At 41.3% G+C, this 216,468-nt stretch overlaps 17 protein-coding genes, 2 long non-coding RNA genes and 5 pseudogenes across 29 annotated transcripts; 20 read left to right on the top strand and 4 right to left on the bottom strand.

Moving 5' to 3' along the window:
• Positions 1 to 7,053: 7,053 nt before the first annotated feature.
• On the top strand, positions 7,054 to 12,853 carry LOC311344929 (aerolysin-like protein). Of its 2 annotated transcripts, XM_084469273.1 has the most exons (5): positions 7,054 to 7,222; positions 7,481 to 7,508; positions 10,024 to 10,515; positions 11,328 to 11,819; positions 12,350 to 12,853. In XM_084469273.1, exons 2-5 carry the CDS (start codon positions 7,485 to 7,487, stop codon positions 12,806 to 12,808), a joined length of 1,467 nt encoding a protein of 488 aa, XP_084325399.1. In that variant the 5' UTR covers positions 7,054 to 7,222; positions 7,481 to 7,484; the 3' UTR covers positions 12,809 to 12,853. The 2 variants fall into 2 exon arrangements, with proteins under 2 accessions (XP_084325399.1, XP_084325400.1); XM_084469274.1 differs by lacking the exon at positions 10,024 to 10,515.
• Positions 12,854 to 13,072: 219 nt separating this feature from the next.
• Positions 13,073 to 17,800, bottom strand: LOC311345226 (annotated as a pseudogene). Its single transcript has 5 exons — positions 17,664 to 17,800; positions 16,827 to 16,915; positions 14,205 to 14,215; positions 13,424 to 13,641; positions 13,073 to 13,276 (listed from the first exon to the last, which is right to left on the bottom strand). The product of its transcript is annotated as an uncharacterized misc_RNA (transcript).
• Positions 17,801 to 18,239: 439 nt separating this feature from the next.
• On the bottom strand, positions 18,240 to 20,227 carry LOC311345225 (transmembrane protein 216-like; the record flags this gene model as incomplete). Its single annotated transcript, XM_084469602.1, has 5 exons — positions 18,240 to 18,255; positions 18,448 to 18,649; positions 19,439 to 19,531; positions 20,000 to 20,093; positions 20,192 to 20,227. The coding sequence occupies 5 exons, from the start codon at positions 20,225 to 20,227 to the stop codon at positions 18,240 to 18,242; spliced, it is 441 nt and encodes a 146-aa protein (XP_084325728.1).
• A 2,967-nt stretch (positions 20,228 to 23,194) lies between these two features.
• On the bottom strand, positions 23,195 to 43,244 carry LOC311345029 (uncharacterized protein). Its single transcript, XM_084469389.1, has 21 exons — positions 43,081 to 43,244; positions 40,708 to 41,709; positions 40,012 to 40,073; positions 39,428 to 39,469; positions 38,731 to 38,834; positions 38,070 to 38,128; positions 37,622 to 37,735; positions 37,125 to 37,250; positions 36,539 to 36,715; positions 33,717 to 33,841; positions 31,679 to 32,312; positions 29,656 to 29,761; positions 29,272 to 29,288; positions 28,717 to 28,839; positions 28,168 to 28,296; positions 27,907 to 28,035; positions 27,582 to 27,712; positions 25,124 to 25,427; positions 24,561 to 24,714; positions 23,680 to 23,795; positions 23,195 to 23,386 (listed from the first exon to the last, which is right to left on the bottom strand). Exons 2-21 carry the CDS (start codon positions 41,515 to 41,517, stop codon positions 23,324 to 23,326), a joined length of 3,525 nt encoding a protein of 1,174 aa, XP_084325515.1. The 5' UTR covers positions 41,518 to 41,709; positions 43,081 to 43,244; the 3' UTR covers positions 23,195 to 23,323.
• A 392-nt stretch (positions 43,245 to 43,636) lies between these two features.
• Positions 43,637 to 46,449, top strand: LOC311345094 (polyadenylate-binding protein-interacting protein 2-like). The gene is made up of 4 exons (XM_084469461.1): positions 43,637 to 43,733; positions 43,976 to 44,207; positions 44,574 to 44,759; positions 45,591 to 46,449. The coding sequence occupies exons 2-4, from the start codon at positions 43,992 to 43,994 to the stop codon at positions 45,654 to 45,656; spliced, it is 468 nt and encodes a 155-aa protein (XP_084325587.1). The 5' UTR covers positions 43,637 to 43,733; positions 43,976 to 43,991; the 3' UTR covers positions 45,657 to 46,449.
• Positions 46,450 to 48,302: 1,853 nt separating this feature from the next.
• LOC311345224 (uncharacterized protein) lies at positions 48,303 to 52,840 on the bottom strand (the record flags this gene model as incomplete). The annotated part of the gene is made up of 10 exons (XM_084469601.1): positions 52,700 to 52,840; positions 52,179 to 52,352; positions 51,810 to 51,974; positions 51,191 to 51,349; positions 50,875 to 51,034; positions 50,343 to 50,608; positions 49,957 to 50,178; positions 49,420 to 49,653; positions 48,751 to 49,275; positions 48,303 to 48,377 (listed from the first exon to the last, which is right to left on the bottom strand). Exons 2-10 carry the CDS (start codon positions 52,335 to 52,337, stop codon positions 48,303 to 48,305), a joined length of 1,965 nt encoding a protein of 654 aa, XP_084325727.1. The 5' UTR covers positions 52,338 to 52,352; positions 52,700 to 52,840.
• Positions 52,841 to 58,106: 5,266 nt separating this feature from the next.
• LOC311344985 (uncharacterized protein) lies at positions 58,107 to 65,522 on the top strand (the record flags this gene model as incomplete). 2 transcript variants are annotated; one of them, XM_084469344.1, is made up of 6 exons in its annotated part: positions 58,107 to 58,215; positions 63,397 to 63,732; positions 63,824 to 64,201; positions 64,654 to 64,773; positions 64,898 to 64,953; positions 65,394 to 65,522. In XM_084469344.1, 6 exons carry the CDS (start codon positions 58,107 to 58,109, stop codon positions 65,520 to 65,522), a joined length of 1,128 nt encoding a protein of 375 aa, XP_084325470.1. The 2 variants fall into 2 exon arrangements, with proteins under 2 accessions (XP_084325470.1, XP_084325471.1); XM_084469345.1 differs by lacking the exons at positions 63,397 to 63,732; positions 63,824 to 64,201; positions 64,654 to 64,773; positions 64,898 to 64,953; positions 65,394 to 65,522 and adding exons at positions 58,408 to 58,743; positions 58,856 to 59,221; positions 59,498 to 59,614; positions 59,740 to 59,795; positions 60,606 to 60,734 and having other exon boundaries at positions 58,157 to 58,215.
• A 1,089-nt stretch (positions 65,523 to 66,611) lies between these two features.
• LOC311345223 lies at positions 66,612 to 68,922 on the top strand (annotated as a pseudogene). The gene is made up of 6 exons: positions 66,612 to 66,623; positions 66,945 to 67,107; positions 67,145 to 67,475; positions 67,556 to 67,842; positions 68,232 to 68,319; positions 68,912 to 68,922. The product of its transcript is annotated as an uncharacterized misc_RNA (transcript).
• Positions 68,923 to 69,681: 759 nt separating this feature from the next.
• Positions 69,682 to 76,413, top strand: LOC311345222 (uncharacterized protein; the record flags this gene model as incomplete). The annotated part of the gene is made up of 8 exons (XM_084469600.1): positions 69,682 to 69,723; positions 70,560 to 70,636; positions 71,583 to 71,659; positions 71,854 to 72,189; positions 72,273 to 72,647; positions 72,878 to 72,971; positions 74,960 to 75,035; positions 76,285 to 76,413. 8 exons carry the CDS (start codon positions 69,682 to 69,684, stop codon positions 76,411 to 76,413), a joined length of 1,206 nt encoding a protein of 401 aa, XP_084325726.1.
• A 7,483-nt stretch (positions 76,414 to 83,896) lies between these two features.
• Positions 83,897 to 92,675, top strand: LOC311345221 (annotated as a pseudogene). Its single transcript has 4 exons — positions 83,897 to 84,026; positions 84,118 to 84,492; positions 84,916 to 85,026; positions 92,548 to 92,675. The product of its transcript is annotated as an uncharacterized misc_RNA (transcript).
• Positions 92,676 to 99,110: 6,435 nt separating this feature from the next.
• On the top strand, positions 99,111 to 101,070 carry LOC311345133 (uncharacterized protein; the record flags this gene model as incomplete). Its single annotated transcript, XM_084469504.1, has 6 exons — positions 99,111 to 99,185; positions 99,305 to 99,640; positions 99,754 to 100,125; positions 100,379 to 100,495; positions 100,689 to 100,744; positions 100,942 to 101,070. The coding sequence occupies exons 1-6, from the start codon at positions 99,143 to 99,145 to the stop codon at positions 101,068 to 101,070; spliced, it is 1,053 nt and encodes a 350-aa protein (XP_084325630.1). The 5' UTR covers positions 99,111 to 99,142.
• Positions 101,071 to 102,687: 1,617 nt separating this feature from the next.
• Positions 102,688 to 106,179, top strand: LOC311345129 (annotated as a pseudogene). The gene is made up of 5 exons (XR_014684144.1): positions 102,688 to 102,757; positions 102,932 to 103,736; positions 103,921 to 104,037; positions 104,234 to 104,289; positions 105,542 to 106,179. The product of XR_014684144.1 is annotated as an uncharacterized misc_RNA (transcript).
• A 1,311-nt stretch (positions 106,180 to 107,490) lies between these two features.
• LOC311345141 lies at positions 107,491 to 108,941 on the top strand. The gene is made up of 5 exons (XR_014633664.1): positions 107,491 to 107,546; positions 107,682 to 108,011; positions 108,101 to 108,130; positions 108,358 to 108,449; positions 108,685 to 108,941. It is a non-coding gene; the product is annotated as an uncharacterized lncRNA (long non-coding RNA).
• Positions 108,942 to 111,802: 2,861 nt separating this feature from the next.
• LOC311345138 (uncharacterized protein) lies at positions 111,803 to 113,700 on the top strand (the record flags this gene model as incomplete). Its single annotated transcript, XM_084469509.1, has 4 exons — positions 111,803 to 112,199; positions 112,342 to 112,458; positions 112,664 to 112,719; positions 113,028 to 113,700. 4 exons carry the CDS (start codon positions 111,803 to 111,805, stop codon positions 113,154 to 113,156), a joined length of 699 nt encoding a protein of 232 aa, XP_084325635.1. The 3' UTR covers positions 113,157 to 113,700.
• A 2,539-nt stretch (positions 113,701 to 116,239) lies between these two features.
• LOC311345139 (uncharacterized protein) lies at positions 116,240 to 118,973 on the top strand (the record flags this gene model as incomplete). Its single annotated transcript, XM_084469510.1, has 4 exons — positions 116,240 to 116,642; positions 116,852 to 116,968; positions 117,189 to 117,244; positions 118,606 to 118,973. 4 exons carry the CDS (start codon positions 116,240 to 116,242, stop codon positions 118,726 to 118,728), a joined length of 699 nt encoding a protein of 232 aa, XP_084325636.1. The 3' UTR covers positions 118,729 to 118,973.
• A 2,517-nt stretch (positions 118,974 to 121,490) lies between these two features.
• Positions 121,491 to 127,298, top strand: LOC311345131 (uncharacterized protein; the record flags this gene model as incomplete). Of its 2 annotated transcripts, XM_084469500.1 has the most annotated exons (6): positions 121,491 to 121,556; positions 121,699 to 122,040; positions 122,168 to 122,560; positions 122,788 to 122,904; positions 126,533 to 126,588; positions 126,870 to 127,298. In XM_084469500.1, 6 exons carry the CDS (start codon positions 121,511 to 121,513, stop codon positions 127,017 to 127,019), a joined length of 1,104 nt encoding a protein of 367 aa, XP_084325626.1. In that variant the 3' UTR covers positions 127,020 to 127,298. The 2 variants fall into 2 exon arrangements, with proteins under 2 accessions (XP_084325626.1, XP_084325627.1); XM_084469501.1 differs by lacking the exons at positions 121,491 to 121,556; positions 121,699 to 122,040 and having other exon boundaries at positions 122,143 to 122,560.
• Positions 127,299 to 132,379: 5,081 nt separating this feature from the next.
• On the top strand, positions 132,380 to 134,414 carry LOC311345135 (uncharacterized protein; the record flags this gene model as incomplete). 2 transcript variants are annotated; one of them, XM_084469506.1, is made up of 6 exons in its annotated part: positions 132,380 to 132,431; positions 132,583 to 132,918; positions 133,057 to 133,425; positions 133,593 to 133,709; positions 133,907 to 133,962; positions 134,286 to 134,414. In XM_084469506.1, 6 exons carry the CDS (start codon positions 132,392 to 132,394, stop codon positions 134,412 to 134,414), a joined length of 1,047 nt encoding a protein of 348 aa, XP_084325632.1. The 2 variants fall into 2 exon arrangements, with proteins under 2 accessions (XP_084325632.1, XP_084325633.1); XM_084469507.1 differs by lacking the exons at positions 132,380 to 132,431; positions 132,583 to 132,918 and having other exon boundaries at positions 133,032 to 133,425.
• An 11,642-nt stretch (positions 134,415 to 146,056) lies between these two features.
• LOC311345219 (uncharacterized protein) lies at positions 146,057 to 147,919 on the top strand (the record flags this gene model as incomplete). The annotated part of the gene is made up of 4 exons (XM_084469599.1): positions 146,057 to 146,096; positions 146,246 to 146,587; positions 146,711 to 147,103; positions 147,834 to 147,919. The coding sequence occupies 4 exons, from the start codon at positions 146,057 to 146,059 to the stop codon at positions 147,917 to 147,919; spliced, it is 861 nt and encodes a 286-aa protein (XP_084325725.1).
• Positions 147,920 to 157,702: 9,783 nt separating this feature from the next.
• On the top strand, positions 157,703 to 159,845 carry LOC311345140 (uncharacterized protein; the record flags this gene model as incomplete). Its single annotated transcript, XM_084469511.1, has 4 exons — positions 157,703 to 158,114; positions 158,302 to 158,418; positions 159,317 to 159,372; positions 159,717 to 159,845. The coding sequence occupies 4 exons, from the start codon at positions 157,703 to 157,705 to the stop codon at positions 159,843 to 159,845; spliced, it is 714 nt and encodes a 237-aa protein (XP_084325637.1).
• A 2,152-nt stretch (positions 159,846 to 161,997) lies between these two features.
• Positions 161,998 to 170,256, top strand: LOC311345137 (uncharacterized protein). The gene is made up of 5 exons (XM_084469508.1): positions 161,998 to 162,354; positions 162,466 to 162,798; positions 169,154 to 169,510; positions 169,737 to 169,833; positions 170,144 to 170,256. The coding sequence occupies exons 1-5, from the start codon at positions 162,249 to 162,251 to the stop codon at positions 170,163 to 170,165; spliced, it is 915 nt and encodes a 304-aa protein (XP_084325634.1). The 5' UTR covers positions 161,998 to 162,248; the 3' UTR covers positions 170,166 to 170,256.
• Positions 170,257 to 173,314: 3,058 nt separating this feature from the next.
• Positions 173,315 to 175,098, top strand: LOC311345218 (annotated as a pseudogene). The gene is made up of 4 exons: positions 173,315 to 173,339; positions 173,485 to 173,809; positions 173,936 to 174,269; positions 174,970 to 175,098. The product of its transcript is annotated as an uncharacterized misc_RNA (transcript).
• Positions 175,099 to 189,305: 14,207 nt separating this feature from the next.
• Positions 189,306 to 191,392, top strand: LOC311345132 (uncharacterized protein). Of its 2 annotated transcripts, none has more exons than XM_084469503.1 (6): positions 189,306 to 189,348; positions 189,521 to 189,847; positions 189,971 to 190,342; positions 190,512 to 190,628; positions 190,863 to 190,918; positions 191,258 to 191,392. In XM_084469503.1, the coding sequence occupies exons 1-6, from the start codon at positions 189,309 to 189,311 to the stop codon at positions 191,384 to 191,386; spliced, it is 1,041 nt and encodes a 346-aa protein (XP_084325629.1). In that variant the 5' UTR covers positions 189,306 to 189,308; the 3' UTR covers positions 191,387 to 191,392. The 2 variants fall into 2 exon arrangements, with proteins under 2 accessions (XP_084325629.1, XP_084325628.1); XM_084469502.1 differs by having other exon boundaries at positions 189,971 to 190,366; positions 190,512 to 190,659; positions 190,873 to 190,918.
• A 5,036-nt stretch (positions 191,393 to 196,428) lies between these two features.
• On the top strand, positions 196,429 to 198,639 carry LOC311345134 (uncharacterized protein). The gene is made up of 6 exons (XM_084469505.1): positions 196,429 to 196,479; positions 196,569 to 196,901; positions 197,025 to 197,381; positions 197,606 to 197,722; positions 197,990 to 198,045; positions 198,302 to 198,639. Exons 1-6 carry the CDS (start codon positions 196,437 to 196,439, stop codon positions 198,431 to 198,433), a joined length of 1,038 nt encoding a protein of 345 aa, XP_084325631.1. The 5' UTR covers positions 196,429 to 196,436; the 3' UTR covers positions 198,434 to 198,639.
• A 3,306-nt stretch (positions 198,640 to 201,945) lies between these two features.
• On the top strand, positions 201,946 to 202,916 carry LOC311344639. Its single transcript, XR_014633634.1, has 3 exons — positions 201,946 to 202,022; positions 202,101 to 202,154; positions 202,386 to 202,916. It is a non-coding gene; the product is annotated as an uncharacterized lncRNA (long non-coding RNA).
• The last annotated feature ends 13,552 nt before the right edge of the window (positions 202,917 to 216,468 follow it).

The raw sequence follows: 216,468 nt of genomic DNA, 5'->3' as shown, positions 1-216,468 counted from the left end.
TCACGAGTTAGCTGAAAAAACTGGTAGTTTAGTTCAATGTCAGACGGAATGTTATTTTAAGGTTGGCTGAGTCAGTTGAAAGTATAACGTTTTGTAAATCTGTATGAAAGACAATGTACATTGTTCTGATTTTGATTTGATGGTTATTTAGAAAACGTACAGAGCCTATTGGTGTGGTATTGATGTCTACAAAACAATCTTGATCTCGGTCTAAAGGCAGTTGTTTTTTTATTGATGCAGCGGTATCATGATCGCGTCGGAGGCCTTCAGAGGTGGAACCGAGGAGTGGACGAGCCGAGGTGCACAGAGAACCCCAGGTTCTGCAGGTGTGTGTGTGTGTGTGTGTGTGTGTGTGTGTGTGTGTGTGTGTGTGTGTGTGTGTGTGTGTGTGTGTGTGTGTGTGTGTGTGTGTGTGTGTGTGTGTGTGTGAGATGTTAGGCCATCCTGTGTGTCAGGGGTAGTTCATCAAAATTTTGCTGTGTTTTATGGGCTGAGCCGGTTACATATTCACTATGTAACCGGATTAATGATAATGAGACTGTGAGGCTGGCGACTAAGACCTATTGAAATCAGCGCACGGGTATTCGTGGCTAGATCTGCTACTAGCTTGCTGTCTGAACTGGGCATTTGTGGACGAAGTTTGAGGCAGGCGGTTAGTAGCATGTCCTTGGCGGCAGAACGAGCAAGTGAATGGCTGTGGGTAAGGAGAAAACATACTTCCTGGGGTGCAAGCTAAGGTTGTTTGGTCAGGGTTAGGGCTAGGGCTACGATGCAGTATAGTATAGAAAGTATTCGGATGCATTAAATGTGGCAATGTGGTGGCACCCCCCCCCCCCCCCTCAACAATCCCGATCGCCCGCAATCCAACACTCCACACCCCTGTCAACAATCCCGATTGCCCGTGGACCCTGCTATAAAGGTATGCATTACAAGATTCTACAGAATCTCACTCCGGCCAAAACCCAAAAGTTGGCAGCCCTGCTGCATACTGCATACTGCTGTTGGATGGGCCATTTGCCTTGTGTTTTTCACCATTGGTTGGTAGCTTAGTGGCTTGTAAGGTTAGTTTAGGCAGGGCCTTCTGAATATGTGTTTTCCTTGGATTCTGGCACAAGGGATTATAACATCTGATCCTGTGTATTAATGAAATACTGAAGCTAGCTTAGGCTAGTGACTGCTGTGAATAGGCCAGCTGGCAGCTAGGGAAAGACCTTGTGACAGCATGGAAAGACGGCTGACCCCGCCGGGGCCACAATAGGTTAGCAGCTCATTGTGGCAGTACCCCAGGCTTTATTTAGCTATGGGTTACACCCTACCAAGCTACTAAACTACATTATAGAAATTTACCCTAGAGTCAGCGAGAGCAGGGGCGGACGATGAACGAATTTGACTATGAGTAAGGAAAGCATGTCGGTGGAAGCCACTAGTTCAAACTTAACTGAGAAGAAGCTGCAGGTTTGTGTGTGTGTGGCTGGCAGAAGGTTACTACTCTAAAGGGCCTGAGAATCCATCAAGGGAAAATGAAGTGCTTGGTAGAGGGAACACAGGGAACCCACATTGATAGCTACTTCTTAAGAAGTGCATTGAGTCAGTTGGTTGAAGTCCAGCGATAGGAAGTAACCCACAGTTCACAGGACATCAGCACCCCTGATGTTGAGGTAGATACAAGGGGAGCATACCTATGTTCCCTGGGTCATATGTTCCCCCGTCACGACTGTGTTTTCGTAGGCGGAATCCGGAAAAAGTCCAGCCTCAAGCACTAGGATTGGACAGGCAAACTCGCACGCTGACTCCTAACCCTAACCATAACCATAACCATAACCCTAACCCTAACTCTAACCGTAACTCTAATATTCATGATTCTTCCGGATTCCGCCTACGAAAAACACATTCGCTCCCCGTCACATACAAAGCGGGGAACATAGGACCCGGGGAACATAGGGATGACCCTGATTCAAGCACTGAGGCAGAAAGAGAGGCCAGCCAACCAAAGAGGGAGAAGATGAATGGTCATAGGCCCGGGGTCAGGTGGCCAGGTGCAGCAGAAGGTAGGACATGGGAAGATGTTAATAGTGATCTGGTTAGCATTCTGGGTCAGCTTAAAGGGACGGCTGAAAACAAATTAGAGAAAACGGGGGACATTATTTACAGCTACAGTAAAGAAAGATTGGGGATTTTTGAGAAAAGGACGAAACGGCAGCATGAGGTAGTCAAATCTAGGCACCAGCAAGAGATATATAGATTCATCCAGAAGAGGAGGCAGCTTAAGAAGCAGTGGAGAAAAGGTACAGATGACGAGAAGGAAAGTATTGATTGTCTACAGGCAGATGTGAGGGAGCAGTTGGCAGTGCTAAGAAGAGCAGAAAGTATGAAAAATAGAAAGAAGAAATCGCGAGCTAGATTAGCATTTTATAAAGATCTATTTAAATTTGTTAAGTCATTATTTGATAGGCAGAAGAGTGGTAGCCTCATGGAACCTAAGCAGAAGCCTGAGGAGTACTTGGAGGGAGTGCACAAAGACAGGGAGAGGTTCAGAGGTGATATCCCACCTATTGGTGAATTAAGTAGTCAGTGCGACGATAGCCCACCAAGGTGGAAAGAGGTGCAAGAAGTTCTAAAATGTGCAAAGGCCTCTTCAAAATAGTTTGGGAAAAGCATTGAGTATTCCCAAGGCATGGCGTAGGGCTGGGGGAATATTTATTCCCAAAGAGAGGGACTCAGTGGAGATTAATCAGTTTAGACCAATTAGTTTACTGAATGTTGAAGGTAAAATCTTCTTCAGTGTTGTGGCAAGGAGATTGACAAGTTATCTTGAAAAGGGTTAGGGGGTTAGGGTTGAAAATAATTGCCTAATTTACACCACGGTGCAAAAATCTGGAATCCCTGGTTTCTCCGGGTGCTTAGAGCATACCAGCATGATTTGGGACCAAATTCAGTAAGCGAAGCGCAAGAGGAGAGACCTGCATGTTGTATTCTTAGATCTGGCTAATGCTTTCAGGTCAGTACCACATAGTCTTTTATGGGAGGCCTTTGATTATTTCAGAATCCCAGGTAGCATTAAAAGCCTAGTTAAAGCATACTTTCTGGATATTCAACTTTGTTTTACTATGGCAGAGTACACCACAGGGTGGAAACAGCTTGAGATAGGAATCATGGCGCGATGTACAATCTCCCCACTCGCTTTCACAATGGCAATGGAGGCCGATTAGGGCCTTCATGGACGACATGACAACCATGACGTCAACCGCTCCATACACCAGCAGGTTGCTGGATAAGTTAAATAGCAATCTGCAATGGGCTAGAATGAAGGTGAAGCCAAGTAAGTCTAGGAGTCTCTTCGTTAAAGCGAAGGTAGTAGATAAGAAGTTTGCTATAAATGAAGAGGTGATGCCCACAGTTCTGGAGAAGCCAGTGAAGAGTCTGGGAAGGTGGTATGATGCAAGCCTCAGTGATAAGTCACAGGTTGAAGACTTGAGACAGGAAACTCAAGTCAGGGCTGCCAGGTAAGCTTAAGTTGTGGTGTCTGCAGTTTGGTTTATTGCCGTGGAGCTTTTCTAGCATTCCTGTGGAGGTTGGGGGCATTGAGCCAGAGTGGGCGGTGTTAAAAGCCTCCATTGCTGAAGATGCGGCGGTGAGCTGTGGCCTCAGGGTCTTAGGTTCCTCAAGGGGCGGTAACCCTCGGACACCGTGGTGGACACCAGTGGTCAGGGAAGCCGTTCGACTGAAGAAGGAGGCCTTCCGGGGTATGTTATCCCGGAGGACTCCTGACGCAGTTGCAGGGTACCGGCGGGCTCGAAGGGCTGCAGCCGCTGCCGTGTCGGAGGCTAAGCAGCAGGTGTGGGAGAAGTTCGGAGAGGACATGGAGAAGGACTTTCGGTCGGCACCAAAGTGTTTCTGGAAGACCATCCGACACCTCAGAAGGGGGAAACGGGGAAACATCCAAGCTGTGTACAGTAAGGGTGGGACTCTGTTGACCTCGACTGAGGAGGTAGTCAAACGTTGGAAGGAACACTTTGAGGAACTCCTGAATCCGACTAACACGCCCTCTATGATGGAGGCAGAGCTCAAGGTTGATGGTGGTTTGTCGTCAATTTCCCTGGTGGAAGTCACTGAGGTAGTTAAACATCTCAGCAGTGGCAAAGCCCCAGGGATTGATGAGATCCAGCCAGAAATGCTAAAAACTCTGTGTTGAGGGGCTGTCATGGTTGACACGCCTATTCAACATTGCGTGGCAGTCTGGTACAGTGCCAAAGGAGTGGCAAACCGGGGTGGTGGTTCCCCTGTTCAAAAAGGGGGACCAGAAAGTGTGTGCCAATTACTGGGGTATCACACTTCTCAGCCTCCCTGGGAAAGTCTACTCTAAGGTGCTGGAAAGGAGGGTTCGGCCGATTGTCGAACCTCAGATTGAAGAGGAACAATGTAGATTCCGCTCTGGACGTGGAACTACGGACGAGCTCTTCACTCTCGCAAGGATCCTGGAGGGGGCCTGGGAGTATGCCCATCCGGTCTACATGTGTTTTGTGGATTTGGAGAAGGCATATGACCGGGTCCCCCGGGAGAAACTGTGGGAGGTGCTGCGGGAGTATGGGGTAGGGGGGTCACTCCTCAGGGCCATCCAATCTCTGTATTCCCAAAGTGAGAGCTGTGTCCGCATTCTCGGCAGCCAGTCAGTTCCGTTCCTGGTGGGTGTTGGCCTCCGCCAGGGCTGCACTTTGTCACCAATCCTGTTTGTGATATTCATGGACAGGATATCGAGGCATAGTCGTGGTGGGGAGGGGTTGCAGTTCGGTGATCTGAGGATCTCAACACTGCTCTTTGCAGATGATGTGGTCCTGATGGCATCATCGGCCTGTGACCTTCAGCACTCACTGGATCGGCTGGCAGCCGAGTGTGAAGCAGCTGGGATGAGGATCAGCACCACTAAATCTGAGGCCATGACTCTTAGCAGGAAACCGGTGGATTGCCTTCTCCAGGTAGGAAAAGAGTCCTTAGCCCAAGTGAAGGAGTTCAAGTACCTCGGGGTCCTGTTCGCGAGTGAGGGTACGATGGAGCGTGAGATTGGCCGGCGAATCGGAGCAGCGGGGCGGTATTGCATTTGCTTTACCGCACCGTTGTGACAAAAAGAGAGCTGAGCCGTAAGGCAAAGCTCTCGATCTACCAGTCGATCTTTGTTCCTATCCTCACCTATGGTCATGAGGGATAATGACCGAAAGGATGATACAACGGATGACGAAAGATCACGGATACAAGCGGCCGAGATGAGTTTTCTCAGGAGGGTGGCTGGCTTCTCCCTTAGGGATAGGGTGAGAAGTTCAGCCATCCGGGAGGAACTCGGATTAGAGCCGCTGCTCCTCTGCTTAGAAAGGAGTCAGTTGAGGTGGTTCGGGCATCTGGTAAGGATGCCCACTGGACGCCTCCCTTGGGAGGTGTTCCAGGCACGACCAGTGGGGAGGAGACCCTGGGGAAGACCCAGGACTAGGTGGAGAGATTATATCTCAACACTGGCCTGCGAACGCCTCGGGATCCCCCCGTCAGAGCTGATCAATGTGGCCCGGGAAAGGGAAGTCTGGGGCCCCCTGCTTGAGCTGCTTCCCCCGCGACCCGACCCTGGATAAGCGGATGAGGATGAGGGACAGTTTATGACGTTCCTCTGTCAAAGGTAGAAAGGATGGAAAAAATTACTCTTGTCAGAGAGTCCCACGCTGCCTAAGCAGTGTAGCCTTGTATGGGAAGGGCATTGTAGAGTTGCCAATATCTAGTCTGACAGAAGAATTTAAGTGCACTAAGGTTAGACTGGAAATTACTCTTACTCAGTCCAAGGACCCAGTGGTGAGGAGGGTTGCACTCACAGTTAACGTAGGGAGGAAATGGAAACCAAAACAAGCGTATCAGCAAGCTCAATCAGCACTTATCAGCATAGGGATATCATGGGCCATGTTCAGCATGGGTGGGGGGGCTTAGGGTGGGACGCAGGAAAACCCTTGTGGGGTAAGGCTTCTGCAGGAGAAATACATAGACAGGAGGAGACTGTAAGATGTACTAAGGCAGTGTCGCGGGCAAAACAAGGGCAGTGAGTGAACTGGGAGGGAGTGGAGAAGAAAAGGATAAAATGGAGAGATCTATGGAGGATGGAAGCTAACAGGATCAGATTTATGATAGGTGCTGTGTGTGCAGCCTCCGCCATATCCTATCAGGATGCAGGATGTCAGTCTCTCCCAGGGGCGGTATACGTGGCGTCACAACCAGGTATTGAAATGTTTAACAGCGGAGAGAAGTTAATTCATCAGCCACTAGTAGAGAGGGTAGGCAAATTAACTTTGTACGTCAGGGGGAAAAAGGCTAGACCACTTAGGGTTCGTGGCTAGATCTGCTACTAGCTTGCTGTCTGATATGGGTCTTTGTGGACGAAGTCTGAGGCAAGCGGTTAGTAATGTGTCCTTGGCAGCAGAACGAGCAAGACACCCCCCCCCCCCCCCCCCCCCAACACACACACACACAAACACACTGTGTCACTAGTATCCCGATCATCCAGTGCTGTTGTAAATAAATACAGCGTATAAATAGAGGTTATGGAGACCCGAGACATTTGGCTCCAATTCAAAGCCGAGGTTTTGGTTCCTCCACACCGCCACTCCTGCTCGTCTCTGTCCACTTCTCTGCTTCTCTTCTTTACTTGTAGGCCTCCAATCTATTTTTTCTAACTACAGGCGTGTTCTGGTCAAGTATGAATGAACTCATTCACCTTAATCATTGTGATGTTTATTATAATGCTTTAGGTGCTGTTTCATTCATGTAGACTGAATATAACGCTGTATCTGAGAGATCTTGTATCTCTAGTTTCAGAGTAGTTTTTTTGTATTGCGGGTTCTTATTAATAATTAAAGATTAACTAAGCTGGGTTAGTGGAAAAAAGACAACGATAGAAGGAGAGTGATTCATTTTCAGTCAGTTGTCAGAATAGACAACAGTAAATGGAAAGGACCCTGTCTATCTGCTTGTTGTAATGCATGTCTTTATTGAGTATCCTTCTGTTGAGGGTTACAGAGACAAACAGGAAACAGTCGCACCTCCCCCTCCAAAGTGAGCGGCCCACGAATGAAACGAAACGAAAAGCAACTCCTGAGGATATATAATCTGATTCCTCTTCAGTACCACCAGAAAGGGAAGAGTAGACGGGCTCTGGTACCACACAGTTCTGGAACTTTCACTGACAAGCTAAGAGGTAAGATAAGGCTGCTGTTAGTGATGTTCTTAAGAAGAAATAAGACCAAGTTCAACTGTTTATTACTTTACAACTGATTACAACACGTGGATGTGTCGACCTAGTCCTAGCACAGAAGTGATGACAAAGATAAAATAAAATATTCTAAAACATGATTTGCTATTTGAAGTATTAATGTGAGTGCTTGTTATGATAATCTCATTTTAATATTCAACCCTCTGTTATTTCTGTTTTTATGGCTAATTTATTTTCTGAAAGGAAAATGGGCAATCAGGGGTCAACCGAGGTGAGTCTCTGTCCAAACTGTTCAATGTCATTTGTATTTCTCTGGCTTATATTTTTTCTTACTAAAGGAGACTAAATTATATGTACGTTTAATTACAATCAAACATAGCCGTGGGAAGTGGGGGTGCTGGGCATAGACATAATATTATATCATAATACTACCTACTGGCGCCGACGAGCCGTGTGGCCGCCGTCTTGAGCTGGTCGACTGCTCTACTCAGTGTAATCCGTTTGGCTGGTGCAACCATAGATATATATAGAACACTAGATGTCTCGTCTGCGCTGCTGGCCAATGGAGACAAACGTCCACATTGGCTGCCATCTTGCCCCAGTAAGCTTGCTCACCCATAACATTGTGTTGGTAGTGGTACATACTTTTTAAATAACCATAACTTGCTCAATTTTCAACAGATTTTCAAATGGTTTGGTTTCATTATAAACGTCAGAGATGTCGTTATGACACTGCATACACTGCTGAATAATTATGTTATGTTCTAAAAAAATTGAATAATCTAAAATAGGTACAAGACCCTTTACAAATAGTAGTAGTTTGTAAGAAACCAAACTGTTTGAAAATCGGTTGAAAATTGAGCAAGTTATGGTTATTTAAAAAGTACCAGACGTACTACCAGACGTCCGAGATCAAAACTGGGAACGTAATCCCGGAAAAGGGGGGGAAAACTGAGACATTTCCAGTTTGACTAGCAATCTGATTGAAAAACATAATGTGTCTTCAAAAACAAAACGGGGACAGGTAATTTTTTCTGTATTTAGCCAGGGACAGGCAACCAAAAACGGGGACGTCTGGTCACCCTATGATATGTGATGTAGGCTATGATAGGTATTTTGCAAATCACACACTATAAATATGATAGAGAAGCAGAAACAGATAGGGGCAGTAAAGTCAGCTATTTTAATAAGTTGAAGAAACAATATATGATTAGGCTATATATAAATATATACATAGCATACACAGGGCTGCCAACTTTTTGGTTTTGGCTGGAGTGAGATTCTGTAGAATCTTGTAATGCATACCTTTATAGCAGGGTCCGCGGGCGATCGGGGGGGGGGGGGGGGGGGGGGGGCATGGTGGAGTGAGATTCTGTAGAACACTAGGGCCGTGTCCCAATTCAGGGGCTGCATCCTTCGAAGGATGCATCCTTCGAAGGTGTGGCCTTCATAGACTGCGAAGGCCACACCGAAGGCCGAACGAGCATTGTGGAATGGGACGGTCTAGCCTACGGAGCATTCCCGGATTGCGTAACCAGCCGTTAATGTCCTTTAACTTGCGTGACCACGCACCTGTCCCGCTCCTGTCTCCTAGCAACTCTGACAGCTGCGGTTCAAACCGGACAGTGGAGGAGAAATATGGAGCCAGAAATCATAATTTTATTTGTTATGTTTTATCTTTTATTGGAGGAATGGGAGAAGATTCACCGCCGGGTGAAGAGGAAGAGAGGACGTTGGCTTAACGTCAATTACTTTAACGTTATATGTCTAGCGTTTATGTCATTGAACTTTGACAATAAAGTTACATTTTTAAAATGGTCCCAACCTTACTTTTATATAAAAAAAATGTTTTCACATTGTTTTGTCATTAAATATGTATTCGCTGCAGCTGCCGCTTCCGCTCTCTCCGCGCCATTTCTGAAAAAAAATCCAACGCGCAATGAATCTTGGGATACGTTGGGCTGTGAAGGATCCATCTGATGGGTCCTTCAAATCCGGGAAACGAAGGCTGCATATCTCGGCCGCATTCGAAGGACCCTTCGAAATGGGACAGCACTTGACGCGCCGCTGTGACGTATGCGGTCTTCAAATTCATCCTTCGAAGGATGCAGCCCCTGAATTGAGACACGGCCTAGATGTCTCACGGCGAAGTCTAGAACGTCCGCATTGGCGGCCATCTTGCCCCAGTAAGCTTGCTCACCAATAACATTGTGTTGGTAGTGGTACATGTACTTTTTAAATAACCATAACTTGCTCAATTTTCAACCGATTTTCAAACAGTTTGGTTTCTACTACTACTAACTACTACTACTACTATTTGTAAAGGGAAATCTTGTACCTATTTTAGATTATTCAATTTTTTTTAGAACATAACATAATTATAAGTATGCAGTGCCACATCTCTGACGTTTATAACAAACCAAACCATTTGAAAATCGGTTGAAAATTGAGCAAGTTATGGTTATTTAAAAAGTACATGTACCACTACCAACACAATGTTATGGGTGAGTGAGCTTACTGGGGCAAGATGGCCGCCAGTGCGGACGTTTGTCTCCATTGGCCAGCAGCGCGGACGAGACATCTAGTGTTCTATATATATCTAGCCTTATCACCCTTATGAGTAGCACCTGTGTTTGAACTAACATGTGCTTCCATTATCTACACAGCATCAGTGCTGTTACACTACGATACATAGATCAGATTTCCTTTTACAGCTCGAAATGTCTGCATCTTTTGTCAAGCATTTAGAGGATGCATGAATATATTGATTAACATTTCTGTTTCAGGATATTAACAAGGCAACTACACTGCATATCATCGGTGGACAGGGAGGCAATCCATTTACTTTCACTGGCCGTGACAATGGTGCCACCCTCAAGAAGATTGGAGTGGCAGTGGGCGGCTGGCAGATCAAAGCTGTGCGGGCAGAACTGACCGATGGGCGTGTGGAGAGCTTTGGAGTTGCAAACACTTTCAGTGAGTTTACGTTCGAACTTGGAGAGCGCATCACCAAGCTGTCACTGTGGGATAACGGTGCCGGGACACGTCTGGGTGGCATCAGGTTCTGGACGAGTTCTAAACGCGAGTTCTTCGCACACATGATTACCTTGCCACTGAAGACCGAGCACTCTATCAATGTGGGGTCAGGAGTCTGCCTGGGGTTGCAGGGGAGCGCTGGCTTAGACATTGACTGTATGGGATTCCTCTTCATCAGTGCCATCAAGTCGTCTGTGCTAACCTACATGACCTATCCCAGCCCGGCCATGTACACACCCCAGGTGAGTACTGCTATGTGTGGAAGACCTGAGTCAGAATATGGCAGGATAAGTGGTGCAATACATTTCAATTAACAAGTGTTTCTTTATTCAAATTGGAATGAGATAATTTTCATGCATGAATAGCACCTGTTTTTGTAGTAGGTCGTGTCCAGGACCGAAAATGGCATGTATTTTTCCTCTTTCCTATCACTAAAAAAAGCATGTGTAATACATATATTTCATAGGGCAGATTAGTCTTGTATATTAATCAATCAAACGTATTTTATAAAACCATTTTTTATGTATTGCGGGTTCTTATTAATAATTAAAGATTAACTAAGCTGGGTTAGTGGAAAAAAAGACAAAGATAGAAGGAGAGTGATTCAGTTTCAGTCAGTTGTCAGAATAGACAACAGTAAATGGAAAGGACCCTGTCTATCTGCTTGTTGTAATGCATGTCCTTATTGAGTATCCTTCTGTTGAGGGTTACAGAGACAAGTAGTGAAATCCCAGTTAATCATTAGGACGACGTTCTTTCATTAATTCACAGCCATTTTGAATCCTCCATTAATTCACATGCTTGAAAGTAGGAAAAAATGTATGAAAGCAACTCATAGCCAGACAAGCACAGGTAACCAAAGCCAATGCAGCCTTATCACCCTTATGAGTAGCACCTGTGTTTGAACTAACATGTGCTTCCATTATCTACACAGCATCAGTGCTGTTACACTACGATACATAGATCAGATTTCCTTTTACAGCTCGAAATGTCTGCATCTTTTGTCAAGCATTTAGAGGATGCATGAATATATTGATTAACATTTCTGTTTCAGGATATTAACAAGGCAACTACACTGGATATCATCGGTGGACAGGGAGGCGATCCATTTACTTTCACTGGCCGTGACAATGGTGCCACCCTCAAGAAGATTGGAGTGGCAGTGGGCGGCTGGCAGATCAAAGCTGTGCGGGCAGAACTGACCGATGGGCGTGTCGAGAGCTTTGGAGTTGCAAACACTTTCAGTGAGTTTACGTTCGAACTTGGAGAGCGCATCACCAAGCTGTCACTGTGGGATAACGGTGCCGGGACACGTCTGGGTGGCATCAGGTTCTGGACGAGTTCTAAACGCGAGTTCTTCGCACACATGATTACCTTGCCACTGAAGACCGAGCACTCTATCGATGTGGGGTCAGGAGTCTGCCTGGGGTTGCAGGGGAGCGCTGGCTTAGACATTGACTGTATGGGATTCCTCTTCATCAGTGCCATCAAGTCGTCTGTGCTAACCGACATGACCTATCCCAGCCTGGCCATGTACACACCCCAGGTGAGTACTGCTATGTGTGGAAGACCTGAGTCAGAATATGGCAGGATAAGTGGTGCAATACATTTCAATTAACAAGTGTTTCTTTATTCAAATTGGAATGGGATAATTTTCATGCATGAATAGCACCTGTTTTTGTAGTAGGTCGTGTCCAGGACCAAAAATGATATGTATTTTTCCTCTTTCCTATCACTAAAAAAAGCATGTGTATTACATATATTTCATAGGGCAGATTACTCTTATATATTAATCAATCAAATGTATTTTATAAAGCCCTTTTTTATCAGCAGTTGTCACAATAGAATGAAAGATTATAATTTGATATGGGGTTGACAGTAATGTCTTTTGACAATTACATTAGGTCAATAAAATAGTGTCAGCACTTAAATCTTTTGAATTTCTCTCCCGGGGGTATAATAAAGTGTTAAAGTCTAAATGTTAGACTAAATAAATGAGTTGATATTTTCTGCACTGGTTATTAAGTGTTATTTTGTGTGTTGCCTGAACAATATGGATTTTTTTTGTGTTTGTAGGTAAACAAAGAATATATCAAATCGATGTTTTATCACAACGGAACTACTGTTGGTCAAGAGCAGAAATGTACATACAGCAGATCTGTGACCAAGTCTACCACCTGGAGCACCACCACTAAGATTGAGTCCACCGTCAGCTTGACTGTTAAAGCAGGGATCCCGAAACTGGTGGAGGGGTCTGGTGGGTTTAGCTTGACCCTGGGAGGGGAGCTGTCCTCCTCAATGACCAATAAAGAGACCATAACAGAATTAGATGAGGTCATTGTGAAGGTCCCGGCAGGAAAGTCCGTGAGCGTTGAGTTGTCAGTGGGGCGAGCAGACATCAACCTGGACTACTCGGCCATAGTGAAAATCACATGCCTGAATGGCAGTGAGCTGGTCTTCCCATCCACTGGCAACTACAATGGTGTGGCTTACGCTGCAGTGCATGTAAAAACTACTGAGTCTGATATTAACTAATTAAAAACTACTACTATTATACTACTACTATAGTACTACTACTAATAGATAAAAACTACTGAGTCTGATACTAACTAATTAAAAACTACTATTATACTACTACTACTATAGTACTACTACTAATAGATAAAAACTACTGAGTCTGAAAAATAAATATTAGAAAAACTGATATAAACATTTTCAATTCCAAAATTAAAAAAATGTAAAAACTCTAAACCAGATTTAAAGCAATTAAACAATGTTAAAACAATGCTATTCATGGCGGTGTGTAATGTCAAAGATCGTAAGCTTTTGATTCTAGGTGTTCCCTAAACATGGGTTTATCTACCACCATGGCTTCAGGCAAAAGGGCAAACGAGGACGAGTTGGAGTGGAGACAGATCTGGTGTCGTCCAGAAGAGTGGGACATGAAGGTGTGTGTGTTTCCCAACTTGGGGGAAACACACACACACACACACACACACACACACCCCAACCACCATCAGCGGCGGCAGCGGACACTCAAGGTCGAGTATGTCTGCCCTCCTTCTTGGTCCTTGGGGCTTCAGGGGGCCTTCTCCTTTTCCTATATTTTGAGGAGCAGGGAGTGGATGTGTTCAAGGAGGACAGGTCCACCTTCTTTCAGGACCTCAGCTGGGATGCCGTCAGGCCCAGCAGCCTTGTTGTTTTTCATTGTCCTGATAGCGTCCTGCACCTCTTCCAAACTGGGTGGTTCTCCCATTCCCTCAATGATGGGCAGTTGAGGGAGTTGGACCAGGGCCTCAATCTGAGGAGTGGTGTCCCTGTTCAGAAGCTCTTCATAGTGCTCCTTCCACCTGTGTGTTACTGCCTCCCTACACACGCACACATAATATTATAGTATTAAAATGTAATTCTGCATTTAGTTTCTACTTATCTATGTACAGTATATACTTATATTTGATGTGTTTTATGGGGTGAATATTGTTAGAAAAACATTTTTCTATCTCTTTTCATTTTTTTTTTTTGACTCCCCGCGGGTGTCTGGCCGGGGAGGAGGAATAGCCACTGTCTACAAGGGTCATTATGAATGTCAGTTCATAATGACAGTTATCTCCATCATCCTCGTTCACCAGCTTTGAACTGAGTTTATTTGAACTGGGTCGCTCTCCCACTGTATTGTGCACTGTGGTCTATTGTCCTCCTAAATACAACAAATACTTTTTGAATGAATTTTCTGAATTACTGGCTGAAATCATGCCTAAATATGATCGTGTCCTTATTGTGGGTGACTTTAATGTTCATGTGTGCTGTCCTGATAAACCAATGGCAAAGGCCTTTCTTGACCTCATTGACTCTTTTAATCTTGTGCAGTATGTATCTGGACCCACACAAGAACATGGACACACACTTGATCTTGTCCTATCGTATGGGCTACCTGTCCTTAACCTAGAGATTTGTGACACAGTGATTTCGGATCATATGCCTGTATTATTTGAGGTTGCTCTTGCCTGTAATACTGTTAATGCTGCCGTTGCTGCTCAGCGCTGTCGCGTCATTAACCCTTCCACTGCTGCTCAGTTTTCGGCCGCTTTCGATCTCAACTCCGTCATTCCCGAGTCTGAGTGCAGTACTGAGGAGCTTAGCTCATGGTTTCACTCCGCCTGCCAGACTGCTTTAGACATGGTGGCTCCTTTAAAAACCAAGCAACCAAAAACTAAATCTGAGCCCTGGCTAAATGATACTACTTGCGCTGTCAGACGTGAATGCCGTAAAGCCGAGCGCAAGTGGAAAAAAGACTAACTACAAGTGTCTTTTCAAATCCTAAGGGACTGCTGGCGTCAGTATCAGTGAACTGTGAAGAATGCTAAAAGGGAATATTTGGCTAGTATTATCCTGTCAAATTGTCATAAACCACGTGTTTTGTTTAAAACCATTGATGTCTGTACAGAGGCCTCCCCTGCTGTCTGTGAAAACTTTCTGCACTTTTTTATTGACAAGGTTTCTGCTGCTAGAGCCCTCATCTCACCACCTGCCTATGACTCCTCAATCTCCTTCACCTGCTCAGCTGTCTTTGACCAGTTTGAGCCTGTGACTGTCCTGTCTACAGGAGACTGTTGGCCAGTCGAGGCCTTCAAGTTCTCCAAATGATCCAGTCCCCCCTCGACTGTTCAAAGAGGTTTTCGCCACTGTTGGAATTCCTCTTCTCACAATTATTAATGCCAGTCTGCAGGTGTGGTCCCTGAAAATTTCAAACATACAGTGGTGCAACCATTAATTAAAAAACCTGGACTAGATCCTGCAGCTCTCGCAAATTTCAGGCCTATCTCTAAACTCCCATTTCTCTCAAAAATCCTTGAGAAGATAGTTCACTCTCAGTTAATGTCCTTTCTGGAAAATTATAGTATTCTGGAGGTTTTCCAATCTGGTTTTAAATCTCTGCACAGCACAGAATCAACTCTTTGAAGAGTCTTCAATGACATATTTTTAGCTACAGACTGGTGACCGTGTTATTCTTGTACTTTTATACTTAACTGCTGCATTTGATACAGTGGACCATGGGGTCCTGATCTCTCGCATGGAACAGTGGGTTGGCATCAGGGGCACAGTACTGGAGTGGTTCAGGTCATACTTGGCAGATAGAACATTCTGTGTCAGTCTTGGCGATTCTGTGTCCTCCTCTGCAGAAGAAGATGTCGCTTGCTGCGGTTTCTGTCTTCCCGCTCAGTTCGTACAGAGATGGATAGAGAAAGAGAGACACCTGACATGACACATTTCAGAGTGGAGTCTACCAATAAGCAATCGGATTGGTGTTTTGGTGTTTTATAAAGTTGTCGGTTAGTACTTTTGGGATTTTGAGAAGGGAAGGATGTATATATTTTTATGTGCAATTTGATGTGCAATAAATACTGTGTACTAAATGCATTGCAGTGTAACAGCCTTATTATTTAGCCTTCTGGTACTCAATTCAACAGTTTGTACTGCTAATTTTTTCATTGTCCTCAATGGTAAACAGAATCATTTATTGAATATCAAAGAAAGAAACATTTTCATAAGAAGGTTCCTTCATCAGGTTTAAAAGTATGAAATTACAATTAATTAAGGCAAGAAACAACAATTTATACACACACCTGGTGAAGGAACCTTGTTCCTTGGGCCGATACACAGATGAAAAAAATCTCCCTATTTTTCACAACCCAATGTTGGCAAGTATGTTACTGTAATGCACTTTATGTAGGGGTCAGTGCGTCGTCCATCTCCCGTCTCCAGATGGTACAGAATGCTGCTGCACGCCTTCTAACCGGCACTCGCAAATTTGACCACATTTCCCCCATCTTAGCCTCACTCCACTGGCTGCCCATAAATTTTAGGATTCAGTTTAAAATTATTTTATTTACTTTTAAATCTCTTAACGCCCTTGCCCCGCCGTACCTCTCTGAGCTTCTACACCCCTACGCACCCGCACGCTCTTTCAGGTCAGCTGATCAGCTGCTCCTGAATGTGCCCAGAACTACACGAAAGCTCAGAGGGGATCGTGCTTTTGCTGCTGTGGCTCCAAAACTCTAGAACAATCTGCCCCAGCACATCAGAGAGGCCTCTTCTCTGTCTGGGTTTAAATGCCTCGTCAAAACCCATCTTTTTTCCTTGGCTTTTAACACTTAGGAAGACATTGACACTTTATTTTGATCTTTTTATCTTTTATCTTAAACTTATCTTACCTTTTATCTTTTCTTATTTTCTTATTCTATTGTATTTTATTGTATTTCACCTTACTAATTATGTAGTCCTGTTGAGCTGTTTTTATTGTCTTGTATTTGTGATGCTTTCACTTATATTCTGTAAAGCACTTTGGTCGACAGTGGTTGTTTTTAAAGGGCTTAACAAATAAAGTTGGATTGGATTGGACTGTCCTGTAATTCTGAGCAACTGCTGCAGTGACTCCATTTTATTTGAAGTTCATCCATTTTATCGTAAATCATACACATGATTTTCCCATAATTTAATCAAAATAATCTGAAGCAAAACTGAAAAACAAAACTTTGTGTGTGTGGTTTTTTACCTTTTCATCTGGGTCTTTGACCTCAACAAACATCCCCATGATCTGTGGGGCAGGCAGGTGTCCCCCTTTCAACTGGACCCTATAGTTCCCTGCAACATAGTAATAGTTCACTAATTTTCCTCCTTCGTTGTTTTACGGCCTGACCCATATGAATGAGACACTGTATAGCTGTAACTTCCTTTTTTGTGAGAACGTCTGTGAACGAGCTTATGTTGTTTCAGCGCAACGTCAAATGTCACCTTCAACATGGGCCAACTACAGCAGATTTTGAAAAAAAAAATCAGAAAGGGATAAAAACTAACTCCCTGCGATTTTGAGAAGCTTCAACTACGATGGGTGATGGTATTTTAAAGGTCCCATGACATGCCACCAGGTATGGTGTGATTAGCTGTTACAAGCCGTTTTGGAAATCTGCCCCTTATGACATCATATGGGGCAGAACGTGGGCATGTCCACCTAGATGTGTGCTGGATAGATCAGTCTACCAGCCTACCCATTGGACGATAGATGAGCAAACGTTGCTCATCTATCCTTCACACATCTAGGTGGACACGCCCACCTCTGATGTCATAAGATTTCCAATGGCTTGTAACGGCTGGTGGCATGTCATGGGACCTTTAAATCGAATTATATTGTTTTCTCCATTTAGGACTGGTGAACAAGCTGTCAATTGACAGCTTGTTCACAACAAAAGTAGGTCTACCCAACTGTACAAAACGGCCGACACAAAATATAAACATGACGCCATATTTACGTTACTTTGAAAATAATATTATCCATCGTCAATCTACCCAAATATAAATAATACAGAAAATAAATGTTGTGCAATATGCTCACCGACTACTTTAATCTCCTTAGCAATGTCTTGTAAAAAAACATTTTGTCTCTGTATCTCCCATGTACAAGTACAAGCAGGAGACAAAACTGCAACAGGCATTTAAAAGTAAAACGAGATACAGTACACACAACTGCATTTTAGTAGTGGCAGCGCGGTATCATTGTAATCATGCATTTCCTTTTTTTTTTTGTATCTGCGTGACCGTTTGCACTTCCTCAAACAAACATACACATTGATCCTGGACTATGTAGTTCTAGTGTAGGCCACACTCTGCCAAAAGTAGCCTACATTTGAAAAGTAGCCTACATTTGAAAAGGATAAATATACATAAAAATAAAAATTCAAAATAATTCACAATTCCTATATTTTAGATATGACAATGAAAAAACACACAAAACCGTATTTATATTTTACATTTATTTCCAACCTTGAAAAAGTAAAAATGTATACATAATTCATATATAGGCCTATTGATCAGATATATACATACCATTATAAAAATAATATTCTATTATACAAAATCCAGGTCATTCGAAGGAATCCAGGAGAATCCCTTCTTTGTGTTTGATGTGGTTTCAGAACACTTTAGCCCTGTAGGTGGACAAACACACATGCACACACAAACACACACCCACATTAACCCTAACCCTACCATGACAGTGGTGATGTTGTGAAGTAATAGCACCAACACATTCTAACAGTAAGAAAAACACCACAGCAAACTCCTTGTGTCTGAACCCTTACTTGGCAATACAACTCTAATTCACCAGCTGTGTTGTATACCTGGAGAAGAGCGACACAGTGACCAGGCCCAGGAGGAACTCTAGGCCATAGAAGCAGAGGAGAACGGCAGTGAGAATGAACTCCAAGCGCAGGACGAAGGTCTGGAGGAGGAGGAAGTAGACAGCGAGGGCCACACAGGGTAGGAGGAGCAGCAGAGACACACTGGTGGCCAAGGATCGCTCACACAGATTCCCCTTCCAACCTAGACAACAACCGTACAATAACCATTTATAACAGAGGTACCCAACCCGTGAGTTAGGAGACCACTGGGGTCACCTGATATGCAAATGAAGTATGGGGGGATGGTACAGCTTTATAAGCTATTGATATTAGATGGTGTGTTTTTGATTGAAAAAAAAAGAATGTAAAAAGATTTGAAAGTCCCTGTAAAAATCCCATCTATACAAACAGCTTGGTTAATATTCATACCAAGACCTAAAAAAGGAGGCACGTTTTTAACCACTGGTTTAATGACAGGGACAGTATAAAAACGGTGTTATAAAGTAGAGGGATGTAGATTCACATTTTAAAAATGTGGTTATTGTTTGTGCAGCAATGGCCTAATAGTCACATATTATGAATGATAGCTGCAGCAAATGTGCTTGATAATTCTGTCCTAAAGCCTTACCTAGAATAACCTAAGTAGAGAAAATGTGCTAATGTATCCCTCAAGCAGACTGAAAATCTGTTTAAGCCCACAAGGTGGCAGTAATGCAATTTGTTTGTATGGCACTAATACAAAACTTAAATTTGTTAGTTTATTATCATCCATTACAGTATTTGTCAGTATGACAATTCAGTGTATTGAGAGAGCAAGAAATTGAGATTATCAACCATACAATAGACACAAACAGAGAAAGAAGATAGAGATAGAGAGAGAAAAGAGAAGAGAGTGAGAGAAAGAGAGAAATAATGGCCATGACCAAGTGAAAGCTCCTTAACATTTACAGGTGTATGTTTACACTCTCCTCTCTTCTCCCCAAATACCTACCATAGAAGATCCTGAGGCTCTCTAGGCAGAGAAACAGGAGATGCAGAACGACGTCCAGAATCAAATTATCTGATGGATAAGGGAGTAAGAGCCCTAGGAAATATACACAAGGTACAGTTTAGATCCTCAGGTTTTAATGTACATGGTGAATATATTATATATATATAAATATATATATATATATAACTGATATATTCTACAAATAGAAAATGCTGGCCTGCTCGTACCTCTCTCTTTGTTTACAGAAATCTTACAATAACAACTCCCAAAACCCCTACAAGTCATGCCACCCACACAGACGAGCTATGCTAGTTTGTGTCAAGCAGTTGCACAGCAAATCGCTTACTAACTGGGAAGGTGCTCAATCATACACACTGCAACTTAAGCTTTTGCATGTCCTAGGCCCCTAGATTTATTGGTTTCAACATTACTTCTAAAAGCTACTTATAGGCAGGCACATTCAGTACAGTTCCACTCAGTTGTATGCATTGCCTAATGGCAGTTGTCAACCATTAAACAATACACATCAATCCATCCCCACATGAACATTAAATGTCTGACCTTTGTAGACAAACATGAGAGACTCTGCCAGGAAGTATACTGCAAAGTACCAACAGTTGAGGTAGAGGAGGACTTGTAGTGATGTGGACGATAACTGGAGATAGTTAAGGAATAACAATCACAGTGTACACAGAAGAATGTAGGCCGTGATGGGCAGCAGCTCGTCTAGTGGTTAGGGTGTTTGAAACTCACAGGTTTATGAGTTTCAAATTGTCTTCCTGTTCGCATCCTTGAGAAAGAGGCCCTCATCCCTATTCCTGCTCCTTGTTGAAGTGTGTCAAAACAGTATAAGTGTAAATAATTATGTAATAATAAAGAAAGTAAATAATATATTAAGCAAAAATGGTTGATTCGTGTATGTCTATACATAGGCCTATGCCAGTAATCTTTACTGTACCTTACGGACCGCAGCAGCAAAACACAGGACGGCAAATACGATTTAATGACAGGTCGACCCGACAGGCGATCGATTCACCACCTGATTGTACATGAACTTGAAATTCCGAAACCCTCTTTACAGGCAAATTAAAAAAAACACAAGCACTTCATATTAACATGATCAGACTGGCGATTTATGGCCGAAAGCCTCGCATTTAATGGAGCCCCATCTGAATACTAATACATAAATAAGACCAGCTCACTTAGGACATACTGTTGTGATTTGTCTTGAAGGATACAATTGGTCTCCCTAAAAGGAATGAAAAGCAAATGTTTTTTTAGCTTGACTAGCATGTCGCAAACAGTACGTATTTTCGATTTGAGAAGTTGTTGTAAACTAAAAGGTTAAGTCCAAATCAAGACATTCAATACTTTTTTTTCCAGATACTTACCGGACGCCATCTCTGATTACCATAGAAACGACTTGGAAGGAAGTGACGACGCAAGACTTCCACTACGGGACGCGCGGATGTTGTGCTGCCCCCATAGGTTAAATACAGCATGGCACCTTGGTGCATAGCTTCCTAAAGGGGAGATTGATGTCGGTTCCTCTGTTGCAGTCATTGTGAAACTATGTCTCACAGTGTAAGAAAAATGTACGCTCAATTAATACATTTGGTAATTTAGCAGGTGTTTTTATCAAGTGATTTCAATTGGACTACATTGTAGTACAGAACTGTACTTCATGGAAAAATGCATATATATATTTTTTAATTTATACATATATAGTATGCATAGTAGCTGTTAGAAATACAACATATTTAGTAAATTAATTAATTTTAATAAGTAGTATAAGTAAGTAAAATAAATTGGAACAAACGCAGTTCAACAAAGTTCCCATTTTAAGTGCAATCAAAATAGAGAAAAAAATGGATCCTGAAACAAATAACAGAAACAGAACTTGAAAAAACAAACAAAGTAAACACATTAAAGGGTGACAATCTTTTGGGAATCCTGCGGGGCGCCAGCCCCGGCCGGTTGGGATCAGCTTTAATCCCTTACCAAGTAATGCAATAGTTAGTTTTAAAAATGCTTATTAGAATGGTGGATCAATGTGATTGGTTTTTTACAAACCAGTGTCTTATTTCATTAATTTAGGTATAAATAGATATCTATCAATCATAACATGTGACCAGTTCTGCCATATAATTCCTTTTCATTTGTTATGTTTTCTTTCAGGAGATCATTGAGACCGCTGCCAGTACAGAGCCCAGCCCTCCACCTCAGGCTCCATTCCCTCCACCTCAGGCACCTCTTTTGCATTAGTAGCCCTAATCCCCCCAACCCCTAGGAAGAAAGAAACATGAACCACCAACTGCTTTAACTGGTTTAAAACAGACCGTTTTCTGGGCCGCTTTGAAAAAGTTATTGATAAAATGTGATTGTTAATGCCTTTTTGTAATGTGCAATATTAGTTACATTATATCACAGGTTCTTGTTTGTATGATATTTATTTTTTTTACATTGATGGCATACTACCTCACCTCAAGTTCTATGTTTATTCTGGTTTTATATATTATGTTGATCTTGTATAATGTTTGATCCAAAATAAAGTGCAATATTGCAGTTTCTAACATTGTGAGCATGAATAATATTCTTATCTAATCATACCATGTTTTCTCATTTGGGTAAGGTTGCATTCCTAAGACATTCAAACATACATTCATACAGTGCAATTCCAGAGACAGATATTGTATCAAAATATCTAAAAATAGATAAAGATCAAAACCCTGACAATGACTACTAATGACGTAGGGGTCTTGAAGGGTTGAGATTTTGGGGTAAGGGCAGTAATAGGATTGGGCCTTACTTCCTGCTTCAGACCCTGGATGCTTCTCCAGTGTTGGCTCAGTCTTCTTCGTTGGTGCAGCCTCCGTAGAGTCCTTCTGCTTTAAGGCAGAGGGTTAGAGCTAAACAGTGTTGCCATGACTACTGGTAGTGTCATACATTCACTAGGCATTTATTCTTATAGGCTACAATGTTTGAGCATATTATTCCATTAAATAGCCTACTTTCAAAGTAATTTTATCTCAATGTATACTATAAACACAGGCGGTCAGATGTTAGCTTGAAGCTAAAAGATAGTTAGCCTTCAACTGTGGTTACTAACATCGAGCTGTAAAACCACTCTGATTACAATAGTGCAACAGCAATGAGACATGAAGGTCTTTAGACGGCCGTTTCTCAGACTCGGTTCTTCGGCTCGCCCCAAAGGAGCGTGCTTTTGTCCCTTCTCTTCATTATGTTCACTGACTGATGCAAGAGCTCTCAGGAGGGTTAGCTATTTGGACACTTTTCTGAGAACATTACTGTCCCTACCCCGAGGTTCAGAATCCGATCAAGGAAATTAATTAAAGATTCAAAATCAAATTAATCAAAGATTAATTATTTCTGCAACCAACAAATATTTCTGAAAGCAGCTAGGGTTCTCCGTCACCATTTGGGCTTCTTTATGTTCTACCTACTTGTAAATTAAACCGCTGTTTATATAATCCTTCCCGTTGCAATTTGCCCTGTAAATGCTCCGTAGGTTTTTTTAAATAACCAATATGAAATGATACATCGTAGGCCACGAATGCCTGGTTCAAGGGCACAGAGACAGCAAGACGGTCATCTCTTTAAAGCCGATATTTTACCTGCAATCTGTCTAGATGTGATCTTTTGGTTTAACTACCAGATTTCAGTTTTCTTCAAATACTATTGATAATTATTAAAGTTCAGAAAGTATACAATAACGATGCAAGTTCTCTTTTTTTACATTTATTAAAAAAGGTCAACAGTTGCAACATTCAACTTTGTTTCTTGTAGTGTGCATCACATTCAAATCCCAAAAATAAACCAACACAGCTGGGTAAATACCATGCAGTCTAAAACAAAAACAAAAAGTTATTCAGCTTTTCTCCCTTTCTTGGGGTTTTGGGCCTTCGTCTGCTCTTTTTCTAGATGTTTCTGAAAGAGAAGATGAAGAGAAGATAGTAGAGAAGGTTAGCGATTAAAACCTTTTTGACTTATAACTACTTTACTGAATTTCCATTGAAGGAGCCATCACACTTGACCAATTTGTGATATAAAGCCGAGCTGCAACTGCAGGAATTTTCCACAGAACTCGGAATCTTTGCGGAATTAAGTCCCGTCAGTGATATTCAGACCTATATGAAGCGGTGCTAACAAGAAAAACTAATCTCAACACTATATTGTGAATAAATCATTCAACACTACATAATGATTTAGCAGCAGCATACCTTAAGCTTGTCATAGTGCGCCTTGCTGCTGCAGTGGACCTTCTTGGCCGTGTCTTCGTTGGAGTAGAAGAGGAAGCACACCCTGCAGTAGTAGCCCATCTTCACATACTCCACACCTGAGGGGAACCACAGCGGATCAGCACACAGCCCAGGTCAGTCATAGCACACCTACAATACAGCTCTTGACTACCATTAAACATGCACCATCTCGATTTTTAGTATACGTTAAAATACAATCCATATACAAGTACTTTTATACGAGCAAATTCGCTTTAGATACATTTAGCTAAGGAGCAGGTAGGGGTTAGGGTATATTACTCAAGGATGCTCAGCCTGCCTATTTATAATAATTTGTACATTGATTAAACCTTATAGTTACATTACGGCAACTTTCTACTAGACACTTCGTGTTTTGTGGTGCTTGGAGTTAGACTTTGCAACCCTACTGCAGTCATGACCAAACTATTGTGCCATGGCCCACCTCCCGCCGCTTGACACCAACCTGAACCCACCCAATATGTTGTTCAGCCAAACGTTCTCATTACCATGTCAGAACGGTTTGATCATTCCTAAATGTAGTTTCTTCATTCATACATTATTTCCCCTTTCAGTCATCAAACACACTGACGAAATACAAACGAAACAAGACTAGGGACACATTGTGTAGTCTAGTCTCTAATACATATATATTTTTCTAAATAATACATTTTCAAAGTTTTTAATGTTTATTATGGACCAGCTTGGACCCAGGCTGCGACCCCCTTGTGTTCTGACCCAGTTAGAAACCCCTGCAGGTGGCACCCTTGGGACCCCCTTGTTTGTTCCGACCCAGTTAGAAACCCCTGCAGGTAGCACCCTTCCATAGATCAACCCCGGCTCACCGAGGGAGGTCTCTGGGTCGTACGGGGCCAATGGCAGTGAGGCGCTGGTGGGCTTGGTCTCCGCGGGGGGCTGGGGTTCAGGCGTGGGGCTCTCAGCCTGGCTGGCTTTCCCAGTTGCACTAGCAGACACCTCCACCTCCTCACACTTGGCATCCTACACAGGGGCAGAACCAGGGGAGAAGAGGGGGTGGGAGCAGTTCAAGCAGGGAGACCCCCAGGGAAGTATATATAAAAATATAAATATATGCTTGCATAACATGACAATGAAAAAAAATTACAGTATATCGAGAGAGAGACGCATGACTCAAATCTGTGTCCATAGTATATTATCCACTTTTTCATGTATCCATGAAACAGTGCAAATCAGTCAATGAGTAGTTCATGGCGGGTTTAACTAGATAAAAAGGTAGACTGGAGGAATTGGGGATCAACCCTAGATCCTTTTGGCCAGGAGTCAAACAGCATCACCACTGCACTCTGCTGCCCCTCCTGTAGAGAGCTGACGGCCAGGAGGGATGGTGTAAAGGTCAGGTGTGCCTCTAGAAGCAGGAGGGGACACTTACAGCAGTCTTCTGGTTGTCTGGGCTCTCCTTCGCCTCCTCCGTCCCCAGGGCCGGGGGCTCCGCAGCGGCTTGGGGCTGCGTCGCTTCCCCTGACTCCTCAGTGGAGCTCTCCTCAATCTTCTCCACTTCCTCCTCATCGACATCATCCTCCTTCTGCTCCTCCCCCTCGGGGACCTTCTCCTCTTTGGGTTTCTTGGAGGGCGGTTCCTCCGTGTTCTTGGCAGTTTTGGAGGAGGTACTGCTGGTGCTGGAACTCTCCCTCTTGACAGGCCTCTTCACCCCGTCCTGCATGGGCCTTCTGTGGCTAAACCAGAGATGGGGGAGAGAGTTGGTTCCAGATTTTAAAACGGCACTATTTTGTATTTTATTATGAAAAACACAAATTAATTAGTGCTGTCAGTTAAACGCGTTAATAACATGATGCAAAAAAAAATGTTAGCGCGAGATTTATGTTCTGTTTCACCCTTTTATTGATGACAGTGTTGCATTGTGTGAATGACTGCTCTAATTGAGACTGTTAGTGTGAAATTGAACACTACAGTATATGCCAATGTTGTTTTCAATAAAAAAAAAAAAAATGGGACAAAAATAAATCAAGGGACATTTAGAATAGATAAAAATGTGTGATTAATCGCGAGTTAACAATGACATTAATGCGATTAATCGGCAGTCAATATATGAATTGTTTGACAGCACTAAAATTAAAGGAGAACTCCGGCGATTTTTAACCCCATTATTGTTTTCCCGACAAACCCGACAAAAATTGATTCGACCTAGCCAGAGATCTGGGGCCTCATTTATAAAGGTCTCTGCGCACAAAAATGTTGCGGAAACAGGGATGAAATGTGCGTACGCATCTTTCACCGCCAACGTCGTGATTTATCGAAAAATTCCTTGCGGAAAAGAGTGTTCAGTTCTACGCATTCCTTTCACCCTGGAGTAAAGGTCCCGCAAAGTTTTTCAAACAGTGATCTCCAGTCCGGAGACAACAACAGAAAGTTGGTGGCGGTAATGCACCATATCGGTTTGCAATCCGCCAATAACGCCAAAAGAAGAAGAACACGCTACCTCCCGACATAGACATCTGATATAAGATGTCTATGCCTCCCGATGCCCAACGCACATTGCGCACCACATACTATGACTTCAGATTTATTTATTCATTTTATAAAAAGCACCCATTATGAAATATGAATTAAGGCAATATTATGTTCAACACACTACAACCCATTCAAATCACAATCCTTGGCCAGACCAACTGTATCACTTAAGTTTTATTAATTTTCCTGATACATATATATGTAGGCCTACACGACATAGTAATTAATTATCATATTGGCACAAGGCCAATAAATAATGCTCCTGTTGGCCTCTATATTCTAACGGGCTAAAATATGGCAGCTTTGGAATTGCTCGAGAATTTAGCGAGGGGTATGAGACGCGAGCGCGTGTAATGCACGCGTGTGTTCCCGTGTAATGATAGGTCAGCAAAGGCTCCTTATATACTAGCAATATTCATTGGTTAATTAGCATTGACCATATAAGGACTATTATGGGACGAACTTGGGAGGAGCATGGCGCTCGTGCACGCACGCCAAATTCAACGCAAGTTGGTATTCATAACGAGAAGAGTGCGTACAGGTGTGCGCCGCACGGTTTTATAAATCAGAATATTTTTGTGCGTACGCACATTCTGAGGTTTGGGCGTACACAATGTTTTAGGGAGGGTTTTACGCAGAGTTTTATAAATGAGGCCCCTGCACTGGCTGCCGGCGCTACAGAATAGCTATAACGCTAACCTATGGGGGCAAGCTCTTTATTCGCTTTTGGGGCCTCTAAACACATTCAGAAAACCATTCCAAGAACAGTTTAACAAGAGTTGGTTCCTTACGAGACACCACCGCTCGTCTAACTCGTGTGGCGAAACAGTATAAACTTTGTGTTTTAGCATGGAGTCACTCAGCTCAGATTACCGCGTTGACATATCCAGAAAGCCCTTACTAGCCGATAGCAGAACGGATGCGCGCGGATGCACAGCCACTGTGGCTAGTGGCTGGGAGAGCATCCGTTCTGGATATGTCAACGGGGTAATCTGTTAGCGTTATAGCTATTCCGTAGCACCGGAAGCCAGTGCAGATCTCTGGCTACGTCAAATCAATTTGTCCGTTTTTTTATTTCCCTCAACATGGGGTGACCCTCAGGAAAACGATAATGGGGTTAAAAAAAAAAAAAAAAATCGCCTGACTTCTCCTTTAATATAAATTATGATATGCAACATTAATATAATGAGCAACTATAGACATTTTTCAGATTCACTTTTACCTGGTAGAGGACATTCTCATGGTTTCTCAGTGCCTTTGCAACCTTTTGTTTTTGTGCAAGTTGTGTTGCAGTCCTCATATGTATTCTGTGCATGAGAGTTGAGAATAAGGAATGTGTTGGAAATGGACAGACTTACCCGTACTTGAGCTGCTTGTACTTCCTACTGACGTAGACACTGAGGCGCTTGTTCTGCATCTTGGGTGGGTTCTTTTTGTAGAAATCTGACATTCTCTCTGCGTCCTCCGCATCTTCCATCTCGATAAAACACTGGAACACAGCAACCATTGGTTTCACATACGCATATGACAAATGCCTGATAAAGATAAGCTGTGCTTTATCAATCCCAGACAGGAAGTCAGGGTGTCACAGCAGAAAGCACAGGAGGACACTGAACTACAGTACACAACAAACACAACCAAGTAGCCCACACCTCTTTCCCTCTGACATGACGTGGAGATTACCTCTCTGCGGATTCTGTTGAGGAAGTATTTCCTGACTTTACCGAAGGACTCGGCTAGCTTCAGGACGTCCTCCTCCTTGTACTTGGTGTTGGGGAGCTGTCCGACGTACACCACTTTACTGGCTCCACACTGGGTGGGGGGGGGGGGATGTCTTCATCAATTCAAAGAATGAAGAACGAGAAACACAGCCTGACCTGGCATACAAAAGGCAGTAGTGCCAGAAGTCCTGCTTGATGGTGAAGCCACAGGTGCCAGACTCACCTGGATGGTGGGATAGGTTTGGGAGTGGCTGATCCGCACAGGTTTTCCACACACCATTGCCATGACGTTGGAGTTGTAGAACCGTGCCATGGCTTTGGCCTCCTCTTCCGATGCAAATTGAAGATAGGCCTTGTTGGGTTTGGAATAACATGAATACAGGCATTTCGGTTTCCCCCACTTTGACATTGATGACCTAGTGCCTTTCATTTTACAAAAAAATAACCCCTAATTGACGAGCAGGTGTGAATCCAAAATCCACTAGGGACATCACAAGTAGATAGACCAAACATAGCGCAATTGCTCTATTGACCTTCATGGGACGGACTGTACCAACTGTGTAGTGCTGGATCAACCCATCACACATCTTTGTGGACAGTCCCACGCCACTTGTGATGTCACAAGTGGGATGATTTTGAAATGGGTTGTAATAAGCACTCCCCTCCCCTCACACCTGGCGATAATAATAGAGCAACCCCTTTAAGCGACAAAACTAGCCGAACAGTAAGCCACAGGTGCGTGTTCGACGGTAAGTGTGGAGCATGGGTTCACCTCGGGCCTCAGGTCCAGCACCAGGTGTTTGACCACGTCTCCGAAGGGCTTGGCCAGCGCCAGCAGCTCTCCCAGGAAGCCATAGCCTCGCCGGAACCCCACCAGGTTCACCACCCTCATGCCCTGGAGGACCGGAGGAGAGAACTCAACACCACGTCGGGTCTAGTGCATCTTCTGATATCTAGTGCATCTCACACCATGGTTTAGTCTCATATCTCTAGTGCATCTCACACCCTGGTTTAGTCTCATATCTCTAGTGCATATGTCAAGTCTCATATCTAGTACTGAACATCTTTCCTATTGTTGCACTGTTCTTTGGCTGCCGTTTCTTATTCATAAAACTGAATTTAACATATTCCATAGAACCTTTTATACATTAGTACAATGCCATGAAGCTAAATTACAGCTACAGTAATGAAACTATACAGGTTAATTGGATTAGCTTAGGTCTTCAAATAAAGAGGATTGTTTTGTGTACTGAAATCGATTTAACAGCAGTTTATCAACACTACATCACAGACGAATCAGGGCACCAAAAAACTGAAGTAAACGTACCCCTTTTCTTGAATTATCTGCAGAAGAGAGAAACAAACATATACAAATGTAAGTGATTTTAAGAAAAGTTTCCCTATGTGCTCCTGATGCGATTAGGGGAAGGGTGAGCCTTAACCACCAGCAACCATGAGAAAAATGGTTCAGCACTTCCTCTTAATTTCATAAACCTGCAGGGAGCCGGCCATTTCAGGACCCTGAACTGATTTGACAACAACATGCACAATGGGTCAGGAACAACCCAGTTCGGTTCAACATTGGATGTCGGGAACCATTCCAGGATAACGTCCTTTGTGCCGTGCTCCCTACCAATGGAATCGGAGCACTCCCGAGCACCAATGCTAACCAATCACACTGAGGATAACGTCCATATGCCGTGTTCCCTACCAATGGAATCTGAGTGCTCCGAGTGGTCATCCTCATCCTCCGCCAACTCGTCCAGGGTCACAAAGTCCTCCATGTTCTCCGGAAAGTCCTCGTTCATGCTGCCCTCCTGGGAGAGGGAGGAGAACCACAACAACAGTCACCACGGGGGGCCGGACAGTCTAGTGGTTCAAGTGTTCGGACTTCCGACCAAATGGTTCTGGGTTCGTTCCCCAGTGTTTAATTTAATGTTTGGTTATCCGTCATGTCTAAATGAAGACACAAATTCCTTACATTAACCAACACACACATGCTTTATGAAGTGATTCAATTATTTTACCAACTGATTAGTCAACATATGTTCTCTCAAATATTTCAACTACATGGCCATAATGGCATGGTGTGTGCTGCATCCTTTCATGGATTTATGGATTAAAGTTGTATGTAGCAGTGGCCTGTCAGTTCTTCATGGTATTAAGTTGTATGTAGCACTGGCATGTCAGTTCTTCATGGTATTAAGTTGTATGTAGCACTGGCATGTCAGTTCTTTATGGTACCAAGTCTTATGTAACACTTGCCTGTCAGTTAGAGATGCGCGGTTGGCGGTTGCAGCCGGGCAGATGACGTGAAATATATATGTTTTTAAAATTAAATTTGGGCGGGTGGCGGTTTTACCGATCAAATTAAAAATAAAAAAATATATACATTGTTAAGTATTGTTATATATTGTTACCTACATCCGAAAAAATGAGCACACTTTCATCAGGCAGTAATTTGGCCTAGTTGCGTGTATGCATGCTGCTTTGTTTATTGTCGGAGATGGCTGTGCAGGCGAAGGTAGTACGTGAAAAGCTCAAAAGGGGAGAACTAGAAACCAGCCAGTCATTGTAGCCTACCACTCTTGGAATAAGGAATTTAAAAGAGATTATGGAGTGATTTGACTCAGAAGTGACATTGGCAATGGCAACGCAAGACGTTCACAACAAGTTAAGGCCCCAGTATACTCGCCGTTCCCAAGTTGTCGCGCGACAATGTGACGTCAAAATGACGTCGATCTCGCCAGCGATTTAAGCCCTGTCGCGCACCACTCTTTTTTTTTCAGTGGCGCGCGACAAAGCGGAAGCACAAGACGGAACATTTCGAAGGCAGACTTGGAGAGTGTGGATCCCCAGGTGCATGACCAGCTGAAACAAAAGCTGTTAGACTATTTTAGAGCACACCCAGCAGCACCCACGAAGAATGTGTGAACGTTGATGCACATTTAAATGCGTTATTGTTAAGGTTTTGTTTGTTTTATTGTTTCTTTCATTATATTTTAAATTTTATTGTGTGGTGTGTGTATATATATATATATAAAAACATCCATAGAATCCAATATCGTCGCCGACATTGACTGTGACATCATTGCTGCTGCCAGCTCTGCCATTGTTTACGTTTTATTCTTCTTCTAGTGCGTGGAAATAGTAAAAAGTCGGTAGCCTTTCCTCAGTGGCGACCCCTCTGTTCAGGAGAAGACTGCAAATAGTGTTGCGGCCACCAGCGCGATTATAAATAGTCACGGCGCTCCCGTGACGTCACAATGTCGCGTGACAACTTGGGAACGGCGAGTATACTGCGGCCTTTAAACTTCTAGCTCAAGAAAGAAGGTAAGAAAAATAGTTGGAAAACTTTGATTTGCAAGGCAAACAACAGTTTTGGTGTTATTAATTATGTACCATTAAAAATGTGAACTTGCAAGTTGCACTGTTGTGCGGCTGACTTGCAGCGAATATCGGAATTAATAGGCTTGAGTCTGCGTTTCTTTAATATCGACGCTTGCTTTATAGCCTCGCGTCAGCAGCACCGTGCGTCGCCTATAGACCTAAAAACAACCGGCGGATGGCGGGCGGGTGCGGTTTCGAAAATTGGTCAAAAACGTTGGTGCGGACGGATGATGCGTTTTGTGATGTGGTTGCGGATTAAATAATAGCCCATCCGCGCATCTCTATTATGTAGCACTAGCCTGTCAGTTCTTCATGGTAATAAGTCTTATGTAGCAGTGTCCTACCATCTCTTCAGGCAGGTCGTCTTCGGTCATGTCGGAGGTGTCGGCAGGAGCATCCTCTCTGCCCTCCGGGTCTTCACCCGGTCCACTCTGGCCTTCCATCTCCCGGTCCTCGCCTCCTTCATCTTCTGCCTCCTTCTCCTCTTCCTCTGAACCGTCTTTCCCATCCGGAGCGCTGTCAGGGTCAGGGAGCTCCTCTCCTGACGCCTTCTGAACTTCTGTTGGAGGCTGCTTTGACTCCTCTTCATTCACCTCCTCTTTCTCATCCTCCTCCTCTTCCTCTGGAGCTGAGGACTGTTCCTCAGACTCCTCCACCTTCTTTTTCTTCAAGTCCTTCTGCTCTGTTCCTTTGGACCCGTCTTCCTCCTCCACCTCTCCTCCTTCCTCGCCCTCCAACACACCTGCAGCCTCCTCAACTTCGTCCTTGTCCTCCACCTTGATCTTCCTCTCCACAGTCTGCTGCTTTGACTCAGATTTCTTCTTCTCCTCCCTGCTCTTGGAGGAGGAGGAGGTGGTTTTGGAGGTGCTGCTCTTGGATGGGCTCTTGGACGGGGGAGGGGTGTAGTCATCTCTGCTCCTTCGGCCCCCGCCGTCTCCTCTGTCTCCTCTGTACGGGTGCCCACCTCTCTGGTTCACACTGGGACACAACACCACTCTTCGATAAGATTTCAGGTTTATGTCAAATTAACAGAACAATGAGCAGCAGTCCGTAATGAATGGATCTAGGATTGTTTGGGTATTTATAATTCCTTATTTCTGGAAACTGAAATGAGTTTAATGAGCTCATATATGCTACTCACCAATACTAGGGCTGCAACTAACGACTATTTTAATAGTCGACTAGTCACCGACTATTGAAACGATTAGTCGACTAAAAGTCGACAAAGTCTTTGCTCCTGGACATAATGTTCAATTTACATGCACATTCTTGCCTTTGACCTCAATGAATTTGAAGTAGTGCTTATATCTCCACCTTGAAAATTCAAACTTTTCATCGGATTGCTCCAGACTCGCCATTTCTACTGCTTCATTGAATCTGTTTGGTGTTCGTGTGTGCGTGTGTGTGTGGCTCGCATATCCTGGCTTGTGTGTAAAAACACTGGCTCCGATTGGCTACCATGAAACATGACTCTGCCGTAGCCAATAATAATAGCTTATCTCTTTGTTAAACCACCCGGTCTCCTCACTAGCAGTTTGTGTGTGCAGCCAGGGGTGCATTCGGATTACACCGTTTATTCAATCAATTCATAGTAACGCACCGCATTTAACTGTCAGTAACAGTAACGTCGTTGTAACAACGGAAAAATTAATTAGTTAGATTACCCCGTTACTGAAATAATAACGGCGTTACATAACACCGTTGAAACAGCGTTATTACAAACACTGCTCTGATGAAGCGCTGGGAAGGATTTAAGCACACGGTTTCCACACCGCGGGCGCGGTTATCCACCGAGATAATAATTTTATTTGAAAAACAAAACGTATTGGCTTGAATGTTACTGGAACCTTAGCGAGGCGAGTCAGACTCTGTTTCGATCAGCTGTCCGACGTGCTTTCTCTTTAAATGTTTGTGCATCACTGAGGTGCTGCCGTGATATGCAAGGTCTGCTTTGCAAACCTTGCAAGTAATCTTTTTATTCGCCGTATCCAGGCTAAAATGCTCCCAAACTAGAAGTTTTGGTACGCGTAGCTGCTGTGTAGGACGCCGCCATTTCTGTATACGTTACTGCTCGGCAGAGACGCTATTGCGCATGTGCGACTCTCGGCAGAGATTGTAATGAAGTGAGATGCCTCACTCCGTTGGAAAAACACGTCTGGCGACAATTGTCGACAATGGAATTCATTGTATTCCAATTAAAATAAGGGTAACTGATGTTTTCACCCTAGGTGAAGGGACAATCTTACGCCGTTACGGGGTAACCCATGTTCCTCAGCATTGGTGGTGAGCAGGGCAGTGCCTGCACACTGCCTCCTCTCCACCACTACCACCGCACACCCACCAATGGAGGACTGTTGGCTGAGGGGCATACATGGGACTCACCTGAGGGTCTTGTACTTGGTGCAGACGTTGAGTCGGATTGGCCTGCCACGGATGTTGAGGGGGTTGACGCTGTAGTATTTCACCATCATCTCTGCATCCTCCTGTGTGCCCAGCTGCACAAACGCCTGAGACGGGACAGAGCCGTGGAGGTTCATCACTTGTTAACAATCCCCTCCCGTTATTGTATATAATTACGTATAGCAGATATACAAGAAGGCCTTAAAGGAATAGTTCGGTTTTTTGCACTTTAAGCCTTATTTTCCAGGTAGTTTACGATGAAATAGATCGGTTCCGTTGCTAACTTCGCTGAAAGTCTGTGTTTGAGGAAGTTCAGGTTTCTTTCAAGCCCCCGTCATATCCCAGTGTACAGGTCGATGGGAATGAAACATCGGTCCTAAAGCAACATTAAACGTTTGTTTGCAAAGCTGTGAAACTCAGAGTGATCACTGGTGTTCGACAAAAAAAAAATCAGAGCAAAGTATGCTTTCCAGCTGATTTTATTAGTAATTTTGTTGTAGCCACTCATTTCTATAGGAAGCCTTGAAAGTGTTCGGTATTAGTCCGCCGCCAATGTTGTTCCCAGCTGGTTGGTTAACTAATGTAAATGCTCAATATCGCCAACTTCTGGCAGGTGTATAACTGTCCAGCGGAAGTTTACACACCGATGTGGTTCGGCAGAAAAAAATAGTTCTACGATCGTCAAACTTCAGCTGGAAAGCATACGTGCTCTGATTTTTTTAGTCGAACATCAACGAACACCAGTGACCACTCGGTGAGTTTCACAGCTTTGCAAACAAACGTTTCATGTTGCTTTAGGACCGATGTGTCATACCCATCAACCTGTACACTGGGAACTGACGGTGGCTAGGAAAAAAACGAAACTTCTCCAAACAGACTTTCACAAGACACAGAAATTAGCACCGGAACCGATCTATTTCATCATACACAACCTGAAAATAAGGATTACAGTGCAAACAGGACTATCCCTTTATCAGGCGCAATGCAAAACAACACAATATACTAAAACCCTATTGAAGACAATATAAAAAATAACTACAAATTTTAGCAACCTAGCAATTTGGTGAAAACATGGGCCTCAGCATGGCTTGAAAAGTAAAATCAAAAATATAATTAAAGCTGCGAGCAGCGTTTAAGGTGCCATGCCTGAGCGGACTGCCACGCCATGGACACGCCCTTCAACGTACGGTTACAAATAGCACGGCGTTCATTCAGCAGCATTATTCAAGTGTACTGTCCAGTTTTGAAGCAGATCTGATGAATTCCCTAGGAGTTTGTTCGTTCAAATACAAGACCACGGAATTCAAAATGGCCAACTTTGACAGCCCGCCACAGACACGCCCTTCAACGTTCACAATTTGAAGAGCGTTCATTCAGCACCATTTTTTGACTGTACTGACCATCTTTGAAGCAGATCCGATAAATTCTCTAGGAGGAGTTCATTCAAATACAAGGCGATAAAGTGAAAATGGCCGCCGAGAGTGAAAATGAAAAATGAAAATAGCCGACTTCCTGTGGGTTTTGGGGCATGGGTCCAAGAGGCTTTTCTGTAGGTCATGGCACCTTATACGTGCCTACCGAGTTTCATAGATATTGGTGAAACGTGGCGCAGGGGCTGCTTTTTAAAGATCCTGTAGGGGGCGCTACAAACATGACAAACACGATGTTGGGTTCATCTTGTTCAGAATTTGATTCTGAACAACTTTAGTAATTGAGTCAACATCATAGGAGTCCAACTTGATGTTGATATGGGCAATTAACTCTTTATGACGATTTTTTGCCTCTGGCGGCCATGTTGTTTTGTCAATCAACTTAATTTTACTGGAGGAGTTGGAACTTTGGGCCCCAACAGCCACTGTGTCGGTCGCGCTCAAATCAAACATTGCGTCTATGAGCTGTGGTGATTTTAGTCACAGGCCACGCCCATTTCGATGCCACACCCTATTTGAAAATATGTTGGGTTTAACTTGTTCAGAATTTGATTATGAACAACTTTTGTATTGGGGTCAACATCATAGGAGTCCAACTTGATGTTGATATGAGTAATTAACTATTTTTGTGTTTTAAACCACGCCTTTTTTAGAAGTCAATGGCTCATGGGTGCTTTAGTTTTTATTGTACAGACTAATCTTTATGTCAGATTGAAGATAATGGGCCATAGATGATATGGGATAAAGGATTTTTGTCAAAGTCAAAAAACCTGGGATCATTATGCAATTTACTGTTATAATTATTATTTTTTTTTTAATTCAAAATAGCTGCAAATCTGGGAACCGGAAGTCATAGGTTCTTGAGGCATATTTGTTCAGCATGTATGCATGTGTGAGCAAAGTTTCATTAGTGTAGGTCAAACCGGTTATGAGATATGCTTGTTTAAAGTTTGCATTTTTTGGACAGTTGGTATAGCGCCACCTTTGGGCCAATCAGTGTAATATTTCTGCTAATCTTGGGTCAACCTCTACAGGTCTAGTAAGTTTCATAAAAAGCGTGCGAGTGGTTTAGGCTGTGTAATGCAAACATGGCGGAATAATAATAATAAAAACATTGACAATTACAATAGGTTGCCTCGCACTTTGTGCTTGGCACCTAATAATAAAGTAAAAAATATATAAATAAAAGTATGAGAAGTAGTGGTTGTAGTAGTAAGCCATCTACACTGGTGGGCAACAACAGCAAATCAATGGCCACTATATTCCTGATCCTAGTCTACTCTAAACCCAATCTCCTCAAGAGACTCAAGTCTGGATTGACCGGTAAAACAACATGAAGACACTGTGCTGCTGTTGTTGGGTCTTGGCGGGTACCTCCTCGTTCAGGAAGAGGTGCTTCTCCACGGTGCCAAAGCGGCCTGCGATGGTGAGCAGCTCCATCTTCTTGTCCTCCTCCCGGGGCAGGTTGGAGAAGAACACCACCTGGCTGCCCTGACCCTTCACCTCCCTGGGGCCCCGCACCATCGTCGGCACAGCACCACGGTTCTTTTTCTGGAGGAAACACAGCTTTATTTAAACCCGAAAGAACACCGCACAAATGGAATCATTGTTCAATAATGGAACATGAGCCACAGCAGTGTGCTCTGGGCTTTATAAAGGCACATTTCAAAAAACGGTATTCAGAGTAAGGCCTGGTAGGCACATACTCATTTGGTTTCTTTTTTAAAAGAAAAGTTTTAATTAAAGTACGAGTAGGTAAAGCAGACATTGGATGTTCTGGAAGTTTTCATGAATCCCAAATGCTACTCCACACAGCAGCACAAAACCATATAAGCAACTGAATGAAACATTACAAAAGACAAATGGTATGTGACCCCTGGCCGTCAAACCACCTTTAAGGCAGACGTACATCATTCAGGGTGTAAAATGAAAAGGGAATAACTGGCAGAGGGCCGGTTACCTCGATGACCATGAGGTCCTTGGACAGGTAGAAGGTGAGGGGCCTCCCATTCATGTTGGCTGTGTGCTTCTTGTAGTAGTTCACCATGTCCATCGCCTCCTGGTGGTTATCCATCTCCAGGAAGGCCTGGTGGGACAAGATGATGTTACAAATCTCCCTGCACAGAACGCCTCACTGTGGACGATGAGGGTTTCCAAACTGGGGGTCGAAGCTGTATCTTGTTTTAATACCATCATATGCCTCTTAACCATCAAAGATTGCATGTCGTTTTAAATCCTTCAAATCCTTAAATCCTTGCATTTTTTTCTGGTATAGTACTTTTTGTAGCAATATATTTTGTAAGTCTGTACAGTCTTTTTACCTACCTCATCGTGTGCGAGTTTGTTCTTAGTCAATTATTTGAATTGCTGCTGCAACACTTGCATTTCGCTTTCGGGATAAATAAAGTACTATTATCCCTCTCTGCATTAAATGCAAGTTTACCATCATAGCCGTACCTTGTTCTTGAGCACCAGGTGCTCTCTCAGGGTGCCGAAGGGTTCGGTCAAGGCAATCAGACTCTTGCTGAGAGGCTTTCGGTCATACTTGGCCACCACCACTCGGCTCATTATCTGGAAGTGACACAGGGTCAAGTTTTACATCAACAGCCAGCTACAGTAGGACACCTACCACCATACAGTATCACCCATTTGACCACAACAACGGTACAGTTGATAAGGATTCAGACTAATCATGAAGGAAGTATTCCGTTTCAAAATTGTGTCAAGAGTTGTCCGTTTGAGAAAGGAAAAGGCCAAACACCCGACTTTATCTAACCCACAAAAGCATTTGTCTGTACAGTGGAAGATATCGTGAAGAAGCATGTACTTCATATTTATAGTGAGATGTTAAAATTATATAAAAATATATACATAAATACATACATAAATTAACATGATGCATTACCTTTGAATGTCCGGAATGTGGCATGCCCTTGTTTGAGAAGCCAGAGGTAGGCCCACCTCCTATGAAGAAACACATGCGGATGAGAATATAAACAGTGATACTTAATATTAGGTGGACTTTATTAATTACAGTGCCGAGTGATGGCAGTCAGTAGAGAAGATAAAGGTAGAGAACGGCATGTGGATAGAGCGAGCAGGTGTTGGATCCCCCAGCGTCATTCAAGTCTGGAAACATTAGGTATTCCACATGGACCAATGCAATGGCAAAAAGGGATGGACAAATCACAGAACACTTGCCGACATTGCTCGGCATGCATTACTAATAATAGCGGGAGCATGTCAAACATGTTTTTCCATGATGGCGACACCATCCATATGCACCTCTGGATTTTAGGAGGGGAGCCAGCGGTGGCTCAACCTTAACAACCAACTCTCCCCACGTCATCATTATGTAACCAACTCAGATTGAGACAGTTTTTTTTTAAAATAATAATGCCACGGCACCATAAACATTTTGTACAATAGAGAAAGAGACCTTCCAATCTGTCATGTCACTAGACATTGAGAAATAATAACTAAAAAGACGTATCCCTGAACACACAATCAATAGATCGATACACATTTAGAAATGTGCATTGTGTGGATCATTGACCAATGCTTACCCCAGCTGGAGGGCATGCCACCCGATGAATGGCCCTGAGACATGGGAATTGGTCCCAGCAGTCCAGCAGAGAGGTTGGGCGTGTCCATGTGATGGCCGCCGCCCCTAAAAGAATAAAATACATTTGAGAATCATACATGTACGTTGATGCGTTTTTGTGTTTCCATTCTGTATTTTATAGTTTTATATTCTTTACACCCTTTCCATGTCCCAAGAACTTCATTGCCCATAATCACTGTGTTATACTGTGCATTTGATAACTACAGCAAACTTTGACTTTTGTTATCTTCCCTGACTGGTTAATCACGGCTAGGAAATACTAGACTGATTTCAACATTTAGCTGTTATTAGATGTGTACAAATGGGTCAAACTGTTGCCTTGTTGCAAGTACATTACCCGTTTGTATAGCTGATGATCAAGTACACTATCACCTTGTAATGGTGAAGTTTAGCTTATCTTAGGGATATGTAGGGAAGTTAGGCTTGAGCTTGGCTATTCAACCATGGACTTAGAGCTAAATCAACCCTAAATAGCATTTGTTGTTCAATAAACCCACCATTTGATAGATTATTATTATTGGACAGCAAGTCATATACAAAAGCCACTAAAATGCAACTCCCATTTTGTGACAAAATTATTTGGTACCATTTAAATTAACAATGGTCCACTATGAACTGATACCAGATGTGTGTCTTACCCAGATGTATTTTGGGCCATGCCTGGGTCCCAGTCTGGGTACCTAGAGAAAACAAAGTCATTATTTACCCTAATATCTATGATAGATAGGATTTGAATCTGGATTACCATTATGAAGATAATAAAAATGAAATAAAATGAATGAAAGCGAAAGCTACATGGACTACGTGGGCAATCCTATTTATTGGCAATATGAACACAGCCAGCCCATAATGAGTAAATCATTGACAATATCAGGGTGAGTAACGTACGTGTTATTTTGGTAAAATATTCCTGTCAACTTGGTCTTGTAAAATGATCTTGATCTTTCTTGATCACAAATTTGAGTATTGGGATAATTTACCTCCACAATTCTTGCATAGTCAGTTTGACTCAAACATTATTGCACATAAGAAAAATGCACACCAGAAACGTCAAGGTAATCTGGTCATGTCATAAGAATGGTACCCTCCTACAGAGGGCACAAACGTTTATTCACCATTAGAAACACGTATGTACATTGACGTTTCTGTTCCACTTAAAAGCAAAAAAGATTTTAAGGATCCTAAAAAGCTAAAATCAACATTGTCTGTAAAACAAACTTACATTTGAAGAAGATGTTTTCGGTTCTCTGCATGACGAAGTCCATTAGTGTGCTGATTCCACTCCTAAAAGACATGTAAAACCTTTAGCCTTCATTACAAAACACTCCAAGCCTGACCTACCGACTTCCAGCCTGTCATTGATAAGACACTTACAACTCACTTTAAAATATCCCAGATAATTTGTTTTTTGCGTATGAATAAAAATGGGGAAATATTTGTGTGAGATGCAACAATATGCTGAAGTTCTATATGCATACCAGAATTAAATAAGGTATGAGAAGAAATGCCCTGCATGAAAAATCTAGACAGTTTGAAGCATGTTACAAAATCGGGGAAAAACGTTTATGTAAAATTGAAATCCCCAAGTGGTATTTGTAGCTAGACACCCAAAGTTTAGGAATGGTTGTAAGCAAAGAATTCAGTGAATTTCCTAGATTTGGTCTAATGACATGACCTGGATCCAAGTAAACGCAATACATATTCAGGATAGCTCGATTTTACATTTAAAAATATATATAATTTGGTAGAGAAAATCTCCAGTCAATTAATGATATAAAATGGAAGACTGGAGTAAAGGCGCAAACTTGTGGACTGACCACAAATCAAGGACGTCACTCACCTAATCTGGGTATAATATTATAAACAAGGAAACCCCCAGAGAAAAAGGTCAGGGGGAAGAGCCAGGGCTGGTACTCACCATGTTGGAATGCACGTCAAAGTCACAAAGAGCACATACGTGAGGGAACATGGTGGGTGTGGCCCCCAAAAAGTCTTGAACTTTGCCTTGGGACGGAGAGCCCATCCTCCTCTGCATAAAGTCGCTCTGAGAGGACCCCATGGCATGCCCCCCGTAGGAGTCACGTCGGGAAAGATCTGAATACTGCCCGTCTCTGCTGCCACCGCCGCCGCCACCACCACCATTATTATTGCCACCATAGCCAAAGTCATAGCCCCGGGAAGAGTTGGCAGACTGCATGGAACCGTAACCGTAATTGGCTTGGGATTGGCCGCGGGCTGAAGACTGCCCCATGGAAGGACCACCCATCCTCCCCCCATGCATGTCATCCCAGTCTTCCCTGCCTCCACGGTAGGAGGTCTCGGGGGACATCGAAGGTAGATCTCTGCCGGCCATGTGCCTGTCTCCAGTGTCGCCCTTCCGACTCTTAAGCTGCATGAGTATGTGGGGCAGGGTCTCCACACTGATGTTCTCTTCGGGGATCTGTGCGAGGGCATCGAGGTCCGCCGGCGACAGCCCTAAGCTGGCGAACAGCTTCATGGTGCTGCCAAGATGGCTTCCACCGCCACGACGAGCCATCTGGGAGTTGCGGTCCTGGCTGTCCATACCACTACCAAGCCCCATGCCAGAGACCATGTTCCCCATTGGCCGGCCCTGCGGCCCAGATCGCTGCTCGTTCATGCTGAAGTTCAAGGTTTCTGCTGCTGCCAGGAGCCCCCGGCCCACGGCAAAGCCCTTCTGACCACCGTCAGATGGGTTTTTCTGTGACATGGTGCTCAAAAAGATGCCGTTGTCGGTGGTGCCGAGTACAGACAACTCAAGATACAGAACCAAGCTGGTGGTCTATGCAAAACTGTATTCTCTGCAGTGGTTGGATGGCGTTTTTCAGGCGAAGGTGAAAAGAATGATGACAGTCTAACTCAAAAGGGACAGTCTTTCTTCAGGGAGGCAGAATGTTTTCAGCTGAAAGAGAACCAGGTAGGTAAATATGAAAAGGTTGCCTCTTTCATGAAAAAGTCATCAAAATGAAGAGGCAACAGCTCTGTGGTCCAAAGCTTCATTTACATTTAACTGAAAAGTTAGCCCTAGACTTAGACGGAGGAGAAAATGAAGGGCAGTCAAAATGCACTGAAAGGCTTGGAAGAGAAAGGGACAATAACAGAGAAAAACAGGCAATATAGGCTCTGGATTGAACGCAAGAAAAGAGTAAGATTACGATCTACTGAAAAATCGAAACCTTCTTCGATCATAAAGGGGATATTTCAATATTCAAAAAAGTTGGAAAAATTGCATCATATGAAACGTAAGACTATGAAAGGATTCGTATCCAAGCACACGTCAGAAAGATGCAATAAGGAAGACATTTAGGAAGTTAAAAAGTATCCAATCAAAATGGAAAAGAAGATATTTTCATGACAACAGATTACGTGAATAAACATAAATTAGTCTGGCCGAAATATTTTCAGTATGTGTAATATCAAAAGCCCCTTCATGTTTAAACTCACATTATGTTAATTTCGATGAGAGGGCTTGGGTTTAGGGCTTGTACATCCGAATGCATCCGATATTTTTGTTGGCAATATTACACCATATTGAGGACTCAAGAGTCACTTTTACTACTGTGAAATCCTAAATCAAAACAAATGTAATACAAAATCGTCCATTGGACGATTTTAACATGAGAAATTGCAGTTTCACAACAGAGTCGTCCCTAAATTACAAAGAACTCCCATTTGTTAGTGAACAATGACCAAATCCACATTACTAGCGTCTCAATAACAAACATTCCAATTTCCAATGCTCCTATGCTTCCAAAAATAGATGTATCATTGCGATGCACAAGCCCTGAGGGGAGTGAACTCCATGGTATGCTGAACATTTTTCTATCCCTGGCTTTTGCGATTGGCGCAGTTAACGGAATAACAAATATTTGCCACCCTGACGTTTGTCTGTCTATGCCTCCTGCCCCTGGTTGCGTGCGCCGATCTGCCTGGACATTGACCAGAAACGTTTATAGTTGCACATGGATATTTGATTTATCTACATACATTAATCGATGTGTATTTATATATCTCACATATGCATCTGAATATTTGCACATTAACTTTACTAACTATGAAGTTTGTTTGTACATTTTGTTGATTTATACACGTGTGATATCGCGTGATGTAATGAAAACTAGCCTAATCTACATTTGCTAGCTAATCTGTGTCGTTCTCTTGGTAGCTTCACTTAGTATAACACCCAAATAACACCACTCTCACAAGTCGTGGTTAATACAATACAACATGAATAACTATTGTTAGTGAATCATACAATGTAGGTTGTCCTTACCTTTTGTTTTAAGCACCACTAGCTCGGTAGCACGTCGAGCTAGTCTAGCCGCGTCTTGTGAGTGCCTACTAGGATAATACGCTCTGGATGGTGGATAATCAAACACTACGAGGATATCCTTCATTTAGTGTACCATGTTAGCCGAGAGTGCGGGGTGTTTTTTGTTTAAGTAGCTGCAGGTTGCTGTTTTTTTTTACTTTTTTGTTCCAAACATAATATATATTTAATTTACAATTTTATTGAACCGTATTTTACTCTTTATTGTATTGTATTTTGCTTAGTTTTATTGTTCAAAAAATACTCAAAACTACCGGCCCCACTGTTGACAACAATCGAGTGCCTACAAACGGAAGGGGGCTGGTCCTGATACAAAACTGGGCCAGTCGGCTATGACCAATCGCCGACAGTTCCTATGAATCATCCAATAGTGGACGAGTACAGTCAGATTCATCCAATAGTGGACGAGTACAGTTAGGTTAATCCAATAGTGAACGAGTACAGTAGATTCCTCCAATAGTGGACGACTACAGCCAGACAGTCTACTTGTAAACAAACAGAGCCAACGCGGCCATTAAAGGACAGAGAGGAGAGTTCGTCGAAGAGTTACAAGGATTCAAAGTTTCAAGGTTACCGCCGAAGGTGGTGTTTGGCAGGTATTTTTAGTCAGAATTTACTCGAATCCGTGTGTAATATGGTAGATTCTATCGGCCTTTTTTGTGTTTTTTAATCAAATATGTCTAACATTAATGTCTAAGGGTATCTGGCTATTGTCTGTCCTCAAGCTAGCGGCCACCGTATCTAACTCCATTTCTTGTCAAGTTTGTATTTGATTCGAGAGATGCTAACTTTTTTTTGCCGACTATTGTGTGTTTTGTATGTTTTGATGATATTTCAGGGCGTTCTAAAATAAAATGAAAGACCCGAGTCGTATCAACAGCAATAACAACATCAGCAGCAGTGTCCCAAACATGACCATCAGCAACGACGTCATCCTGACCAATGACGTCATCCTGACCAACGACGTCATCCTGACCAACGACGTAATCATGCGCAACCAGTTCAACTTTGACGACAACCCCTTCGCCGAGTACATGTGGATGGAGAACGAGGAGGAGTTCAACAGACAGGTGTCCCAAAAATACTATTCACTTCTCTATAATGACTCCTCCATATTTAGACTAAAGCTTGACAATAAAGCCATGAATGTCCATTGCATGCTGGTCCCAAGATCTGTGGTCAAGCATCTACAGAATTGAAAAATACCTTAATGCTTGTACTTTCAGATTGAATGGAGATTACATGTATACAGAGTATAAAAAATATACAAATTAATACTCAATTTGGGGGATGCATTTGAGAGTATTTAGATTATTAGCATGTGTCGTCCAATGATTCAAACCCCTTATTCCCAGCTGTGTAAACTCCACGCTCTACTAGTTGAGCTATACCATGACTACCGCTCAGGTATTTAACATATCTCCTGCCATCCACAGGTGGAGGAGGAGCTGAAGGAGGAGGAGTTCATCGAACGCTGCTTCCAGGAGATGTTGGAGGAGGAGGAAGAGTGGGAGTGGTTTATCCCATCGCGGGACCTCCATTCGCAGCCCAACGCCCAGCTGCAGGGCCAGTTCAGCCTGCTTGGGCTCGCGGGGGAGCTGGTCATGTACGAAGATGTTGTGGTGAGAAGGGGGAATGTTTCACATTATTATTAGTAACTGAACAATAAGCAGCTATCACAGAAGCCAATGATAATTCCAGTGTGTTTGTGTTTTTTATTTTGATGGCCATGAATGGTACTAGTATATTAGGCGTTGCAATTTAATTTAAGCTTCCCTCTGTGTCTTGGAACTTAGGTGGGTCATGTTTCCAATGAGTGCAACCAAAAGCCACTGACTTTCTCCACATAGCAATTACTCCTAATATTTTAAGCTTTATTAAAATAAAACATGTAAACTTGTAAATATATATATTTTTTCTTAAACTATTTGAAAATAAATGTTTATGGATAAACATTTGTTTGTATGTATACAATTGAGTACTTCTCTGGCCTATCTAGTCTAAGTACAACAACAAAAAAGGTAAATACATATACAACCACAAGCCCGATGAAATTAATGTGATTCAGTCCATAAGCACCTGCCCAGACGCGGGTTTGGGCACTGCAACAGCTTTATTCAGAAATGTCAAACGGTGGCGGAGAGGAGAGTGCAATATGTATAAATATAGTTTAAGTTTTATCTAAACTTGAGCAAGATACCAAACATACACCTGCTTTTCATGACATGTATCTGAATGAACTGTTAAGGTCGAATTATGCTTCTGTGTCAAATGGCTGCCACACAGCAGACACGTTTGGCTATTGCAGAAATGTAGAGACCCATAGTGGATATTCCAAACGGAAGTATACATTTAGCCTAAATCACTTTTGCTGATGAGTCTGCAACATGACCATAAAACACAACACAGTAACACAACCTCACTTGAATGTTTGTTTCTCCTGTGGCCTCTAGGTCAACAGCAACCTGAACCCCAACGCAAAGGAGTTCACGCCGGGGATCCAGAAGCATGTGATCTGACCCCTGGCCCCCCCACCTGCTAGCGGAGCCAGTCAGTCGTCCACACTGTGAAGCAGTGAGAGATGTGTGTTGTTTTCAGTTGTCATTCTGTTGCACTTGACTTAGGCCTGATGTGTTGCCAAAGTTCCCTGTTAGCCTTGCATGTCTTGGTTTGAATAATGTTACATATGTACGTGTAAAGAAGACTTCTGCCTACCTGTTGTAACTCTTTTGAATGTATTATCAGGCAGGAGGCTTGTTAGCTTTTTTGCTTGTTACTCAACGTGATGTGTTCGCATTTAGTTCAGGCAGCAGGTCCAGAATACCGCACAGAACAAATTGTCTTTTTACATTGTTTCTGTTCATCCTACCTTAAATCCTAACCAGGCCTTGAATTGATGGATTTACGTTTTTTTGCACTTTGATTTGATTTCCTTTTATTGTATGTAATTTTATCTTGAGTTTTTATGTGCTGTGCTGTTTTCATTTACTCGTTGCTTTGCATTATCTCGTTACAGCGAAAACCACTCATCTACATTTTGTTGTTCTAGCACAAGAGATTGACTGTTTGACCATGTGATCCATGTTTAAATAGTTGTTTGGGTACAATGGCTAGTTTATATTTCAATATTTGTTGGCATCCATGTTCCTCTGTTGCCTGTTCATCTCGTCTTGAGTGTGTGGATAGAGAATGCCACCATTTTTTTCTTAAATGCACATAAGAACTGTATAAAAAGTTAAATAAGGAGAAAAAACTTGTAAAAAAATCTATTTTTTCTTAAACTATTTGAAAATAAATGTTTATGGATAAACATTTGTTTGTATGTATACATTTGAGTACTTCTCTGGCCTATCTAGTTTAAGTACAACAACAAAAAAGGTAAATACATATACAACCACAAGCCAGATGAAATGAATGTGATTCAGTCCATAAGCACCTGCCCAGACACGGGTTTGGGCAATGGCCTAAAAGCCACTTTGTGTTGCATCAATATAGCTGACTGTACTATTTATATATCAACAACATTAACGTTTATAGATGTGATCATCATTGGGGACTATCAGGTTCAAAACAATGAAGAAGTATTGTTATAATGTAAATAAAGATCCAGAAAGGATAAAGGAATAAAGAGGATAATAAAATAGAGGTCAGGGGAGGTTGCTCTGCTATAGTGTGGCCTCAGTGTTCAGTTTAAGTGAAGAAGGCCTGCTATGCTGCTGATTATAGGCAAGTTCACTTTATATGTTGAGAGTGCCATAATGGACGGATATATATCATAACAAGCAAAACTATTTAAGTGAAGAGGAGTTAATATTAAGGCACTTAAGCAACACAAGACATGTAGCTGTCTCTCGTTCTCATGTTCTTGTTTTTGAAATGTTTTTGAAATGTCATAATTCTCAACAATTACACAATCTACCCACATGGAGGCCCTACAGGCGTACCGTCCTCTGTCTGCAAAATGCAAAAACACGTTTAACACGGCTACCATCTGCATTCCAATTACAAATTTATGAGACCCAGTTCTGCCTATGCCGTATGCATGTAATATAAATAAATAAGTAAATATATATATATAGAGAGAGAGAGAGAGAGAATGGGGTAAGATGAGCCATATCTGAGCCAGATGAGCCATATCTCATACTCATACGTTTTGATTTGCCATGGTATAAAACCATGGGAATACTTGAGCTACAGATTAGCCTGAATTGTTGAGGAGAATAGCTAGGGAGTTTTTTTTTACCCAAAATCGTGGCCTTGGGGCAAAGTGAGCCAAATGCTGTGGGGTAAGTTGATAAGTCGTTAACCACGTCGTACCCCTCCATGATGTAGGATACTCAAGTCAAAGGGGAATTTCACCGGTGGAGACATGAATCTGTATTGAAAGTGGGTCATATATGTAGTCAAATAGTAACATAAATTTCGAATTTGGTGCCTTCTTGACCGAGAAAAGGCAGAGTCCAGAGTGAACAGGAGGAAAACTGATTGTTATAATAATAATATAATATATAATATCACGGCGTTCGATCGCGGACGAGCACTTTTGTTGTTGTTGAAGAACACTCAGAGGGCACTTTTTCATACGAGGCAAAAAGGGCAGGGGCTCAAGCACCCCTAGGGCCCTATGTGTGCACGTGCCTGGTTCTTCCCATGGTTCTTCTTCATCGGAAGTGAGTGAGCGATGAGACTTACAGTGAACAAACAAGCCAATTTAAACTTTAATTGAGATTAGATGAGGCTTGTTGTTGTTTTTGATATTTGTTTTACAACAACGTATTCCATGTGCTCTTTGTTTCACTTGCACATTTAAGTTAAATGCTACATATTTACCTGTGGACTATCTTGAGCCAGGACACTTTGTTTTTTGCATATCAGTAACTTCATTGTTAAATACAATAAAATACCCACACCTATTTGTTGAGTGGTTAATTGAAAATGTATTTGCAATCAGAGGTGTAATAACGTGTTGCAAATCAGGGAAATGAGAATAAGACAATTAATAATACATAATTTACATAATAATACTCTGACTCCATATATAGTCTTATGCATACTATAGATAAAATGGGGGAAACTTTTATTAAAGCACAATTCATTAAAAAAATGTACAAAAAAAAACAAAACAAGAAAAACAAAAACTAAGTTATTTACAAGCAGTGGTGTGCTTATTTGCTTTTGCAGGTGAAGAGCCGGCGAAGCCAAGACCACCTCCTCTTTTTCTTCTTCACCTCCACAGTCTCCTGTTGAGCAATAATAAACAAGGAACATTAACGATCAATCTGCAGCAAAAACATATTTATGTACTATATACAATATAAGCTTTGCTTTTTGGCTATGGATGGATACCATCCATTTAGTTCCCTTCAGTAAAAAAGTATCACTTGGTATGGTTCTAAGTTACAACATTTTTGGCAACATACAACATGCAACATGCCTAAAATCTATTCTTTGTGTATCATGCACCGTTAGACTGAAAGGACTCAGTAGCCAGTAGGAGCCAGTAGGCAGCACTCTAGGTTATACTTGGGAATGACAGAAACCTTTCTTACTGTAAAGGACACCACGTTGTGGGCTGTGTGATTGGCTGTTACACTAGTCACTAAGATGACTGACCTTAGGGGAGGTGAGCGACGTTGTGCCTTCCCCGTGGAGACACTCCTCTGCTCCCTTGACGTTATCAGGGGGGTCCTGTTCATTTGAGGCCAGCAGGGGGCCCTGTTCAATTGAGGCCAGCAGGGAGCCCTGGGGGTCCTGCTCATTTGAGGCCAGCAGGGGGCCCTGGGGGTCCTGTTCATTTGAGGCCAGCAGGGAGCCCTGGGGGTCCTGCTCATTTGAGGCCAGCAGGGGGCCCTGGGGGTCCTGTTCATTTGAGGCCAGCAGGGAGCCCTGGGGGTCCTGCTCATTTGAGGCCAGCAGGGGGCCCTGGGGGTCCTGTTCATTTGAGGCCAGCAGGGAGCCCTGGGGGTCCTGCTCATTTGAGGCCAGCAGGGGGCCCTGGGGGTCCTGTTCATTTGAGGCCAGCAGGGGGCCCTGGGGGTCCTGTTCATTTGAGGCCAGCAGGGAGCCCTGGGGGTCCTGCTCATTTGAGGCCAGCAGGGGGCCCTGGGGGTCCTGTTCATTTGAGGCCAGCAGGGGGCCCTGGGGGTCCTGCTCATTTGAGGCCAGCAGGGGGTTCTGGGGGTCCTGTTCAATAATAAAAAAGAAGAAACATTAAAGTCCCCACCCACCCTAATCAGAACGGTCGTCAATCGGGCTGTTACACCAGGTACTAAGATGACTGACCTTAAGGGGGACCAACAACTGTTCCCCGTGAAGACACTCCTCTGCTTCATTGTGGCAGTCAGGAAGGCTCACAGAGGTCTTCAGGTGATCAAGGACCTCTGTGGCGATCAGGGAGCAGGCCAGCAGGGTGTTCTGGGGGTCCTTCAAGAGCCCGTCCCTGGACAGGCACACACCGGGCAAGGCCTCTTTGAGCCTCTCCTGAAGGACCCGGCTAAGCTGCAGGCCCAGTTTTTCCTGTTGAACGATGTGACCTTTAATTATGAATCTTAAAATTACATTTCTACACAAATATTCTATGCATTTGACTAAATCCTCCTTTCTACATAAAACAGGACCACAATATTCATCATTAATTCAATGTTTTATGAACGTTATTACTTTTAAGTTTGCCTTGCAGGCATAAATTAAATGAGGAAAACCCTGCAGGTTAACAATGCATGGATGTGATAGAGAGGGAGCTGTTGTACTTAACAGTTTCTATCCTGTTTAAACAAATGGAATTCCTTGTTTGGTTTTATAACTAAACCTCAAGCATACCTCCTGCATGGGGTCCTTCAGGAGCTCCAGGGTCTGCCGAAACCCATGGTTGTCCTGGAACATGGTGGCCTCCCTCTGCAGCAGGAGGTGGACTTCCTGGACCACCAGGTCCTGGAAGGCCGTGTACCGGAAGATGTGTGAGGGGGAGGATATTTCATCCCGGCCTCTGAAGAACTGGGCCACAATGAGTCCAACTGTGGACCGCTGGAGCACAACCGGGTCCTGTTTTACAGAGGAAGACACCTGGACTTCTTAGACTGTCTAAAACGAAATCAGTAGTTCAATATTCCTTAGATATAATTTTCTCGTGTTCTCAAGCTGCTAATATACACATGTATTTGGTGCTAGACTTGCAGTCTTTGTTTGTTGTGTCGTGATAAACCTACGGTTGTGGGGACGGAGTTAGACCCTGCCTTCTCTGGCTGAGCTGCTGGAGGAAGGAGATCCCCAGTGACAGGTCCACAGCTAGTGTTCTCCCCTCCTCTGAGGTCCGGCTCTGGGGTGCTGATTGGTGGTAGAGCCCTGCAGAAGAGTTTGCCGTGTTGGACCCACGTGCCAAACCTGCCATAGAGTTGCTCCCTGAGCTGCTCAGGGAGTCTCTGACTGAGGAGCTTTTCCTCCATCTCCTGCTCCTGCTCCATCACCCTGGGAGCTGAGAGGAGCACAATAAGAGAGGAGTCAAAGACATCAACGTATGAATACAATTCAACACATTGTTAAGGGTTCCTCAAATGGCGCAGAAAAGTGTGTTTGACTATTGAATTTCATTGTGGTAAGTATTGATATTCTACAATTACTTAAGTTGTTTAATAAAACTAGCATAATAAAACTAGCATAACAAAAATTGCCTTTCAACTTCTTGAATTTTTTTGAATGAGAATTTATTAATAATTAGAACACTTTGTTTGAAGCTGTTACCTTGGGTGGGGATGGAGCTTTCCTCAGGGCTGTCCGAATGGTACCGAGCCAGCAGGGCCTCGACAACCTCCCACAGGATGGAGACGAGCATATTGGGGCCCTTCAACAGAGAGAAGAGAGAAGATATCTTCAGCCAGTGCTCCTCCACCATACATTCACACAGGAGCGCTTTGGATTTGGTGATCATGTCTCCTCTTTTTTTTCGATTCAAGATTGCCTTGATTATTTGATCTTCTTCTTGAACTTCCTAACCTCATGGAATACTTTGCAGTGAATTATCAAGGTATATTCTATTGAGTGGTCCATGGTTGTCAACGGTAACCAATCCTACCTGGAGAGAGGTCCCGAAGGACTTGATCAGGCTGCAATGCACCAGTAAGGCAAGCCTCCTGATGTTCCAGCCCGGAGCAGGAAGGCTGGTGTCCACAGTGATGCCGGGCATCTTCTTCAGCGTGGCCAGGATGAAACAACTCATCTGGGGGAGAAAGGGAAAGAGAGGAGATGGAGGGGAGTGGAGGGATTAAGTATGGAAATGAAAGAAGGGACAGTAACAAACAAGAGGGAGAGAAGAAGAAAGTTAGCAAACAAGTTTGGGGCAGGAGGTGTGATTACTTGTACATGTAAAATAACTGTAAGTAATGGTCAATAGATACATAGATATATCTACAATTATCAGTAGGGACCACTGAAGCATCTAATCTAACATTGGCATGAGTAATATTGTCATACTATGGTTGTAGTAGTAGCAGTAGTAGTAGTGGTAGTTGTAGTAATAGCAGTAGTAGTAGTTGTAGTAATAATAATAATAATAATAATAATAATAATACATTCAATTCATATAGCGTTTTTCTAGTTATAGCAGTTGTAGTAGTAGTAGTAGTAGTAGTAGTAGTCGTAGTAGTAGAAAGTAGTAGTAGCAGCACTAGTAGATCTACCTTGAGAGTGGTGGTCAGGAGCATCTGCTGGTCCAGCGGTCTGTAGCCCTCGCGGTTAAGGGGGTGGAGCCTCAGTATCAGCTTGACCATGAGGTCGTCCACCAGGTCGCTGCTGACGGTCAGCATAGAGCCGGGAGGCAGGCTCTTCAGCGTACACTCCATCCTCTGGATGGATGCAATACACATGGAAATGGATGTTCATACCACATGGGCTTTCATTTCACTAGTATGCAAAATGCGGATTATTTCTAAGCAGTATCAGTAACAGTGTTGAACTATCGCTTCATTAACAAACTTCCAAACAGATATGCAATACAATTGATTCCAAATATGAAACGCCACTATGTCCTGCAAAGCCCTGTCACTGACCAGCAGGTCCCTCTGGCTAGGTTCTAGCTGATCCGGGACCATCCCGGCTATGCTATGAGCCACCAGGTAGATGGCGTAATGCTGGAAGATGTGTGGTGCGGTGAGCAGAGCCTTCTCCAAACCGTTCCAGGGGATCAACTTTTTCTCCAGGCGAGCCATGATGAATTTAGCCAGCTGGAATAAGGACGCAGAAGACACAAGCATGCTGCCACTTAGCATTCATACTGGACTTATTTGTCACTTTGATGTTGTTATGTTCCTCTGTGTTAGCATTTGGTTCATTTACCAATTGCTTCTATGGGTTGAATTTGTGTTTAGCACAGTAGGGGCAAATTACAACATTAAAGGGTAAACTTAATTCAAGAAAATATTACAATATTGAAATTAAGTATGTTGCTAAGTAGCTACAGTGCAAAATGTGTTATTTAACTATGTGCATTCAGAATACAAATCAATGTTTTCAAATCAGCCGTTCTTTTAAAACACTTATAAGTCACAAGATATTATGCAACAATAGAGACCTGGTAACGAGCTGTGGGCTGCAGAAGACAGTTGGCCTGCTGCCTGTCCACCCTCACCCTGACCCAGGGGAAGGAGGACTGGAGGAGGCGGTGGGCCCCCTGGAAGATGGTGAACCACCACACAGGAGAGCGGGACCCAGGGCTGACCTGGAGAGCACAACACCGGTAGACACCTGTTTAGACCGTCTGTGGTAGACACAAGTCGACCTGGGGTTTCAGGAGCTGTTGCAGAGCTCCTCCGCTGCTTTGATTTGAACATGAACCTTCCTGTGAACCACTAGTTATTGATTGTAAACTACATGTTTGGTTGCAAAATTGGACCCAGACACTGGATATCTGTTTATGGTGGTTTTATGCGATCAAATAAAACTCAACAAAACAAAGACATCAAAGGTAAGACTTTTTGTCGTAAAAAGAAAATGGGAAGTTTGTTCTTAAGTTTTTATAAGTCACAGAGTGATATGGTTTGGACCCTTGGAATCAGTGGAGGCTCAGCTTTCATATAGTGTATAGTTTATGCAGGTCAAATGTCGTGAAAAAGATCACTATTGCTGCGCGTGTGCACAGTTATGAAACACAAAACCTTGTTCTTGCATATGGTTGTACATGAGTTTTGACTTTCCTTGGTAATTTTGCCTCAAAGCCAAAGTACTTCTAAACAGCACTCCTGCCGTTTTCTTTCTCTACCAAAACCGGTCACGGAGGCGCTGCACTCGACATGCTAGCTGTGGAGTGATGGCTAACTTTTAGCTAACACCGCCACACAGAGCATTGAGATATTATCGATATTTATCGAAAAATCTTTTTTTTTGCCAACACTACTGTAGACAGACAATGTGTGGGACAGTACTGGTGCCCATGAGGGACAAGGATACCTGAGTCAGCAGCTGGCAGATGACTGCTCTGAGGGAGGAGCCAGACACCACCACCCGCCAGGGCGGGGCCGAGGCAGGGGGGAAGTCGACAGCGGCCTTGACCTCAGAGGAGGACGTCTGGAGGAGGGAGGGTCCAGGGTCCGGTTGTTCTCCAAGATGACCTGAAGAATTACAAAGATGAGTTTTTCCAACACTCACTACACTCCAACATTACAGCCCTTGTTGAACTGGCTCTTTGAGGGAATGGTACAGCTGATTCGTTGAAGTAACTAACACATATTTACCTTCACAGGGTCTTGGAGAGGGTGGTGAGTCGACAATGCAATGCATGTTGGAAAAGCAACAGGCAAAAAAACGCACAGAGAGAGCAGTGATAAACACGACGTACTCGCACGGGGACCAGGTAAACTGATGAAGAACAGAGCCACGGAAACCAGTCAACATAGCATAATAATTCCATCACTGGGCATTGTGACATCACGTCAAAGAGCCTGATGGCAAAAACCACCATTCCAGTGTCAACAAGTGATGTTGCTATAGGGACAATGATGCACATTACAAATGTGCATACTAAGCATCCTTTTTCCATTCTTGAATGGATGTAAAAGTGTATATATTGCATTTCTTTTCAATTGTACGTTCTACAATGTTTAATACTTTACCATATGAGGTTTTTTTCAGCTGCTCACAATATTAATGTTACTGCAAGTTTGCAAAAGCTGTTAATTAGTCTGCAAAAAAAATGAAAAGTTAACTTATTGACTTAGTGGCCATAGAAATAAGTTAATGTCAGACAGATTATTCGTCGTAGTGAGTGTTTCTTTATCTGTGTTGTATGTATGAGATTTTTTTTGCCTTGTTACACCGTTGCAAATGTTGTTTGTAATGCTCTCTGCTTATATATTTTGAACCCGTTAAATTGTAGATGTTTTTGCTGTTTGCTATGTCGCTGCTTTATACTTATGTTGTTATTAAAGGTCATATCTTTGCAATTCATAGATTCATATTCTCTTTGATATTGCTGTTAGCTTCATCCTTGTCATTTGCTTATGTTTTTAGTAACAGTCCATTATGTGACTTCTAGTTTTGGGTTGTTGCTAACAGGTAGTTTGTTCGTTTGTATAATTCACAGCGCCAAGCTTACAGAGTCCATTTCTGCTCTGTGACGAGATGAGTTTGGGCGTTAAAGTGTGCAATCCTCGGTCTCTGAGAGACGAAGTGCGACTCTGGGATGTGGTTGGGGACATTGCAGCGCCCAGTGGGACAGAGCTTCAGCCAGTACTCTGACGTGGTCCCAGCGTTTTTCTTCATTCAGACCTCGGTGTTGTAGGTTATGCCTGTAATGAATTATCCCCTGTTAAAATGTGTTGTACGGAGATGACATTTTTAATTTAGGAATCCCTAAAACCCTCATTAATCTTCCTAAAATTCCCATATCCCCTGTTCAAGTCATTGTAGGCCTTGTTGTTTTTAATCTTCTGTATCTCAGTATAAGGTGTGTGTGTGTGTGTGTGTTGTATCTCTCGAGCTGCATAAACAGGCCACAAACTCCTAGGTGCCTTGAGAAAATATGTTAATGCTTTGGCCTTATTAGCTCCCTTATCTCTATGCCACATAGAGACATGGCGATACACATGAATGAAAAGCACAGCGTGAATTACTGTTGTACTTGTAGAGGTCCCACCACCCATTTCACCTGTTTCTTTTGAAACTGGCCTCACAACCACAGGTCCTCGAAGCGAAATGCCTTTTACTATTGCCACGAAGAGTCTTATGCATACTATAGAGAAAATGGGGAGAAACGTTCATTAAAGCACAATTCACAATTCATTCCAACAAATTTACAAAATAAATCAAAAGATAAAACAAAAACAAAATAAATCAAAAATGTAAGATATAAGCAGTGGTGTGCTTATTTGCTTTTGCAGGTGAAGAGCCGGCAAAGCCAAGACCACCTCCTCTTTTTGTTCTTCACCTCCACAGTCTCCTGTTGAGCAATAATAAACAAGGAACATTAACGATCAATCTGCAGCAAAAATATCTAACATATTTATGTGCTTTATACAATATAATATAGCTTTGCTTTTTGGCTATTGTCATGAATTGTCATGGATGGTGATGAATGAATATCATTTGCTTCCCTTCAGTAAAAAGATTAATTGGTATGGTTCTAATTTACAACATTTTTTGCAACATATTATCACCCATGCCTAAAATCTTTCCTTCTGTATCATGCACCGTTAGACTGAAAGGACTCTGCTAGTAGGCAGTACTGTAGGTTATACTTGGGAATGACAGAAACCTTTCTTACTGTAAAGGACACTTGTGTACTGTAAAGGACGCACTTGTGTCCTTTACAGTAAGACGTTGTGGCCTATGTGATAGGCTGTTACACTAGTGACTAAGATGACTGACCTTAGGGGAGGTGAGCAACTCCAGCATTTGGGTCCACTCGCTCACTTTCCCCTAACAACTTAATTTCTTATCAAGGAATTTACTAACCTAAAGCTGCAAAAATAAAGTATGAATGTTCAAGACTAATTATTCATGGATATTATTTTTTGTTTTTTTGTTTATTCAGGGCCAATAGAGTCCTCCTTTGGTCTTTGTGAAATCAGCAATCATTCCCCTTTATGTCCATCAAAGGTAAGAAAGGTAGCAATCTTTATCAATGTTCATTTTCAATATCATATCATCATAACTGTATTTTACTTTGTAGATCAAAATGACGAGAGTTTTGTCTCCCAGACTGTGGTCCAACAGCCTCTGTCAGCATCAGCACAGCTGGGAGCCCCTGTGGCTCTCCAGTGCTCTATTACCTCCCAGAGGACGGACCACAGTAACCAGTGCCAAGGGGAACCAAGTGAGCCAAGGGACCTAATATAGAACCAAACACGCCTATGATAACTGAAAAATGAAAAAAATGAAAAAAGGGTGCATGCATTGCATGTAACAATTGACAAGAAATTATTGTGTATGAATGATTGGTGAAGAGTCTCTGTAATGGACTGATATTGCATCTGATGCTCTCTGCAGCCCAATATTATCCAAAATGAATAATAATATTAAGATATCAAAATCTCTTAATTAAATTGAATCAACCATTTTAATAACGTGATTATTGTTAATGAACTGAATTAATTAACTTTACTCTATTGAAAAGAATAACACAAATATTACAAATGAATCAAGTGGACATTCTCTGTTGTGGGGAAAGGTCTACGAACTGTATTGACAACATAACTCAGAATAAACTTAAAGAGTTTATTATAATAAAGGGTAAAAATAGTATAAAATAAATGTAGTCTCTGCAGAGAGGCTGCACAACGACAAGCATAAAGGTTGAAGCGCTGCAGTGAGCCCCGAACAGTGGGCACACTCTAGTGTTCAAGCAGGGGAACTACCTTGAGGGCACAGCTGCATATTGGAATGCCACTACTCCTTTCGGCCATCTCAGGATGTAGCTTGTGGCATTGCTGCTTCTGAGTCAGCCGAGGCTGTCTAAGTTCCCCTCAAGGGAGATAAGCGCATTATAAACAGTGACATGGTTACTATAGATAATAACTAAGTGGTCACAGTGTCTTAGTGACTTGTAAACAACATCAATGGAAACTTCCATCACAATGTTCACCTACACAAATATCACCGTTGAGGTTCAGTCAGTGATGGGAAATGTATGTCCATTTCATTGTTGGTTTCTGAAGAACCTCAGCAGCACATCCTGTTGATACCTGCAGACAGGTCTATTTATGCTCATGTGTTTTGGTGGTGCGTGTAAAACAGAGACAAGGCCAGCCACAGCCCTCGCCTCTCAGCTCATCTGCTGCTTGGGGCCTCGCTCTCTTTTTCCGACCCAGTGGTAAAAGACATAACAAGAAAGGAAGTGAACCTAAAAGTTGTTGGTCTATCTAAGAAGGACGAGGACATTCAATATTAATTCAGGCTAGATCACACAGCGTCTTTATTTCCTCTAAAATGTTTATCCTAACTGTGGCCAACACAGCAAAAAGGTCACAACCGGTATTGCAACACAGAAGCAAAAATATTAGAACGACTTACTGAGAAGGGGTTACAGTGAACACAATATTTCAACAAAATCCCTTTCCTCCCCCAAAGTTCAAGTGTGGAAGGAAGTATCATAGTTAGCAGGAGGGAAACTGGATAGAGCAAACTGTTTAGCAAAAAATTTAGCAGCAGGGGCAGATGGTTAGCTGGAGGGACAAGCCGTCTGACCCCCGGGACGCCTGTGTGACCACATGCACAGCGGGCAGGTGGGAAGGCGCAGGCTGTGGGCATAGAGACCTGTCTGTGAGCTGGTAGGAGCCAGGCCCAGCTGATGGTTAACCTGGAAGGGTGAGGATGAGAATAAGCTCAGTGTATTGGTTTGTTTGGGTCCACAAGCTCTGAGCCAGTCCACCAGCCACTATATTATTAACATGAACTGCACCTCACGGAAAACTAGGAGGATCATTGGCTTGCTTCATTCAGTGTCTCTAGGTTGCAGCCAATCACAGTTGGTCTATGGTATGTAAATGGAATTTTTTACCTTCAAATCTTTCATTGGAGCGAGAACAGCGCTAGTTCAGCTTCAGCACGAAAAAGGGACAATGTATTTTGCTATGATAATCCTGAGTACGGCACGTAAGTAAATTTCTTCTCAAATTCCATTTCTTATGTAACTTATTCAAATTTAGCCAGAGGTGTTTGGTGATAATATAACTTGCATTGCAGCATAGGTCTATTTCTTTATAAATGTATTTGCAAACCAAAAACAGCAAAAACACATTTTTAAGAACAATTATTCATAGTTCATATTTATTCTTTTTTTTTTAGTGTTGATTCAGGCCCAAAAAAGTCCTCTTTTGGTCTCCGTGGAATCAGCAGGACTTGGAGATACTGTTACCCTTCATTGTGAAGCTGAGCAAATGGATTTCAGTAATTTATACTGGTACAAGCAATCTCCTGGATGTTTTCCCGAAATGGTCGCTTCGAAAGTGTATACATTTGTTACATTGAAGCCCCACTTTAATTTAACTTTCACAGTGGAAGAAGGTGCTTCTGTCTTTAATCTGATCATTCAAAACGTAACTAAAGGTGATGAAGCATACTATTTCTGTCAACAATACTCACGAACTAGTTGGAATAATTTCACCTTTCTGTCCATCAAAGGTAAGATAAATTGCTTTCACTGTTCATCTTCAATATTATGACAAGCATTTCAAGAACCTTTTGTTGACAATAATAATTAATAAAATAATAATTATATGATTTAACTGTTCAGATAACAATGATAGGTTTGACTCCCAGACTGTGGTCCAACAGCCTGTGTCAGCGTCAGCTCAGCTGGGAGCCCCTGTGGCTCTCCAGTGCTCTGTTACCTCCCAGAGGATGGACCACAGTAACCAGTGCCAAAGGAAACCCAGTGTGTACTGGTTCAGATCAGGATCATCTCACCCTGCAGTCATTTACATGAATGGAAACAGGAGGGAATGTCAGAATAGTTCTGGGCCTTCGTCTGCTCCACAGAGCTGTGTCTACACTCTCCCCAAGAACAATGTAGACTCCTCTGATGCTGGGACTTACTACTGTGCCCTGGCAGCATGTGGGGAAGTTGTGTTTGGAAATGGAACCAAGCTGGATGTAACAGGTCAATATAATGGTTTTTTTTTCTAAATAGTTTTCATTGAATTAAACTTTACTCTGTAGGCGAAACCAAATGTTCCTAAAAAAATAGAACAATACTGAAAGTACAAAAACTATACAAATGTTTGATGCAAATTCAAAATCAAACTACACATATATGTATTTACAATAAAATGCTGTTGTTGCAGTACATTTTATGACTCAAGAGGCCAGTGGAAATTGTCATGAAAAAAATTAACATAAAGCTTTGATAAACCAAATGTTGATTATCTGATTCTAGAACCCAATTGGCATCTAGTTACCATGGTGCTTGGAATACTGTTGGCTTTCTGTCTGGCTGTGATGACAATCCTCTTTCTAACCAGAAATAAAAAGTATGTTTGTGATCATCACAAAGGTACAGTACATTCTCCAGGGTTTATTCTGTGGAGACATTGTTTTTACAGATATATACAGTTTTGTGACATCTTATCATCGTATCTTTTGTTTTAATTCAGAGCATTAATATTCTTCGGTTCTTAGGAACTCTGAGTGCTTCCTACCATGTTCCACGTGACTCACGGATTCAGAAACAACAGGTAAAAAGGTTAAACATGATGTATATTTAAAAGCTGAGGCACATATGACTATTTTTACTACAGTATCTGAATGGTTAGTTAAGTAAGGGATAATGTATAGAACGCCGGTCATTATCGGGAAAATAAGCCGACAAGGCAAACCGGACACTGATGCGTAGCAGAGGGGTCTTCCGTCGCCCTGAAGGCGCTTTTTTTCGATAATGAGCAGCAAAGTTCTATACATTATCCCGCTTATTACACGACTAGCCAAAATGAAAAAATAACTTCACACGGTGTGTCATTTTACAATTTATTTGTTACCAGCATTCGTAGAAATAGTCCACTAAAGACGTTGAATTCGCCTAGCAACCGAATACACTGGGGTTGATAAGTTACTACTACGGAGTGATACGTAAGACGTCAATCAGAGGCAAAAAAATCCACTTTCCTTGACAGCGGTCATTATATGCTTAGCAACGGTCAATTATCAAAAACTAATCGACCGCTGGAAGTCGGGAAGGCCCATGCAAGTGAACGGAGCATTCCACAGCATTGAGAAGAGCCGTGTAATAATGTACAGTAATGTATCGCAAATTTAGAATAATATTACCTTAATTTGTTGCAATATCTAACCACCTTCCTGCTCGGAGTGTAGTTACTTGGTAAAATTAACGTGGCTATTGTTTGGTTATTGTAACAGACCAGCATGTTCTAGACCTCAGTATACGATTAGAAATCAATGCACCAGATCAAAGGAGTGGTCTCTACTTCTATTCTACAGCTGTGAATTCTCTCAGATGTTTGGTAGTAATACACAGTTCTCTGTTGTAGGACGGGGAAACAGATTCCTTGAACTATGCAGCATTGGAGTTCTCTGGCAGGAAAACCAAAGGAGGGAAGAAGATCAGTGAAAGGAATCAGGAGAGTCTGTATTCTGCTGTGAGAGAAACCTGCCACTGAAGTCCATCAACCTGGGAGTTTGTATCACCTCATGAGGCTAAATGAGGTGATAATGGTGTTATTAATCAAGACTTGTTTATTATCATGAGTATCTATAGATCGATACTTATGTTTAGTGATGTCGCTCTTTGTGGATCATAAACAGTAAATTGTTCATAATTTGTGATGTATTTTGTGAAGCCTATCTGGTTGATGTGCAGCAGTACTTGAAGCCATGAAGAGAATATTAAACAGTTAACAAATCTTGAAGCCTAAAATTATACTTAAAGAAAGAAAAAAAGAGACTTAGAAGTGAGTAGAAGAGTAAAATGGACAAACTGACATGCACAGGAAATGAATCAAACGAGATATAAAAAAAACAATATCCACAAACGAGCTAAAACAGGAAAGGAAAAGCAAAGATACTTAGAGACCTCTGGTTCAATTCATATCTGCTTTTAAAGCCACAGTACTGACACAGCTTGCACAGGATGAGCACTCATAACAGAGCAGTGATGCTTTGCAGCCAAAACCACAAGCATAAAAGTCACAGCACTTGCTTTGAACACTCGGTTGCTTCAGAGTTTTCGCTCTGAGTTTCGTGTGGAAGTAAAGCAACCCGAGTCCTCCCAGTTCACGTCACAACAATGGATGCCCATTTCGCTGTCATTACATTGATAGACTAAAGTGAACTTGCAACAAGCATTAAGAGGCGAACTTAATACCCATTCTAACATTTGCGTTATGATACATTGCTTGCAATTATAAACAACCCCCTGATAATTTCTCGCTCCTGTTCAACCATTGCAAGCAGTTCTAATAACTGATTCATCTGATTCAGCAAAGAGGCGCATACTTGTTGTTGTTATGAAGTCTAGTCTCAAGAACGATCAGTTTTTCCGGTTTTATGTCATAGCCTACAAACTTCTGAGGGGCGTTTCCAGAACACTCTTATTTCAGAAGAAGGGAAGGTTTACGTAAAGACAAGTAAGAGCTTCCAAAACTCCAAGCTGTTTTGAAGGCGGCATGAGTTGATCTGTGCGTCACACATCTGATTGGACACTCCCATACTTGTATGATGTCTCAAAGTGCTACACTTCAAAATGGCTCATCGACGTGACAACACCTTGTAATAGGGACCCAATATAAAACCATACAAGGCTAAGATGACTGATGAATCTTAAAAGTAAATTAACAGCAGGTGACTGCGTTGCACGTAACAATTGACAAGACATCATTGGTTGTGTATGAATGGTTGGTAATGTGTCTCTGTATTGGACTGATGTTGCATCTGATGCTCCCTGCAGCCCAATATGATCCCAAGTGAATATTAATATTAAGATGTTAAAATCTCAGAATGTCATTCTATCAACCATTGTAATAAGATGGTAGCAATTTTTGAAATGAACTGAATTTTACTCTTTTGAAAAGAAAATACAAAAATTACAAAAGAATCAAGTGAACATTTTTTGTTCACATACACAAATATAGCCGTGTATGTTCATATTTCCATTTCATGGTTGGTTTCTGAAGGACCTCTGCAGCACATCCTGTTGATACCTGCAGACAGGTCTATTTACGTTCACGAGTTTTGGTGGTGCGTGTAAAACAGAGACAAGGCCAGCCACAGCCCTCGCCTCTCAGATCATCTGCTGCTTGGGCTTCGCTCTCTTTTTCCAACCCAGTGGTAAAAGAAATAGCTTCTTTATTACCTCTAAAACGCTTATCCTCACAGTGGCCAACATAGCAAAAAGGTCACAACCGATATTGCATCAAATAAGCACAGATAATAAAACAACTTCCTGAGAAGGGGTTCTAGTGAACGCCATATTTCAACCAACCCTCTTCCCTACCCCAAAGTTAAAATGTGGAAGAAAGTGTCAAAGTCCTGAAGGAGCTGCAGCTCGTGGGGCAAACAGTTAGCTGCCGAGACAAATGGTGGAGGGGCAAACGGTTACTTGAGGTGGCAAATGATTTCTGGAGGGGCAAATTTTGGCCGCAGGGGCAAGCCGTCTGACCCACGGGGCACCTTGGGTGACCACAGGAGCAGCAGGCAGGTGGGAAGGAGCAGGCACCTTACGCATGCTGCGGGCATACCACCGAGACCTGTCTGTGAGCTGGCAGGAGTCAGGCTTATCTGGGGGTTAACCTGGCAGGGTGATGACCAGAATGAGCTCAGTTTATTTGCTTGTGGGGTCGATAATCTTTGACCCAGTCCAACACGATAGTTGATGGCTTAGTTTTGGGTTTACTGTCTAACCTTTGTTTCCACCAGCCACAATAATATCAGCATGAACTGCACCTCACAGAAACTAGGTGGATCATTGGCTTGCTTCATTCAGTGTCTCTAGGTTGCAGCCAGTCACAGTTGGTCTATGGTATGTAAATGTAATATTTTACTTCCAAATCTTTCATTAGAGTGAGAACAGCGTTTGTTGAGTTTCACCGCCAAAAGATGTTTTTTGCTATGATAATTCTGAGTACAGCACGTAAGTAAATTCCATCTCAAATTCCATTTATATCTAATATGACTTATTCAACTTCAGCCATGGGTGTTTGGTGACAATATAACTTGCAATTCAGCTATTTATATTTCTTTATAACTGTATTTCATAAACCTAAAGCAGTAAAAATAAAATATGAACAATTATTCATAGTTCTCATTCATTATTTTTTTTATTAGTGCTGATTCAGTCCCAGGAGGGACATCGATTGATCTTTGTGGAATCGGCAGGACTTGGAGATAATGTTACTCTTCATTGTGAAGCTAAAGACGACGATAGAAATTATTTATACTGGTACAAGCAATCTCCTGGATACTTTCCCGAAATGGTTGCTTCGAAAGTGTATGGATCAATTACAATAAAGCCCCACTTTGATTTAAGATTCACAGTGGAAGAAGGTGCTTCTGACTTTAATCTGATCATTAAAAACGTAACTAAAGGTGATGAAGCTAATTATTTCTGTCAAAAATATTCACGTGACAAGTGGAATAATTCCACCTTTCTGTCTGTCAAAGGTAGGCTCAATAATTGTCAATGTTTATATTCAATATTATGACAAGTATTTTAAGCACTTTTTGATGATGAATATATTATTATACTGTGCAGATCACAAAGACCAGAGGTTTGTCTTCCAGACTGTGGTCCAACAGCCTGTGTCTGCATCTGTTCAGCTGGGAGACCCTGTGGCTCTCCAGTGCTCTGTTACCTCCCAGAGGACGAACCACAGTAACCAGTGCCAAAGGGAACTGAGTGTGTACTGGTTCAGATCTGGATCAGGACCATCTCACCCTGCAGTCATTTACATGAATGGAAACAGGAGTGGTGCATGTCAGAATAGTTCTGGGCCTCCATCTGCTCCACAGAGCTGTGTCTACACTCTCCCCAAGAACAATGTAGACTCCTCTGATGCTGGGACTTACTACTGTGCCCTGGCAGCATGTGGGGAAGTTTTCCTTGGAAATGGAACTACGCTGGACATATCAGGTCAATAAAATGTTTTTTTTTCTATACAGTAAATGAGTGAATCGACAATTCACTAAAAACAAATGCTTTTCATTAAATTAAACTTTACTCTGCAGGCAAAACCAAATGTTCCCAAAAAATATGTCTGTTTATTTTTAATCTTAAATCTGGGATTATTTTTGATGTCAAGCAAAATTTCAGGAGATTAATTAAAAACTAGTGCACATTATAGCCTAGCAGCGCAATCTTTTATTTTTTTTATTGGCAAAACTAAAAAATCTAACAATACAGAAAGTACAAAAACTATACAAATGCATGATGCAAATTCAAAATCTAACTACACATATATTTACATCAAAAGGCTGTTGTTGCAGTACATTTTATGACTCTAGAGGCCCATGCCAGTGGAAATTATCAGAAAAAAAAGTAAAAGAAGGCTTTATGATGACCCAATTTTGATTATCTGATTCTAGAACCCAATTGGCATCTAGATACCATGGTGCTTGGAATACTCTTGGCTTGCTGTCTGGCTGTGATTACGATCCTCTTTCTAACCAGAAATAAAAAGTATTGCGTTTGTATTCATCGCAAAGGTACAGTACATTCACCAGGGTTTATTCTGTGGAGATATTGTGCTTTTACAGACATATACAGTTTTGTTACATGTATCTTTTGTTTTGATTCAGAGCATTAATATTCTTTGGTTCTTATTCTTAGGAACTCTGAGTGTTTCCTACCATGTTCCACGTGTCTCACAGATTCAGAAACAACAGGTAAAACTGTTGAACATGTTGCATTGGTAGACATTGATGAATACTTTGTGTCACATAGACTAGAGCTCAAAACTAAGTCTCATCAAGTGTTGTTTGGGCGATTTTCAGATCCTTAAATTGAATCATTATCGAGCAGAAATGGAGTTGGTCTATTAAATGGCTTGGAGATAAAATACATGGAATTTACATATATATTTAAAAAACAATATTACCTTCATTTTTTGTAATATCGAACTACCTTCCTGCTCAGACAGTAGCTACCTAGTAAAACAAACGTGGCTATTGTTTGGTTATTGTAACACAACGGCATGTTCTAGAACTCAGTTTATGATTAGAAACCAATGCACCAGACTTTCACTATCAAAGGAGTGGTCCCTACTTCTATTCTACAGCTGTGAATCCTCTCAGATGTTTGGTAGTAAAACAGTTTTCTGTTGTAGGACGGGGAAACTGATTCCTTGAACTATGCACCATTGGAGTTCTCTGGCAGGAAAACCAAAGGAGGGAAGAAGATCAGTGAAAGGACTCAGGAGAGTGTGTATTCTGCTGTGAGAGAAACCTGCCACTGAAGTCCATCAACCTAGAAGGAGTGTGTCATCTAATTAGGCTTAAAGAGGTGATAATGGTGTTATCAGGACTTGTTTATTATCATGAGTATAGATTGCTACTTATGTTTAGTGATGTCGCTTTGTGTGGATCATAAACAGTTAATTGCTCATTATTTTTGATGCATTTTGTGAAGCCTATGGTTGAAGTGCAAAAGTACTTAGAAAATATTCAGCCAGTTAAAAAATCAAGCAAGTTAAAAAAAATTTGATGCCGAAAATTATACTTCACAAAATAAAAAAAGAGTTGTTGAAGTGAGTAAAAGAGGAAAATGGACAGACTGACATGCACAGGAAATAAACTAAATGAGTTATAAAAAATCTATATCCTAAAAATGAGCTAAAACATGACTTCTGGTTCAGTTCATATCGGCTTTTTAAACACTGACACAGCTTGCACAGGATGAGCACTCACAGAGCAGTGATGCTTTGCATCTAAAACCACAAACATAAAGGTCACAGCACTAGATCATTTGACTAGACATTATATAGGCTGCAACTTTTTATATCTCAGAGTTGAAAATGTTCAGTCAAGTGATGGGAAATGTATGTCCATTTCATGGGTGGTTTCTGAAGAACCTCAGCAGCACATCCTGTTGGTCATGTGTTTTGGTGGTGCGTGTCAAACAAAGACAAGGCCAGCCACAGCCCTCGCCTCTCAGATCATCTGCTGCTTGGGGCCTCGCTCTCTTTTTTCCGACCCAGTGGTAAAATAAATAGCAAGAAAGGAAGTGAACCAAAAAGTAGTTGTATCTAAAAAGGAGGACGACATTCAATATTCACTGAGGCTAGATCACACTGTGTCTTTATTTCCTCTAAAACGCTTATCCTCACAGCATCCAACATAGCAAAAAGGTCACAACCGGTATTGATAAGCACAGATAATAGAACGACTTCCTGAGAAGGGATTCCAGTGAACACAATATATCCACAATACCCCATTCCCTCCCCCAAAGTTAAAGCGTGGAAGGAAGTGTCAAAGTCCTGAAGGAGCCCAGCTGATGTGTCAACAGTGAGCTGCTGAGACAAATGGTGATCTGGAGGGGCAAACAGATGGCTGGAGAGGTAAACGGTTAGCTTGAGGTGGCAAATGATTTCTGGAGGGGCAAGCCATCTGACCACAGGAGCAGCTAGCTGGTGAGATGGAGCAGGCACCTTACCCAGGTTGCTGGCATACCACGAGACCTGTCTGTGAGCTGGTAGGAGCCAGGCCCAGCTGGGGTTAACCTGGCAAGATCAGGACTACAATGAGCTCAGTTTATTGGCTTGTGGGGTCGATAATCTTTGCCCCAGTCCAACACTCCGATAGCTGATGGCTTGGTTCTGGGTTTCCTGTCAAACCTTTGTTTCCACCACAATAATATTAACACGAACCGCACCTCACAGAAAACTAGGAGGATCATTGGCTTGCTTCATTCAGTGTCTCTAGGTTGCAGCCAATCACAGTTAGTGTCTTTTACGTTCAAATCTTTCATCAGAGCGAGACAGTGCTAGTTCAGCTTCAGCGCAAAAACGTAGTACAGCACGTAAGTAAATTCCTTCTCAAATGGTATTTCTTTCTATTTTATATATCTCATTCACATCAGCCAGAGGTGTTTGGAGAGTCCTCGTTTGGTCTTTGTGAAATCAGCACGACTCGGAGATACTGTTACCCTTCATTGTGAAGCTAAAAGAACTGCTAGTAATTGTTTATACTGGTACAATCTCCTGGATATTTTCCCGAAATGGTTGCTTCAATAGTGTATAAATCAATTACAATGAAGCCCCACTTTGATTTAAGATTCACAGTGGAAGAAGGTGCTTCTGACTTTAATCTGATCATTCGAAAGGTAACTAAAGGTGATGGAGCAAACTATTACTATTACTACTAATACTCACTTGACTCTTGGGATAATTGCACCTTTCTGTCTGTCAAAGGTAAGATGGATCCCTTTCAATGCTCATACTCAATATCATGACAAGCATTATTGATGATAATTATATGATTTAACATGCAGATCACAATGACCATGGGTTTGTCTCCCAGACTGTGGTCCAACAGCCTGTGTCAGCATCAGCTCAGCTGGGAGACCCTGTGGCTCTCCAGTGCTCAAGTACCTCCCAGAGGACAGACCACATTAACCAGTGCCAAAGGGAACCCAGTGTGTACTGGTTCAGATCTGGATCAAGACCATCCCACCCTGCAGTCGTTTACATGTATGGAAACAGGAGTGGTGAATGTCAGAATAGTTCTGGGCCTCTGTCTGCTCCACAGAGCTGTGTCTACACTCTCCCCAAGAACAATGTAGACTCCTGTCACGGCCAGGCTAGGACACAGGACGCAGATGCAGGGTCTTGGTTGTATCAAAAATATATTTATTACAATCTCTCACTTGGAGGAACCGGAGCAAAAACCAACAACGAAAGGCAGCACTGTGACAAGACTGTGGAAAGGCTGGAGTGACCGCACGCAGACGAACACAAACACACTGGCACAAGACAAAAGGAGACGCAGACTCTTATACACAGGGTAACAGGGAACAGGTGAAACCACTCAGCAGACAATCAGACTGAGACACACGAGGAAGGGCAAGTGACCTGAAACGAGAGGAGAGTTACTTTTCAAAATAAAACAGGAAATGACAAGACCAAACATGGAGACAGGACAAAAACCCCTTGACCTCACCGCGGTGTGACAACTCCTCTGATGCTGGGACTTACTACTGTGCCTTGCCAGCATGTGAGGAAGTTGTGTTTGGAAATGGAATGAAGATAATAACAGGTATATATATTTCATTTTGTGCTTCTAGTTTATTTGCTTATAATTTAATTCAGAAGAAAATAGACTTAAAGGATGATAACATGTGAATATATACCACATTGAGGGCATATTTTAAATGGTAAAAATATTCAAAATATTCAATTCCACATGACACACTGTGAATGTAATGGTACAGATTACAGAAAGAATATGATCTCTACAGATTCATGATGCCCCATTGTTGACTGTCTGATTCTAGATCCCAACCATCATCTAGCGATCTTGGTACATCGGATAATGTTGGCTTGCTGTCTGCTTGTGATTATAATCCTCATTCTAATCATACATTACAGGTTTGTGAGCATAATAACGCTACAGCACATTCAGCAAAATAACTCATATCAGGACAGGTTTAAGAGCGTCCCCTCCACTTTGATGGAGAAGTTTCAGTGTGCAGGATCTCCTTCATTGATTTGGCAGTACATTATTATTTGGATTATTTTATTTTTAATAGTTATTTTAGGCCATAGATATTTATACATTTGGAACCAAATGTCTAATATTTGCAGATGACTATTAAAACACATGTTGTGTCCACTTTGAATCCTCTCAGACTTTTGGTAGTAATACACAGTTCAGTTCTGTTGTAGGACAGGAAAACAGATAGTTTGAACTACACAGCGAGTTCTCTGGCAGGAATAGCAAAGGAGGGAAGAAGAACAGTGGAAGGACTCAGGAGAGTGTGTATTCTGCTGTGAGATAAACCTGCCACTGGAGTCCATCAACCTGGGAGTTTGTGTCGCCTCATGAGGCTTAATGTAACGGTGGTATTGTTAAGGACTTGTATATTGTCAGGAGCATTTGTATATTGTTTTGAATGTTTAGTAATGTTGATTTGTTTGGATCATAAACATTGAATTGCTCATCACTTGTGATGCTGTCTTTGTCCCCTGAATATATTTATTACAATAATCATATATTGATGCCTAAAATATATTTATTACAAAGTAAAAAATTAAAGAAGTGCATAAAAAATATGACAATGGACCCACAGACTCCGACTCTGATGACACACTTACAGTGATTGGGACATAGTGAGAGATATTTAGAGACCTCTGGTTCAGTACATTTCTGCTTTTTCAACCACAGTACTGACCCAGCTAACACAGGATAAACATTCCTTACAAGGTAAGTGACGCTTTGCAGCTAAAACCACAGACCTAATGGTCACCACAGTAGATCACGTGGCTAGACACTATATAGGCTATACCTTTTCATGGCGTCAAAGTCAAAGGCGTGTTTATCTTGTACCCCTACAAAGTGTTACTTATGCATTAGTGTGTGTAACCATACAAATACTTACACACACCTCTGGTAAATAAGATGTCCTTCACTATAGAGCAGCTGAAGGACATTTCCTCAACTGTAAGTTTTTATCTTGGGCTTTATGGCTTGATGTAGAACCAAGCCCGACTAAGATAACTGACAAATCTAAAAAGTAAATGAACAAAGGGTGCATGCGCTGCATGTAACAATAGACAAGACATCAGTGGTTGTGTATGAATGATTGGTGATGTGTCTCTGTAATGGACTGATGTTGCATCGGATGCTCTTTGCAGCCCAATATCATCCCATGTGAAATAGATATACAAATCTCTGAATTGAATGTAACCAACCAATGTGGAGGATTGTAACCTTTGTTAAAGTACTGAATTAATTATCTATTTTGAAAAAAAGCAAACAAATATTACAAGTGAATCAAGTGAACATTCTCTGTTCAGATACACAAATATCACAGTTTTGGTTCAGTCAGTGATGGAAAATGTATGTCCATTTCATGGTTGGTTTCTGAAGAACATCAGCAGCACATCCTGTTGATACCTGCAGCCTGGTCTATATTATGCTCACGTGTTTTGGTGGTGAGGGTAAAGCAGAGACAAGGCCAACCACAGCCCTCGCCTCTCAACTCATCTGCTGCTTGAGCTCTTGCGCTTCGTTTCCAACCCAGTGGTAAAAGAAATAGCAAGAAAGGAAGTGACCCTAAAAGCTGTTGTTGTAGCTAAACAGGACACTCAATATTAATTTGGGCTAGAACACACAGCGCGCTTACTTCTTCTAACACGTTAATCCTTAAGTGGCCAACGTAGCAAAAAGGTCACACTGGTATTGCAGAAAATAAGCACAAATAATAGAACCGCCTTCCTGACAGGGGATTACTGTGAACTAAATATTTCCTTCCCTCCCCCCTCCATCCCCCAAAGTTCAAGTGTGGAAGGACGTGTCAAAGTCATGAAGGAGCCAAGCTGGTGGGGCAAACCGTTAGCGTGAGGGGTAAACGGTTAGTTGGAGAATCAAACGGTGAAAAGGAGGGCGAAGCCATCTGACATCCGGGGCGCCTTGTGTGAACACAGGAGCAGCGGGCAGGTGGGCAGGACCAGGCACCTTTTGCAGGTTGCTGGCATACCACCGAGACCTGTCTGTGAGCTGCTAGGAGCCATGGCCAGCTGCCAGTTAACTTGGCTCCCAAGGAGCTCAGTTCATTGGCTTGTTGGGGTCGATAAGCTCTGACCAAGTCCAACACTCTGATAGCTTTTTTTTTATGATCAATTTTTTTATTTGTTTTTTCAATCAATTTTTACACATTGCAGGGGAAGCATCTTTGTTGCCCAAACTAAACAAATGAAAAGCAAATTGATTTGAGCAGCCTTGAATCCATTATAGTGGATAACAGGGGTATAGTATAACAGGGGCACAGTGAAATATTGCCCTTTAACCCTTTAACCCTTAACATGATAAGATCAAGGTATTGAACAATTTAAAAAAACAAAAAAACTTCTATGTCTGAATGACATTTATTATATGTACACACACACACACCCACACACCCACACACACACACACACACATACCCGGGAATCTCATGTCCATTGTGTACATACCCATTGTGTACATATAATAAATGTCATTCAGACATAGCAGTATCAAATAAATGCTATGATCATATGATGATCGCAGCCTTGACCAGCGATCAATATTAGATATTTTGGCATAATGTAAAGGTGCTGTAGAGAACACTCTGATAGCTGATGGCTAGATTCTGTGTTTCCTTTCAAACCTTTTTTTTTTCCCATCAGCCACAATACAATTAACATGAACCACACCTCACAGAAAACTAGGTGGATCATTGGCTTGCTTCATTCAGTGTCTCTAGGTTGCAGCCAATCACAGTTGGTCTATAGTATTGGTAAGTAAATGGAATCTTGTTCTTCCAAATTTTTCATTAGAGTGAGAAAAGTGCTTGTTGAGTTTCACCACCAAAACATGACAATGTTTTCTGCAATGATAATTCTGAGTGCGGCACGTAAGTAAATTATTTCCTTCTCATTCTTTCATTCTTTCCATTCCTTCTCAAAGGTGTTTGGTGATAATATTACTTGCAATTCAGCTATTTATATTTCTTTATAAATGTATTTTATAAACCTAAAGCGCTAAAAATAAAGTATGAATGTTTAAGAACAATTGCCCATAGTTCTCATTTATTCTTTTTTCTATTAGTGCTGATTCAGTCCCAGGAGGGACATCGATTGATGTTTGTGAAATTGGCAGGACTTGGAGATAATGTTACTCTTCATTGTGAACTTGAAGACCTTGATAGAAATTATTTATACTGGTACAAGCAATCTCCTGGATACTTTCCCGAAATTGTTGTTTATAAAGTGTTTGGATCAATTACAATGAAGCATCCCTTTAATTTAACATTCACAATGGAAAAAGGTGCTTCTGACTTTAATCTGATCATTCAAAACGTAACTAAAGGTGATGAAGCAAACTATTTCTGTCAACAATACTCACGTGACAAGTGGAATAATTTCACATTTTTGTCTGTCAAAGGTAAGATCAATAATTTTCATTGTTCATATTCAATATCAAGCATTTCAAGAACCTTTAAATGATAGCTGTATTTTGATTTATAGATCCCAATGACCAGATGTTTGTCTCCCAGACTGTGGTCCAACAGCCTGTGTCTGCATCAGCTCAGCTGGGAGACCCTGTGGCTCTCCAGTGCTCTATTACCTCCCAGAGGACGAACCACAGTAACCAGTGCCAAGAACCCAGTGTGTACTGGTTCAGATCTGGATCAGGACCATCTCACCCTACTGCCATTTACATGAATGGAAACAGGAGTGGTGAATGTCAGAATAGTTCTGGGCCTCCGTCTGCTCCACAGAGCTGTGTCTACACTCTTCCCAAGAACAATGTAGACTCCTCTGATGCTGGGACTTACTACTGTGCCCTGGCAGCATGTGGGGAAGTTGTGTTTGGAAGTGGAACTACGCTGGACATAACACGTGAATATATTTCCTGCTTATCTTCCTGTTTATCTGCTAATTATTTAATTAAGAAGACAATATACATAATATAATAACATGTGTATATATGTAATACTGAGGACTTGATTGAGATTGAATTTGAAATATTGAATTCCACATGCCATACTGTTAATGAAATAGTAGAGATTACAGAAAGAATATTATCCCTACAGATTCATGATGCCCCATTGTTGATTGTCTGATTCTAGATCCCAATTGTCATCTAGTGATCTTGGTGCATCGGATAATGTTGGCTTGCTGTCTGCTTGTGATTATAATCCTCATTCTAATCATACATTACAGGTTTGTGAGCATAATAACACTACAGCACATTCAGCAAAATAACTCATATCAGGACAGGTTTAAGAGCGTCCCCTCCACTTTGATGGAGAAGTTTCATTGTGCAGGATCTCCTAAATTAATTTGGCAGTACATTCTATTCCATTTTAAATAGATAGAGTGGGACTAGAGATGTTTATACCTTTTAAAATAAATATCAACTTTGTAATGCTTTGTATAAGCATACATGGTTGTTAGATGACAATTTGTCAGATGTTTGGTAGTAATACACAGTTCTCTGTTGTAGGACAGGAAAACACTATGCAGTTTGAACTATGCAGCATTGGAGTTCAATGGCAGGAAAACCAGAGGACGGAAGAAGAACAGTGAAAGGACTCAGGAGAGTGTGTCTTCTGCTGTGAGAGAAACCTGCTACTGAAGTTCATCAGCCGGGGAGTTTGTATCACCTCATGAGTATAAAGGAGGTGATAATAGTCTTATTAATCAAGACTTGTTTATTATCATGAATATATATATATATATATATATATATATATATAGATTGTTACTTATGTTTAATGATGTCGCTCTTTGTGGATCATAAACAGTAAATTGTTCATAATTTGTCATGTATTTTGTGAAGCATATCTGGTTGATGTGCAGCAGTACTTGGCCATGAAGAGAATATTAAGCAGTTAACAAATCTTGATGCCTAAAATTAAATTTCACAAAACAGAAAAAAAGAGACATAGAAGTGAGTAGAAGAGTGAAATTGACAGACTGACTTGCACAGGAAATGAATCAAATTAGATATAAACAAACAATATCCTATAAATGAGATAAAGCAGGGAAAGGAAAAGCATGAAAGATACTTAGAGACCTCTGGTTCAGTTCATATCTGCTTTTAAAACCATACTGACACAGCTTGCACAGGATGAACACTCATAACAGAGCAGTGACGCTTTGCAGCTAAAACCACAAGCATAAAGGTCACAGCACTAGATCATTTGACTAGACATTATATAGGCTGCACCTTTTTATATCTCAGAGGTCAAAACTTTTGATATTGTTTGTATTGATCTTGTGCCCACACAAAGTTTTTATCATGGATGCATGCATGTGTGTAACACAAAGTCTTACATAAAGCAGACACACACACACACACACACACACCTCTAGTCAAGTCGACCTGCAGTTTTGAGCTGACAAATATTTCTGTTACTGTATCTCTTGCATGTTTTTCTTTAGTCACTAGTTACACTAACTACAGCAAGTAGGAAGGGAACTGGGGAAAGGAGAAAGGTCCCAAGGTGGCCTCAAACTGTTAAGATAAAGTCCCCATATTTTACCACAAGGTGTCATGTTGATGAGCCATTTCAGAATATATCCCTTTGTGACATCACAATGTGGGAGCGTCTACTCGGCTGGGAGGAGTGGACTGGGGGACTGCATCATCTGGTAGGCGTGAGTTGTTCTGTGAGTCACACATCTGATGGGACACTCCCACATGTATGATGTCTCAAAGGGATGACTTGAAATGGCTCGTAAACCAGACACGGGCTGGTAAAATGGGGCCCGATATAAAACCATGCAAGGCTAAGATAAGACTTCATTGGTTGTGTATGAATGGTTGGTGATGTGTCTCTGTAATGGACTGATGTTGCATCTGATGCTCCCTGCAGCGCATTATGATCCCAAGTGAATAATAATATTAAGATGTTAAAATCTCTGAATGTAATTTTATCAACCATTGTAATAAGATGGTAGCAATTTTTGAAGCATGCTGAATTAATTAATTTTACCCTTTTGAAAAGAAAATACAAAAACGACAAATTAATCAAGTTAACTTTCTCTGTTCACCAATACAAATATAGCTGTTTATGTTCAGTCAGTGATGGGAAATGTATGTCCATTTCATTGTCGGTTTCTGAAGAACCTCAGCAGCACATCCTGTTGATACCTGCAGCCTGGTCTATATATGCTCATGTGTTTTGGTGGTGCGTGTCAAACAGAGACAAGGCCAACCACAGCCCTCGCCTCTCAGATCATCTGCTGCTTGGGGCCTCGCTCTCTTTTTCCGACCCAGTGGTAAAAGAAATAGCAAGAAAGGAAGTGACCCTAAAAGCTGTTGCTGTATCTAAGAAGGACGAGGACACTTGATATACACTGAGGCTAGATCACACTGCGTCTTTATTTCCTCTAAAACACTTATCCTCACAGTGGCCAACATAGCAAAAATGTCACAACCGGTATTGCATCAAATAAACACAGATAATAAAACAACTTCCTGAGATGGTGTAGTAGTGAACGCCATATTTCAACCAACCCCCTTCCCTACCCCAAAGTTAAAATGTGGAAGAAAGTGTCTAAGTCCTGAAGGAGCTGCAGCTCGTGGGGCAAACAGTTAGCTGCCGAGACAAATGGTGGAGGGGCAAACGGTTGGCAAATGTTTTCTGGAGGGGCAAATTTTGGCTGCAGGGGCAAGCCGTCTGACCCACGGGGCACCTTGGGTGACCACAGGAGCAGCAGGCAGGTGGGAAGGAGCAGGCACCTTACGCATGCTGCGGGCATACCACCGAGACCTGTCTGTGAGCTGGTAGGAGCCATGACAAGATGGGGGTTAACCTGGCAGGGTGAGGACTAAAATGAGCTCAGTTTATTGGCTCGTGGGGTCGATAATCTTTGACCCAGTCCAACACGATAGCTGATGGCTTGGTTTTGGGTTTCCTGTCAAACCTTTTTTTCCATCAGCTACAATAATATTAACATGAACCGCACCTCACAGAAAACTAGGTGGATCAGGTGGACCTATCTTATGTTTTAACTAAGAGCATAAATATTCTTCTCTTCTTATTCTCAGGAACATTGAGTGCTTCCTACCATGTTCCACGTGACTCAGAAATTCAGGAAGAGGTACATCTGTTTCAACATGTTGCCCCTGCGTATACATTAACAATTACTTTGATTGTGTCACAAAGAGCTTAACCTAAGTCTTATTCTGTAACGTTTGATCAATTCTTAATTCTTAATCTAATCATTATCGAGCAGATATGCTGTTGGCCTTTTGAATGGCTTGGAGATCACAAATTAAAATTTACAAATGTATTTAAAGTGAGACACATATGACAATCTTTGTTCTTATCTGAACAGTTAAGCTACCTGGTAAAATGAACGGGTCTAGTGATTAGTTATGGTAACAAATCACATATATACAGTATATATATACATATACAGTAGTATGATTGTAGCTGTGACTTTTACTCTGGAAGAAGTGGCCTCTACTACAACTCTGAATTCTCTCATATGTTTGGTAGTAACACACAGTTCTCTGTTGTAGGACGGGGAAACGGATGGTTTGAACTACGCAGCATTGGAGTTTTCTGGCAGGAAAACCAAAGGAGGGAAGAAGAACAGTGAAAGGACTCAGGAGACTCTGTATTCTGCTGTGAGAGAAATCCGCCACTGAAGTCCATCAACCTGGGAGTTTGTGTCACCTCATGAGGCTGAAGGAGATAGTGGTATTGAGTGTATTGTATTTAGAGGTATTGAGTGGTATTGATCAGTACTTGATTATTGTCATGAATACATGTAGGTTGTTTCTTATGTTTAGTAATGTTGATTTGTTTGGATCATAAACATTTTATTTCTCAAAATGTGTGATGTATATTGTGAAGCCTATCTGGTTTGATGCCCTGCAGGACTTCTAATCAGATATAAACAAACAATATCCAAAAAACAAGGTAAAACAGGAATGGAAAAGCATGATGGATACTTAAAGACCTCTGGTTCAGTTCATATCTGCTTTTTAAATCGTGTGTGTAAGCTTATGTTGCAGGGCCCCGTTTCCCGATAACGATGGATCCACGCTTGTACGATCATTCTTGTGATGGATCTTACGATGCTTCGTAACTTTTTGCCGAGCGTTTCCCGGAAGTCCTCTTAACATGAACGCACGTGCACTGCTCTTACAACGTCGTAGGCTTGTAGTGTTGTGGATAAAACCGACATAATAATACTCAACAAAATTACTAACAAATACGAGAGGTCGAGAAGGACTAGGGTTGAATGATCAAGGCTTCATTGTCACTACGCAGAGTAACAACAGTACCTGAGTTTGTTTGGCAAAGAACTCCCGAACTCTCCCGAACTCCACATTATATTCTCCCATTGTCTGACCAGCCCTAACATGCCCTTGGCCAATCTCAATGCTCTAAACTACAGGCCTCAGTCCCGTTCCCCATTAGCATCTATCTTCCCGCCTACGCTGTCCACAATACATTCAGTAATACCAGGCCTGGACTGGGACAAAAATTCAGCCCTGGACTTTTTGGTCCAGACTGGCCCACCACAATCCACGTGCAGATACTGTGCCAACTCGGCCCGTTGATGTACTGTACATATAATCACACAAGCCCTTAATAACACTACTATACTGAATAATATCCCTTTATATTCTGGAGCCTTGAATAGAATAAATGATGACTACACAGTGTGTTGCTCACTTGCTCTTAAGAAGGATACTGGAGAAAGGATTTAAGATTCAAGTGTGTTGTTTATTTACCTCCCAAAGAAGAACCATCTTTGACATTGTTTATTTTAATACTCACTGGATCAAGAAATGCTGCCTGCCCCTTGAACACCAACAAGAAGAGGGAGAACAACACCTCAAACAAATTAAGGCCTGAGTGAGAGGGAGAGAGAGAGAGAGAGAGAGAGAGAGAGAGAGAGAGAGAGAGAGAGAGAGAGAGCATGGGACATAATGATTGAGTCACTTTACAGTATCTTCAATCAGAGATGGTTGGATAATAATAATTGAACAATTAATAACAATAAATGTAATAATATAAAATATATATAAAGCATATTTGAACAAATTGGACTGTGTATTGATACTTAAAACACTAACTCTGGTGACCTGATTTGGGGGATGTAATTATAGGTCAAAATTGTGAAAATAGCAGATCTACATGCTCAAACAACACCACATTGCAACATGTGAGTTTTAAGCTTGTATATCTGCAAATGTATGGCATCCTTTGATAAAAACATAAAATAGTGGTTAATAAAAGCAACTACCAATTAATCAGGATAGTATTTAGTTGTAACACACCACACACTATGCAGATGTCAAGTAAAGTTCAACGGTTCTGAACATTTAATGAGTGTTTATCCACAACATGTTAGCTAGCACACACACCTGCTATCACCACCACCAATCTCCTCCTCCTCCTCCTCCTCCTGTACCACCATGGCAGCGGGAGCCTCACTATCACTGTCCGTGTCCGCCTGCGACACCTGCTGAGAGGGACCCGTCGCAGCCAACGCAGCCGAAGCCCCGGAGCCGGAGGCCACGCCGCCGCCGGCCCCCGCTGCAGCAAACATGTTTAATATGTTTCTGCTCTTAGCAGCATCACTAGCGAGAGCTTTTATTTTCTTTTCCCTCAGCTTTTCTGCACCGCCTTTTCGTTTTTTCTCCATTTTAGTTTTTTTGTGTGTGTTTCTCTTCTCTCTCGTAATGATCGCTCATCATTAAAGGTGATTGGACGAGGGGGGTCTGAAAATGCGTGGGCGGGACTATGGGCCTCTGTAGCCTACAATAGGGCCACTGGGCCAGGTATTGTTTAGACAGACAAGCCAATGGACCTCTGTGGGCTGCAGCCGAGCTCTGTGGGCCGGTGCATGTCTCTCTCCCTGGGCTGCAGCAAAAAAAGGCAGCCACTGCCGGCCCATTATTGACCGGCCAACCGGGAAAACTCCCGGTACTCCCTATGGCCAATCCAGCCTGAGTAATACAGTAATACAGTAATTTAACAAGAAATACATAAAAACAGAGTTACATATTAAACATTGTAGTTACATGAAGTTTATAGATTACACATGAATTATATGAAGTGAGATCTTTGATTAAAGTCCATTCATCGCCTTGTTTATAACCTGATCTTAAATCACCATGACTTATCACATGTGTTTAAGAGATGAGCCCTGTAAAACCAATATTCATTTAAACAGTAAAACATGCATTGTAATAGTTAATAATGCCACTTTATTTTTATGTGGCATATACAGTCATAATAATCATAAAGCTGGTACTGTCTGACTTTTAGTAAAAGTATGGATTGAGTGAAGTCAGTCAGGTCACTCTGCCAGAATACACATCACAAGAACATATGGAGGAGGAACCGCAGGAGGACGTCTCTTCTCACTCGGACGTGAGCCAGTCTCTTTCAGGGACCACTAAAACGTAAATGAGGTGGGGCTTTCTTCTTTTGTTAGCACGTGAATGAGAGACATTTGTTGATCAAGGAGAGCCAGGTAATATCAAGTGTTTAACATTTGGCTGATATCATTGACTAGAGGAATGCCTGTCTGGTGGTCTCCGGTCAGCCCAGGACCCTCTGAGGTGTTACAGGGGGGCCAGGGCCCTCCCCAATCTGTTGACCCGGTTATTTTCTACTATTATTCCAAAAATATGGCAGAGATATCCTTTTAAACCTTCATTATTTTCTACCATAGTAGCTGTCCACTGACACGGTGCTGAAATGGGCTCCGTAGGAGGGGGAGACGCAGGAATGTTGTTGGATTAAACTATATTTTGTGGCAGCAAAAAAATATCTCCCCACCAAGGCCAACAGCAGATTAGCCTACGAAAAGAATAGACTAATATGATTGCTACAAATATTAAAACACAATTGATTAGGTCTAGGCCGACATATGCTATATCAGTCCTAATCCTGAACGCACCGTGCGTACATTTTTTCACGGCATTTTCTCCCCTGAAATAATTCCATATTACAAAAATAAAAAATAGCATGCGTCTGTGTGACAACTATAGCATTTATTTAAATGTAATGATTTCTGAAACATGCTTTGCGCCGCAAAGAGGGTAGACTTTCTCTGATTCCGCAGAAGGTTTCATTCATTCATTCAGTGATTGGCGCGCCGCGCACTCTCTAGTCTAGAAACTTTGGTGTCAACATTAAAAATGCAACGTTCCATTCATTCATTATCATTCAAACGCAGAGGGATTGACATGGATATTGCTGTTGCTGGTCTAGATCGATTCCAGCCCATATTGTTGGGCAGGGGGTATGATGGTGCGGGCAATGTAAGCGGGAAAGGCAGTACAGTTTCCCGCAGCAGTCTACGTTCACTGCAGAATCCACGCTCTAAACTTGGCGATTGTGCACTCCACTAAGGTCAGGGATGTTCGTAACTGTCTAGACACGGTCCAATAAATAGTGAACTTCATCACAGCCTCACCGACGCGCCAACAGTGCTCTATGGCAAACAATCGCAACAAAAAACGCCTGCAGAAATTGTCCGATACCTGCTGGTCTCAGCATGATTCATATCGTATATATTCGTACAGTATGTCTTCTGTCATGAGGACATTCAACCACGATGGTTGAATTAAAATCAGAGGGAGACAGCAAGTGCAGCTCGCAAGCGACCTCCCACACGAGCAATATAAATAATTTGATTTTATTATATGCCTATGTGACGTGGCGTTTGATCGGTACATTTCGACTGCATGTATTTTTGGAATTTTAAATTGCTGCAATAAGTTATATTTTTGTTGACTTCTAACATGTCTCTGTCTTTGCTGTTTAAATCTAACAGTAGGCCTAGTCTACGAGTAATATATCGGCCAACCACTGTTTTAGGGGTATTGCGAAATAGCGCCAGCTGGACATTCAGTGATATTGGATGTGTTTTAATAAAACACATCCAATATCAAGCCACTTGCGCTTTGCGTTTCAAACTTGCGTTTCAGACCGTTAAAATAGGGCCCTTAAAGTGTTATGTTTCCTGGGCTTGTTGTATTAACACTTTACACTGGTGGTTATGTACCATCCACCTCATTGTTGGTACTCAAACATTCAAACTAATTCTATAACATCTGTCCTAGATCACAGAGAGGTGCCTTTCAACACCTAATTTCAGAGTTTATCTCAGTTTTTACAACTCTACCCTGCCTTAATTGTAAAGTCCTTTATATGTTCTGTATAAATTAAGTTATTATCATTAATAAAGTTATGCTAGAACTACTACAACTACTACTGCTACTGCTATTGCAACGGTTTACGGAGACCCAGGTGCAGAGAGAGACTCAGGACACATGATAAAGTTAAAATCAAAATCGTATTTGAGTGGAAGCTAGGCAACTAACCAACATATACAGTAACAAAGTAGCATGTCCAAAAAAATCTAACTAAAGGAACAGCATAAAGTGCCGAAGGCAATATCAATAACCGGGGATATCAAACACAAATATATCAAGGTTGAAAAGGCAATGTGTATTCACTGGGGAACAAAGACAATCTGACAAGGGATAAAGACAACAGGGATGTTATAAATTATCAGTCTGATGAGTAACGGAATACAGGTGTGGAAAAACCAAGGGGAACAGAGTAAGAGGCCATCTATTGGGACAAGCAGGAATAAGACAGCTATATACCACTAATGCAACTGCTACTACCACCACTACCACTACCACTACTACTACTACTACTACTACTACTACTACTACTACTACTACTGCAACTACTGCAACTACTACCACCACTATTCCTACTTCTGCTAATACTACCACCACTACAACAACTACTATTACATATTATTATACTATGGTTAGTGATATTTAAAGTGAACAAATAATAAAGTAAAGTCAAAAAAATGATTCATATGTATTCATCATTAAGGGACAATATTAATGAAATGCCAGTTTTCAATATCAAAGATGAAGACATGACATGTTTTTAGTGTTCACTTTTTCATTCACTGCCTTTTAGTTCAAGCCAATCACAGGGGATCCGGGATATGAAAATGTCGGTTTAAAGTCAGAATCATTCAGACTGACGTGCACAGGAAATGAATCAAATGAGATATAAACAAACATTATCCAAAAAACAAGGTCAGACGGGAAAGGAAAAGCATGAAAGATACTAAGAGTTATATAAGCCGTTTATATCTGCTTTGTAAACCACAGTACTGACAGAGCTTGCACAGGTTGAGCACTCATAACAGAGAAATGATTCTTTGCAGCTAAAACCACAAGCATAAAAGTCAAAGCACTAGATATTTTGACCAGACATTTTATAGTCTGGTCAGATGTCAACAATTTGATATTGGTTGGGTTGATCTTGAGCCCACACAAAGTGTTTATCATGCATGTTTTTATGTGTAACCACACAAAGACTTGGGCACAGCAGTTACACATCCCTTAGTGACAACATAATGTGGGAGTGTCCACTCGGCTGGGAGGAGTGGACTAGTGGACTGCATCATCTGGTAGGTGTGAGTTGATCTGTGCGTCACACATCTGAGTAGGCACTCCCACTTGTAGGATGTCACAAAGGGCTACACTTTAAAATGTCTCGCCACTTTCAAATTGCTCTCCACTACTCAGATTCTCACACGCACACCCCATGAACAAGAACACTAACCCTAACCCTAACCCTAAACTCTAAACTTCACCGTGTCTCTTACGGACGGCTGCACTTAGGGGGACGAAGGCCTGCGAAAGGCCTGCGACGCCCCAACCGCAGAAGAAAGAGGGGCCCGAGGGCCGTCCCTTGGTTCCGATTGATTGTTATGTAAAGACCCATTATAAAACCAAGGATAAGATTACCGACAAATCTAAAAAGTAAATGGACAAAAGGTGCATGCAACAAATGAAAAGACACCATTGGTTGTGTATGAATGATTGGTGATGTGTCTCTAATGGTCTGATTTAACTCACATTATTTGGTAAAGGTTTTTGTCTATTGTCTATGAAACAAAAGGAGAGGAATTGTGTATAACACGCGCAGAGCGTCTCGAAGAATAATATCTACAATACGCCGCCCAAGAGATTCTGTCTTCTCAAAGTCCAAGTCGTGCTTTTATAGACAGGTAAAGGTAGGCTTCTTCTAAACCCGGTCACTTCATCTGTGTGTTGTTGCCTCCTCTTGACTATGTGCAAGTGTTGCAGCTTCACTGCATGTGCTCGGTGCTGCCCCCTTGTGACTATGTGAGGATATTACTTCTTAACTATTATATGTGCTCGGTGCTGCTCCCTGTGGCTATGTGAGGATATTATGGCCGAAATATGTCACATATCTAAGAAGGACGAGGACATTCGTTATTCATTCAGGTAACATGTTAGATAATTAGCTTCATTATTTACCCTAACACATTCAGCCTAACAGTGGCCAACATAGCAAAAACTCCCTGAGAAGGGGTTACCCTGAACCCAATTAGGGATGCACCGAAATTTCGGCCACCGAAAATTTTCGGCCGAAACACTTTTATCACCGAAACAACACGGCCGAAACAGGAAATTGTGATGACGCAAACAAAAACCGCGGCCAGCACACGCTTGTCTGGATAAGCGCCTCTGCGCCAATATAATATATAGTGAAACATTGTGAAACAAATGACACCTCTAGCTAAATGTAGTAATCTAGAGAACCAGCTACAACCTTGTTTTCATCCAAACGAGCCGTCTTTAGCGACGGCTCGCTATGAGACAGCTTCTATGAGCTGTCGGCTCATAGTACAGCACGTAAGTAAATTCCTTCTCAAATTCCATTTATTTCTATCTAATATGACTTATTCAACTTCAGCCGTGGGTGTTTGGTGATAACTTGCAATTCAGCTATTTATATATTATATGTATTTTATAAACCTAAAGCAGTAAAAATAAAATATTAACAATTATTCATAGTTCTCATTTATTCTATTTTTTATTAGTGCTGATTCAGTCCCAGGAGGGACATCGATTGATCTTTGTGGAATCGGCAGGACTTGGAGATAATGTTACTCTTCATTGTGAAGCTAATGACGACGATAGAAATTATTTATACTGGTACAAGCAATCTCCTGGATACTTTCCCGAAATGGTTGCTTCGAAAGCATAGGCCTATAGATCAATTACAATAAAGCCCCACTTTGATTTAAGATTCACAATGGAAGAAGGTGCATCTGACTTTAATCTGATCATTCAAAACGTAACGAAAGGTGATGAAGCTAATTATTTCTGTCAATATTCAACAATATTCACGTGACAAGTGGATTCCACCTTTCTGTCTGTCAAAGGTAGGCTCAATAATTGTCAATGTTTATATTCAATATCATGACAAGCATTTTAAGAATTTTTTGATGATGAATATATAATTTTACTGTGCAGATCGCAATGACCAGAGGTTTGTCTTCCAGACTGTGGTCCAACAGCCTGTGTCTGCATCAGCTCAGCTGCGAGACTCTGTGGCTCTCTAGTGCTCTATTACCTCCCAGAGGACAAACCACAGTAACCAGTGCCAAGAACCCAGTGTGTACTGGTTCAGATCTGGATCAGGACCATCTCACCCTGCTGCTGTTTACATGAATGGAAACAGAGGTGGTGAATGTGAGAATAGTTCTGGTCCTCCGTCTGCCCCACCGAGCTGTGTCTACACTCTTCCCAAGAACAACGCAGACACCTCTGATGCTGGGACTTACTACTGTGCTCTGGCAGCATGTGGGGAAGTTGTGTTTGGAAATGGAACAAGGCTGGACATAACAGGTCAATATAATTGTGTTTTTGCTACATACTTAATGAGCGAATCTACAATTCACTCAAAACAAGTGATTTTCATTGAATACAACTTTGCTCTGTATGCCAATTTAGCTTTAATCTTAAATATCTGGTATGATTTTTTGCAACCATCATTTCAGAAGAGGAAGTAAACTGCCTGTGCACATTAGGGCAGTCTTTTTTATTTTTATCTGCAAAACTAAAAAATAGAAGAATGCAGAAAATACAACAATTATCCAAAAGTATGATGCAAATAAAAAATCAAACTACATATAGAGTTGTGATAAATCTATATGGTTATCTATATGGCTGTACATTTTATGATTTAAGAGGACCATTCCAGGGGAAATTGCAGGGAAAAAAAGTGGCATAAGACTTTCTGATGACCAAATGTTGATTATCTGATTGTAGAAACCAACTGGCGTCTAGTTACCATGGTGCTTGGAATACTGTTGTCTTGCTGTCTGGCTGTGATAATAATCCTGTTTCTAACCAGAAATAAAATTTGTGATCATCGCGAAGGTACAGTACATTCTCCAGGATTTATTCTTATTGTTTTTGCAGATATATAATTTACAAATGTATTTAAAAACTGAGGCACATATGACAATTTTTATTCTTATCGGAATGGTTAAGAGGATTTACAATAAAGTATTGCTAATGAAGTTGAATATTAGGTACATTTTTCGCAATATAAAACCATCTTCCTGCACAAACAATTCTAGAATTTGGTTATTGTAAGACACCAGCATGTTCAAGATCTCAGTATATGATTACACACCAATACACCATTTGGATTGTAGCTTTGACTTTCACTCTAGAAGAAGTGGTATCTACTACAGCTCTGAAATCTCTCAGATGTTTCAGTAATACAGCTCTCTGTTGTAGGACGGAGAAACTGATTACTTGAACTATGCAGCATTGGAGTTCTCTGGAAGGAAAAACAGGACAGAAGAAGAACAGTGAAAGGCCTCAGGAGAGTCTGTATTCTGCTGTGAGAGGATCCAGCCACTGAAGTCCATCAACCTGGGAGTTTGTGTCACCTCATGAGGCTGTAGAAGGTAGTAATGGTGGTATTGATCAGGACTTGTTTATTGTCATGATTTATTCTAATGTTGAGTAATGCTGATTTGTTTGGGTCATAGACATTTAATTTCTCATAATTTGTGATGTATTTTGTGAAACTTATTGCTCAGCAGGACTTGGCCATGAAGGAAAAATCAAGTAGTTAAAATAATCTTTTAGCCTAAAATGATACTTCACAAAAAAAAGAGGAGATGGTGAAGTGAGTGAAAGAGGAAGAATGAAAGAGGAGAATGGAAAGACTGACATGCACAGGAAATTAATCAAATGAGATATAAACTAACAATATCCCCAAAAAATCGGTAAAACACGAAGGGAAAAGCATGAAAGATACTAAAAGACCTCTGGTTCAGTTCATATCTGCTTTTTAAACCACAGTCCTGACACAGCTTGCACAAATGGAGATGAGCAGGCATATCATTTTTGGTTTCCTAGTATAGATACTTTGTCATTGCAACTAAACCTTGCATTGTGCACATCTTTCAGTAAAATCCTTAATTGTATGAGATCCAATTACTTCATTCGACTTGTGTTTACATTTCGTTTTTTTATACTGTTTCAGTTTATACTGACAAAGGACTCTTAAGTGTGTAATTGTTTCTAGATTTGTTAACTGAGTTGGAACGAACAAAGAACTTGTGACCTTGATGTCTCCATGCTCCAAACAACTAGACAAACTGCTTTGTGGGAAATTTGCAATGAAAAATAAATGCTACTAAATATAAAGCTTGGAAATATTTTTTTCTAATTTATAATGAACACAGCCTTGATTATTGAATCGTATGTTTCAAGGATCATATTACAATCCCCATGGCTGTCTAGGTTGTTGGAGGGACATAAACATGACATGATGTTATACAAATCTAAATGAGACAAACAGCTATAAAATTTAAATGTTGAGAGACAATTGTTTTTTGCTTGGTGTCGTTTTATAATAATATAGATAATTTAGGATGGGAATAGGGCGAAGGGGAGAAAGTGGTGCCAATTCACAAACATTAATAGCCCGTTTTATCACAAGGTTTCATGTTAATGAGCCTTTTTAGAATTTTCCATTTGTGACACAACAGTGTGGGAGTTTCCACCCTGTTTGGAGGAGTTGACTGGTGGACAGCATCGGCTGGTAGGCTGGAGTTGATCCATCTGTCACATCTGAGTGAACCCTCCCACTAAGGTCATACATTTTACATTTTAAAATGGCTTGTCAAAATGGCTTGTCTTATTTCATATAATACACACGCAAGTACAGCAGACAGGACACCTGTAGCCTAATTTGTTAAAAAAGAGAAAAATGGATGTAACGAAAAAAACATAAATGTGTAACTTTCCCATAAAGGGAGAACACAACACGGCAGGCCTATAACAAAGACATGGTCAGTTTAATTATAAAGATCTCTAGGACTCTACTCTACTCTTGCACACACGCATATGTACAGTAGATACATACATAAATACGTATTGATGGTTGCTGGGGATTTTCTGCCCTGAAACATGCCAACCGTGTTGGTGTGTGTAGAGAGATAACACCAGAAGAGAAAATGGGGAGACTACAAGCATGGCACAAACAAGTGCATGCCCTGCATTTAAGACTTGACAAGACAGAGACAAGATATTTTTTATGTGCTTTGTACGAATGGTGGGAATGTTGCTCCTAAATGGACTGATGTTGCATCTGCTGTTCACTGCATTGCAATATGATCACAAATCAACACTAATATTAAGATATTTGTATCTCTGAATCAAAATGAATCAAACATTTAATTAAGATAGTCATCAAAATTGTTGTGAATAACTAACTTCATTATTTTACTTTACTCTTTAAAAATGCACATATAAACAAAACAAATAGAATACAATAACAATCTTTCTCTGTTCACTAAACAAACACTATTCAGGCCCAGTCAGTAATGGGGATCTATACCTCAGGGTTTGTTTCTCCAGAGCCTTAGCAACACATCCTGTTGACCTTGTTGTACCTACCGTCAGCTCCATTCATGGTTAATAGATGTGGAGGGTTTGTCAAAAAACAAAGACATGACCAGCCACCGCCCCCGCCTCTCAGCCTGCTGCCGCTCTCTCGGCAGTGTTAAAAACACCTACACTCTAGGGGAAAGATGAAAGGAAGCAACACTTTAAGTGTTATGTTTCCTAGGCTTGTTGTATAAACACAACACTTTAAGTGTTATGTTTCCTAGGCTTGTTGTATAAACACTTTACACTGGTGGTTATGTACCATCCACCTCATTGTAGCTGGGGTTCATTTTGGTACAACATTCTAACTGATTCTATAACATCTGTCCTAGATCACAGAGAGGTGCCTTTCTACACCTAGTTTTCAGTGTTTCTCTCCGTTTTTAAAACTCTACCCTGCCTTAATTGTAATATTATGTAATGTAATATTATGCTATATTATATGTTCTGTATAAATTAAGTTATTATCATTAATAATAAAGTTGGTGCTAGAACTACTTCTACTACAACTACTACTGCTACTGCTATTGTAACAGTTCTAGTACAGAGACCCAGGAGAGAGACTCAGGACACATGATAAAGTTCAAATCAAAAACTTTTTCAACCAAACACCATATACAGTAACAAAGTAGCATGTCCAGGAAAATTAAACTAAAGGAACAGCATAAAGTGCCAAAGGCAATATCAATAACCTGGGATATCAAACACGAAGATATCAAGGTTGAAAAGGCCATGTGTAATCACTGGGGAACAAAGACAATCTGGCAAGGGATAAAGACAACAGGGATGTTATAAATTATCAGAGTCTGATGAGTAATGGAATACAGGTGTGGAAAAACCAAGGGGAACAGAGTAGGAGGCCATCTATTGGGACAAGCAGGAATAAGAGCTATATACTACTAGGTTAGGTTAGGTTAGGTTAGTTTATTAGTCTCCACCAGGGAGAAATTTGTCGTGGAGACAGGGAACATGTTGCATACATAAAAACACATACAGTACAAAAAGAACATCAAGTTAGAAAAACTGGTGGAGTAAACAGACCACTGGACAATCCTGCACATGCAGCAAGCCGACATGAACGTCATTCACATGCATCCACACCGCTACTCTAACTAATCATAAATATACATTCATACTACTGCAACAACTACTACTACTGCAACTACTGCTACTACCACCACTACTACTACTACTGCAACTACTACCACCACTATTACTACTACTGCTAGTACTACCACCACTAGTCTACAACAACTACTATTACTACTACATATTATTATACTATGGTTCGTGATTTACAGTTTACAATAAAGAATGTTTTGTAAATGTATTCATCGTTAAGGGACAACATTAATGAAATGCCAGTTTTCGATATCAAAAATGAAGACATGACATGTTTTTAGTAGGGCTGGGCAAAGATTAAAAGTTTTAATTGCGATTAATCACATAGTATTGGTGAGTTAACTTGTGATTATCACACTTTTTAAATTCTATTTTAAATCCACACCAATTGAAGTTAAATGAGATTATCAAATGGAATGACACATTATCCTTCATACCAAATGTACTTAATAATTAATAATAATAATAATAAAAAAGTGATCATGAGGGAGTTTTATTGACTCACTCAGTGTGGGTTGAATATGATACTTACGGAACACCACCAATTTGGGAATTGTAAACAGGCAGTTGATTAGTACAATTGTAAACCAACAGTTACTACAAGTGTAGTTAAATTCAAGTAAGTAGCGCCACAGATTTGGGAATTGTAATCAGGCTGTTGGCATTCTGTGGGCGAACCTTTCCAAATCAAAGTAAAAAGTGTGTTAATGCGTCAATTTGTATTAATTGCATTAAAATAAGATTGCGTTAACGCGTAATTAAAGCCCTCGTTTTTAGTGTTCACTTGTTTCATTGTTTCAGTTTCATTAATTTTTTCATTCTAAGTTAACGCCAATCACAGGGGACCCGGGATATGAAAATGTTTGTCAGAAGTCAGAATCATTCAGACTGACATGCACAGGAAATGCATCAAATGAGATATAAACAAACATTATCCAAAAAACAAGGTAAAATGGGAAAGGAAAAGCATGAAAGATACTAAGAGTTATATAAGCAGTTTATATCTGCTTTGTAAACCACAGTACTGACAGAGCTTGCACAGGTTGAGCACTCATAACAGAGCAATGATTCTTTGCAGCTAAAACCACAAGCATAAAGTCAAAGCACTAGATATTTTGACCAGACATTTTATAGGATGTATCTCTTTACGTCTCAGATGTCAACAATTTGATATTGGTTGGGTTGATCTTGAGCCCACACAAAGTGTTTATCATGCATGCTTTTTGTCTAACCATGTTTTTATGTGTAACCACACAAAGACTTATGGCGCATTCTATTGGCAATACAGGCCGGTCATTCCTTCCCGGATTTATATGACCGAATGACATGTCTGATCTGAAAGCGTTTCATTGCAACAGTCCGGAAAACATGGCGACGCACAGTAAGGTTGTTTTTGTTTGCGTGGTTGCTGAGAAACAAAGTCTAGCCATAGACTTTGCTGGTTCAAATGACTTAAGGCTACAACGGGCACACATCTTTAGCAAACCAGCTTGAAAATAAACAACACACTTTACATTGCAATGTTGCACAGCAAGACCATGCAATGCATAAATTGGTGACTGGATTAAAGCAGCAATGTAATGAGGTGTGTACGAGCATTTGAAATCAACATTAAAATGACCAACGTGATACAAATACAAAGAAAATACATCTCTTTACGGGCGCAGCAATTTGTGTTTGTCAAGTCTTACAGACTCTGAGAATCCCGAGTGGGGCCGACCAAAAGGGGGCATGCCTCGATGAAATGCCACAAGAAAGCTGGGAGATTTCCCACTATGCAAGTCATGCGGGTGATGTACGAGGCATCTCGAAAACACCATTAGTTTGTTATTGTGGCCAACCAAGTCTCCCTCAATGAGAAGTCTTGCAAGATGCGAGATGCAGGAAGAGAACGATGAAAACTTGAGGGAGAGCTGGAGAGAGGAGAGTTTGTTGTGTTGGACTACAGAAAGCTTCGCTAAGTGTTATTTTTAGGGAATAGGTATTGGGTTTAGGTAACAATCAAATATCTCAAACAATTTTGCATTCCATTGACCTCCATTATATTCCAAATGTGTGTTTAGCAGCTCCCATACCACATATCAAAGTAATTTGCAAGTAAACAGGGTAGAACATGTACAAAATGTATGTTCTACATACAGCCACAGGGTCTCCCAGCTGAGCTGATGCAGACACAGGTTGTTGGGCCACAGTCTGGGAGACAATCCTCTGGTCATTGGGATCTATACATGTAGCCTACAAATAATTATAAGGAAGCATTTCAGTTTCAGGAAGTGCGTTGAGGGAGAAACAAAGAACCGACTCTCCCTTAAGCCCAGTTCAGAGCAAAGATTGGGGACGAAAAAACGGTTTGAGACGGGTTCTAAAAACCTGGGGAAAAAAGCCTTCTTGCTATTTTTTTACTCCTGCGGTGGAAACCGTGAGCAAGGCCCCAAGCAGTGGCTGAGCTGAGAGGCGAGGATTGTGGCTGATCATGTCTCTGTTTAACACACACCACCAGCTGAACCCTTAATCAACAGGATGGTCAACAGGATGTGCTGCTGTGGTTATTCAGTAAGCAAGCATGAAATGCACGCACATTTCCTATCACTGACAGCCTGAAAGGGGATTTTTGTATATGTGAACAGAGAATGATTTCTACTTCAGTTACAGGTAATATTTGTATGTTTGCTTTTCACAAATAAAAGGTAATAAAGTCACTACTTTTTAACAACTCTTATTGTTATAGGTACTGGTAGTGACGCTGTGTACGCAGATAATGTCCCTGAGAAAACATGATAAATATAAGACTAAGGAAATGTGTCTTCTCAAAGAAATTCCTCTTGGATTATCATTATTAAACATTTCTCAGTAACAGTAAGTAGGTCTTTTCTGCTTTTACCCTTTTCTGCTTTTACCCTTTTCTCTTTATACGGTCGCTCAGAGGTTCATAGAATCATTGGAATATCATTACATCAACTTTGTAGGCCTACTTACTTAAGCACACTATTTTGATATATAGTTCTATTGATAATAGAAGAACATGGCAATATGTTTTGTTTAGGATTAGGTGTTGGCTGGGAATGTACAGTCTAGTTTTGTCTGTGTGTGACTGGGCAGTGTCTTAAGGTTTATTTTTATTTTTAAGATGCCTAAGCCCCCCTAAACAATGAGAGTAGAGTCTGGGTTAGGTATCGATATGTGAGAAAGCGATAAAAGGGGATTCATTATGACCAATATAATGATATTGTCAACCACCAACAATGTACAAGTAATCATGAAATTACACTAATTGTTCAGTTTGATCAATCTGTATGTGTGAACAATGTATGTTCATGTTTAATCCGATAGAAAGCAGCTTGAATCAAGTATTGAAGCCTTTGTTGTTTTGCTGTTTGCTGGCCAGGCACCTGCCAGAGGTGACGGGAACATGATTTATTTATTTATTATATTATTATTATTTATTTCGTGCTACACAGAATGAAATTCAAACCATAGCCTTTCAATTGGGATATTTTCTTCGACTACAGAAGGGGTTCGCAGCAGGCCTACAGTGCACCCTCTAGTTATGTATGTGTCAAAACAACAAATGCATCAAAGGGTAAATGTAGTATATTAAGGATACTCTGGCTTCCCCGTTTTTTACAGCAGACTCCTGGCAAATGAGGATGTCATTATTACCATATGACATGACTTTACATTACTTGAGAATCAGTATTGAAACCACAATGGCACAGTAACCCGAGCTGCTTGTGATGAGTTAAATTCCTTCTGAAGCAGCAGTTCTTTAAAATGATGTTTGTCAGTAAGTTCCAACGTATCCAGGTAAGATGGTGAACAGGTGATCCAGGTTGAAAGAGTCTAAAAAGTCGACTTGCAAAACCACAGGCCGCTGCCTGGCCCCTGCCAAGCCAAAGTCTGCTGCTAAGCCACAGGCCCCCGCCAAGACACAGGCCCCGGCTCCGGCGCTGCAGCTGGATGCTACTCATAGCACTGCCAGCATGTCGAGACAGTGAAGGGGGTCGCCGCCCCTCCGCTGCGCGTCGGGACGGACAACACCCCTTAACTGTGGTATAATGAGCGTATACCACAGCCTGTCGTGATCTATTGCTTAAATATATAACCTAATCATATTGTTTCTTCAACTTAAAATAGCTGACCGTTTTTTTCCCCTTCTCTGGGATTATGGTGCCTTCTATTTGTCTCGTAATCGCGACTTGCAGCTCGGGTGTGACGTCACATCCGTCTCGTAAAACGAGTGACCCCGGGTTTTTCGTTCTATTTGGCACACAACAAGACTAGTCGGAGCTCTGCTTTCTGCTCAAGAATCGGCATTGTTGTCATAGCAACATGGAGCGTCTCTAGCCAATTTCGGCGGTATTTAACACATAAGACTGTAACGACATGCCTATAGGTAACAGTATACAGTGCTATGTGTACGACTTCTTCATTTGGTTACAACAAAAACACAAGTGCTTAAAATAGTAGAAAAACCACAATGTTTTTACATGTGATGCTCGGAGTAGCCATCTTTGTTACTGAACTCGGGGTCCTCTGAGTTCAGACGAGTTGACGAGTCGTTTTTACGACCTCGGGGGCGTGCTATTTGCAACTTCCGGTTCGTAACTCGGAAATCCGACTCGCAGATCGAGTCGGGTGGACAAACAGAAGGCACCATTATATTCCCAGTTTTGATCTTGGACGTCTGGTCACTTATAGCATATAAGAATATTCTATTACTGTTAAGCCAACTATGAATAATAAAACACGCCAAAACATGTGTCCTTTATCATAGCTACACGTATGACAAAAAAACATGTGAAAATCAGTGGTATTCATTGAGGTAAGATTAATTAAATGCGCTGACAGTTCATTGCTCCTGCCAAACGAATTACACTGAGTGGACCATTCACCACTCCAAGATGGCGGCCCGCGTCTCGTCAGCACCAGTAGGCAGTAGCGGTCGATGCTGCGTCTACTTATAACTGTAGCCGTTTCTCAATACCAAGTACGCGGACTACGTTCTCACAGACTTGGAAGTACGTACTTGGCAAGTCCGGACTTTCAAGTACAGTCTTCCGAGAACGCGAGTACGCACCTGCAATTGGAACAGCAGCGGACTCGATGATGCATTCTGGGATATTTAACGGTCCCAAGTCCACACGAGTCACCTCCGATGCATCCTCGGTAGAACGGCCTCATCGAGAACGCATCGAGAACACTTCCGGGTTTTACGACAGTACTCGCGTTCTCGCGTACTTGGAACAGTGCTTGGGCCACCACTGATGACGTTTACCGAGAACGCAAGTACACGAGTACGCACGAGAACGCGAATTGAGAAACGGCTTGTGTGTTCACACCGCACTTCGCCCCGCGACACGTTTCAATGCAAAGTGAACGTAGAGACGCGTATCGGGCGAATTTTTTTGTCGCCGGGACCCACGACAAGATTTGATTGACGGGGCGACAGTTTTCCCCAAAACGGGCGGGCGCGTTCACGTGGATTTGTCGCGCGAATGAGCGTCAGATTTCGCAGAAGTTGAAATATTTCAACTTCTTTCGCGGCACTCGCGGTGAGACAGCCAATCAGCGTTCACTCCCTGTGGGTAACGTGGGTGAAGTAACGTAATACAGCCAATCAGCGTTCACTCCCTGGGTGACGTCACGTAACAGCCAATCAGTTCACTCCCTGGGTGAAGTAACGTAAAACAGCCAATCACCGTTCAGCCGACTGGGGTAACCGTTCGGAACCGGCCGCAACTGTGGGTCTATTTAATGATATGCGGCTGATATTAACAAACATCGTTTGTTACCAGTATTGTATACATTATCGTTGTCGACTTGTGTTCATAATATGCATGTGTCCCCCTGTTAATATACGTCGCCATGGACCAACCGTTCCCTGCACTCCGCAGTGAACCGCAGCTTGAGGAGGAGAAAGTGATTGTTGCCGTTTGCGACTCCCGGAGCTCTATATATAATATTATATGATATTATATATATTATATATAAATATCTATATAATATAATATATACGATATATATAATATCATGGCACAAAGCGGTGTGCGCCTCCGGATTATATTATTAACCCATAAACGACGGCCATTCCGGCGTCTCTCCCTCTTCCACAACAGGTACAGACACGCAATAGTGGTGATCTCGGCCATGGTTGATGAAAATGAATTGGCATGAATGACCGTTGGCGGGCAAAACGCTCCGCGACAAAATTCGCCCCGCGACACTGAAAGTCTCTCCAAGCTGATGCAGCTAAATGTCAGAAATGAACTCACTTGTTCTCTAGTCTAGTGTAGTAATGTCCCTGCAAAATAACTAGGTGGCGCCAGAGTTGTGTCTTATTACTGAATGAACTCAATTACAAATTATTTCAATAAGCCATTTATATATTTTAAAACAACTATTTAAACTTCATTTTGATTAACTTAGTTGAACTTGAATTGTAATAAATTCAAAAAATCGGTAAAATAAATTGTACAGATTTTTTGGCAAACTATTCTCCTTCTCTGAGGATGTATTAATCTTGCTGTCCAGGCACAAGCAGTGGGCTTAACTCACAAATGCACTCCATACACCCTCCTTCCAGATATTTAGAGTTTCCTGCTACAAAACTATTTTCATTTATTTCTTTGATCTAGAGGGAGAGGCACCTCAGACCTTAATTTCTTCTCTCTGTTCTGTGAATGATATCCAATCAATTATATGAAATAAAACGTGTTCATGGAAAGTCAGCAACATTTAAATAGCATGAAAGCCTGCTCTTTCCTGCAAAGTTTACCATTTAATCATGAGTAAAATGTATATGAATGAAATATATACAAATGCACTTTATATTTGCAGGTATTGGAGACACAAAGAAAGTGCAAAACCAGGTTATGAATGCACACACACACACACACACACACACACACACACACACACACACACACACACACACACACACACACACACACACAGTGTTGCACTTCTCACTGGCATAGGCCACAGACAGGCACTGTGTGTGTGTGTGTGTGTGTGTGTGTGTGTGTGTGTGTGTGTGTGTGTGTGTGTGTGTGTGTTGGGGTGGGGGGGCCTTGACCCATATCTGCCCCAGGGCCCTTCGTAAAGTTGTTCCACCACTGCGCACACACACACACACGCGCAAACACTAGACGCACACACTGGCCATTCATCTCTACTAGACTTGCTTCTCACAACCAACCAATCACCTATTTCGACTTATGGAAAGTTTTGCGTTACTGTGGCTACAGCATGATGTGCTCAGTCTATTTTTAAACCAAACTTTCCACTCAGGTTTCAAGAGCGTGAGAGGTGTTGATGACGTGCAGACAACATTCTTTTTTGGCCACAGGTACGCAAAGGTTTCTACATGCGGCATAGCGAGATATATTCACACATTCACACACAAACTAGTTCTATCACTGTGTATTCTGCCTATTTATACTGTATTGTTTCTGCCGAATTCGCGAGCTATAAGCTGTTAACCGTAGTTATATATTTTGAGAAGCGTGTCTTGGCCCATGTACATAGATCGACCAAGAAACTGAACATATTTAATACTGGAAAATGTGTTTTGAGACTAGATAAGAATTGGCCCTATAAAATGCACTAGCTTCATGAAAAAGGCACTAAGGGCCATCGGTGTGGATGATGACTATGCTCTAAAGGACTTTGCCATCACCAAGCTGAGCCACCACAGAACAGTTGCTGAAACAACTGCTCTTTTTAAGATGCACACTCCCAGCTGTCAAGCAGACTTGAAAGCACAGCTACCCTCAGCTCAGGTCCGGTGGAACCACTCAGAGGTTACCACCAGCCATGCCTTGTCACTCCTCAGGGCTGACACCAAAGCCTTGACAGGAGCCTCCCCCGGTGTGCTGTAACAACATGAAACAGCATTCCCCCTGCTGTTCTTGGAGAAGTCACATCAAGTAGAGTACATGCCTCAAGAAGAGAAGAGACAGAACAAACCCCTTCTCAGCATAGAACGGCACCTAAAGCTCAAGGACTTCAAACATACACAAAACAGTCTTCTATACATCTCTAAGTTGCTGCGGATCAGATTGGCTCCCTGATTCATGTTTATGAAGCTTGTGTCTTCAAAACCACACAAGAATACATGTTTTTAAAGGGGGTGGAGCAAGTAGTGGCTTTTGATTCTACAGCCTTGTCATTACCACTACTTGTGGTGGTCTCACAAAGTGAGATCACTTAAGTACAAAGATAATCCTGGCTAATTCACATCCAGATTCAGATAACCAATGCATCTTTCATTTAGTGTCCCTATTAATTTACTAGTCATTATTCTAAAACACTATGAAAATGTACAGATGCTAAGATGAGACAAGGGAACCTAGTTAAAATCAAAACAGTGATTTCAGTGATCTGGGTCTTTAAATCAGAATGTGCACCTTCTGGATGCTGAACTTTTTGGCCTATCTCACTTGACTCTCACCTTTATAGTAGGTATTTTTGCCTGGTGGTTGTTTACATATTAGCACTGTTATTTTAAACAACTTTTCTTCATTCACATTACTCAAATATTTGTGTTTACCTATCTTAATTAACATGACTGCCTCTCCAGTCCGATAGCATCCTCAAATAATGTAAGTAGTACTATTACTGCTTACTTACTATATAAAAAATATGTTTCAACATGTCTCTGTTCTGCAAGTCAAAAATCAGGTTGAGAGGAAATATATGTCCATTTCATGGTTGGTTTCTGCAGCACTGCAGCAGTTTCTTAGCAACACATCCTGTTGAGACCTACAAGCAGGTTATGGTTAAGACCTTTGGCGGTGTGTCGAAGACAAAGGCATGGCCAGCCACAGCCCTCGCCTCTCAGCTCAACCGCTGCTAGGGGCTTTGCTCGCTGTTTTGTTTCCAACACAAAGGAAAGGGCTCATTGCATGAACTGCAAATCTACACTTGCGGTTATAAAAAATGCAGCCTGAAACTAACAAATGCATCATCAACAGGGTGGGCCCAAGAGGGGGTCTGGTGATGTTGCATTATACATGCGAAACACAAAGATATGGTTTACTACAATTAAATAGGTTTACTATGGCTTAGTAATGATTTATTTAGAACTTTTTGTTGCTCACATTGTTCTGAAATATTTAAAACATAAATCAAGATTCTGAACAAGGCTGTCATACAATTAATTAATTCTCTACATTTGCCAGAATCTGCTCAAACTTCTGGTTTGGCGAGGAGTAGGGTATTGTGAGCAGAAATCCAAACTGTGGACAGCGGTTTATGGGGGTGCCGGTGTGGGGCTCTCATTGAAAATTTGAAAGTTTTAAAAGTACAGAATGTTGTATGTTGCAGACTGCGTGTCCAGGGTGAGATCCCCTTTAGTCACCTCCCTGGTGGACTGTACCAACTGGCTGGAGTTGATGCCTCAGAGGAGTAGATTCAACCAGAGGAGATAAAGCTAAGAGGAGTCAGTGTGAGTCACACTTACTGTGACTCATATTAAAGCATCCATGGTGTAATCCAGCTTTTCTGCAGTCTTTTAATCAGTGTTATTGCATATTTTATCCATACAATGTAATGTAAAGCTTTCTTCTTATTATTATTATCATCGATTATTATTATTTGTAAACATTATTATTTATTAGTGTATATTATTACTACTGCTCTCTTTTTGAAGCCAATGAGATATGCGCATAAGCTTTTACATGAATTACGTGCCCAAAAATGTGCAATACATTCACACTAGATATTATAGATCTTATGAAATTATAATCATACAATTCTACATCTACATACATTGCACTATAATATTAAAGACTTCAGAGAATATCACTACTACTAATACTCCTACTGCCTCACTACGACTGCACTTACTAAAACGCTGTGATGTGTCAGGAACATCATCTGGACATACATGTGCTCTATAGGGCGCGTAACAAACTGTTTCTTTGTACATTGAAGACAATCAATGTCCAAAAAATTATGTCATCATTTATGAGTGAAAGTTGGCACTAGCGTTGGTGATCAGGAATTGAAGCTCTCTGATTGTTTGTTTGGACACAGCTGCTGGATGATACACCTTCAACACCTTCATTGATCATGGCAGCGTTAGCCCAGCCTCAGGAGACCCTCCAGATAGTTTGGATGTATGTGATTATTATTTAGTTATTACAAGTAGATAGAAGTAGATTAATAACAATGATTGAAAACTGAATTTGTAAATGTATTTTTAATATGTTCAGAGAAACTCTAATGCTCAGGAAACTTTTGTAATTAAGAAAATAATACAAACACAAAATACAAACTACAAATATGAACGACAAATATGAAGTTCCACAAACATTGGATCATTGGCTTGCTTCAGTTTGCGTCTCTAAGTTCCCAGCCAATCACAGTGGATCTATGATTCTGTAAATGTTGGTCTTTCCAGTCAAAAACAAATTCACTTCAGAGAGAAGGGGTGCTAGTTCAGAACCAAACCGTGACAATGTTTGCATTATGTTTTGCTATTACAATTCTGAGCATAGCATGTAAGTACTTCTTCTATTCACATAAAAATTGCTCTCTTTTTCATGAAGTGTAAATTTAAAGAAAATTTGTTAGTGTTATAATTATTAGTAAATCTTGTTTGTTTTTCTTTACTTTTTAGTGCGTATTCAGACCCAAGAGGTTCCTCGATTGGTCTTTTTGCAAACAGCAGAACCTGGAGATACTGTCACTCTGCATTGTGGTGTTTTGAATGAATCTATATTTATTTTAAACTGGTTTAAGCTATCTCTTGGTTCCATTCCCCAAGTGGTTGCTAACAGAATTTATACAAACATCAATTACCCATCCTTTAATTCAAGAATCACGGTAGGCGAAGGAACTGACTTTAATCTGATAATCAGGGATATAAATAAAGAGGATGAAGCAAATTATTTCTGTAACCAAGGAACTCACTATAAGAACACTTGGAAAACCGGCATATTTTTGGCCGTCAAAGGTAACATATCTGTTACATTTGCTTGTCTTGGTCATAAGCAAAAATATATTCCAAGAAATTTGATTAAGCAGCAGTTGATTAATTTGATGATGAATCTTGTTTTAATTGTGCAGATGGCAATGACCAGAGGTTTGACTCCCAGACTGTGGTCCAACAGCCTGTGTCTGCATCAGCTCAGCTGGGAGACTCTGTGGCTCTCCAGTGCTCTATTACCTCCCAGAGGACGGACCACAGTAACCAGTGCCAAGGGGAACCCAGTGTGTACTGGTTCAGATCAGGATCATCTCACCCTGCTGCCATTTACCTGAATGGAAACAGGAGTGGTGAATGTCAGAATAGTTCTGGGCCTCCGTCTGCTCCACAGAGCTGTGTCTACACTCTCCCCAAGAACAATGTAGACTCCTCTGATGCTGGGACTTACTACTGTGCCCTGGCAGCATGTGGGGAAGTTGTGTTTGGAAATGGAACCAAGCTGGACATACCAGGTCAATATATTTTACTTCATACTTCCATTATATTTGTTTTTTTATTTTATTATAATAAACTTACTGGATATTTATATTTACTGGATTGTATAACTGAATTAAGAAATAGATAGCAGGAATTAACCTGTTGGGAAATATGTTATACTCGTGCAGCAGGTTTGAGATTTTGATTAGAAATGACATACTAAAACCTATACAAAATTCTTTTCAGTTTTATGACCCATTTTCTAACCCTAACCCTGTCTGATTCTAGAACATAACTCGTATCTAGTTACCGTGGGGCTTGGAATTCTGTTGGCTTGCTGTCTGGGTGTGATTATATTCCTGCTTCTAACCAGGAATAAAAAGCAAGTTTGTCAGCATTGCAAAGGTACAGTTTATTCTCCAGAATGGATTTAGGAGCCCATTGAATTTCACAGAAATCAAGTTTAGGAAAAAGTTGTAATAGTTTGACATATATCTCAATTTAGGTTTTAACTGATAACATAAAAAAGAAGATAAGATAAATAAGATAAACTGCTTTATCTTGTTATAACTAAATAGTGTTCTGTTCTTATTCTCAGAAACACTGAACGCCTCCTACCATGCTGAACGTGACTCAGTGATACAGCAACCACAGGTACATATTTCCACCAAGGTTGCATTGTCTAAATATTTAAAACGCCTTTGATTGTGCTGAAAATTATCTCTTATCATGTGACCTCTTATTGATTAGTGAATACATTGATCATCACCATCCAGCAGAACTGTTGCATTGAGTGCCTTGAAATGATTCCTCTTAGATAGTTGGTAGTAATACACAGTTCTCTGTTGTAGGACGGGGAAACAGACTCCTTGACCTACGCACCATTGGAGTTCTCTGGCAGGAAAACCAAAGGAGGGAAGAAGAACAGTGAAAGGACTCAGGAGAGTGTGTATTCTGCTGTGAGAGAAACCTGCTACTGAACTCTAAATGAATGATCTTCTGAGGTCAAATTTTCTGGATGACTGTGAATCGAATGGTTGTTTGTGGTATTCATTAGGACCTGTTTATTGTTATGAGTGAATGTAGATTGTTTATTATATATATGTCTCTTTCTTTAAAAAAACATAAAAAACAAAAGAAAACCTGTCTTGGGGAACGATATTGCTTTGCAGAAGAATGATGATTTGGATATTTTCCCTGCGCAGTTCAATTTCGCCACATTCATTTAAAAACAATGTCGGAAATGACCTGCCTGTAGAACCCCAACCACAACTTATATTTCAACCACACTAAAGATAAAATCTTTTTTGCATCTTATCACAATATTTGCAGGTTCGTAAAACATCTTATCATATCTGCAATGAAAGATTGCTGTCATATCATATTGTGGGGTCCCTGACGATCTCCGCCCCCATTCAATACAAGGTTAGGTTTATTTGTGAAGCCTTTCATCACAGATAGACTCACAGGCAACGCCCTGAGACAATAAACCCTCAATCAAAAGGAAATAAAAAATAAACTTCTGGACAGACTAAGAGAAGAATGAACAGACATACATAGGAAAGAAATACAACTAAATATATACAAACAATATTCTTAAAACTGTATGCCCACATGTAATAAGGTAATGCATAAAGGGGACATAGTGAGGGATACAAAGAGACCTTGCGTTCAGTAGGTAGTTGCTTCTCAAACCACAGTGCTGACACAGCCTGCACAGGATGAGAACTCATAACAAGACCAATGATGCATTGCAGTTAAAACCACAAGCAGAAAGGTCACAGCACTAGATCACGTGACTAGACACTATAAAGGCGGCACCTTACATGTCTCAGAAGTCAAGAATTATTCATTGGTTGTGTTGATGAACTCTTCTTTTGTTTATCGTGTACTCGCACAAACACTTACACAAATACCATCACACGCACGCACGCACGCACACGCACACACACACACACACACACACACACACAAACAGATGTAATTGTTGAGGCAATGAGAATTGCTATTACTTGGATCACATGACCACAATCTAGACTGCATTACTACTACAATCACTAACGTTTCTACTTATAATGTCACTAATTTAACTAATTAAAGAGCTCTTGTCATTACTGACACTAGTTATAGCTAGCTACTCATACTACAATCATCATCAATAATAATGTAAGTGCTAATTTTATAGTAATACAATGACAATAATGATGGTCATACTAATACTACATTCACTTGAAATAATAATAATAATTAAAAATTGGTTTACAAAGTCTAATGGGGGGTGAATCATGGGAGGAGATTGAATCGGTCTCAAAAAATTGCTAAAAATATCAGAAGAAAACTGAAATGTGTAAGACTGAATTATTGTTCATCATACATTTAGGAAATAAATGCTGGCTTTCAATGTTTGTAATATATATAAATATGAAAACAACGTGACGTTTTCAGTGTTGAAATTGAATTTAAATGAAATGTGAACTCCACTTTCTGTGCAGTTTCCTTGCTTCTTTCAGTGTCCTTAAGTCCCAGCCAATCACTGATGATCTAGGATATGTAAACGCCTGTGTTTTAAGGACAAATCTTTCACTTGAGTCAGTACAGCACTAGTAGAGCACTGAAACGCAACAATGTTAGCAAGAGTTTTTGCCATTACAATTCTTATTGGGTCATGTAAGTAAAATTCCTCTACAAATATTACGTCCAAATTGTATGACTTTGTAATTTCTGCAGTAAACTCTGTTTTTTGTTAACAATAACAAATTGAAATCATTTGGAAAGAATAATTTAGACTAGCGATTCATTTTTTCTTAAAAAGGGATAAATTGTTTATGTATATTTTTTCAGCGATGATTGAGACCAAAGACGTTCCTCGTATCGTCTCTTTGAAAACAGCAAGAATTGGAGATACTGTTACTTTAAATTGTGGTGGTACAAAGGAAAGTAGAAATACGCTTTACTGGTACAAGCAATCGATTGGATATGTTCCCCAAATGGTTGCTACAATAGTGTATAAGAAGAGTAACATTTTCCCTCCTTTCAACTCAAGTTTCACTGCAGAAGAACCAGACATGGATCTGAATATTAGATCTGTGAGTAAAAGAGATGAAGCAAACTATTTCTGCCAAGAGCATTATTCAAATAATTGGACTGTTTTTTTTTTGTCCGTCAAAGGTATAAGATACATCCCGTTCTACTTGTTTTCTATATTTTCATCTGAAAGTAGCCCCAATATAATTGTTTTCTCCGTTTCGATGATGATTATATTATTTCACTGCAGATCCCAATGACCAGAGGTTTGTCTCCCAGACTGTGGTGGAACAGCCTGTGTCTGCATCAGTCCAGCTGGGAGACCCTGTGGCTCTCCAGTGCTCTATTACCTCTCAGAGAACGAACCACAGTAACCAGTGCCAAGGGGAACCCAGTGTGTACTGGTTCAGATCAGGATCATCTCACCCTGCTGCCATTTACATGAATGGAAACAGGAGTGGTGAATGTCAGAATAGTTCTGGGCCTCCGTCTGCTCCACAGAGCTGTGTCTACACTCTCTCCAAGAACAATGTAGACTCCTCTGATGCTGGGACTTACTACTGTGCCCTGGCAGTATGCGGGGAAGTTGTGTTTGGAAATGGAACCACACTGGACATAACAGGTCAATATATATTACTTCATACTTAAGAAGATAATAGACACATCAATTAATAATCTGCTGGGTTTGAGATTTTACTTCAACATGTAAGACACATGTAAGAATCATGTGTCATGACCTTATGTGAATGTAATGTTACAGAAAACATGATTTCAACAGATTCATGATGACACCTTGTTGATTTCAGGACACAAGCTGGTTCTAGTTAGCGTGGGGCTTGGAATACTCTTGGCTTGCTGTCTGGTTGTGATTATAATCCTCCTTCTAACCAGGAATAAAAAGCAAGTTTGTGAGCATTGCAAAGGTCTGTACCTTCTCAATAATTGATTTTGTGGTACATTTGATTTCATAGAAATTGGTCTTAGTTTAGGAATCACTAATCGTTTGGCATACATCTTAATTTCTGTTTTGATCATTAACTTTTATAATAGGGTTACATCGATTCTGCATATACTACGTAATCATAATAGTTAAGGTTCTGCCTCCGTTCTTGTTCTCAGGAACACAGGGTGCTTCCTACAATGTCCCACACGACTCAGTGATTCAGGCACCACAGGTACAGCTGTTTCAAAATGTTGCATTCAGTTGATATTAACTTTGATGGTGTAACAATGTACTATAAATCAAGAGATCCCAATTAACATTCATAGTTAGGCCTAATTCTTAATTATTTCTATGTTTTTGTTAACTAGCAGAACTGTTTTTTTTTTAGTGCTGGGAGATAAAATTAAATCAACATTACAACCAGCTAGGACTTGTGGTTAATGTTGGATGATACTTATTCCATATTAATCCAAGTAAAAACAATATTTGACATTTTTTCCATATTTGTTTCTACTTTTAAGACCGAAAAACAATCCCATGAAAAAATATGTGTCAAAGTGTTTTGCTCCAAATTCATTTTTATTGAGAAACACTAGTTTTTGACGGATGTCAGCTCATGGGAATTAAGAAATATAAATCAGATCTTATTACCTGGATGTGCAACTTCTAAAAGGTATGATGGCGGTCAAAAATAATCCATCAGATTTTCTCTCTATCTAACAACCTTCCTGGATGAGTTTTTGCCATCGGGTCAAATGAACGGGTTGAGTGTTGGCTTTGGTCACAAAACATTCTAGGCCCAGACCTGTCGGCAGGATTAATAAGGCGAGGCGGCATCAGCCAACAACAGCGCTTGGTCAGGGTCTGCCCACCCTCATCGATGTCATGCAAAGCGAGCAACTATTGTACCATATAAAACAACTTTAACATCAAGAGTTGCGATTCAGATATTTGATTCAACTGCTCAATGAAAGTTTTTTTTTCTTTGAAAGTAAACCTAATCTGGCATTGTTTTTCTTTTCTTTCTTTCATTCAGCTGATGAAATGTCTAACTTTGATATGCCATGTGCGATAGAGTTGTGTAAATGAAGCAACCCGACACCACAATTACGGATGGGGCAGATTGTGTGATAGGAAATATGGATAGAAAACTAAGGGGACACAATATTTTAACTGAGGGGACATTGAAACCTTTTGCCCCGTGTGGTGCCGGGCCTGTCTATGCCTCAGTATAGGGGGGGGGGGGTTGAGTTGCGGGATTGCGATCTGCCGAAGTTGATGCGCCAGTACTGCACGTCAACGCGCGTCAACACAAGTTCTGATAAACATAAGATATTATCTGGCGGGCCGGATTAAATTACACTGCGGGCCGGATTAGGCCCGCGGACCGTACGTTTGACACCCCTGCGTCTACAAGAAGTGGTCCTTATACGGCTGTGAATTCCCTCAGATGTTTGTTAATAATGCACAGTACTCTGTTGTAGGACAGGGAAACTGATTCCTTGAACTACGCAGCGTTGGAGTTCTCTGGCAGGAAAACCGGAGGAAGGAAGAAGAACAGTGAAAGGACTCAGGAGAGTGTGTATTCTGCTGCGAGAGAAACCTGCCATTGAAGTCCATCAACCAGGGAGATTATGTCACCTCATGAGGCTAAAGAAATGTTGGAGAATTGTCAGGTTCTGATTGGATGGATGACTTTAATTGTGTTATGTAATCAGTGCTTGTTTATTCTCATGAATCTATGAATTGATTGTATCTTATAATTAGAAATGCTGTATAAAAAACTAAAAAACTCAACTCCTCTTGCAGTGTAGGTGTACGTGCATACAAACTACCCTAGGTAGTGTTCCCCAATAATGCCCACAAATCTACAGGTTTCGATTCTGTGCTTACACGCCATTGCACATGCTCACTGATTTGGAGACTGAGGCGCACATTCAGAATTATGGGTGAAGATGGGGGCTGTGTGTTTAAGCAAGTGCTTCAACCTACACCTTTGCGGTCAGTACCTTTATGCAATGTCAATGTATAAATTAAGACGACAACTTTATTTTAGTTTTTTTGTTTAGTTTTTTGCGTTTTTAACATATGGCATGTATGCAATGTTGTGTATATATATGTGATCGAAATAAATAAACTAAAACTAAAAAAATAACACATTGTGATCATTCAGGGGGGGGGTGTCTTTTAGCTGATTGGGACATATCCTAAGCATTCACTTCAGATTCAAAATGAAGGGCAGAGTTCCTGGTTTTAAGAATGTACATAGTATGTCTTCTAAACCTTTGGGGATAGGGCCTTTTGCGTGTCCGCCCCCACTCTGTGGAATCAGCTCCCCCCCCCACATCCGCTGTGCCCCTTCCGTGGAGAACACGAAAGCACACCTTTTCTCTGAGGCCTATGGCCTAACCCACGACCCCACCCAGCGCCTTGCACATTTGCACTCTCACTCACTCGCCTACACACACACCCTCACCTCCCACTCTTGTGAAGCGACCTTGAGTATCCTGAAAAGCGCTATATAAAATCAATTTATTATTATTATTATTATTATTAAACACAAGTATCACTTTATTTTCCCACTGAGCAAATCCATTGCAACCGGTGGGTCAAAGCTATGAAAAAATCCACAGTTCAATCCAGAAATAACCAGTGTGTTCATGAGCAGGACAGTTAACATTCAATAATTCTAACTGATCGCATCTCAATTGTCTGTGAGCATGCACGTTGTTTGGAATATCATGGATGTCAATTAAGATCTGGACATAGACAATGTCAACAATTAACAAACCAGCCAGATCCTTTAATGTGTATTGTGTAATGTGCAGTGTATTGCCCATTCGACAAGTAAAGGACTCATTATCTGTAGCTCTTTAGAAATGATGGTTAAAATAAGGTTAATAAACAAATAGTGAATACTAGGCATTGCCTTGCAACACTAAACCCTCAATCACTTTACAAAAGAAAAATGTCACCTTGAGAAGAGACAAACAAAAATATATTTATATATACAAAAAATGGTCACTCCCCATAACAAGTTTATACAGGATGAGGACATAGTGAGCTATATTTAGAGTCCTCTGGTTCATCTTTGTAAACCACAGACATTGCTAGCACAGGGGATGAGCGGCCATAATCAGATCAATGGTAGGTAAAACCACAAGCACAAATGCCCCAGCACAAGATCTTGTTCCACAAAACTTTGATTTGAACTCTGATACAGCATTAGTGAGCTGATAGCCGTTGGACATCATGCTCAATGATGTCTACGGGTATTTGTACCATTTGGCTGGGAGTCAAACGCCCTATCCACTACACTCTTGCCCCTGCTGGATTGGCTTGCTACACTCAGTGTCTCTATGTTACAGCCAATCACAGTTGATCTATGGTATGTTAAATGTTGGACTCACTTGAGTCCGGTGCTAGTTCATCCCCAAAAGATCACAATGTTAGCATCATTTTATGCTCTGACAATTCTGGGTACAGCATGTAAGTAAAATTACTCAAATTAAATCAAATTTACTATTTTATCTAAATAATTAATGCTGTGTTCAATTATTTATCTATGTTGACAATTATAAAGTTTTGAACACTCTATTCCTTTTTATGTCTTCTGTCTTTTAGTGCCAATTCAGACCCAAGAGGTTCCTCGTTTGATGACTGTGAAAATAGCAAAACCTGGAGATACTGTTACTTTACATTGTGCGGCTGAACAAAATGATGACAAGTTTCACTGGTACAAGCAGGCTCCTGGATATATTCCCATAACAGTCGCCGCAAGAGTGCTAGATTCAATTACAATTTATCCCCCATTTAATTTAACTTTCATAGTGGAAGGGGTATCTGACTTTAGTCTGAGAATCACAAACGTAACCAAAGGTGATGAAGCAAACTATTTTTGTCGGCAACGTTTTTTTGATAGTTGGATTAACGGCACCTTTTTGTCTGTCAAGGGTAAGCTATCCTATTTTCAATGATTTTGGATTTTTGAGCCAAACTCACATTTAAAAAAAATATAGATAATCTTTTATTTAATTGTGCAGATCTCAATGACCAGAGGTTGGACATAAGAGGTCAATATATTCTACTTCCTACTTCCAGTTTATTAGATAAATTATTAATTAAGAAGATAATAGACATAGCAGTTATTCACCTGTTGGGAAATATTTTATAGTGATATGGCAGATTTTAGATTTTATTTGAAATTTTGTACATGTGGTACAAGTGGTACATGGAATTGTAGTGCTACAGAACTAATATGATGAGTTCTACAGGTTGATTGTTGATTGTCTGATTCTAGAACCCAACTGTTATGTAGCGATGTTGGTGCACCGGATACTGTTGGCTTGCAGTCTGCTTGTGATTTTAATCCTATCTTTAACAAGAAATAAGGTTTGTGAGCATTTCAATAGCATCATTGATTATACACTTAGACTGTTCACGATTGTACGACCTCAGGATAAGTCTGAGAGAGCCTCTTAACTGTATTATATCCAACACAAGAACTGATAAAATTGTGTCTCCATAATTATTCTCAAAGATTTGTATGAACAAATACATTCTTCATCAATCATACACCACTTAGACGTGGGACAAGTAAATCTTCTTCTTCTGTTCTTATTTTCAGAAACAACTCAGACCTTGTTGCCCATGACATGGTGATAACACAACCAGTTTTAATCCGCTTGAAAATATTGCATATTTTATTTATTTAGAAGGATGTGATAGTGTATCCGTTATTCAGCATCAACATCTAGCACAACTGTAGTATTTCGTTTCTTAGATATTGGATAAATCAGTGCTACCATCAGATTCCTTGGCCTGCTTGTCACCATTCTCATGTTTGATTTTGTTTGTTTGTTTGCAAACTTAAAAAATAACTTAAATTAGGTATGTAATATGGAGACTGGAAAATTTTATACTGAATATTTGTTGATTGTTTATTATGTTTAATAAAGTTGCTTTGTTGGAAATAAAAAATGTGAATTGCCTCGTCATTTGTGTATCTGGTTGATAAAAAAAATAACTGAAAGGACATGTTTATAATATGCAGGACCTTTCATTACAAAATATCTAGCAGTAGGAGGGGACCGGGCTAATATGGTCATACCGTAAAAATAAATTCAAGTATTGGGATCATTTGCGTATCATTTGTATCATCAGGTTGGCTCAAAACCGATAGTCAATTCACATCTACTATTCAGGTCCCTGCTGAGTTCCAGACCCACTAAGAACTTGGCTGACAGCGTGTGGACCTGACCTAGTGGGAGTGACATGGGTGGTTCCTGATGTGCAGTATGGTGTGTTTTCTTGCTGTTGTGGCGATTGTAGTGTAAATGGTTTTACATATTGCTGTGAGCTTAAAGGTTGCATGGACTATTCTCTGGTTGCTGTGGTAACGCAGGCTACCTTTGCCCCAGTCTAGCTGAAGTGCGATGCCTCCCACTCATCTTCTAAACGTGCTCCTCTTACAGGAAGGGGACAGAATGAGAGATACATAGTATCCTCTGGTTCAGTTGGTAGCAGTACCAACTGTGTTAAAACCACAGTGACAGATCGCACAGGATGAGCGCTCAAAACTAAATCCGTGACACCAGGCAGTTAAAACCACAAACATAAAGGTCATCTAGTGACGAACTCTAGATAAACTAAACTAAACTAAACTAAGATTGTCTGCACTTTTATGTCTCAAATCATATATTTGTTAATCACTTCTTATTGTTATTGTTATTCACCTATTCACACACACACACACACACACACACACGCAAAATCAGTTTGTGTTGATGTGTTGTGTTGAATGATGAATCTACTTGGATCACGTGACCACACATTTGAAATGTGCATCCTCTACATTACATCACTAAAGTCGTGGACACCCAGTTGTAGCTCAACATTCTCACATGTCGCTTAATGCCGTATTCCCCCTGTTTGACATTGAAATAACCCCCTCTGAGAATGGCCGGGCACCAACTTCACTCTGTTGTAAGAAATTTCAGTCTTTATTGTAGCTGCATCTCCTTGGTAGTGTGGTAGTGTCCATCATATTCTGCCTCAATTTACATAGCCTGTGACTTTGTGGTGACTCGCAATTTTTTCTGTTGGGCGTAGCAGCAAATACAGTGACATGCAATTGACCCACATGTACGCAGTTTAATTGACATCAAACCCAGTCTGTGATGACAGCCTTCTCTGCTTATCACAGCCCTGGAGCCCATCAAAATGAAGCACATTGTCTCAATATGTAGGACGCGGGACAAGGGATAAAATTCTGTGTTGCCACTTCGATCTACATCAAGGGACCCACTCATGAATAAAGTGAACTTTATTAAAGTAAAGCGAGTGTGAGTTATTTGAGAAAAAGAAAAATCAGGACCCTTGATTTTCTGCAAATATTTAACATAGGGCAGAACAGTCAAAATGTTTTCTTAATCTAAATATTGTTTATGAAACTACATGTACCTTTCCTTTTACTCATGTCGCTTTCTGGCTGCCATTTTACTACAGTAGATCAAGAGTTAGATGACAAAAATACATGATACCAGGACAAAGGAAGACTTTTTTAAGAATCTAAATAAGGTGAATGGCTAATGTTAAGTGGCTGCCCATGCTAGGCTTTTCCTCGTCTCTGGGCATATACAGTAAAGCCGCTCAAATAAAGACCAGTAAATGCAATCCCAGTTATCCTAAACTATGAACTTAAAATCCAACTGAAAAACCAAGAGGAAAGTGCCATATTGTAATTTAAGGGTTAGTCTCAGTCCTACTTATTTGCAAACTTCTAAAAAGATTGAAGAAAAAAGCAGTTGCGGGCGTGGTTCAAACCAACTTGTGTTATCAGAATAAGAAACAATGTTAAAGAATGCTGAACCCAGTACCATGTTATCTAAACAGGTCAATCTAACATGAACTACACCTCACAGAAAACTAAGCGGATCATTGGATTGCTTAATGCGGTATCTCTCAGTTCTAGCCAATCACAGTTCAACTTTGGTATGTCAATGTGGGTCTTCAAAGTCAAAATCATTCATTTGAGTGAGTACAGCGCAAGTCCAGCACCAAAAAATCACAATGTTAGCAAGATTGTTTGCTATGATACTTACTTATTCTATGATACTTCTAGCATGTAAGTAAAATTCCTCTTCATATTAAATTAAATAGGCCTTTTTTATGTAAATTATTGGAAATGTAACAGAAGTGTCGTGATATTATGAGGTAAAGTTTGGTACGTCTGTAAATTTATGCATTCATTTACAATATTAATTTAACAATACTAAGTATAATTGTTTTTTAGACCAGTTATTTGAGTTGCTAACTGTTCTTTATTTTTAGTGCAGATTGAGGTTCCTCGTTTGATCACTGTGAAAACTGTGGAACTTGGAGATGCTGTTACTCTGCATTGTGCAGCTTTACCAGACGATAGAGCAAAGCTTTACTGGTATAAGCAATCTCTTGGATACGTTCCCCAGACAGTCGCTGCTAAAACATATGAAAAAATGACATTCAATCCACCCTATCATTTGAGATTCACAGTGGGATTGGACTTTCATTTGATCATCAGAAATGTAACTAAAGGCGATGAAGGAAACTATTTCTGTCAACAAGGTGTTTTGAACAGTTGGAACAACGGCATATTTTTATCTGTGAAAGGTAGGATATATCCCTTTGACTGATTAATTTCATTTATCCAAAGCAAAAAAATGATTTGCTCTAGAAACAGTAAAGCTTTAAATTTGTTTCTTATAATGATTGTTGTATTTAACCGTACAGATCCCAATGATCAGAGGTTTGTCTCCCAGACTGTGGTCCAACAGCCTGTGTCAGCATCAGCTCAGCTGGGAGACCCTGTGGCTCTCCAGTGCTCTATTACCTCCCAGAGGACGGACCACAGTAACCAGTGCCAAGGGGAACCCAGTGTGTACTGGTTCAGATCTGGATCATCTCACCCAGCTGCCATTTACATGAATGGAAACAAGAGGGGTGAATGTCAGAATAGTTCTGGGCCTCCGTCTGCTCCACAGAGCTGTGTCTACACTCTCCCCAAGAACAATGTAAACGCCTCTGATGCTGGGACTTACTACTGTGCCCTGGTAGTATGTGGGGAAGTTGTGTTCGGAAATGGAACCACACTGGACATAACAGGTAATTTTACATATGTTTTTTGTGTTTTTAAGAAATATTGGTTATTATCACAGTATCATCATTACATTATATGTAATTGTATAAGAAAATACTATCAGTTCTGATGGTTCCAGATAACTCATTGTTGATTGTTTGATTCTAGAACTCGGCATGAATCAAGTTACCGTGGTGCTTGGAATACTGTTGGCTTGCTGTCTGGTTGTGATTATAATCCTCGTCCTAACCAGAAATAAAAAGCACGTTTGTGAGCACTGCAAAGGTAAAGTGCATTATACACTAATAATCGTACTGGTGTGACCTGAGAAAGGCGCCTTCAAATTCAATTTATTATTATTATTATGTATATTCATTTGTATATTTGTTTATATATGTATATTGGGTATATTTGAACATATCAAATAACATATTTAAAAGTATTTTTCAATGTAAAGTGTTTAAAAAAATGATTTGGTTCTTATTCTCAGGGTCACAGGGTGCCTCCTACCATGTTGCACATGACTCAGTGATTCAAGAACAACAGGTACGTCTACATTTGGTATATTCTGTTTAATATGTACACATTTTAGTTCATCATCATCAAATGTAGGATGTCAGAGATTTAAATATAGAATTGTATTTTAACGTAAGTTGGAAAATTGCTTTATTGCAATACCTAACTTGAAGTTTAGGTCAAATTAACTTTTCTAGTTTGTTGTGGTTGCAAACCTACATGTTCCTGGTCGCAGGAGTATTAGCTATCAGTACACCAGTAGGATTTCACTTTTGACTTTCACTCTGTACAGCTGTGAATCCTCTCAGATGTTTGGTAGTAATACGCTTCTGTTGTAGGACGGGGAAACAGATTCCTTGAACTATGCAGCATTGAAGTTCTGTGGTAGGAAAACCAGAGGAATGAAGAAGAACAGTGAAAGGACTGAGGAGAGTGTGTATTCTGCTGTGAGAGAAACCTGCTACTGAAGTCAACCCACGTGGCCCTTACATTGTTTGAATTTCTTAATATTGTAGTCTGGTTGATGTGCATTAAATTGCTAAAGATGAACAAGTTTATGAAGCTCAAATATCGCTTAACAGCTGGTAGGTGGTTAAGTTTAAGCTATTTTAGTTTGAAATGGTGATCAACCCACATTCATATATCATTTGGGGTTTCCTAGTAAATTAATTTTCAGGCATTGCTGTTAACAAATACAACTAACCAGCTTGCATTGTGTGAAATTCTAATGCTATATTAGACTGGGTACGCCCAGCCCGTTCTGCCAGCGGTCTGAAGAAGAGCAATACATTTCAATCACCAAGCTGGCTTCTCCCCCTGGCGTGCTATTGGCTGGTTTAACACAATGATGACGGGTAGCAACGGCAAGCAGCCAATTGCAAGAGTCAGTTGAACTAGGCTTGTTGATCACGCCTCTTGTGCTGAAGAAAATGACTGCAGCCTCTCCAGACCAACTTGCAATCTATGATTGAGCTCGGTCTGGCCATAGCCAGGCTAATGCTAAATCCAAGTAATTTGGATGAAAATTAAATCAAGATCAAATATCTAATTATTATTTCAGTAGTTCTAAAAAGACTTCTCATGATGTTTGCATATTTGTTTTAGCTTATTATCATATCCTTTGTCAGTAATGACGCAGGGTTCACGCAGGGTTCCAGGGTCCCTGACCATGGCCTCACCATATTCTCTGAACAACTTGGCTAACCGGCCTACTTTGTGTGAAATTTACAATGAAAAATAAATGTAATGAACAGTACAAAAATAAATGTTTCGGATTTCAAATTTGCAGGGAAAGCCGAATACATATTTACACTACAACATTGTGTTGAAACAAATGAATATTTATTGAATTGGCTCATCAACAGCACACCCTGGATGGTTAAATTAGAACCCTTTAACAGGACAACACTGTTCTCTCTTGAAAACCACAAATGAACGCACTAACCCACATACAAACAATCACACACACACACACACACACACACACACACTTGGCTTGCAACATTCTGAGTTTGTGTATGAGGAAATATGCAGTGATAACTCCACACAGAGAGATAAGGAAGGGAAGGGAGGAGAGAGAGAGAGAGAGACCACAAACAAGGCAAAGATATTAACATATTAGAATGAATATGAGTCAAACCTTTTATTTAGACTATCATCATAAGTATTAATAACTTCTCACTATTACTTTCTTATTTTACCTTACTCTTTGAAAAAGCAAATACTATAATATTTAGATTTCATTATTGGCTTCTGAAGAACCGTAGCATCTCATCCTGTTCATACCTACAGTCAGTTTGAGTTTTGGTGGTGTGTTGAAAAAAAACAAAGACATAACCAGCCACCGCCTCACCTCTCAATTTGGGACCTCATTCTCAGTTTCCAACTCAGTGGTAAAAAAAAATACACTGTAGCAAGAAAGATGAAAGAAAGCAACACTAAAAAGCATTATCTTTGGTTGGCTTTCAACATTAACTGCCACTTTACACTGGCAGTTATGTGGGTTGATTTCTTGTAAGTTGTAGGTCTGATGTATTGCTGAAGTCAATATCACACAAAGTGTCACTCCAAACTGAAATGCAATCAGTACAATCCGATCACCGATCAATCACTGTTAGTAAGGCCTGCCTAATAAAAAAGTCAGTAAGTTGGTTATTATGCCTAAAATCTGTACAACTAAACCTCACCCAGCATACACTGAATCCAAATTGCCTTACATATAGTCAAACTACACAAACAAATGTACTATTGTCAAATTAGCAAAAACCACATTGACACGCCTCCGGTTCTTGACAGGAAATTTCTGCAAATGCAACTCTACTGGGCTGTCTTTTTATTTTACAGATATGCAAGGCAGGTGCTTTCAAGTTTATTGTAAGTTTCTGGATAGTGGGAGTGGCAACAGCTGGCTTACACCATTATTTGATATTAAGATAGAGGTTAAATACAGGTACTTACTTACAAATTATTTGAATTAATAATTTCAATTTACAAAGAGATATTTGAAAACGTTAAAAAAACATATTTCATGTTGCTTGATGTGACACGTTGACCCTAACCCTAAACAAGGCAATGTTTCCGCCTTGCCCATCCCACTTGAAGCCCCTGGCATGGACCCACCAAATATTTTCATGCAGGTAATAACTATTCTCTAACTCTGCCCCAACTCTGACCACTTTTAAAACAAGACTGAATACTTTTATGTTTACTTTAGCTTTCTGCTAAATCTTAAATGCATTACACCAGCTTTCAATGTCATAGAGGTGAAAAGAAACACACAAACTGCACCTTAGAAAAACTTAAGTTGATCATTGGCTTGCTTCATTCATGTCTCCATGTTCCAGCCAATCACAGTGGATCTAGGATATGTAAATGTTGGTCTGATGTGAGAATCATTCACTTCAGTGATTTCAGCGCTGGTTCAGCATCAAACCATGACTTTTTTTTTTTTTTTTAGCAATGACAATTCTGAGTACTGCATGTAAGTATACTGTTTTTAATGAAGTGTACATTATTGACGTTTTTTGGTGGAATAATGTATTGAAATTCTTGAGGTATGATGTTGTAACATTTTTCAATAAGCCTTTCATTTGTCTTTATGTTTTAGTGCTGATTCAGACCCAAGAGGATCCTCAATCACTTTTTTTAAAAGAAGCTAAACTTGGAGATACTGTTACTTTGGATTTTACAGTTTTGAAAGACCAGAATATCAATGAGGAGTTATTCTGGTTTAAACAATCTCTGGGATATAATCCCCAAATCGTAGCTAACAGATATTATGAAAGAAAAACGATTCACCCGTCCTTTACGTTGAGGTTCACAGTGGGAGAAGGAAGTAACTTCAATTTGACAATCAGCAATGTTGAAAAAGAGGATGAAGCAAATTATTTCTGTAATCAAGGAGCAACATTTCTAAACACTTGGAATAATGGCGTTTTCCTGACTGTCACAGGTAACTTATTTTCGTTTTGTTATTTTTTCTTGTCGATAACATAATCTAAAAAAAAAATTCTCTGAAAGAACCACAAAGATATTTGGCTTGTTTCTTATGATGATTATATTATTTCCCTGTGTAGATCCCAATGACCAGAGGTTTGTCTCCCAGACTGTGGTCCAACAGCCTGTGTCAGCATCAGCTCATCTTGGAGACCCTGTGGCTCTCCAGTGCTCTATTACCTCCCAGAGGACGAACCACAGTAACCAGTGCCAAGGGGAACCCAGTGTGTACTGGTTCAGATCTGGATCAGCATCATCACAGCCTGCTGCCATTTACATGAATGGAAACAGGAGTGGTGAATGTCTGAATAGTTCTGGGCCTCCGTCTGCTCCACAAAGCTGTGTCTACACTCTCCCCAAGAACAATGTAGACTCCTCTGATGCTGGGACTTACTACTGTGCCCTGGCAGCATGTGGGGAAGTTGTGTTTGGAAATGGAACCAAACTGGACATAACAGGTCATTATATTGTACTTCTTACTTCCAGTTTACTAAATTACTTTCAATTATGACAGATTAATATTTATAATATTTATAATTTATTTACTTTATTCAACATTATGAAAATATTTAACTTTTTCATGAACAATGATATCACCTTCCATTATATGATGTGTAATTCTTTATAGGAGATACCATGAGATCTAAATCTTCGCTTTTAATTCCAGTACCCTACAGTCATCTGGTTACCATGGTGCTTGGAATACTGTTGGCTTGCTGTCTGGTTGGGAATATAATCCAGATAATAACCAGAAATAAACATAAAGTTTGTGAGCATTGCAAAGGTACATTACCTTCTACACTTAGAGATCCCCATATTTGATAGAGATAGCAACGTTTTGAAGTTGATACATTGTATTTTAGTTTTTTAATTTAATTGTTTGACATATATATTTACATGTAAACAGTGAAATAGTTTTTATATCAGGGTTCTATGAAACATTGCATTAACAATATACATTTTATCTTAAAAAGTTAATATTCTTCTTCCGTTCTTATTGTCAGGAAATCCCAATACCTCCTACCATGTTTCACATCCCTCAGTGATTCAAGAACAACAGGTACATCAGCATTCTGTATCTTTTTTAATATTGTAATAGGCTAATATTGTTTTTATTGCAATATCCAACTACCTTTCTGGATAAAGTTTAGCTACATGGGGTGCTATCTTGCACCCAGGGCAATTTACTTTCTACAATGACGCATGTATCATTGCTAGTTTGCACCTGGCGTAAAGCTGAAAAGCAGAGGTGTGTTCCGGCGCAAATGATACATGGTGCTATTTTTGTGATCCAAAAAGCAATTGCGCCACTGACTGACAAATACCTGGTCTAAATGCCCCAGCGAATAGTGCAGTTGGTGTTGCTATTTTGATGTGCCATGGCAGGTCGGAACTGCAACATAAGCTTACACACACGTAGGCTTAGGCTATAGCCTACACAGCACAAACATGCAAACGATTAGCCAAATTGAAATATTATGATGTCAAAGATTGTTCATATGTGTGAAACTGCATAGAAATAGGATGTGGATTGTGGAAACTTTATCTTTTACATAGGGGCTGCATGAATGAACACTAGGCTATGGAGAATGGAGGAGAAAGGGATTGTTGCCATTTGCGGACTCCTGGTACTTCCACAACAAGACTCGTAGTGGGGGTTATCTAGGCAGTGGTTGAGAAGGAATTGGGGGAAAAACGAAAACCCCCAGGAGATAACCCCCACTACAAGTCTCGTTGTGGAAGTACCAGTCAGAGAACCCGATGCAGTCTTTTCACCAAATGGGAGCTTTACGCAAGCTTGCGTTATTGTGTTGCGTGTTATGTGCCATAACACCAACAGTAGAATGGTTATCAAAATAACAAAGAAGTGTACAACACTCGCCTAACAGTGTGTGTATTCACACATACACACACACACACACACACACATGTGGCGCTCGCACGGCCGTAGCTCATTGTCTCATTGGCAGGACAAATTCTCTAGGCGGGCAAAGCAGAGAAAGGGGAGGTAACCTGGCCCCTTATGGGGCCATATTCTAAATCGGCGTGTCTGAGCTTTAATTTTTTCAAAGGCGGAGCAGGATACCTAGTGCTCGTTCTACACCTAACACCATTTCTAGCCACTGGGGGACCATAGGAAGGAGATGGAAGATGGCACTCTCATTGGTTTATTGCATGTTACGCCCAAAACACACCTACGGGTGCAAGAGTCATTTGTCCGCCAGTATAGTAGCAACAGCGCCAGAGATCCACCCACAAAGCTACTAGCGTTTTGCGTTTCATACTTGCGTTTAAGACCGTACCATAACCCTGGTGTGTTATGGTACAAACCTGCATAGCCTTTGTATATGAAGACACAAGTATACTAGTTTGATTGTATTCTCTTAGCGTTTGGTAGTAAGACACAGTTCTCTGTTGTAGGCGGAGGAAACGGATTCCTTGAACTACGGAGTGTTGGAGTTCTCTGACAGGAAAACCAAAGGAAGGAAGAAGAACAGTGGAAGGAATCAGGAGAGTCTGTATTCTGCTGTGAGAGAAACCTAGGTGTAAAAAGTGAAAGCTATGATAAGATAAGAAGCTCAAATAGCTCTTCATAACTCTAGAAGGTGGTTAAGTTCAAACTATGTTTTTTAAATGCGGATGAACCCACGTACATACATTTTTTTGAATTTATAGAAACTTACAGGCATTGCTGTATACAAATAGACATAAGCAGCATTGCGTTGTGTGTAATGTTCAGCAAAATCATACTGACTTAAATAACAAATATGATAAGATCAAATTATTGAAAGTAGTAGTTGGAATGGACAAAGAAATTGTGATCTTCACGTTATGAGCTGCATGCTCTAAAGAAGTCAGTTAGATGGACTGCTTTGTGGGCAAAGTACTGGGAAAATAATTGCAACTAATCTTATAAAAATAACACTTGGAAATGTTCATTGTTTTTAATTTGAAGGGAAGGCTGCCACAATTCTGTTAAGTGGTATAGCATGTCATTGGTGACTATTTACAATAACTACAACAATCTAGGATGTGAAAGGCGAGAAAGAATAATGCAAAAGATAATGCTGAATAATTAACATAGAGGACCCCTGTTTTAGCACAAGGTGTCAACCTGATGAGTCATTTCTAAACATAACCCCTTTGTAACACAATGGGTCACAATGTGGGCGTATCCAACCAGCTGGAAGGGTTTGGCTGGTGCACTGCGTCAACTGGTAGGCTGGATCGGATTTATCATTCATTATGACTGACACCTCACAATCATATCACAAATATTTATGGCTACTGACATGAGGTTATATATATATATATATATATATATATATATATAGTATATTGGGTATTTAGGGGTGAAACGGTTCACAAAATTCGAGGTTTGGTACGGAACAGTTTCGGGTTACGGTTGGGAATGGTTTTGATACATTGACAAAATAATTGCATGATCATTTTCACATGTATGTAGATTTTCAATTTATTATTAAACAGTAAACAACTCTGATAGCTTGGGTTAATATATGTATGTATATATATATATGTTTACAGTGTAAATATACATATATACATTTAACAATTATTCACCGAAGGCGAAGTGAATAGTGGGAATTCCCCACTATTCACGGAGCCTGAGGTGAATAATTTTTTAGTATATACTACACGTGAACACTCCAAAAATAAACAAGATAACACATTTTTTCCAGGATTTATTTGTTTTTATTAGCGGTTTATTTGTTTTTATTAGCGTGATGAGACGACGGTCACGCGCAACATTTCGCGATGAAAACAATATCTCATGTTTGAGATCTCAATCATGGGATATTGCCCAATATCCCGAGAGAGCAAACCAATCAAATTGCGCCATCTTAGGAGGTTCACATATAGCATATACTAAAATCTCCATATGACTTGAAACATGCCAGCTGATCTGTGTACAGAGATGATTCTAGAGAGAGAATGGGGAGAACACAAACAAGATAAAAACTAGAACAGGCCCTGCACTTAACACCTGACAAGACAGAGACAAGACATCATTGGCTGAGTATGAATGGTGTGTGTCTCTGGGATGGACTGATGTAGTTATTGTCTCCATTGCAATAGGATCTCAAATGAGTACTTATTTTATTACATTATATAGATAATAGTACAACTGAAATAAAATCAATCTACCACTTCATTAAGACTGTCATCCAAATTGGTGATAACAACTACCTTAATTATTTTACTTGACTCTTTATTAAAGTACTTACCAGTTAAAATTATATAATACAATTAAAGTCATTCCCTGTTCACTAAACTGACAGTCACCATTCAGGTTCAGTCAGTAACAGGAATATATAACCATTTCATGGTTGGTTTTCTGCAGAACCTTAGCAACACATCCTGTTGAGACCAGAGTCAGGTATATGTATGGTTAAGAGTTGTGGTGGTGTGTCGAAAACAAAGACATGATCGGCCAACCCCCCCGCCTCTCAACTTACCACCTCAATCTCTGTTAACAACCCAGTGGTTAAAACACATACACTATAGGGAGAAAGATTAAAGGAAGCAAAACGTAAAGAGTTATCTTTCACCGGCTTGTTGTATTAACTGCCACTTTACACTGGTGGTTATAAAGAGTTTCTTGAAGCTGCTCCAGAGCGCATCAATATCTCTTCGCCTATGGGTTAATTTTGGTACTCAAACAATCAAACAAATTCTATAAGATCTGTCCTAGGTCCCAGAGAGGTACATTTAACTCCTCACTTTCAGTGTTTTTCAACTACTGCTACTAATGCTACAGTGTCTGCTACTAATGTTACTGCTACTACCACTACTGCTTCTACTACTGATAATGATAATAAGTTTCCCATTTGCTCATGTGATGCTTCTATCTGACCCATTCTCATAACAATGTGACATAAATAACATGTCTCTAGATTTGTTTTCCAGTATAGTACTCCCCATTTCTGTCTTACTAACTAATGATCAGGCATTTAAGCTATGTATACTGTGTGTGTGTGTGTGTGTGTGTGTGTGTGTGTGTGTTATATTTTACAATGAAAATTCATAACATTGATAGCAAGCCAGCAAGCAAAATGAAATGTATTCATCATTCAGGGAAAATACCAGTTATATAAAAACAAAGTGAGCGAAGTTGGTTTTCAGTGTTCAGTTCAGATTTAAATCCAACATGAACTGTACCTCACAGTAACTAAGTCAATCTGTGGCTTGCGTCATTCAGTGCCTTTAAGTTCAGCCAATCACAGTGGTCCCAGGATATGTAGATGTTGGTCTAAAGTCAGAATCATTCACTTCAGTGAGTCCAGCACTGGTTCAGCATCAAACCATGACAATGTTGAGTACTGCAATTATAACAATTCTGAGTACTGCATGTAAGTATACTTTTTTTTTTATATACTTGTACATTATCTATCGTAATCGTAATTCATGTAGTATGATGTTATTCCATTTTGTATACTAAATGTACAATAAAAGTGATTTAAGTTTCTTTCTTGTTTTTCTTTCATGTTTTAGTGCTGATTCAGAGCCAAGAGGATCCTCAATCACTCTATTTGAAAAAAGTTGAACTTGGAAACACTGTTACTCTCAATTGTACAGTTTTGAAAAGCCAGAATATCAATGAAGAGTTATACTGGTATAAGCAATCTCTGGGATATAATCCCCAAATGGTAGCTAGAAGATATTATACATCAAATATTTATCCATCTTTTATGTCGAGGGTCACAGTGGGAGAAGGAAATAACTTCCATTTGACAATCAGCAACATTAAAAAAGAGGATGAAGCAAATTATTTCTGTAATCAAGGAGGACAATATCTAAACATTTGGGAAAATGGTGTTTTCCTGATCGTCAAAGGTAAATCATATATTTGTTTGGATATTTGTTGTTTTAAATATCATGATCGAAAAAACAAATTCCTCTGAAAGAACCGCAAAGATATTTGGTTTGTTTCTTATGATGACTGATTTATTTAACTGTTCAGATCCCAATGACCAGAGGTTTGTCTCCCAGACTGTGGTCCAACAGCCTGTGTCTGCATCAGTCCAGCTGGGAGACCCTGTGGCTCTCCAGTGCTCTATTACCTCCCAGAGGACGAACCACAGTAACCAGTGCCAAGGGGAACCCAGTGTGTACTGGTTCAGATCAGGATCATCTCACCCTGCTTCCATTTACATGAATGGAAACAGGAGTGGTGAATGTCAGAATAGTTCTGGGTCTCTGTCTGCTCCACAGAGCTGTGTCTACACTCTCCCCAAGAACAATGTAGACTCCTCTGATGCTGGGACTTACTACTGTGCCCTGGCAGCATGTGGGGAAGTTCTGTTTGGAAATGGAACTACGCTGGATGTGTATCCAAATGGAACTAACAAAACAGGTCAAAATATTTTTTTTCTTTAGTTCCTACTTCAAGTTCAATGGATTATTTCATTAGAATACATTTATCATGAACTATTTTGCTTATTTTTCTGCCAGGACATGAATATATTACCTTATTTCAAATTCTGAAAAATATTGCACTATTTCAGTTGACATTATATGACCTTCCATTGCAATATATGTAATTGTATATACCATGAGATGTAAATCTTTGTTTGATTCTAGAACTCAGCATGCATCCGGTTACCGTGGTGCTTGGAATACTGTTGGCTTGCTGTCTGGTTGTGATTATTATCCTCTTTCTAACCAGAAATAAAAAGCAAGTTTGTGAGCTTTGCAAAGGTACAGTACATTATACACTTAGGGCCCTATCTTGCACCCAGCGCAATTTACTTTCTACATCGACGCATGTATCGTTGCTAGCTTGTGCCATGCGTTAAAATAATAATATTAATCATAATAATATTCATAATAATAATAATCATATTCATAGTAATAATAATAATAATAATAAGAACAATAATAAACTCGAGCATATATCCCAGCCTTCCAAAACAAAATCTCGTTTTAGGGTAAATGGTTGGTTACCTAAATGATTTGGGAAAGAACAACTGATACAGCGGTAAGAAGTTGTAGGCCTACTTTTAAATCAATGCATCTGCAAACACTGTACAGCAAACACATATTTTCTTGACACATCGTGTAAAAAAATTGCTCCAATGCAATTGCGCTACAGACCGAAAAATTCCTGGTCTAAATACACTAGTGGATAGCGCAGCTGGTGTTGCTATTTAGACGTGCCATGGCAGGTCGGAACTGCAACATATGCTTACACACAGGTATACACAGCACAGACATGCAAACGATTAGCCTGATTTAAATATTATGATGTCAAAGATTGTTCATATGTGTGAAACTGCATAGAAATAGCATGTGGATTGTGGAAACTTTTTTTTCCATATGGGGCTGCATGAATGAACACAGTAGGCCTATAGTAGGCTATGTCATGCATTAAAATAATAATAATAACAATAATAAACTCGAGCAAAGTATATTCCAGCCTTCCAAAACAAAATCACGTTTTAGGTTAAATGATTTTGGAAAGCACAGCTGATACAGCGGTAAGAAGTTGTAGGCCTACTTTTAAATAAATGCATCTTCAAACACCGTACAGCAAACACATATTTTGTTGACACAGACATCGTGTACAAGCCCAAAACTTTTAGAATGGATGAGTATTTGATCGTGAGAAAACATTGTTTTACCGCGAGTGAGTGTTTAAAAGAATGAATGAATGCGGGTGATGCTTGGCGCGCGTGTGTGTGCGCACTGCGCACCCATCTGTTTAAACACACGAAACTAAACACGTAACGCATAATACAGTCCATGGCGATGTATATTAACGGGGGGACACATGCTTATTATGAACACAAGTCGATAACGATAATGTATATAATACTGGTAACAAACGATGTTTGTTAATGTATTGGCGCATATCATTAAATAGACCCACAGTTGCGGCCATCGAGGACCGCGTCCGCATATCATGTTTTAAGTTGTCTTTGCCCCAATTTACATGACGAATCAGTAGGCCTATTTCTGAAGTTGGAGAAGAAAACGCTATTCCATGTGTGAATTATGCCTATTATTTGACCATGAACTGAGCCATTTGAAGTTTGAAATTCATGTGGTCATGCATCTGTCTCAGCGGAGACTGCAAACGCGCTGTCAAAATATCAACTCGCCAAGTCAAATGCGCTGGGTCTTAAAGGGAATGACAGGTGGAACTCTCATTGGTTTATTGCACGTTACGCCCAAAACAGCCCAACCCTTTTTAGATTTGCGCTGGGTGCAAAGCTCATTTATCTCGCCGTCATAATAGCAACAGCGCCGTAGAACCACCCACAAAGTACTTTGACTTTGCGCCTTGACGTCTGCGTTTTAGACCGTGTAACTAGGGCCCATCTCATTTGTTAAGTTTTCTTTGCCGAAATTTACATGGCGACTTTTCTGAAGTTGGAGAAGAAAACGCTATTCCATGTGTGAATTTGGCCTATTGTTTGGCCATAAACTGAGCCATTTGAAGTTAGAAATTCATGTGGTCATGCATCTGTTTCATTGGTTTATTGCATGTTACGCCCAAAACACACCTACTGGTTTCAGACCAACCCATTTTAGGTTTGCGTTGGGCACAAGAGTAATTTATCTCGCCGTCATAGCAACATCGCCATAGAACCGCCCACAAAGCTATATCAGAGACACTATAGAAGTAGCCTGGTGCTACCAGACCATCGTACTTCATTTCATTTGTACAGAAGGTACAACTGAACTGCTGTAATTGGCAAACGTTCACTCACTTGGAGGCGGGTGTCTGTTGAAGTTTAAAACTATTGGATCTGCCCAGTGCCACTCTGGATCTTCCATAACCAATCGCAATAGCGTTTGGTCGTGACGTATGTCATACGCCGGGACCGGCCGGAAACTACGTTGCGCGCATGCGCAGGCTGTGTACACAAACAAAACAAGATGAAGCGTGAAGATGTCTGTCAACGATAGCTGCAGGTTTTGTTCATCTAATTTTAGAGTTCAAGGAACAATTACAAATTCTACATTAATATTCGATAGTAAGGACAGAGATAATGTTTGCAGTCAATTGTCGAGGCTGGGTCTTGTCATTGACAATACGTCGCTACTTCGACGTCATCGTTCTCAGCCACTTCCTCTGTTCGCTGATTGGTCACACAGAAATTTGTTCGGGCAAAATCCCACTAACAAGCCCCAGCCCCAGACTGACTACTGAAGGGAAAATGAAATTTGGGCGGAAGTAGGTGGGCGGGCGGAGCCAGGCTACTATAGAAGGAGGAGACAAGAGAAAAAATCACCCATTAAAATGCATGGGGAAACTTCGTAACGCCAAGATGGCAGTTGTTTGCACATGTCCCGCCTCTTCCGGTGCCGTTGCTCCAATCATTTTGCAGGTCCTACGCGGTCACGCTTTTTGCGATACTTGGAAGTTATTTTCAATCAGGAGGGAAGAACCAGCAGCTTGAGTGGCACAAGCAGCATCGACTGGAAAACTTCGACTCCATGTTATCTTGTTGGCTCGGCAGCAAAAGCTAACTTTTAAAGCTGTCTTTCACTGTTCTTTTCCAGAGGGAAATTATTAAACACAAACTTGTGTGATGCATCATCTTTATTTATCCAAACAGACATGGCCTTTAAGCAGTCAATACCAAATCAGATACAGGCAAGGTTAAAGTTACGTTGTTGATCTCTTACTTTATCCAAAATTGCGGCATGATCTGGGATAGCTGACCGTGAGCGATGACGTCTTGCTGTCATTGCAGTGCCGGTGTTGTTATGCCGTAAATTAAAACTGTGTTGTGAAGCATTGCGCATGCGCAGTCCAAGATTACCTGTAAGAAAAAGGGCTTTTAAAACGTTAATTTGATACAAAACCACCTTTTAGCGATTTTAGTCTGTTTTTGTGTTTGGTGTTTTTTATGCCCCTTAGATCTCGGAAAATGGAGATACAGCTCTCTCCCTATTAGGGCCCTGGTCTTGTTAAGACCAAATAGCTGCCCGAAAGACGTGGCCAATATGGCCGCGAGTGAGAGGACTTGCCTAGAAGGACTTTATGGCTATATGCACTTCGCATTTCAAACTTGCATTACAGACAGTTAAAATAGGGCCCTTAGCCTATTGATGTGAGCTGATATGACCTATGGACAGGTTAGAGATCCCCAAGTGTTTATAGAGAAGTTTGTAACCTGTATCCATAATTTTGTCTCTTGTACATTATATTTTACTGTTATCGACCACAAGTTGTTTGATACATATATTTGAACAAATAAAATAATCATTTCTTTTGTGTGTTTTCGAATTTAAATTCTTTAAATTGTGTTTAATTTTTTTTTTTTTTGTTTAAAGTTTAATTAAAAAGTTAATATTATTTGGTTCTGATTTCCAGGAACACTGAAAGCCTCCTACCATGTTGCACATGACTCAATGATTCAGGAACAACAGGTAGGCCTATATCTGCCTTGTGTATTTTCTGTATTATATGTACGCATTTTAATTAATATTGATCATAAAACAACTGTAGTATAGTAATCATGGAAATCACAGATTAAGTTAAGCTACCTGGTCAAGTTAACTGATCTAGTTTGTTGTCTAGTATTGCCGCAAACCAGCATGTTGTTAGCGTTATGAGCCCCCTGAACAAAAGTAGGATTGTAGCTTTGACTTTCACACTTTACAGCTGTGAATACTCTCAGATGTTTGGTAGTAATACGCTTCTGTTGTAGGACGGAGAAACTGATTTGATGAACTACGCAGCATTGGAGTTCTCTGGCAGGAAAACCAAAGGAGGGAAGAAGAACAGTGAAAGGACTCAGGAGAGTCTGTATTCTGCTGTGAGAGAAACCTGCCACTTAAGTCCATCAACCAGGTCCTAGTATAGTTTGGATAAAGTTGGATAAAATGGATAAAGAACTTATGATCTTGACGTTATTAGCTCCATGCTCTTAACAACTCTGCTAGATTAACTGCTTTGTGGGAAATTTGCAATGCAAAATAAATGTAACAAATAAAAAAACACTTGGAATTGTTTGGTTCTAATTTGCAATGAACACAGCCTCCATCATTGAATTGTAGGTTTCGTGGGGTTAAATGTTACAATCACAATGGCTGTGTAGGTCGTTGTAGCGATGTAAACATGACTTGCTGATGTTAAACTAAATAAATAAACTAAATTAAACAAACAGCTATAAAACATTGATGTTCAGAGACAAGGTTTTTGGTGCTTGATGTCGTTTTTCAAACAGGCGGTGTTTCAGTAGATGTTGAAGAAACATCCTGACGTGCTGCTTATGCTCATCGATATTATTGGAGAAAATTAGAATGCTGTCTAAATAAACATAAACACTGTTGTCAAGGAGGTCCCTAATCGTTAACTTGAAAATTTCCCCAGGCACATTAAAGGACAATTCTGGTATTTTGAACATTGAGCCCCCTTTCTGGGTTGTCTAGGAGGAGTGTTTGACACCAACATTTTGACTATTGGTCCTGTCTCGGGTATTTGGCTCATTTCAAATCGCCGCAGAATGGCTGGCTACGGGCATTCACAAACCTGTCCTTAAAACAACCCTAAACGTTAATTTTCAGAAATGTGCAACTCACAGAGTGGTTAGTGTTTGTTGATGTTCCAAATCAAGTATCGTAGTGAAATTTAGTTTCTGTCGTGTTTTATTTGGCATTTGTAAATCCATTGATTTCTCTTGGAAGACTCATTGCTCGCTGACCGGAAACAGAAAGGTTCAATGTACATTTTATTGCCATATAGTGTAAACACAATTTTTTTTTTACAGCCAGTTATGCTTGAATGTGGTTGACAGACAAGACATTTAGGACAAGACATGATATGACAAGACAACAGTGCAATGGGAATGGTAGGTGCTGTAAGTAGTAGTACTGATAATGATGTTAGTAATATAATATGAATAGCAGAAAAAGTGCAAACAGTGCATTCAGTCCGTGTGGGGTATTTAGCTAGCTTTTGTTGAGCAGCCTGGCGGCCGTAGGGAAATCCAGGCGATGCCGGGATTTTGTGGTTCTCAGGAGCCGAAGCCTTCTACCGGAAGGGAGCATAAACATGGCAAAACCTGGATGTAAGGGGTCTGCCATAATTTTTCTTGCCCTTCTCAGTGCTCTGGTGTTGTGGAGGGACTCTAGGGAGGGTAGAGAGGTTCCGATCACCCTCTCAGCCGAGCGGATCACCCGCTGCAGCTTGGCCTTGTCCTTGGCTGCTGCAGCAGGGAACCATGTGATTATTGCTTGTGTGATGATGGATTCGATGATTCCTGAATTTTTTCAGCTGCCGTAGAAAGAACAGCCGCTTGTGGGCCTTTTTCATGAGGGCCATGATGTTCAGGCCCCATTTGAGGTCGCGGGAGATGGTTAGCCCAAGGAAGCGGCAGGACTCCACAGTGGTCACTGGGGTGTCCCCCAGCATGATGGGAGGGGATTGAGCTGCACTCCTCCTGAAATCCACTACCATTTTCATTGTCTTCAGAGCATTAAGCTCCAGATTGTACCTGCTACACCAACTCTGCAGCCGCTAGATCTCCACCCTGTAGGCAGATTCATCCCCCCTGGATATGAGGCCCACCAGGGTGGTGTCGTCTGCGAAATTCAGGAGCTTGACCGAGGGGTGAAGAGAGGTGCAGCTGTTGTAGAGTGTAAATAGGGCGGGGGAAAGGACGCAGCCCTGTGGGGAACCCGTGTTGGTGGACCTGGAGCTGGTTGTGCACGACCTCAACTTCACCCGCTGGGACCTGTTGGTGAGGAAGTCTGTTATCCACTTGCAAGTGGGGACCGGTACCTGCAGCAGGTGTAGCTGGTGCTCCAGGGTGAGGGGCAGGATCGTATTGAAGGCCGAACTGAAGTCCACAAACAGGATCCTGACATAGTATGCTGCAGTGTCAAGATGTTCTAAGACGTAGTGCAGAGCCATGCTCACCGCGTCCTCCGTGGATCTATTGGCTCGGTAGGCAAACTGCAGGGGATCCAGTGCAGGATCTGTGATGGACCTCAGATGGGCCAGGACAGAAGGGGAAGGGGATAGCAAATTTTTTACAGTGATCCTATTGAGTGCCCTGTAATCAATGCAAGGCTGCTATCCTCCATCCTATTTGGCCACGAAGAAGTGTGGGCGAATATGGCCTGCTGCCAGGGCCTCCTCGGTGTAAGTCGACATAGTTAAAGTCTAGGGGCGCGATAGGGAGAATAATCTTCCCGGTAAAAGATGGTGGTGGGGTTCCCGGTAAAGATCTATGGCACAGTCATAAGGTCTATTGGGGGGTAAGTCCTTAGCGTGTGTCTTGCTAAAGACCTCCAGATCCCAGTACTCCCTGGAAATATTGGACAAATATAGGTTGCTTTTGCCCTCTGAGGCAACGACCCTACCAGTGGAGACGACAGCTAGACAGGTGGGGGAGTTTGACTGTGGAACCTCGAATCGGCTATGTGAAGACCTATCTTTCGGAACAACTTTACCCGCAGACCAATCAATTGATAATTATGTGTTCCTAACCAGGGGTGACCTAGTACTAAGGGAGACTAAGGAGAGTCAACAATATAAAACTGTATAGTCTCTCTCGGCCTACCTGCTACCTCAAGATGGAGCAGGATAGTGCAGTGCGTAATGGTACCCGACTCTAATCTAGCCATCAAGGGCTATCAAGGGCTATTTCCTCAATGCTCTGGACAGGTGAGCCAATGATGACCTGAGCGTGAGCAGTACAGGCAGAGTCCCCATGTCATGCGAAGTTGCTTCTCCTCCAGCGAGATAGTCATTTGACCCAATTGCATGGGTTCCACCAGGGCCGTCGCGCCTCCTACTACAAGTAAAGTTTGTGGTAGGAGGAAGACGAAAGTAACCTCTAGTTGTCTCCATCCTCTCGCACACTCTATCCCGACTTTGGCTGTTCTTCCTCAGTGTGAGGTCTATCAGGGCGTCCAATTGAAGAGGTAACTCCTGAGAGGCGAGCTCGTCCTTCATTACCTCCAAAAGACCCTGGTCGAACAAGACGGCCAAAGAACATTCCTCTCATCCTGTCTCCCTCGCAAGAGTGCAAAACTCAATTGAGTAGTCAGCCACCGGGCGATCACCCTGGTGACAGGTGGTGAGCCTCCAACCCTCTTTGTGTCCCGACACAACCCAATCCATGTCAAAAACTTTGTGAAACTCCTCCACAAAGCGAGCAACCTTTAAGCAAACCAGAGTCTGTTTCTCCCACTCCGCGGTGGCCCAAGAGCGAGCCCGACCCTTCAGCAGGGCGATGATGTAGGCAACATGGGTTTGTTCTGCAGGGAAGGATAAGGGGTTGCAGTTTGGATGCAAAAGAACATTGCGTCATGAACTCCCTGCAGTCCTGCGGTCTCCCGTCGTATCACTCCGGCTGGAGTAAGTGGGGTTACTGCGACGTCATCGGCGGGAATGAATGAACCACCGCTGTAGCCTCTGTATTGCCGGAGGTCTGGGGAGTGGTTGGTTGAACATCCAGGATTCTCTGCATGGCAATGTTCAACTCGTGGAGATCTCCTTGAGGGTTTGGTCATGCTGAGACAACGGCTGCCGCTGAATCCATCTTTGGATACAAAATCTCCATATGACTTGGAACATGCCAGTGGATCTGTGTGCAGAGATGACTCCAGAGAGAGAACAGGGAGAACATAAAGACAAAAACAAAGGCATGCCCTGCACTCAACACCTGACAAGACATGACATAATTGGCTGTGTATGAATGGTGAGTATGTGTCTCTGGAAGGTCTCTGCAGTGCAATAGGATTAGCATAACTGAAAGAAAATCAATCAATCACTACGCTAAGACAGTCATCCAAATTGTTGAAAACAACTACCTTAATTATTTTCCTTCACTGTTAAAAAAAAGCAAATGCAAGCAAAAATAATATATAAAAAAAATAATAATAATATAAAATAATATACAATTAAAATCTTTCTCTGTTCACTAAACGGACAGTCACCATTCAGGTTCAGTCAGAGATGGGAATATATAACCAATTCATGTTTGGTTGCTTCAGAACCTTAGCAGTACATCCTGTTGAGACCAGAGTCAGGGCTATGTATTGCTGTGAGTTGTGGTGGTGTGTCAAAAACAGAGACAGACATTACACAGCCACTGCCCCCGCCTCTGAACTTGCTGCCTCACTCTCTGTTCACAAACCAGTGGTTAAAACACATACAGGGATAAAGATTAAAGGAAGCAAAACCTAAAGCTCTATCTTTCATGGGCTTGTTGTATTAACTGCCACTTACACTGGTGGTTATAAAAGTGGTGAGTTTGTTGGAGTTGTTCCAACACAGAGTGCATTATATCTCTCCACCCAAAGCTAAGGTTCATTTTGGTAATTAGCTAATTAGCTAATTGGTTCATTTAACTAATTAGATAAGAACATGTCCTAGGTCACAGAGAGGTGCATAATAACTCCTAACAAGATTCAAGATTGTCTGTCTGCTACTACTGATGATGGTAATACATTAATTTAATCTTTTAATGCATTTCTCGTGTAATGCTTTTACCCACCTCATTCTCATAACAATGTAAAAATTGATATACTGTAATTAACGTCTCAAATTGTTTTCCAAAACTGTACTCCTCATTTCTGTCTTCATATAAACTAATGATCAGGCATGTAAGCTATGTCAACTGTGTGTGTGTGTGTGTGTGTGTGTGTGTGTGTGTGTGTGTGTGTGTGTGTGTGTGTGTGTGTGTGTGTGTGTGTGTGTGTGGAGACGACAGTGCAATGTTTATCCATAACAAATAATGCAGATATAAATTGATTGGCATAAAGCTTTCTATGTTTGGTCAGCCCTCACTAAAAACTGTAACATACTACCTCCAATGTTTGGATCAGTGATATTCTCATGTAAGTTAAGATCTGAATAAAAGTATTAAAATATATATATAATAATAATATTTTACAATGGATATTCATAACATTGATAAAAAGGGTTAGGGTTAGCAAGCAAAATCAAATGTATTCATAATCAGGGAAAATATTGATTAAAAGCCAGCTTTCAATGCCACATAGATGAAAACAAAGTGAACGACATTGCTCTCAGTGTTCAGTTTAGATTTAAATATCACATGAACTGTACCTCACAGAAAGCGAAATGGATCATTGGCTTGCTTCATCAAGTGCCTCTTAGTTCCAGCCAATCACAGTGGTCCCAGGATATGTAGATGTTAGTCTAAAGTCAGAATCATTCACTTCAGTGAGTCCAGCGCTGGTTCAGCATCAAACCATGACAATGATTTTAGCAATGATTATTTTGAGTACTGCATGTAAGTACTGTTTTAATGAAGTGTACATCATTGAGGTGTTTGGTGATATTAATCTAACATAATTATTGTAGTAATATGTTATTCCATTTTGTATACTAAATTTAAAACAATAATGATGCAAGTTTCTTTCTTGTTTTTCTTTATGTTTAAGTGTTGATTCAGACCCAAGAGGATCCTCAATCACTCTATTTCAATAGGGTTGAACTTGGAGATACTGTTACATTCAATTGTACAGTTTTCAAAGACCAGAATATCCAGTTATACTGGTATAAGCAATCTCTGGGATATAATCCCCGAATGGTAGCTAGAAGATATTATACATCAACGATTTATCCATATTTTATGTCGAGGTTCACAGCGGGAAATGGAAGTAACTTCAATTTGACAATCAGCAACGTTAAAAAAGAGGATGAAGCAAATTATTTCTGTAATCAAGGAGGAAAATATCAAACAATTTGGAATAATGGTGTTTTCCTGACTGTCAAAGGTAAATCATATATTTGTTTAGATATTTGTTGTTTTAAATATATATATATATACTATGATCGAAATTTAATTTTCTCTCAAAGAGCTGTAAAGATATTTGGTTTATTTCTTATTATGATTGTTTTATTTAACTGTTCAGATCCCAATGACCAGAGGTTTGTCTCCCAGGCTGTGGTCCAACAGCCTGTATCAGCATCAGCTCAGCTGGGAGACCCTGTGGCTTTCCAGTGCTCTATTACCTCCCAGAGGACAAACAGTAACCAGTGCCAATGGGAACCCAGTGTGTACTGGTTAAGATCAGGACCATCTCACCCTGCTGCCATTTACCTGAATGGATACAGGAGTGGTGAATGTCAGAATAGTTCTGGGCCTTCGTCTGCTCCACAGAGCTGTGTCTACACTCTCCCCAAGAACAATGTAGACTCCTCTGATGCTGGGACTTACTACTGTGCCCTGGCAGCATGTGGGGAAGTTGTGTTTGGAAATGGAACCAAGCTGGATGTAACAGGTATTTGACTTCTTACTTCAAGAATATATATATATATTATATATATACTTGTTTATTAGATTACTTTTAATTATAATGGAATAATCTAAGTTTAACATTGGTGATTTATTTGCTTGAAAATGAATCAATGTTTTCCATGAGATTTAAATCTTCCCTTTTAATTCTAGAACCCTACAGTCATCTGGTTACCGTGGTGCTTGGAATACTGTTGGCTTTCTGTCTGGTTGGGAATATAATCCAGTTCATAACCAGAAATAAAAATAAAGTTTGTGAGCATTGCAAAGGTACAGTACATTCTACACTTAGCCTACTGATGGGACTTCATATGATATCAGGACAGGTTAGATCCCCATGTTTGAGATATATATATATAGACATGTAAACATTTAAAACAGTTTGAACATCAGGGTTCTATTAAACATAACATTAACAATGCAAACTTAATCTTAAAAAGTAAATATTCTTCCGTTGTTATTGTCAGGAAATCCCAGTGCCTCCTACCATGTTTCCGATGCCTCAGTCATTCAAGAACAACAGGTACATCGGCATTGTGTTTTTTTTTTAATTTATATGTATGTTTATCAATTAATTATCATCAAGCATAACTACCATTTAGTGGCTTGGGTATGATACATACCCAATAAAATAAAATAAATAAAATGAGTTTAATTAATTAAATCTTCAGGAAAGCTGATATTGTTTTTATTGCAATATCTACCTACCTGGATAAAGTTTAGCTACCTGGTGTGTTATGGTACCAACCTGCATGTTCTTGGCCTTTATATATGAAGATACAAGTACACTAATTTGGATTGTATTCTCTTCAACGTTTGGTAGTAATACACAGCTCTCTGTTGTAGGACGGGGAAACAGATTCCTTGAACTACGCAGCGTTGGAGTTCTCTAGCAGGAAAACCAGAGGAAGGAAGAAGAACAGTGAAAGGACTCAGGAGAGTCTGTATTCTGCTGTGAGAGAAACCTGTCACTGAAGTTCATCAACCAGGTCCTAGTATAGTTTGTATAGAATTCCTCAATATTGTGATCCGGTTCAGGTACAGTAAATTGCTCAAGTCAAAGCTTAAGATAAGATAAGAAGCTCAAATATAACTTTACAACCCTGGATGGTGGTTTATTTCAAACAGTGTGATTTAAATGCGGATGAACCCACATCCATTTCTATTTTAGAGTTTATAGAAAATTTTCAGGAATTCGTGTTTACAAATAGAGCTAAGAATTAAATTTACAGTGAAGGATAAATAAGTGAATGTAAAAACTCAAAATAATGTAAAGTAAGCTGATATTAGCTGGAATGGACAAAGAACTTGTGATATTGATGTTATGAGCTCCATGCTCTAAACATCTTAGACTGACTGCTTTGTGGGTACTGCGAAAATAATTGCAAATTATGTTATAAAAAATAACACTTGGAAATGTTTATTGTTTTTCATTTCACGTGAAGGCTGCCACAATTATGTTAAGTGGTATAGCATGGTATTTGCTTGGTGACTATTGACAATAATTACAACAATTTAGAATGTAACAAGGTTGGAAAAGAGAGGACCCCTAATTTACCACACGGTGTTAACTTAATGAGCCATTTCAAAATATATCCCTTTTTAATAACACAATATTGGCGTATCCAACCAGCTGGAAGGGTTTGACTGGTGGACTGCATCAACTGGTAGGCTTGAGTTGATTTTCTTATATCTTGACCGACACCTCACACTATGTCAAAAAACTGACATGAGGCAATGTATTTATTAGGGCAGCGGTTCCCAAACCTTTTATACCACATACCACCTCAGTGTCTCCCCAAGTACCAACATTATGACTTATGATTATAGCGTTATAAAATATAACAAAATACAGTAGTGTAAGCCTGCCCTATTTAGCTATGCACAGTTCATGAAGGAGGTACATTTATTCTTTAAAATCAGACTCTGGGACTGATCGGACTGTGGGGCTGGGTGAGGCTGCACACCTGTTGCGGCCTCTGTGCATTGACTCATCAATGCTCACAGCTTGAACGAGCCAAAACCACACACACTCAGGGAGATCTCCTATGACAGCAGGTTACACCTGCGCAGTATCATTATACTCAAACTGAAATAAAGCGGTTTTAACATCACCACCCTGTGTCCTGGATTCAGAGGAGCCCAGTAAAAGCCACCTTGGTGGCGTGTAGCATTGACCTTACAACAATCAGCTGTAACATGAGGTGTAATCAGCTGTGTTGAGGCTAAATGTGTGAGGGAAGTTATAAAGTATCAGGGGTGAAGTACTTTCAACATATTGTTGAACCCCGTATTCTCTACCATAGAGAAGGCTGTCATGTCTGCCTATGCATTCCACTGTTACTGTGGTGAGCTCTTTGGAGCTCTGTGGGGGCCTGAAGGCTGCAGGGATAAGTGCTGCTGTTTGGTTACTGTTTAATTAGTTCACCTTGTTCCGCCGTATGTCTCCTCAACGTTTTCACTTGAGACATGTTTGGACATCGCACGTCCTACTCCATTGTTTTCCTATGGAGTAGGCGCCGCTGCAATTTCAGGGAGGGCCCTTGTCATTGGTTTGCATTACTTTTCGATTAAATTGTGTGTGTGTGTGTGTGTGTGTGTGTGTGTTGTGGCAGCCCGGTTCACGAATGGTACTCACACACACACGGAATGCACCACACTCAGATTGCAGGGTGAGCCGAAGCTGGCGTTTATTCGGCTCAATGGGTACAAGGTAAGGCAATGCAAAAACTAGAACAACTGTGTCCTCCGTGAGACTCTCCGTTATCTAATGGCTCTTTGCTGGTTCTTCTTGTTCCCCCCGGTGTGCGTCCATGCTCGTCTTTTATGCCGACTCTCCCCCCCTCCGGCCAGGTGCGTTGCATCCCGGTGATTGCGCCGGGTGCCGACGCACGCTCTGCTGCCGACTGGTGGGTGACGGCGGTATACCCCGTCGACCACCACCCCCCGGTTCCCCCGGATGGGGAGCGGGTTGTCACATCCCTTCCCCGTTAGCTGAGGCCTCCGGTCCCCGGGAACCCAGCCCAGGCAGGCATCCCGGCGTGACAAGGCGTCGGCGTTCGCGTGTTCTCTGCCCGGTCGGTGTTCCACCTTGAAACGGAAGTCCTGGAGGGCCAGGAACCACCGCGTCACCCTGGCGTTGGAGTCCTTGGCGCCGGCCATCCACTTCAGCGGCGCATGATCGGTGACCAAGGTGAATTCCCGACCTAGGAGGTAGTACCTGAGTTTAGTCAGCGACCATTTGATGGCCAGGGCCTCTTTCTCCACGGTCGAGTAATTCCTCTCATTGGGGAGGAGCTTCCGGCTGATATACGTGACGGGGTGCTCCTCTCCAGCCCGGACCTGGGATAGGACTCCCCCCAGCCCCACCTCCGAGGCGTCGGTGTGCACTATGAGGGGAGAAGTAAAGTCTGGGGTTATGAGCACCGGTTCGGAGCACAAGGCTCCCCGGAGCGACTCGAAGGCCTTCTCGGCCGCCTCCGTCCACCGGATCCGGTCTGGCAATGTCTTTCGGGTCAGGTCGTTCATAGGACTGGCCAGGGTGGCGAAACCGGGTATAAACCGCTGATAGTACCCGACCAGCCCTAAGAACGACTTTACCTGTTTTTTGGAGGTCGGTCAGGGCCAGTCCCGGATGGCAGCCACCTTGCTCTCCTGGGGCCTGACGTTTCCCCGACCCACCTGATAGCCCAGGTAGGCCGTCTCCTCCAACCCGAGACGGCATTTGGCCGGATTGGCGGTGAGACCCGCCTTCCGTAGCTCGCCCAGGACGGCCCTCAGCTGTCGGACGTGGACATCCCAGCTGTCGCTGTGGATGATGATGTCATCTATGTAGGCGGCGGCGTAGGCCCGGTGCGGCCGCAGGATCTGGTCCATCATGCGTTGGAAGGTTGCCGGGGCTCCATGGACTCCGAAGGGGAGAACGGTGTACTGGAACAGGCCATCCGGGGTCGCGAACGCCGTCTTCTCCCTGGCGGACTTGGTCAAGGGTACCTGCCAATATCCCTTGGTCAAGTCCAGGGTGGTGAGATACCGGGCCGGTCCCAGTCGCTCGATCAGCTCGTCCACCCTTGGCATGGGATAGGCGTCGAAGTCGGACACCTCGTTCAGCCGTCGGAAGTCATTACAAAACCTGTAACTCCCGTCAGGTTTGTGCACGAGGACGACTGGACTGGACCAGGCGCTGCGGGACTCCTCAATGACCTGCAGCCGCAGCATCCGGGCCACCTCCTCCTGGATCGCCGCCCGTCTGGCCTCCGGGACCCTGTAGGGCGGGACTCTCACCTTTATTCCAGGCGGCGTCCGGATGTCATGGTGGATCACCGTGGTCCGACCCGGGAGCTCGGAGAAGACGTCCTGGTGTTGCAGGACCAGGTCGGCGAGGTCTTGCTTCTGGGCCGGGCTGAGGTCCTCTCCTACCGGGACCACCGGAACTCCTCGTCGGGCCACCAACCCCAGGGGTGCCGGATCGGGCGGATCCCCTCCCCCCTTCCACTGCTTCAAAATGTTCACATGGTACAGTTGGGTAGGCTTACGCCTCCCGGGTTGGCGCACTCGGTAATTTACCTCCCCAACTCTCTCGACCACCTCGTATGGCCCCTGCCATTTGGCCAAGAACTTGCACTCCGCCGTCGGGACCAGGACCAGCACCAGATCCCCAGGCCGGAAGACGCGCAGCTGGGCTCCCCGATTGTAGACCCTCGCCTGGGCCTGCTGGGCACGCCCGAGATGTTCCCGGACGATGGGCCAGACCTGGGCCATACGGTCCCTCACCTGTTCGACGTGTTCCACCGCGGTGCGGTGGGGTGACGGTTGACTCTCCCAGGTCTCCTTGGCGAGATCCAGGATTCCCCGAGGCCTCCTCCCGTACAGGAGCTCGAACGGAGAGAAACCCGTAGAAGCCTGGGGCACCTCCCGCACCGCGAACAGTACATGGGGCAACAGCTGGTCCAAGTTCTTCCCATCTGCGTCCATGGCCTTTTTCAGCATCTGTTTTAATGTTTTATTAAACCGTTCCACCAGGCCGTCCGTCTGGGGGTGGTACACCGACGTCCGGAGCTGTTTGACCTGGAGAAGTCTGAGCAGTTCTTTTAGTACCCGAGACATAAAACACGACCCCTGGTCCGTCAGTACTTCCCGTGCTATCCCCACCCGGCTAAACAGAAGCATGAGCTCCCTCGCTACCGCCTTAGCGGTGGCCGCGCGCAGGGGCAGGGCTTCAGGGTACCGGGTTGCATAGTCTACCAGCACCAGGATGTACCGGTGTCCCCTGCTGGTCTTGGGAAGGGGGCCCACAATGTCCAGAGCTATCCTGTCGAACGGGGTCTCTATGATGGGCATGGGAATAAGTGGGTTCCTAGCCGAGGAGCGAGGAGCTACCCGCTGACACTCCGGGCACGTTTGGCAGTAACGTTCTACGTCCCTCTTCACCCCCGGCCAGTAAAATCTCGCCAAGACCCGATCCCGGGTTTTGTCCATGCCCAGGTGTGCTCCCAGGAGGTGTGTGTGTGCCATATACAGCACCTTGCTGACATATGTCCGAGGGACCACTAATTGCTCGGTCACCGCCCCGTCCTTTTCCACCACCCGGTATAGCAGAGCCCCCCTGGTGCTAAAATGTGGGTGTGGCAGGCAACTCACCGAGTCCCGGGTCTGTCCGTCGTGTGCGAGGACATGGCTCCAGGCGTGTTTGAGGGCGTCGTCCTGCAGCTGAGCGCTCGCAAACTGGCCCGGCCGAGTGGTTCCTAACCCCCCCTCCGGTAGGAAGTCCGAAAACTCGGTGAGAGGAGAACTCTCTGCTTCCTCGGGTGGGTCGTCCAGGTCTGGCGCCGTCAGGGTATCCGAGGTGCCGGGTCCGAGCCGCTGTGATCCAGAAGCGCGCCCTCCCGAGCGGGCTGGAGATCCCGGTGGCGAGGGTCCGTCCCCTTCTGGCCCGGGGTCCTCTGCCGATGACTCCTCCTGGGTCGCTGGTATCCGGATGGCCCCATACGCCGGCCGCCCCTTCCTCCTCGCTCGGCGAGCAGGCTCTCCCCTTACCCGATTTTCCCGCTCCGGATCCCAGAGTCTGTGGAAAATCGGGCAATCCCTCCCGATAAGAAGGGGTACCGGCAGGTGGGGTACGATCCCCGCCCGGGCTGTGAACACCCCGTAGGGGGTCCGTATGACCACATGGCATGACCCATAGGTCCGGGTATCCCCGTGTACACAGGCCACCTCCATAGGTTCCCCACCCTTCCCCCCCGCTAGTTCGGGACGAAGGAGGGTCACCACACTCCCCGTGTCCAGGAGGGCCTGTGTGTCCTGGGTCATAACCCGTGCTGGGATGGTCGGGGACCCAGCTACCCCCTGTGCCCAACAGGTGGCCAACATACAGGGCCGGTACGTACCCTCGTCCGCATAGGCCGATGGCATCGACACGTCTCTGTCCCCGGGACAGTCTCGTGCCAAATGCCCCTGCTGACCACAGGCGTAGCACCGTCTCCCTTCTCGACCCTCCCGGGACACGATCGGCGGCTCCGGTGGTGGTGTCCGCGACGCCGTCAGGGGCCTCCTCCGGTCTCGTCGGTTCTCGGTCGGCCGCAGGCTGGTCCGGGGACTGGCGCTGAGATGCTGGGCTACCTGCCAGTTCTCCAATTGCCGGATCAAGTCGTCTACCGTCTCGGGATGGTGGTGGGCCAGGATCCTCCGGGCTTCGGCCGGCAGCTGACGAACGGTGTTATCGATGAGTACCCGATCCACCGGGCTGGGTCCCTCACCCGTGGTCAGCCACCTCCTTACTAGCCGACCATGCTGGGCGATCTGGGTCCGCACTGCACCGTGGATGTCAAACCGCCAGTCGTGAAACCGTTGGGCGCGGGCCGCGAGGTTGTGCCCGTAGTAGGCCAGTATGGCCTGCTTGAGCGCTGGATACTGCTCGGCGTCCTCGGGTGGTAGATCCTGGCTCGCCTGCTGCGCGGGACCGGTGAGGAAGGGCGAGATGATGTGGGCCCACTGTTCTGCCGGCCAGTTCTCCCTCCGGGCGGTCCTCTCAAATACCTCCAGGTACGCCTCGACATCGTCGTCCGGTCCGAGCTTGGTGAGCCGGCTGGTCGGAGCGGCTGTCGGCGCGACCGTCGGCGCGGCTGTCGGCGCGTCGCGGACGGCATGCTGCGTGAGCCGGATCACCGCTTCGCGGAGCAGAGCGAGACTTTCCGCCGTCTCCCGCTGTACCGCGGCAGCCTGTGCCTGGAGCTGTTGTTGTCTCTGAACAACAGAGGGAGCGGCGGTGCCGTCGGGGTTCTGCATGATGGATCGAGTGGGTACGTTACCGTGTGAGGTAGTGGGGTCGGGTTGCCCGCATTCTCCACCATATGTGGCAGCCCGGTTCACGAATGGTACTCACACACACACGGAATGCACCACACTCAGATTGCAGGGTGAGCCGAAGCTGGCGTTTATTCGGCTCAATGGGTACAAGGTAAGGCAATGCAAAAACTAGAACAACTGTGTCCTCCGTGAGACTCTCCGTTATCTAATGGCTCTTTGCTGGTTCTTCTTGTTCCCCCCGGTGTGCGTCCATGCTCGTCTTTTATGCCGACTCTCCCCCCCTCCGGCCAGGTGCGTTGCATCCCGGTGATTGCGCCGGGTGCCGACGCACGCTCTGCTGCCGACTGGTGGGTGACGGCGGTATACCCCGTCGACCACCACCCCCCGGTTCCCCCGGGTGGGGAGCGGGTTGTCACAGTGTGTAGGTGTGTGTGTGTGTGTGTGTCTAGAGGTCCCAAAAAATCTTACTTAGGTATTGAAGTAATGTAACTTTCATGAAATTATACTCAAGTAGGTGTTAAGTTACTGGTATAAAAAATACAAGTGAGTTGAAAGTTACTACTACTTATGACAAAGTCTTTGACAAATGCGCATAATGACAGGTGGTATTAACCAATAGGTCTGTTGAGTGTTGTGGGTTGGCCTTAAGATCAAATATTTTCTTGCATTTATTATTCTGCCTCATTTCTTCTGCTAGAGCCTATTAAAAGTGTGCTTGAACGAATGCCTTTTTAAATGCAGAAAGTATTTCACTCAAAGCCAACTTCAAGGTTCATTGTATGACAGGAAACAATACCTCATTGAATGTTGCTGAAGAACAATAGCAACGCATCCTGTTGAAGCCTTCAGTAAGGTCTATTCATGCTTTTGGTGCTGCCTTGTAACAACGACATGGCCAGCCACAGCCCCTATCTCATACCTCGACCACAAGTGTGTATGTGTGCATATGTGTGTGTGTGGCTTTTTCACAGAACAGTGTAAATGTACTGTTGTGTGCCCGTGAGGCCACACGTTGACGCACCTAGCCCTAAGCCTCACACTGCCCAATCAAGGGTAGGACATCTGCTATTAATCCGGACAATAAATGAACACTGTTGAATTGCTGAACTGTTGTAACTAATGATCTGCTGTATCTGAAATGTTATATTACTGATCTGCTGTTTCAACAATAAGTGTACTGTCTACCTCAAAGAAAAGCGGAACCATCATGACCATCTGTTCGTAAAAAAGACTGCCATATGTGAGACATCGAAATGCTGAAATATTGGAACTGCTGATCCGCGGTTTCGATGCTAAGTATACCGGTGGCCTCCGAAGAAAACGGGAACAATCGTGCACATCTGCTCATGGAAAAAAACCAGACTTTCAGTGACACTACCATATATGAACAGGACTTCCGAATAACACTACCATATATGAGCAGGACTTCCGAATTTAGTTTCCATCATGTGGAAAATACTGAGATGTTGAATTGTTGAACTGCTGAGCTGCTGCGTCAGCAAAAATTGTACCAAAGGACCCCAGAAGAAAAACAGGAACCTCCATGCCTCTCTGCCTCTGATTAAGACGGAATATAACTATATCATAACTACGCATGCGCCTGCCTTCGCACGCACAAATCAGCTGGCGACTGGTATATATAGAGCACACCCAGGACCCTCTCGGCAGCACTTCTTCTCCTGCCTTCTTTTACTCACTAACCCACGGGGTCTGATGGAGTCACTTGTTGACTCTATTGGACCCCGGTCACTGCTTCTTCCTCTCCTTCCCTTTCTCCCTCTACTAGCTTAGTGAAGTAGCCTCTACGGAGATCCTCTACTTATTTAGTAAGGCAGCCTCTACGGAGATCTTTTTAGCTTATTGCGATTACCTCTCTTTAGTTTATTCTTTTTCAGATTTACTGGGATAGCACCCACGCAGGACCAAGCTGTGACACGGGATTATATCTATTATATCTAATCTTACTTATATTGTTTATTGATAATTTGTATTGTTGATTGATAATTGATTGTATGGTTTATTGTATGGTTTATTGTAACGCTGCTCGTGCAGTCTAATAGACTCAATTGTTGACTCTAATAGATATGCAAAGACAGGAGCGTGTAGACCTCTTAATAGAAACCTTAATGATGATTTAATGTTTTAGACTCTTTTTAATGTAATCGTGATTTTCTGTAACATTTTGTAAAACGGTATTATATATTAGACTCTGTTAACATTTAACCTCTTTCTCTTGACAATTCCTTTTTTCTGTCATAGTGTAAACGAGTTTATTGAATCTAAATAAAACTACCTTACTACATTTTGTAGTAGGCGATTAAATCAGTTCTTCAGTAATTGATCCGGCTCCCCAGTAAGGGCCTGACCAACAGCTCGCAGCTCTCCCAGCCTCCGCACGATAGGTGAGGTGCATGACACAAACAAGGTTGATGGTGACTGGTCCGGAGAGTGAGGCAATATAAAGAGGTTCAGACTTGTTCCCCGCTTCGTGGCCCATAGGGACTGGGGTGGTAAGAGACGCCACAGAGTTCGATCGAAACGCATATAGCCTAAATTTAGCTTAACCTCGTAGGGGCTTAAACGAGTGACCTGTGTTGGACACATAGACCAGAGTCTTCCTCCACTGAGCTTAGCCGAGGATCTCTAACACCTCACCCAGAGTGAGGGAGTATTACACTCCAATGACAGGCCCTAGTGGGGATCTAACGGGTGCAACGCCCCCACCCCCTGCCACACACCCAACCATTGACCCAATATCCATGAAGGAGTTGATGAAACTCCTGCCTCATAGGCAACTCAAGGAAAGCCAGATTAGAGGCCCAGAAGATAAGAGAGGGCATGGGGACCACCGTTACGGCAATAAACAATCTTTTGGACGAAGGGGCCTCAGAGATTCACATAGAGAGACTCTGCCTCGCAATCCCTGGAGGGAATAGACTAGCCTCCGGTTGGAGAAACTGGTCTCAAAAAGAGAGATCATCAGAATTAACCATCTATGACACTCACTCTCTTATAATCCAGAAAGCACAAAACTTCAAATCAAACAGACCCACACCCCAGAGTTCTCCCCGAGCAGGAGACTCCAGGGACACAAATAGGGAAGTGAGTGGTCCCTCCCACAATCAGGCCCCCAGAGCTGACAGTGTGTCAGACATAAGGGAGGACAATCGTTCCCCCAGAGGGAGAGGTGAGCCATCTAACCGAGGTCGTCCGGGGTTTGGAAACAGAGGACCCAGACCGGGACCCACTACCCACAGCCAGACACAGACTATGGCACAGGAAGGCCCGAGAGCCTAGACAGTTCCCCAGAAACCGGGTTACCTAGACACAGACGCTTATGCTGCGCTAACCAAAGAGCAGAAGGACCAAAGGAAGGCCCAGTTTGCAGCTTGGAAGGCAGGACAGCCCCTCTCCACATAAAGAGGGGTATTCCCCTTCCCCTAACAAGAAGGGGAAGCAGACCTATTATGAACTATTAGTATCTATTCTATGTGATTCTGTTATTCTCTATTATGTTATATTATGTTATATGTTAATTACAATGTGTAGAATGTGCAAATAAGGGGGGTGCAAAGCGGCTTCCCTGCCCCCCGGAAGCAATCCACTGTGATGTCCAAGGAGAACACTACTCCGCAGATATCGCAGGCCCATTTGTCTGCACAACAATGGGCACAAATACTTCCTGGTCGTCGTTGATAATGAAGACGGGACCTGTGCATCGATCACAAGTTGTCCCCTGGGTAGTATAGTTCCTAATAAAAATCCTAAAACTTCCAAACAGAAAAGTGACTCTTCCCTATAATTAGACCAGATCGCACCCTTGGGTCGTAGTACAGGCGAACAGAGGAACAACTGCCTTGGTCCTCTCCTTCACATCAACCTCACCAATTTGTGTGTATGCACTACTGTAAAACCTGCGGGGCTGGGAGGGGCATCTGTTTCGTGCGGAACACTCGACAGTACATAGAGATTAAATAGAAAGGCATGATTGTGAGTGATGAGTTGAGTGACTAGTGGTAAAAGATGTTGCCCATTCTGCTAGCCGTATGTCCTCTAGCATGGTTCCCCAAGCCTGAGGGGCTCTGATGGAGTAGGAACAGTCACCTCTCGATATGAGTTGAGACTTTGTTACATCAAGGAGGACCCTGCCTGAGGAGAAAGGCTGCACACTGACTCGTAAGGGGCTACAAAATGATTTAATTGTGATCTACAGGATTTAAATACATTTTAAACGTCAATGGAGAAGCCACAATTGCAGTCTGTTAGAACCAGTAGAGAAACTTAGCTGCTGAATTCTAGACTAGTTGGAATATCACATTCATTTCAAATATGAGAAACATAAATTATCATTGTCATCATATTGAAGAGATTATCTAAATTCTAATTAGCGTCTTATAGAGGAAATACAGAAACACATTTAATGGCTGATGATTTTTAAGTTTTTAATTTAGGTATGCATCTCCAGAAACAAAGTGAATCATTGGCTAGTAGTCTTGAAGGTCCAGCCAATCACAATTGATGTATGGCATGTACATGTTGGTCCAAACTGTCACTCAGCACTAAAAACGTGATGATGTTGGCAAGTTATTTTGCAATGACAATTCTGATTGCAGCATGTAAGTACAATTACGCTTCAAATCAACTTTTTCCTGTAAATGATTAAACAATTGTCACTTGCATTGTAGCATGTAGGTATATTTCATATTTTTGTATTTCTTTATTTCTAGTGCCGGTTGAGACCGAAGACATTCCTCCTTCAGTTTCTGAAATAAAAGCAGAACTTGGAGATAAGGTTACTTTACCTAAGCTATAAGTTAGACTTGTACAAGCAATCCCATGGATATGTTCCCCAAACAGTCGCTTGAAGAGTGTTTGGAAAAACATATATTCATTCGACATTCTACAACACTGCTAGACAAACTGTTAAGTGGGAAATTTGCAATTAAAAATAAACGCAACAAATGAAAAAAAAGCTTTGAAATGTTTGTTTCTAATTAGCAATGAACACTGCCTTGATCATTTAATTGTAGGTTTCATGGGTCGTATGCGTCTTTTGGCTTGGTGTTTTTAGCAAAAATAATGGGGGAGGGTCCACCCAGATGGGAGGAGATGACTGGTGGACAACATTGAGTTGTAGGCTGGAGTTTATCTGTTTGTCAGACATCTGAGAGAACCCGCCCACTGAGGTCACACATTTAGACTTTATAATGGTTTGTTAACACCACATCACATTGGTCCCAGGATATGTAGATGTTAATCTAAAGTCAGAATCTTGCACTTCAGTTAGTCCAGCGTTGGTTCAGCATCAAACCATGACAATGTTTTTAGCAATGACGATTCTGAGTACTGCATGTAAGTACTGTTTTAATGAAGTGTACATTATTGAGGTGTTTGGTGATACAAATCTATTGTAATTCTTGCAGTAGGATGTTATTGCATTTTGTATTCTAAATATATAACAATAGTGATGTATGTTTCTTTCTTGTTTCTCTTTGTTTTAGTGCTGATTCAGACCCAAGAGGATCCTCAATCACTCTATTTGAAAAAAGTTGAACTTGGAAACACTGTTACTCTCAATTGTACTGTTTTGAAAAGCCAGAATACCAATGAAGAGTTATACTGGTATAAGCAATCTCTGGGATATAATCCCCAAATGGTAGCTAGAAGATATTATACATCAAATATTTATCCATCTTTTATGTCGAGGGTCACAGTGGGAGAAGGAAATAACTTCCATTTGACAATCAGCAACATTAAAAAAGAGGATGAAGCAAATTATTTCTGTAATCAAGGAGGACAATATCTAAACATTTGGGAAAATGGTGTTTTCCTGATCGTCAAAGGTAAATCATATATTTGTTTGGATATTTGTTGTTTTAAATATCATGATCGAAAAAACAAATTCCTCTGAAAGAACCGCAAAGATATTTGGTTTGTTTCTTATGATGATTTATTTAACTGTTCAGATCCCAATGACCAGAGGTTTGTCTCCCAGACTGTGGTCCAACAGCCTGTGTCTGCATCAGTCCATCTGGGAGACCCTGTGGCTCTCCAGTGCTCTATTACCTCCCAGAGGACGGACCACAGTAACCAGTGCCAAGGGGAACCCAGTGTGTACTGGTTCAGATCAGGATCATCTCACCCTGCTGCCATTTACATGAATGGAAACAGGAGTGGTGAATGTCAGAATAGTTCTGGGTCTCTGTCTGCTCCACAGAGCTGTGTCTACACTCTCCCCAAGAACAATGTAGACACCTCTGATGCTGGGACTTACTACTGTGCCCTGGCAGCATGTGGGGAAGTTCTGTTTGGAAATGGAACTACGCTGGATGTGTATCCAAATGGAACTAACAAAACAGGTCAATATATATATATCCTACTTCATGTGGGGAAGTTGTGCTTGGAAATCAAACCAAGCACATGATGTAACTGGTTGATATCCTACTTCCAAATTATTTGCTAATAATTTGATTAAGAAGGCATTAGAAATATACTTTTATAGAGAATATATGTTATACTGAGGGCATATTTGAGATTGTATATTTAGATCCACATGGAATACTCTGAACTGGATGGTACAGATTACAGAAATTATATGATCTCTAGAGATTCATGATGACCCATTGTTCATTGTCTGATTCTAGATCCCAACTGTCAGCTAGTGATCTTGCTGCATCGGATTCTGTTGGCTTGCTGTCTGCTTGTGATTATAATCCTCATTCTAATCATACATTACAGGTTTGTGAGCATTGTAACACTACAGCACATTCAACACAATAACTCATATCAGGACAGGTTTAAGAGCATCGCCACCTCTTAGATAGAGAAGTTTCAGTGTGCAAGATCGCCTACATTAATTCAGCAGTACATTCAGCAGAATATTTTATTTTCAATAGTTATAGTAGTGATCAGGACTATCTGATCCATACTCATCATTTATATATATATATATATATATATATATATATATATATATATTATATATTTTGAACCAAAGATTAACTATCTGCAAAAGCATAAAAGTGTTGTTAGATGACATAACATAAAATATTGTGTCAACTGTGAATCCTCTCAAACGTTTGTTTGTAGTAATGGGATTTGTAGGACAGGAAAAGAGATTCCTTGAACTACGCAGCGTTGGAGTTCTCTGGCAGGAAAAAGAAGAAGAACAGTAAAAGGACTCAGGAGAGTCTGTATTCTGCTGTGAGAGAAACATGCCACTGAAGTCCATCAACCAGGTCCTAGTATAGTCTGATATGGTGGATGTGCAGTACATTTCTAAAAGGGATAAAAAGTACAAGCCAAGTTAAGATATGAAAGACAATAAATAATATGATTCTGACAAAGCTCAAATAGCACATTTATACACAATGGAATGGGGTTTGGTTCAAACTATTTCCTTTTTTTTATTTATGGAGATGAGCAAGCATGTCATCTTGGGTTTCCTAGTATAGATACTTTCAGCCTTTACAAAAGGCATTATTAGTCCCATGCTCTAAACAACTCAGCTAGACAAACTGCTTTATGGGAAATTTGAAATAAAAATGAATGCAAAAAGCTTGAAAATGTTTGTTTCTAATTTGCAGTGAACACAGCCTCCATCATTGAATTGTAGGGTTTGTGGGGTTGTTTGTTAAGATCCCAATGGCTGTCTAAGTGGTTGTAGCAATGTAAACATGACTTGCTGATATTAAACAAATCGAAAAGAGACAAACAGCTATAAAATGTAAACAAGGATCAGAGACAAGTGTCTTTTGGCTTGGTGTTGTTTTACAATATGAATGACAATTTAGGACAGGAACAGGGGGAAAGGGCAGAAAGTGGTGGCATTTACAAAAACCTTGTTTTATCACAAGGTTTCATGTTGATGAGCCTTTTCAGAATCTATCCCTTTGTGACATCACAATGTGGGAGGGCCCACCCGACTGGTAGGCTGGAGTTGATCTGTCTGTCACACGTCTCAGTGAACCCGCCCACTGAGGTCACACATTTAGATTTTAAAATGGCTTGTCAACACCAAACCTGGTAGAAAGATAAGAGACACTTTGTACAGAGTGGACGGAGTCAGGGTTAGCAGCGTAGCAGTAAATCATATTATAGCGGTAGCACATAAAGCGGCTAGGTGGCTGCTAGCGATTGTCCACGCAACAGCTCTCGCTCATGCTGTCCTCCTCCTACTGCAAGGCAAAAGCAGGCACATAAATACACAATCCCTGGCAGGTCTGATTGCGCGCAGGTGCCGGCAATCAGCCCCAATCAACCCGGCAGACCTGGAGTGCTCCACACCTGACTCCCCAGCCCCACCTGCAGGCTAAACACCGTACGTCCCATTTAGGGCATTTAGCGTCCCCCCACACGGTATTGATAAGCACAGATAATAGAACGACTTCCTGAGAAGGGATTCCAGTGAACACAATATATCCACCATACACCAATAATACCCCATTCCCTCCCCCAAAGTTAAAGCGTGGAAGGAAGTGTGAAAGTCCTGAAGGAGCCCAGCTGATGTGTCAACAGTGAGTTGCTGAGACAAATGGTGATCTGGAGGGGCAAACAGATGGCTGGAGAGGTAAACGGTTAGCATTATTATGTATTATACATAATAATGTATTATTATATGAAACATACACCAATCACATGGGTGGTACCTGAGGGGTATTCCATCAACCAAGCTATGTGCAAAGCCGGGCTTATTTCGCCAGGTTCCGTTCCATTAATGTGACTTAAGGGACTCTCCGCTAAGTAACCATGGGAATTTATCAGACCAAATTAACCTGGTCCATGGCAGGCTAACGGTGTGTTCACACCGCACTTTGTCCCATTTCGCCTATTCGCGCGAATAGGCGAATGTTGCCGCGCGACAAATCATAATCTGTCGCTGTGCATTTTTGTGTGCATTCGCGGGGCGAATTTTTTTTTTGCCTGGCAACGGTCATTCATGCCAATTCATTCTCATCAACCATGGCCGAGATGTGTGTCTGTACCTGTTGTGGAAGAGGGAGAGCCCGTCGTTTATGGGTTAATAATATAATCCGGAGGCGCACACCGCTTTGTGCCGTGATATTATATATATCGTATATATTATATGATATAGATATTTATATATTATATGTAGATATAGAGCGGGAGTCGCAAACGGCAACAATCACTTTCTCCTCCAAGCTGCGGTTCACTGAACGGTTGAACGGTGATTGGCTGTTTTACGTTACTTCACCCAGGGAGTGAACTGATTGGCTGTTACGTGACGTCACCCAGGGAGTGAACGCTGATTGGCTGTTTTACGTTACTTCACCCACGTTACCCACAGGGAGTGAACGCTGATTGGCTGTTTCAACGCGAATGCCGCGAAGAAGTTGAAATATTTTAACTTTATTCGCGGGGCGAATTATTCGCGGTGCGAATCCACGTGAACGCGCTCGCCGTTCACGTGGAAAAAATTCGCGCTGTCAATCAAATCTTGTCGCGCGTATCGGCGAAAAAAAAATTCGCCCGATTCGCGTCTCCACGTTCACTTAACATTGAAACGTGTCGCGGGGCGAAGTGCGGTGTGAACACACAGTAGCTGCCACGCTTACTTGAGCTGTGTTTCAGAGAAGTCCATCTGTCAGGTCAAGTGTACCATCAGAAGGTTCCGCCAAGCCTAGTCCTCACGATTTTGTCAAGTGAAAGACCACAATCGGTCAAATTTACATACATTACATTAGAGTAAAGAAAGAGAAATGCCTCCTCCCTGCCATAAAAAAGGAAGAGATAGAGTTGCTTACAACGGATGTTGACAAAGTGGGAAAAAAACTGGACATAATGTTGCACGTTCTTGCCTTTGACCTCAATGAATTTGAAGTAGTGCTTATATCTCCACCTTGAAAATGCCAACTATTCGGATTGCTCCGGAATCGCCATTTCTACTGCTTCATCGAATCTGTTTGGTTTTTGTGTTTGCATGTGCGTGTGGCACTCGTATCCTGGCTTGTGTGTAAAAACACTGACTCAGATTGGCTACCATGAAACATGACTCAGCCAATAATAATCGCTTATCTCTTTGTTAAACCACCCGGTATCCTCACTATCAGTTTGTGTGGAGCCCGGTGCGTTCGGATTACGCAGTTTATTCAATCAATTCATAGTAACGCACCGAATTTTACTGTCAGTAATGGTAATGGCGTTGTAACGACGGAAAAAGTCATTTGTTAGATTACCCTGTTACTGAAAAAATAACGGCGTTATCTAACGCTGTTATTTTAAACAGCTTTTTACAAACACTGGATGTTGATACTTCACTTGCGCGGCTCGCGAAGTTGCGCAAGTTCTATTTTGGAACAATCACAGTAGAGCAATTGCTCTGATCCACAGACACGTGTAACATATTTCAGCCATAATATTCTCCCATAGCCACAATACTGAGTAAACATAACATAAGCTGACTTGTGTATAGTCACAACCAGGCACAACCAGCTGATCATACATAGATGAAGAGGGCGGGCTTTTAAAGCCACAGAACACGCCCACCTCTACTGCCTATTTAACTCGGACTCCGCCATTTTAGAATCAGAATCTCTTGGGCGGCGTATCGATTAGATGTAAAGCTTAGAGACGCTCCACGCGTGTTATATACGATCCCTCTCCTTTTGTTTCATAGACGATAGACAATAGACCAATAACCTTAACCAAATAAAGTGAGTTAAAAGCGATCCTGTCTCGGCGGCCTTTCCTGGACTAAAATATCATAACACACGTGACTAGCCTACTGCGCGCACTAGGATGGCTGTAATTCCATAAAAGCCCACCACGCGTCACTAGCGTTGTTTACCCTGGAACTTTGTTGGGAAAAACAGTCTGTCTAGCTACTTGACCAGATGAAGTGAGACGGAGAGGTAATAAAGTTTGTCAGCACGAGGGCCTCGGATTTATTGAGTAAAGTAGCAAAGGTGATACAGATTCATAAAGCGTGAGAGATCGAATATTTCTAAGTCCCTAACAGCGCTGAGGTCGTCTGGAGCTTCGCCTCCGTGGAAGTTCTGCTTCAGAAGAGCATGAGGTGATCTGTGTGGTACAGTCTTATGCTGTATTTTCCCTCTATTTTCCCTAAACGCACACACGAGGTGTGTGCGTTTAGGCTGGTGTGTGTGTTTCTGGATGTTTAGCTTGACCTTGAGCCTCTGGGCTCTGATATCGTTTATGAGTGTCTTCTGTGTTTCTAACCAGGTGCGAGGGCTTCTCGAGGGGTATCTTGACCCAGAGTTGTGGCCGAATATTATCAGCAGACTGACTCCTGTTCTTGCGAATGTGTGGTGCATTGTCTGAGTCTCCAGCATCTCCCCTAATTGGGACATGCGGCCTCCGGCTCAGGCCTTGACCTGAAAAAATGGCTGACTATATTCGTAATGTACATGTGATATGTTCGTTAGGCTATTTTGCCCATCAACTTTGACAGGGGCACAAAGGCCACCTTGAACGTAATTTTAAAAAACAACAACATTTTTTCACAGGGCATCAAGGCCAAAGTGCAGGGCAACGACGGCCATGGCCGTCATGGCCGTCGTGAAATTCCCACCCTGGTGAGTGATCTTGCTATAGTTAGTCAATTTAGAATATTTTTGGCTGCATTTAATAGGCCTATCTTTTCAAAGAAATGGAAAATACATGGCATGAAAAGTTAATTTATTTCTCCAGTAACCCTTCCTAACTAACTATTTGCGTGGTGATTGAACCCTGGACGACCGGGTACAAGTCCGACACGTTACCCAGACACTATCTTCCTGATTGCAATAATACGGTCAAAATTCCATTAAAATATGTTACGCCTATTACTACTTACACATTCAACCGGCTATTTTTTGCCATGCCATTTTTGCATGTTTTTATTAATGGTTAAGTTTTCCGTCCTTGAATTATTATATGGTTGTACTCCTCCACTAGACATCCACAAGCAGCTTCTGTTCGCTGCTGGAAAAGAATCCCGCTCGTGCCTTTTCTGACATTTTACCCATGATTCGACATTCAAGATTCTGGGCTGGTTATATGGCAAAATGGCATATAAAACACGACAGAAACTGTATTATGCTACGATACTTTATTTGGAACATCAACAAACACCACTAACCACTCTGTGAGTTGCACATTTCTGAAAACGAAAGTTTATGGTTGTTTTAAAGACAGGTTTGTGAATGCCCGTACCCAGCCATTCTGAAGCAGGCAGGGGTGATTCGAAATGAGCCAAATGCCCGAGACAGGACCAATAGTCAAAATTTCGGTGTCAACCACTGTATTTCATCCTAGACAACCAAGAAAGAGGGCAAAATGTGCTAAATACCGGAATTGTCCTTTAACTAGACCAAAAGGTCTCCACAGGTATTCATAGTGGCCACTCAAAGTCTTAAACCCAGTCTTCCACTCATTCCCCTCCCTTATCCTCACTCAATGTTAAGCACAATGTAGGTCTAATTCAGTGAAAATCTGAGCTCCCTGAAGTGATTCGAACACTGTTCATAAGGGGAAGGGGATAGCAAATTTTTACAGTGATCCTATTGAGTCCCCTGTAATCAATGCAAGGCCGCTGTCCTCCATCTTATTTGGCCACGAAGGGGGGGGCAAATATGGCCTGCTGCAAGGGCCTCCTCGGTGTAAGTCGACATAGTTAAAGTCTAGGGGCGTGATAGGGAGAATCTATCTATCTATCTTCCCGGTAAAAGATGGTGGTGGGGTTCCCAGTAAAGATCTATGGCACAGTCATAAGGTCTATGGGGGGGTAAGTCCTTAGCGCGTGTCTTGCTAAAGACCTCCTCCAGATCCCAGTACTCCCTGGGAATATTGTAATATCTAGGTTGCTTTTGCCCTCTGTGGCAACTACCCTACCAGTGGAGACGACAGCTAGACAGGTGTGGAACCTGGAATCGTCAATGTGAAGATGTATTTTTCGTAACAATTTTATCGGCAGATCAATCAATTGATAATTACGTGTTCCTAACCAGGGGTGACTGAGTACTAAGGGAGACTAAGGAGAGTCAACAATATAAAACTGTATAGTCTCTCTCAGCCTACTTGCTACCTCGAGATGGAGTAGGATATTGCAGTGCGTAATGGTACCTGACTCTAATCTAGCCATCATGGGCTATCACAGGGACAGGTGCCGAGGGAGGTTGTTGGGGAACACCCCACTCTTGGGCAAGGAGTGGGTCTGTGAAACTCTCTGCTGCCCAAGAGTCAATGAGGGCATGTTTTGTTACAGTGGGTCCACTGTAGGACAACTTGGGTAAATGTACGGGAATCGTGCTAGAGGGAGTAGAGGGAGATTGCTGACTCACTATCACCCCTCCTGTGACTAGTGAGCCCGACCATTTCCTCAATGCTCTGGACAGGCGAGCCAATGATGACCTGAGCGTAAAAAGTACAGGCAGAGTACCCTAGTCATGCAAAGTTGCTTCTCCTCCGGAGATATAGTCATTCCATCCAATTGCATGGGTTCCACCTGGGCCGTCTCGTCCTCCTACCACAAGTAGAGTTTGTGGTAGGAGGAAGATGAAAGTAACCTCTAGTTGTCTCCATCCTCTCGCCCACTCTATCCGGACTTCAGCTGTCCTTCCTCAGTGTGAGGTCTATGAGGGCGTCCAATTGAAGAGGTAACTCTGGAGAGGCGAGCTCGTCCTTCATTACCTCCGAAAGACCCTGGTCGAACAAGACGGCCAAAGAACACTTCTCCCATCCTGTCTCCCTCGCAAGAGTGCAAAACTCAATTGAGTAGTCAGCCACCGAGCGATCACCCTGGTGACAGGTGGTGAGCCTCCAACCCTCTTTGTGTCCCATGTCAAAAACTTTGTGAAACGCCTCAACAAAGCGATCAACCTTTAAGCAAACTGGAGTCTGTTTCTCACACTCCGCGGTGGCCCAAGAGCCCTACCCTTCAGCAGGGCGATGATGTAGGCAACACGGGGTTGTTCTGCATGGAAGGGTTGCAGTTTGGATGCAAAAGAAAACTGTCAGGAACTCCCTGCAGTCCTGCAGTCTCCTGTCATATCGCTCCGGCGGGAGTAAGTAGGGTTACTGCGATGTCATCGGCGGGAATGAATGAACAACCGCTGTAGCCTCTGTATTGCCGGAGGTCTGGGGAACAGTTGGTTGAACATCCAGGATTCTCTGCATGGCAATGTTCAACTCGTAGAGATTTTGCTGATCTCCTTGAGGGTTTGGTCATGCTGAGACATCGGCTGCCGCTGGATCCATTTTTGGATACGAAATCTCCATATGACTTGGAACATGCCAGTGGATCTGTGTACAGAGATGACTCCAGAGAGAGAACAGGGAGAACACAAACAAGATAAAAACAAGGGCATGCCCTGCACTTAACACCTGACAAGACAGAGACAAGATATCTTTGGCTGTAAATGAATGTTGGGTATGTGTCTCTGGAATGGACTGCTCTCTGCAGTGCAATAGGATCCCAATTATTATATTAGACATTAGCATAACTGAAAGAAAATCAATCAATCACTTCACTAAGACAGTCATCCAAATTGTTGATAACAACTACTTTAATTATTTTCCTTTACTGTTAAAAAAAAAGCACATGCAAGCAAAATTAATATAATACAATTAAAATCTTTCTCTGTTCACTAAACGGACAGTTACCATTCAGTTTCAGTCAGAGATGGGAATATATAACCAATTCATGGTTGGTTGGCGTGACCCAGACTGAGCCGTATTGAGCCGTAGGCCTACTCGTCTCACAGTACTACTCCGTTGAGGTACTGAGACGCCTGAAAGGGTCCCGGCAAGTTTGAGCTACACACGCCGTCCGTTGATTGGTCGACAGAATCGTCCCTTCCGTGTGACAGGGGGATAACAAACAAACAGTACCCGGGAGGTATTTCTGGACAACGGCGAAAGTTTAGTTTATTGAAGAAAATGTCGAGCAAAAATTTGCCGTCCTTGGACGTCCTACATTGTTGCTCTTTGTTCATCGTGCACGTTCTTCTTTTTCCTTGGATTTATTAGCATGCTACACTGTGTCGGGCTGCTATGAGTTCACGATGCTTACGTAGCTGCCATGGCTATCGCCGTCCGGCTTAAACCACGCCCTACCATAAGGGTACTGGCAGCGGTTGAAACGCGAGCCGTAACTGAGCTGGGCTATACCGCACCCTCACTACTCGGCTGAGGCGTGCTGGGTCCGAAGCGTACCCGCCAGTGGAAATGTGCCAATAGCAACACATCCTGTTGAGACCAGAGTCAGGTCTATGTATGGTTCAGAGTTGTGGTAGTGTGTCAAAAACAAAGACATGATCGTCCAATACCCCCGCCTCTCAACTTGCTGCCTCATTCTCTGTTCACAAACCAGTGGTTAAAAGCACATACACTATAGGGAGAATGATTAAAGGAAGTGGCACTCAAAAGTGTAACTGCCACTTACACTGGTAGTTGATGAGTTGAGATGAAATTGATGAGTTTCTTGGAGTTGCTCCAACACAGAACACATTAATATCTCTCCATGCAAAGCTGAGGTTCATTTTGGTACTCAAACATTCAAACTAATTCGATAAGATCTGTCCTAAGTCACAGAGAGGTGCATATTAACTCCTAACTTTCAGTGTTTTTCAACAACTACTACTGCTACTAATGCTACTGTGTCTGCTACTACCGATGATGGTAATACATTCATTTAATCTTTTAATGCATTTCTCGTGTGATGTTTTTATCCACCTCATTCTCATATCAGTGTGTGTGTGTGTGTGTGTGTGTGTGTGTGTGTGTGTGTGTGTGTGTGTGTGTGTGTGTGTGTGTGTGTGTTGAGACGAAGGTGCAATGTTTATCCATAACAAATAATGCAGATAAAAAAATAATGGCAGAAAGCTTTCTTGGTCTGCCCTTACTAAAAACTGTAACATACTTCCTTCAATGTTTGGATCAGTGATCTTCCCATGTAAGTTAAGATCTGAATAAAAGTATTAAAATGTGTGTGTGTGTGTGTGTGTGTGTGTGTGTGTGTGTGTAATGTTTAGATTGTGGATATTCATAACATTGATAAAAAGGGTTAGGCTTAGCAAGCAAAATCTAATGTATTCATCATCAGGGAAAATATTCATTAAAAGCCAGCTTTCAATGCCACATAGATGCAAACAAAGTGAACAACATTGGTTTTCAGTGTTGAGTTTGGATTTAAATATCACATGACCTGCACCTCACAAAAAGCAAAATGGATCATTGGCTTGCTTCATCAAGTGGCTCTAAATTCCAGCCAATCACATTGGTCTCAGGATATGTAGATGTTAGTCTAAAGTCAGAATCTTGCACTTCAGTTAGTCCAGCGTTAGTTCAGCATCAAACCATGACAATGTTTCTAGCAATGATGATTTTGAGTACTGCATGTAAGTACTGTTTTAATGTGGGTACATTATTGAGGTGTTTGTTGATAAAAAAATCTATTGTAATTCTTGCAGTAGGATGTTATTGCATTATCTATACTAAATATACAGCAAGTGATGGACGTTTCTTTCTTGTTTCTCTTTATTTTTAGCGTTGATTCAGACCCAAGAGGATCCTCAATCACTCTATTTGAAAGAAGCTAAACTTAGATACTGTTACTCTGGATTGTACAGTTTTGAAAAACCAGAATATTAATGAAGGGTTGAAATGGTATAAGCAATCTCTGGGATATAATCCACAAATGGTAGCTAATAGATATTATGAAAAAAAACCGATTCAGCCGTTCTTTACATCGAGGTTCACAATTGAAGAAGGAAGCAACTTCAATTTGACAATCAGCAAAATTAAAAAAGAGGATGAAGCAAATTATTTCTGTAGTCAAGGAAGTTACTATAAAAACTTTTGGAATGATGGTGTTTTCCTGACAGTCAAAGGTAAATCATATATTAGTGTAAATATTTTTTGTTTCCAATGTCATGATCGAAAATAAATGTTCTCTGAAAGAATAGCAAAGATGTTTGGTTTGTTTCTTATAAGTTATGATGATTGTTTTATTTAACTGTATAGATCCCAATGACCAGAGGTTTGTCTCCCAGACTGTGGTCCAACAGCCTGTGTCAGCATCAGTTCAGCTGGGAGACCCTGTGGCTCTCCAGTGCTCTATTACCTCCCAGAGGACGAACCACAGTAACCAGTGCCAAGGGGATCCCAGTGTGTACTGGTTCATATCAGGATCATCTCACCCTGCTTCCATTTACATGAATGGAAACAGGAGTGGTGAATGTCAGAATAGTTATGGGCCTCCGTCTGCTCCACAGAGCTGTGTCTACACTCTCCCCAAGAACAATGTAGACTCCTCTGATGCTGGGACTTACTACTGTGCCCTGGCAGCATGTGGGGAAGTTGTGTTTGGAAATGGAACTAAGCTGGACGTAACACGTCAACAGTCAACAGGTATTTGACTTCTTACTTCAAGAATATATATATATTTTTACAATACTTTATTGTATTGTTGTATATTGTTGTTTATTCGATTATTTTTTAATTATAATGGAATAATATAAGTTTAACATTCATTTATTTGCTTGAAAATGAATCTCAATGTTTTCCATGAGATCTAAATCTTCCCTTTTAATTCTAGAACCCAACAGTCATCTGGTTACCGTGGTGCTTGGAATACTGTTGGCTTGCTGTCTGGTTGGGAATATAATCCAGTTCATAACCAGAAATAAAAATAAAGTTTGTGAGCATTGCAAAGGTGCAGTACTTTCTACACTTAGCCTACTGATGGGACTTCATATGATCTCAGGAAAGGTTAGAGATCCCCATGTTTGATAGAGAGAGAGAGAGTATATTTAGAGTATATTTTACAGGTATCTGGCCGCAATTTTTTGTCTTAATTATTTTACACATATATATTTAAGCAATAGATCACGACAGGCCGTGGTATACGCTCATTATACCACAGTTAAGGGGCGTTGTCCGTCCCGACGCGCAGCGGAGGGGCGGCGACCCCCTTCACTGTGGTATAATGACCGTATATCACTGACTGAAGTGATCTATTGCTTTTATAAAACGGTTACGTAAATATGGCGAAATTAAAGTCATAGACACCCTCAATTTTGAAAAAGCTAGAAAGTCGGAAAAGCATTTTTTTTTAACGAATACAGAAAAGTAGTCCCTCCTGGCTGCCGGCAAAGTGTACGGCGGTTGCTATGCAACACACTAGCGTCCTTCAGAGAGAAGGCTAGAGACGGTAGCTTGGTTCGCCGGCAATTTAGCAATTTAGAAGGCTAAATTGCCGGCGACCGTGTGCCTATTGCTTTACTGCTTTGCTTTATTGGCTTTTTAGGCTTCAGTGAACTATGCTATCGCTTTTATATATAAATAAACAACAGTTCAAGTTAGGCGCGGAGTGATACTGGACTCTGTAAACTGAACGGGCGTCATAGCTGTGTGTATACGCTCAATATACAACGGTTGGGAACCAATCAGATCGCTTGATTTAGGCCCCCCGTTTTATAAATATATATATACTGTGTATATACATGTAAACATTTAAAACAGTTTGAACATCAGGGTTCTATTAAATAATACATTAACAATAGAAACTTAATCTTAAAAAGTGAATATTCTTCTTCCGTTGATATTGTCAGGGAATCCCAGTGCCTCCTACCATGTTTCACATGCCCCAGTGATTCAAGAACAACAGGTACATCAGCATTGTGTGTGTTTTTTAGAATGTATACGTTCATGAATTATTCATCATCAAGCATAATTAATATTTAGTGGCTTGGTTATGATACATATGGAAAGTGGATAATGGGTATGATTATGTCAGTTTAATTAATTACATTTTTAGGAAGGCTGATATTGTTTTAATTGCAATAAAAAAAATGACTAACTACGTTTCTGCATAACATTTAGCTACTTACCATGTTATGGTACCAACCTGCATGTGCTTGGCCTTTATATATTAATACACAAGTACATTAGTTTGATTGTATTCTCTTTTCCCTCTAACGTTTGGTAGTAATACATAGTTCTCTGTTGTAGGACAGGGAAACTGATTCCCTGAACTACGCAGCATTGGAATTCTCTGGCAGGAAAACCAGAGGAAGGAAGAAGACCAGTGAAAGGACTCAGGAGAGTCTGTATTCTGCTGTGAGAGAAACCTGCCACTGAAGTCCATCACCAGATCCTAATATAGTTTGTATAGAATTCCTCAATATTGTGATCCGGTTCAGGTGCAGTAAATTGCTCAAGGTGTAAAAAGTGAAAGCTTAAGATAAGATAAGAAGCTCAAATAGAACTTTACAACCCTGGATGGTGGTTTATTTCAAACTGTGATTTAAATGCGGATGAACCCACGTACATTTCTATTTTAGAGTTTATAGAAACTTTTAGGCATTCATGTTTACAAATAGAGATAAGAATTATTTAGAGTGAAGGATGATGATGTAAAAACTCAAAATAATGTAATGTAAGCTGATATTAGATGGAATGGACAAAGAACTTGTGATATTGATGTTATGAGCTCCATGCTCTAAACATCTTAGACTGACTGCTTTGTGGGTACTGCAAAAATAATTTCAAATTATGTTATAAAAAATAACACTTGGAAATATTTATTGTTTTTCATTTGAAGTAAAGGCTGACACAATTATGTTAAGTGCTATAGCATGGTATTTTCTTGGTGACTATTGACAATAATTACAACAATTTACGATGTAATAAAGTTGGAAGAGAGGACCCCTATTTTACCACACGGTGTTAACTTGATGAGCCATTTCAAAATATATCCCTTTTTGATAACACAATGTTGGCGGATCCAACCAGCTGGAAGGGTTTGACTGGTGGACTGCATGGTAGGCTTGAGTTGATTTTCCTATATCTTGACCGACACCTCACACTCATGTCAAAAAATGTTTTGGCCACTGACATGAGGCAATGTATTTATTAGGGCAGCGGTTCCCAAACCTTTTATACCACGTACCACCTCAGAATATATGTGTCTCCCCAAGTACCAACATTATGACTTATGATTATAACGTTATAAAATATAACAAAATACAGTAGTGTAATCCTGCCCTATTTATCTACACACAGTTCAGGAAGGAGGTACATTTATTCTTTAAAATCAGACTCTGGGACTGATCGGACTGTGGGGCTGGGTGAGGCTGCACACCTGTTGCGGCCTCTGTGCATTGACTCATCAATGCTCACAGCTTGAACGAGCCAAAACCACACACACTCAGGGAGATCTCCTATGACAGCAGGTTACACCTGCGCAGTATCATTATACTCAAACTGCAATAAAGCGGTTTTAACATCACCACCCTGTGTCCTGGATTCAGAGGAGCCCAGTAAAAGCCACCTTGGTGGCGTGTAGCATTGACCTTACAACAATCAGCTGTAGCGTGAGGTGTAATCAGGTGTGTTGAGGCTAAATGTGCTTAAAGTTATAAAGTATCAGGGGTCAAGCACTTTCAACATATTGTTGAACCCCGTATTCTCTACCATAGAGAAGGCTGTCATGTCTGCCTATGCATTCCACTGTTACTGTGGTGAGCTCTTTGGAGCTCTGTGGGGGCCTGAAGGCTGCAGGGATAAGTGCTGCTGTTTGGTTACTATTTAATTAGTTCACCTTGTTGTTTTTGGTATAAAAAATACAACTGAGTTAAAATTTATTAATTTATTGCCTAATTTCTTCTGTTAGAGCCTATTAAAAGTGCTTGAACGAATGCCTTTTTAAATGCAGAAAGTATTTCACTCAAAGCCTACTTAATACAATCTTCCTTTGTTCAACAGCCAACTTTAAGGTTCAGTGTATGACAGGAAACAATACCTCATTGAATGTTTCTGAAGAACAATAGCAACGCATCCTGTTGAAGCCTTCAGTAAGGTCTATTCATGCTTTTGGTGCTGCCTTGTAACAACGACATGGCCAGCCACAGCCCCTATCTCATACCTCGACCACAAGTGTGTATGTGTGTGGCTTTTTCACAGAACAGTGTAAATGTAGATAGAGATTAAATAGAAAGGCATGATTGTGAGTGATGAGTTGAGTGACTGTGGTAAAAGATGTTGCCCATTCTGCTAGCCGTATGTCCTCTAGCATGGTTCCCCAAGCCTGAGGGGCTCTGATGGAGTAGGAACGGTCACCTCTGGATATGAGCTGATACTTTGTTACATCAAGGAGGGCCCTGCCTGAGGAGAAAGGCTGCACACTGACTCGTAAGGGGCTACAGAATGATTTAATTGAGATCTACAGGATTTAAATACATTTTAAACATCAATGGAGAAGCCACGATTGCGGTTAGAACCAGTAGAGAAACTTAGCTGCTGATTTCTGGACTAGTTGGAACATCGCATTGATTTAAAATATGAGAAACATAAATTATAATTGTCATCATATTGAAGAGATTATCTAAATTCTAGCTTTCAATGTGCGTCTTATAGCGGAAATACAGAAACACATTTAACGGCTGATGTTTTTTAAGTTTTTCGTTTAGGTATGCATCTCCGGAAACAAAGTGAATCATTGGCTCATTCCATGTCAAAGGTCCAGCCAATCACAATTGCTGTATGGCGTGTACATGTTGGTCCAAACTGTCACTTGAGTACTACTTGAGCACTGAAAACGGGATGATGTTGTCAAGTTATTTTGCAATGACAATTATGATTGCAGCATGTAAGTACAATTACGCTTCAAATGAACTGTTTCATTTAAATGATCAAACAATTGTCACTTGCATTGTAGCATGTAGGTATATTTCATATTTTTGTATTTCTTTATTTCTAGCGCCGGTTGAGACCGAAGACATTCCTCGTTCAGTTTCTGAAATAAAAGCAGAACTTGGAGATAAGGTTACTTTAGATTTTATAGCGATGAAAGAAGATGATAAGTTTGACTTGTACAAACAATCCCATGGATATGTTCCCCAAACAGTCGCTCGAAGAGTGTTTGGAAAAACATCTATTTATCCTCCCTTTAATTTAACATTCACAGTGGAAGAAGGGGTTTCTGATTTCAAAATGATCATTCAAAGCGTAACTAAAGGTGATGAAGCAAACTATTTCTGTCGACAACAATTTTCTGATAGTTGGACAAGTGGCATATTTCTGTCTGTCAAAGGTAAAATGTATACCTTTTTTAATATTATGGTTTCAATATCATGAGTAACAGTTTCTCAATTTGTAGGGTTCTTCAGTTTACTTTCTCTGAAAGAACCCTAAAAATATTGGCTTTGTCCCTTTTGATGATGATTATTTGCATTTATTTTGCAGATCCCAACGTCACGACGTTTGATGAAAAGAAAGATGGAACAGGTTATTACATTCCACTTCCTACTTTCAGTATATTTGACCAACTAACTAACTAATGTTTATCAAATATAATATAAATATTGTTCATTTATCGTCCTTTATTATTTTGTGTGACATTATCTTATCCTCCATTCCATTATATCTAAATACAAATACTTTAATTTCTAAAGCTGCCTGATGACCCATTGTAGATTGTCTGATTCTAGAACCCTACAGGCATCCGGTTACCGTGGTGCTTGGAATACTGTTGGCTTGCTGTCTGGTTGTGATTATAATCCTATTTCTAAACAGAAATAAAAAGCAAGTTTGTGAACATTGCCAAGGTACAGTACATTCTACACTAATAAGCCTACAGCCTACTACTGTGACTTGATATGACCTCAGGACAGGTTACAGACCCCCAACCACTTTGATCGATACATTTGTAGTCTGCATACTGAATCTATGGCCTATTGTATTTTACAGAAACCTGGCTGCAGTTTTTTGTTTTAATTGTTGATTATTATTTTTTGGGAAAATAAGTATTTACTATAGTTTTGAAGCCTGGCCGACATGAAATGCTACAGATAGCATAAAAAGTAATTGTTCGTCTGTTCTTATCTTCAGAAACACTGAGTTCCGCCTACCATGTTGCAAACGACTCAGTGATTCAGGAACAACAGGTACTCATTGAATTGTGTTTAATATGTATGTATTGCAATTCATAATCGAGAAGAACTGTAGAAATGAAGATGTGCAAATGTTCTCATTTGATACAAAATTAGAAGTTTGGTTATATCTAATTTGTTAAATCAATGTTAAAAAGTTTGTAAAATAGTAGAATCTAGTGGAACTGGCTTGCCACACAGACATTATATAATTAAGCAATAGATCACGACAGGCTGTGGTATACGCTCATTATACCACAGTTAAGGGGCGTTGTCCGTCCCGACGCGCAGCGGAGGGGCGGCGACCCCCTTCACTGTGGTATAATGACCGTATATCACTGACTGAAGTGATCTATTGCTTTTATAAAACGGTTACGTAAATATGGCGAAATGAAAGTCATAGACACCCTCAATTTTGAAAAAGCTAGAAAGTCGGAAAAGCATTTTTTTAAACAAATACAAAAAAGTAGTCCCTCCTGGCTGCCGGCAAAGTGTACGGCGGTTGCTATGCAACACACTGTAGCGTCCTTCAGAGAGAAGGCTAGGCTAAAGACGGTAGCTTGGTTCGCCGGCAATTTAGCCTTCTATCGAGTTCACTCGAACTCGATAGTAGGCTAAATTGCCGACCGTGTGCCTATTGCTTTACAACATTTCCACCCTCTCCAGCAATCAACATGTTTTTTAGGCTTCAGTGAACTACGCTATCGCTTTTATATATATATAAACAACAGTTAGAGTTAGGCGCGGAGTGATACTGAACTCTGTAAACTGAACGGGCGTCATAGCTGTGTGTATACGCTCAATATACAACGGTTGGGAACCAATCAGATTGCTTGATTTAGGCCCCCCGTTTTATAATTAAGCAATAGATCACGACAGGCTGTGGTATACGCTCATTATACCACAGTTAAGGGGCGGCGACCCCCTTCACTGTGGTATAATGACCGTATATCACTGACTGAAGTGATCTATTGCTTTTATAAAACGGTTACGTAAATATGGCGAAATGAAAGTCATAGACACCCTCAATTTTGAAAAAGCTAGAAAGTCGGAAAAGCATTTTTTTTAACGAATACAAAAAAGTAGTTCCTCCTGGCTGCCGGCAAAGTGTACGGCGGTTGCTATGCAACACACTGTAGCGTCCTTCAGAGAGAAGGCTAGGCTAAAGATGGTAGCTTGGTTCGCCGGCAATTTAGCCTTCTATCGAGTTCACTCGAACTCGATAGTAGGCTAAATTGCCGACCGTGTGCCTATTGCTTTACAACATTTCCACCCTCTCCAGCAATCAACATGTTTTTTAGGCTTCAGTGAACTACGCTATCGCTTTTATATATACATAAACAACAGTTAGAGTTAGGCGCGGAGTGATACTGAACTCCGTAAACTGAACGGGCGTCATAGCTGTGTGTATACGCTCAATATACAACGGTTGGGAACCAATCAGATCGCTTGATTTAGGCCCCCCGTTTTATAATTATATATATAATAAGAATCTGTTTTTTTGTTACCCTAGTATATCTACTTAGTTGAGGGGGTCCTCTGCCACAGAGCCCAGAACAGACAAACGGCTCTAGAGAGAATGGGTTTTTAATCCAATCACCTTTAAATTGTGTTTCAGCCTGAATTTGAACCCGATGGCAGGCATCATGGCAGGCTAAGCCTGCCATGATGAAGGGGAGGGGGGCTATTATCCCCATGGCTACGAGCCATTAGTGTATGAGTGTTATTATGAGTGATGTTTTATATGAAGAAGCCTTTCTTACCGTGGATATAACTATACTATAAGAGTTTGGGAAGCTTAACCCTCTCTGGGACACAGACAACTGAATATACTGGAGGAATGCGACAAATCCACACACACACACACATGATTTTGGATACACTTTACTGCTATGTTACTTGTAAGCTCTGGCCTATAGTTTTTTTTATTGTTATTTAATGTTTTATCTTAACACTTTTCTAGAACATGGTAAAATATATTTAAGGTTAGTTTTGAAAAAATGCATGTTCTTGAACTTCACTGCAACAATCGTGACATCTCAGATGTTTGTTAGTAATAGACAGTTCTCTGTTGTAGGAAAGGGAAGCAGATTCCTTGAATTACGCAGCGTTGGATTTCCCTGGCAGGAAAACCAAAAGGGGGAAAAAGAACAGTGAGAGGACTAAGGAGAGTCTCTATTCTGCTGTGAGAGAAACCGGCCACTGAAGTCCATCAACCAGGGAGTTTGTATCACCTCATGAGGCTAAAGGAATGATGTAGTATTGGCAGGTTCTGTGGTCAGTTTGGATGGATGAATTTGAATGTTGCTATGGCTGTTGGTGGAAATAATCGGGACCATTTTAGTGTTATGGATATATGTTCATGTGTTTATATTGAGTTATGTTGCTTTGATTGAAAGATATAAATGTGATTATAAAACAGATAGTCACGGTCCTTGATTCTGATTGGCTCAAAGCCGTTGAAGAGTACAGTGTATAAAAAACCTAAAAATACTTATATTACAAACACACGCATGTGACCACAATAAATATTTGCATCAATAAATTATTTCATTTGAAGTTCTGTGTCTGGTTGATGTTCAGTAGTATGATGGACAATAAATAAATTAAGTAGGATATTTCACAATACGAATACGTAAAGCTAACTTGTGAAGCACTTAATCACAGTTAGGGTCTCACACCAACACCCTGTAACACTAAAGCCTACCTCAAAGTAAAGAAAAGAATCGAAGAAGAGACTAACGGTGAAGAATGGGGGCATATGCGAAGGAGTCAAAATTGATAGTTTACGTATAAGACTGTCACATAGAAAGGTGTTTAACTAAACCATAAATGTACACAGCATACACTGAATAGGGCTGGCGTGACCTCAGCCGGTACAGCAGGTGCCGAAGCACAGGTCCCGGTAGGAGAAAGAATCCAAAGCAAACACGTTTTCTAAAGTAAATAATAATATTTATTGACTAGAAAGCGATAAGGGAAGGGGAGAACAAAACAGGAACAACAGTAAGACAAGCAAACACTAAACAATAACCCACTCAACTGGGTAAAACAAACTAATACAACACAAGCAAAACGACGACTATCGCCAGGGAAATGTAACTTGCCTGGTAAGACCAGCAAGACAACAAAATGATGGCTAAAAAGCCTACAAACAATGGCATGAAAGCCTACAAATGAGACCGGTAGTGTCCACATCAATGGCGTAGCGCCCAAACAAGATACAAGCAGTATCAACCGTGGCATAGTGGCAAGTGGTGTGGGAGAGCACAGGCTTTATCCACCCGCCCCTTTTGATTGTAATTGCCCTCTGCTGTTGTCACCACTGGGCCTGCAGGATACTCTACAGGAGGGGGCGGGGGTACCTGAGCAGAGGGGGGGAAAAGAAAAGGGATTAAAATCCTCAAACAAAATAGCTACCTAAACCAACCTGATGTTTACATTGAACGGAATACGTTAATAATGATGAGCCAACCCACCTACGTAACAAAGACAAAATGCTTAATTAATATGGTCATCAGAGAGTAGCTGAACAAATGTACAACTAACTCTTTATTACAGTAACCAACAGACACACATGCAGTTGTGTGCCTATTGGCAAATCAGTTTGAGCTCTATGAAGTTGCATGGTTTGCATTTTCCAAGTCTCAGCCCAGACTTCAGTTCAACTGCAAAAAGTAAAGCCCCCGCGACCCCAACACCCATCCCCGACGACCCCAACACCAAGCACATAGTCCCAAGTGTTCAGGGGGCCGGCCCCGACGAGCAGGCCGCCGGGGCCACTGCCGGTGGCTGTCCCGTGGAAGCACGCCTTCACCCCAGGTGTGGATGCCCCTCTCTGGCAGCAGGCAATGTAGGCCCTCCTCCACCTAATGCCAGAGTTAGCCCGAGCCTGGTGGGTGTGGTTGAGGACCACCACTAACGCGGCACTCACCAGGTTCCGGGTCCACTGGAGAGGGCCCTGGGAGTGCTGGGTCGGTCTCATCCGCCCCCGCTACGCAGCCACCTCCTGGACCCCGTCCACCGCCGCCTGACGTCTGGCCAGTCGACAGGCACACCGGCGGCTGGGCCGAGAGGGGCCGGTGTGGATGGCGCGCTGCCCCGTCCACCTGCACTCCTCAAACAGCCTCAGATGCCGACACTGCAGCGGGTCGAGGTCGGCCCTGCTGTGCAGCCACAGCCACAGTTTCTTCCCATTGGCTGTTGCCCTTGTAATCTCAGAGTTCAGTGTCAGTCTCCCCCCATACTATGCGAGTCATGACAGATAATATAATATATCAGGTCGAAAAAGTCATTGCCCTCCCAAATGTTTAGTAAAAGTTGTTTATTGTTCTAGTATAGTACACTTTATAAATATATTTTTAGATCCAACACAAACTCCAGGGAATTCTGATACACGTCATTAGGGATCTGGTAAGGGGTTGGGCATCTTCAATATCCAAGGATGTCGACAGGGAGAATGAAACCATGGAGCTGAACCTAGTAATCTGGGGAGCATATTTTATCAAATAGATAAAATATGAAAATGCATGCATCTACTCCAGATGTTTTTCGGGTTCAGTTTAGACGAAAATCGAATGAGAACTGCACCCCACAGAAAAGGAAGTAGATCGTGGCTTGTGTCTTTCAGTGTCTCTTTACCGATCATCGTTAACCTTGGCACACATTTTGTGGTGAATGTAATGGTACAGTAACCCATTTATGTATTAAAATGTCTAATCATCTAGCAGGTCCAAAAGGAGGGTTGTTGGTTTGTCAAGTGGTGGGGAGGACAGTCTAGTGGTTAGGGTAGACTAGCAGTGGATCATTGGCTTGCATCATTCAGTGTCTCGAAGTTCCAGCCAATCACATTTGATCTATGGTATAAAAATAGTAGACTTTACAGTCAACCTTTCAGTGAGTGCAGTGCAAGACCAGCAACAAACCGTAACAATGTTAGCAATATTGTTTGCTATGATAATTCTGAGAGCAGCATGTAAGTAAAACTCTAAATTGGTTACAATTCTAAATAGGACAGTTTTTTTGACCAGTTGTTCATTGAGGTTATTTCTACTTTATTTTTAGTGCCGAATGAGACCAAAAAGGATCCTTCTTTGTTGTCTGTGAAAACAGCAGAGCTTGGAGATACTGTCACTCTACATTGTGCAGTTATAAAAGCTAAAATACCTAACGTTTACTGGTATAAGCAATCTCTGGGATCTGTGCCTCAAACAGTCGCTTCTAAAGTGAATGAATCAGTGGCAGTTTATCCCCCATTCAATTCAAGTTTCACAGTGGACAAAACAAAGGTTCTTGCCTTTAATCTTGAAATCAGACCAATAACTAAAGGTGATGAAGCAATCTATTTTTGTCAAGAGGGTAACAGATGGAGCGGCATATTTTTATCTGTCAGAGGTACGTGATCTATTTTTCAATGCTTTTTTCTACGTCATCTGGAAAACTCGTAACATTTCAAATCAGCCTACAATATATCTACTTGGTTCCTTTAAATGATGAACATTGTACTTAACTGTATAGATCCTAATGACAGGACTGTGGTCCAACAGCCTGTGTCTGTACCAGCTCAGCTGGGAGACCCTGTGGCTCTCCAGTGCTCTATTACCTCCCAGAGGACGGACCACAGTAACCAGTGCCAAGGGGAACCCAGTGTGTACTGGTTCAGATCTGGATCATCTCACCCTGCTGCCATTTACATGAATGGAAACAGGAGTGGTGAATGTCAGAATAGTTCTGGGCCTCCGTCTGCTCCACAGAGCTGTGTCTACACTCTCCCCAAGAACAATGTAGACTCCTCTGATGCTGGGACTTACTACTGTGCCCTGGCAGCATGTGGGGAAGTTGTGTTTGGAAATGGAACCAAACTGGACGTAACAGGTCGATATATTTTAATTCATACTTCCAGTTGATTTGCTTATTATTTTTATTAGGAATACAACATCATTATATGTTAATAACATATAAATATATGTAACATTGAGGGCCTATTTGACATTGTGTGTTGAATTCCACATGACACACTGTGAATCTAATGCTGCAAATTACAGAAAGAATATGATCTCCAGAGATTCATGATGCCCCATTGTTGATTGTCTGATTCTAGATTCCAGCAACTGTCAGCTAGTGATCTTGGTGCATCGGATTCTGTTGGCTTGCTGTCTGCTTGTGATTATAATCCTCATTCTAATCATACATTACAGGTTTGTGAGCATTGTAACACTACAGCACATTCAGCACAATAACTCATATCAGGAGAGGTTTAAGAGCATCCCCTCCACTTTGATGGAGTTTCAGTGTGCAGGATCGCCTACATTGATCTAGCATTACAGTCAGCTGAATCTTTTATTTTCAATAGTTATAGTAGGTCTTGAGATATTTATACATTTTGAACCAAATATCAACTATTTGCATAAGCATATCAGGTTGTTAGATGACATAACATAACATAACATGTTGTGTCAACTGTGAATCCTCTCAAACGTTTGTTAGTAATACAGTTCTCTGTTTTAGAACGAGGAAACTGGTTCCTTGAACTACGCAGCGTTGGAGTTCTCTAGCAGGAAAACCAGAGGAAGGAAGAACAGTGAAAGGACTCAGGAGAGTCTGCATTCTGCTGTGAGAGAAACCTGCTACTGAAGTCCATCAACCAGGTCCTAAAATAGTCTGGTGGATGTGCAGTACATTTCTAAAAGGGATAAAAAGCTCAAGTTAAGATAGAAGATACAATAAATAATATGATTCAGACAAAGCTCAAATGGCACAACATTTTTACAGCGCTGGTAGGAGATTTGGTTCAAACTATTTTATTTAGAAATTGAGATGATGAAGCATATCAGTTTGCGTATCCAAATGTATATACTTTCAGTCACTGCAAATAGACTAATACGCCTGCATTGTGTGCATTTGACAGTAAAATCCTACATTTTATCAGATCAAATTACTTCATTTGAAATTGAATATGTTTACATTTCGGTTTTTGTACGTTTTTAGGGACTAAGGTCTCTGAAACGTAAGTGTGTAAATTGTTGCTAAAATGTGTAAACTGATATTGATTAGAATGGACGAAGAACTTGTGACCTCGACGTTATTAGCACCATGCTCTTAACAACTCGGCTAGACTAACTTCTTTGTGGGAAATTTGCAATGCAAAATAAATAAAATAAAAATAATAACAAATAAAAAAATCCCTTTGCATATCCAAATGTATCTACTTTCAGTCACTGCAAATAGACCGAATACGCCTGCATTGTGTCCATTTGTCAGTAAAATCATACATTTTATCAGATCAAATTACAGCGGACAGGAAACACCTCCAACCTAATGTGTTTAACAGTGAAAAACTAAAACCTACGTGATGAAAAACATAAAGGGGGTAACTTACCTCTTCCTTCCCCATGAAGAGAATCACATGCAGGCCTATAAAAAAACATGGTTTAATGATAAAGATCTTCTGCTGTACGGTACTCTACTTTACTCTAGTCTAACCTACTCCAGCCTATTAAACTCTTCAACTGTTTCATGAGGTTCTTTCTTTCAACAGAAATGCAAGAGCATACACACACACACACACACACACACACACACACACACACACACACACATACACACATATATATATATATATAATGGTGCATATCCTACACATAAAACTTGACAAGATGGAGACAAGACAACATTGGCTGTGTGTAAATGGTTGTTATGTGTCTATGGAATGGACTGGTGTTGCATCAGCCAGTCTCAGTGCAATAGGATCTCAAATGAACATATTTATTAAGATAGTATCTCTGAATGAAACTAAACAATTTATTAATACCATTCTTTACTCTTTGAAAAAGTAGATACTAGCAAACCTAATATGATTACAATTCAGGTTTAGTTAGTGATGTAAAATGTCCATTTCATGGTTGGTTTCTGAAGTATGTGAGCAACACATCCTGTTGAGACCTATCTTTGGTTCAGAGATGTGGTGGTGTGTCGAAAAATGAATACATGGCCAGCCACAGCCCTTGTCTCTCAACACCTCACTCTCTGTTTCCTACAATGTACACTCTAGTTAGAGAGACAAAAGGAAGCAACACTTAAAGGTATGATGTGTCACATTTCTGCCTTCAAATCTCTTATTTAATTTATTCTGTTGTTTATTAACATTATCCAAAATGTTTCCAACAATGTTCAAACCGAGATAAATCCTTTTTTTAAATTTAAGGTAAAGGCCGGTTTCATTTGGTGAGGTTCAATTCAAACAAACCTTTATTGATAACAATAAACCCGGTCATTGTACACTTGCATGCACAACGAAAATGGGCCATCGACCAGTCCAGTTGCATGTCAATGGCATCATTTCCCCTTTAACCCCTCACTTCCGGGGAAATATCCGATATGGAAAGCATTTTAGAGATATGATATATCAGTATCGACCTAGCTCACTATGTATGTGCTACAAGTGTATTATACTCATGCCAGCCACCAAGCTAATGAAGCATTTCCCACACATTAATTATACTTTGGTGGGCCACCCAGGTATATTAAGGCGGAAACCCTTTAATTATTATTTTTTAAATGAATTATTCTTTAAAAAATGTTATTAAAAAGACAATATATATTTAAATTAATAACATTTATGAGCATTGGGCATTTTTGAGATTGTATATTAAATTCCGGTTGCGTTTTAACCGGTTGAGTTTTAACCGGAAGGATGCTAGTTCAATACCCGACTCCTCCGAGTGTTTAGGGGTTCCCTGAGCGAGACACCTAACCCTGACTGCTCCTGACGTGCTGGCTGTTGCCCTGCATGGATGACTCCGCCCTGAATGTGTGTATGAATGGTTGTAAGTCGCTTTGGATGAAAGCATCTGCTTAATGCCCTTAATGTAAATCTATTACTTCTGAACCCGAGTGTCCCCATTCAGGTTCAGTCAGTGATGTGAATATAACCTTCTCATGGTTGTTTTCTGATGAACCGTATAGCAACACATCCTGTTGTACCTAAAGTCTGGTATGGTTAAGAGTTGTGGTGGTGTGTCAAAAACAAAGACATGAACAGCCTCCCCCACACCCCTCAACTTGCTGCCTCTCTCTCTGTCCACAAACCAGTGGTTAAAACACATACACTATAGGTAGAAAGATTAAAGGAAGCAACCCTTTAAGCATTATTTTTCAAGGGCTTTTTGTATTAACTGCTACTTTAAACTGGAGGTTATAAAGGGTTTGAGTTTCTTGGAGTTGCTCAAAAACAGAGCGCATTAATATCTCCACCCAAAGCTGAGGCTGAGCTGAATCAGGCATGTAAGCTATGTCAACTGTGTTTGTGTGTGTGTGTGTGTGTGTGTGTGTGTGTGTGTGTGTGTGTGTGTGATATTTATATTTTACAATAGATATTCATAACATTGCTAATCAATATCAGCAAGCAAAATCAAATGTATTCATCATTCAGGGAAATATTTATTAAATGCCAGCTTTCAATGTCACGTAGATGTAAATAAAGTGAACAACATAGTGTTCAGTTTAGATTTAAATATAACATAAACTGTACCTCACATAAAGCTTACCGCATCAAGTGCCTCTAAGTTCCAGCCAATCACAGTGGTCCCAGGATATGTACATGTTAGTCTAAAGTCAGAATCGTTCACTTCAGTGAGTCCAGCGTTAGTTCAGCATCAAGCTATGACAATGTTTTTAGCAATGACGATTATTGCTAGTACTGCATGTAAGTACTGATGAAGTGTACATTATTGAGGTGTTTGGTGATACAAATCAATCGTAATTATAACAGTACAATGTTATTGCATTTTGTATACTGAATATATAACAATAGTGATGTATGTTTCTTTCTTGTTTTCCTTCATTTTTAGTGCTGATTCAGACCGTCAATCCTCAATCACTCTATTTGAAAAAAAGCTGAACTTGGAGATGCTGTTGCTCTGAATTGTACAGTTTTGAATGAGCAGGTTTTCTGGTATCAGCAATCTCTGGGATATAATCTCCAAATGGTAGCTAGCAGATTTTATAAATCAAAGATTTACTCACCCTTTACGTCAAGGTTCACAGTGGGAGAAGGAAGTAACTTCAATTTGACAATCAGCAACATTAAAAAAGAGGATGAAGCAAATTATCTCTGTAATCAAGGAAACCAACATCGAAACATTTAGAATAATGGCGTTTCCCTGACCGTCAAAGGTAAATCATATATTAATTGAGATCATTTTTGTTTTCAATATTATGATCGAAAATACATTTTCTCTGAAATAACTGCAAAGATATTTGGTTTGTTTCTTATGATGATTGTTTTATTTAACTGTATAGATCCCAATGACCAGAGGTTTGTCTACCAGACTGTGGTCCAACAGCCTGTGTCAGCATCAGTTCAGCTGGGAGACCCTGTGGCTCTCCAGTGCTCTATTACCTCCCAGAGGACGGACCACAGTAACCAGTGCCAAGGGGATCCCAGTGTGTATTGGTTCAGATCAGGACCCTCCCACTATGTTTCCATTTACATGAATGGAAACAGGAGGGGTGAATGTCAGAATAGTTCTGGGCCTCCGTGAAGAACAATGTAGACTCCTCTGATGCTGGGACTTACTACTGTGCCCTGGCAGCATGTGGAGAAGTTGTGTTTGGAAGTGGAACCAAACTGGACGTAACAGGTCAACAGTCAACAGTCAAGTCAGGTATTTGACTTCTTACTTCAAGAATATATCTTTTTTTTTATAATACTTGATATTATACTTTTATTTGATACTTGATTATTTTTTAATTATAATGCAATAATAAAAGTTCAACATTGGTGATTTATTTGCTTGAAAATGAATCTCAATGTAATAATTCTCTAATTCTTCCTTTTTAATTCTAGAACCATACAGTCATCTGGTTGGGAATATAATCCAGTTCATAACCAGAAATAAAAATAATGTTTGTGAGCATTGCAAAGGTACAGTACTTGATAGACTTAGCCTACTGATGTGACTTCATATGATCTCAGGACAGGATTGTATATTTTACAGATATCTGGCCGCAGTTCTTTGTCTTAATTGTTTTACATACAGGTACATCGGCGTTGTGTGTTTTTTTTTTTTTTAAGTAATTATCATCAAGCATAACTAATATTTTGTGGCTTGGGTATGATACATATGGATAAAATGAAATTAGTGTAATTAATTAAATCTTCAGGAAAGCTGATATTGTTTTTATTGCAATTTCTAACTACCTACCTGGATAAAGTTTAGCTACCTGGTGTGTTATGGTACCAACCTGCATGTTCTTGACCTTATTATATGAATACACAAGTACATTAGTATTCTCTTCAACGTTTGGTAGTAATACACAGTTCTCTGTTGTAGGACGGGGAAACTGATTCCCTGAACTACGCAGCATTGGAGTTCTCTGGCAGGAAAACCAGAGGAAGGAAGAAGACCAGTGAAAGGATTCAGGAGAGTCTGTATTCTGCTGTGAGAGAAACCTGTCACTGAAGTCCATCAACCAGGTGCTAGTGTAGTTTGTATAGAATTCCTCAATATTGTGATCCGGTTCAGGTGCAGTAAATTGCTCAAGGTGTTAAAAGTGAAAGCTCAAGATAAGATAAGAAACTCAAATAGAACTTTACAACCCTGGACGGTGGTTTATTTAAAACTCTGATTTAAATGCGGATGAACCCATTTCTATTTCAGAGATTATAGAAACTTTCAGGCATTCATGTTTACAAATAGAGCTAAGAATTATTTAGAGTGAAGGACAACAATGATGTAAAAACTCTAAATAACGTAACGTAAGCTGATATTAGTTGGAATGGACAAAGAACTTGTGATATTGATGTTATGAACTCCATGCTCTAAAGAAACAACTCAGTTAGACTGACTGTTTTGTGGGTACTGCGAAAATAATTGAAAATTATGTTATGAAAATAACACTTGGAAATGTTTATTGTTTTTCATTTGAAGGGAAGGCTGCCACAATTATGTTAAGTGGTATAGCATGGTATTTGCTTGGTGACTATTTACAATAAATACAACAATTTAGGATGTAATAAAGGTAGAAAAGAGAGGACCCCTATTTTACCACACGGTATTAACTTGATGAGCCATTTCAAAATATACCCCTTTTTAATAACACAATGTTGGCGTATCCAACCAGCTGGAAGGGTTTGACTGGTGGACTGTATCAACTGGTGTTCATTTTCATATATCTTGACTGACACCACACACAAAAATATTTTGGGCTACTGACATGAGGTTATATATGTATTAGGGCAGTGGTTCCCAAACCTCTAATACCGCGTACCACCTCAGAAAATATTTGTCTCCCCAAGTACCACCATTATAACCGTTAGATATAACAAAATACAGAAGTGTAGGCCTGCCCTATTTAGCTACACATAGTTCATGAAGGAGGTACATTTATTCTTTAAAATCAGACTCTGATCGGACTGTGGGGCTGGGTGAGGCTGCACACCTGTTGTAGCTAATCAATGCTCACAGCTTGAACAAGCCATCACCACACACACTCAGGGAGATCTCCTACATGGCGGCAGGTTACACCTCCTGCGCAGTATCATTCTACTCAAACTGCAGTTTTAACATCACCACCCTGTGTCCTGGATTCAGAGGCCCAGTAAAAGCCACCTTTGTGGTGTGTAGGATTGACCGTACAACAATCAGATGTAACCTGAGGTGTAATCAGGTGTGTTGAGGCTAAATGTGCGAGGGAAGTTATAAAGTATCGGGGGTCAAGCACTTTCAACATATTGTTGAACCCTGTATTCTCTACCATAGAGAAGGCTGTCATGTCTGCCTATGCATTCCACTGTTACTGTGGTGAGCTCTTTGGAGCTCTGTGGGGGCCTGAAGGCTGCAGGGATAAGTGCTGCTGTTTGGTTACTGTTTAATTAGTTCACTTTGTTCCGCTGTATGTCTCCTCAATGTTTTCACTTGAGACATGTTTGGACATTGTACGTCCTACTCTATTGTTTTCATATACGATACTATACAACTATTAATCCCCTGTAGGAGAGATGTGTTAGTTTCAATAGCCCAGCAGCAGCACAAAAACACAGGATAAAAGTAAATAAAATACAATAAAGATACAAAGTACTAATACAACAAAAGTAGACGCTAAGGGAAAATGCTAAACAAAATGCTAAAGTAAGGAGAAGACAAGACAATGTACATATACATACACATACTAAACATAAAGATATACATACATTTATATACACACACATGCATATGCATACACATACACATACATCACACGCTGTTGTAAAGCCTAATGGCTGCCGGCACAAAGGAGCACTTGAAGCGCTCTGTCTTGCACCTGGGTGAAATTAATCTGTGGCTAGGTGCTCCCCATCTGCTACAGCTCAGCATAGAGGGGATGGGAGGGGTTACCCAAGATGGACTTCGTCCCTCATCCTCCTCTCCACCACTACCTCCAGACTGTCCAGTTCAAGTGTCACAACAGAGCTAGCCTTCCTCACCAGCTTGTTGAGTCTGTTGGACTCCCCAGCCTTGATGCCCGCTCCCCAGCACGCCCCAGCAAAGAACAGTCTGCCTGCTACCACAGACTGATAAAATATCTTTAGTAGCCTGCCACACACGTCAAAGGGCCTGAGCCTCCTGAGGAAGAAGAGTCTGCTCTGACTCTCCCTATAGAGGGCCTCTGTGTTGTCTGTCCAGTCCATCTTATTGTTTATGCGTACTCCAAGGAACTTGTACGCATCCACCATCTCTATTTCAACCCCCTGGATGGAAATGGGGGTTGGGGGCTTCCTTCTCCGACGGAAGTCCACCACCAGCTCCTTGGTCTTGCCGATGTCGAGCTGGAGGTGGTTCTCCTCTGACCTTCTGACGAAGCCCTCCGCCGCACCTCTGGACTCGTCCTCGATGTCCTCACTGATGCAGCCCATGATGGAAGAGTCATCTGAGAACTTCTGAAGGTGGAGTCGGAGGTGTAGATGGTGAAGAGAAAAGGTGAAAGTACTGTTCCATGGGGTGCGCCGGTGTTGCTCATCACCACATCTGACAGGCCGCTCTGTAGCCACACGTACTGTGGCCTGCTGGAGAGGTAGTCTCCAATCCAGGCCACCATGTCGTTGTTTACCCGCATCGCTGAGAGCTTCTTCACAAGCAGGAGAGGCTGGATGGTGTTGAACGCACTGGAGAAGTCAAAGAACATGACTCTCACTGTGTTCCCCGGCCTCTCCAGGTGTGAGTAAGCCCTGGTAAGCAGATAGATGATGGTGTCGTCCACGCCGAGTTGAGCTTGAGCTTCTGTTGAGAGTTGAGTGACTAGTGGTGAAAGATGTTGCCCATTCTGCCAGCCGTATGTCCTCTAGCATGGTTCCCCAAGCCTGAGGGGCTCTGATGGAACGGTCACCTCTGGATATGAGCTGAGACTTTGTTACATCAAGGAGGGCCCTGCCTGAGGAGAAAGGCCGCACACTGACTCGTAAGGGGCTACAGAATGATTTAATTGAGATCTACAGGATTTAAATACATTTTAAACATCAATGGAGAAGCCACAATTGTGGTTAGAACCAGTAGAGAAACTTAGCTGCTGAATTCTGGACTAGTTGGAACATCGCATTGATGTGAAGGGGATCGCATCTCATATTTTGTAGGAAAGGGAAACAGATTCCTTGAATTACGCAGCGTTGGATTTCCATGGCAGGAAAACCAAAAGGGGGAAAAATAATAGTGAAAGGACTAAGGAGAGTCTCTATTCTGCTGTGAGAGAAACCCACCACTGAAGTCCATCAACCAGGGAGTTTGTGTCACCTCATGAGGCTAAAGGAATGATGTAATATTGGCAGGTTCTGATGTCAGTTTGGATGGATGAATTTGAATGTTGCTATGGCTGTTGGTGGAAATAATCTGGACCATTTTAGTGTTGGATATATGTTGATTGTTTATATTGAGTTATGTTGCTTTGATTGAAAGGCAAGGCAACTTTATTTATATAGCACTTTTCATACACAAGACAGACTCAAAGTGCTTCACATATAAACATAGTCATACAATAAAAGAAGAAGTTTAAAAAAAAAAGTTAAAAGAAGAAGTTAAAAAAAATGCATTTTAAAAAGTGAGAAAATAAAGGCAAAGTTACTAATAAAATAAAAAATAGAAGCATTGTAAGATTAAGATTTAGCAGAAAGCTAAAGCAAACATAAAAGTCTTCAGTCTTGTTTTAAAAGCTGTCAGAGTTGGGGCAAGTCTTAAATCCTCAGGGAGTTTATTCCAGCTATTTGTTGCATAGTAACTAAATCCTGCTTCCCCATGTTACGTGTTGACTCTGGGGATAATTAACAGATTGGTCTCAGAGGATCTTAGTGGCCTAGAAGGCTTATGTAGTGGAAGCATATCAGTTAAATATTTTGGCCCTAAACCATGTAGGGATTTATAGGTTAGCAACATGATTTTAAAATCAATTCTCTGACAGGGAGCCAATGTAACGATTTAAGAATTGGTGTAATATGTTCAAATCTTTTGGTCTTTGTTAGAACTCTAGCAGCAGCATTCTGAACAAACTGTAGTTGCCTTTGTGAGTTTTTTTGGGAGACCTGTAAGGAGACCATTGCAGTAATCAAGCTTGCTAGTGATAAAGGCATGTACAAGTTTTTGTAAGTCTTCGGTAGACATGAGCCCTCTAAGTCTTGCTACGTTTTTAAGGTGATAATGTGCCGATTTTGTAATTGATTTGATGTGACTGTCGAAATGTAAATCTGAATCCATGATAACCCCTGGATTTCTGGCTTTGATTGAGGTTTTCAGGGACAGAGAGTGAAGGTGTTGGGTAACTTTAAGCCTTTCAGTTTTAGCACCAAATACAATTATCTCGGTTTTGTCCTCAATTTAGTTGAAGGAAATTTCGGCACATCCAGTCTTTGACTTGCTCAATGCACTGGCACAACATATCTATGGGCTGATAGTCATTTGGTGATAGCGATACATAGATTTGCGTGTCATCAGCATAGCAGTGATGGTCAATATTGTTATTTTGCATGATTTGCCCTAGTGGGAGCATGTAGATGTTAAATAGAGAGGGTCCTAAGATCAAACCTTGGACTCCACATGTCACGTTTATTGATTCTGAAACAAAGTCGCCAATGGAAACAAAGTAGTTCCTATTTTGTAGGTAGGACCTAAACCAATTTAAGACTGAGGTCTAGTAGCATTAGTATTGAGATTTTGCCAGAGTCTGTTAAGACAGATGTCGTTTACAACTTTAATAAGGGCAGTCTCGGTGCTGTGAAGGGGTCAGAATCCGGATTGGAAGGTGTCATAGCAACCAGTTGATGCCAGGAAGTCGCCCAGTTGATACCAGAAAGTTGCTGGAGGACAACTTTCTCAATGATTTTACTTATGAAGGGTAGATTTGATATTGGTCTGTAGTTGTTAATAATAGAGGCATCTAGGCTCCGCTTTTTTAAAAGGGGTTTGATAACAGCAGTTTTTAAGGCTTTTGGGAAAGTGCCTGATTGGAGAGAGTTGTTAACTATTTGCAATATGTCTATTGCTAGGCAGTCAAAAACATTCTTAAAGAGGTTGGTAGGTAAAGTATCAAGGCAACATAGCTTCAGTTGTGTCACAGTTTCCACAAGAGTTTTAGAGTCTATGACATTAAAGCATATCATTGCCACGTTACTTTTGCCTGAATAGGGTGGTAGTCCAACATTTTTGTTTAAAGTGGAGACATTGATGGCGTGTCTGATGCCTTCAATTTTATCAGTATAAAATGCTGCATACTCATTGCATTTCTGAGTGGAATGAAGGTCAGGTGGAATTTGTGTTGGGGGCTTGGTCAGTCTGTCAACAGTTGCAAATAGGGTTTTGGCATTATTAGTATTGGTTTTAATGATATTGGAGAAAAATATAAAGAAAGATATAAATGTGATTATAGAACAGATAGTCACGGCCCTTGATTCTGATTGGCTCAAAGCCGTTGAAGAATACAGTGTATAAAAACCTAAAAATACTTTATATTACAAACACATGCATGTGACCACAATGAATATTTGCATCAATAAATTATTGTATTTGAAATTCTGTGTCTGGTTGATGTTCAGTAGTATGATGGACAATGAATAAATGAGGTAGGATATTTCACAATACAAATACGTAAAGCTAACTTGTGAAGCACGTAATCACAGTTAGGGTCTAATACCCTGTAACACTAAACCTACATCAAAGTAAAGAAAAGAAAACAAGAATCCAAGAAGAGACTAACTGGGAAGAATGGGGGCATATGCGAAGGAGTCAAAATTGATAGTTTCATCATAGAGTAGCTGAATAAATAGACAACTTTATTACAGTAACCAACAGACACACATGCAGTTGTGTGCCTATTGGCAAATCAGTTTGAGCTCTATGAAGTTGCATGGTTTGCATTTTCCATGCAAACCATGGAAAATGGTTTGCATGCTGAAAATTACAGAAAGAATATGATCTCCAGAGATTCATGATGCCCCATCGTTGATTGTCTGATTCTAGATCCCAGCAACTGTCAGCTAGTGATCTTGGTGCATCAGATTCTGTTGGCTTGCTGTCTGCTTGTGATTATAATCCTCATTCTAATCATACATTACAGGTTTGTGAGCATTGTAACAATAATAATTATAATAATAATAATATTTTTTATTTGTAAAGCACTTTTCATAAAATAATCTGAAAGTGCTACAGAAACCGAAAAACAAAATAACAAAACACTAAGGGCAATAACACATTAAAATCCAGTGATAAAATACATTAATAAAATAACAGCTGAAAGAGGAGTTGAAGTGCAGATTGAATTAACACTACAGCACATTCAGTACAAGGTTCAATGTGCAGGATCGCCTACATTGATCTAGCATTACATTCAGCTGAATCTTTTATTTTCAATAGTTATAGTAGGCCTTGAGATATTTATACATTTTGAACCAAATATCAACTATTTGCATAAACACATCAGGTTGTTAGATGACATAACATAACATAACATATCGTGTCAACTGTGAATCCTCTCATACGTTTGTTATTAATACAGTTCTCTGTTTTAGAACGGGGAAACTATGCAGCATTGGAGTTCTCTGGCAGGCAAACCAAAGGAAGGAAGAAGAACAGTGAAAGGACTCAGGAGAGTCTGTATTCTGCTGTGAGAGAAACCTCCCACTGAAGTCAACCAGGTCCTAAAATAGTTTGATCAGGTGGATGTGCAGTACATTTCTAAAAGTATAAGCTGAAGTTAAGATATGAAAGACAATAAATAATATGATTCTGCAAAAGCTCAAATAGAACAACATTTTAACTGCGCTGGAAGTTGGTTCAAAATATTTCATTTTTAAATGTAGACGAGCAAGCATATCATTTTGGTTTTCCTAGTGTAGATACTTTCAGCCATTGCAAATAGACTTAATGTGCCTGCATTGTGTGAATTGTTCAATAGCATCTTACTTTTGATCAGATCAAATTACTATATACGACTTATCATTATGTTTTTGTACGTTTATAGTGACGTACTCTGACATTTAAGTGTGTAATAATTGTTATTATTAATAATTTCTGTATTACTAACAAATGTTTGAGAGGATTCATAGTTGGCACCACATGTTATGTTGTTATGTCATCTAACAACCTTCTATGCTTATGCAAATAGGTGATATTTGGTTAAAAATGTATAAATATCTCTAGGCCTACTATAATTATCGAACTATCGAAAATAAACAATAATTGTTGCTAGAATGTGTCAACTGATATTGGAATGGACAAATTGTGATCTTGACATTCGACACTGCTACACAACACTGCTAGACAAACTGCTTTGTGGGATATTTGCAATTAAAAATATATGCAACAAATAAAAAAAAGCTTTGAAATGTTTGTTTCTAATGAGCAATGAACACTGCCTTGATCAATGAATTGTAGGTTTCATGGGGTTGTATGTGTCTTTTGGCTTGGTGTTTTTAGCAAAAATAATGAGAGGGTCCACCCAGATGGGAGGAGCTGACTGGTGGACAACATTGAGTTGTAGCCTGGGGTTGATCTGTCTGTCACACATCTGAGTGAACCCGCACTGAGGTCACACATTTAGATTTTAAAATGGTTTGAACACCACACCTGGTAGAAAGATAGACATTTTACAAAACAAGAACAGCTATGGAGGCATTGCTGGCCTATGCATTTAATACACACACACAAGAACAGCGGACAGGACACACCTCCAACCTAATGTGTTTAACAGTGAAAAACCTATGATGAAAAACATAAAGGCGGTAACTTACCTTGTCCTTCCCAATGAATGGAATCACAAAAAGGCAAGCCTATAAAACAAATATGGTTTAATGATAAAGATCTTCTTCTGTACTTTACTCCACTTTAATCCACCCTAATCTACAGTACTCTAACTTACTCCAGGCTATTCAACTCTTCAACTATTTCATGAGGTACTTTCCACAGAAATGCACACACACACACACACACACACACACGCACACACACGCACACACACACACACACACACACACACACACACACACACACACACACACACACACACAATGGACACAATGGCAATGGACTGATGTTGCATCAGCCAGTCTCAGTGCAATATGATCTCAAATTATTACCTTTATTAAAATATTAGTATACCTGAATGAAACTGCAAGATGTATTAATACCACTATTTACTCTTTAAAAAAGTAGATACAAGCAAAAGTAATATGAATACAATTCAGGTTGAGTCAGTGATGGGAAATGTATGTCAATTTCATGGTTGGTTTCTGAAGTACATGAGCAACACATCCTGTTGAGACCTACAGTCAGGTCTATCTTTGGTTCAGAGATGTGGTGGTGTGTCGACAAATGAAGACATGGCCAGCCACAGCCCTAGTCTCTCAACTTTGCGCCTCACTCTGTTTCCTACAATGTACACTCTAGTTAGAGAGACAAAAGGAAGCAACATTTAAAGGTATGATGTGTCACATTTCTGCCTTCAAATCTCTTATTTATTTAGTTGTTTATTAACATTATCCAAAATGTTTCCAACAATGTTCAAACCCAGATAAACCATATATTTTTTTATTTAAGGTTAAGGTCTGTTTCATTTGGTGAGGTTGCATGTCAATGGCATAATTTCCCCTTAAACCCCTCACTTCTCGGGAAATTTCCGATAAATAAAGTATTTTAGAGATGATGTATCAGTATCGATGTAGCTCACTACATATGAGCCACTATGACCAGTTGTTCATACTCATGCCTGCTGCCCATGTTAGCATTTTCTGATGAAGGCACCTCAACACCACTTGCTGCTGTTGTCACCATTTTTTGATACTTCCCCATCACAAAATAAATAAACCGTTTCACGTTACACTCAGTCATTTTCTATGCACTTTTTGAACATTCTGGAATAGTATCCACCAATGTAAACATATCAAAAGTCAGTTAAATTTCAAACTAATTAAAAACCTTCAATTTCAAATGCCCCCCAAATATATATACTTTGTTCCTTTAAATGATGATCATCATTGTACTTAACAATGTAGATCCCAATGGCCAGAGGTTTGTCTCCCAGCCTGTGGTCCAACAGCCTGTGTCAGCATTATTTAGCGTGAGACCCTTTGGGTCTCCTAGTCTCCCAGAGGACGGACCAATTGATTTGCTAATTATTTAATTAAGAAGACAATAGACAACAAAGTTAATAACATGTGAATATATATAATACTGAGGGCATTTTTTAGATTGTATACTAAATTCCACATGACATACTGTACTTGAATTTAAGGGTACAGATTACAGAAAGAATATTATGAGTTCTGCAGATTCATGATGACCCATTGCTGATAATAATAATAATAATAATAAACTTTATTTATATAGCACTTTTCAAAACAAATGTTACAAAGTGCTTTCCAGTAAAAACAATTAAAATGACAACAAAGACAAATTAAGTGACATCAGATAAAATCAGGGAAGGCTTTTCGATAGAAATGAGTTTTGAGTAAGGATTTAAAACAAGCTACTGATGAAGCTGACCTGATGTCCTCTGGCAGATCGTTCCAAAGCCTTGGGGCCCGGACTGAGAATGATTTTCCCCCTTTTGTCATCAGTCGGGCCCCAGGGACAGCTAAAAAACCTTTATTTGAGGATCGCAGAGGGCGGGCAGAAATGTGCAGAGATAAAAGGTCAGCAATGTATGCAGGACTAAAACCGTTGAGTGCTTTAAAAGTAATCAATAAAATTTTAAAATCAATTCTAAAACGTACTGGAAGCCAGTGCAGGGAGGCTAAAACAGGCGTGATATGCTCGCGTTTCCTGGTTCTAGTTAAAAGCCTGGCTGCAGAATTCTGCACTGACTGAAGCCTGTCCAGGGATTTTTGGTTAAGGCAGGTAAAAAGGCTATTGCAGTAATCCAGACGTGATGAAATAAAAGCATGTAAAATAATTTCTGTGTCTTTAAAAGATAAAAACGATCTAATCTTTGAAATATTTCTGAGATGATAAAAACAAGACTGTACAAGTTTAGTCGTATGTTGTTCAAAGCTTAGATTGCCATCAAACCAGACCCCAAGGTTTCTAGCAGAGGGTTTGATGGCGTCCACTAGTGGCCCAGCAGATGGCATTATTTGTTGGTTATCTGCTGGGGGCCAAAAACGAGAACCTCGGTTTTGTTGTCGTTCAGCTGAAGAAAATTTTGCGACATCCAGTTTTTGACAGCAGTGATACAATCTAGTAAAGCACTCAACTTCCCAGGGTCAGTGGCGTTTACGGGCAGGTACAGCTGAGTATCGTCAGCATAAAAATGGAAAGACACGTCATATTTTTGTATTATGTGCCCCAGGGGGAGCATGTATAATGAGAATAGAATTGGTCCTAGGACAGACCCCTGGGGCACGCCGTACTTTAGTGGGGTGAGGGAGGATGTGTAATTGTTTGCTGCGACACAGAACTTACGATCTGAAAAGTATGAATAAAACCATTTCAAAGCTGTACCTGAAACTCCCACCCAGTGCCTCAGACGATTTAAAAGGATCCCGTGGTCGATTGTGTCAAACGCCGCACTGAGATCTAGAAGTACCAAGACTGGGCACAGCCCACTGTCAGATGCCATTAAAAGGTCATTGGTCACTTTAAGCAGAGCCGTTTCTGTGCTGTGGTACTTTCGAAATCCTGACTGAAATTTGTCGAAGATAAAATTTTCCTCTAAGGCTGCTAAAAGCTGTGAAGAAACAATTTTTTCTAAAATTTTTGAGATAAAAGGCAGTTTGGAGACTGGTCTGTAGTTATGATGTAGGGATGGGTCTAGGTTAGGTTTTTTCAGGAGAGGGGTTACGCATGCCGTTTTAAAATAGTCCGGGACGCAACCAGTAGTAAGCGAGCTGTTAATAATAGGAAGCAGGCAGGGTCCAACAGAATCCATTACTTGGCTTAAAAATCTAGATGGAATCACATCGAAGGGGCAGATGGACATTCTAGTGTGTGAAACCACATCTAGAAGTTCAGGTAAAGTTAATGGAAAAAACTGGTTTAAAATGTCCTTTTGAGAATAAAAGGCATCGCTAAAAGCATCGCTAAAAGAGGCACTGGGTGTAATCGAGGCTCTGATAGACTCCACCTTATTGTTAAAATAGGATAAAAACAGATTACAGTCGGCATCTGATTCAATAGGGACAGAGGGAGGGGGAGTATTAACCAGGGCGTCGACAGTCTTAAATAAAATCCTCACTAAAATGTGGTTAGTGAGAATAAGATTAGAAAAATATTGTCTCCGCAACTCCTTTATCGTATAGTTAAAAGTCGATAAAAGGCTCTTCATAATGTCAAAGTGAATCTGGAGACCTGATTTCTTCCAGCAACGCTCTGCTTTTCTACACTCTTTTTTAAGACTTCGGATAGTATCATTTAGCCATGGTTGCCTCTTCTTCGTGGACTTGGTTATAGGTTTCTGAGGAGCAACGGCATTAAGGGTGGATAGGCAGACAGAGTTAAAATTGCTAATCAGATTATTGGTGTCTGCAAATTCAGGTGGTGGCTGGTAGTTGAGACTAAATTGGGTGCAGAATTCTGCCGGGCTATTTTCGTTAAAAACCCGAGTGCGCCAGGAGTGTGTGGCTACTGTCTCAGAGACTAGACATTCACTGTTAAAAACTATGCACCTGTGGTCCGAGACCGTAAGATCTAGCACGTCTAGGAGTGTTAAACTCATACCGAGAGTGAAGACGAGGTCCAGTGTGTGCCCACGGTTATGAGTCGGGCCCCGAACATGTTGTTGAAGGTTAAAAGAGTTAGTGATAGTCATAAAATCAGCAGCCAGGGTGTTGGAGGGGTCGTCTATGTGTAGATTAAAATCCCCGCAGAGTACCACTCTGTCGTAGTTTAAAATAATGGAGGATAAAAACTCTGCTAAAAAGCCACTGACAGATTTTGGAGGGCGGTAGATAAGAGCAAATAAAATCGGATAAGAACCAGCTAGTTTAAAAGTCAGAGCCTCGAAGGAGGAGAACCCGTTAAAATGTAATAAATTACATTTAAAATTCTTCTTATAAACGCAGACTAGACCGCCACCACGACCACTGACCCTGGGTTGGTTAAAACACTCATAGTGGGGAGGACATAGTTCCACAAGCTGGCTACAGTCAGCATATTGCAACCACATTTCAGTTAAAAACATAAAATCCAAGTTTTCTGAGGAAATAAAATCATTTAAAATGAAGGTTTTGTTGGATAAAGACCTAACATTAAACAGCGACATTCTGAAGGTGGTTGCTGTGGGAGTCCTAGTTGGTAGAGTGTTAGTCTGGATCAGGTGAAGATTGTTGGTGTTTCTGCAGGTAACAGGTGTACATGACTGGGAAATTCGTGGGGTGATGATTACAGGGATGGAGAAAGGAGAGGCAAGTTGAATAGGAGGGGGAGAAGCCTGGTGTGGCCCGAGGGGGGAGCTATAGAGCAGAGAGGGGGAGATGGGGCAGACATCCTCAGCAGGACTCATACTGTAAGGGCTACCTACAGACAAGCGAACCTGAGACAGGTCATGCTGAGGAATATGTCATTGTTTTATGTTGAATGCTATGTAGTTTATAGCATTTTTTGTAAGCAGCTTGGTTCCTCTTTTGTTGAGGTGCACCCCATCTGCTTTGTACATTGATGTATTAGACCAAAACGAGTCAAAGTTAGCAATGTAGTCAAGACCCGTGGCTGAGCAGAATCCCTGCAGCCATTGGTGGAGGCTGTATAGGCGGCTAAAGCGCTCTGAGTTTCTAGAGGCGTTTGGGATGGGGCCAGAGATGATGCACCGTTTTCCCAGGCTCTCCACCGTGCAGCATAGCGATTCAAGGTCCCTGTGTAATTTGGAAGATTGTCTTGACATGACGTCATTGCAGCCTGAGTGCGCAATTACCGTGTGAACAGTGGGGTGAATGTCGAGGAGGGTAGGAATTAATTCAATAAGGTCAGATGTTTTTCCTCCTGAAAGACAATAGGTGATGGCTCCAGGAAGTGCTAAAAAACGCACAATAGAGTCTCCAAGTATCAATAACTCAGGGTATTCTGATATTCTGATTGTACGTCCCAACTGTCATGTAGTGATCTTGGTGCATTGGATACTGTTGGCTTGCTGTGGGCTCGGGCAACAGTAGCCCATGAGGATGAGCCAGTTGACTTTTAACCAGAAGGATGCTAGTTCGATCCCCGGCTCCTCCTAGCTGAGTGTTGAGGTGTCCCTGAGCGAGACACCTAACCCTAACTGCTCCTGACGTGCTGGCTGTTGCCTTGCATGGTTTACTCTGCCCTGAATGTGTGTATGAATGGTTGTAAGTCACTTTGGATGAAGACGTCTGCTTAATGCCCTTAATGTAAATGTAATGCTTGTGAACCTGAATTTCCCCGTTCAGTCAGTGATGGGAACATTACCATTTCTTGTTTGGTTTCTGATGAACCTTACCAACACATCCTGTTGTACATAAAGTCAGGTAAGGTTAAGAGTTGTGGTGGTGTGTCAAAGACATTAATATTAACAGCCTCTGCCCCCGCCTCTCACCATCTGTTCACAAACCAGTGGTGTCACATAAACACTGGAGTGAAAAAGGTTAAAGGAAGCAACACTGTAAGCGTTATCTTTCATGTTAGTTTGTTTTAACTGTCGTTTAAACCCCATAGCTGGGGTTCATTTTGGTACTCAAACATTCAAACTAATTTTATAAGATTTGTCATAGGTTACAGAGAGGTGCATATTAACTCCTAAGTTTGTGTTTTTCAACTACTACTAATGCTACTGTGTTTGCTACTACTGATGATGGTAATACATTCATTTAATCTTTGAATGGCTTTTTCATGTGATGCTTCTATCAACCCTATTCTCATAACAATGTTAAATAGTGATATAATTAACACTTAATACAAACTAATAATCAGGCATGTAAGCTATGTTAACTGTGTGTGTGTGTGTGTGTGTGTGATATGTGAGAAAATATTTATTAAATGCCAGCTTTCAATGCCACATAGATGTAAATAAAGTGAACAACATAGTGTTCAGTTTAGATTTAAATATAACATAAACTGTACCTCACATAAAGCAAACTGCGTCATTGGCTTACCGCATCAAGTGCCAGTCCAAGTTCCAGCCAATCACAGTGGTCCCAGGATATGTACATGTTAGTCTAAAGTCAGAATCATTCACTTCAGTGAGTCCAGCGTTGGTTCAGCATCAAGCTATGACAATGTTTTTAGCAATGACGATTCTGAGTACTGCATGTAAGTACTGATGTGTGTACATTAGTGTACATTACATTGTAAGTGTACATTATTGAGGTGTTTGGTGATACAAATCTATCGTAATTCTAGCCGTACGATGTTATTCCATTTTGTATACTGAATATATAACAATAGTGATGTATGTTTCTTTCTTGTTTACCTTCATTTTTAGTGCTGATTCAGACCGAAGTCGATCCTCAGTCACTCTATTTGAAAAAAGCTGAACTTGGAGATACTGTTACTCTGGATTGTACAGTTTTGAATGAGCAGGTTTTCTGGTATCAGCAATCTCTGGGATATAATCTCCAAATGGTAGCGAGCAGATTTTATGAATCAAAGATTCACCCGCCCTTTACATCAAGGTTCACAGTGGGAGAAGGAAGTAACTTCAATTTGACAATCAGCAACATTAAAAAAGAGGATGAAGCAAATTATCTCTGTAATCAAGGACGACAACATCGAAACATTTGGAATAATGGTGTTTTCCTGACCGTCAAAGGTAAATCATATATTAATTGAGATTTTTGTTTTCAATATTATGATCGAAAATACTTTTTCTCTGAAAGAACCACAAAGATATTTGGTTTGTTTCTTATGATGATTGTTTTATTTAACTGTATAGATCCCGATGACCAGAGGTTTGTCTCCCAGACTGTGGTCCAACAGCCTGTGTCAGCATCAGTTCAGCTGGGAGACCCTGTGGCTCTCCAGTGCTCTATTACCTCCCAGAGGATGGACCACAGTAACCAGTGCCAAGGGGAACCCAGTGTGTACTGGTTCAGATCAGGATCATCTCACCCTGCTTCCATTTACCTGAATGGAAACAGGAGTGGTGAATGTCAGAATAGTTCTGGGCCTCCGTCTGCTCCACAGAGCTGTGTCTACACTCTCCCCAAGAACAATGTAGACTCCTCTGATGCTGGGACTTACTACTGTGCCCTGGCAGCATGTGGGGAAGTTGTGTTTGGAAATGGAACCAAACTGGACGTAACAGGTCAACAGTCAACAGTCAAGTCAGGTATTTGACTTCTTACTTCAAGAGTATTATTATTTTTTTTATAATACTTGTTTATTAGATAGCTTTTAATTATAATGGAAAAAATTTTACATTGGGGATTTATTTGCTTGAAAATGGATCTCGATGTTTTCCCTTTTAATTCTAGAACCCTACAGTCATCTGGTTACCATGGTGCTTGGAATACTGTTGGCTTGCTGTCTGGTTGGGAATATAATCCAGTTCATAACCAAAAATAACAATAAAGTTTGCGAGCATTGCAAAGGTACAGTACTTTCTACACTCTGCCTACTGATGTGGCAGATGAGAGAGAGAGTCAAATATACTGTAAATTGTATATTTTACAAATATCTGGCCGCAGTTTTTTGCCTTAATTGTTTTACATATATACATGTAAACATTTAAAACAGTTTGAACATCAGGGTTCTATTAAATAATACATTAACAATAGAAACTTAATCTTAAAAAGTAAATATTTTTCTTCCGTTGATATTGTCAGGGAATCCCAGTGCCTCCTACCATGTTTCACATGCCTCAGTGATTCAAGAACAACAGGTACATTGGCATTGTGTGTGTTTTTTAGAATGTATACGTTCATGAATTATTCATCATCAAGCATAACTAATATTTAGTGGATTGGGTATGATACATATGGAAAGTGGATAATGGGTATGATTATGTTAGTTTAATTAATTACATTTTTAGGCTGATATTGTTTTAATTGCAATAAAAAAACAGCTAACTACGTTTCTGCATAACGTTTAGCTACTTGCCATGTTATGGTACCAACCTGCATGTTCTTGGCCTTTATATATTAATACACAAGTACATTAGTTTGATTGTATTCTCTTTTCTCTCTAACGTTTGGTAGTAATACATAGTTCTCTGTTGTAGGACAGGGAAACTGATTCCCTGAACTACGCAGCGTTGGAATTCTCTGGCAGGAAAACCAGAGGAAGGAAGAAGACCAGTGAAAGGACTCAGGAGAGTCTGTATTCTGCTGTGAGAGAAACCTACCACTGAAGTCCATCACCAGATCCTAATATAGTTTGTATAGAATTCCTCAATATTGTGATCCGGTTCGAGTGCAGTAAATTGCTCAAGGTGTAAAAAGTGAAAGCTTAAGATAAGATAAGAAGCTCAAATAGAACTTTACAACCCTGGATGGTGGTTTATTTCAAACTGTGATTTAAATGCAGATGAACCCACGTACATTTCTATTTTAGAGTTTATAGAAACTTTTAGGCATTCATGTTTACAAATAGATAAGAATAGATAAGAAATAGATAAGAATTATTTAGAGTGAAGGATAACAATGATGTAAAAACTCAAAACAATGTAATGTAAGCTGATATTAGTTGGAATGGACAAAGAACTTGTGATATTGATGTTATTAGCTCCATGCTCTAAACATCTTAGACTGACTGCTTTGTGGGTACTGCGAAAATAATTGCAAATTATGTTATAAAAAATAACACTTGGAAATGTTTATTGTTTTTCATTTGAAGTGAAGGCTGACACAATTATGTTAAGTGCTATAGCATGGTTCAGCGAAAGAGGCTGGTAGCTCTTGGTTGTAAAACGTGAACTCACGTATCGGGTGCTCTTGGAAAATGGGATCAGTTCATGATGAGGAAAAATCTCCAGGCACTCCAGAAATGGTAACAGAGGAAGGTATAATTAAAAAGCCTTCATTTGTAACTGGCTAATTCATACGAAAAAACGCCAACATGTTTCGACCACACTTGGTCTTCATCAGGGCATGTACAATTGAGTGAGGACTACCTCACCTATATAGGGTATAAAAGGTCATGTGACCAGAAAAACGTAGGCACTCTACACCAGGTGACCATCAATACATTAACACAGCAAAAACAAAAGAAAATATATAAGAAATGCAAAAACATATACAGTACATCAGTATCACTATAGAAAACAGGTAAAATCAATGTCTTCATTTAGACCTGGATATTCCATGGCATTCAAGTGGTCTATCCAGAAAGACTCCCTTTGATTCAATTTCAATAACCTATTACCACCCCTCGCCATAGGTCTGACTTGCTCAATGCCCTGTATGCTTAACAAGGAATCATTATTATTATGGAATTCGTTAAAGTGTTATAAAGTGCTATAGCATGGTATTTGCTTGGTGACTATTGACAATAATTACAACAATTTAGGATGTAATAAAGTTGGAAAAGAGAGGACCCCTATTTTACCACACAGTGTTAACTTAATGAGCCATTTCAAAATATATCCCTTTTTGATAACACAATGTTGGCGTATCCAACCAGCTGGAAGGGGTTGACTGGTGGACTCCATCAACTGGTAGGCTTGAGTTGATTTTCTTATATCTTGACCGACACCTCACACTCATGTCAAAAAATGTTTTGGCCACTGACATGAGGCAATGTATTTATTAGGGCAGCGGTTCCCAAACCTTTTATACCACGTACCACCTCAGAAAATATGTGTCTCCCCAAGTACCAACATTATGACTCATGATTATAACGTTATAAAATATAAAAAAATACAGTAGTGTAAGCCTGCCCTATTTATCTACGCACAGTTCATGAAGGAGGTACATTTATTCTTTAAAATCAGACTCGGACTGTGGGGCTGGGTGAGGCTGCACACCTGTTGCGGCCTCTGTGCATTGACTCATCAATGCTCACAGCTTGAACGAGCCAAAACCACACACACTCAGGGAGATCTCCTATGACAGCAGGTTACACCTGCGCAGTATCATTATACTCAAACTGCAATAAAGCGGTTTTAACATCACCACCCTGTGTCCTGGATTCAGAGGAGCCCAGTAAAAGCCACCTTGGTGGCGTGTAGCATTGACCTTACAACAATCAGCTGTAACATGAGATGTAATCAGCTGTGTTGAGGCTAAATGTGTGAGGGAAGTTATAAAGTATCAGGGGTGAAGTACTTTCAACATATTGTTGAACCCCGTATTCTCTACCATAGAGAAGGCTGTCATGTCTGCCTATGCATTCCACTGTTACTGTGGTGAGCTCTTTGGAGCTCTGTGGGGGCCTGAAGGCTGCAGGGATAAGTGCTGCTGTTTGGTTACTGTTTAATTAGTTCACCTTGTTCCACCGTATGTCTCCTCAACGTTTTCACTTGAGACATGTTTGGACATCGCACGTCCTACTCCATTGTTATCCTATGGAGTAGGCGCCGCTGCAATTTCAGGGAGGGCCTGTGTCATTGGTTTCTATACATTACTTTTCGCTTAAATTGAGTGTGTGTGTGTGTGTGTGTGTGTGTGTGTGTGTGTGTGTGTGTGTGTGTGTGTGTGTGTGTCCAGAGGTCCCAAATCTTACTTAGGTTTTGAAGTAATGTAACTTTGATGAAATTATACTCAAGTAAGTGTTAAGTTTTTGGTATAAAAAATACAACTGAGAAAAATTACTATTACTTATAACAAAGCCTTTGACAAATGCACGTGATGACAGGTGGTATTAACCGATAGGTCTGTTGAGTGTTGTGGGTGGGCCTTAAGATCAAATATTCTCTTGTATTTATTGCCTAATTTCTTCATTGTATGACAGGAAACAATACGTCATTGAATGTTTCTGAAGAACAATAGCAACACATCCTGTTGAAGCCTTCAGTAAGGTCTATTCATGCTTTTGGTGCTGCCTTGTAACAACGACATGGCCAGCCACAGCCCCTATCTCATACCTCGACCACAAGTGTGTATGTGTGCATATGTGTGTGTGTGACTATTTCACAGAACAGTGTAAATGTACATAGAGATTAAATAGAAAGGCATGATTGTGAGTGATGAGTTGAGTGACTAGTGGTAAAAGATGTTGCCCATTCTGCTAGCCGTATGTCCTCTAGCATGGTTCCCCAAGCCTGAGGGGCTCTGATGGAGTAGGAACAGTCACCTCTGGATATGAGCTTAGACTTTGTTACATCAAGGAGGGCCCTGCCTGAGGAGAAAGGCCACACACTGACTCGTAAGGGGCTACAGAATGATTTAATTGAGATCTACAGGATTTTAAACGTCAATGGAGAAGCCACGATTGTGGTTAGAACCAGTAGATAAACTTAGCTGCTGAATTCTGGACTAGTTCGAACATCGCATTGATATGAAGGGGATCGCATCTCATATTTTGTAGGAAAGGGAAACAGATATCTTGAAGCGTTGGATTTCCGTGGCAGGAAAACCAAAAGGGGGAAAAGGAACAGTGAGAGGACTAAGGAGAGTCTCTATTCTGAGAGAAACCCGCCACTGAAGTCCATCATCCAGGGAGTTGGTGTCACCTCATGAGGCTAAAGGAATGATGTAGTATTGGCAGGTTCTGATGTCAGTTTGGATGGATGAATTTGAATGTTGCTATGGCTGTTGATGGACCTGTTGATGTTGATGGTGGACTATTTTCCTGTTATGGATATATGTTGATTGTTTATATTGAGTTATGTTGCTTTGATTGAAAGATATAAATATGATTATAAAAAAGATAGTCACGGTCCTTGATTCTGAGTGGCTCAAAGCCGTTGAAGAATACAGCGTATAAAAAACCTAAAAATACTTTATATTACAAACACATGCATGTGACCACAATAAATATTTTCATCAATAAATTATTGTATTTGAAGTTCTGTGTCTGGTTGATGTTCAGTAGTATGATGGACAATGAATAAATGAAGTAGGATATTTCACAATACAAATACGTAAAGCTAACTTGTGAAGCACGTAATCACAGTTAGGGTCTCACACCAACACCCTGTAACACTAAAGCCTACATCAAAGTAAAGAAAAGAAAATTAGAATCCAAGAAGAGACTAATGGGGAAGAATGGGGGCATATGCGAAGGAGTCAAAATTGATAGTTTATGTATAAGACAAAATGCTTAATTAATATGGTCATCAGAGAGTAGCTGAACAAATGGACAACTAACTCTTTATTACAGTAAACAACAGACACACATGCAGTTGTGTGCCTATTGGCAAATCAGTTTGAGCTCTATGAAGTTGCATGGTTTGCATTTTCCAAGTCTGCATTTTCCAAGTGGGTGTGGTTGAGGACCACCACTAACGCGGCACTCACCAGGTTCCGGGTCCACTGGAGAGGGCCCTGGGAGTGCTGGGTCGGTCCCATCCGCCCCCGCTCGCAGCCACCTCCTGGACCCCGTCCACCGCCGCCTGACGTCTGGCCAGTCGACAGGCACACCGGCGGCTGGGCCGAGAGGGGCCGGTGTGGATGGCGCGCTGCCCCGTCCACCTGCACTCCTCAAACAGCCTCAGATGCCGACACTGCAGCGGGTCGAGGTCGGCCCTGCTGTGCAGCCACAGCCACAGTTTCTTCCCATTGGCTGTTGCCCTTGTAATCTCAGATTTCAGTGTCAGTGTCTCCCCCCATACTACACGAGTCATGACAGATAATATATCACATCAGGTCGAAAAAGTCATTGCCCTCCCAAATGTTTAGTAAAAGTTGTTTATAGTTCTAGTATAGTACACTTGTTTCTAAATGTATTTTTAGATCCAACACAACCTCCAGGGAATTCTGATACACGTCATTAGGGATCTGGTAAGGGGTTGGGCATCTTCAATATCCAAGGATGTCGACAGGGAGAATGAAAACATGGAGCTGAACCTAGTAATCTGGTGAGCATATTTTATCAAATAGATAAAATATGAAAATGCCTGCATGTACACCTGATGTTTTTCGGGTTCAGTTTAGACGAAAATCGAATGAGAAGTGCACCCCACAGAAAAGGAAGTAGATCGTGGCTTGTGTCTTTCAGTGTCTCCTTACCGATCATCGTTAACCTTGGCACACATTTTGTGGTGAATGTAATGGTACAGTAACCCATTTATGTATTAAAATGTCTGATCATCTAGCAGGTCCAAAAGGAGGGTTGTTGGTTTGTCAAGTGGTGGGAAGGACAGTCTAGTGGTTAGGGTAGACTAGCAGTGGATCATTGGCTTGCATCATTCAGTGTCTCGAAGTTCCAGCCAATCACAGTTGATCTATGGTATAAAAATAGTAGTCTTTACAGTCAACCTTTCAGTGAGTGCAGTGCAATACCAGCAACAAACCGTAACAATGTTAGCAATATTGTTTGCTATGATAATTCTGAGAGCAGCATGTAAGTAAAACTCTAAATTGGTTACAATTCTAAATAGGACAGTTTTTTTGACCAGTTGTTCATTGAGGTTATTTCTACTTTATTTTTAGTGCCAAATGAGACCAAAAAGGATCCTTCTTTGTTGTCTGTGAAAACAGCAGAGCTTGGAGATACTGTCACTCTACATTGTGCAGTTATAAAGCTAGCTAAAATACCTAACGTTTACTGGTATAAGCAATCTCTGGGATCTGTGCCTCAAACAGTCGCTTCTAAAGTGAATGAATCAGTGGCAGTTCATGCCCCATTCAATTCAAGTTTCACAGTGGACAAAACAAAGTTTCTTGCCTTTAATCTTGAAATCAGACCAATAACTAAAGGTGATGAAGCAATCTATTTTTGTCAAGAGGGTAACAGTTGGAGCGGCACATTTTTATCTGTCAGAGGTACGTGATCTATTTTTCAATGCTTTTTTCTACGTCATGAGGAAAAATCTTAACATTTCAAATCAGCCCATAATATATCTACTTGGTTCCTTTAAATGATGAACATTGTACTTAACTGTATAGATCCCAATGACAGGACTGTGGTCCAACAGCCTGTGTCTGCACCAGCTCAGCTGGGAGACTCTGTGGCTCTCCAGTGCTCTATTACCTCCCAGAGGATGGACCACAGTAACCAGTGCCAAGGGGAACCCAGTGTGTACTGGTTCAGATCTGGATCATCTCACCCTGCTGCCATTTACCTGAATGGAAACAGGAGTGGTGAATGTCAGAATAGTTCTGGGCCTCCGTCTGCTCCACAGAGCTGTGTCTACACTCTCCCCAAGAACAATGTAGACTCCTCTGATACTGGGACTTACTACTGTGCCCTGGCAGCATGTGGGGAAGTTGTGTTTGGAAATGGAACCAAGCTGGACATAACAGGTCAATATATTTTAATTTACACTTCCAGTATATCTATTTTTTATTTAATTATAATCTATCTATAATTTACAACATTGGTTAATTATAAGCTGGAGTACAAATCGTAATATTCCCCCTCATTTTAAATAAAATATTGTAGTATTTTTTGTGACTTTATCACTTTCCATTCCATTATATGTATTGTATATATGACCATGACCATATATTTTTCTGTTTGATTCTAGAACCCTGCAGGCATAAAGTAACCGTGGTGCTTGGAATACTGTTGGCTTGCTGTCTGGTTGTGATTATAATCCTCTTTCTAACCAGAAATAAATGCAATGTTTGTGAGCATTGCAAAGGTACAGTACATTACACATCTAGTCTATTTAGGTGACCTGATATGACCAAAGGACAGGTTAGAGAGATCCTGAACCACTTTGATGGAGTGTAGTCTGCATATCGATATAGTTTCATTGTTTTAATTGTTTACATTAGATTTACATTGGAAGATTTTTAGATTTTTTGGGGAAAAATGTATAACTTAAAAATGTACAATAGTTATGTGCAGGATGAAGATTAAATGCTGCAAACAACAACGTCTTAAAAAGTTCTGTTCTTATCTTCAGGAACACTGATTGAATCCAACCATGCTGCAACTGACTCAGTGATTCAGGAACAACAGGTACTCATTGCATTGTATTTATTACACATATTTAAATTCCTCATCTGATCATCTAGCAGAACTGTAATATATAATGCCTTTGGAATGAAAAATGAAAATGTAAAAATGTGAGAAGTTTTGTTCTAATCTGATCTGTTAAAACAATTTGTAAGTAAGGTTGAAACCAAGTCTATGGTTGGTGAAGAGAATTCACATGCAGTACTGCAGACTGGAGTAATAGTGACATTTGGTAGTAATACAGAGTTTACTGTTGTAGGATGGAAGGGAGAAAGACTCCTTGAACTACGCAGCGTTGAAGTTCTCTGGCAGGAAAACAAAAGCAAGGAAGAAGAAAAGTGAAAGGACTCAGGAGAGTCTGTATTCTGCTGTGAGAGAAACCTGCCACTGAAGTCCATCAACCAGGTCCTAGTCTGATATGGTGGATGTGCAGTACATTTCTAAAAGGGATAAAAAGTGCCAGCTGAAGTTAAGATATGAAAGACTATAAATCATATGATTCTGACAAAGCTCAAATAGCAAGGCATTTTAACAGTGCTGGAATGGGGTTTGGTTTAAACAAATTTATTTTGAAATCGAGACGAGCAAGCATATCATTTTGGGTTTCTGGGGCGGGGTAAAGCGTTAGGCCTAAATAAAAAAAGGGGGTGAAAGCGCCGGTGAAAGTAAACAATCATGGATATCCAGCGTGATATAGGCTACAGTGATCTGCGGACCAGTCGAACTCCTTCTCCCTCATCCTGGTGCTGAATGTGTTAAATGCATCGGCATTTTTATGTGTGTTTTCCAGCGTACGTTTTATGTGGGGGGTCTGCCCAAATATCCAATGTGCTGCTCATCTTGGAGTTATCGCTAATCAAACAATAATTCAAATAATGCACGCGGCTGAGCGGGTGATTGTTACGTAAAGCGGCGTATGCTTTTTAGAACTGGATCGGACCGAGGTGCGTTCGCTTTCACATCTCAAGCGAACCGCACCACTGCACCAGGGTTCGTTTGGAAACGAACCGAGACCACCTCTTCAGGGATGTCTCGGCCGGCTGATATGCGCACCAAAGTGAGATGGTTGCATTCACACCAACGCAAACGTACCGAACCAAGGGACCGAACTCGTTTAGTGCGCACTATTAAACGCTGTTGGTGTGAAAGCAAGAGAGTGAATAAACTCGTGAAACAGAGAAGTATCGACATGTAATCCATTGATTTAAACAATGTAACTGTATTCTAAATACCAACTATTTAAATTGTAACTGTAACGGATTACAATTAGGCTAGGCCTACTTATAATTTGTATTCTGAATAGGCCTACGTAACGCCGGTAGGGCCTACATGTATTCCGTTACTCCCCAACACTGGCTATAGCGCCTGCATTGTGTGCATTTGTCATTACAATTCTTAATTTCATCAGATCAAACTACATCATTCGACCATTTATTATGTTTACATTTAGGTTTTTGTAAGTTTATAGTGACGAAGGACCCTGACACTTAATTTTAATTGTTGCTAAAATGTTCTAAATGCTCTTAACAACTCGGCTAGACAAACTGCTTTGTGGGAAATTTGCAATTAAAAATAAATGCAACAAATAAAAATAACGCTTGGAAATGTTTCTTTTTAATTTGCATCATCCATCAATGAATTGTAGGTTTCGTGGGGTCGTTTTTTTACGATCCCAATGGCTGCCTATGATGTTGCTTGGCATTGTTTTACAATAATAATTACAATAGAGGATGGGAACAGGGAAGAAGGGCAGCAAGTGGTGCCAATTCACAAACATGAATTGCCATTTTTATCACAAGGTAATTGTTGATGAGCCTTTTCAGAATCTATCCCTTTGTGAAATCACAATGTGGGAGCGTCCGTCCCGCTGGGAGGAGCTGACTGGTGGCCTGCATCGACTGGTAGGCTGGAGTTGATCTGTCTGTCACACATCTGAGTCAACCCGCCCACTGAGCTCACACATTTAGATTTTAAAATGGCTTGTCAACACGACCCCTGGTAGAAAGATAGAGACACTTTACAAAACAAGGCTGACTATGAATATGGTATTTAATAAAAAGTTAACAAAACAAAATCCCTTACTACTCTACTTGCATTTAATGCACACTCAAGAACAGCGGACAGGACACACCTCCAACCTAATGTGTTACACAAAATGAATGTAATATTATATTCGCTAAGCCGAGAATGGATATTCACCACTTTGGTTGAAACAACAACTAATCTGGGGATGAGTGGGTGAAGAACCAGGGTTTAAATATGGCAAAGGTGACGACCGGAGATGGATGGCAGGTGTGCATATTGAACAGGTGTAGAGTTGTTTCAGATGAATGTGAATGTAATGGTACAGAAAGAATATGAGTACTACAGATGCATGATGATCTATTCTTGATTCTAGGTTGATCCTGTTTAAATCTAGCTAGCTTGGTGCATCATACTGTTGGATTGCGATTATAATCCTCTTACTAATCATGCATCACAGGTTTGTGAGCATTGCAATGCTAGAGTACATTAGTCTTTTTTCAAATTATATATTTGAGGGCTTCCAAAACACTTTGATAGAGAGCATTGTATTGTGCAGGATATCTTAATTAGGACTATTTAAAGTTTGTCATGTCTATAGTAGAGATATTAAAACATTTTCAATCAAGTAACATTTGAGGAATGGCACATTTTTGGCCGAAATGGTTTTAGGATGACTGAAAAACGGACCATGTCATGTAATTTGAATACTCTCAGACGTTAAAAGTAGAGATGCTCCGATCAGCATTTTTGGGCCCGATCACAGAATGGCAGGGGAATGGGAATCTATAAAAGATATGGAAGATTCCATATCTTTTATATGTAATCTGGACAGCAGGCAAGCACCAGTTTCTGTTCCAATAGACTCTTTATGTTTTCTCTTTGGATCCCCCGTGACTGAAACACGTCGATCAATGCGTTCATCAAAGCCTCATATACGACACTGAAATGTGCCTGTGCGCCTACTGCTGTTTTTATGGTACTGAAATGTGCTTGCGCGCATACTGCTGTTTTTACGGTACTGCAATTTTCCTGCTCGCTTACTGAGCTATGCAAGTGCTCCATAAACAAAACTTAACGTTAAACTGCCTCCTTTGCCATCATTACAGTGATTGTGATATCCTGGCAGTGTTGCACAATGTTTAGACGGGAGAACTCACGCTGCCACTGGCAAGTTCTGATTTGAAAAAATAAAAATAAAAAAAAGGTTGCGGGAGTAATTTAGGCCTATGTCAAGTGATCAGCTTTTTTGATCTGTGCTTTTGGGGTTCTCCGATCACACTATTGTTATTAGTTTTAGTTTTTGTCATGGCTGAATGTGACACAGGCTTCAGAACATAAAACAACATTTAGCTATTTATGCAAAGAAATATTTGCCATAATGTCAATGTCAATGTAGAAAGCTAGGGTCAAACATAATATGTAATAATTATTTTAAAAAATATATATGTTTACATTCCCAAATAGTCCTTTCTTGCATGGTTGCTATGTGTCTGGTAAAACCAATTCATGCAGTGTTTACAAAGCCAATACAACTAACCATATTGATGGAGTAGTTAATCTTTAATTTGAAATATGACCTGGGCCTTAAAGTAAACAAAAAAAACCTCAAGCTACCCCGTGACTAACAGGAATCCTGCAGACAGAAATAAAATAAACAGATGCCGTGTTAGTTTCTTCACACAACTCTCACTGAATTTCATATTTGAACAATGTAAATTGTCAACATACACATCCTGTAAATTTGACAAAAGTAAAACAGTCCAAATTGTAACATCATCAATGTATTCTAACAATTCCTGATTTCCCCTATAGACTTCCAACCATTTCCCCTTTCCCCAGTGTGACAAACTTAGGTATCAAAGTTCAAAAGGTATCAAAGTTCTAACTCCCAACTGCTATATAAAGAGTATACAGTGGCAATCTTTAATTTCGCCTGAACACTGCACACAGTACAGGTAATTGCATTCCTCCAATAAATAAATCTCAAGAAACGTATATTAAAACTTATTATAATTGTTCATTTTCATTTTCAGCACAGGATTTCTCAAAAAAGAAAACAAGAGGATAATTTTGTATTAAACAAAAAGGTACTTAAGCATACTTTTTTGGCTGTTTTTAGGTCTGCATTTTAATAGTGCATGCAGTTTAAATTTTTTAAAAGAAAGAGAGGTTAAATAACCCCTGATATCAAATAACAGCAACTGACATGTTTTGATAACAGAATTTACTAATCTGTTAAAATCTTTGTTTTGTTTTTTATCTGGAAACAATTTGTTGTCTGTTTGAAAAAGGTAATTGAATTTGAATTTGTCCTTTAGCTTCCACAACTAAAAAAACGATGAAGAGCCTTCATGTGGGTATTCTGCTGCTGATAGTCTACTCGACCACAGCGCAGACCAAGTACAAGCAGTTCTTAAACCAACATGGCAACCCGGGGATGAGAACTAGTGACTGTAATGCTGTCATGCGCAACAGACAAATCACCCAGCCTGGATCCAATCTCTGTAAATTTACAAACACCTTCATCACTGCAACTGATGGCCAGATCAAAGCCATCTGTACTGGTGGTGGACGGAATACTGGGTCTAATGTATTCAGAAGTACCACCCCCTTCACTATTGTAATTTGTCAACTCAGCAACGGGAATGGTCCCAACCCTGCCAGTTATCCAAATTGCCTATACACGGGTTGGTCCCCCAGATTGGCCAGTTATATTGACATTGCGTGTAATCAAGGCTATCCAGTGCATTATGTTCAACACATTGGATAGAGATACTGCATACTTGTAGAATTGATTTGACGAGTGAGTTGTAATGCACTTCATCATCAAATAAAAGAAACACTTTCAATGCTTTCGTATTTTACTGCCAGGGATATCAGCTCATGGGAGCATTATATTTCTTCGGAAACATTGTAGTTCAGATAATATCTTACGGAGGTAGCTAAAGAGAAATGTTCAAGATCACTTGATGACAGTTGGGACCTAGTGTCAGTCAATCAACAATGGGATGGGCATCATGAATCGTGAAATCATCATATTCTTTCTGTAGCAATACATTCACATTATGCCATGTGGAATTCAGTGTTTTAAATACAAGATCAAACCTGCTGCGTTAGTAGAACATTTTTCTCAGGAGGTAAAAACTGATTTGTCTACTATCTTTTTTAAGGTATTGGTCATTTCTACAGCTGTATCCCTCCTACAGCTAGGGATCTTTCAATCAAAACAATAACAAAATACATAGTTTGCTAATGGCCTGAAGAAGCGTCAGAACATGGGAGTTGTTGATTTCACCACCATTGCCCAATAGTGTCCAGCTGCAGATCTCCAGCACTAGGCCCCATCTCCATCGCCAGGACCCACGGAGGAAAAACACTTTATCGCACTTCTTTATCGATAAATAATGTTTACATGCCACTGTATTTTATTGCGCTCATCATTAATAAACAAATGTATTATATGTATTGTGGGAAGAATGATTTTTTATGTACTTTTAGAAGTAAAATCAATCAAGCAGTAAAAGTTATGCTATAGCAATTATGTCATCATTATACAAATAGGTTTAAATTTTTGCTATGCTGTAAGCTTAACATAGATCGATAAGGAGTTCTGAACTCATTTGCCCGAGTAATGTATGAAGGGCTACAAGACAAAAAGGTTGTGAGTGTGCAAGGCCAAAAAACAACTTTGTATAAGGGAGGGTTCCAGTTGCAGAACAGCGCTCTGATTAAGTAACCAGCTGCGTCTCAGGCATCGGCATGCACAGTGGAGAAGAACAGCCGGAGGAGACTGATGGAAGGAGGTCCCCATGGAGCAGTAACCAACTGTGTGTTGGTGATGATGTGTGGAGCTCAGGCTTGACGTGGAGGACCGTCAGGTAGCTGACTCTCCCGGACAGAGGGACAGTCGGGCCTGACACGTTTTGTCTCTGTTCTGCAGAATATATTGATGTATTATGTAAGCTTTTCAATGGCCAAGAATAAATTCTCTTAAACTTAGTTCACAGTGTGCAGTTTCTGATTCAAGCCTCTAGCGGCATTCTGGAAGCAACAGTATTAAGCTCTTCTTTGTTACACTGATTTTACCAGAAACAACATTTTGTATTGCTGGGATCCATCTAAAATGCTGGGATCAATCATATGGGTTTATAGATGACAATCAAATTCAGATAACCTCTGCAATGTGAGATTGATTCATAGTTTCTAAAGTAGTAATATTTATCGCACTTTTGGCTATTAAATAGGTGTAGGCTATAGACTATAGGCCTATGGAGACATAGCGTAAAGGCCACTGAATTAACTTTAGTGATCATGCTAATAAATAATTACACAAATACACACAATTAAAAATAATTTGTATTTTTCTCTGTCTGTTTTACAATTGATTGAAGGAAATGTGAGGTTGTGTGGAACTATTAGGCAAGTAATCTTATCCTGATTGTATCGTCCCTTCTGGCGTAAACAATTTCAGGCATCACTTCCTTCTCCGTATAATATGACATAAAAGCATCATGTTGATCGTGTGAGTAGTTTTGTCTTTGGTAGATCGTTTGATATATATTTATGGTATGTTGTTTGATTCTTTCTTTTTTATACCTTTTTTCGTGCTTATCATGGCTGAATATGACATAGGCTTCAGAACTTAATATAACATTTTGTTATTTATGCAAAGAAAATATTTACCATAATATCATTAGAAAGCTATGTTCAAACATAATACACATTTAATAATTATTTAAAAACAATATTTACATTCCCAAATAGTCCTTTCTTGCATGCCAGTGTCTGGTAAAACCAATCCATGCAGTTTACAAATGAAAGGCAATACAATTCATCATATATATTGATAGAGTAGAGTAGTAGTAATCTTTGATTTGAAATGTGACCTGGACTTTAAAGTAAACAAAAAAAAACTCAAACTACCCTATGCATTAGAGGAATCCTGGTGACGGAAATAAAATAAACAAATGTTTTGTGAAATCATAACTGATATGTTGCCTCCTCTTTTTAGAAAATCCATTGGCTTGTGCCTGTTGCCTTGTTTGTTTCTTCAATCTTTACATTCATTTCATATTTTAACAATGTCAATTGTCCACAAACATATCCTGTTAATGCGACGCAAGTAGAAAAGTCCAAACCATAACATCAATATATTCCAACAATTCCTAGTTTCCCCCATAGCCAACCAGCCAGTTCCCCTCTCCCCATCATGTTTATCAGACAAATGTAGGTGTAAAAGTTCAAAAGGTATCAAAGTTCTAACTCACATCTATATAAGGAATAGGTATACAGTACCTACCAATGTTTAGTTACTCCTCAGCACTGTACACAGAACAGATGATTGCATTCCTCCAATGAATACAATTAAAGAAATCTGTTTAATGTAAACTACATTTATTTATCTAATTTTCATTTTCAGTACATGGTTTCTCAAAGAAGAAAGCAAGAGGATTATTTAGCCTTTAACAAAAAGGTATTTATGTTACGCCACGTCCTGCTACACGGTCCAACACCCCCATCTAGTGGCCGCTTTTCGCCACTGGTCCTCATTCTCCCGACACACCTGTCTGCAATCTGTAATCTCCATTCCCTACTTCAGCCGGGGATCTCCAATAAGCCGGCGCCAGTTCGTCATTTACAACTCCTAAGTTCGTATCGGTCCTACCAGCACTTACTAAGACTTGTTCCATTTCCCTGCCCTCCTTGTAACCCTCTTCCCTCTCCTCTAGTTCTCCGTCCTTCACTCTGCCAACCTGTCGCCGAACCCTTGCCTGCCTGACTGCCTGCCCATTACCGAATCCTCGCCTGCCTGACTACCGCTTGCCTAGCCCCGGCTTGTCGTTACCCCTTGTCCCAATAAATCCCACTTCCTTTCACCCCATCTCTGCCTCCCTGTGTCAAGAGTTTGGGTCCCCTCGTCCTGTCCCCATAACAATTTAAGCCTTTGGCTGTTGTCTGTTGGCTATGTAGTCTAGACGGATTTCAGAAAAAAGGCCTTTTATAAGAAGTAAGGAGCATTTATGGGTACAAGTCGGGAACCGGCCTACCTTACATATTTCAAGGGTGCTGAGTCCAAAAAAACGGTACCCGGGTGAAATTTTGAGGTTTTGACCTTCTAATTTGCATATTAAAATGACCGCCAAATTGCCCATCTTGCACAGTTATTGGACCATTTCCTCCTAGTTTTTTGTAAGTAGGCAATCAAGATGAGGAAATTAAGTTTCTAGATCGATAGTCAAGGGTCAAACAAGGATATAGTGGAGGCTCAGTGCCTTTTTTATGTATATATATATGCAAAATACCAACTTTTAAGGTGAAATTAAGCATTATTTGTGTCATTTTTTAAGGCCGACATAAATATTAAATAAAAGTTACTCTGAAATTTTCCCTGTTGATATGACATATGATGTACACCATATTATATGATAACAAAGAAAAAAATCCATTGCAAGTTGTCTGAGATTTCATGTTTTTTTTTTTGTTTTTTTTGCAAATTAAGCATTTGTTCTCTAAATTCTAAGACGAGAAAAACCCAGGTGAATAGGGAAAAAAATATTCAAAAAGAGACCACCATGAAACGTACCAAGTTGAATATTTAGATCAGTACATAGCATGGTCAGTCCCATCGCTGAGGACCCTTTGCCTGAGGTGAATTAACAGCAAAGAGGATCGTAACAGTTTCACACGCTTTGGTAAGTTTCCTGCTTTTTGATTTTTTTAGACAAAAATGTCAATATTCCTTAGTTATTGATTGAGCTTGTTAACCCTATTTATCCAAAATGATACTTTTTCAACCATAGTGGGTCAAAATTGTGTATTTCAATGATATTGAGATGGCTAGCAACTGGGAGAAAACTAGCTAACAGTTAGCTAACAGTTTTGGAGGGGAAAAAAACAGCTAGCTAGTTTTTTTTTCTTCCAGTTGTGCCCTAAAGATGACCACCTCTGTTGATACAAGTTTATTTCTTATAATTCCAACCCAAACATAGCCCTGTGGCAGCATAAATCCCCCTACTTTCTCTCCATCCCCAAAGTCCGCACCGTCTTCGGACGCAGTGCCTTCCGGTTCGCTGCAGCCTTTGACTGGAACACCTTACAAAACACACTTAAACTTTCTGTCTTCACCTCTCTCTCCGTTTTCAAACAAAATTTACTACAAATTACAGTTGACTCCTGCACTTGCTAACAGGCTTCTTGTCATGCTCCATTGATTAATTGCTCTGTATTGTATTGTATTTTATTGATTATATCGTATGTACTGTATTATATAGAATTGTTCTGTGTAATTTATTAACCTTGTTTCACTTTTAGCACTCCCCTCCCCCTTCCCCTTCAGGCTGCACTTGAAAATAAGAATTTTGTTCTTAATTTGCTTGCCTGGTTAAATAAAGGTTAATAATAATAAGCTAGCTAGCTAGCTAACAAGCTATCATAGGGCAATGGATGCTGGGGAGTGACTGCTGTGACAGGGCTAGATTTGGGGGGAGGAATTATCAAAAATACATGTGTCAACAGAGGTGGTATATCCTCAAAGGGCCATACCAGTTGAAGATGTCAACTTTGTCTTCTGGTGGAACTACATGGATATGGTCTCAACACTGTTGCAGTTTACACAAGCTCAGCGTGATGGACTCTGGGAGCTTCATCTTCACTCCTTCAGCTGGATGTTGCCGTACTTCATGCGATATGACCACCTGAACTATGCAAGATGGGGGCCAGTGTATATTGCTGAGATGCACCAACTCCCAGAACCTGTACTATCTGAGTTCCAAAGAGGCAACTTTGTTGTGAAGCGGTCCGATCAACGATTCAACCAGGTCGATCCAGACCAAGCAATGGAGTGGATCAACGGAACAGGGAAAAAAGGAGGGGGGATCATTGGCATTACTAAGACACCTTCAGCCCTTTCCAGATGGACACTCTCCTACAACATGAGGTCCCATGTAGCAGAAGAGACACATTTGATGTTCAGCAACACACCTGAGAAAACCTACGTCCACAATGAAGCTACCAAATCCCGTGAAAAGAGAGACAACAGAGACGAAATGGCATTGGTTTTAGTCTTCAAAGGGTTCAAGGTGTTTGATTCAGTCTCCTCAGGCTCATTGCAAAATCTCGCCACGAAAGACGTTGCCACAGAGGCTATCCAAAGCTCATTACTTTCTGCCAAAGACCTAGGACAAGAAAAAGTGAATTCATTCATTGAGAAAAGGATGATTGTTCCTGAGGACAAAGATAAACCAGAGGTCCCAATCCATGCAACCCTACATAAGAGCAAAGCTAAAACATTTGCATCTCTGTATGAAGTGGCCAAAAATCCTAAAATCAAAGACAACAGAACTGTCATAAAGGCTGACCGAAACATTCTCAAACGCCTTGTTACGGCCTATGAGGCAGGTCGTCCAGTTGACTTACCAGCTGTCCTAAAACACGAGCTTCTGCCAGTTCCCATATCCCTTGCTGAAATGAATGGGACACTTCGCACTGGAAACAAGTCTGTATTAGTAAATAAGTTAACTGAAGACATAGTCTGTCCTGAGGCTATTGAACTTCCCGACATGTCATCTTGTCTCATCATAGATGGACAGGCACTTGTGGTTGCCCTTGGAAAGCCAGACAAAGCAGTAACATTTGGGGATCTGGCCGACACATTTGTCAGAGCAGTGTTGAAAGCAGGATGTTACTATAAAAGGATAGACGTTGTGTTTGACAGATACAGAGAAGAGACCATCAAGGGTGCTACCAGGACACGATGCACAAAAGCAGCTCAACCAATCAGACGACTTGTTGAGGGTCGTGATGTGCCTCTTCCAAAAAACTGGACCAATTTCCTGTCCCTCCCTGACAACAAAGCTGATCTTGCCAATCTACTCTCTGAAGAACTATGTGCTCAGGCACCGGATGATAAAGAGATAGTAGTTGCTGGTGGGTTCAGAGACGAAGAGACGGAGGTTAGGTCATCAAAAGCAACAACCAACCTGACTCATCTGAGAGCCACACACGAAGAGGCAGATACCCGATTGGTATTACATGCAGTGCACTGCCAGTCAGACACAGTAGTCGTGTCATCTAGAGACACTGATGTACTTGTGATTCTCGTTTCCCATTTCCCACACGTAGCATGTAAAAAACTCTGGCTGTTGTCTGGTACCACAAGGAAGCCACAATATATACCAATTGATGCTGTTTTTAACAAACTGCCAAAGGATTCAGCACCAAGCCTTGTAGCATTTCATGCACTAACTGGTTGTGATACCACATCATACATTGCAAGTCACACCAAAAGTACATCATGGAAAGTCTGGAAAATGCACCATCAATTGCTCAGCAACCTCGGAATTGGTGATCTCACGGAGGAGACTCAAAGATCTTCAGAGGCTTTTGTCTGCAGAATATATGATGTGCATAAAACAGACTCTGTTGATGCAGCAAGGCATATACTTTTCTCCAGGACAGGTAAACCAGAAGCAATGCCGCCTACAAGCGATGCGCTCCACTTCCATCTGCTGAGAGTACACTACCAGGCAATGGTTTGGAGAAATGCTCACTATGCCACACCTGAGCTTCCTTCACCCTTGGACATGGGATGGAAAGATGGTGATTCAGGACTACAGCCCATTCTTATGTCACAGAACCCAATACCTGAAAGTTGCCTGGAAATGATCAGGTGTGCCTGTAAAAAACAATGCACAACACGCCAGTGCAAATGCCGAAAATCGGGGCTGTTATGCACTGCAATGTGTACATGTCAGAGTGATGACCAATGTCCTTGTTTAAATGTGGAGTTGTAGTCCTCAAGCATACCAAGGCAATGGGTAACCAAAGAACTTGGAAAAGGACTGCAGAAAGAAATACTAATCAAAATGAAATTCCAAAGACAAATGGCACACAAGCAAACTAGAAAGGTATAAAAACAATTTACCAAAACAAGTGACCTATGGAACTTACAGAAGAAGACAGATGAAAGCAAAGCAATTCAGCTAGAAACATGAAAGAAAATATACAGAAACAAGATGTGATCTGTAGAACTGTTCAAGGGAAGTTTCATGTTTTTTTTTTCCCTATTCACTTGGGTTTTTCGATGTTTGAATTAAGAGCATTATGCTTTGTTTGCATAAAAAAATGAATTCTCAGACAACTTGCAATGGTGTTTTTCTTAGTTATTATGTAATATGGAATACATCGCATATCATATATACACTGGGAACATTTAAGAGTGATATTGACTGAATATTTATGTCGGCCTTAAAAAATGACACAAATAATGCTTAATTTCACCTTAAAAGTTGGTATTTTGCATATATATATACATAAAAAAGGCACTGAGCCTCCACTATATCCTTGCTCTGACCCCAGACTATAGATCTAGACACTTAATTCATCATCTTTAATTGCCTACTTACAAAAAAACTTGGGGAAAATGGTCCAACGACTGAGCAAGATAGGCAGTTTGGCGGCCATTTTGATATGCAAATTAGAAGGTCAAAAACTCAAAATTTCGCTCGGGTACCGTTTTTTTTGGATTCAGCACCCTTGAAATATGTAAAGTAGGCCGGTTCCCAACTTGTACCCATAAATGCTCCTTGCATTCACTTTTTGGGTACATCCCGTCTAGTCTAATGTCTGCGTTGTAAAAGTGCATGCAGTTTACATTTTAAAGGACAGGGAGGCTGTATAACCACTGAGATCAGATAACAGCAACTTTAAACCATAATTTATTCATCTGTTAACACTTTTTTTTTTTCAATCTGGTGTAGCAGGCCCGGGGGGGTGGGGTTTCCATACCACCAAGTCGAACAGAAACCAACACACACACACACACACACACAGCAGTTAAATGTTAGGTTGCTTTATTTACCCAGGTATTCAAAGTCAAGGTGGATAAGGGTCCTCCACCCCCGTAAGGGCAATATCCGTATTCCGTAATCAGTTAATCCAGTCCAGGGGTCGGCTCAGAAGGGTTCATCCTCCAGAAGAATGATGAGTCTTCATGTGGGTATTCTGCTGATAGTCTTCTCGACCACAGCTCTCAATCCTTCCCAAAAGGAGAGGTACAAGAAGTTCAAAGTCCAACATCACATCCCGCGGGTGACAACTACTAGTGTGATTCTGTCATACTCTCCAGAAATATCTCACAGACCGTTACCAATCTCTGTAAATGGACCAACACCTTCATCAGTGCCACTCTCGACCAAATAAGAGCCATCTGTAGGGATGGTGGACAGAATAGTGGGAATGGTTTAGTCCATAGTACCAGCCGCTCCACTATTGTCATACTCGCCAACGGGAATGGTCCCAACAATCCCAGTCAGCCAAATTGCCTGTACCGCTCATCCCCCAGATCCACCAAAAAGATTGTCATCCTTGAGGGCACGCCGAAAGATAAGGATGCCACTACTTCTTTCAGCCATCCCAGGAATGCAGCTTGTGGTATTGCTGCATCTGAGTCAGCCAAGGCTGTTGGTTATCTAATGCTACTTTCCCTAATCAACGTTTTACTATTCAATTGATATATTGTCATATATATATTTATTCAAATTCTCTGCCATCATCACTTGCCACCTGAACAAACAAGATGCTATGCCACAATACATAAACATTAGAGCAGTATTTCTGAAGAAACTCCACTTTGTATACTAGACACATTAACTGGACATTCACAAATCTGGCTGCTATTAGTGAACCAGTAGTAGTAAGCATTAATCCATAAATTTGTCCAATTCATCATAATGCTCTGTGACATTTCGCTTAACATTTTCTCTAAAAATCCCAAATCCCACAGAAAAAAAAGTGGCAGAATGACATTAATCCTTGCTTTTAAAAATCAATGTTTTATACAAGTTAATCCTTGTTGTTGTTTACGCTCCGTCATCCCCGGGGACTTTACATCTTCCAATTAAAGACTGAACGAGGTGTGCTGCGGCAGACGATTGGCTGCTTGTAACAATTTGCCAAACGGCAGACTCCCTGGTAGCCCCTTAGCTAGCTCAATTAGCTAAGCTCTGCCTGGTTTGAGCTGTGAGATCAGAACCCTGGATAGCTCCACTACCGCTCCATTTCAGGGGGCATATCAGACCCTCGGCTGGATGGGAGATTAGCAACCTGGCTAGCGCCATTAGCCACACTCTTGTTTCCACAGTGGTGATCAGCACTGTGGCTAGTTCCGCATCTTACTCCAAGCTTCTAGCTGGGTTATCAGCACCCTGGCTAGCTCCACATCTTACTCCGAACTTCTAGCTGGGTTATCATCACCTTGTTTAGAACAATGCCTGACAACCGAGGTGGTGCTCGCAACTCAAAGGAAAAGGCAGCCAAGAGACAATTAGTGAGAGACCACGTTAAAATATTTACCTGCAGAGCCAGCCATTATGCTTGCCGTGGTGCACCTTTCAGAAAGTTTCTTCCAGCTGACTTGAATGTTAAAAAGATGCATGAACTCTTCTGTCATCAAAATGATGTGCAGATAACATATGCTTTGTATTATAGCATATTCATGTATGAATTTAACCTGGCATTCGGACATCCTTCAAAAGATCTTGATTGAAGCTGAAGGACCCCAAACTCACAGGCGAGGGTAACAGCACTGAAGCGTACACAGCCGAAGAGGGCGTCAATTCTATGTTCTGCTAAAGGCTGGAGGAAAGTTTCAGTTTTTACATGGTTGGAGAGTGAAAACAAGAAGCAGGAGCAGGATAAGGCAGAAGGACGCTGTATAGCTACCATCCAAGTACCGGGAAATCATGCAGAGACATGGAAACGTCCAGAGCTAAAATTTATATTTTTCATATCCCGCAGCTGGACAATATTGCACAAATTTCACTTTGTTGTCTGACAAATTTAGAAGAACGTGACGGTGACAGGCCTCGACATTAACGGTTGCCCGCTTGCCAGGGGCAGATGAACTCTGTGATCGGGCAACTAAAATGTGACATGTAGTTGCCCGTCCGGGCAAGTGTCTTTTCTTTTTTTAAATACACTAAATATGCCTACAAAATAAACGTCCTCCTATAGTGGAGTGGAGCTTTCTACAGCGCTTTGCATTGGTTTTTGAAAAAAAAAATCAGTGTGTAGGTATTCCTTTGTTTCACTAAATGTGTAAGTGTGGATTATTTTTGTTTCATACATTTTGACACAAATTTGAGCAAGGGAAGTTTCAGTTTCAGCTACAGTTTGAAAGAGATTCACTTAAAGTTTGTCTGAGTATTCCTTTGTTTCATTAAAAATTAAGCCACATTAAGCCAGAAACAAGTTCACATGAATGACGTCAGTTTCAACTAACCATGAAGATTTTCAATCCCTATATCTATATATAATTAATACAATGATGAACTCAATGATGAACCCGTGACCTTGGCAATATTAGCACCACGCTCTAACCAACTGAGCTAACCGGCCTTTAAATAGAACAAACAGAGCTATTTTCATGATTTTTCTTTTTTCAGCTACAAACAGTTTGAAAAAGATTGACTTAAAGTGGAAATGAAGCAGTCAAATAAAACAGATGTCTATAGCACTAGTTAAATATTTAAATTGACCATAAATACAAATAAAGTCGGAAATATGACCCGTTATTCAGAATAAAGCACAAACAAGTTGCATTAATTTAATGTTTTCCGCCTGTGCGCTGCCATCTTTGTTTTCAGAACGTGATGACGTCACGAGAATGGTTGGTACAACATTCTATGTTGTTTACATAGCGGTCAGCTATGAAAAGTACACCAGCAGCTGGGCTACCACACTGCCTTACAGTTCGTTCATTTCATGATACAAGTAATTGTCGTGCCATTTGGGTGTGCACATGAATATGCAAAAATAGTGCAACCGACGGTGTTTGCAAATGGATTATTTCCGTAAACAATGGATTATTTTGGCGATGGATTAGAAATTATCAAGAGCATGGAGCGAGCTAGTCTGCAAACAAGACCATCTTCAAACAGTGAGTGTACTCATTTCTCTGTTTTGCAACATGTGGACTACACACAGCAGAACAAAGCCAACGCAAAAACAAGTATTATGGAGATTGCAATACACTTCTGTAACAGACGTTTCCAGGGCTGCCACTTTTGGGTTTTGGCCGCACTATAGCCACTCAAATTAAAAATTGTTGGCACGGCATCTGGCTTCAGGCCAGGGCTCCAGACTAACTTTTTCACAGGTAGCACTGGTGCCACCTAGCTTTTCATTTAGTAGCACCAAAACAAATTAGGTAGCACCATATTTTTCTTTGTATAGCGTGTTATTAATACATGACCTTATGTTGATGAAAGATTGACAATGACCCAAACTTGATATTTGCAAAATATTTGAATCTGAATTTCAACATTCCAAACATTCTGAACATTCAACTTACAGCACACTGAACTAATTTCGTCCCGGCTGCATTCATCTCATTCTAGGGGCCAGCTCATATAGTTAGGCCTCCTGCTCCTCTTTCCCTGGGAGAACCACTGCTTCACATCCTCCACCCATCCTGCCTGCCTTACACTAACAGTGTAATTGTGGATTAAGCCATGAAAATGGTGACATGATTTTGAGACGGGTGACATAGAGTAATGGTCATTCAATTTTTTACGGAAGTGAATAAATCATCCTCAAATTGATACAATGATGAACTCAACAAGTAAGAGATCGCCAGTACGGTGGTTGAACCCGTGACCTTGGCGTTATTAGCACCACTCTCTAACCAACTGAGCTAACCGGCCTGTGATGTCAATAGCTATTTTCGTGACTTTTTTTTTTACCTACAAACAGTTTGAAATAGATTGACTTAAAGGGTGTCTAAGTATTACTTTGTTTCACTAAAAGTGTAATTGTGGATTAAGCCACGAAAATGGTGACACGATTTTGAGACGGGTGACTAACCGGCCTTTCAATTGAACAGCTATTTTCATGTTTGTTTGTTTTTCAGCTAGAAACTGTTTGAAAAAGATTCACTTAATGTGGGTCTAAGTATTCCTTTGTTTCATTAAGTGCGTAATTATAGATTAAGCCACAAACATGCTGACATGAATTTGAGAGAAGGGTCTTTCAAGTAATAACGAAGGGATTCGAACCCTCAATCTTCTGATCCGAAGTCAGACGCCTTATCCTTTAGGCCACGTGGCTGAGGTGGTATTGAGTAATGGTCATTCAATTTTTTACGGAAGTGAATATATCATCCTCAAATTGATACAATAATGAACTCAACAAGTAAGAGATGGCCAGTACGGGGGTTGAACCCGTGACCTTTGCATTACTAGCACCACTCTCTGACCAACTGAGCTTACCGGCCGTTGAATTGAACAGCTATTTTCATGTTTGTTTGTTTTTCAGCTAGAAACTGTTTGAAAAAGATTCACTTAAAGGGGGTCTAGGTATTCCTTTGTTTCACTAAGTGCATAATTTTGGATTAAGCCACGAACATGCTGACATGAATTTGAGAGATGGGTCTTTCAAGTAACCACGAAGGGATTCAAACCCTCAATCTTCTGATCCGAAGTCAGACACCTTTTTCTTTAGGCCACGTGGCTGAGGTGGTAATGAGTAATGGTCATTCAATTTTTTACGGAAGTGAATAAATCATCCTCAAATTGATACAATGATGAACTCAACAAGTAAGAGATGGCCAGTACGAGGGTTGAACCCGTGACCTTTGCGTTATTAGCACCACGCTCTAACCAACTGAGCTAACCGACATTTGATGTGAATAGCTATTTTCGTGATATATATATTTTTTTTTTACCTACAAACAGTTTGAAATAGATTGACTTAAAGGGTGTCTAAGTATTACTTTGTTTCACTAAAAGTGTAATTGTGGATTAAGCCACGAAAATGGTGACATGATTTTGAGACGGGTGACTAACCGGCCTTTCAATTGAACTGCTATTTTCATGTTTGTTTTTCAGCTAGAAACTGTTTGAAAAAGATTCACTTAATGAGTGTCTAAGTATTCCTTTGTTTCACTAAGTTCGTAATTATAGATTAAGCCACAAACATGCTGACATGACATTGAGATATGGGTCTTTCAAGTAACCACGAATGGATGCGAACACTCAATCTTCTGATCCGAAGTCAGACACCTTATCCTTTAGGCCACGTGGCTGAGGTGGTATTGAGTAATGGTCATTCAATTTTTTACGGAAGTGAATAAATCATCCTCAAATTGATACAATAATGAACTCAACAAGTAAGAGATAGCCAGTACGGGGGTTGAACCCGTGAACTTTGCATTACTAGCACCACTCTCTGACCAACTGAGCTTACCGGCCGTTGAATTGAACTGCTATTTTCATGTTTGTTTTTCAGCTAGAAACTGTTTGAAAAAGATTCACTGAATGAGTGTCTAAGTATTCCTTTGTTTCACTAAGTTCGTAATTATAGATTAAGCCACGAACGTCCTGACATGACATTGACAGATGGGTC

The sequence above is a fragment of the Micromesistius poutassou genome (assembly GCF_964030765.1).
Source record: "Micromesistius poutassou genome assembly, chromosome: 6".
In the NCBI taxonomy this organism is placed as follows: Eukaryota; Metazoa; Chordata; class Actinopteri; order Gadiformes; family Gadidae; genus Micromesistius; species Micromesistius poutassou.
This window is presented reverse-complemented; position numbering and strand designations above follow the sequence as displayed.

Bases quoted from the DNA above. Each gene is read 5' to 3' on its own strand.
- LOC311344929 (XM_084469273.1), top strand. From the start codon at position 7,485: ATGGGCAATCAGGGGTCAACCGAG. The intron at 7,509-10,023 runs GTGAGTCTCTGT...TTTCTGTTTCAG, and splicing joins GCAATCAGGGGTCAACCGAG to GATATTAACAAGGCAACTAC. The intron at 11,820-12,349 runs GTGAGTACTGCT...TTGTGTTTGTAG, and splicing joins TGGCCATGTACACACCCCAG to GTAAACAAAGAATATATCAA.
- LOC311345029 (XM_084469389.1), bottom strand. From the start codon at position 41,517: ATGTCACAGAAAAACCCATCTGACGGTGGTCAGAAGGGCTTTGCCGTG. The intron at 38,835-39,427 runs GTAAGACACACA...TTATTCTTTTAG, and splicing joins ATGGCCCAAAATACATCTGG to GGGCGGCGGCCATCACATGG. The intron at 37,251-37,621 runs GTACGGCTATGA...TTGTCCCACCAG, and splicing joins ACCTGGTGCTCAAGAACAAG to GCCTTCCTGGAGATGGATAA.
- LOC311345094 (XM_084469461.1), top strand. From the start codon at position 43,992: ATGAAAGACCCGAGTCGTATCAACAGCAATAACAACATCAGCAGCAGT. The intron at 44,208-44,573 runs GTGTCCCAAAAA...TGCCATCCACAG, and splicing joins AGGAGGAGTTCAACAGACAG to GTGGAGGAGGAGCTGAAGGA. The intron at 44,760-45,590 runs GTGAGAAGGGGG...TGTGGCCTCTAG, and splicing joins TCATGTACGAAGATGTTGTG to GTCAACAGCAACCTGAACCC.
- LOC311345137 (XM_084469508.1), top strand. From the start codon at position 162,249: ATGGCGTGTACATGTTGGTCCAAACTGTCACTTGAGTACTACTTGAGC. The intron at 162,355-162,465 runs GTAAGTACAATT...CTTTATTTCTAG, and splicing joins GACAATTATGATTGCAGCAT to CGCCGGTTGAGACCGAAGAC. The intron at 169,834-170,143 runs GTTTGTGAGCAT...TCTCTGTTTTAG, and splicing joins ATTCTAATCATACATTACAG to AACGAGGAAACTGGTTCCTT.
- LOC311345132 (XM_084469502.1), top strand. From the start codon at position 189,309: ATGACAATGTTTTTAGCAATGACGATTCTGAGTACTGCAT. The intron at 189,848-189,970 runs GTAAATCATATA...TTAACTGTATAG, and splicing joins TGTTTTCCTGACCGTCAAAG to ATCCCGATGACCAGAGGTTT. The intron at 190,660-190,872 runs GTGGCAGATGAG...AGGGAATCCCAG, and splicing joins TCTACACTCTGCCTACTGAT to TGCCTCCTACCATGTTTCAC.
- LOC311345134 (XM_084469505.1), top strand. From the start codon at position 196,437: ATGTTAGCAATATTGTTTGCTATGATAATTCTGAGAGCAGCAT. The intron at 196,902-197,024 runs GTACGTGATCTA...TTAACTGTATAG, and splicing joins CACATTTTTATCTGTCAGAG to ATCCCAATGACAGGACTGTG. The intron at 197,723-197,989 runs GTACAGTACATT...TCTTATCTTCAG, and splicing joins TGTTTGTGAGCATTGCAAAG to GAACACTGATTGAATCCAAC.